The 224,049-nt window shown below is 41.0% G+C and overlaps 6 protein-coding genes and 1 long non-coding RNA gene across 20 annotated transcripts in view; 4 read left to right on the top strand and 3 right to left on the bottom strand.

Annotated features, from left to right (window-relative positions):
* Positions 1-35,106, bottom strand: part of CAPN6 (calpain 6) — a 55,566-nt gene extending 20,460 nt beyond the window's left edge. For all 7 annotated transcript variants that reach the window (XR_016470983.1, XR_016470981.1, XR_016470979.1 and 4 more), the window contains exons 1-9: positions 35,018-35,106; positions 34,001-34,171; positions 10,075-10,206; positions 9,492-9,700; positions 8,966-9,158; positions 5,272-5,465; positions 3,317-3,394; positions 1,925-2,120; positions 124-246 (exon numbers count right to left, since the gene is read on the bottom strand). Coding sequence is in view for 1 of the 7 variants with exons in the window: in XM_090150081.1 (XP_090006207.1) it covers positions 124-246; positions 1,925-2,120; positions 3,317-3,394; positions 5,272-5,465; positions 8,966-9,158; positions 9,492-9,700; positions 10,075-10,206; positions 34,001-34,165 (1,290 nt within the window). In the remaining 6 variants the exon portion in view is untranslated. The remainder of the gene's footprint in view (positions 1-123; positions 247-1,924; positions 2,121-3,316; positions 3,395-5,271; positions 5,466-8,965; positions 9,159-9,491; positions 9,701-10,074; positions 10,207-34,000; positions 34,172-35,017) is intronic.
* Positions 14,038-29,032, bottom strand: LOC149915983 (uncharacterized). Of its 2 annotated transcripts, none has more exons than XR_016470987.1 (3): positions 27,349-29,032; positions 15,748-15,839; positions 14,038-15,366 (listed from the first exon to the last, which is right to left on the bottom strand). It is a non-coding gene; the product is annotated as an uncharacterized LOC149915983 (long non-coding RNA). The 2 variants fall into 2 exon arrangements; XR_016470986.1 differs by having other exon boundaries at positions 26,956-29,032.
* Positions 35,107-65,190: 30,084 nt separating the features above from the next.
* On the bottom strand, positions 65,191-189,960 carry DCX (doublecortin). Of its 4 annotated transcripts, none has more exons than XM_090150092.1 (10): positions 189,874-189,960; positions 147,300-147,404; positions 139,695-139,902; positions 137,777-138,167; positions 127,991-128,331; positions 86,154-86,256; positions 78,656-78,778; positions 68,305-68,399; positions 65,736-65,788; positions 65,191-65,242 (listed from the first exon to the last, which is right to left on the bottom strand). In XM_090150092.1, the coding sequence occupies exons 4-10, from the start codon at positions 138,138-138,140 to the stop codon at positions 65,218-65,220; spliced, it is 1,104 nt and encodes a 367-aa protein (XP_090006218.1). In that variant the 5' UTR covers positions 138,141-138,167; positions 139,695-139,902; positions 147,300-147,404; positions 189,874-189,960; the 3' UTR covers positions 65,191-65,217. The 4 variants fall into 4 exon arrangements, with proteins under 4 accessions (XP_090006218.1, XP_090006217.1, XP_090006219.1 ...); XM_090150091.1 differs by having other exon boundaries at positions 78,641-78,778; XM_090150093.1 differs by lacking the exon at positions 65,191-65,242 and having other exon boundaries at positions 65,653-65,788.
* On the top strand, positions 80,751-83,975 carry LOC149915984 (uncharacterized). Its single transcript, XM_090150144.1, has one exon. The coding sequence runs from the start codon at positions 80,910-80,912 to the stop codon at positions 83,742-83,744; it is 2,835 nt and encodes a 944-aa protein (XP_090006270.1). The 5' UTR covers positions 80,751-80,909; the 3' UTR covers positions 83,745-83,975.
* On the top strand, positions 173,134-174,252 carry SERTM2 (serine rich and transmembrane domain containing 2). Its single transcript, XM_031593920.2, has one exon. It carries the CDS (start codon positions 173,630-173,632, stop codon positions 173,945-173,947), a length of 318 nt encoding a protein of 105 aa, XP_031449780.1. The 5' UTR covers positions 173,134-173,629; the 3' UTR covers positions 173,948-174,252.
* An 83-nt stretch (positions 189,961-190,043) lies between the features above and the next one.
* On the top strand, positions 190,044-195,637 carry LOC149915985 (UDP-N-acetylglucosamine transferase subunit ALG13-like). 4 transcript variants are annotated; one of them, XR_016470984.1, is made up of 5 exons: positions 190,044-190,132; positions 190,748-191,646; positions 191,883-192,068; positions 192,275-192,413; positions 194,607-195,637. XR_016470984.1 is itself a non-coding variant. In XM_090150100.1 (4 exons), the coding sequence occupies exons 1-4, from the start codon at positions 191,566-191,568 to the stop codon at positions 194,716-194,718; spliced, it is 495 nt and encodes a 164-aa protein (XP_090006226.1). In that variant the 5' UTR covers positions 191,435-191,565; the 3' UTR covers positions 194,719-195,637. The 4 variants fall into 4 exon arrangements, 3 of the variants coding, with proteins under 3 accessions (XP_090006226.1, XP_090006227.1, XP_090006228.1); XM_090150100.1 differs by lacking the exon at positions 190,044-190,132 and having other exon boundaries at positions 191,435-191,646; positions 191,883-192,045; XM_090150101.1 differs by lacking the exons at positions 190,044-190,132; positions 191,883-192,068 and having other exon boundaries at positions 191,517-191,646.
* Positions 195,638-196,381: 744 nt separating this feature from the next.
* LOC116229466 (UDP-N-acetylglucosamine transferase subunit ALG13) lies at positions 196,382-222,370 on the top strand. Its single transcript, XM_090150577.1, has 24 exons — positions 196,382-196,975; positions 197,161-197,244; positions 198,281-198,331; positions 199,083-199,129; positions 200,081-200,153; positions 201,949-202,030; positions 202,401-202,581; positions 203,474-203,549; positions 204,285-204,393; positions 205,595-205,659; positions 206,543-206,643; positions 207,402-207,529; positions 208,265-208,502; positions 208,663-208,776; positions 208,996-209,152; positions 210,953-211,088; positions 211,427-211,462; positions 211,591-211,646; positions 212,236-212,322; positions 212,682-212,850; positions 213,943-214,068; positions 218,593-218,633; positions 219,404-219,584; positions 220,685-222,370. The coding sequence occupies exons 1-24, from the start codon at positions 196,382-196,384 to the stop codon at positions 220,957-220,959; spliced, it is 3,207 nt and encodes a 1,068-aa protein (XP_090006703.1). The 3' UTR covers positions 220,960-222,370.
* Positions 222,371-224,049: the final 1,679 nt, after the last annotated feature.

Below are 224,049 nucleotides of genomic sequence, written 5' to 3' on the forward strand. Positions count from 1 at the left end.
TGTGCAGAGGAGAGCCAGATCCCTCTGTGATAATCATGCCTCTATCTGCCAAAGATTTAATTTGCCAGAATAAAGGAAGATTTCAGAACTAACTCAGAACCAGTTGTATAGATGGCTGCCTACCTTGAGGATTTCAAAACCAATTATGATGTTGTCTCCTTTCCCTACTTTTTTGCTCCTGCGCCGATCCTCCTGTTGTAATGAGATCAACACTTTGTCTTCTGTCTTCTTAACATCAAAGATGTACTAGAATAAGAGAGAGGAGAGTAAGCTGATAAAAAAGCCTTATTAGACAGAGGATAAAGCTATCACCAAGGAAATGGATGCATAAAAAGGAGGGAACTGAAAACACATTTGAAGGTAGGAGGAAAGTTATGCATAGCACGTTCTCAGCAATTTACATCTGAAAATCAATACTAATTAAAAATAAAAATACAAAAAAAAAAAACACAAAAGCACAAATATAAAAAAAAAGCAGGTAAATTGCCTAACAGTGCAGCATGAGACAGCATTAAAAAATAACTGCTGAGGCAGCAAAAGGAAAGAGCTGCTCTTAGACTTTCATTTAGGTGTATGTAAATCAGGAATGAGATAAAAAAAAAATGAACCAATAGATTCCAGATGGGATCTTTATTCATTTTAGATTATTCTCTCAAGCTGAATATCTAAGCAGGGCCAGTAAGTTTCAAATATCATTTTCATACAGGACCTGCAAAGGAAGGTATCTTCCAAATGTTAATATATATATATATATATTTTTAACACTTGCATCTACAATTTCTATTTAATATAAGAATGACAGGAATGTTAATTATGGTATTTCTCAGATTTTCTGAAAGCCTTAGAAACACACTGTTAAAAGGACTAAGAAGGCCTTCTGCATCTTTAACATGCAGATCTTTTATCCAGACTGTTTAAACTTGAATTGACCTGGGTTTAAAACCAATCAAAGCAAATTATTTCAAGCTTAGGCACCAATTCCTATCTCAATAAATGATTCTTGAATTGAATACAGTACTAAAACAGTTCTACCAGATCAGTTCAAAAGTGAATCTGTGGGCTTTATGCAGATGGAAAACATCCGATGGGTGTTTCTGTATACGATAAAGAATTAAACACTCAAAGTATCTCACTCTGGATTTTATTTCTTTCTTTCTGCATATAAAAATATGCAGAGACATGCAGTCAGACACGTTTTTATTTTTATCCCTTCTGAACTGTAGACAGTGTTATACTGTCAGACAGCCTAGGGTGTCCTAGAGCAAATAGAGGTGTGGAAGGGGAGCTTTAAGAGCGCAAGAGAGCTCTCTTGGACTGATGAGAGGTGTGCAACTGTGGTGATCTTTGAACTGATGACATTTCAGCTGTCCTAATAGGTACCAACCTGAAAATCAGCAGGTGGCTGTAGGGATGCCTACATACTTGGCGGCTTAAATTCACTTACTTTAATGGAACTGGAAGTGTCAAAGCCCCCCTCAACACAGATGAACCTCACAAGAGGTTTCAGTGTCAAGCAGTGAGAGGGAGAACAGAGCGTCTCTCTAGACTGCAGTAGTATGTGCCATAGTAACATACGATGGCCCTAAGCTAACATAAATGTGTTTCAGCTCTGCCATTAAGAGACTTTTAATTAACTAGCCTAGAGACAACTGGAATAAGAACTTCCATTACATCAGGCATTGCATTCAACCGTAACAATTATATTTTGTTCTCTGTGATAGCTAAAGACTTACAAGTAGGCCCAGACAAGCACATGGAATACATTCAGATTAATACATGGGGATATCTGAATAAAATCACTTTCTGAAAGGAGAAAGGAGGCACTGACACTTAATCAGAGGAGGGAAGAACTGCTTCTCTATCTACTTCAAAAACTCTAGTTAAGTGGATAAACTTCAAAACTGTGCAAAGTAGAGACTCTCACCTGGGGATTCTGAAGGAAGGTCTCTGTGTTATCAAAGCACCCGCCACAGCGATTTAGCAGGGGCTCTGAACTCTTTGCCCAAGCCCCATGCATCATTTTTGTCTCCCAGGTCTTGTGGATACTGAAGTAGGAAGTATTTACAATCCGGCAGATGTCCACATCAGTGAAATTCTTACACCAGTCCTCAAATGTCATCCTATTCCACAGGACACCAGGAAAATCATCATTTATTTAAAAGTAAACAGTGCTATTCACTCAAAGAGCCAAAATAACACATGACATCTTCCAGTGATTTAACAGCAGGCATTGTTTAGCTTTCCAGAGGATGGATTCACCAGAAACCTCTCCATGTGGAAATACTCATGAAGCCACAATCAAACCATGTTAGAATTTCACTTAAAAAATATCACCTCAGAGCATTAAGCCAAAATGACTGGTTGTATCTACCAGGCTGGATTTGATAACTTTAGTTTTTGCAAAGAGAAGGGAGATCACCTGCAACCAAAGAACTGTCCACTCCTCCAGAACACTATTATGGTCCTTGTTACATCTGTTCATGAACAAGATTCAAACCTAAATGCTCTGGATCATCAGCATCTCAATGCTATAACCTCCATCTGCCATGGTAACAGGCTGGATGTCAGGACAGTTAGAAAATATTTGCTCCTTTTTTGTAAAAGATAACAGGTTGGTATCTCTGGACTATCATAGTGTACTGGCCCACTAATGCTCCAGGATCAAATCCTACAGGTGGCTTCTGTTTGCCAGTTCTGACAAAGTAAAACAGAAGATTTTCCATACTGAGCCCTACTAGCACATTTGATGCAGTACTGATGATCAACTGAAAAAGCTGCTGGACTGCCTTATTGGAGTTTTAAGCAAGACAGAAGAGATTTGAGTTCTACAGATTCTGTAGAAAATGGACACTTCCTGTCCTTGTGTTGGAAAAAACTGACAAACACCAAAATTCATTTGCTGCAATTGCATTTACTGGCACCTTGGTCCTGGTTTACCTAGAAATCCTACAAATAGACTCAGTCACTAACCAAAACTGACAGTGTGTTCAATATTTGGTGTTCTGTCATGTAAACCAGTACATGTGTTATCTCAGATTATAAATGACTCTCATAAATGTAGATAATATATTCTGAAATATTTTGAAGGCGTTTGAAGCTTGTATTTACTGAGAACTACTTATTTGGTTCTACTAGTTTTGAATCTGTTTTTTTTTTTTTCTCTGTTTTCTCTGTCACCTTTTGGGAGTTTAAAAGAAGCAGACCCTGTGCTAACTGGATAATCTATTATTCATATTGGAAAGTTGTTTTTGAAGCTGTTGAATTGCAGAGATAATTGTGATTACTCAATGTAGCCATTATTTCCAACCCCTCTCACCAGAACTCTCCATCATTCTCAACAATGAGTCCCAGACGTTTACGCTCCGCATTGCTGACTTTCTTCCACTCTTCAGAACTAGAAAAAAAAAAAACAAAAAAAACAAAAAAAATTACTAAATAAAATTAAATATTCTTATCTGAAAAAAACAATTAAAAGTAAAATTCTCTCATGGTCCCTTTTTATAAAAATAACATTGGAATATAAATGGTAGATATTCAAGAAAAGGGTACATGGCTTACAGAAGGAGTTTAAAATCATTAACTGATTTGAAAGATACCAGAAATAAAAGAGGTGAACAGCAAATTGGCACATCTAGAGCAGAACTTCATTGATTTCCTTTGTTACACTCTAACTGTCCTAAAGAGTTATTTTGGAAGGTCATATGAGAATGACTCAGTTTCTTAAAAGATCTTCAAAGAAACATGGATTTGCTAATCAAGAGCGTATTGAACACTTCCTAAATCAGAGTATTAGCTTTGTCTTTCAATCTCCTTGAGAGGTAGGAGGGCTCCACAGATTTCCCAGTGAGCCTTTGAGAAGAAACTATTGCAATGTAAGTCTAGCTTCCAGTTTCCAGAGTCATACTACTCTGAATTGCCTTAGCAACTAGTCTTACTGTCAAAGGCTGAGGCAAGGAAGGCATTAAGTACCTCAGTTTTATCCTGATCCTGTGTTCCCCTCTGCATCCAACAAAGGATGGAGATTCTCCTTTGTCCTCCTCATACTGCTGATGTATTTATAGAAATATTTATTGTTGTCTTTCACATTAGTGGCCAAGCTCAGTTCTAGCTGGTTTTGGCCTAATTTTCTCCCTGCACAGCTTCACTATGTATTTGTAATCCTCGTAAGTTGCTTGCCCCCTCTTCCAAAAACCATAAACTTTCTTTTTGTGCATGAGTTCCAGCCAAAGGTCTTTGCTCAGCCAGACAGGTCTCCTTCCCTATCAGCTCGTCTTCTGTGACTTGAGAATGGTCAGCTCCTGCACCTTTAAAATAACTTCCTTAAAGTATTCCCAGCCTCTCTGGGCTCCCTCCAGAACTACCTCCTAAGTGACTCTTTCAACCATGGTCTGAAAGAGACCAAAGTGTGCCCTCCATAAGTCCAAGGCAGCAGTTTTGCTGACTCCCCTCTGTGCTTCAACAAGGATCAAAAAAATCTATCATTTTGTGATCACTTTGCCCCAGATGGCCTCCAACCTTTACATCCCTGCTTCTCTGTTAAAAAATAGGGTTTTTTTGTTTTTTTGGTTTTTTTTAGCATTCTGTCAGCTTAGTATTTCATCTGAACCAAACTCTTGTTTAAAACCAATAATTTTTGCTAGCTGAAGCATAGAAGATAAGAAGTTATTATACTGTTAAGAACATTGCATTATTGAATATTAACAGTGGCTGGTAAGCACAATGTTGAACTTTAATATTCTAATTAAATGTTTTTCATGTGTTAATTGCTAGCAATGGAATACACCTCCTCCAACAGTCATTGCCAACTCTGTAGGGGTGCCTGCTAGGCTCACAGCCTGTATAAAAGCTCAATATAAAATAGCTCAAGAAACTATGAATATGGTAATTTTACAGCATTTTTCACCAGCTACTTAAATTTGTTAAGAACGAAAGATTGGTACCATCCCCAGCAGATGACAAACTGAGTCACAAACAAACTCAGTAGTGAAGCTGGGAACAAACCTCGTGTTCTTGACTCATCACCTTAATTGTAGGCTATTTTTCTACTCAAGATCCAGTGGGTCAGAAGAACGATGTATTCTAAGGTCCAGAAATTTATAACCTCCTGGTTGCTCCTGGATGTGCTCACAGAATGGGAAGAGATAACAGAACATTTCAGATCTCACTGAACACTGCAGGCTGTCATTATCTCTTTGCATTTAATATCATGTCCAGCTTCTGATGGTTCTAAACACAATCTTGTTCCTTTAACACTGGATTGTCAGCACTTACTTGTCACTCCAGGCACCATTCCACTCTCTGTTTCCCCAGGGATTCCTCAGCCTGACCATGAAAAGCTTTTCTGCGTTAAAAGAGAATGTCAGACTTTCTCCAAGATGCAGCTTCCGAATTGCAGTCACTGAGTAGGCATGACCAGCAACGAGACCCGTCTTTCTCTCCAGCTCATTGGCTCTTCCAGAAGAAGTCTTCAGCACCAAAAATGACAAAAAAGAGAACTCATGTCATTGAGGACATCTACACATTCGAGGGGCAGGACAGGGAAAGCTAATTTTCTTTAACAGAGCTGCAGGCTTTCTTAGAAACTGGGTTTGCTTCTCATAGACTTCAAAAAGAAGCCTGGTTACCAACAGGGACCAGGCAGTAGACTGTCCTGCTGGATGCCCTAGGTTCAGTGAAATGCAGATCTAAGCATACAGAACGTTTGCCAAAATTTACCAAAAAAGAACACAATTTCATTTAACGTATCAAAACCAACATCTTTTAAGTACACCTAAGATCAGAAAAACAGTATCAAATACAGATGCTGGAGCTGACGTTAATGACTGGCCCTTGACAAAGTCAGTGTAGTGTTGTTTTTGCAGCGCATAGACCGGGCAGGAGAGTGGGAAAAGTAAAGCTGTGGCAGTGCTATAATGTTGCTTCCGAGCCAGAAACAACCCAAATGGTTATGCCTCTGGATTGATCATACGCTATCTGATGCCAGCCTGGGCAGCTTTGCAATGAACCATATCCAGAATCTCACTTGTATTGGGCCATAATCCATACACTTGAAACACTCACTCACTCGGACAGGAAGAAAGGCAAATTTGACCCAGTGCAGATCTCATATGTAACTCACAATAGTCTAATTAAGAGCTCAATGATCAAGCAAGACTCTCTGGCGTAGAGAGATGGACTTACAAGAATTGTGAAATGCACTGTACTATTTCCAATATTTTTACCCATTTTAAAATTTCTCTGGTCTAAAGAGACCAGCCTTTCTCCTCAGGCAAGTGTTGCACTGATACTAAAGCGTTCAGTCCCAGAGAGAAGAAATCAGAAAAAAATAAGAAGAGGCAAAAGATAAATTTATGTCAAATCAGAAAAGACAGATGCTTTTGCAAGTGTGAGACACTCTCCCAGACCTCTTTGCCTTTCACCATCAACAGCTCCTAAAGAATCAGCACATGTGTTACATCAAGACTGACAGACATTTCCAAAGGGTTTGTGCTTCCTCCAGTGTAACAATTTCACTTGCATTTTTCACAACTAAAAGAAAACAAGACTCTTTCACAGCACAGGAGTCTGTACATTCTCTGCTGTTTTTATTATCCTCCAAGCCTTTCTCAACTACTGGGCTGTCTTTCTTCTGGAGACACGTATTTATTTATTTAGCTGAGATATTTTAGCATCTGTTGTTCAAATTTCCAAATGGTGAAGATTAGAGCTATTTTTTGTAATATGAGGAAAATTATAATGTGTTTAGGTTAGCAAGGAAGCCACTCAAGGATTAAATATTCTATATCTAGCAAGCTTCATTATGTGTACAGTATATCTATCAAAAAGTGATAAATGTAGATGAGTCAAGCCAAACCAATAGGAAAGGTCCCCGTGTAACCAAGCTTAGAGACATCTGCATTTAATTTGACAGGCAGAAATATGACTCCAGGAAGACGTGAAAGGATTACAACTGCCTAATTAATTGATTTCTAAAATACAACTCCCTAGATTTTGTCTACCCCTACAACAGATCCATGTTAGGAAACTGAACTGACTCAGCATGTGGGACAATGATTTCTTTCACAAACACAGTTAATAACAATCACACTGATAAGTCTGGTCTGCCAGCCTGGTCCAAGCAAACCAGATTTGTATTTTTAAATACAAATTCCAACCTTCTGACAAAGGTAAAACAAACACCAAAGACATAGAAGAATTTATTTCTGAGCTGTTGTCTTATGCTGGGAGGGATGGTTCAGGACTCCTACTCTAGCTGAATTCTCAGGTTCAAGTTAACTTCCCACAAGGGACCAGGTGTTTGTCTTTGGTAGCATGGCACTGGTACAGGGCAGTTTGTGGCCAGGCACAGCTAGACATGTAAGATTCTCAGGCATCTCCAAACACGGCTATTTCCTGCTATTCTAGATAATTGCACAACAGCGATGACGTGCAATTCAGCCATGACATTCCAGAGGGCAGACTTTGATCTGTTCAGGGCGCTTGTAGCACGGGTCCCTTGGGAGTCGCTTTTTAAGGGTAAAGGGGTCCAGGAAGCCTGGACGCTCCTCAAGATGGAAATCTTAAAGGCACAAGAACAGGCTGTCCCTGAGTGCCGTAAGGCGAGCTGCAGGGGTAGACGACCGGTGTGGATGAGTCAGGAACTACTGTTGAGACTCAGGGAGAAAAAGAGAGTCTATGTCCTCTGGAAGAAGGGACAGGCTACTTGGGGAGATTACAAGGAAGTAGCTAAGGTAGGCCATGACACCAAGCTGGGAGGTGGTGTGGATCCACCTGAGGGTAGGGAGGCCCTTCAGAGGGATCTAGATAAGCCGGATTGCTGGGCTGGGGTGAATGGAAAGAGGTTCAACAAGGCCAAGTGCCAGGTCCCGCACTTTGGCCACAACAACCCCATGCAGCGCTACAGGCTAGGGGATGAGTGGCTGAACAACTGTGAAGAGGAAAGGGACCTGGGGGTGTTGGTTGATGCTCAGCTGAATGTGAGCCGACAGTGTGCTCAGGTGGCCAAAAGGGCATCCTGGCCTGCATTAGAAATAGTGTGGCCAGCAGGAGCAGGGAGGCAGCACTGGCCGCATCTTGAGTGCTGTGTTCAGTTTTGGGACCCTCACTACAGGAAAGACATTGAGGCCCTGGAGCGTGAGAGAAGGGCAACAAAACTGGTGAGGGGTCTGGAGCACAAGTCCTATGAAGAGCAGCTGAGGGAGCTGGGATTGTTTAGTCTGGAGAAGAGGATGCTCAGGGGAGACCTCATCGCACTCTACAACTTCCTGAAGGGAGGTTGTGGTGAAGAGGGGTTTGGTCTCTTCTCCCAGGCAACAAACAGGACCCAGGGAAATGGCCACAAGTTGTACCAGAGGAGGTTTAGGTTAGACTTAAGGAAGAGAGTGGTCAGGCACTGGAATGGCTGTCCAGGGAGGTGGTGGAGTCGCCACCCCTGGCAGTGTTCAAGAAGCGCCTGGATGAGGAGCTGCGAGATACGGTATAGTAGCATATCTCAACTCCATTGTTACACCAGCAAGATGACTGTAACTTCACAGCCAGAGTAAAGAAGACTCAGCAACTTAGTGTTGAGAGAACAGTTTTCTGTAAATGAATTTCCCTGAGCAGTAAAGAAATGGAATGCTGCCAACTGGCCTGTAAATTAGGGCATTCTAGGTGCATTAACCTTGTGTCAATACACAACTGTGACCATTTGAAGTCACAGATATATACAAAGAATGGTATTTCAGATCCAGAGTAAAGTGGCCAACAGCACAAATGGCTTTGTGATTTTGTGATTCTATTTAGTGACTCCTGGAATTGTACTTGGCTGAGAGCACTGGCAACTTGATAGCTTTTTCCAAACAAAGCTTTTCCAAAACATACAAATGAAAATCACATGGAATATACTTTTATCTCATAGTAACATTTTTTCCAGGTAAGAAAGTTCATTGAAATAAACTCCAAAAATCCAGCTCGCCATACATACCGCGATGAAACAGCTGATCAGCCCGCCTCTTTTATGCACTTTCAACAAATCTTCAAACAGCTTCATCTGCTCTGAAATAGTCTCGCTGTATTTTCCCTGTACCAAATCAATAGATTCTGCCACTGCTCCAGTAAAATCCACTATCGCATCTGCAGCACTGCCTCCATCCAGGGCTTCATAAGATCCAGCCAACCTTGAGGTAAAACAGAACATTTTAATTCATTTTATTCTGTGCTTTTAGAAGTGCTTTACTTTAGTTTGAATTTAGATAATGTATTTGTGGCTCACCAGGGAAAACAAACCTAAGCAAAACAGCAGATTGCAGATAAACCTTTGCTATGAAAGGAGTGGAAAGGTCTTTAAGGCTTTGGGCTGCTAAAGTACTGTGCATTGAAACTTTCAACTTCTTAGGTTCTCTACTGGGAGCAAACCTAAAATCCTTGAAAGTATGATAGAACTGAGAGAGAAAATAAGCAGATAGAAGGGTCAGCGCTGAGATCTAAAAGGACAATGAACTGGCTCATACTTTGCATAAGCTTTCTCCAATAATGCGCTCCAGAATTCATTTTCCACATTGGAATGGCAGTAGATCAATGTCCCATCAATTGTTGGCAGCAGATCATCAATAACCACCTCTGTCCATATACCAAAGCACCAGAAACGGAAACGGAAAATCCCAGCATATTTCTCTGGTGTTTTAGGGTCCCATTCTTGTTCTTGAAAGTCTGGAATCACCTAAGAAACAATATAAGGGAAAGTTCACTAAATGCATTACATTAAGATTTATTCTGAAAGCTGAGTGCCCTGGAGCACGAAGTGGCTGGTATTCAGTTTCATCAGCAGCTGACCTTAAATAGATGAAGTAGTGAAAAAGGTGGTTAATTTTGTACAAAGATAACCTATCTTAAAGACACTATTAGAAAAGTAATATTTGAACAGATCTGCAGAGAATGACCATTGCTTTGCTGCATCTTTTCTGAAAAAAAATGAACTTTTAATGAAAAGGAGGATTTAAATGCACCAACATTCAACATTCATCCAAGTCATACTATTAAATTCTTTGTGCATATTATTAAATTCTTCATGCAGAAAGCACACTGGTCACCTACCTGCTGCCAGAGTGTCTTCCTCAGTGCCAAACAGGAGCATGCAGCCACAAACCAGCAGTTCCCCAAGCTGCCTTGGTGCAAGTCATGAGAGCTGATTCCATTCACAAACAGATAAGGGTCTTGACAGAGATCCTAACAATGCAAATCAGAGATTACTGGGGATGATTACAGCATCCTTCTGACAGCTATCCTTCTCCACACATTCACATGTGCTGCTCTCCCTGTCAAAACACCAAGTTTCTGTAACAGGAAACTCAAAAGCATTCTGACACAGAGTACATTTACAAGTCAGGGTATATGGGATTATAAACTTTTAATGTGTAGACCATATAGGCTTATCTAAAGGTCAGAATTCAGCCAGTTGTTTTTCGGCTTTTTTTTTTTTTTTTGGCCAGAGTTCCTATTTCTGCTCTCAGTTGCAATGATTGCTGCATTCAGTATTTAGTAGAGTTACTTGACATCAAGGCAAGCTGATGAGCAGCTGAAAATAAGTGAAAGGGGAAGAAGGAAGCATTACAGAAAAAGGTTCTGACAAAAAAAAAAAAAAAAAAAAAGTAGCAAGAAATGATGCTGCTGCTGACACCAGAAAAGCTTATTTTCTGTCACTGCCAATCCCTTGGCTGCCATCCTGGCAACCTTCCTCCGCAGACAGCACGAGCTGCTGCAGTGACGCCTCCACCCAGCACTGAAAAACATAGAAAATATATCTTTGAAATGTACCTTACAGTCTCTGGATCTCCTTTCTCTCATTGATTTGGCTCTTATTTGAACCACTTTGCCTCCTCTCCCACTGCTTTCCTGTCTCTATTTCTATTTACCTGCAGATTCTCACCAAAGCATAGTTGACTCCTGCTGTAATGTCTCCCCGTTCCTCCATAGCTTTCCCTTTCCTGTGTCTTTCTCAAGGGGAGCAATGATGGCCTTCAGATCAAGGCAACAGAAGGAACATTTCTTCAAACATGAAAGGAAAGCTACAAGGCTGTGTTCTGCAGTAATACTGTCTTGATTACTCTTGGTAGAAGGGGTTCTTCTAAACTGATACACATAAGGCCTCACAGTTTCAGATTAGGCCAAGTAAAACTTCAAAAAACAGCCAATCTTAACATCCCATCATTGATACAGAGCCAGCACTAAGATTGCTCGTCATGCTCTCCATCTGAATCACTGCTTTTCCTGACCACTTAAGATGACGGAAGAGCAGTAAGAAATTCTGTTCTTTCACAGTGTAAGAATAACCCTAAATTTCAACACTTGGAAGGAAATTATCTCATACTCTGGCATTAGAAACGCAGAAAAAATAACTCATCTCACCTCAATATTGTAGAAGACTCCACACATACTGCAGTCTCTCCAGTTTGCTACTAGCAGTAGAATGAGGAGCTGTGCTCCTCACCTGTTGAGATCTCACAGTCCTTTGATAATTACAATGACCCCAAAATATAAGACATGTCAAAACTTCTCAGCTTTCCCTTTAATGGGACGGTGACAAAACAATGGCATCCGAACTTATTTTTTGAGAACAAAAGGAATGTCAGTGCTGAGCTGAAAGCCTGTTTTCCTGAAGAGGTTTAGCAGATGGCAGCCTGTGGTGGCTCACTGTATGCAGTGCATGGAGCTGATGCTGTTTTCTCTAAGAATGTGTGTCTGTGTTTTTTTGGGTTTTTTTTTCTGCACGAGACATTTCTTATTAAATAACAGTTGGTAAAAATTTTAAATGCCTCTTGGGAAACAAATGACTGATCACTACATGGCACTGTTGTTCTGCCAGTAGGTCTTAAAAGTAGTTTCAGACAGAGACGGTTTCAAAGCTTATTAACAAATTTTGCTAAAAAATTTGAATAACAAAACTGTGAGTATCATGAAATCTGACCATGTACAGAAAGGACAGGTTTGTTCACCTGCCTTGGAGCTGATATAGAATGGTAATTTCAGCTGATGTAAAGAAACAGTTTCCTGCTGCAGTGGTTGACATCAGTTGATCAGTTGGCCTTCACTTCATGGTGGGAGTAAAAATTTCAAATTCATCATGGGTAGAGTCAAGTTTTATGTTCAATTCATATTTATGTCTGGTATTGATGACTTCTAGTTTGTTTTTCCTTTCAAAATGTTATTTTATTATCATAATAAACAAGGGATAAATTGATCCCTCCAGGATTAAAATTGTCCAAACTTTGCTTTCAGTACAGGAAGCCAAAGCTTTCAAGCCAAGTTTTGCAAGAAATTAAGCACTATGTATTACAAATATCTTATTTGGTTTTCTTTGCCAAAAATAACCACATTAAACTATCTCTTTTTCTAATGGAAATATGCCTCATGTCTTACATAGTCCTCAGATTAAAAACAGCAGTAATTAGTGTATGCCAGACATATGGGTGAGATTAGCATGTGCAGACCACTGCAGACCAAAGTAAACACGGAACAGCAGAACTTAGGAACTGCACCTCACCATTTCCACCACAGTCCTTACGTTCTACAGGATCCTGGTTGGTAAAAACATGATTCTGAAACTGCATAGAAGACCTGGCCATCTGAGACTAACACTTGAAAGAAAATGACATTTGCCTCAGCTTCTCCTGGCATTAATCATACACGTTACAATAGCTTCTGTGATAGCTGTCACTGTGTGACTTAGGTGAGATACACAGTAATAGTCAGCTGCCAGCTGAATGCTTCCACCATTTATGCAACATTGCGCATTCTAAAGAGTACTTTTGAGACAGAATTAGCTATCTGAGCCACAATTCTCTCAACACAGTAAGAAATATGGTACTTAACTATATTGTTCTCCACTCTTTGTGAGGCTCTTAAGCACTTTTGGTTGCCTCAAGCAGCCAGACTTTCTTCTATATACAAAAAAAAAAAAAAAAGTCAATTCCAGTTTTTGTTGCAACATATGGGCTCCAGCTATCCAACATCTAGCACGACACAGCCTGTATCACTGGTGAAATGTGGCAGCCAAGCCCAGATACAAAACACCAAACAAGGCCTTGCAGTACACATAGCTCCTGCTTACTAAAAATGGGGTGCCATTTTTTCCTGTCTTTTTTACCTCAGTTTCACATATTTGGGCTGTATTCAGACTGATCCATCCTCTGATCTTTTCCTATGAACGTGTTGCCTAGGTCATTCCTTCTCCCTAACTTACCATGAAGTTACTTAACACCAAAGCATTGTACTTGCATGTGTTAATGAAGTGATGCTGAATTTCATTCTGTTTATTTCACACTATTTACCAAGACATCAAGTTAAGTTTATGTTCGAAACCCTGTTGACAGGCTTGTGAATCTAGATCAGTCTGCGTCCTAGAGCATAGGTCATTTTTTAATGGATTAGGGTCTGTGAATTGTCTCAGACAAAGTTTAAAAAAAAAAAAATGGGTGAAAGGGAAGAAGAAAAAAGCCATAACAGTGTTTGCAGATAAGATTTTCAAAGCATTCAGTAGTATTTAGAGCTTACTTTCTTCAGGACCATTTAAAAAAATTCAGTCCTGACATAATAAACATAATACAACATTGCTTATACAGAGACAGGATCTTTCCTTGATGCTAACACACTGATCTGCTTGAGCCTGGTAGACCATTGCCTTCATTTTTTTAAAAGCAGTTTGATTTATGTCAGAAATGATAATCTTTCCCATTTTTTTTCTTCCGTTCTCATATCGTACTGAACCAGCTCTTGCAAAGAGTGAGTTTGGCATAGGAAAGTAAGGGAAAAGAAGTGTGAAGGGCGATTCTTCCAGAATATGGAGGCACAAATTCATCTTGTCTACTGCTAACTATGAACCAGCCACACCTAAAGGAGGGTAGCAAAGAGAACACTTGTTTTGAAGCTGCATATCTTTAGGTAGAAGAGATTGTCTATCTCATAATAAATCCCAGATGTGCTGGGATGTTTATAGAAATCCCTTGCCAAGGCAATAGCAGTTAGCCCTAGAAAGAAAAATAATTGAGTTCAACTGTCCTACATATTTCAACATACGCAAAAAGCCTTTTGCAACTTTGTTTTGCCTGAGAAGACTGTTTAGGGAATGAAAAAAGAGAATTCTTGAGTTACAGTCATGCTCAATGGTACAGCCCTACCCTCTTAGAGGACAGCTCTCAGACAAACGTCCTTCAAAAGGAAACAGGTCAGGTTCGACCTCAACTGAAATAGTCCTTACAGTGTCTGGAAGTAGCTATTACAATCTGTCCCATCACAGCTTGTAAATCTACAAAATGCAGATTTAGTCTTTCAGTTTCTGTCTGTACAGCCTGAGCTCACGCTGCATAACTCTTCCATCAACTTCATGCTCATTCTCCAGCAACATCTGTTCCTGAGAGCAAGATAGTGCCAATACAGCTTAAAAAGAGAAATCCACCAATGCATAGGCAAGGGAAACAGTATACCAGTTTGCTCCAGCCACATGTAAAATATGTTATTTGGGGATTGGGAAATAGTTCTTCTCAACACTCCCTCTCTTCAATAAATCTTGTTATAAAACTAAATGCATTACAAACATTTTTATAGCATTCTTCTTCTCCATGTTCAATTTAGTTGTGACTAATACTCAGTAAAGGCCATGAGTTTCAGCCTTGCCCAGTCTACAGGACACATGTATTTAGGGAAAACTGGAATCAGTGTTTGTGAAGAAAAAAACAAATGCTGGGCAACATGGTGTGTATTTTGGCTGCCACTAGATTTCACCTGACCCTTGGAACACTGGAGCTGCTCTCATCCAGAACACTAACAGTTGCTGGAATGGGTACGACTGATTTGCCGGAGGACTGACCTTCTCCTGAACCTCAGCAACAAAGTGTTTACTGAAGGTCTGAGAGCTCTCTGCCATTTCATTGCAGAAATAACTCAACATGTGATGAAGGACTGTCTGGTCTCCATGCATCCTCCTACAAGTATATTACAGTATCTCTTGCTGCACCATCTTACTTTGTGATGCTTTAGACCATCACGATACAGTACTGCAGCACTTACTACTTAGCTTTTAGAGTATAGAGCAAAGCCACTTTTGTTTGAGGATAACGTTTTTCCCTCATTGAACTTACAAGACAATAGTCTTACTCCCTGCCTTTTTCTCTTAGCACCTTCTTCCTTCTCTCAAATACATTCAGTATTACAACCTGTATTACTTTTCGCTCATGAACAGCAATTGGAGAATCCATTCTTAGGATCAGATTCACCTCAGGAAACAGCCACATCCTCTCAGCCAGGTGTAATAAAAGCAGGAGCTCTTTCAAAGAAAGATTGCAGTCATTGCCTTCTCAGCTTTCACAGTGTGAAGACTGGAGAGAGATTTCTCTATTGACAATATAAAAGAAAGGTAAACGGGTCAGAAAAGACACATGCCTTGTAACCTGTTACAACAGAAACTGCTGACCCGGTGTCTTTGATGAGGATTTAATTGAATAACTGCAGTAACACACATTAGAAAGCAGCCCCAGCTAACTATAAGAAAAGCATCCAAAGAAGTATCATAGGCCAAAACCCAGAATACAGCCATTTTATTGGTTATTTCCCTGCCATCAATATATATATATAAATATAAAAATAAAACTGGTGATCCTGGATTAAAATCCCCTAAAGATTATTGTTGGTATAGTCAACACGGACACTGAGAAGACATTCATTACTGAGATCACTTTGGATTGATTAATGTTGCCATCTGTTTGAAATACCTACCTTACTTCCTCCATGTTTCACTCATCAACAACTACATTCTCTGTGGAACTTCAGACTATGCCATTCCACAGCTACTGCTAGTTTGACATAATCTAGGAAAAGAATATAGTTAAAGTGCCATGTTAATAGACTAAAATTTTATATATTTCAATTTCTGGAAAAACATCATTTTCTATTAGGTTGGTGGCCCTACATATGGCAGGGGGATTGGAGATTCATGATCCTTGAGGTCCCTTCCAACCCTGGCCATTCTGTGATTCTGTCATTAGAAATCATTTTCCAGCCACTAAGCCAATATTTTCTTGTGAAATGCTCTACTGTTGAGACAGTGATGTTCCAAGAGAAGAGGGTGTTAAGGTAGTAGACCTTACTTGAGGTCTGGAGGATGTTCAACACTCAATATTGTAAACACAGACCTGGAAGGAGCTTCATATGACAGGCTACTCAGCAGCAGCTATAAGGACATTAGAAGTCTCAGCATTTAGTAAAATCAGTCATGAGTTCAAATCTTTATTAATGACTGGAACGTGCATGACTACATGGGGATACACAACATACAAGGAGGAACTCCAAACAAATCAGACCCACTGCACATGAGCTGTGCACTCAGTCTGCATGTATACCATAGCTGTTTGATTGTACTGTTTAGCAAGTTGTAACCACTCCAAATTGGCTGCCAGTAGTCAAGGGATCTCAGAAGAACTGAGCTTCTTTTTCCACTGAAAAGGAAAGCAACGGAGGGCATTTTCAATTTTGAGAATCAGGTCGCACAAACTAGCCCAACTATTCCTGCAAAGGGCAACCTACCAAACATTGGGAATGCTCTGCATTAAACATACAAGTGAAAAAGGGAAGACCAAGTTCAGAGACAGTTTAGAATAACTGTCTGATATCCCTTCCAGGCACAAGTGGTGTGGCTGAGGTCAGACCTGGGCTCTAAGTCTAGTCTTGGTTCATCAGTCTAAAAGGCCACCCATTGTTTTGCTGTGCGTTCTTACTGCTTCCTCAAAACATGTTTTTCAGTCAAGTTCGTCAACTAGTTTCCTAACAGGGGAAATAAAAACAATGAGAAAAGAAAGTTGGAAAAGAAAGTTGGAAAACTTCAATTTTTTTTTTACGACACTGAAATATTCAGCACTGGACCAGTGCAGAAATAAGAATTCCCAGGTCTGTACGCCTGACCACTCGTCTCTGGCAGCAGCTATTTTCTTTGCCTGATAATAAGCACCACTAACACAGTCAGTGGCCAGGACCTTTCTGGGCTTGTCCAGTCTGACCTAAGGCTGTGCCTCAAGGGACTGGTAATGGATGCAGACTGAACTCTTGATCACTGTTTTTATAAGGAAGAGAATATACTATTTACAAAACAGCATTGAATTTCAGTAGATTTCAGCAAAATCACCCTGTTTTATGTTATTAAATGGTGAATGGGCACTGCGTAGCAAAAACAAAGTCAGGCAACATAAGAAGCGTTGTCTGAAATGAACATTCAGATTAAGATGGAAGTGTTAGTTTATATTTGAAAGGAGATATTTCTTCTTTATCCAATGGCAATATACAGACATTAATGGTTAACAAGCTCAAATCTAAACCACATCAAAAAGCAGAAATCTCTTAAGCAACAAGCTCCTCCTCTCCTTGTTCCCCTCCCAGCAGGGCTTGACATCAGCCTAGATGCCAGTATCTACTGATTGTGACAGTTACCTCTGATACCTTAAGAAAGTAAAAATCCTTCATCCTCTTCCCGCAGCCTTGATGTTCCCAATCTCTCATCTTTGCCAGACAGCACCTTGAAGTGTTCTTCCCCACTTTGCTCTAAGTTTTTTAATGCCTGGGATAACAGTGCCTGAAGCAGCCATTGCAACCCCTAGATACAGAGTTATAATAGGTGCCATGCCATTCTGTACTGCATGTTTGATTTGTGTCATGAAAATAACAGTAAAGTTGTATACGGAATTCTGGTCATAAGACACAAGCTTCTTCAAGTATTAGGTGACTTTCAAATTTTAGATTTTGAAATTAGTATTTTTTAAAATATCAATTATGCTCTTGCTAGAAAAATTGCACTTTTATGAGCTTATGCAAGTCAGAGCCAGAGGAGTCTTTGAGTTTTGACAGGACATGTACAGAGATGTCCTGATGGCACTAAGTGTGGCTCTCTGCACAGAATCAGGCACATCTGAACTTTATCAGATCACTCATCTTCAGGAAAGAAGAATCTTCCCACCAGGTTATTGACCTTTCTGGTACGGCTCGCTCCTTTCATTGCCAGACCAGGCATTGCTGCAGCCAGGAGAGCAGCACCAGCTCTTGGCTCTGTAGAGGCACAAGCAAATATCAGGGCAGCCAAGTATTTCTAGGCAAGCATAAATATCAGCACCCACTGAGTGGTAAGAAACATTACCAGTGTTACTGATTTGCAGTCAAAGAGCATAACACAGAAAAAGTTGCTAAGGAATAAAACAAGTAGACCAGTGGTGAGAGAGAACCCAAAATGTGCGACGCCTGCTAGTCTGACAATCTGTGCAACAAACTACCTTTTCATTTTAAAGAACCTCATTCCTTGACAAAGAGTTCAGATTCTAAGCTATAAAAAAACACTGCCTCAAAAATGAGGGTGCAGTATTCATTTCACTTCTGAATGCTAGAAGTATTTTTATGACACAGACTAACATTTATCATCCTTATCAATTCACAGAAACTACAGAAATTATCATATTTATGCATCTTTAAAAGAAACAGAAGCTTACATTCCTAAAACATCTTTTAAAATCTTATTGTTTATTTAGCAGGAAAGCTATCAGCACATGAGATAAGTCTCTTGAGTTCTGAAACTTATGAAGCTGGAAGAATACCAGCAGTGATTTTTAAAGTAAGATATATAAGCAAAGACACAGTAGCCTCACCTGCCAGCTGATCAAGTATGTGCTTTGCCTTCTATGTAGGCTATTTTTATTTTACCTACGACTTGTTGCTCTTAGAGTACTGAAATGAATGCATTTTGAATAAGCCCCTTTCTCTCCAATTCTGTCAGAACTTTGGAAAGTTTTTGTAAATTTTAAGAATAGTAACAAGTGTTGTAAGGTAAAATTCTTCAGGCTAATTGTGAGACTAATTTGCCACCTCTGCAGCTGATGATGCCAAATGATTGCCAGTATTACCTTGATATCCATTAATTCACTTTAATTCACTCTTTAGTCAGGTAGCCTCCTTTTTCATTCAGCCACCTTCATTATATTCTCACACTTGCTTTTCTTCCCCATCTTCTGTTATCAACTCAACATGTTTCACAAGGAATCAATAAGAAATTTACTTCCATATCCCACAAACCTATTTATAAAACTTGTTCTGGTATCTCCCTTTCTTGTGGGCATCCCAATGACTAATAAAGGACAAGCCTTCCCCCAGGGTAACCTGCTCCCATTCAACTTCTTGGTGTGATTAGTTTCACTAAGACACTTACCCAATTACCAAAGTGGATTAAAACTTCTCAATAGGAAGGCACTGCTGGGAGAAAGGGGAACGAATACAGTTATGTTGTCTCCAAGTGGGTAATTGTACTTCCTCTGTGGGAAGAAAGGCCGAAGGAACAAATACCTTGATGGCAAAAGACATTAGTCTGTCTTGTAGATCACAGCATCCTCTAAATAAGACCAAAATTACTTGGCTGCTCAGTTTTAAGACTGGAGATATACCATCTTACTTCTGTGCTCAGTCTGTGTACTTTGACGCCAAACAATTGATTCCAACTTCACAATCACCGTCAAGGTGTTTCCTATCCTGAACCAAGACTTTCTGGTTTCCATACACACACACAAAAAAAGACTGGAGCAGATTCAGTCAGACATGAATGAACGCAGGCCTTCAGCTCACTAGGAGCAGTTAGTCAGGGTTGGTTTTTTTTGTATTTTTTTTTTTTTTTTTAGAGTGTTTACTCATTTATGATCTTATCCCTGTCGAACTACAACCAGTTTTATCTTTGTTTAAACTATTTACATCTTTAAGAGACCTCTTGCTTGGAAAAACGTAGCAAGAAACTTTTTCTAATTTATATCATGCTGTTTCTTCGTGTAGCACATCCACTGTATTTATCAATCTTATTTTTTTTTTATTTCCCCAACTTGATAAAGATACACTGATTTGAATTTACTACTTCATCTCGGTCAAATTCCTTCAAGGAACACTAACATTACATCTACCTGACACCAAACTAACACAAAGAATGTTGTTCAACCGTCAAAAGCAGAGAACTAAAATACAGTAGACAGGAAACCTGGAATCATTTTATCACAAAATTCACTGCTAATAGACCTGTATCTTCATCAGACTTCCAATCCCTATTAAAATGTTCTCGAGCCACTTTAAAGTGGCACATTAAAGTGGAAGGTTCTCCATGAACATTTAGGAAGTTTTAGAACTTTGAGCTTTAATCATCTGAGAAGACAGAAACCTCCCAAGGTCCTCTATTGTGGGAAACAGTCTGCTTACCGCTAAGAAGAGCGGTTTGAGAGGTGTTGATAACTCAAACATCAACTAAAGTAGACATCAAATCCATCTTAACTTATGCACTGCTCCACCTCTACATGCTGGAGAACATCCCAGAACTGTTCCTCTTCTGTCAGGCTGAATTTCATTATGACATGCCAGGAAAAACATCTCACACCAAACCCCAGCAGGGACGCTGAAATCATTCTGGCACGTTTGTGTCTCCAGTAATCTCACTGCTAGTGCTCGACATACAGACCACTTCCAAGAGAAAGTCATGAGTCACCTTTTAACTCTAGTCTCACACTATCAATCAGTAATTTTATTCAATCATGGTCCAACAGTCAAAGTTAGTGGAAAGCCTATAGAAACATAACTCTCAGAAGGCAAAGCTAGGGAAAAGCCTGTTTTAAATGAAGTTTGAGAATATTATTTTTTCTTGCCTTATAATTTAAATATTTGCAGTGCAGCCATTATTTTCACTAGAGGATAATCATTTTTAATTTTTTTGCAGGTTTTGGAACATCTGCAGAAGTAACTTGGTATGGCATCCCTATCTTTTCCAAGAACACCATCGCCTCTTTGCATCTGAAGTTTTTATTCAAATGCAGAGATGCAGACCAGATTCTCAGCTGTAAATCACATTCCTTTAGCTAAGTCAGGCACATCCAACCTGCAGCCTGCACGTGGTTCAGCACAGCTGACAATGCAGCCCACTCTCCTCTCCTTGACCACAGAATCACAGAATGATTGAGGCTGAAAGGCACATCTGATGGTCACCTTGTCTGACACCTCTGCTCAAGTAGGGCTACCTAAGCAGGTACCTAAAGCAGACCTAGGACCATTCCCAGATAGGTATCTCTTGAAATCTCCATCATCTGAGGTGTTCATGTCCTGATGGCACAACAGTAGGTGACAATGGCTCCTAACCACCTGCAACAGTGACCAAAGTTTGGATCCCAACTCCCACACTACAACGTGTTTCAGTTAATTGTATTTGAAGCTTAAACGTGCAAAAGACAAAATTCACTCAGAAGCTGGAAGATAACACTTGATCTTAACAGATACAGGTCTATTTTCCTGAGAAGGAACACTTTCTTCCTACACACTCAAAAAGAAGCAAATTTGGGATGTTTTAGCTTTTGTGATTAAATTAGAAACAAAGCCACATATCAGCAAGAGAGCACTTCTTAGAAGTTCCCTCAGTTGTGAAGGATTTTTTCAAAGCTTCTTTTTAGCCATAAAAACACACAGCTTCATATATTTTTTTTAAATAGAGTTAATCTTGAAGGAAACAGATTTAAATTGCAGGATAGGAGCATAAAATTCAAACTACTGTGCAAACCTAACATATAATGGCTTAAAAAACACTCAGGTTCAGCACAGCTGATGCCAGGACAATACTTGTCCTAAAGATCCTATTAAGTGTGGAAATAACATGGGGCAGGGAGGATGACACATAAAGCCCCTAACATACAAAGCATTCTTTCAAATTCACCTTAAAGAAGCTCCACTTCAGGACATGGATGCTTTTCACTCTTTGAGAAAGGTGTTGACAGAACAGTACCTCAATTTTCCTTGGAACTGGCATGTTTAGGCTGTAATTTTTCCTTCACGGAAGCCAGACATTTAATTCTTGGGGAAGACTAAATCAATGAACTAACAATTACTGTAAGAAGACTTATCCTATCTGAAGATTTAATCCTCAGGCTTTTTGTTTTACAGGCTCAAAATAAATTTTACCATGTCACTCTTTCCATCATCACATTGCCTCAGGACAAACAGAAGCCAACTCTGAGAGGCCAATTTTCATTTAATGACAATTGAACCAACTAAACAAAACCTGACACTTGAAAAAAACATTCAAAACCTTGGAACTGAAGTGCTTATGTTCTGGAGGTGACACCGAGGTCATCCTGCATTTTTGCTTTAGAGAAAAATACAGCAACAATGTAAGAAAGCCTCCATCCAGACAGAAGGAGGGAAACATAAACTGGAAAAATTGCCAAGAGAGAAGATAACAAAACATGGGCATCTGGAGATCTGTCTGCTTGGCAAGTATGCATGTCATTTACAAATGTTTGCTCATAATTATATCCCTGGAAGACTTGGGTGAATAATACCATTGAGAAAGATGCTGCTTGTGGAACACTGCCTCTTCATCATATGTAAATAAGTGCAATACACATTGAAGACTGAATATATCTAAGGATATTACAAAAAAAGAGAAGGCACACTGCCCTAGTATTTGTAAGAAGAAGAGGGGTAAGGATGGAGCTGTGTATTAGGACACCCACTGAACATACAGCTGTACAACAAGGTTTCCAGAGGAACGAGGGCAGGAATGCAGGCAGAGTGTTGCTATGTTCCTACTTCCAGTAAGGACACGGCCAGCACAAAAAGGCACAAATAAGAACACGGAATTTTACGAAGCTACACAAGACTGAGCCATCAAGTTTATGTCACACAGGGTCCACCCAGTCAGCACACTGCAATGGAGAGGTCAGACATGGGGAATTGCTGACGGCTGAAGGCTTTCCAAATTCCTTGCTTGTCTCTTCTCATGGGTACGCTTCATCTTATTTTCCAGGGAAAATAAAATTATGGAAATAATAAGAGTGAGCAACAGCTCCATTCTGGGAACACTTCAGCAATTCCAGAGAAGAACGTGTCACAACCTTACCAGATGAAAACATTAAAGACAGACTATTCTGTGAGGAATGGCTTACCCGGGCAGAAGAAGATGGAAACATGACAAAGAACATCATCATAATGCCTCCCATAATCAGCCCATCAGGGAACAGGCAAGATGACAGACAGCCTTGTACACAGCAAAACTTCTCAGACTTTGCAAGGGGTCAGGGTTTTGCTCCCAGAAACACGTTTGGCAAGCTGCATCTTGTTCTGATGCACCGCATCATGTCACTGATGGGAAGGAGAGTAAACTAAATTAGATTCCTACTCTTTGGACAAGGATGTTTTCTAAAATAATGTCTTGAGGAGAATAAAATTCTGTCTGTTTTAGTTCCTATAGCACTTCTCAAACATTCATTTCTCACCAACCCCAGTTCCGGAGCATAAGGTTCTCCCATGCAGAGTTTTCACAATGCTTAACCTCCAGAAGCACAACAGAAGCACCCTCAGAGCTATGCACACTGTCAGAACCAGGCATCTGGCTGATGCAGAATGGTTAGAAGAAACATGGGAACCCTGAACAAAGCAGAGCTCCTGTTTTTATTTCTGATTAACTTTCTCAAACACAGAAATAGATTCTGCCTGCATGAAATACGAAATCTTGAAAAAGTTACAGTATTTAGAGCATGGCTGAGGCAGAACACATTGAACTCCCCAACAACATCTTCCAGTGGCAGCATGCAGGATGAATTTCAGCTTTAATTTGAACCTCAGATTCTGGTCTAGGAAAATGGGACTTGGACAAAGGTCATACAGCTGGATGTACTCTTCTAAGACTTGAACCCTGGCTCCTGCCAGCAATAACTCCAGAAGGGATTAAGGTGGTTAAGAGATCCCTGTTTGTTTGGCTCTGTGAGAAGAGTCCTCAGGGCACCACACACAGCTCTGCTCACTTCCTCACTACAGGAACAAAACAATTGCAAAAGAAGTCACAGAAGAACACATCTGCAATAGTCCTTCGCATTTGAGTACTGCTCCGCCCCATAACTTTTCTGTTTATTGGATCCACCACCTAGAAAAGCAGATGGTTACACTGTCCATCAGGAATACTACTGTTTTCTCATCAACCTTAGCAGATGCAAATGCTGACTCACCTCAGCTTATACTGACTCATCTTATACATATTTCTTTCAAATAACTCCTTCCTCCCCCTGCCAAAAAGAAAAAAGCTAACTAGCTAATATCTGTCAATACTCTGGGTCTATGCCTGCATTAAAAATGCAGAATGTCGCATCTTTGTCCTGGGACAACAATACAACTCCAAAGCAGAGCTTCATCCCTCCTCCCATTGCACCATTCTGCTTCCCAAGATCCTCTAAAGCATCCATGTCAGCCAGTTCTGGGGATGTGCGATTGTGATGTACTTGCAGTTATTAAATCTTTAGGACCAGATAGAAAACTTCTTAGTGACTCTGGCACCCATCGTCCCTCATATTTGACATTTGCATTAGGAATTGGGCTGTGTTACCTCCAGCAGAGATGCTACTGCAAGCAAACAAGCTGATGAGTGATTTGAGGCGTTTATATTGCTGAAATATGACTTGCACCTTTAACATTCTCTCTAACAAAACATAAAAGGAATATCAATCCGGTTTACAGGATTCTTGCAGAGTCCAATGCATTTCAAACTTTCAGAAACAAGCCTGCTAGTTCTTATTCTGATGTTCTGGTGACAGGTTACTTTAGAAGAATAGCAGGACAAACCTTCAGACAACATTAACACATTTTCTAATCCAAACCTCTGATACTAAACTGCAATTAAAGCAGTTGCTGGAAGATAAGACAGGCTTTGCAGCAAAGCACATCACAGGCACTGTGAGAGGATCACCGTCCTGTAAATATGAACCAGTACACTGCCCAGGTCTGGCCCTTTGACCCAGGATAGCCTTGCATCCAGGCTACTTCCCTGTGCCATCATCAGCTTCTTATGCCCTCAGGAGGGGGGAGGACACTCTGTAAGGACTCTTTTCTGCTCAGGGAATAAAGGCCCTTAACTTCTGTCTTCAGGAAAGTTGACTCCATGACAGACTGGTTAACAAGAGCATACAAATACAGTGTTAATTTTAAGCTCAAGAGACTCAATTATATGCTCTTTGGTGTTGCTTTGGAATCTCCCCCTTCCCCCAGGCTGCGTTCAGATGTAAATAATGGCTGATGGTTCACAACATGGCTAAAGCGAGACATGCCCTCTTAGATGCTGTTTTGAAGTGGCTGCGTTTGTAAATATCTCATCTAAGCCCCATGTGTGAATTCCTCATGGACCTAGCAGCAGAATGAGAGGGGGAGAGACTCACGGAGGCCTGAATCTGACTTGGAAGACAGAAATTCTCTTTTCTGTCGTTGTTTGCATTATTCTATAACCAAACACGAATACACGAAATCTGACAGTGTACAGAGAAAGAGGAAAACACCTTGCAAATTGTCAAATCAGTACAACTATAAACTCGTCCAGATACTCAACCTCATTTTAAAAATACTGAAGATGTCAGACATATTTACTGTGCAAGGCAATTATACTGATAAAGTCCTAAAAATAGTTCCTGAAGCACAAAGACTTGATGAAAAAGGCTGGAGAAGCCCAGCATGACACTTTTCAGAATGGTTAGATCACCAGCTATGACACCACAAACAGCAGATAAAGGATAATTTGCCTGGACAGCTTGATTCCTTTATTTCTGCAAAGAATTTAAACAAAAAGGCAGGCAGATGAGCAAAGAGGAACAATATAGAGCAACCAGGGAAGGAACATGTTGAAGGCATCTTTCCTTTAATGCTTTCCCTTCCCCCTTTACTTTTTAGAACATGTTCAGTGAAAAGAAGACCTTAGGAGAAAATAATAGTGGGAGAAAAGAAAAAAGATCACAGAGCTTTCAGGGAATTGCTTGGCTGGACACCATGATAGCGTGCCATTCCAAGTACCTTGGGAGATCCACAGAAGAGTCCCCTTAATAGCTGGGGATTGTTTCCTTACTTCCAAGAAAATCTTCAAGAAACATTTCATTTTAATTAGAATATTTGGAGAAAAGTTGCAACACTGAATATTTGCCCACCAACAAAAAATACCAACCCCTACTCTTTTCCAAAAAGCGCTTGCTCCTCAAATAGATCAACTACTTAGAACAGCCAGGACTACTGGTAAATTTTAAATGATTACAGGATCATATTAGGGTAGCAGTAATAATGACAATGCTCTTTTGTTACGATGCTCCATACAAGAAGTTATGTCCCAGGTTGCAAGAACGCGAATTCCATTTCCAATGGCTTCCATTTACTTCTTTATTCTCTGTACATAATTTATTTAGTTTATTATCACTGTTAGCATCAACACTCTAAGAGGATAGAACAGTGAATTGTAAGTTAATAACTCACTTCTTTCTTTACGTGCTTGAATCAGTCTATATTATTCTATAATCATACAAGCCTTGAGGCATTTTATAAATAAGTTCTTTAAGAATATGCTAAAATAATAAAATAATCAGTTTATTTCTCATTATTTATTTCTATGCTTTCTAACCATGCCAGTAAGCTGCCCATGTATGATCACTGTGAGAGCCTGGTTTTCCAAGTCATCACCTCACTGCAATACCTTCCAGAGCCTTCACTGTCCAGGCTTGCCATGAACATTCAATTGCCTTGAAAAACATTTCTGAAGTGCAACTAGTGTCAAGATCAGCAATAACTGGTTAAATGTTCTTTCCTTTAATTGAATGTTGTTTAGCATTTAAAGCATGGAAAATGCTAGTCTCAAGTAGAAGCCAGATGCTGCTTAGTGCTTTATAAGGTCTTGAAATTCAGTGGGTTCACATGTGCCTCTTTCACACATCAAATCACAGCTGAACAACTCTAGCTCAGCACTCCAGGGCAAGACCAAGCAGCACCAACCTCATTCAGACACTGCCTAACACTTCCACTGATGGTGTATAAATGATCTACAATATAGACATCTTCACCACAGACATCAAAAAACCAATTCTGGATCCAGCCGATTCTGAATTATGGTCATACAGTAAGGACAAGACTTGTTCTGACCTTGATTTGAAGGGCCTCTCTCTCCAATTTTTGACACTTTCTCCTAGGAGTCCAAATCCAGTGGGGCCTTTGGAAATCCTTCTGTTACTGTCTGTGGGTTGCCAGGAGGCAAGAACAGGGACTGCCGACGCATGTATTGAAGACCTCTAACCCCACTAAATCTCTCCCTCACTAAATAAGTAAAGCTGCAGAGGCAGATTTTTAGTCTCTCCAATAAAAAACAAGGCTCCAAAGCCAAGTGCCAGCTCTAATTTTATCATTTGAGCAATACACAGCACAATACAGCCCTGCCTACAACAGAATCTCAGAGGTATGGCACTTCACTGTTAATATCAATAACATTCACCCATCACCACATCCTTTTCCCCCCAGCTCAAAATAAAATCTCACAACCTGAAGATGATTTGCCTTAATTGCAGCTGCATCACTGTTTGCAGGGCATGCTGACAATCCCTGCCTAGAATTTGCAGTTGCTGGGGCAACGCATGTGAAGAGCGTGCCTTTGTGCTGCCACATGCATCTTTGGGAGCTGTGCCAACAGCCAACACCGGAGCCCTCACAGCTGGGGGGATTTAACACCTTCCTTCCCAGGAGCAGCCTGCTTGCCTTCAGCACAGAGGCCCCAGCAGGCATCCCATGCCGAGCACTGTTTCTCTCCTCACTGACAGCTGCACAAGGACGGATGGCCAAGCTCGGCACAGTCACTTACCAAGGACACCATAGCACCTTACCACAAACGTTCAGCAGAGCTAGGTTTCATTTGCAGGAGTAGGCAGTTCATTGTGCACATAGATAACTAAGGAACAAAGCATTGAGCACCACCAGAAAAATAATATTCTTCTGAAGATGTCCTGTCTAGATGTTGTCTCCCCGCCTGCCCCCTCCAAGCTACACAAGCAACAGAAGGTTGCAAGCACATCTAAAGGACTGCACTGTCTTCCCTCCATCTCCATAATTCTAACCTAGAATCACAGAATCATTAAAATTGAAAAAGACCACTAAGATAATCTAATGCAACCATCAACTCATCACCACCACATCACTAACAACATCCCTCAGTGACACATTGACCCTTTCCTTGAACACCTCCATGGATGGTGACCCCACACTCCCTGGGCAGCCCATGAGCAGTTCTTCCTAATATCCAACCTTGTTCTGGTGCAGCTTAAAGCCATTTTCTCTTGCTCAAAATAAGATCCATGTGCACACAAACATTCCTATCAACCTCTCCCATTATCTCACAGGGCAGACATTTTTTTTTCCAGATTTTACCTCCCAATTCCTATCATATTTCTTTGAGATGAATGCTTTAAAGGTACATTGGTCTGCTTTGCCTACAAGCTTTTATATCTTTTCTAGGAAAGCCTTCTGTCCACAAGGCTTACACACTACTATAAAAAAACCCTTCGCTTTATATATGCACACATTTATCAAAGAAACACCTGCTAACCTTATGAAAAACCAGCAACAAGAAAATCTTCTCTGGAGGTCAAGATTACAAGCTGAATCTGCTGTTAATGGCAAATAAAACTACTGTAACAATTATGAATGCAATAACAAGGAGGCCATTCACATGTAAACACAGCTAATTACAGCATACATAAATACCAGTTAAAATGCTAAATACTGTAATCCAGGAAGTTTTGTACTCCTTTAGGAGCCACAAGCATCACTAGTGGTGGAGTGCAACGTCTGAAAGTCACCACAGAAAGTTACATTTGGGATCTTAAACTCCCTTGAGCAGCATATGGATTCACAGCAGCATCCACAATGTTATGATCTGTGGCTTGAGAGAAGCAAAAGAAATAAGAAGCCAGGCAAGCTTTATCTGACATTAATGCAAAGCCAAGTCTCCTACAGCACTCTTCTTCTACAGAGATGTCCCAGGGAAGAACAAGAAGTGAGCAAGCTGCAAGACATTGTTGCACTGCTCACATAACCTAACATCTGATACCACCTTTGTATTCCAATGAGAGTTCACATGTTTGAAGTAAATAAAGGGATTCCTGAGCTTCCTCAAAGGTCAGCAGAGGCTCACAACCACACATTTCCCTACCTCTCAGATACAGGCATGCTCCATATGGGTCTGTATTTAATGTACAAATGCAAACGTCACAGCACACAAGGCATCTCAATTCGTGTTTGTCTCCACTTAAAGAGTCAAAAACCACCAGCAACAGAGAAACATGGGAATAGGCAGGGAAACAGAAAATGAAAAGGTTTCTTGTGGTTCCAGATGTTGCAGCAGGCTTTGCAGAACACATCAGGGTTTCACAGAAGAGCATTAATCAGATACTGCAAAGCTTCAGGGGGATGAGGGGGAGAGACAAGAACCGCTGCTTTCATCAAGCAAGAGCAGTGGCCTTGTCTTTAGCCACTAATAAAAAAATAAATAAGATTGAAAAGAGAAGGAAGCACATTCAGACTGTCAGAGCTGATCCTTTTATCAAGAGAGCTGTGGGTGTGGTATGAAATGCAACAAATCAGGAAAGTGTTACTATTCACAGTAAATACTACAATCTAATTTGTCACACAGAAGGCAGCAATGTAACCGCGCTCTACTGCTAAGAGTTCACATCACTCTCAGGTGCCAATTTACAGCATTCCCCTTTATCTCCACTGTTCCTCCAGCTCTGGATTGCTCCAGGCACCATCCTGGCAGATAGCCCAGGCTGAGAAGCTGCCACTGCTCCATGCTCCGAAGCTGTTCCTGCTGTGCGCTGTGGGACAACCACTCAACCCAGATGCAGACGCAGCATGCCTGGATGCTCTCCTTTGCAAGCACCTCTCCTGCTACAGTGTCCCCCAAAAAAAAATCAAGCAAGTTCCTGGTCTTATTCACGGTTTAACTGGAAAACAGATTGAGAATGAAGCTGCAGCTTACAGAAGATACAGAGGAATCAAAAGAAAGCCACACATTATCCTTGAGGGACATTTAATCCAGGTGTATCCAGTGCTGGGCAGTGCCACCCAACTTATTCTGTGATATTTATGAGGTCTGAGATGCTATTAAATCTTCTGGAGGACTGCTTTCTGTGATCCCAACTCCTGTCACTGAGAACATAAATGGGACAAAGAACATGAATGCAATATATGTAAAGCTGACACAGGCAGGCAGGTTCAAATCATCACTTGCAAATGCAAAGATTTTTTTATTTTTTTATTTTTTTATTTTATTTTTTTTAGGTTCTTAGGCAACTGATCATCTTCCAGAAGTAAGAAGCAAACAAAAGCTGGTGCCACCTCCAAGAAACACAAGCAGATGAAAGGCAGAGCTCTTGAGTTCTCTAGCACCTCACCCACTCACGCTCAGCTGGAAAAGTCACCAACCTGCTCCTCCCATACTGCCCAGTTTGAAAACTGTTGGGTTTGTTCCCTTTGCTGTATCACTCATGAACACAGCACCTAATTTCCCAATCTTTCTAACTTCTACTGTAATAACTGCCCCTGGAAGCATAAGTGAGAAGAATGGAGAACCAGGCCTATGCCATGCAGTGTTTCTAGAAACAGGGCAGACAGTGGGCCAGGAGGAAGCAACTCCCCACTTGCAGGCAGATAACTGACCTTTGGCACCAGGAGAGCAGGGGAACACTGGGAGTTCAATAAACATAGCAGCAGTCCTTCCTGCACTCTGGGACACCAGTGGGGCTCCTTAGGAAGCAGCTCAGCAGTTACCTCAGCAAGCGGCTTTGTGCCCTGCCTTACTGAAAGAGAACTCTGTCTTTCTGGAACATGGGGGTACAACCATAGCCCTTTTGTAAAGAAAACATGCAGACGAAAGCAGAACCAGGGCTTATAAAACAGAGGGTCAAGCAGGGAATCTGGGAAAGCATACAGTAAGACTCTCATTCTGTTGAATGAGACTATTACTTTCCTGTCTGAATACCTTAAGAACACGTCACTTATCTCTGAAGCAAGCTTATCTGCTTTTTCTCCGTACGGATGTCTGTCCTGCCTGGAGGATCTAGCTGTTCAACTCAGACAAACATGTCCTTGAGATTTAATACCTTTGTAAGGTCAATTTTATCAGTTGCAAAATTGAGGCAAACCCCCGGGAAAAATAAGACAGACAAAATATCTTTGAAGCAGAGTGACTGCAGTTCCTGGGTATTTTCACTAGTGCCACTCACTGCTTAGAGCCAACTCTGAGCCAGACCACCACACAGAGGCAGTGTTTGCCCTCAGTAAGGGGTTAACCAGCACAGGAGGGCATTGATGTCCCAGGGCCAGCAGAGATGAGGGGGGCAAGAGACTGCTCCTGCACCTTGGCAGAGCACAGCTGCTCCCAGCCAAGGAAACAGGACCCAGTATTGCACATAAGTAGTGTTCACTGTTCTTATTTGTTGGCTGATCTTTCCTTAAGAAAATTTCTCTTGGAAAATCAGACCATCTGAGGGAGAATGCATAGTAATTACATGGTGCCTTCTGTGCTCTCCAGTTTCTTAATACAGGGGTGCCACAGAAGTAACATTACCCTGGCTTTGTTCTCCTTCCTAAGAAGACTTGTACAAAATAACTAATTAATGTCAGACTGTTAATGAGCTATTGCTGTGAGTGACTAGAATAAGCAAACAGAACATACTTAACATTGCAGGTGCAAACCCAAGGACAAAAAACAGTGGAGGAAGCCCTTCTCCTCGCTCTTCTCTTTCTCTCTCACTTACGCTCTTTTCTTCACTGGGACAGAATAAAACTCTTTTTGAACATAAAGACACATTTCCTATGTAGCTACTTTGTCTGGCCAACACCAGCTATTTAGGGACTGAACAAAGTGTGAACATGTTTCTGAGCTGAAACTACAATACTAGCTTTTACTTGAGAAAAGCTTTCAGTTCCCAGATCCCAAATGTACTTCTTGTGACACTGGCATCAGTGAAAGCAATTGCAGAGGCACTGTGTGCACTGGGCAGCACAACACAGTTGTTCACACAGCTTCACAGGAAGGTTTCTAAACTGAGGGACCCATTGCTCATGCCAGTACACAAAAACAAGCATCTGGGCATGCTATCCACTGCTAAATACGTGATGAGAAGAGAGAAAACAGAGTTTCACCATTTAGGAAAGCAACTCCTGTTCTGCTCACTAAGATTTCAGTATTGAACCTGCCGTGGGAAATCAACACCATCAAGGAAAAAAAACAATCTTATGTTATCCTGGCAAATATACCCAGGCTTGACCAGCCTCATCTGTCATCCTCTGTCACACAGAACAAGGAACAGTACCAGATATGTAGAAAAGCAGATCACGCTGTCATCGTCATTTTCCAAGAAAAGCCACGCAAGTTTATGCTTCCAGAAGATAAATCCTAATCCCAACAGTAAACATGAGTAAAGTTAAGGAAAAATTCATCATACTTCAGGGTAAAAATGCTTTGTGCATCCAGCTACAAGCTTCCAGCGTGCTCTTCATTACACTTGAAAGAGTGTGAGAACAGATTACACTTTCTGATGGAAAGCCACATGGTCAAAGTTGAAAATGATTTTATGTTCCTTGAATTATTTGTTTACAGCTGTGTACTGCTTTATAAAAACAAGATATGTGAAGCATGAGGCTTCAGAGCAAACCAATTACCAGATCCCAAATATAAATATTATTAATAGTTTCAATGTGCAGTACATTAATCACAATCAGAAGAGAGTGACATATTTAGTTCCTGCTAAGATGCTGAAGAAGCAAACAGACACAAGCACTACAGGCAGTGAGCGAGCAGATAATAGTTTTTCATTCTGAAGACGAAATCCCTCTGGCATAGTCCAGGTTTTATAGAAGCCAGGGGAAGATTCACAGTCACTTCAACAAAGTCACGCAGAGACCAGCAGTATCAATCAATAAAGGAAAACCCTCCATTTAATCTAGACAAGAAGTGCTGCTAAGGTTTCACTAGAACCTCTGAAACACAGCAGAGGAAGACGACGTTGAATGCAGTACAGAAAGAAAAGTTTATATACACCTCTGAGAACATACCTCCACTTCTCTGCATCAGTTACACATCTGTGTAGTTGAGTATTCCCAGGAGTAGTTCAAAAGCATCCTGCCTTATACTGCAGGACTCAACCAAACCTCTAAGACCTGCACATAGCTGGGCTTTTTGGTTCTTTTATAGTTAATACAAAAGGTAAATTTGAGAACAAACTGTACACATGCAGTTTCCTCTTATTTTTGGCTCTTCTCTTTCCTGCTCTCCAGGAAAAATTACAGATCATTCATTTATAGATATAAACAATTCAGCTACTTGAGATTGGACCAATTTTCCCTTGCTACTGTGAGTTTTACTTTCTTCACATACAAGTCACAAATTACTCTGAAAACATGCAGAGAGCTATAATGATGAACAATTAATTGAGTTGCATGATTAATTTGCTTCTAGCATTCCAGACACAAATATTTATCTGTTCTGTTCATAAGTTCTTATTTCCTATAATGTTTTTACAAGGATTGTATTTTCCTTAAGAAAAAAAATAAAAAAGAAACAAAACATTTAATGTCTTGGCGAGGGCACTACATTTAATAGCTACACCTTAGATTTTATATTGCCATCACTGCCTACACACCAGGCCCCAGGAAGTAGCATGCATTAAAGAGAAATTAAATTAAGAAATCTCAAATATTCTGAAATGCTTTTGTCAACAGAGCAACCTGTAGAGTTACATGCCCACAGACAGACCCAGAAAATGAAGAATATATTCTCAGAATATATTTCTGTATTGACTGATCAATACAGACGTGTATTCTTAATTAAAAAGAGGGATGATCTAAACAGCACTACTGCTGCAGTTACCTCACGTTGTTTATTATTAGAGAGCCATCAACTGTAAAAAAGCACGATCAGGTTGTAGAGAATGCGTCCTTTTCATCTTTATATAATAAGGAATGATTTTTTTTTGGACAGCAAAATGACAGTCTTCTGTCTGGATTGCACACTGACAAGAAATGAATGGAAAAAGGGAGGAAAAATAGACTAACATAGTTGTTTCAGCACAGAGAAGATGGTGGGAGTGGAGTAGTATGAACAGCATCTCATCAATGGGGAGTGAGTGTTCATTACCTTTGGACGCTTCCATTCAACTTTTCCTCGTGGGGCTTTTTGATAGAAAAGGGACTCATCTGAGGCTGGAAATTCAGGATCTTCGAAGAGTTGTCTCTGCTGGATACATTGCCTTTTCAGCTCGTGGTACTTCTGATCTCTGAAGAGTTGAACTGATGGAGACATATCTTTCTGTACAGGTAAGACGAATATTGCCTTATGTAAATTATGAAGCCTCTTTAAAGTAGTCCAAAAGATAAAGCATAGTGAAGCCCTCACAAGTATTTGACAACAGAGCATATAATTTGTTCTAAACAAGATTAATTACTGATTTCTGTTTAAGAAACAGATTATAAATTCAATTGTGCTAGGTAGCAGCCTAAAAAATACAAAACAGTATCTTATGTATAAGGATATCACTTACGAATGAAGAGAACTCTTACTAAAAAAGAACTTAAAGGTTCCAGGTAAGAAACAAATACAGCACTTTGCTTTGTCTAATTGATTGGAAATGTAACGGAGAGGATCTTGGTCCTCAGGTTACAGTGCATGTGAAGAGCAAGGCCATGTCTATCCCTGCATTCTTCTGTTGGCCACTAACAATTATCTACTGCAAGTCTTATGCCTACTTAGAATAGAAAACAGATTTCCACAGTTATCCATCTTAATTAAAGTGACAACACTTTAGCTAGCATTGTTGTCCTTGATTTTCGTGTTACGTTCCAGGGAGCTGAATTCCCAGAAGTAGCAAACATTAGCAAATAGTGTTGAGAATAATAATAACCACTAGCAATGAGAGAAAAAAAAACAAACAAACTTGCTTTCAGACCTTGGTTCTAAGAATCATGACTATCTAGCTTTGCAAGTTTAGTCATAGTCACAGAGCTCAAATAAGTTGCTTAAGATAATTCCACAACTCAAAAATTGACCACACAAATCACTTAAGACAATCTGAAGCCTAGGGAACATGAGGGATGGAGATGCTCCCATCTTTGTAGGATGCTATTTGAAGAAAGCAAAGAGAGTACTTGAACTTACTCTGTATGGAACACTTCTTTTATACAGCAATTTTTTTCCTCTTCCTTCCTAGTATGGGTTAAGGATGTATCTCCCTTTCCTCGAGGTATCTATAGCAATAAAGACAAACACAGGTTACCTCACACCAGCTATAAGAGCTAAAACCACACACTTGCAACAGAGAATGGTGTTATGTTGTCCTAGCAGCCTACTTGCTGTGTGCTGGTGCAGTGATCTCAGCCTGTGATTCCTGAGCAATGTGCATTACACATTGCATAAGATTCCACAGATTTGCAGAAAACTGAACGAAGCTGTGCACAAGCATTTCCCAGCAGGCAAGTGAACACAATAGGGGAAACAGAAAGAAGTAATGAGGAATACTTGGAAACATCAAACTTGCAATGACTGCTTTTGTGCATGAAAGAAAGCTACTGTGGCCAAAATAATAACATAGGAATGGTTTTGAAGCCCTCATTCCCTTCTTCTCCCACTCCACTCACTCCTTCCTTTCTCTCACCCCAAAATAGATAAGTGTTTCAAGGATGCGAAGTGCTGCTTTACTGCCTTTACTCTTGGGAATGGGTGCTCCTCCAACTCACTGCCATTCTTGCATCCACTCCAAAGCCTCCTAACCACACTCAAAGCAATTCTCCTGTAAGCACAACCTTGTTTCTACCAGAAGAATCTTACATAGCAAAGCGACAGAACAAGAAACAAGTCTATATGAGATATTTGGATGAAACAAATATTAAATGCCTTTCCAGGTATTTAAATCCCCTCTTAGACCAAAAATCCAGAAATATGTTTGCATACATCAGGACTGTAATTACTTGGAGTCAAATTCTAATACCACTGGGATAGAAAAATTTACTGTATCTTCAGCTAGGCCAAGGCTTCCCCTTTTTGAACTAGACCTTTATATTCTGTTACTGTGTTATCCAGCTTCAATGAAATAAAACTGCACGCAATCAACTGCTCAAAAACAAATACCTCACTAATACTCTGCCATTTGTAATAATGTCCTTTTTTCTAATGTTTATTTTCTTGTTAATTATCCCCCTAAAACGTCACAAGACATCTCACTTATCAGATGGTTTCCCAAGACAAGATGAAATAAACTTGCTTCCCCTCACCAGCCAGTTCTTTAAAGTCAAATTATCAATTGTAAAAAGATAGCTCAGGGACAAAAGAAAAGCATTAGTTTGGCTAATCTCAGTAGAATACAGATTATCTCACGATAACTGGTATTCTTGCTTATTAAAAATTCCCCACAAGCTAAGTAAGATTCTAAACTGAGCCTATCTGTAAGACACACTTGTTTTTAGAACAGCCCCAGGGTGATCAGGTTTTCAGCTGCTATTGCCTAACTCATCAAGATTGGTCTTTAATGACTTTGCTCCTCCATCCTTTCTCCCCGTCTATCTTCTGGATTGGAACAGAAGACAGTCCAGGATTAACACCCCCACACCCACTGCACCACGGCCAGCATTGCAACAACACACAGATGTGCATTACCTCAAGCTGCTGGCTGTGTCACCCTGGGCTCATGGGCAGCACACCCTGGGCAGAACGTGCTTGAGGAGGAGGAAGCTGCCACCCAGCCTCTTCCATACTCCCTGTGCTGTCCTGAGCAGGGGGCTGGGCACAATCAAGGGGCTGACTGCAGTCTCTAAAACAGCCAAGTGGTCAGAGCACAGAGGCTGAGGGATAGTCTCCACTGACTTGTTTTAAAGCAGGTCCCAGCTGCTGCCCCTCAGTTAAGCACTGAAGCTCTCAAATTACCCAGCTGTGCTCTCTATCCAATCTCAAGTTCACAGTATGCATTAAGATAGCCTTCCCTGCTCTTCAACAGATTTATCTTTGGTTGTGCTGGCACTCACAACATGCAGCTGCACTTCAGGGGAACATGAAGGCAGGCTTGGCAGCTGCTCCGTCCAGGATTCCCTACACTATCACGTGCCATAGTGCGAGCTGCGTACAGCACAGAGAGGGCTGTACCACATTTTAGAGACTGTATAATCAATGAGTATACAGATATATAATCGACAAGTATACAGAGAAGTTATGCTGGTCTTTAGAGAGCATATAGCTGGAAAGATCATCAATTGGAAAGAGATAATAGGAAAGGAACAGAAAAGCTTACCTGCGTTCTGGGCTCACAGAAAAAGACTCCAAGAGGAGTGATCTCCAGAGAGAGATCCTTCCTCACTGCCAGTCAGACCTTAAATGGAGACTAGGAGAGGTGGAGCCAGGCTCCAGCCCTTCTGATCACACAGGTGAATTGCCTTCACCTGTGCTCCCACGGCTGACTCAGTGCTTGCCTCAGGTGATCAATCAGAGGTTCAGGCCATGATTCAATAATTCCCATACAAAGAGCCTTGGCCACTCTATCAAGGAAAGGAGATCACTCTATAAGAAGGACAGAAGACAAAGAAGAAAAGAGAAAGAAAAAAAAACAAAACAGCTCTAAAGATTAGACATCATGTTTTTTGCTGATTGTTCTTTCTCTAACTGTATGTAACAGCTTAGTTCTTTTCTCTTTTCTGGTCTCTGAGCTGAGCTCCCCAGCAGTTCAGCACAGCTGACCCCAAGGTTTCTCTGGAGCCACGACTAAGCCCCTTAAGCCAGCAGTATAGGAGGTTCTGCATCTCTTGACTTTCAAACACCAAGCTTTAAGGTCTTTCTCTTACCCTCTTTTTTCCAGTGGAATTCTTCACAGCACAGTAAAGCCAAGCCACTGCGGGTCCCCTCTTCCATAGGGCTCCACCTAAGGTTCACCCCTCAGCCTGGCAGTACAAGCACTGTGTCCTTACAGTTCACACTCAGAGATGCTTCCCCCATCAGAGTGAGCAAGGCTCTGTCTTAATCACATTCAATATAGCTGCAAATACCAGCTCCTGGCAGCCTTAAATTAAAGGGACATCTACTTGAAATGCATTTCTTCACAAGATTATTAAGTATTATTCCCACTCTGGAGAGCCCCAGTCAAACACTCTTTCTTTACACTCACATTTTCCCATCTTAAATGTTCTCTTCCCAGCTGCTATGCAGAAGGTCCACAACAAACAGGGCTGACTAACTGTCCAGACAGGCTGAGTGAAAATTACACTCTAGCTGCTATTAAAGCCATGCAATGAGCACACAAGAACTAACACTAGAAGTCATCTCTTTTAAGCCTATTTGTGTTGTTGTGTGTAACTAAGCACCATGCAGGATAAAAAGTCAGAGAGGAGTTGCTGAAGCTGTGGAGCTAGCTGCTCTGTACACAAACCTCTTCTCACTGCCATCCTCACAGGAGGGGTGCAGGGACAGCACTGAGCTGGTTTTGCCTTATAGAAAGCAGTAATTTCCCCTCCAAAGGTGAACGCTGCCAAGCAGCTGCAGCAAAACCTCTGTTCTAGATGGAACTCCTCTTCAAGGAAGAGACTTGGCATGCTATGCTACATTAATTCTACCACATACCCCACTTCTCTGTTCCAACTGAAGGATTCAAAGGAGTTTTCATGCACAGCAACAGGACTAAAAGGGCAAAGTAAACTTCTAGTTGATATTTAACTCCACAGTGGAACAAAACGCTGCTCCTTCCAACAAGCAGCATCCCCAGCCTCAGCACTGGGACCCTGGTGGTCAGGAGCCCCTGCCTGGGATGAGCAGGGGGATGCCAGCAGGGACACACACAGCACGTACTGTGCTCTGGGGTGGCACCCAGCTTTTAAGATATTATCCATTTGCACCAAGCTTGCTTTTTCTTTCATGCAAATGGCAACATTACCAATAATAATCAGTATTTGGTTCTTGGGTTCCCTTTTTGGAATTGGAGTTGTGAACTGCCTCAACATTGTGGAAAAACTCTAAGCTCTACTCTTTCAGAACCGATCTGTCACTCAGCCTTAGAGCCACTGTTTGGATTATATCAACAACACAGGGACTCAAATGCTTAACTGTTTGCAAACATAGCTGCTTAGTGCTTTTGCAAACATCTCTTCCTCAGAACTCCAAACCTGACACCAACCGAGTCAGTGAGTGCCTCCAGAAAAGCAGCCAAAAGCTTTAAATTACTCTGAACTGTTTTTCTATAAAACTCCTAATTGAAAATGCTTCCAGGACTTCAGCTGGAAAAGGTTATTTCCTTCTCCTTCTGTGCAGAATGACTGCAGGTCCTTACAAAACAGCGACTCTGCAAATTTGCATTATGTGTCAGGGAATTTAAAACAGTTGCAAAACTTCTGCTTCACATACACTGCAGCTTCACGATCTTGACCATTACTTTCCTACTAATGCATCAACAGCATCACTGCCCATTACATTAAACATTCCTACTGGAGAAATTTACTCATTTGTATTCTTTAAACATTTCAACATAGTAACTGCACTGGGAGTCTGTATGCTATAATGCGTATCCTCTGCTCTTCGGCATCAACTTATTTAAAGCACAAAGTCAGTGTTAAACTCATATCTTGTGGATATGCAATTGCATTAATAAGAGCATGCTCAATTCAAATCAAATTTGCTACACAGAGTATTTCATAGCACTGAGGACCCGTGTCAATGACCATGGCTCTTCTCAGTTTGGCATAGCAATGCTCTCCTCACAGGATGAAATACCAAGTGTTATTGCAAGCTTTGAAACAGCACGGTGGTACCATGTTAGCCATCCTCTCATCCAGCTTTTGAATTTTCTACAAAATAAGGTTAATTTGACTATTTATGGCACTTGGTACTTAACAGGTATAAAAAGGTTTCCCTGTCTCAGCTCAAGAATTCACTGCAGGAAAGAAACACAAGCGTTTTTCTTCTCATATAAACAGAAAGATGCCAACATTGTGCTGCTGCTCAGTTTTGCCATACTTTGCATTCAAATTGATAGATCAAAGATCACATATTTTCAACTGAGAACATCTGCTTCCAAGCAGAAATTCGGGGGAGGCTAACTAGATAGCAGGAAGAGGACTGGCCACAACTGTTTGCTTTCATGGATGGTATCAATGAACAGCAGAATCTCCTGGCTGCAAACCAAAGCTTTGCTACAATAACATTAATCACAACATGTTCCTTTTCTTCTACTGCAACATGATAGTGCTTAACTAGGGTTTTTTTCAGGGCTCATCGAGACAGAAAGTTTACATATAGCAGTAATTGGGAGACAGGATACAGCTTCTAATGCAAAGCCCACATCCAGCAGAACGGCTCAGGGAGAGGAGCTTCAAGACCAAGTGTGCCCTTCCAATGAGCCCAAGAGCTGAATAGGAGCCCTACTAGGAATGCTGCTATTTATTTTCAGTTTGCAGTCCTCACACTGATTCCCCTATCCTCATGAGACACAAGCTGCACACACCGCTAGCATGCTTGCATGGTGGCAGTGAGGGGACAGAACTCAGCTCTAAGTCACTGACTGCTGACACACAGCAGCAGTAATTCAAGGCAAGTGCTGACCAGCAGTCTAGTTATCTCTCAGATGTAGAGGAATACACAAGAAACTACAAATACAGTGCTGAAGCATCATCCCTTTCTTCCAACCTTTCTTCTAGTTGGGCCACAGCCAGAAAAAACGCAAACCCCATTCTTACCCTCCAGAAAGGCAGTGCTGGATTCACACTGGAATTGCTGGCTAATTGCAAGCTGCAGCCACCTCTCCCACAGTTGGAAGCACAGCTGTTCAGAGTTTGAGGGCACTAGCTGAGGGTGCTGGTGCCCAGGTGGAGCAAACAGCAGTTGAGAAATCTGCACTTACAGGTGATTATGCTCAAGAGGGAAGGCTCCATCTGGCACGAGCAGAGATTGCCCCACAGCCTTCAACCCAACTGAAAAAAATATAGTAGTTTTTTTGCTACCCTGTTTTGTGTGACCCTTAGCCCTATCCAAATGTAAGAATCAAACTCCTAGAGGGCTTTTTGCACCAAGAGTGTGAGCAGCTTGGCCAGCGGGGCAATTTGATTGGAAGCCACTGCACCAAGCAGCTCTCTCTGAGTAACATGAGGCAGTTAAGTTTCTCTGAGTACATTTTAGCCCCAAGACACCCGTGCTTTGCCTGTGTTCCGCTGCAGATGCACAAGTCCCTTGTTAATCTCAGTCAGCATTCAGAAATTCAAAACACTGCACATCTGGGCTCGAAGGGGCTCTATAGAGCAGGCAGGGTGACAGTACAAGAATGAACACAGAGCACAACAACGGAACAGAACAGCAGGAAATACTTTTCTAAACAGCCACGCACCAGCACTGCCAATGTGCTTTAGAAGTGCATACCCAGGGATGCTGCTTCTCTTTCAGGTCAGGGATTGCCACATGCCTAATTTTGGTGCTGTTTCCCTGGTGGAAGGAAACCTGTTTGGACCTGCGTACGTTGCACAGCATTCAATCTTTGTCCATCTTGATTGTAAGCTAACATATTTTTCTTGTTACCGACAAACAAGTGAAGACACAAAGTGGCCAAAGGGCACATTTAAAAAAAAACATCCAGGCAAACCAGATTTCCCAGTTTGCACAGGCACCAGCATATTTTTTAAAAATGTGACCCTCAGTGGCATCCACTACAGCCCTGATCCCAGGGAGATTTACAGCTAATTACAGAGAGGTACCATTCCAGTTTTGAATTCAAAAGAAAGTAATTTAATATGATGGATGCTGATTGTTACAATTAACATTAACGCAAGTCAAGAGATCTATAACAAACTGTAAAGAAAATGCTAACAGCAATGTCAGCCAATTTGTTCCAGCCATGCTTTTGTACTGAAACCACGGGGAACAATTCTCTTTAGAATTCCAATCTCTCTCCATCCTGTCTTTTCATAAAAGCTAGTTCAAAAAAGGTCTACAATCGCAAATTAATGGGTAACTCTATCAGGCTACTCCATTATTTTATGCATCCACTTATCTACTATTGTAGAGACAGTATAAACGTCTCTCCTTTGGAAAAAATAAGAAAGATGAAAATACCCACTTGAATTTCCGCAGTGAAAGAATCCACAGTGAGAACTGGCATAATTTCTGAAGATCAGAAACAGTATGGAAAATGGAACTATATGAGAACTGAGATTAAATCACACTTCATCATTCTGGCCCCCTTATTTGGTATAACTGATAAAGATGGCTGTGTTGGTGCTTGGCTGGTTATTCCAGAAGTAATGAGAGCAGCCACACTTTACAGTAAATCACAGTGACTGCCTAGCTCAATGTTAGCATACAACTGTGATGCCACGTTCTGTAAGAAATGTATCTTAAAGCAGTAGACAAAAGCATTTTGTCACTGCGCTTGCTGAAGTGCTGTTACTAGTAACAAGTGTTCATCGTGGTGCTGAAGCTGCAAATCAAGTAAATAAAGCTTTCCTTAATACCTTCTGCACTTACCTAGCTGACATGGGTCCTGCTCCGAGGCACATCAAACTCCAAACGGACTCTTGCAGACAAAGATCCCCTCAGCTTCTTAACCTGAAACTCTTTGGATTGTACCAAGAGCACATCAGTAGAGGGGTGTGTTTCACGATGACCCTTACAGTGATGATGAGTCACGAGGGACTCCAGGAAACAATCCGAGCTGACCCAAAATGCAGAGTCTTGTTTATTCCTGGTAAATTGTTATCTGTAGTTGTGGCTGTAACTGGGAATGAATTTTTAAAGGAGGAGATGAGGCAAGGCTGCTTGGCAGGAGTTGCAGGCATTTTTTGTACGGAAAACAGGGCAGATTAATGTGCATCATGAAAGAAATGATGTTCCTTATTAGGCTGCGCGCTGTTCCCCAGTTGCATAAAGCCACTGTCAATGCCTTGGCCTCAGCGGGCCCTTCTGATAGCGGCCTGTCCAGGCTGTGGGGAAAAATCAGACAGCATTTCTGTGGGACCTGCAGTCCACGAGATGCTGCAAAACCCAACAGGTGGCTTTGTGCCCTCAACCACGAGTGCTGTGGCAAGCCCAGAGCAGCCTTGGGACGGTTCTTGCCAAGTTCTGCCTCCTGGTTTGACTGCAAGCAGTCTAGCATGTGCCTAAAATATGCTATTTCTATTTCCCTTGCAGAAGGGAAAAGCCTGAATAGGGAAGATGTCCTGGGAGAGCCTCAGAACAGACTCCAGAGGTCCCAAGTTGTCCAGGAAGCTGAGCTGTTCCACAGCTGTGCCAAACAGCTCTTTATGCCTGAGATGTCACAAAACTGCCCAGGCTCTCACGCACTTGTCCAGTCTTGCTCCTCTCCCCTGGCTAACAAGGGAAGACAGGCCAGTTCATGTATAGAAATTGGGAAAATAACACATTTTTCTGTGCTGGGTAAGATAATTTTTTTTAAAAGTCAGAAATAAATTCCCATTTTAAATTGGTTTTGGTGAAACAAGCTTTTCTACATATTCCACTTAGCCACAATTTCATTCTGGCTAAATCCTGAACATTTGGGTTAACTTGACATGACAGTTTTCTCATTTGAGGACCATAAAAAAAATTCACCTTTACCTTTGGGCAGCTTTCACTTACATTTCTGTAGATGTAGCCCAGTTCCTAAACAAGTATCACTTACTTAAGTAGACATTGCAAATTGTCATTTGCACCAGTAGTCTTAAATATTCCCACCAATTTGTTTCTTCCATTTCATTCTTCCTATTACAGCATAGCTGGCCTGAGTTTGCAAATAGGCCCACTCCTCCCAGACCTCGCTATTCAGCAAATCTACTTGCCTAAAGGAATTTGATCTCAGGGGACAAGTTACACTCAGAAAGCACTATGAAGACAAAGTGTTAAATAAGATCATAAATCTCTGTTCTGCAGGCTCACTGTAGGACTGCTTGCTTTCTTATAAAGAGCTTACCCGGCTTCCTTTTGAAGGCATGCTGAAGTTTGGACAGAAAGTCCCTGGAAGCTGCCACTACAGCTCTAGCATGTAATGCATTAAAAAAAAAAAAGCCCTACACAATAAAGCCATGTGTTTTCAATTTGTCATTGAGTAAGCAGACTAGAGTTTAAATCATAATAAGAAACCAATGTCCTCCTATATACACCACGCATGCTGTGATTCATTTGCACGGTTGAGAGAAGAACATGGAAAATCACATGAGTACAACAAAATTCTGCTATTTTCTGAGGTGATAATTTTCACAGCTTATATAGACATGTTCTTGTGTAGCTGCCTTTGATCCACCGTGGAACAAAACTGTGAGAACTTTTTTATGTATTAATCTGGTGCCATAATCCAAGAATTACATGTCATTTATCTGGGCTGAGGAGGAGCTTCTCCTGAAGTCTCATAAGAAATTCCCATAGAAAGGAAGCAAGATGAGCCTCACAGGCAGGCAACCAAGGGCAGGCAGACAGCTGTGTTCTCACTACAGAACCATGACCAAATAAAGCCCACCTTGTAATTCAGGAGGATTGCATCAAAGTACTCAGAAAGACACGCTCACATACACTGCCATGGTCTAGAAAGAGGTCTCACAAGCTGGGGACAACATGGCCTTTCAAACACAGTTCCTGAATCTTTGGAAGTCGTTGCCAGCAGCCTTTAGCCTGCCAGTGGAAGGTATCCTGAGCACCATCATCACATGCTCTTCTAGGCTGCTTCACACTGATGATTCAACCTTGCTTCAGAACTCCTCGGTTTGCCAGCACGGACACAGGACACGCTCCTCCTCCCTGCAGCACACTGTTTTCCTGTGCTCCAAGGCAGCATAGCCCCGACTGTGGCACATGGCCAGATGGTGCTGTGCTGATCAGCAGTGTCTCACCCAAGGCCCCTCACAGCTGCAGACAGGTCACAGCTGAGTAGGACTGCTCATGACACGGCTGCCAATGACTACAAGGGATTGTTATCTAGAAGCAAGCACTGATTTTCTCTTCTCCACCCAATCTTGACTCAGGAGAGTTCCTCTTAGGGAAGGACTCTCTTCACAAAGGACATGACAGCACAGTCATCTTCACTCCAGATTTGGGCTGTTTTGTACTGAGGCTGTTTTCATGCCTGTCAGAACTGCTACAACTGCACAGTGTCAGGGCAGCTTTGCCCAACTCACGACTTCATACTACAGACACCTTGCAATCATATTGCACTACCAGGTTCTTGTGTCCCACCAGAGTTACGCTCATCTATTATTCACTTAAATGCATGGGGCAATTTGTTAATAAAACATCAGGTAGTTTCCAGCAGAGATTCTCCTTAAAGTCTACATGTTTATTCTACACTTTAATTTAGGCAGTTCTGTAGAGAGGACCCCAAGAGGCAGAACTTGAAAACTAGCCACAGCACACAAATAGCTTTCAGAGTTGCATATCCAGTTAAGGTCTGATCCTGCTCAACAGCAGCACTTTCAGTACCCAAATGGCGGCTGTAAGAAAGAAGGGGAGTTTAAAGAAGTTTAGCAGGTCTGTCGTGGTAGTGTAGGAATGGAATGTTGTTCCTGCATTAGATATCATAAAGAGGGAACTGATCTGAAGAAGCAGACCACAATGTATTTGTATTTGCATTTTGTAACTTGTGCTTAGAAATAGCTGATGTGAAAAAGTAAAAATACCATATGTTTTAGCAGCAGATTTTAGAAATACAGCAGCTCAATTATGTGATAATTCTTCCTTGCAAAACTGCAATAGTTTTTAAATGTTGCGAATAGCAGGGGTATAGTATTATGGACTAGTAAGGCTATTCTGTATAGAAAAGAGACCCTCAGCTGAAAAAAACCAGACTTGACAACCATCAAAGAAGCCAGGGCCTCCACACAAGGCCAGACTGCCTCACTCTGTGGGTAGGTTGGGATGCAACAGACAGGAATCAAGACCAAGATACTCCCCTTTATCCTCCTTCCAAACTTATCTCTATCCAAGGACAAGCAGATGTCCAGAAATAATGACCGAGTGCTGAGTGAGCAAATGTTGGAAGTTAAATAATTAGCAGTGTATGCTTAGCTACAAAAATTTATGTTTAGCCAGTATCTGTATGTTTAGCTGAGCATTGGGAAGATTGTGAATCTGAAGCACTCAGACAATGAGGAACCAGGGGAGGAAGAGATAAGTATAGCATAATAGGGCATTAAAGATGTAACGCTGTTTTCTGTGTGCACTCCTGTTTGCAGGATGCCTGCCACTGCAATTGTGAATAAAATGTTTTCATCAGAGATACCGTCCTGATAAATTATTTGGATATTTCCAACATTAGGGCAAGAGGAAATGGTTTCAAAACTAGAAGAGGAGAGATTTAGACTGGATATAAGAAGTTAGAGCAGTGAGGCACGGACACAGGTTGCCCAGGGAGGTGGTGGAATGTCTCCCTGAAGGCACTCGAGATCAGGCTGGATGGGCTCTGAGCACCTGATGGAGCTGTAGGTGTCCCTGGCTCATTGCAGGGGGGTTGGACTGATGGCAAACAAGCGTCCCTTCCAACACAAATAGCTCTGTAACTCCATGATTCTAAGGGGCTGTGCTTTGCCTCGGGCTGCAGCTCCCAGAAAAGCTCTGTGGTACTGAGGGGTCTCTGTGCAGGTGTACAGGATTTATCCTCTAATTGCATTAACCACAGAATTTCTAAATCTTCAGAAATAAAGGACTTGGTTTTACATTAAGAAACACTTATGATTTTAACAGAATTTGGGGGAAAGAAAAAACAAGTCAACACAGTCACTCCCTGAATTCCCTTTCGGAAACAAGAGCTGAGACAGGTGTTTGCAATTATTCTTTGGGTAGGTCCATCACGGAGGAAAAAGAGCCTGAAGCAGAGCAGAGGAAAATGGCTCCAGGACAGGCACAGCGTGAGGGAAAGTCCACAGCGCTTCACCGAATGGACATCACCGAATCACCTGCGAACCCTTCAGAGCACAATCACAGCATGGTGTTGGGCCCTGCGAGGAAACAACGGCACACTCTCTGCCGGTGCCGGCGGGTGCAGCACCTCGCACCTCCCCGGCGGACCCCGAGAGCAGCCGGGAGCGGCTCGGGCGCACGGCTCCTTTCCCCGCCCACCGCCGGATCCGCGGCTCCCTCCACCGCCGCTCGCTAGGTGGCGGCCTCGCCCAACGGTCGGCGGCCAGTCGTTCTGCTTCCCGCCTCGGGCGCTGCCCGCCGCCATCTTGCTCTGAGGATCGCCCGTTACCCGGAGGGCGCAGCGCGGACCGAGTTTGGGGGATTCGCCTCTTCAGCCCGTCTTGCGGAGAGCGGGTGCCCGCCTGCAGCTTTGTGTTGAGGGAGGAAAGCGGCTCAGGGAGTGGCGATGTGGCCACTTGTGCCCTTGGCACGTCCTCTAGCCTTCGCGTGGCCGCGTTGATGAGGTGCTCGCGCACCGCGCTGACACGGCTGTGCTCGTGTAGGCAGACGGCAGTCAGGCTGAAAAACGCACATGAAGAGGAAACTCCCTGAGGCTCACAGTGAACACAGGAGTTCCCTTCTCTTTGAGCTGCCATTGGTATTCTGAGTGTTGTGTAAACATTAAATATTTAAAACATTGCCTGTAGCATTCTTGTTTCTCAGAGGGATTTGGATAAAGCCGTTGCTGACTCAGGGTCATGAGAACATCTCTCAGGTTGAACCGTTTTCCATGCTCTGTGCAGCTGAGATTTCTAGGAGCAATCTCTGCAATGGGCTCAATTCATAACCTTGTTTAACACCAGGAGCTGGAGGGGGCTTTGGTCAGTTAGTTCCCTCATCACTTGTGGTCTACGGGATGCTGCTGCAGAAACACCACTTGAGCCTTATATAGGTTTCATCACATCAGCCATGATGAAAGGTAAACTACTTTACAAGGCACCATGTTTAGGTGGAGTCTCGCGATAGGTGGAATAAGCTATCTGCTGGAAATGGCTCCAAGCCTGTGCTCCTCAGATCCCAGCTCTGCAGCTCATTTCAGGTACTGATAACTCAGCAGCGACCTTAGTTTCACATGTAAAACTCTTGGTTATTCTTCCCACCAGCACCTGAAGTAAGAAATTCCAAGTCCATTTTAGGTATCTGCTCTGTTTTGGCTCTGACCCTAGGTGATTCTGCAGGTCACACAGAACGCTGTGGCTGTGTCAATTGAAACCAGTTGAAACCTGTCTCCTGAGTCATAGCCCAGTGCTCTAATTGCTCTTATCCTAGTGCAACTGCCCTGCAGTTTTACTGACAACCGATCTAATGTTCTGATCAGCAGCAGAGCATCTTGAGTCATTTAGATTTCAAGATTGAGGATATTCCGAGCAGGCTTGTTTTTCTGTATCTAAATCTCCGTCTCTAGTTTGATGGAATAAGCAATGACAGGGATGCTGTTCTTGTCCATGTGTGCCTGGAAGTCTGTCCCAGAGTGCTTTGTCATGAAGTGGTAGCATAAAGAAAGTATCCTATAGAAAGAGCTACAAGAAGGGCACAGGAGGACATGTTTCCCCTCATTTTTCTGGCACGTAACTACACTGCCTCCCCTTTCAGTCCCACTTCCCACCCAAAGGACAACCCATTCATTTGCAGAGCTACAAAAGCTTGGCCTCATCTCACTGCATTTCGCTCATCTTCCTGTTGTAAGTGCGCAGTAATACATGGGTGGGCGACCTCATTTGAGAGTTGATTTCATTATAGATCAAGTGTGTTCCACCCCTCACATATCTCATAGTTATCTTCTTCCCTGATGAGGACTTCTTAATTAAAGCATGAACAATTTGTGATAGAACAGCGTTTTCCAAAGATTTTCTTTCCTGGGCAGAGAGATGCACTGTTCTCCAAAGACTAGATTGGTAAACTATTTATCATGACTCTGTTAATGCATCCTGCTCTAGTTGTTGTTCAGCTTTCTAAGCACTATTGCAAGAATCATATTTTACAGGCCAGTCATAGATTTGGCTGTGAACAGATGCAGTATTCCTATTTTGTAGGATTTTTTCCACTTTCTCCTGTCAGGCTGCTGTACTGTGTTAATACAAGCTCAGGTTGGCTTTAAAGCCATACTTTACAACAAAACTGAGGCCATATATGTCACAAAATTACATCTTTGCCCCATTCCTGTTCCCAGGGAAGGGCAGTTGTATTCCCTGTTCCACCAGCAACTGAGGACTCCAGGAGAACATCCTGTCTGTGGGAAGAAAGTCACTGATTGCTCCAGTGCGCTCTACCAAACTTTGGCAGTCTTCCAGTGTCCCAAGAGCACCCAGCCATGCAATGCCCTCATCTGCCTTTGGGATCCAAGCTAGCACTGCAGATCTGTGCAGCTCAGCTCCCTGCCCCACGTCCCACTGTTTGGTGTACACTGGAGGCTTTTAATCCTGCTTCCTACATCCACATTTTTATAAGCTTCTAAGGCAACTAGAGCTGCAGGTCAGCCTAATGGGGCTGATAAAACACTGATATAATTGAAGTATTGCCACTAGGAAGTTCCAACCACTATTGTGTTTTTGCAGTTTCAGGAGGACCTCCCTGTGGTTATGAATGCTCTTATCATTCGGGTATCTCTGCTTTTGAAGGTGGACAAACACTGATTGATATGTTGTCTGAAGATCAGCAAACAGCAGGCCTGCAGTAGCAACCCCTGAGAGAAATTTTTAAAATTGCAAAATTTTATGACACACAGTAAAAGATTGCATCTGAGAAAGTGACCAGACTCATAATTTGTTGCCCAGGGCTCAAGAAGACCAAGATTTGAAGACAGGCACAAAGCATCATTTCCAGCGATCAAAAATCCTTCTCTGATTGACCCTCAGCCTCCACACTCTGTTAGAAGCAGTTAGAAGTTAGAAAAATTGGTGCTGTGTATGTGGCAGCCTGTTGCCACTGAATGGACATGTTGTCAGGTACCTTCAGGAATAACCTTTTTCTCCAGAGTTCCAGTTGCATTCCTAGCTGTCATTCTTGTGGTAACTAGAAGAACAGAGGTTTAATGATCTTAATGGCATTTCCCATGGCTGCATGTGGGTGCTAAAAGCATATTCTGAACACTTAAAGTAGAAGATGACACACGCACCAGGGATAGTGCACAGTTGTCAGAAGAAACAACTCAAATCTGTTTCAAACAGCTGTTCAGCTGCCAACATCCATTTGGGTGCACTGACTGGAAGACCTATGCTTAAAATATATCAGCTTCTAGCGAAAGTGACTTATTTTTACTCATTTAGCATCCTTTACTGGCTCTTCCGTTTTCACTGCTTTATACCACATTGGTAGTCCAGCTAGACACTGTCCTGAGCAAAACAGGAAGATGTTCTTGAGAGAAGATGCTTTTTTGCAATGACAAACCACTCCAATAAAACCCAACTGTAGCTGGTGGCCTAGAAACTGGAGCCAGGGGTGAGAGAGGCCAACAGGAGTGGATGTCACCACAGGGCTAGCACTGTGTGTCCTAAAGATGGGAAATTTAGACTGGATATTATATATTATTTTTTGCAATAAGGGCAATGAATCCTGGCACAAGTTGCCCAGAGACATGGTGGGTGCCCAGTCCCTGGAGGCACTCAAGGTGAGGCTGGACAGGGCTCTGAGAACCTGATCAAGCTGTGGGTGTCCTTGTTCATTGCAGGGGAGCTGGAGTGATGACTTCCAAAGGTCCCTTTCAACTCAAATGTTTCTATGATTCTACAGTGAGAGGTGCTTTGCAGGCTCCAGTTGTCCCACTGCTCGGACAGTGAGCATGTCACTGGTGTTCCTGATGGCTGCTTCCTCCATCCAAAGGTAAAATGTGTCTTGGAGAAACTTTCATACTCTTCACCTCGAGGTAGATCAATAGAATTTGAGGTACTCAGTGCCTTATTACACTCCAGTATAAACTCAAAGAGCAACATAAACGGAACAAAAGTGTTTGCATCGTGTAATATGTGCTTCTTGCAGGTTTTAGAGGAATAGAGACACAGACCCTGTGAAGTGGGATTTTTGGGGGACAGTTTTATGTAAAACATTGATGAGAACTTTGAAATTTGGTAGACCTACTTCTGAATAAAAATACAGATTAAAGATGACTGATTAGTGTTATTTTCAGAGTCAAAGTTGTGTATATGTCGATTAAAACCATACCCCTTCTCTCTTATGCACAGTTCTAACATTACCCCTTCTCTCTTATGCACAGTTGATGTTGTAAGATTTAACACAAGGGGTCCAACTGTAATTCAGAGCATCACACAGAGACTGAGTGGGTGTTAGTTAACAGTATTGCAAATACAGGGCTGAAAGCCTGCAAATTTCAGGCCATTGGAGTTTTCTTACTTATTTTGGAACTGTAAAATTCAATATTGCTGACGTGGTGCCTTAAAAAAAAAGAAAACTGTAAAGTATACGGACTTGTTTTCTGGGTGGTTCACATCTGTCTGCAAGTGTGCAAGACCTGCATCATGGTAAAGGTGATGCTTTCATGGAAAACTATACTTTTGAATTTTAGGTTGGGAGAAAGATTGGGGCAGCAGAGCAGGTGGCTGTGGAAAACAAGGGACAGATCTGAGACTACCAAAGGAACTGTGCAGAGGATTTAGATTTGTTGACTTTTTTAAAGGTGTTTTATTTACAGAAGACAGAAGATTAAACTTCACCACATAACAATGGAGCCAGAGAGCTGATGCTACAACCCTGTTCAGCATTTCACAGAGCTAAGCTGCCACAGCGCATTTCTATTCTTCTTGGTCTGGCTGCAATATTTTGGGCTGGAATTTAAGGCCAGCAACCACAGAAAACTTGGATCACGTGCAGCTGGCAAGCCTGACAGGCAAAAAGTGTGTTTTCTCTGATTGGAACCATACTGTACAGCAAGCAATGGCTGAGCATCAAGTAATGGGGATTAGCTCTAGAGACCAGCCAAAGGTTTTCCAACTGGGCCAAAACGTCTGTTTCTGCCCAAACAACTGACACCACATAGGGCCAACGTGCTTAGACCTACAGCTCTTGGAAACAAACACTGTTTTGCTGCTCTGATGAAACGTTACGTTCAGAAATACCTGACACACATTTCTATATATATCTGGGCTGATGTAGCAGGAAGGCTGGACATCAGAAACTTAATTTTGTTCTTATTTACATGGCTGTAAATCTGGAACAATTCATATGTGTCGGTGGGATTTATTTTAAGACAGCAGCAGCATTTCCACAGGTTTCCCGTGCCAGCTGTTGGTACCACGCTATGCCCATCTGAGTTTCCAATGACTACCTATAGTTTCTGGAATAGCTATGATAGATGCACACAGTGAGGGTTTAAAACCTGCCATTTCCAGAATATTTTGCACAGGCAAAAACACTAACTCTTATGTTTTTTTATTGATCTCATCTAATAAGCAGCTCCTCAAAAAGACAATAGAGTGTTTTGTTTGCTCTTGGTATGCAAAAAGACAGAAGCAGAGTATTTTTTCCAGTACTTGTTCTGCCTTTCTGTTAACATTTGCTTCAGTTTGAATTCATGCACGTTCAAATAAAGGCTGTTTTTCTTCTACTGGTTTTATTCTGGGAACTTTTTTTAGTGTGGTCTTTCATTGCAAACAGTACTGTACTGTTGTGCTTTATGTGGCCTGTTCAAGCATGCCAAGATAATGACAAATGGGTGCCAGTAACTAGCCGAGTGGAGTGATATATTGGTCGCCCCAGTGCTGTTTGCCACTTGGCATAGGGTCTCCGCTGGGTCTAGACGGCAAAGAGCGCAGCCCTCTTTGGACTGAAATGTGGTGACCATAGAAAAAGAAAGGATAAAGGGCTCCATCTGAGCATGTCTCTTTGGGAAGAATTTGAGCTGTTTCATTGCTGCCTGTTCTACAGCAGGGATGAGCAAAGGTGACTCAACCACCTTTACTTTCAATTCTGCAGATGTCAAGTAGATAAAACACAAAGTGATTTGGACTATATAAGTAAATGAGGAAGTCTAAGCCTTATTTTTCAGGCATACAAAGAAAAATGTCATTGTCTTTACTGTGGTTCTGATGAGGTAGATATGAAAGCAGAACTTGAAACATTTTTCAAGCTTGTGTGAAAATACAGAACAAAAACAGCATCTCAAATCTTACAAAGCTTCCCAAAGCGAATGTGGGACCAAAAATCCCATGCTGTTGAAACCTTGTTGCTAAGGAAGAGGTCAGGCTAAGGGCCAGATCCTGCTGGTTTGAATCCACAGTTTTGACTGAAGTGCTGCACATAAGGAAGAAGTTGCCCTTGGCTTCTGCAGATCTCCTACACTGGGTCCCTTTAGTGAGAAGGATGGATCCTTTACAGGTCAAGGCTGTTTCAGATAGGCAGATGTGGGTCATAATTAATTTAAGACAGTCACATTTCGTTGGTCTTTTTTCTGCATTTGTGCCAGTACAACCAGGATTGATTTAGGAAAGTCGACGAAGAGAAATGAATAAGTACCACTGTAATTTGTAAGACATAGTAAACACACGCTAAGCAAATAAAAGCATCAGAAAGGTTTTATCGGCCTAAATATTGAAACCAAATTTTATTTTTTGAAAATGACATTACACACATCTTGCAAATGTACATTTAGATGAGAAAACAATGAGTAACAAATATTGAGAGCAAAGCTATAAAGTGGACAGGTTCTCTGCTGCATGGCATTGCATTACAAGAATACTCAGACCTGGGATGGGTATTACAAGTGGTAAAAACAGTTCACAACACCTCACAAAAATGGATTTTTTTTTTCTAGAAAGTCAAATCTTCTAACAAAAGGAAATTCTGCTAAGGGAGAAGAGGCATGGGGAATAAATGCATGGATCAAGGTAGACTGTGGTTTTGAGGCAGGGTTTTGGGGGGGATTTTTAAGTCCATTTCTTACAAAATCCATCTTTATCTGTGACCCCCTGTCTTTTCCTAGCCTTTATTTCCTGTCCTCCTCTGCCAACAGAACCACGGCTATACAATAATAAGCCCTGTGTACTCAACCCAGAGCTTGGGAGTGTGGAGAAGGAGCTGCCTGCAGAACCCATAACAACATAATTCCTATATATCATCCACTATCTCCCCTCTGCTGTGTATCCAGGAAAATCAAAAGGTGCGTGCAAACTCTGCAAATCAGGGGCCGTGGGAGTAGTCCCATGTCAAACAACCAGGTGTGGAAGCCACGGCCAGTAGCCCACGTGCCACATGCCTCAGCTGCAATGGATCAGCAAGATCTCATTGTTTAACGGTGGTGCAAACTTCCAAGGATTAACTTGTTCCCCAGTTCAAGCAGAGGCAACAGGTGATTGTTCTCCATCTGTTTTATCTTGAAAGAGTCTAATCAAAGTGCCAAGGCAGGGCGCAGTGAGAAGTTCCCCAAGAGAATCTGTTGAGAACTGCTTTTCAAACCTCATTGTATATCATTTTATTTATGCCCAAATCTGTACTTTACAACCACGAGAGAGACAAAGATAGAATAGAGAGAGGGGGAGAATCTTTCCAGGAGGAAAGGAAAAGCTAATTAAGTGAAGTACAAGACCATGCATTTACTCTCAAAAGCTTGTTCACGAGCAAGCTAACATTTCTAACACTACAACCACTCATCTACATCTGTTTGCTAAGTAATCGAGTTCTACCTACAACTAGGGAGCAGAAGGGTTTTTTTCTTTTCTTCCTCCTCCCTTTAAAACGTTAATAAAAATGTTTTCTGTACAAGTTGAATGGCACAAAAGGTGGTTAAAATGCTAAATAACTCACCACAAATGGAGAATGCAAAATTAGTTCAAAACATGCATGGACTGTGTACAGGTAAGCAAGGAATCATTGGCATAAAGCTGCAATATATTACAAGATGATACAATTGAGATCTTTTGGCATAACCTCTGCTTGTTCTGTCCCTTTAAGAGAACTTCACATGAAAATTTGGAGTAAAGGGAACTCAAGTTATATACCCAAGCAGAAAGTTAACTATGGGCAACACTGTTTGAAGAGGAAAGCATTTCCCCTCCCCTTCCACATACTCCCCCAAAGTACAAAAGTCAACATAATGCTATGTGTAGCATTGCTGCAGGCTTGCCAAAAAGAAAGTTTAGATACATCTGTTTTAGGAGAACAAATGCATCATTTAAATTAATAGCTCTTTGTACAGTGACATTAATTAAATACCTTACTATTTAAACGAAACCAAAAAGAAACTTACCAATCCAAGAAAACAATAACTCAACCCTTACCACCCATGTGTCCTCCAAGGTTATATACACAGAGTTTAAAGTATACCAGCTAAACTTTAAACCCGGCTGCCCCTCCAACCCCACCCACTGAATGGCAACAGAAAACACACTGTGGTCTCTCAGTTATACTATATTGCAGCTTTGTTATTAATGATGAAATCATACAAACTCGATGAATGACCTAAGACAGTAATCCGTGATCAGGTTCCAGTTCAGCTGCATCTCCCACCCTCAAAACCACCTCTGGGCAGACTGGCAGCTCACAGAGAGCTGCAGAGTGCAGGGCTATGGGTGAAGGCAGGTCACGCTCTTCAGAGAAGACTGGCATGAAGAACACTGGCTTATGTGATGAGAGCCACTTACCTTAGCTTGAAATTGTATTTGTGATTAAGAAAATAGGCAAAGGCTAGTAACAGCAAAGTCAACAAGCTGATACTCCTGTCCTGTGCTTCTAGACTAGAGAGTGTCATAGAATACAGAATATCAAGGAGGGGAATTTGTACACAGAATAGATTCGTCTACATAGGCTTCTTTCTAGAAGACCCTGGATGTCTTCTAAATTGATAATCACAGCTGTACTAGTACTGCCACGGTGGTAAAACTGCTTGGATCACATATAATTTAAATAAGAAGCAAACTAACAACAATTTTACATGTCAGAATTCAGCATGTAATTATAACTCACAGGCTTTCTTGTTCTTACATTCAATACTTCTGCTTCACCTTATCTCTAAACACCAATTAACAGTGCAATTAGTTCCCTAGACATTCTTCTTAAGGAGACACATTGTTAGATATCACACTAAATCTGGAAAAAGCTCTTCTGATGTAAAGAGTGAAAAGAAAAAAATAAAAGCTGTTTTGTTCTGCAACCCATCAGTGACTGTGGTCAGCATGACAGGGAGACAGAACATCACTCCACTCCAACTGCCACCTGCAAAGGGAAGAGAACTAAAGATCCGTCTATACCTGCTGTGCAGAGGTTGGAAGCTGCTGGAGAAAAGCAGCCATGTTGAAATTTCCCAAAATGAAACAAAAACACAAAAACACAGAATGTTTCATAGGGATTCTCTGAAGGTAAAATTCTTCAGTTCTAGAACTGGGCCTGGAACCCAGCTAGGGGTCCATTTGGCTCATTACAGACATTTCTTCAGTATGATTCTACACATGGGTTCCTCAGAAAATTGGGGATTCAGAATGAGGATTTGGTTTGGGTCCACTGTAGTAGGCGTGGCGAGGAGACGGTGTGTGACGGGGTCAGGTTCCCTATGCTCAGGGCTTGCCAGGTGCTGTCCCACGATAGGACAGCGTGAATGCAAGGGGTGTAGACAAAGCGGGACGAGAATATTTAAGTGCCTGCTACATTTTAATAAACGCCATTTTGCTTCACCTATACTTGGGGTCTGTGTGAGCATTTGGCCCCGACCTGGTATGGGGTCGGTTTCGCTGGCAAAGCAGCACCTTATGGGGTGGAAAACGAGTGTTGCAGAGAGAACGGCAACAAATGGTGACCCCGACGTGATACACCCTGTGAGTAGTAGCTGCCCGGCGTGCCCGTAAGGCGGTGGAACCTGTGAGGTGGCGGCAGGTCGCCTACGGAAGACACACTGCGGTGGAACCTGTGAGGTGGCGGCAGGTCGCGTGTGTAACTAAAATTAAGGTATTTTTACATTTCTGTAAAACTTATTGCGGTAAGACCGTTCCTTCTAAGAAGGAGATCGCGGCTGTGTTATCGCGGCTAGAAAAGGAGGGTGAGCTGGACTCCCCTCAACAGGTGCTCGATTCAAACAAGTGGGACTCACTCACTTCGGCGCTGTGCCAGCGCGCCATGTCCGACCAAAAAGCCTCAGAGCTTAAAACGTGGGGCTTGATACCCTTTCCAAGTGCCACCAACATGTTTCACCCTAACTTCACGTATCAGGCAAATCACTTCACTCTGCAGCTACCTCACTGTTCAAATGTGACTCACATTAATATAAATTTCCTATATATAACTTAGGCATAGTATAGTGTTAATTGCAAATAGAGATGGAAGAACCAGCTTGAATAAAATCAAAAGCAGCCTTGAACTTAGATAAGTCACCTAAAAAAGAGCAGAACCTTTGTTTTATGTTCAGAGACATGTGGTAATACTTTTCTCTAAAAACTGAGCCAACCATAAACCTCTATTCTGCTTGGCACTAGCTGGGATTAGGGCAGAAAAATACCAAAATAAATAGAAATGCTATTTTCTATAAGCCTGTTGGGCTTAGGGCATGTCTTGGTGGACTGAGGTGAGAGAAGGCAAGATAGACTCTCTAGGACCAGAAAATGTAGAAGAGACCTTGATTTGCTATGCTGCTTGTTTAATTTTCAATCTTAAATGTTTTAAGATGTTTCAACACGTGAAATTATTTTAGCTTTATCATTAATTACAATAAAATTATAGAAAATATCTCCTATGTATAACTTTCTATTAGAGGTTTATAAAAGAGATCACTTTCTAGCTGGGATAAATGTGATTTTTTCTGCAAAGTCTGCAGTTGTCAGCCAGGAAACTGAACCTGCACTTACCTAATCAATCACACAGTAATTACTAACAGTAATAAATCTCTGACATAGGAGACCAACCTTGGACCAAATGGATTCAGCTCCCATAATTACAGAGAAGCTTCTGCTTGTTTTAAACAATGAAGAATTAGGAGCTTTGGGTTTTGGTTGCATTACACGGAGTGTCAGAGAATCTACAGAAACAAAGAGCTGCAATCCTTATGGAAAAAAAAAAGAATTGAAAGTCTGAAAGCAAGCAGCAAAAAAATGTATTCAAATAAATCACCTCTTCTGCCTTTTAGCATTAGATTCACAAGTATTGTAACTCCACTGAATTTAAAAGAAAGATTATCATGAGAAAATCAGTGTTAAACACGGATCCTCTTGTTCACCATGGCCTTTCCATTGATTTATTGAATGCAACAGCTTTCACATGTGTGGCTAGGGATTCCATGGACAAGATCATCATCAGCCCTTCTGCCTGCATAGCAATTCACAGTAACCTCTTCCAGAAGCCTGTCTGGACTTATCACCTTGGTACAGCAGGGTTGATAGTTCTTCCAGTTTGCTGCACTCTATGGGAAGGGCCAGGAGGTTCAGAGTTGCCCTCATTATCCTTTCATACATGTCTTGCAATTCCCCAGTGTGCCAGACCTGTACTTTCCTGAGCCAGTGCATGCTGATGAAATTCTATTTCTGATCTAAAGGAAGGAATAAAAATAAAACCACACTGTAGTTTGGTGCTGTCATTCAGCGAAGAGCTGGATTTTCCCTTCACCCTTTTAGAGATGACACAGACGTGCATATGCCAGCAGGAGAGAAAAAGAGGAGCAGACAAAGAATTTCAAACCAAGTTCTTCAGCCTGAGGCCAAGTGTGACCTTATTTCTGCCAGTGGGAGCGGGACACATGCTGTTGTGGCAGATAGCCTGCATCCTAGCTTAGATACCTGCAGGGGCAATAACACTCTCAACATGCAGCCAGAAACCCCTGCTGCTTTTCCATCCAGACCCAAGCTGTAGATCCACAGCTTGCACTACCCCTTTTATTTCTCCTTGGAGTTTCTTGGCACTCATCTTTCTTTGTTCCCACACATCAATGCTGTTGATGTTTCCAGTGCACTGCCTCATGCCCTCCCTTCCATATGATTTTCTGTGATGTTCACGCTCATTTCATCACTCAGTAAAGATCTTGGAACAAATGCCCCCTACCAATGCTCTTGGAAACAAGTCTTTTTTCTTTGTTTACTGTGACAATAGCCATCATGGCATCTTTCTCTAACAGTGCAGCTTTTTTTTTTCAGTTGACAGACTCTAATTGCTGCAGAGATTTGTTAATTCCCTTTGGGAATCCTCCTGCTTCAATTGTTTGAGTGGCAAACTGTCAGACCTAGGCAAGCTCTAAACTGGCCAGTGAGTTACAGTTCACTGAGTGATAGAGCAAGAGCCAGAATAAGTGTGTTAAGCAATGAAGACTGAAAGGCAATTCTTTCCTATGAACACTTTCTGAACAAGCAAGTTTTCAAGAACAGGCCCACTGTTTTCTTGGTAGAAGGCCTCTGAAATCATTAGATTTATTCATTATTTAAAAATACATTGCCTCACTTTCAGTTGGTAACCTGCGCTGCCCCCTGAGACGTACACGTACAGGTAACAAAAAGAGGGGCTGTTGGGGACTGTGTTCAGGCCAGATGTGGCAACTCCAGATGAGAGAACGTGGTTGTTGGATGTGGCCTTGCACTTAGAGGCACTGCTGGCTCCCCAGTTGGTTTGGGGGGAACTAGAAGTGGTGTGTCTGTTTTTTACCATTTCTAAAATAATGAAGCATTTTTACATCATGGTTTTTGGAGACTCCTGAAAAATTGGAGTTCCTGGAAAGACTTGTCTAAGAGAGTGCACCATAATCCGCTTTTATAGGGTTTTCAAACTTCAGTAATAATGAATAAATCTTAAGAGCTAGCTCTTCTATAACTGTATATCAGCTGATCTCAAAGCAGTTTATGGGTGGAGATGAGTGCTATGCTCAGCTCTTTATGCACTGGGACAGTATGGCGCAGGGAGAACTGATCGGCTCACAGTTATACCAAAGACCAGTAGCTCTGAATTCCCACTGTTACGTTCACTACGTTTGGTTCTCATTTGCTCAGAATGAGCTACTGGATGAACATTGGTGTCAGTGTTTTTGACCTTCTTTAAATAGTGTCCTGAAGAAGGGATAGTGGTCTGTGACCCTAAAGCTCTGCATCTTCCCCTGAGGTAGTACTCTTACTCTGCCCTACAATTAGGATTGTTAGAGCAGCTATGCAATGACATTGCTGGAAAAAAAGCCTTTTCATCCATTCCTTACTGTCTCTGAGCATCTCCCAAACAATAGGGATAGTAGCTTTTTTTTTTTTTTTTTTGTCAGCTTAGTCCCAGAACTGTGAACATCAAATGACTCAAACCTTTCCAGAGGGAAAAAATATAATGACAGCAAAATAACACAGGTGTTAATGGACATGTCAGTTCAGGCTTTAAACTGGAGGCACCTAGGAGAGATACCAGATCTCAAGTCGGGGCAGAGAGGGAGGGTGAAGAATACCTGAATAACAGGCTTGATAGCTGATGCAGCAAAACCCAGCCCAGCCAATCTATTAGTGTTTAGTGGCTGCACTGTGAGACATAGAACTCAGCTTTAACATATCTTGAGATACTGCAGAGAGGCCTGCTCAGGTTGATAGGAATGGGACAAAGGCATCAGCCAGATGTCTGTGATCCTGGAGACAGTCACTTTCTAGAGCATAAAAGCAAAATGGGCTAATCATCTCAAGAGGCTCAAGAATTAATCTGTCCTGCCCACTTTTGTCAAGGCCATTTAATCTAGGCCTTGTTGGATATGTGTAGTCCTGCTACTGAAGCCCAACGCATGTTGGAAGGCACTTAAAGACTTGACCTGCTTTGCCTCAATAAACCAAGGTGGTGATGATTCAGCTGGATCTCCTCTAGAATCTGGTATAACATGCTAATCCTGTTGCCTGAGCTACATCATACTTTATCTACCTTAGCAGAAAAAGATATTTATTCTGTGCCATCCATTTTCTTCTACAAGCAACATCACCAGTCCCAAATACCATTCTAATTTGCTTCTGTCAGTAACCAGAAAAATAATTTTGAGCCTAAATTACTACTAAAGAAAATGTTTTGCTCTGTCTTGGTTGTGATCAGCACCTTCTGTGTGGTAAATACACCTCTATATAGCTTTTCTCTAGTTGTGTATTGTCTTAGCTTGTGGAGATGCTTTCTTGACTAATTTTATACCTCTTTTACTTGGCTATCTTTTCTTCCTTCACCTAAAAATAATTCTTACTTTGCTGTAGCCAAAGATATCTCTCCAATTGCCTTGAATGGATGTGGGGTGCCACCAAGGTCATAGCAAAATACCTTATGCTTTTACTACGATAAAAAAAGGCTCATGCTTGCAAAATCCACAGCATCCCCCTGCAGAGAGGGTGGAACTTCCAGGGATAGCTGTCACTGGAATGGTGTTTTATTTTAGGGATTCAGCTTGGTATTACAGAGCAATTTCAAAAGGTTTTCTTTGCGTTTGCAGTAAGATCAGCAGTCAGTGCAAAGGCATGAAAAAGCAAACACAAGGCAGCCTAGAAAATGTCATCAGTATCCACATCAATAAGGGGGAACTAACAAATTTATACCAGTATTTCCTATTAAAAATGCTTGCTTGTAACACTGCTTTGCTGTTAGCCAAAATTATTGATCCTGCCTCTTTATTTTCTTTTCAAGAGCACTGTTCAAGGAAATGAGAGAAGTAACAGCTAGACTATGTGTGATTCTTTGCAAGCATATATGTATGCTAGCTAAATGAGAAAGAGAGATGTGGAAGTTCTTTTCTAAGCAGAATTATTCTTCTGTTGCCTATGAAAATAGGCTTTTCAGATTCTGATAATTCTGTAAATAATATGCAGATATGGGAAACACAGACAATAGAAGGCAAAAGCTATTTCCATCTCCTTCTGCAAAGTGGACCAAGGTAGAATTCCATTACCAAACTCTTTCAAAATTACTTCAAGGGGTAGAGTATTGGTTGGCTATCTAGTGGGTGGAAATGAACTAATTCCAAATCTGGCATCAGATGGAGATTTAACTCAAAAGTTTCAGAATAGAAATGCTTTACAAGTGACAAAACCCCTAAGGCTCAAGAACTTGGCTGCACTGCCCTGATATTCTACAGTTGAGAGCGCTGGGGGAAGGTATGAAGACTAAATACGTTGGTCTTTCTATAGTTGAAGGATATTGCTCTAATTCCTTACTAATGATTATTTGTGGAAATAGGTTTTTTTTATAATTTCATACGCAGATGTGCTAAAATATACTGGGTACTGAATAAATAAAGGTAGATTTCAACGAAACGAAGCTCTGTGCCAGATTAAGAATATCTCAAATTTGCTTTTAAATACTGAATTATTTTAAATCAATATAGTCTTAATGATTCAATTAGTTTCTAAAAACACTAAAGGCAGCCACATGAGGGAAATTAGATAGGGTTTTTACAGCAGAATTAATATGGCAAATCCTCACATCCTGTAGTGCTTTTTTTATGTGCCTGCAAACGTAGAATATATATAAAATGTAAACTCTGGAGTGTATAACAGAATTGCAGTCATTTGCTCCAGGATCTCATAAGGTCTGGAATTATTACAGTACAGTGAAACTAATTCCTAATTCATTCTAGTTCAGGAAAGCTTTCTGGCCAAATCCAGGCTTACATCTCATGAAAAATCAACAGGAGGAAAGCGAAAATTTAAGCATGTCTTTAACTTCTTTGCTGAATCAAGGCTGTTCCTCTATTTAAATGACTAAGTGCATTATTTCTCTTTGTAATCAAATCTATGTTAGGGATCCTACAAAGCCAAAAACACCTAGTGTTGAATGTACAGTACATTCCACATGCATGTACAAGACCTCATGCAATGACAGCATTAATGCAGACTTAACAATATGTTACAGCTGAAATGCTCACTGACTTCTACTGCCTAAGCAGTTCTACCTAGAAAACTGCTTTTTAAAACTTTGAGTTGGACCTCATACCCTGTTTTCTTTGTGGCTTTTGCAGGTTTGAATGGCTATTTTTCCCACTGAAGATTTTTTCTTCTTTTAGGCCTTTTCAGGTTCCCTTGGTAGTGCCCTGAAGAAATTACTGAGCTCAGCCCCACCCGAGGATGATCCTAGTGCAAAAAAAAAAACTCCTAAGGAAGTACTTGCAGGATGAGGTTTTAGGTATGTCATTAAGTACAGCACAGGAGGAAGGCCTAACTGATTTATTAGCATACTCTACAAGGAAGAGCATATTTAAATAACCACTACACGTGGCAGGAAGGAAAGGAATCACCTCTCAACAACAACCTTCACCACCATCCATCCAAAGGTTTATTTGGCCTTTGGCATCTTGCTTTGTCTAATACAAACTGACTTTGTGGGTACTGGATGGAAGCATATCTCTGACTCCTTTAACATCGTCATCAACTCTAGCACTTCAGTCTGCTTATGGGCATCACAGAATTAGGTTTTCCTGGTGAAAAAGTGGTGAGAGTCTGAGGCTGAATAGCAAGAGAACCTAGATCTAATTTTATGGCTGGTCTCCTAGGTTGAGCAGGGACTCACAGGAAGGTGGCAGGACATGCTAACTTGGGCTGTGAAGGAAACAGCCTGCATCACTAAGTGACAGAACCTCTGCCTAGAGTCCAAGTCCACCATCCCTTAACAGGCTGAGCTAGTAATCAGTCCCTGGAAAGGCAAAGGGGAGGGACTTTCAGGTTTACATCAACAGAAAAGAGAAGAGGGTAAAAGCATGCCATCTCGCTAGAGCTTTTACTAAGATAAATGTTTAATTAACAATATTGTTGGTATAACCATGGCCTTTGCTATCCTGATGCTTAAGAAAGTCCTGTTTTCTCAAGACTAGTATCTACAGTAGCACCTAGTGGATTAAACAGCCAAAAATTAGCATCCATAGCCAAATCTGCACCCGGAACAGTTCAGTACCTTCTGTTAGAGGATCTGAAAGCACTTCACAAATGCTAACCAACATTTGGATTCACAACCCACAGTGAGGTAGAACAGTATTATCCACACAGGGATGGGTAGACCTATTGAGGCACAGTGTTACTAGCAGACCTGCTCCCCTTCAGACACTAAATCTAGCAATGCCAAAAGACTGAATGAAGGTTTCCTGACTACTACACCTATGCTTCGTCCACAGTATTTTCCCTCACACTTCACAGCTTCAACATAAGCCTCTAGCCTTCTGAACTGAAACCAGGTTTCTATATACAATAGGTGAAATGTTCATTTAGCAGTCACATAGTCAGCAAATTACTCAATTAAATGAAGTTATTTGTGGGCACAAATGATTTCTTTCACAAAACTCTGTGTGTAAAAGATCATGCACTAAGACTACAGGGTGCAAAATTGGTGCATAACTCTGACCCCTTGGTAATTCCCAATTCTGTCCTCTCTCAGATGCATCTTTTTAAAGTTGCATTATATGTATCATCACATGAACCTCTAAAGACATAGCCTGCACAGATTGTTTCATATCAGCAATGCAAGCAAATAAAATATGGAGTGGCTTTGTGAAAACCCAGCATTCATATAGCATCAAACATCACATTATAATTCATTCTAATCACAAGGGGTTGCAAGAGAATAAGGAATAGGTGTATATGTTGAAACAAAGGCAGATAGAGCAAGAAAGAAATATTTGATTGCACAGATTTCCTTTAGGTAAAGTTCCGTAATAATCACTTTCATCAAAAGCTTATTCCATGAGAAAGAGAGGCAATGCCAGCTAGCCTATAACAAAATTTCGGCGTAGTAAAAACCACCAGCCCTGCGTGAGTAGATGAACTTTGCATTCCATAGGAGTCATTACTGATTAATAAAAGCAAAAGGTTTCTCTAAATACAATAAGTTTGTTTTTGTCAGATAGAAGAGTTTCTTAAAATACGGGTTTTCAAACACACAAAGTTCCATTTGTTATACAAGTAGAGAATCTGGCCATAGTTATGAATACAGAAGTGTAAAAAAACAAATACATAGTCTTAAACATTACAAAAACTATCAAAACATTCAATATTTTGAACTGACTTTTTTTTTCCCCTACAAGTGTCTGTTCTGGCAGTGATGACAAGATTTCTAAACTGATTTGTTGTTATTACTGTTCTGCAGTTGGTGGGGGTTTTTTTTTGTTCATTTTTCTGAATGTGTTTTTTTAAACAAAACAAAATTACCAGCTTTTATAAAAAAGAAGGAGCTTGAATCTTTACTCCAAAACACAGATACAAGGTTTTCCTTTATAAAAAGTGTATTGATTTTTTGCTATAAAAAGTGACCTGTAGGATGTCAGACCTGAAAACAAATTCTCACAGTGTTTTCAGTGTTGGCTGTTCACAAGGCATTACTTTTCAAAACAGAGATAGAGAGATACCATAGGGTGGTTATAAAAGTTTGTTTCCAGCTAGCAGTGTTTCTGGACCATATGTGAATCTGTTCAACTCTAGACCACTCAGCTGACTTACATTATTATGCTTAATTATTTAACAACTCCCAATATTTGAATATCTGAAAAATCACTATTGCACCAACCTTACTTAGCATTTCATGTTATCATTCCTAATCTTGTCCAAGTTTCTGCTGGCATATTAAGCATCGAACTAAGAAGTCATTTCCCTTCCTGCCCTGTAATAACAAAAACAGTACTAGTTAGTATGCAGGTGTTAAAATCAGGGCTGCAAACGAGGAACAAGCAAGCGTTGGCAGTTTGGACAGGTAAAGAGTTGTCAGAATTTGTCAGCAACAGATTGATTCACACACTTCTGGGGGAGCTTTCCATTACTGTCACTAGGAAAATTACATATTTGCAGAAGAAGAAATAATAGAAGAATATGGGAAGTGCACAGGATCAGTGGCATAACGGCCCAAAATTGCTGGCAATGTCCATTTTGCATCCCTAAAACTCTGCTTAAAAGAATGGTATCCCTCTATCTCTATAGACTGGTAGGTGTTGAGTTGTGGTAGAGAGGATAAATCACAGAAAAAAAATGACATATAACTGTGTGTCCTTTGTCTGATTGGAAAGCACCAGTCACCTATCTGCTTAGTTTGGCAGAAGTACTCTACTGTATCTTAAACATAGCTTGCAGTACGGACTATTAACGTCATGTTGCTTTACATGGAATCTCCAAGGGAATCAGAGTCATCCAAAGACAGAGGCAGATACAAGTCCTGTAGGAAGAAAGAAAAAAATGTTAACTCATACAATCAGTTTTCACATTTGGTCGTGCAAAAGGTGACAGTTGGGTGGGTCCAGTTCTGTGCACTTCATAGGGACAGGGTGGAATTCTCATGCACTGGTTACTGGATGGTTGCCCAGTTACTTTGAAGCTAAAATAAGGTTAATTGCAGAGTGGAGGAATGTGCACCTTGGTACCAAAAGAAAGATGACTGTTCAGTGACAAGTTTGAGAAGAAATTTTTTTATCACTTCTGGATCAATGCGTCCATTGCAGCACATGCATGAAAGAGCAGAAACTTTCCTTAAAGAGATCTTTCTGAACTTAACTCTAATGAGTACTACCTTTATTTGACAGCTACCCTTAGGACAGATCTCTAGGAAAATCACCTCCCGTGATGTATACTTTATTTTAAGCCATTTTTGATCATTCAGAAAGCTGTTCAGAAGTTAAAAACATAATGCCTACTTCCTTTTTTTGATAAAATACTGAATATAAAACTTTCCCAGGGCCTCTTTCTGAGTAACCATTTTATTTTGCTTCTTTGAAGTTTGCATGGATCTAGGTATACAAACCGTCTTAAGGACTAAAGCTATCTTTGGGCTTTTATGAACTCTGATCCCCACATGGAATAACTGAGCAACATGAAGCAAAGCACAAGTATACAGAAAGGGAATTCACAAGCATCTTAACAGAAGATGAGGGGAAAAAAAAGAAAAGTGATTTCATTGTAAGTGGGAAATTGCTCCTGGGAGGAAAACAATGATGTATGAATAATCAGGAAACCTAAAATGCTACATTCATGTTTTCTGATTGGCTTGAATTAGTGGAGAAGCTCGTAGCTGCCTTTAACAGTCACCTTCTATTACAAATGTTCTAGGGCCTTCACTGGGAAGGTCATAAGTCAGCCAGCTGAAAACATCCATAAAACATAGCAGAAGGTGAGTTTTACTTGTCTTCACCAGAAGACCAATCCTCAACTCCAAAACCCTAAATGAGATGCTGTTTGGAAAGTATTTTAGATCCTTGGCTGATGAAGGAATGAATGCAGTTTATAGCATTACTTTCATAGAAATACACACAAGCCAAGAGCAGACTATGGGCCAGTTCTCAAATAAAAATTAAGAATACATTTGGAACCACTGTGCTACGTTGGTGCAGTTCCTTAGACTTTAAACTGAGCGGCTGAAACCAGAGTGAAGTCCTGAGAAAAACACTGATTTCATCTGATTTAGCTATGCCGCTGATAAAGGACATGAAAACAAAGATGAATGACTACAGGATTTCCATATCTTGGAAATACTTTAAAGATCTGATTTTTGAGAAGCAGATTCCACCCCAGGCTTCCCCAGTACCATTCAGTCCCATGTCTAATGTGGTTCAAAGTCTTACATGCTAGAGTTATAAACCAGAGCCCAGTGGACTTTCAGGGATACTTCACAGAGACTTTGCTATGCTTTCTTCCATCAACTAACAACAGCAGTCCAGCTACCACTCTTGTCTTTGCGATAAACCATAATCCTCCAGCAAAATCAGTTCCACTTGTGCAATCAAGTCCACAGGAGATGACATGTGGCTAGCTGACTGCAAAACCTCACCATCATTAGAATTGTTTAATGAGGTTTCCAGTCTTCCACAATTTCAAGACAATGCTTTCAAAATCATACTTGGGCTGAGGTACATTCTGATTACTACAGCAGAAATCCCACTGACCTTCACTCATACTTAAATTTACACGCAAATTCCACTTTTTATATCAAGCAAAAACTGTTCAAGGAAGAGAACAGCAATGCTAAAGCTATTAGAGAAATGAGAAAGCCCACAGAAATGGCAAAGTGGATTCAATATAATAATAACAGAACCATGAAAAGCTGTGCTACTTCTATACAGTTTAAATAAATCAATAAATGAATAAACTATGAGACACCACAAAATTACTCATCTCTACTAGGATGCCAGGCTATATGTTAGATGCTCTGGATGTCACCAGGAAAACAGTTACTGTATCAGAATACAATTACTGCACTGGGAATAAGAAAGCCACATTTCCTGCAAAACAGAACATTGCTTTAAATCATTTTAAAAATCCCTGAGAAGCAGCATTAAGGTGATGTCTTAGAGCTTCAGTTACATTTGCTTTTCTCTGCTGTTTAATGAACTAGACTTGCCAACACCTATGGCTTTTCAAGAGATGAGCACTGAAATGAAGTTATCAATGACTTGTGAGCTTTTCCAAATGATACAAATTTAGGCCTAAATTATCTTTTCTGATCCATACAGATAATCTTCAGCACACATTAGTAACTCCAACAGGAGGAGCAGTTCAATGACTGACTGTTCTTATCTTGCTATAGGCCAAAGTGACAGTTCTTTTCAGGTAAAGAGAAAAATTCTCCACTGTTTTACTTGAAGGTGTGTTCCAAGAACATAAAGACTTTTTTAAACTGCCTTCCACACCTAAGCAGACTAAGGAAGAAACAGATGTAGTAAGGTATAAGAAACATAATACCTTGTGCTTACGGAGGCTCCCTGGGCTGGTAGGTGTGGAGATCGGGGACTGCTTGGATTTGGGCGTAGACAGCTGACTGCTCGAGGTCCCATTTGCTGTCAGAAAACAAGACAGAAGCTAGCAGTCAGACAAGAAAAAGGAAGACCATTTCTCTTCTTTGGGGAGATGGAAGATATCCAAACAGTCAATATAGAAACACTATAGTTTATTCATGTGAGACAGGAGGGGAGAAAAAAAACAACAAATGAACAACATAACTATTCATCCAACTTAAGGCTTTCAGCTGTTCAGAATAGTTGGCTGTAAAAGACAGTGAAATACAAAATACATTGAAGCAGCAATATTTTGCACTGCAAATATTTATCAAATTGATCCATGATATCCATCAACAAAAAAACAGAAAGACAATTTCTGTGCTCTCAAACAGTTTAACACAATTGAAACCACATGGAGAAAGCGGGAGAGGAAGCCAGGGGCTGCAGATATCCTGGATCCTACATAAGAAATGTTAAATATCAAAGACACATATTAGAAATCAGACAAACTGTCTGGAATGCCTTGGATGGAGTTAGCTGTGGCAGAGATGAAATGACTAGAAGAGCCCTTCTGAAGCCCTGGTGTAACCTGGTGGGATCTCTCCACCTTGGTACCACTGCTTGACACCAGAGCTGACCCTGCCACTCCTCTGCTGTCTGCGCCAGCTGGCAAAGCTGATGGAAGCATGGTCCATCAGGGGCGCAACAGGAAAACTGCATCAAGTGAAAATCCTCTTTCAAAGACCAAAATCTGGCTTTTAGGGGTGCTCTTTTGTTCATTTTGTTTTGAAGAAAGCGTAGCTAACCTCCGTGGTTCTATTAAAAAAACAGTCCATTTAAGCTAAACAGCTCTACAAAGAGTTATTCTTTGGGGCCTAGCAGTCAAAGTGAAGAAGCTGAGGTCTGTATCAGTCAGCTATTATCGACGTGTTGCACAAAGAAGGAACCCAAGTAAATAGCATATTTCACAGAAAAGTGAAGGCAAACAAAATGTTATCACGACAAATTATTATTTTCCTACCATCGATGTTCTCTGAAGAAAGCTAACGTCTTTGATAATTTCAAAGTGTCATGCTACATATTTCATAAAGACAGACTTCTCCTAGAGAACTTCATCTGTTGTGTATCAACTCCAGGGATGCAGACCCTGCTCTTGTTACCAAGGGTTATCAAGTAGCTCCTTCGGTGCACGCAGTATTTCCCGAGGGAGGGAAATTCCAGCTCGTGCTGTCTGTGCCTAAGTATATCATTTTCTCTGGTCTTTTCTTTTTGCAATCCAATCTGCATCAAGCTGGAGGCCTTATGAGCATTAAACTACACATCTCAGTCAAGTGTACAGAAGTGACATTTGGAAACCTACTCCAGATGTTAACATATTCAGTACAAGCCACAAAACTAAACACCAAATACTTTGTCGTTTCCTTAAATGGCAATGATGTTGGCTACCCTCCAGATGAGTATACATGTCCCTACCCCTTTAAAGAAAGTATTTTTGTGTAGATGTTTCACATGGAAAGACAAGTTTATAATGGTCTTACTGTCCCGATTTCTAATTTCCCATTACCTCCATGTATCATTACTCCCGCTGCAAAGGCACATGCACAGGAAGATAGATGATTTTCATGTATAGGACTCACACTTTCAATTGTAATCACTGAATGTGTAATTAGATACTTGCAATTAAACAAGCATTTGAGTGTCTGGAGGAGACCTAAGAAATGCATAAATATCATGCAGTAACAATGATGTGTGCAAGTGTCGTATTTTAAAGAGTGAGATCAGAAAGAACTGATAAAAGTATAACATCAGAAAGCAGGGCAGCAATATGTACCTGCACCCACCTCGCAGCCTCATCACGTCCACTGACACAGAAAGTGGACATGAGAATTAGGACATCTCTGAAGTGTTGGCTGGGAAGCCAGGCTGAGTAGAGAACGGTGAGCTAAGTCTCAGTGTGCAGCCCTGGCCTTAGTGATTCTATTGAATTTAATTCTTAAGCACAAAAGCATATCCCCAGCCTCCAGATCTACAGACATGCACAGCAGCCAGTGAGGCTAAAACATGTCTGGCCTTTATATCAGGGCTTTTTTCAGAGTCTGGTCCCAACCAAGCAGCCATATGTTTAACCTCAAGTGCGTTACTTTGGGGAACTGCTGGATGGACACCGTTAAGCATAAGCTCTGTTAATTACCTTCAGCACCCAATGACAGAACCTGACTTGGCCTTGGGACTGCAGGATACTCTACTCCAGAGCTTAGCCTCCGAGTTCAGACTCAGCTGGAGCTGCTCAACATGCTTGCTCTTTCTATAAGAGAAGCTCCATCTTTTGTAAACCATTCAGTATGTAAAAAAATAAATAAATCACCAGAGCCAGGGCCAAACAGGTGTTTCCTGCACATCATGTTTATGTTCCTTCTTCCTTCTCCACTGATGGGCAATTACACACTGGAATTGAGATATCTTTTTGCCACTACAGCCATAGAACTTCCTGCTAAAACTTTTGGCTTCGTTAAATCAAGTTTTTTCTCATTGTGAAAATATTCCTGAGGGACTAAAATCTATAATTTATAATTTTTTTAAACTCCTTTGTGGTTGGCTCTTATGTCCTTGGTATCTACCTCATTATTCTCTGGGCAGCAGCGTAAGTCCTGCTTTAATGCTCTGCTATCTTCCTGTGAGAAGGAGGGAAGCAGTGAAGGTTGTTAGTATATTGGTGCAAATGTAGAAATCATACATCTGATTTTAAGTAAGTGTAAAGAAATGTGCTGTAAGCCAAGGGACAAAGGAAGAGCTAGAGGCATGTTAAAGCAGCTCAGACTTAACTGATGCTTTGTGAAGTGAGACCTCTGTCTTCATATCCATTGCTTCTGCGTTTTACTCACTAATGGCAAGAAACAGGTTTTTCCCCATTGCAAATGCACCTCACAAGAAAACAGATATTCCTTAAAAGATGTTAGAAATAATGACTTATAGATAATTGGTTTATAGTTTGACCCTTCACCTACCTGTTCTACTCAGGCCACCCTTTTTTGGCAGGAAGAAAAACTAGTTGTGGAACCACAGGTACTGTTACACGGTGTACCCTGAACTGCCACCTGCCACTTTTCACTTTGCTCCAGTTCTCTAAAGTGAATTGTCCTTGAGCATTGTGGGGAAAAAAGTAGAGTTCACTATTTGCCATATAATGAAGGCAATTCAGAAAAAAAAAAAGCAAGTACTGTAGGTTTTCTATTGAGTATAGTATGGGCTATAATAATACTAATATGATCTGTATTAGCTGAAATCCATCTCTACTTTCTAAAATCCCTTTCTTTACCACTCAACCCGAGGCAGGAAATAATCTTTTCTAAGATGAAAAATGCCACGATTCTACAACGAACCCAAATTTCCCCATCCACAAACAGGAGGACTGGGATAACAGCTAACAGTCACTGTGCAGCAAAAGGATGTAATTGCTGCAGGGAAGGACAGAAATTCTCTAATACAATGAGACTTTCAAGTGCTACAGCAGGGATATTAATATTTTATAAGCACCAATGAAAAAGCAGATGTGACATCCAAATCAGAAATCCAAAACAACAGATGTACGAGGGCTGCTCTGAAAGTAATGCCTCCTAATTTATTACATTGGCCTGTGACATCAGAGGTAAATGTTGGTGGTATGGCAGTAGAGGTTGAACCTTCCCACCAATATCCCGTTACGTTTTGTTGCTGTGTGTTTGCCACTGCATTCCTCTGTGTAGAAAAAATGGCACCACTGGCATTCATTGCTGAGTGAATTTATGGAGACACTTGCTGAACATTTATAGAGACCAGGCAGTGGACGTGAGCACAGTGAGGTGGTGGGTGGTGCATTTCAGCAGTAGCGACAGTGAGAGCAGGGCACCTCTGCTGGTGCAGATTTTTAGAAGCACAGCATGCAGGTGCTGGTTCATGGCTGGTGAAAATGCACAGCTAATAGTGGTGACTGTGCTGAGAAAGAGTGTTTGGCAGCTAAGAATTTGCCCTATCAAATAGTGTTATTGTACTCTTTGTATCTGTTGTAGTTCCTATGGAAATAAATAGGCATTACTTTCAGACTGACCTGGCTGTATCCTTACAGATATTCACATGGAGTTTTACAGCAGGAGAAGCAACAATCAAGAAGCCTGGTTTAATTTTCTTTGTATCTGCTAACGAAGAATAGTGCTCATAATCAAACTTGCATACACTTCTTTTGAACTCAAATGCAGGGAAATAAAATGAAAAGAACAGATCCCAGATGTTCCTCTACTGAACTCTGATGATGACTCATGGTAGCTAAGGATCTCACATAAGCTTGGCTATTGGAAACCACTCTTTATAACTGGCTTTAATTTGACTTTTGTTCCTGTCACTTCGTTTGTATACTATATCTTCTTACTTATTTCATAGTATTTGCTTTAGAACCTCAGTTTGCCTTAAGGCTCCTTTGTGCACATGACACTTCCTTTGATTGCAAAACGTGTGTTATGTTTTTTTGGAAGAATCCATGCCTCCTTCAGTGCACAAGTTAGTTTGTACTCAGGAGATAAATAAAGGTTGTCCAGCAAATGGGAGCAAAGATGGAGAACCAGATGGCTATGAGAGATCCAAGTAAACTGAATTCTCTGCCTGCCTCTCCCACAGGTATTTTAGCCTAAGTTCTCATTTATTACTGTTTCTTGAGTGCTGCTCAGGCTTGCTTGGCTGACTGAAGCTTTGGATCTGAATTTACACCAATGATAAATTCACCATGATCTCTAAATGAGGTTAGTGATGTTTCTATCAATGAACAGAACTGGAGATTGCAAGGACCAAAAATTACAATAAGAGTTAAAATCTGTGGAGACATCTCTTTTTATCCCAGCTTAGAAAACATGGCTAATGCTCCTTGCTCCACTGGTGTTCTCAGGGTTCTATGGATGAATTTCTGTTTTGGGGATCACATGCTCTTGTATCACAAGAGACGAAATCATGGAATACAGGGATAATTTTGTCCTGGTCAAAGTTGCCAAAGTTGTCCTGTTTTGAAGAGTTGCCAAGGAAATACGAGACAGAACAACCAGAACAGGGAGAGCACAAAGCCAATGTTGAAATAACAGTGCAGTTAGTGAGCCATCCTGCCCTGCAGGGCAGAAGTATCTGGGAAACGTTGTAAAGACTCCATTGCAGCATTTATTTAGGAGTAGAAGAGTTTAGATTGCACAGGCATACTTCTCTCAGGCACCTCCTAACAGTGCACTCAGCTCTGCGCTGTTGGAACCTGTTTTTAATCACGTTTGGTGAGGGTGATCCGTCCATGGATGCGTACTGCAGATTGTCAGCTAGCAGAAAGTAAGCAAGCACAAGTGGGATTACAAGCTGCTCTATCTCACATGTGATCCAAAAGACATCTGCTGCCTTTTTGACATATTCATAGATAATGACCCTGGGGAGCCAGATCTGCTCTCAGGACAGACTGACGTTCTGTATCTGTTTTGCTAATTGCTGCTGCACTGTGAATATGCTTTTGTCCCTCTGTCCAAACTCTCCCATTAGAGAAGTAAGAAATGAGAGTCCTTTAGCAGTGCCTCAGATCCCTGCTCATAGGGACGCTGAGGAAAATCAAGGCAAAAATGAGGAAAAGACATCCTCAAATTTCAGCTCAGGTACCTGTGGCTCTGCACTGCATGGGACTAAGATTCTGCTGGATTTAAAACTCTCCTAACAGAGCATGTACTTGTATAATGGAACTCTTGCTTGTTATGTCAGCTACTGTAAGATAAATTCAGTTTTTTAGAACAAAGAAGTAAGGGCAAATAGAATGACCATTTTTACCACTGTATTTCTCACCCAAGATTTAGCTCCATCTTTTGTTCAGTTTGATTTCTTATTGGAGTGGCCTGTTAAAGAAATCCTTAGTACTAATCTTCCCAAATTCCAATCTGACACTGCCCCATTTAAATTTCATGGACCATATACAATACCTTTGTCCATCCTCCTACACAGTACTAGGGGGCGGCCTCATATCCACTATATCTTAGAATTACCATAGGGTTTTCTCAATTACACCAGCACATAACATCTGTGAGCTGCTGCAGGACACAGTAGCTTGAACACAAAGCTGTATCTCCTCATAACAGTCATTCCATCTCCATTTCATTTATTTAAATGACCATATAGTAAATAAAGAGATAAAAGTAGTATCTTTTAAAAGTACCAAGAAAACAGTGTTTAACACGTTTCTGTGGACTGGCTATCTCATTTTTTGAGTAGCACTGGAGCTGAAGGGCTCTGGCTGCCTAGAGGGAATTGAGCTTTTCACAGCAAGGCACTGACGTGTCTAGGCAAAAGGCAAATTGCCTCCAGAAGAAGGTAGCAACTCAGTGAACTTGCATCACTGCAGCTGGAGCTGGTACTCTGTGTAGCTGCACTTCTGTTCATAGCTTTTTGTCTTGATTATTTTTAACAAATGTTTTGCTTGTCTTTTCTGTTACTCCATGTTAATCCTTGTTATTATGGAATGGGATCTGATCACTTACCTACTCGGGTGGCTTGCTGCCAGGACTGCTGTAACAAGGCTACCTAAGAATACATTAGAATTCATATCTAGCTGGCAATAGGAGCAATTATATGTCTTATAAACTGCTTCCTTTTCAGCCCTGGATTTACAAACTTGTTACATATATCTTCTTCTGCATACTGCTATCATTCTGACTCAGAGGTGTCCCCAGACACCACAGCCAGGAGACAAGTTTTGGGTGTCATCAGGGCAAAGTGAGCTCCGGCCAGCAGTACTCTATGGCTCTCTCAGAACATTATTTGTAGCAGGTCTTTTGTTCTTATTGAGAATTAGATCACCAAATCCATAGTCAAAACCAAAAGGAGCAAAGTCTATCAAAGAGGAACGGAAATCATCTGCATAGAAGGCGGATCCCTAACACAGAATGCCTCCAGGCTGGAAACATGTCAGCCTACATTGGTAAAGAAGACTTGAACAACTTAAAGGATGTACCCAAAGCTGTGGAGTGAGTCAGTGGAAGAGACTGGAGTCAAACACAGGTGCCCAAATACCCCGGTCTGCGTGAAGGATAGCTGCTGCTACTTGGGCACAAAGCATTTCCATAGGTTTGAATGAGGTTTTATTTGTGCTGACACGGAAAGATCAGACGTTCCTACAGTGAGTGGCAGGGGAAATGTATGCAATGCTTCTGTGCTGTCAGAATTAGCAGCACTAACGAGCTGTGCAAAAGGAGCGTTTTCTGTTCTCTCTGTGCTGTAACAGTGACTTAATACTTTTGTCCACTACCTACTGGCAGCATAGGAGCTGCTGCCAAGGAGTGCAGCACAGCTGTGCATGCACAATCTCAGCCTTAGCTGCCTGTGTGGGCACTGCAAATGCCCTGGCAAATGCAACTGATCACTGTCCAAATGTACATGCACTGCATTCTCATTTTCACTGCTAATAAATCATGTACCAATTCCCCCTACCTTTTAGAAGGGAAATGGAATAATCACGTAGGTTTTTTTGAAAGTAATACCTCCTATATATTTCCATGAAAATTATTACAGATACAAAGAGCACAATAACAATATTTGATAGAGCAAATTCTTCACTACAAAACACTCTTTTTCAGCACAGTTACCACCATCACACTTTCACCAGCCATTAACAAGAGCCCACATGCTGCACTTGTAAAATTCTGCATTAGCAGAGGTGACCCACAGCTTCCCAGTGTTTCACCACCCATCAGCTCACTGTGCTCACACCCACTGTTTGGTCTCCAGAAACATTCAGCAAGCATCAAGGAATGGCAATGGGTGCCATTTTTTTCACATTTTTTCACACAGTGGAATTCAATTCCACCCCTTTGCTTCATCTGCACTTCAGCATCTCACACCATGCTGTCAGACTGCCCCACTGCCCCATCAGTCACACAGCAACAGCATGTAATGGGATATTGGTGGGAAGGTTCAGCCTTTACTGCCATATCACCACCATCCACTGCTGAAGCTGTGGGCCAACATTATAAAATAGGAGCAGCCTTTGTAGAATGAGAAAATAAATAAAATAACACCTTTTTCTGCCACTATAATGTAATTTGTAATAAGGAAGGTTCAGCCTTCTTCCACTCAAGCACCTTGGAGACTCACCTCAGAATCTGTATTTACATTATTACCAATAGATTTCTCACAGGATAAAAAATACTACAGAGATAAGAACTGAAAATAACAGAATCTAATTATTAAAAACTAAGAAACTCCAAGTTCTGATATGACAATCACAACAGAGTAAAAGACAGCAAAGACAAAAAGTACAAATGCATGGGAGATCAAACACATGGGAGATATACTGTACATACTTGAAATAAAACTGCTTCAAAATCCTTTTACAAAAGAAATAGGTGAGAATTTTGAAGGATCATCTTTTATTAATCAAGCTTCATTCAGTATTCTCTGCCTTTTTCAATGTGACAATTTTAAAATTCAGCTAAGCCTGCTGTTTGTTTACATAAATATTGACTCTCAGGTAACATGCACACCTACTTTCTTTATTACAAATTCAAGAGAAAACAACATAAGATGGTAGTATTCTTTTTTTTTTTTTTTTGCCTCTGTCCCAAGAAAACAACTATCTTTGATTAAACTTCCATCACAGAAAGAGTTCAGTCATTTTCTGTTCTCATTAAAAAAGACAGGCTGCCATTTTTCCTGCACTGAAATCACAGAAAAGTACGAAAGAGCCTTGTCTAAATGAATTAAAGAAACCTGATTTGTCCTTCATTACAGGCCTTAATTCCAGGAGCTGCTATTGTTTGACATTTCTGGTTATTTTAATCAATCTCCCTTTGAAAGGCTCAAACTAACTGTTCATTAAGCTTCATCAGATGACTCACCGTTTTGTTCCGTGAGTCAAAATCAGGAACACAATAGTTGTCATTTCACATAAGACTATAGACTCATGCAATAAAGTCTTGTTCTGGTAGCAATTAGTACCTGATGCTTATGGAGTTTAAATGCTGTCTCCACTCATGCATGGCCCAACTCCCAGATTGCTGAATAGGAGATTTTTTTTTTAATTCTACAACAGATTTTCAATTACATCTTAAATGCAACCACACAACTCCACCACGCAACTTCTTCTCTGTAAACTTCTTAGATCACAGTAAACTCAAGTTTAAGCAAATACTGGAATGTTGATGGAAAACTGTAGGAGTGCAGAAACTCCTTACAGAGAAGGAATTATTTAAAGCAGAGTCTTGGCACGTGCCAGCAAATTTCACATTTTTTTCACATCATCTTTTTAAGTAGCTAAAAAAGATCAAGAGACCCTAAACAAATTAACTGCTTAATGGGGAAAGTCTTACTGAATACCATTAGGAGAATTTTACATTCAGTAATCCAATGTCTACTGAAGGGTCAACTGTTTTGTGGTGTCCACATGCAATATGCAATGGGTTTCCATGAAGGAGAAAAGCAATTTCTGCTTTATTTTAGCCTTTGATAATACTATGGGTCACTTGAATTTTGAATTCAATTTATAAAGCTCTGCTAGAATCTTGAAATGCTTAGTTGGTGATTTGGCCTTTTTAATGAACATCCATATCTGGCTCTCTTTTGGAAAGAACAGCGGAACAGATGACACACCTAGAGACCCACTCTCTTCATTGTACGAGTCTAAAAACTACCAATTACCAGCCAGGTCTCTAATCTACAGTCTCTGCAGCTCTCCATGTGTGCTATATTGCCAATCCAGTTGATACTGAAGAGGCAGGGCAGCATTTCAAATGATGAAAACTGCTGCAGTGAATGAGGATTACCATTTTCTTTCTCTTCTATTACTGAGTGAATGTCTCTAATCAATCAATCATCAATAAACCCATCACCAGATCCTCAACTGCAAGGTCACTTGTCTTCTTTAAATGGTGATTAAGAGAGGACATTTCTGACTTGTGCAGTAATTAACATCTGCATTACACAAGAGGCTATTCCAAATCAGTCTGTAGCTACAGGGAACATACCAGAGCACTGCAAACCTCAATTTCCTGCCTGTAAAATGGAAACTTTTCCTTTTAAATTGTTTTTTAGGGCAAGAGGCTGTAAGACTGTGGGTGGTATGATCCCAAAGCCATGACTGCACTTAACTAACCAGAGATTTCCTCTCCGATATTTATTTAGTGATCCTGTATGCTAACAACATCATCTTGTGTTTAAAATATGCCGAAGTCTCAAATGCAAACATCCAAGGACAGTGTTTACAAAGTCACACGCAGCGTGTTTTCAAATAGAGCAGAGTTAAGATTCAGAAAACAATCACTCACCGTCTTGATGGTTACCTGAATCAGCTGGAGACTTGCTCCGGCGCATTGGGGCTGGACTCTTTGCTGAGCTCTTCTGAGGGGTGGGAGATGACTTACTGCCCGTGGCAGCTGCAGGGCTCCCTTTCATCACCCGGCACTCTAAGGAAAGAGACAGTAACAGTGGTTATGCCCCTGCCTACTCTCACAGCCTATGGGCACTAGCTGTGAAACACTCATGGGTGCCTTAGTGGCCTTCTGTTTCCAAAGAGCTGTAGAAAACATCAACGCAAAGGGGAAAACTGGCATCTCCAGGGTAAATATGAGACATTTTAGGGACAGGGAAAAAAGGAGAGCCTCTAGAGGAGGCACTGAGACTGTACATTAAAATCAGGATTCTCTCCCTGGCAGGGAACATTTTTGTTCATGTGCCCTACCAAGAGTTTTCTGCCCTTCCCCTTGCCTTGATGCCCACCAACTAGAGACCAAAATGAAAATAGTCAGCGTTTATGATGAAAGAACAGGTAAAAAAACAGTTAATCTGCAAAACTCTCCCATGAAGACCTAGCAGTAGGAACAATGGGTACTGTTTATGCAGGTGCATAAAGCCAGCAAGCAGCTCATAGCATGACTTAAAGATAAGCAGTGCATGGGACCTGTGCCCTAGGAGGCTTTCAATCCTTTCACGCTCTCTTTCTGTGTTTTCATCGAGCTGCCCTTTACAGATATGGAAAGCAAAGACAACAAAGTGGTTTTACAAAATACACCCTTTGTGCTGGTTAGTCATCTCTTTCAGAAAGGTTTACATAAACAAATGCAGTAGGTTCGTGTGTTTAAATGCATGAGCAGATGAGAGCCCCAACTGTGTTTTGTTAAAAAAATAAACCAGCCAGGAGGAGGGGAAAATGTAAACATGATCTACAGTGTTGTGCAGAAGGGAACTGAAATGCTAACAAATCTGTATGTGTTCCAGGATTTCAAGCATCTCAGGTCTTCACAATCAGGGTTTATTTACACTGAGAATTGATAGAAAAAGTACTTTGTCTACCCAAAGTTAAATTATCTCAGTTAAGAAGTTGGCAATAAAAAAGGAATTCCCTCTCTGTCAAATTCTAACTGGTCTCATCTCCTATAAGCAATTGTCCTCACATGAAAAACAGGTGTTTTTTAAATATGTGAATTAGATATCCACATTTATTACCTTGTTGCAAGAAAAAGATGACATAATCCTCTCACGGTATTTCCCATGTACAGGAAGATTTTTATAGAAAAGCTCAACTCAGCATGCATGGGCTGCACTGAGAGTCCCCTTGACTGGCTTTCTTAATGGGAATTAAGTGAAGCAGAATATAGGGGATGAATATAGTGGATGGATACATAACTGGTCAATTGAAAACAAGCTGTCTGACCTAAATGTATGTGTTATTTTATTTATATATCAGAATATATATGAAAATGTAATTGCCCTAAACCTTTTCCCCAGGCTTTCCTTATTCTCAGACAGTCAAGAGTCAGTCTCTTCTTCTTCCAGATGGGATGATTCTCTGTGCTCCAGGGATGTTGCATGGTAATAATTAAACCCATATTAAGTTTATTCTCTCTCCTAGTAAATAGATTCTGGAACATGTAAATTAGGAATAGAAATTGTTTTGTTTTGTTTTTCTAAGGTACTTGACTTCTCATAGACGATGCCACAGAAGGTCTTGTAGGGCTTCAGAACAGAATATCCCCATTTTTTTATGTCCTTTGTTCTAAATAATACTGTTTGATGAGGCAGTCTGAGATAGCCACTTGGAAGAGTGTGCCAGTAACTGCTTCTGGTGTTAATCAGCCTAACCAAAACATGGGGGACAATCATCTTCAGGCGCTATGAAAGTAATGTTTTTCAAGGCTTTTACATGTTGCTCTTTAACAAAAGAGTGTAACACTTGGATCAGCAATGTCTGTGCATGTAGTAGGCGTGGCGAGGAAACGGTATGTGACGGGGTCAGGTTTCCTATGCTCAGGGCTTGCCAAACGCTGCCCCACAATAGGACAGCAGGTAAGCAAGGGGTGTGGACAAAGCGGGACAAGAATATTTAAGTGCCTACCACATTTTAATAAAGGCCATTTTGCCTCACGCACTCTGGGGTCTGTGTGAGCATTGGACTACTGCGGCAAAAATACCCCTTCAAAGAAGGAGGTAGCCGCGGTGCTTTCGGTTTTAAAAAAGGGAGGGGAGCTGGACTCCCCTCAGCAAGTGCTGGATTCGGGTAGGTGGGATTCGCTCACCTCGGCTTTATGCCAACGCGCCATGAATAACCAAAAGGCTGCTGAACTTAAAACCTGGGGCTTGATACTTGGAGCCCTTAAGGCGGCTAAAGAGGAGGGTAAGCTTAAGGTGGAAAAAGGGGTGGAAAGGGCTCCGGGGGGCGGGTCTTTGCTACCTTGCAGTACTGACGACCAAAGCGTGGCGGACAAGATGGCGACAGTCGCCGCGGCGAAGGGCGGGGAAGAGGAACTCCCGACCGCATGTCTACCAACCGCTCCGCCCACTCCGCCCGCTCCGCCCCCGCCCTACCCTCCGCGGTCGTTATATCCTTCTTTGGAGGAAGAAAAGGCAAGGGCGGGGCTTCGTCCCAAAGGGGGGAGGGACGGGCGTCTGCTGACTGATTGGGCTAAAGTAAAGGAGGAGGCACAAGACCGGGGCCTTGCGAACCCGGAGGCATTTCCGGTAGTGATTTCCGATGATGATAACCCGATCTGGGTCCCGCTGGACCCGAAAGCGATAGCGAGGGTGCTTGAGGCAGTTGAAAAGAAAGGATTGAAGTCCCCCCTGACAATGAACGCCTTGGAGACATTAATATTGCCGGGACCCCTGTTACCATACGATATTGAGAATCTGATGCGCATGATTTTGAAACCGGTGCAGTATACGCTTTGGAAGGAGGAATGGCAGGCTAGACTTAGACAAATGCTGGTTACAGCCCAGAACGATCAGGGGAATCCGCTTCACGCGTCTAACCTGCAGAGATTGACGGGTAGTACGCCGGGTATGATCACTGCACATGCCCAGCTTACGGAGCTGAGGCCCGGGGAACTAATAGCCACTACAGACGCTGCCCTTGAGGCGTTCAGAAGGCTCGCAAGAAATGCTGAGCCGTCTACTCCGTGGACGGAGATTGCACAAGGTCCCACTGAATCCTTCCAGGATTTTGCGGATAGGTTGATCAAGGCAGTGGAGGGATCGGAGCTGCCTAGGGCAGTGCACGGCCCCGTGATCCTGGATTGCCTCTATCAAAAGTCGAGCTCGGACGTACGGGCTCTATTACGGGCGGCGCCAGACAGGTTCCACACCCCCGGTGAGGTCCTTAAGTATGTGATGGACAAGCAAAAGTCTCAATCATCAGTGGCAAGCGAGGTTGCTGCAGCGGTAGCTGAGGTGATGCTAGCGCATGGGGTTGCCGGGCGGCAGAGTCCAGATCGCCCGCCTGGGCCATGCTTCAGGTGCGGTCAATTAGGTCATTTCAAGGCACAGTGTAAGAGCAACGGGGGTATAGCGTGCCAAATGTGCGGGAGGAGAGGTCACACTGCACCGCAATGTAGAGCTCGTGGGCTGCGATCTCGAGGTAGGGGGGATGAGGGTCCCTCTTACGATTCACGGGATTCTCAGGAAAGGCGGGCTTTGGATCTAGGCCTGCCACTAGCTGCGCTATCGTTGAGCTGCGGGGAGCGCCCCTTGGTGAAGATTACAGCCGCAATTACGGAGCTTCCCGCTGGCTCCCCAGGGCCGCGATCTATTTTCCTTACCGCCCTGGTGGACTCAGGAGCGGATGTGACGGTTTTTGCGGAGTCCGACTGGCCGCCCACGTGGCCAATGGGGGCCACTCAAACTATAGCGGGAGTGGGGGGAACTGCTCCAACGCGGAGGTCAGCCAAGCAGATCGAGATAATCGTGGTCAACAGAGACGGTTCCCTGGAGAAGCCCGTCCTGCTAACCCCGCTGGTAGCGCAGGTACCGGGAACCCTGTTGGGGCGAGATTACCTGCGGGGTGTGTCTGCTCGGATACAACTGCAGGCCTTAATTGCCCGGTGGGCAGGCACAGATCCGCGGCTGAAGCCATACAACGAGACCTCTTGGACTGTGGTCAGTCCTGTGAACACGGAGGCTTTCTCCATTACTTCGGGTTATTGCGGGTATACCAAAAATGAAACACGGGTCTTCACAGGGCGCAATACAACCTGCTTGTCAAAGGGTGGGGTCCTTTCTAAATCTAGCGGTAGATCCTCATTTAATTGTACGGCAGTTTGGGACTTTTATGGGTATGGGTTCACTTTCAAACGGGGGGTCAACGAGGTGCTATGGAATAACAAAACGGCTAAGGCGTTGCCCCCTGGAATCTTCCTGATCTGTGGGGATAGAGCCTGGCAGGGCATCCCGCACAATGCCTTAGGAGGACCCTGTTACCTAGGGGAACTGACATTACTGTCTCCGAATTTCACGACATGGATGCAGTATGGCCCGAGCATCACGGGTCACCATCGTCGCCGAAAGCGTTCGAGCCCTCTCCCGGAGAATTGTAACGATGAGGTAGAGTTATGGAGTGCCACAGCACGGATATTCGCATCATTTTTCGCCCCTGGGGTTGCTGCAGCACAGAGCTTGGCTCAGATAGAACGCCTAGCATGTTGGTCAGCTAAGCAGGCGAATTTAACAACATTAATATTGAATGCGATGCTAGAAGACACAAACAGCATTCGGCATGCGGTACTGCAAAACAGAGCAGCCATCGACTTCTTGCTCCTGGCACAGGGGCATGGATGTGAAGACCTAGAAGGAATGTGTTGCTTCAATCTTAGCGACCACAGTGTATCCATCCATAAAGCGCTGAAAGCCCTGCGAGACCATACGGAGAAGATCCAAGTGGAGGACGACCCCATCGGGGACTGGCTGAGAAGTGTGTTTGGCAACTTTGGAGGATGGGTTGCGAAAATTATTAAGGTAGTTGCGCTAGTATTGCTCGCAATAATTTGTATTGCGGCCATTTTGCCGTGCATAATCATGTGTTTCCAGAATTGCCTCACAAGGATCATGTGGCAAGTTATGGACCAACGGATTCTGTATCACAAAACGAAGGAACAGTTGTGAGAGATGTACTCGCGTTGCGATCGCGCTGTTACGGGATATTCCTGAGCATAGGGAGGGGGAGATGTAGTAGGCGTGGCGAGGAAACGGTATGTGACGGGGTCAGGTTTCCTATGCTCAGGGCTTGCCAAACGCTGCCCCACAATAGGACAGCAGGTAAGCAAGGGGTGTGGACAAAGCGGGACAAGAATATTTAAGTGCCTACCACATTTTAATAAACGCCATTTTGCCTCACGCACTCTGGGGTCTGTGTGAGCATTTGGCCCCGGCCCGGTTGGGGTCGGTTTCGCTGGCAAGTGGCGCCCTCGGTCGGCAGAGGACGAACGATGAGAGACTACTACAACAGTGCACCAGATATGGGTTTCTCAGAAACCTAGGGAACTTAAAAGTGTGTTACATCAGTATTTAGTCATCTGAATTGCTCCCTAAAATATAAACCTAAAAAAGTGAAAATATTTTGTTGCCTTTTTTCAAGAGCTTATTCAAATTTATTTTCTCCCCAAAGGATAATTCCTTGCAGAGAAGCTCAGCTTTGCATTTACCAGCACAGAAATGCTGACTCTGATGAATTTCTCCAACTCAGCCATCAGCAAGTGTCAGCACACCAAAGGAAATTACTGAGCATTTGTATGCCTTGCAAGAAGGTAATAAATGTGGACATCTGATAATGCTGACATCAGTATAAGCAGGCCTCTCAGCATTGTGGGGTGTGACATTTCAGTGTGCTGATGCTGAAGCCAGCCAGTATGAATGAGACAGAGCAGCAACATCTGGAAGGTGCTTAGCAACAGGGATTATAGGGCAGAAGCTGTGGTGGGCAGTCAGAAAGAAAAAGATGACATAATCCTCTCATGGTATTTCTCTTTTTGTTTCCTGATGTCCTGCCAGAGTGAACATAATAGCCAGCAATTCAAGTACGTGTCATCCCAACAGGCAAGAGAAAGTATCCATGACAGAAGAGATTTTAATAAGTGACATTCATCCACAAGACCTCAGGTTCTCTTTGCAGCATCTGATTCATAACAAGGAAGGATGATGTGTGGATAATGGGAAAATGCTGCTGGCTAATGGCTCCTCATCGGTTTCTTGGGAAATGCAAGGTATCCCCACTCTCCTGAAAATACAACAGAGAGCTGCAGATGCTCAGTACCTGCCCAACAGCAAGCTTAGCTTATTTTTGTTAGAGAAATCCAAGCTGGAAAAAGTAGTAGAAACCAGGAGTGTAGGCAGAGACCTGAGCTTCCCATGAAGTTGTTCTGCTAGGATTATGTGCAATTTGTTTTATATGTGGAACTCCCTGTGGAGCTGACTCAACTGCAGACTGTTAAAATAAAATATGAAGCTCACATTACAGATTGCTTCACCAGCCTGATGCAGGCTTTGTTCTCTGTCTGCAAAGTTTCAGCTGACCCCTGGAAACTTTGAAATACCCAAGACCACCAAATGGGTTCATCTGGAGTACACAGGTCTGAAGTACCAGCATCAAATAAATCCAGCCTTGCTAAGGAGTCATAAAAATGCAGTGTTTAAAGTTTAGAGGCTGCTTTGCCTCTTGGTAGACAGCAAAAGTTCTCTTAAGTCTTCAACACTGAGCCAGTCTGTAGTATACAAGATAGCATGTAGTTTCTGTTCCTTAGACAGTATACCTAAAAGCTTTTGTAGGTAATGTTTGGAAGCCATATTTTCTTCCAGTTTAAATAGTCACAGCTGCATTCATTTACTGTTGCTGCACTTGCAGGCACTGCAAACAGCCTGTGCTGTCGGTATATACAGTTACCAGGTAGGGTAACTCCTACAAGCAAGCTCTGCATATTCTGTGAAATCAGAAATTCTGTGGTTTAATTGATCAAAGATTCTCACATTGTTACAGATCTCTGGTTGCTATCATGACATGGACAAATGATGGTGCTGTCCAAGTCCCACCTAACAAACATTGCCCTCCTTTTTTAATCAACAGAAGAAAGTAATAGAGAGAATGTTTTTTCTGTTTAACTGTGCTCGTTCCTATTTTTAATATTGACATGTGTATATAAGGACAAGAGTGACAAGAGTGTGCATTTGTGTTCCAAGTAGAAAAATAGAGATTGATCTTCTACTGCTTAGTTCTCAAAAATGTTTCAGTCTGATTGGAACTTGAACAGGTTTAAAGGATATATAGTACCAGATTTTGTAATTAATGTAAAAATGATGGTAGAGTGGAGGAGTCCATCTGTTTTGAAATGGGCTGTCCCAGCCAGCATTTGCCCAATTACAATATCCACTGACTGTACTTTGTGTCACAAAAGGATGCTGAATTCCATGTACTGGGTCATATAGAAATGAACAAAAGCATGTGGCACTTTTACCTATTACAAGCAAATGAATGGAAGTCAAATAAGAACAGATTGAAGAACAGTGTGTGTTCAACATTACCGCTTTCATCCAGAGAAAAGTCATCCTGTGCATAGCGGAATTTTTCGGGACCACAGGCAATAAACACATCATCATCTCCAAAGAAATCGTGGAGACAGGTCACCTATAGAGAGAGCAAAGTCATTCGTTTTATTTTTAATTGGCAACGTTCTGACATGGCTCATTTTAAATTTAAACAGGAAGGCACTGCGTCTCTGCTGCTCCCCAGTTCCATACTTACACGGTCCTGCTTCCTGCAAGTCAAGTGGAACAGTGTAATTAAAAAAAAAAAAAAAAAAAAAAAAAGTAAAGAAAAGAAAAAAATGCAACTACCCTGCAAAATCCAATGAAGTATGGAATTTCCAATCCTTTCAGGAGCTGACAGGCTATGTTAGCCATCCTAATGAATGACACAGGCATTCCTGAGCTAATTCTAAAATAATAAGCAGGGTGCCCCCACGCTGGGTTGGTAAGCACAGCTGTCACCACTGCCCATGCTGACGAGTATTTCACTACCAACAGAGCCTAGAAACTCAAGGACTGCTAAGAAGAGTGGCTGGGCACAGCATGTTCCTACAGAAGGTGTCTCCAAGACCATTAGCAGGAATCCTGGTCCAGTGGTTGGCGACCCTGCCCATGGCACGGGGGTTGAAACTAGATGATCTTTGAGGTCCTTTTCAATCCAGGCCATTCTATGATTCTATGAACCCCTTTGGACCTGAAGAGCTGGACAGGAAACCTTCATCCCACCTACCTTCCCTCATTTCCTATGTCCCCCCAGCACTTGTGAAGCAAGTTGGCCTGAAAAACTGGGAACGCTGCTGTGCACTTTTTGTATCAGCAAGGGCAGCACTGCTGGTGGCCATTCAACATTCATTTTTCTAGGTGCTACACTGTGAATAATGACATATTCTGATATTTACACAGGTACAGTCATGGCAATTTGCACAGTTACCAGTGAAATAATGAATGCAATTACACAACAGCAGCAGGATAACTGTGCTAAGGGTAATTCCACTGGAACCAGTGGTAATTACACATTAACTCATGATAATGCTATTGTGCTATCGCCAGTACCTAAAGTTAATGCAAGTCATCTCAGTGCAAGGACATGTGGAGAATGTGCACATCATTGCTCTTCAGGGAGAACCTTAAACACCCAGATTTGTCATCAGCATATTGCAGAAAATTAATCAGACTCCTGGCAAGCTGACAGGTGCTCTTTTGAGGCAAAGGAAGATGATGCTTTTCCATCTTCACAGAATGCTCTGAAAACTTTCATGAAGTGCAAAGTAGCACTTACTTTTAAGAGGGGAAAAAACACTTTGGAAAGTCCAACATCAAAACTTTTGTGTTCAAAACGCAAGTGTTCAGTACAGAAACAGCCTCCACAGGCTCAGGGGACACCAGAGTGCCTGTACACAACTGACTGCCTAGAGTTTAGCCCAAGGTACTGGCATCCCAGCCACCTACTGATTAAGTACTGTGTCAGGAGAAGAAAAACGTGCTAGCACACGAGCATGGGACATCTCCAGGCCTGCACCTGCTAGAAATAAGTAAACAAAAACAAACAAAACAAAAAAAAATGCAGTTTTTTCACAAGACCACTGCAAATGACTGCAGTACTGGCACCAACATTTATAATAGAGGTCTCAGATTGTTGAGGTCCAGTGTTTTGTCATGTCTGGCCACTGGGGTCTTCACAGAGGTCATACGCATCGCAAGGAACCAGAGAGAGCCCTGGAAACAGCAGTGGAGAAACTTACTGTAGACAGAGCTGAATTTCCATATCTACTGATCTATTGGAGCTGGACTGTGAAAAGTTAATTTCAAGCTCTAATAAATAAAATATAAAGAAGGCTTTTGGCTATCCAAAGAGGGCTCAGTATTTCACACTGATTAATATAATGCATAATTAAAGCACTGACTAACAGTGCCAGCTCTGTTTACAATGCCAAACATTAGTGAAAAGCCTCCTTTTCACATCTGCACGACTTTCAAAATGGTGCAAGATGAAATCTGCAATGGCATTGATCAAAGACAGAATTTTCTTTACAAACTCAGGGAGCTGCAATTTCTATTTGCCTGAAATTAGGATGAAAATAGTTAACACATCACTTATTGAGAATTCCCCCACAGAATGATGACATTTCAAACGAGCACTTGCTATTACAGTCCTCCCTGAGGGTGCGTGCCACTGATTCATTTGCAAATAATTGGGTTTGGCTCAATACCCACATTCCCATCTGAATTCTAAGTACCATACGTATGCCACGGAAAAGACTGGTGGTTTGCTTAGCTCACTCTTCTGTATAGAAACTGCTGTGCAAAGCTAGATCACAACATAAGGGTTCAAAAAATCCACAGCCTTTTAGATGATGTCAGAAAGAACCCAGAGGGGCCTTCGCCCTCTCCAGGTCACCAGTCAAAGGGTACACTTTGTCCTTTACCACCCATTACCACAAGCAAAAAGAAAATCCAGGCAAACAAGGAGGCCTTCAGATCAAGTGTCTAAGTGTGACAGATGCACAAGGACAAATATGATATCATGTCAAGCAGAGATACTTGCAATTCACCTTCTTGCATCCTTGTCCCTTCAGGTAGTAGATTAATATGTTTGTTTTATAATTGTGACCAGCAAAGTGGCTGAGCACTGGAGGCTGATAGATAAATTGCATAACCCATCTGTTGTGCTCCTAATATTAAGGAAACAATAACTTCTGTATTTGTTTTATTCATTCTCTTTTGTTTCCTGTTGTAAGGAAAGATAGACAAAATCCCACCCCTCTCTCACCAAACAACGGAAAACATTAAAAATTCAGAAAATAATGTCACTTCATGCAATTCTAAGTTAGACACATTGCTTCTCTTCACTGTACATAGTATTTCCTATTTACCCTTTGTTTATTAAACTTAAATCCTTGATCATCACTGTCTATATGAAGTTGCTAGAATAAACTTGCTTTGTGAAAACATGCGACTTAAGTGCTGGATCTTACTGCTCCCAAGCCTAAATGTGGGCAGGAGACGAAAAACACCAGGAGAGCAGCCCCAGACATACACATCCCTGCAGGTCGTGGAGCAGGGAAGAGGGACTGTGAGCTGCTCTGCTGGGACAGCTGCTTGGAAACCTGATCAGCCAGTATGGAAACACACCAGGGGTGTCTTTGCCCAGCAGTACTGAACTTCTACCTTGCATTAACTGGCTCAGGGGATTTTTGTGACTCCAGAATAACCTTAGGAATGTTTTGATCTCTACTCTTTGAAAGCCTTTTTTCTCACATTTTCTCAGGAAGAAAAAAAAAAAATACTACAAGCCTCTCCTCAGGCTCTGTAGACTATTTTAAAAGTACATGTTCTGCTTTAGCTTACCCTAATCAACTGCTCTAATTATATCCAATAATTAGTCTAGAGCACCATGAAAACCCTGGAAAAAAATTACCCCAGTGGACAACCTGAAAATCATTGTTTTAAATGCTTCCTTTTGCTGTTAGCCATCAACCCATTAAAGCGCAGGGCAGAAAAATGATAGCACTCTGCTAGTGCACAGACCTGTGCTGCTACCTGTGTTTATAGTTCTTATCATGCACAATTTGCAATGGCACTGGCATCCATAAAATTAGTAAGATGTTGTCTTTTTGAATCTGCAAATTTTATTATTAATTTTATCTATAATGGAAAATTAAACCTGTGTATATAACTACAGTAGAGAGAATAAATAACATTGGTTTCCAAGCCTTTGTTTAAAGAAAGATAATATTTAATTTGAAATTCAAGACTGAAATGATAATATTGACATAGAAAGGATCACATTGCATGAAATGTTTTCTCTCCATTTCCTGCAGCTTAAGCAGAGCCAATAAAGGAAGTTAAACCTTCACACTCCAGTAGATGAGGCACAGATTTATTTCTTACAAAGTAATTCTTTCTAATAGATTTGCTGGTAAATTTTTTCTTTGTGTCAAGTTTTGATGTTTTTTTTTTAAACTTTACAGCATATATTAGGGAAGAAACAGAAGTCAGTAGAGAACAAGAAATTTTAGGAAGCACAAGACCATTCACAGTTCCTTGGGTTTTCTTTAAACGTGGTTTCTTTCCTCATTAAATGAAATCCTTCTGTGTGTATATTAGAAAAACCTTTCCTGAGAGAACAATGTAGTTAGGATGTCCAGGAGGGGATTCGCACAGTGTCTGCTGCAGCCATTTTAATTGCAGAAAGGAAAGCTATGACCTTTGCAGTGATGCTGAGCCTTCGAGTTCATGTTAACACAGCAGCTGTAGAAAAACCATTTCACAAAATGGAGCTAGAAGTGAGCTCACAGTTTGCTGAAATGTCTCCAATATAGATATTCTTAGTTTGCCTGGAAAAGGAGTGGTCAATATACAGGATATTGGTGTGCAGCTGAATAACCAGCTATTCCTACCATCCTCCACAAGGCAGCAGAATTTCAAAATTGCAATTCAGTAATAAATGAAACAACTGAAAAGTATTACAGTTCAAAAGACTGAAAATCTATGTCAGTGCAGAACCTCCTGAGCTTTCTAAGGGTGTTATGCTAAACAAGCACTTTTTGTTCCCTTTCATAACCTGCAGAATGACAGTTTGAAGAGTACACATGGCTGATGTGTTGCCTCTCTGTCCCTCTACTACTGGCAGAGTGAAGGCTGTCACTGCAGTAACAAAGGCTCCAGCCACATTGTGGGTGCTGCCACTGCTGGACTGAGCTCTGCCGCTTAGGCAGGAGACCTCCAGCAGCCTGGATTGGCCACCATCATTTGCCAAGAACACAGAGAGTGCCTATGAAGCGTGATACATCACCAGGAGGGTTAACTGAACTGTCTTTTTCACCTTTCTGAGAAATGCCTTTATTAAAGGTTCCTATTTTTAGCTTGACAGAGCCAGGTCAGGCTGAAAGATAAGTGGTCAGATGCTGTAGCTGGTGATTATTCAGAACAGTGATTTATGTACGTACTCCTGCCCTCAGATTTTCCATCTTTTCCTTATGTTGTGGAATGAGCAAAGACCTCTGCTTAAATGGCTAGCAGAGATCTGGCAAAGGTTATTTGGAATGACACAATCACAGGTTTGACTTAGGGGCTGACCATATCCCATCTCAGGACTTCTATCTTTAACCAACTGCTTGATTCTGTGTAAGTCTTAGGGTAGGAGAGCCAGGGCAAGATTTCTTCTGTTCCTTTCTCCCTTAGTCATAAAAAAAATAATAATTCTTCCCTCTGTAATAACCTTCTTGCTAGGAATTTAGATGGCAGAACAGAAAGTGATAGGCATCTCCAAACTGTTCCTTAATTTTCTGCAGATCTAAAATTGTGCTCAAAGAGAAGAGATGTCTATTCGATTTCTTAAAATCATCATACTAGTTGAGCTTAGAAGCCTCCAGAGTTGAGTGTGGGAAAATTGTCTTCAGAAACAGTTTCTTTTAAGGCCAGAAAGGCTGTAGAATCCAATTTGCATGCTATGCACACATAAAGCCTATTAAGAGCAGAATAAAGGGAAGAAATGCATTTTCTAAGGCATTTTTGACTGTACTTTCCTAACTGCTATAAAATTGAATACACCTGACCATCTGTCAGCTGAAGACAATGCATTTCAGATGCTTGCTGATGTCCCTTCTCTTTCAACACTCAAGTGCTAGGTGGAGCTGAAGAAGCAGCTAAACAGGCACTGGGAGTTTACTAAGGTGAGAACATAACTAAACTGTGCTTTAACTCAGTTTAAACTCAAATGGGAAATCCAATGGACTTACTTATACTCCAACACCTACACTCAAAGTCAAATTGGCAGTGGTATGTTTATTTCATGTCTGAATAACCACAACCCTAAATCACAAAGGCAGCCCTGCTGTACAATTAATCAGTTGTGTGCTCGCAAGCAAAAAAGCATGGTACAGCAACCAAACATATACAGGCCTGTCCACAAGAAGACTCAGCAAGGTCATGTGTCAGAGTGAATATCAGGAATGAATGGACATGCTGAATGGATTTTAAATGAATTGCTTTCTCTTCTCTGACAAGCTTTTCACCACATGTCCAGAAAGAAAAAGATTTCAGACTTAATGGTTAAACAGACATAAAGGAAAATAAAGATGTTAATACTGGAATGCACAGCACTTAATACGGGTGGGTTTTTTTTGTAACAGTCTGAAGAATGCAAGCCCAAAGCAGATACTGAATTGATTTACATGTTATTAGATTTGGGTTTCCTGCATTTAAAAATAAGGGATGTTTGGATTCGATTATTTCATAAAGCATGCACACGCCCACTCAATAGATTCCACATTTGCATTCACAGAAAGAAAATTACTTATCTGTTTTTAGGAAAAAATGCTGCTTAAAACGGATAAGCAATAGAAAGATGAGCAGGAAAAGCATGGATGTTGGTATCCACAAATGGGCTGGGAGCACTCCAGCATGCCAGCCCAGACCAGGGATGCAAATGCAATTATAGTGCCTTGGGGGACCCTCTCTGAGATACCCTGCAGTAAGAGAAGGGGACTTCGTCATCTGTTCCTCCATCTCTGCTCTGTGCCAGACACCCTTGTAGAAGCTTGTCACAAGCAGGGTCATGCTGGCCCCTCGCAATGCAGCGCACGTTGTGAGGGGAAGCAAAATCATCTCCACCATCTACATTTCAGCACACTTAATTTGCTCACTCTGTAAAAGCCTGAAGTGAGACTTCCATCCTTTAAAATGGTAGTCATAGACCTCAGCTTTCTCTTGTATTCTCTCATGTATTTCTCCATTAGGCTGCATAGTACAGCATGTTGATTATGAGAGCTTTATGGCCACTTGGAATATTTTATTATATTGTGACTGAAGCAGAGTAGAGACACCAACTTCTAACCAATATGCATTATTTGGACTCATTTTGTGATGCTTATTCAAATGGAGTAAGAAATATTCATGCATGTATATACAGAACAGCTTGTAATGCTTCAAGCAAGAAGAACTGCTGCTCTCAAAAGGGCTGCAGCACCAAGTATGTGTTTATTTAAGTATTGGAAATAGAGCAGTTCAAAATAGAACAGAATAAAAAGTAGGGATGGGAAGGACAATAGCCAGACAAGCTACCCAGTAGGAACATTAAAAGTGAATTTAATATAGCTGGTGAATCAGTGGTGCTTCCAAACCATGTGAAATCCAATTAGCCCCTGGTAGAAAGGTTAGTTTGTTATCCTCATTCTCTATACATATGGAGCAGACTATGAGACAGAAATTCGGGCTGTTCATTTTTTTTACCTAGAAGAAAGGCTTTTCTTGAATTCCTAATGGTATTACATAAAGGACAAATGTGCTGTGCAGGGCAGCGGCATGAGCAGCCCACCCATCAATATCAATATATAAAAAAATTATCCCTTCTCCACTCAGAGAACCATAAAATCAGGCATCCTAGTTAACAGACGAAGATGGCGAAGGATTTCTAATGCAAGTTGCCCCCACAGAGAGCACTTAATAATCCAGAGAATTCTTAGAACATTATTGCTAATCATTCCTTCTCATAACTTTTGAGAGGAAACCATACTTCTGGACTTAAAAAAGAGCATCAGAGATTTTGGAAGTAGAACGATTACATGGCCAAAGTCAAGCAATGCTGCTCAAAATGGCATCCTTTGTCAGTCAGCCTACTCAAGGTCAGGCTGAAAAAACAATGGGCTGAAATTTCCAGTTAATGAGATTTCCAGCAACAAGCTCCTAAAAACCTATAGTTGTCGCTGATCCTATTGTGCATGTCTTCATACAAGAGAAAGGCTGTTCAGCTTTGTGCAAGATTTCATTTAACTGTAACAATGGTACTGATTGTGGTAGAGAGATATTGGTAAATAGATCCTCACCCTGATTAAAAAACAAAAGACTCAAAAACCCCAGCAACATAAACCCATGTAGCAGGACTGAATGGGTTGGATGCATGCCCACAAGCAACTGCACCATCGTCAGAGAGCACAGAAATAATACTACAATTAGCCAACCAACAGGCCCAATGCAGTGAAAAGCTTCGCTATGAACTTTCTTCTTGTAAGCAAGATCTGAGGGGCTGGAGGAGACCAACAGCCAAGCCTTTACTTAGTCTTGCAGCTGAGCTCCTCCCTAAGGAGCTCTTTTCTCCATACACTCCCTTATTTCCATGCCTACCTGGTGAATGAGGAGATAAGCATATCCACCCCTCTGCCTGCAGACTCAGCTGGAAGCTGAATGGCACGGAGGAAATACAACCATTTTTGCTGTTAAAGCTGTTCCCACACACACATGCAGTGTGCGCTGTCTGCTTAAAAGACTAGGATGACTTCTCTGCTTTCCTTACCTGCTAGATGGATGCCCTATGAAGGGTGTCTTTTCTGCCCCTCAATGTCATATAAACGTCCTTGCTTCTTCTCCTTTCTCTTACCAGCCAGCACTACGTAAAAATTCTTCCACCAGTTAATTATTTCATGGTTAGATGCATCAAGAGCTTAATTCTCAGCCCAAACATTTCAAAGTATTGTACACTGGCCAGATAGAAAAAAGAGATTCATTTGTGAAGTTTTACTCACCTGGATATAGTGAGGGACTTCAGCCCAGCACTGCAGCTATAGTGACTGCAGATGAACTTTCACAGGGGGACAGAACTGATTTATTCATGCATTTCCAGTTTATGGGGATACGTCCATTGCTCTTGCAACCCCATTCTGCCTAACTATCACCTACTATATAGCCATGGAAGCAGGGGATGGCATCCCTGCACGGTGCCTTCAGGCAGAATAAAGTTCTGGCAAAATGAAGGATTATACAGGTGTACAAAATAGCAGGATTTGTTCCTACAGCCCCTCTGTGATGTGGTATATGATGACACAAGATAGGAAGTTCTGTCTGTGATAATCACTCAGAGTGACAAAGGGAATCATATATAATACAAACAGATTTGGTTTCCATGCAACAAGTGGATGTGCTTTTCTCACTGAGGCAGCCTGAGAACTGTAGCTATTTGACACTGTCGTGTGTCCTGCTGACATCAGTAGCCTCCTTCCACAATAAGCACTACAGTAAAATCAGCATCAGACTTGCCATTATTATTAGCACATCAGGAGAGCTTGAGGACACTTCAGTTCAAGTCAGGCATCACCACTGACTTTGAAGGCAGCAGGTTTTAAGCTGGCTGCACTTTTCCCAGCACAGTGGCAGCAGCACACTAACACACTTCTCTACAGATAACCTCGTCTTCCCCGGCATGTCAAGTAGAGAACATATATTGATTAGGACTATGGCAATGTGATTTTTTCCAGGGGAAGATGAACTTTCGCTCAGTTGCAATTAAAAATCTTCTCTGGTCAGACAAGACTATTCTGTCGATTTACCTCATGCACACACTTGTATCTCAGCCTCTCCACTGAGTTGCTTGGTCTCAGTCTCCAGCTACAGTCTCTTTCAAAAGCACGCCTGCTGTTTTCACTGTATCTAAAGATACTTTGTCCATTAACTGATTTTTGGATGTGTCACTGAGCTTATATTTTATACAGGCCCTTCTCTGTTTTGTTCAACATTTGCAAAATCCAAAATACTTTTTCCCCAAAGGGAATATAAAAAAGTTAATATTTTTCACTGCAGACTACGTTAATGAAAAAAGACACAAGTAAGAAGTATCGGACCTTCAAGTCACCCTTCCTAATACAGACCTCCAAAACCTGATAATAAATGAACTGTCCTGTCCTCCAGCTGCAACTTTATTTGCAGGCTATGGATCCCAGTCAGCCCAATTCTTGAAGGGGATCTGGTTGTGTATGTAGCTGGCTTTGCATTTTACCCCACGTATAAGCATTGAAGCTTTGGCTCAACAGTTAAAATATTTCAAAAAATTTCCTTAGGACATTTTGACTTGTTAAAATCCAGTGCTTGCAAGGATCTTTATTACACTGCTAATTTTCGAGATTAATTGGAATTAAAAGTGGTGTCCTTTAAAAATTGTAACATGCTACATTAAAGCTAAGGGAAAGTAACATTTGCCATCAAGCTGTTCTTTCAGTGAGTTAGAATTTCTTCCTTAATTACAATTCTAAACATGTTCTTTGTGTTTTGGGAGATTTCCTGAATTTAATGCAAATGCATATGCCCCCTCTATCAGAACAATTTTGTTTTCACTCTAATTTCTGTTAATCTTTGGATAAAGCTATTATTTTTTTCTAATTAAATGGGTCTTTTCAATTCAGCTGACAGCTAAGAGAGTCATGGAAAATTCAGCATTATGTCCTGAATTAAACCATATTAGGGTAGAAATTAAAAATGTTAAGCAGGCTGAGAGATAAAAAGTACTTTGCACAGAACATACAGAAAGGCTGCTGAAATGAGTGTCCCAAAGCCTCTCAAATGAAAGTGCTTTTTTTTTTTTTTTTTAATTTGAAATATGTCCCATCTCTTACAATTCTATAGACCTATGGCAAGTTCTAGCTTAGCATGCAGTAATGTTAAAGGAATAATTGATGCAGGAATACTGAAATAGATGGTGTGTAAAATGGCAGTCTGCATAATTGTCTGGAGTGAGTTCAAGCATTTCTGCAGTGAAAAAATAGTCCTGCTTTATAATCCTATCACGTCTCCTGGCTGCTGTGTAGCAGGCAAATTTCATTTGGAGATGATCCCAAGGTGCTGCTGATTTACCAAGGGGATTCCTAAAGGCAGAAGGTTAAAGCCGTCTTGCCCCAGCTGAACAGCACCTGGGAGAGCTATTAAAGGATCCACACTGATTTTGGCAGTAATGTTCAAATTGCATCAGTACAGTAAAGATTAGCATGCGACAGTGGCAGGATACTGAGTGATAAAACACCTTCCTTTGTAATGTTCTATCTTTCTTTTCAAAATATAAAGTGTTATGTGATGGAGGAAAGGGGAGCAGGAAGAAGAGGGGGGCTAAAAAATATTATGCAATTAATTTCTGCTCTGAAACATGCAAGAGCCATTACATTTGGATGGTATTTCTCATAAAATGAGCTGTAAGCTACTGAAGCAATTAGAAACTAATTGCTGGAAGATTCCCCCAAGAGACACATGACGAGAGAAACGAGATGGCCAGAAACTTAGGAGCAAAACTACATCTGTTTCCTTCCCAATCTGTAAGAAATAGCAAGTTCCTCTTCTGCAGGTGCCGGGTGACTGTATGAGCTCACACATCAGCTGGTTGCAGATGGTTATGCCCATTTACATTCCCTTTGTGCACGGGTGCTGGGATAATTGGGTACTGCTCTTCTCATCTGAACTGCAGAAACACATCTGGACTTTTTCCTCTCTTCTCCTTTGCTGCATGAACTCATCAGCTCTTCACATATCATCCACTCTCCATCTCTTTCCCACCCCTCTAGACAGACTGTGTAATTTCCACGACAAATGGATCCTTTCTGCTGAGGCAAAGAACACAGGCCCAGTATCCACACACACAGGGCTTCTCCCTGCTGCCACTGCCACTAGCAGGGACTGTATGGAGCTTTTTCTTCTCTGCAGCACTGTGCTGTGAGACAGTCCTGAGCCCAGAGAGTACCTTGCAGCAGCCTTCAAATTCCAGGGACAGATGTTACAAATATTTCCTCCTGGCAAGACTCTTTCCTCATCCCTCCAGAAAATAAAGCATTTCTTCTTTCTTACAGATTTTGAGTTAGATGCTGATGTCATGTGTGCACCCAAGAGCCCTGGGTCAAAGCACCAGTTGTTAACCCTCGTTGTGACTGTGGAGATCAGTAACTTTGCAACTACTAACTAAACAAAGGGACATTAAATAACCTTCTGTTAGAGCTGATGATACCTTATATCAGCTAAAAGATGCAGATAGTTTTGTCATTTGCTTGTTTTTGTTTTTAATTACTGTGGATGCCAAGGAAGAGGCAAGGCTTGCTGCCTGTTTATGGTGGACATGCTGCTCATACACAAACTCATATGTAGGCACTGCAAAAAACCGCAAGATACAGCTATGAAATGAAATGTAAACAAAAGGGCCGAATCTGTAATGCCAGAAAAGCCTCTTGATAAAAATCTACCAAAGTCAGAAGAATTATACAAGGCATCCATCTGACTTTATTCCTTGATTAAATATACTGACAGCACCTCCAGAACTTTGCATTTTATTTTTCTTTTTCCCCACCTCAAATGCTTTATAGCTTCCCTTTGCTCCCTTCTCCTTTCATCTCAGATCATTTCTGACAGGTAATCCAGCAATATCAGCCTCTCCTGAGGAGATCTCTATCCTCAGAGTGGTGTGCTTTCCGTTTGCTCCAGCACTCTAACACACATCCAGTTCAGACAGCGTGGGCTGGGCTTTTTTAAGAAACATCAAATGTCTGTAATTCCAGTCGGTTTCAAAATGAGCTACAGAGACACAGCCTTTCAGACACACATGAGAGCAGAAATAAATGGAGAGGTAATTGTAACAAGACCACTTCTCTGAGTTCTCCTACAATATATTTGCTATATTTTCCTTGGCATCTCTGAAGAAATGCTGTTCAGCCCAGAAGATACATTTCCATAGGGAAGGTGGTGTCAGCTCACTAAGATGTCACTGTACGAAACCACCTGACCTTTTTCTTTTCCTTATTAATATCCTTTAAAAATAATATACTGACAATTAGCACGCTGGTGCAGTCAATTCTTGGAACACCAAATCCATTATAATATTTGCACACTGGAGTGATTTAACAAGCATTTTTCTTTTACTGTCCTATCTTGAGCTCAAGTGTGCTGAAGTAATATTAAAAGATTTTTGTTTTTTTTAGTCAGTCTAAATATTTCATTTCTTCTTCAACACATAATACACACCGTTATATCGTTTTTGCTCCAAGGCAGCTTCTTGGATTAAAAAAAAAACACTCTGAAGATTAGCCTTAGCTGATGAATAAGATATTTTTCATTGCTGCTACTTTTCAGTGTTCTGTGTTACCTACGCAAGTAGTAAATTTGTTCTTCTGAGTTGACCTGTCCATAAAAGGTTTCACTCAGAAGCATTTTCCCTGGCTATCTGACTTGGTTCTATAGCCACTGACCCTCCCCTGCGTTGCATGAAGTCACTTCTTTTATTTGGTTGGTATTTGATGAATGAAATCAGTGTTTGGCACACAGAACCTGTTCTGCACAGGGCTCTTGCCAGCTGCAAGACCATGCTGCTTGGGAGCCACATTCCTGGGAGAGCAGCAGGCAGCTCTCTAATGCAGAGCATCCTGGTAGCAGCATGCAAACTGACCTCTCCTGGTTACTATCAGCTTAGAGAGATGCTATTTAACATCCAAACTTCTTCTGTTGGAAGCAGACCCAGATTTTATCAATGTACAGTTATTTAAGGACTACCAAATGATCACATAACAAAGCATTTTTTTGCAAGATGACATTGACTTCTAAGACAAAAGTGGGTTTTGGTGTTATTCTAGCTTCCAGATGTAAAATTTGGGCCAGCAGTTGGTAAATGAAGGTTCTGGTATTTTCCTGAACAGACTTTTATTCTTTTCAGAACGTAAATGGAAAAGAGAGAAGTTGAATCTTATGGACCAAGTCATTATTCCTGTAATCCTCTTTAAGATGCCTTGCTTATCTATATCAAATGAAAAATAAGGCATCAATATTGCAAGCCTTTCCACCTTGCCCTAGTGATATACACTGATTCTGTCTTAGACATGTCTGCAGAAACCCTAGTGGTGCTTATTCAGTACTTTGTGTCTCCTGTAATTGTGATGATGGATGTCTTATCCATTGTAGTGTCAGAATTTGGTCTTTGAACTTACCTTTGATAATAATAGGACCCATGAGATCATCAGGCCTGAATTTCAGATATCATGCTCTCAGTGGTTGATAGCTGCTGCAATAAGTGTGTACAGTTTAAACAGTGTGAGATGTGCTTTTAAATGAATAAGACAATGGGCTGCAAGGAGCAGTGTTGTTACATATTGTGGTTCCTGGGGTAGCGTATTAAGCTATAGGCATTACTAAGTATAATGTCATTTAATACAAACTTTCTTTGCACCAGATCTAATTTTGCTTGTGCTGATGAGAACCTGGCTCTTTTCCAGCAGGTAGCATACAAGCACACATGAAGAGAGTTGTTTAGATTGTATATGTATTCATTTTATTCTTATTTTCCACTCACAGCTATAGCCACTATGAAGATGAATATTACTTTCTCATTTAGATGAGAAAGACCAACTTGCCATTTGAGGGTTAATGAATGATAGCAAATGGAAGCATGACAATAAAATTAGCTATGCCCTGAGCTACTCACTTTATCAAAATCATGAGTTTATATGATTAGCAATGGATTCGGTGCAAATCTTTACTATGCTAATTAGAAGAAACAGTATAAATTATTTGAGCATTCCAACAATTAGAAGTTTCTAATTTTAAACAATATTATTGAACATCCGTTTCAAGCATTCATGCCCACTTAAGACAATTTTTACTCAGCTCCCATGTGCTATTTAATTTCTTTCATGCATTTGTGGCATTGTATCCTGAGGCAGTGGAGTAAATCATTCCTTTTTTAAGCTGAGTCTTGCAGCAACTGCTCTCAGTCTCTTTAGATTCAGGCCAGGTTTCTCTCAGCAGAAGCCAACATCTACCACATCCTTCACTCCTCTGCAGCAGGTATAATTCTGACCACACAGAGGTCAGTGGGAAAATTCACCACTGACTTCAATACACATTGGATCAGACCCCAAATCCCCACAGCAATCAAGAGATCTGAAGGAAAGAATTTCAGTAATTTAGTGGTTGACACCACTTGACCACTGGAAGACATCATCCCGTCTCCATCAGAGAACTGTTGATGACAGGATATAGCTCCAGGCTTCTGCAATGTGCAGTTTTCCTATGGGCATCACAACACACACGTCCACGCACAAATTTCATTGGTAACCTGATCAGAAAACAATGACTGTATGAAACCTAGACTTTTCCCATATACGCTCATGCCATAAGACAGGTATAAGGCTGAAACAGGTGCCATTTGTGACTAAAACACTTCTGTCCCTTGGAAATTCAAATCTGATTCATTTTGGCTCTTGTTCTCTACAATCATATTGTCATAAATTACTGAACATCAAGATAGTATCCACACATCTCTGCACAAGGACTTACTTGGAGCTATGGGGTATGTCTGAGCTGGTGCCTCTCTACAGCATATGTGGGGGCAAGAACAGCAAGTTCCATCTAATTCCATCCATATACATGTGACAGATACACAAATAGACACCCAGTTGATAATCTCTTAGACAGTTTGTCCCTGACAAAAAGCTGTTTAGTAACTAAATAACTAATTACTTACAACTGTGACAATTACACTGAAGCAATTTGTATGTGGACATAATGATGTTCCTAATGACGATTAATTTAAATTAAATGCTTTTAATTACAATTTACGCAGCCCTTAGCTGTCTTACAGACAGTATTCTGACATTCGTGCCTCACCAGATATGAGATTTATATTTTGCCTTGTCAGAGCTGACCATAATTATTTGCTGAATAATTGATGTCAGATGCTGACATTGCAAAATGTTGCAGTGCAGTAAACCAACGCGCAGAATGATTAGGGTTCAAATCTCTGTCGGTCACTTTGAGCCATTTGTGTGAGTGTCTGAGGTAGCAGGCTGTCTGATTTGCAAGTACTTCTACCTCATTGCTTCAATGTCCTCCAAAAGCAGAGAATCTTGCTTTTTATTTCAGTAGGTGTGTGTGGAACCCTGCAGACCAATTCAATTTGTCAGTGTCTTTTTCCCAGTGTTCAATTAGGAGAAAGACAACTACAGGAGCCCAGAATACATACTGGATGCATACTTAAAACATTAACTCCAAAGGATCCTTGGAGGCAGCATCTTCATTATTCAGAAAATCTTGGCATGTAAACTCCACCTACTGGCATTCAAAAGGAATGAGTGATCAAAGCTGGATTATAGATTCATTAATGATTATTCTGTCTGGAAAATCTTCCCTGATGCTTTGCAGGAGTATGACTAATTAGTAATAGTTACAATAGGATTATGGTTAGAATTGTAAACAGCTACTGAGAAACATGACAACAACAGAAGCCTCATAGTTTTACTCTCCAAGGGACATTTTTGGTAGGCAAGGGTTCAGAACTCTGTCTTCTGAATCGCTACAGCCCACTGTGCTGATAACAAGGGCCTCAGGACTGAATTCTCTTTGCATTCACAGAATTGCAGTGTCTTGAATGATCCAAAGATATTGCCTCCGTTATGCCCTAAGCAACTCTAATGACTTTGGTGAAACCGAGGATTTTAAATCTGTTCCTCTCATCATTTAGTGGAAAACGTTAAAGATGTTCCAAGATGTCTGGGGGTTGGCCTCTTTTCCCAGATAACTAGTGATAGGACAGAGACAATGACCTTAAGTTGCATCAGGGGAGGTTCAGGTTGGATATTAGGAAAAATTTCTTCTCAGAAAGAGTGATGAGGTACTGGAACAGGCTGCCCAGGGAGGTGGTGGAGTCACCGTCCTCGAAGGTGTTCAGAAAGAGTAGATATGGCACTGAAGGACACAGGCTAGAGAGGTCACAGGCATAGGATGATGGTTTGACCATCTTTCCAACATTAATGATTCTATGATTCTATGTATAAGTCAGAGTAGAGTATGGCACTGAGCTCTTATGAGCAGGACAAGTTCTGGGCATGCCTTATTTTTTCTGCAGTTTCCTCAATGTGCAGGAATGGGAATGAATTACAGAAAATATTTCTCCTATCCTTTCTTTCTGAAAAGATTGCCATAGTAAAGACCATCACAGTATGCAACATATTTTATGTCAAGGCCATTCATCCTTATGGCATAGAGTGTGCATGAGCACTTCCGCAGGAGACCAAGACAGCTTACTGTCTGCTTTCCTCTTGAAGAAGAAATCAAAGTTTGCTAAATTCCCCTCTGAAGCACAGTGTCAACATACAGAAAGAGCACTTTGTGTAGGCTTTCCACTGTGGAAGCTCTCCAACATCTGCACAGGGCTAACGTGCAGTGTGGTTTCTCCAGAAGTCAAAGTTAGAGCCTGCCAGATTTGTTTCACTTAAGAGTCACGCTTATCCCACTTAGCATTCGTTCCAATACATATTTCATCATGCTAATACATATTTTATTGCACTTTTTGTACCAGCTCCTCTAGCATTTCGCTTTTGCAATGGTGCCTAATAACCCATGATTGCATATAGCCCTGAGTGCATGTTTGTGACTTGTGTGATTCCCTCCTGTCCCCAGAAGGGAGTGATTCTCCCAGGCTCCTGCTGTGGCTATGCACTGCTTGCAATTTCACTCCATCTCTTCAGGTTTCTTAGCTCACGTATTCTACACGTAACATAAGTTACTCCATATCACGTCTTCCCAACTCCTACAGCCGTTCCTACAGCTTTACACTGCTCAGCTTTTCTAAACATAACATCTAGGGCCAAACTCTGCAACCTACCTCTACAAACCAGGTCTTGTAATGTTTACTTCTAGCCAAAGTCTTTCTTGTTGCATTAAGTTTTATTCATAGAAATACAAATTATTACTTGGTAAAATAGTAGGAAAAAATCATATTGCACAAAAGATAAACCAAAGCTTACCATTATTCTTCTTCTGAACTGTTGCTCTGAAGTAAGACAGGCCATGGAGTGGCCATTGTCAGCAGTGCACCATAGCACAAAGCCAGGCAATGAAAGCCACAAGCATTCATAAAGTACATTCTTTGCAACACATTTTTTTAACACATCCAAGAATGTTCTAGCTTTTGAGAGTGCAGGAAGAATAAATACATGGAGAAGTCAGATGTTTCAGCTGCCAATTTTCATAATCCAAGCTAATTCCACAAATTGCTTTCTGAAAGCACACTGAAGTGCATGTCTGCAAGGCTGTACATATGTATGTATGTTTGCACATCTATGTGCCTATATGAAGCAAATTTCACATCCTGAAAAAATACATTTTTTAAAATATTACTGAGGAACTGACTACAAGATAATTTCACCATCCAATCTTCAAGGACCAGAGGTCAAAGTAGCCATTTAAGTTGCTGTGCTATCAAATTAGTTCCTATCAGGAAGTGCTTAACTGTTTACAGATACCATCAGTGCTTTTAAAGACTCATGATTTAAAGTATTTGGAAAAAAAAAAAAAATTAGAATTAACAAAAAAATTTAAAACAGTATACTTGCAGAGTTACTTTTTTTTACTCAAATCCCATTTATAATATTCCACTCCAATTTAACTCATAACTTGTAGCCTGTTTTCCCTTAGAGAAATATAATATACTAATTTCAGACGTATTTACTTTTAGCTGTACAAAATGCATCCTCTTCCCAACACACCTCAAAGTAGACTTATGTAAACTAACAAAAGAAACCCACACCCGTACACTCATCTCTCTGACTCCATGTAAGGGAAAAAGTTACCATCTTTGCAGTCACCACTCAACCATGCCCAGGGAAACACAACAGACAGAACAGAAACAGAAAGCTATTGACGGTTCTTCAACATCAAGTGATCCAAGCATTAATAGGCCACTAGGGAAAGCTGCTCGTAAATGTGCTGGCCCTTGCTGTGAGGTTATTAGATCTAGGTAGCACTCAGATCTAGCTGATCTCAGCCAGTGCCTCAGCACTCAAAGTAGAAGGAGACCTCTTAGGAACTATCTGCAGTTTTGCAAATCCAAGCCAATACCTCGAATTTGCACTCCAAAGGAGAAAAGGGGGAAAGAAAAAGAAAAGGGGAAAAAAGAAAAGAAAAAGGGTGTGCAGTGATGCTGCAGCTCGCACAAGCAACACTCTTACACCTTTTTCTTTTCTTTTCTAATTCCTGACATTCCCAAAGCAGAACACAAGATAACAAAGATCAAATTCACAGGTTACAGAAGGATGGATTAGCATACAGAAACCCAATTCACCAGAAGCAGATGGCCACAGAAGTCCCTTGGGACAATGAATCACAGAATCTGAACCTCATGGGCAAACTGAAGAACAAAGCCCATCCCACAGTGGTAACTGCAGACTGAGAATAGGCTCAAGATCCCTTCCACAGTCCTACTAGTAACCAGGACCATGTCTAGATGAGCTTCAGCTCTCTGGCTGGAAGAGCACAGATACTAAACTGACTGAGTTTAGCTAAGATACAGCATTCCAGTATCTTACTGAAGGTAAGCCCAGCTTGCTTGTTCCCTGCCATCCACTGCAACAGCCACACACTGCTAAGGAAGACACACAAAGTTCCAAAGACATACCATGAAAATGCAAAGATGTAGAGTAGATATCCTCTCCCCACCTACTGTGGGTGAGCAGACAGTGGCTCAGAAGACCAGCCAGGGCCATATGGAGTGCAAAATCCAACCATTCCCACTGGCAGGAAGGCCAGGATATTCCCTTTGCATCCAAATGCCCCCAGTATAAGTCAAAGCCATCAACCTTACCAGCAAAAAAACGCTTGAAAAATATCTTCCATGATTCTTGTGTAATAGCTAATAAGCAGCTATGTTTGCAAAGGGTACTGAAAAAGCAGCAGTGTCTCTTTTAGCCCATTTCCTTTTCTTTCTGCTGGTCTTTCAAACCTTGACAGACTGATGATGCAGAAAAGAGGCTCTCCTACCTCACCACACTAGGGCAAATAGCAAACCCAGCTTTGAGGCCACCAGCCCATTTCCTCTTCTCTTCTTTCCTCTTGTATTATTTTCCATGCATGCCTCTTTTCCATAAGGAATTCTTTGTTCATTTCAGAGCTGTGAAAAAATCAAGTTATTTCAGCTATTCACACCTTTAAACTTGCTTCCACCTCACAGTCCTCCAGGGATAAACTGAGATTAATTGCCCTTTCCCCAAAGTCCTTACATGATAAATGAAGTTTGCTTATATGCTTTATCCAGGAAGGACAATTTTGAAAAGGTATGGAATTCACATACTGCAGGAGTTTGACACAGTGCAGTTGGGAGTTTAATTTAATTGACAAGGAAAAATAGAAATAAACCTTCCATGTACTGTAGGGAACAACTCTACATTAGCAGGAAAAGAGAGAAAGATGTGGGAAAGAATCACTGGAGAGTGGAGGATACTGAAGTCATCTCTTAGCTGTCTTACCTGCAGAGTGACCTCAACAAGCCAAACAGACTGAGGGTGTTTGGAGATGAATGAGAGAAGGGCACTTGGACAACCTGAGAATCCACGTGAGCACTTCCTATCTGCAAAAGGAGGACAACTACATATGCTTCTTTGTAATGCATCTGAGCAGCTCCAGAAATGTGCTTACTGAGGATGCAGCTTTACCCATATGCAACACTGCGATCTTTGATGCTGTTCTCTAAATGTACTTGCTTTCCCTCGATTCTCAACTCACTCTTTGTTGAATAACTTACCCAACCATGAGGTGCCTGAAATACTCTTATGCCTGACTAATTATTTGTTCTGGAAGGTGCTATTTTTTATCCCCTGAATTAAAAAATCCATTTATCCAAAGTAATTCTACTTTGTTGAGGCATAAATCTATTTATGCCAACTAGCAGCCATTTTTTGAGGACTAAAAAACTTGAGCGTCCTGTATTGAACTGAACTGGGAGTACTTCCCATTTCATCAACATTTTGTGAACTTCCCATTGTAGACTTCCCGCAGCAGAGAATGTCTTTCTCTATCACCATCCTTACATTAAAATTTTTAATCTTTTATGCTGCCTGCTGGGACGATCTGAACAAGGAACCCAGAATAACCACAGTAATCAAAACAATTCTTAACTTTTAACTTAAATTCATCCACTTGGCACCCATGATTACTAAATTTGAGTTCATCTCGACACCACCTTTATTTTGATGCAAATTTGCCACAACACTTCTTTTGCCAAATGCCAGTTCAATTACAAAGATTTTCCCTCTGCACTGCTGCATTCCAGATGCACTCAACTTCCCTCCTGCAGTCTACAAGAAAACCACTTGGCTCCTCTTCCACTGTTTTCTTTTTACTCCATTACATTAGTCAAATAATTTGCATTAAGTTAGTGTATCATTACAACCTCCTTACATACCTTTCCTTTCTTCTGTGTAAATACATATAAAAAAAAATCCAAGCCTCACGCTCTGATAGATTGCATACTTATATACTCATATCTTTGGTTATTCCATGGGAAAAAGGGATGGATAGAAAGCAAGAGGAGTCATTGTAGCATCTCCCCACAAAGCAAATATTTATTGTTTACAGAGATTAATATTATTTTATGAATAATATAGTTGACTATATATATTACTGATGTTCAAGGGCCAAATACTGTTTCAACTTACTCTTCAGTCTACCAATCTTATATAAATCTGGAGTAAGAAGGAGGAAAAAATGGCCAACTGTGGTGAACTAGGTGAATATAGCACTAGATGTTTGCCTCCTAGAGGTTTTTTTTAATAGTTTCCAAGACCCAGCACATTTGTTATGATTCACCCTGTGCTAAGTAGCACAGCTGCAGCTGCCAAGCAAAAAGGCACTGTTTGCTTTCCCTACTCCTCAGTGAGTAAACCTCTGGCAAAGCAAGGACAAGCTACCTCCTGTAAGCATCTTCAAACTCAGGATCAACTCTAGCAAACAAAGGCTGAAAAAATTAATTTAGATGTCTCTTACAACCAAGCAAATGAACTTTTGAGTCTTGCTGATAAAACCTGTACAAAATAATAAGACAAATTTTTCTAGGTTAGAACACTGGCTGCAGGATTTGGCCTTTATTGCAGTTTTCTAAAACCCTTTTCCCCACATTTGATATGTTTCTAAGCATAGCTACCTATTATAGAAGAAATCTCAAAAGCATTTACATTTACAAGAGGGAGGCAGCATACCCCTCAGGCTCCTCTCTGCTCACCTGTGCTGATATGTGTTTTACTTCTATGAGACTGACTTCCCTGCCCACTGGGTATGTAAACACATGTCCTTCTTTACCAGATCCTATGTCTGCACATGGGCTCTGCTATTCATCACCTCTCAGGCAGCTGTACTAAAATGAGCCAGTGAAGCACTCTGAGAACAGTCTGTGTGAACCAAGGCCACCTCTGGTTGTGCTACGAAAGAAATGAGCCCTATCTTCCATTCTGATATTGTAGCTCTGGGGAACACACAGTGTCCAGTCACTCCGTAGATGACACTGCCTACAGCCATAGGCTCCTCCCAAACACATCAATAAAAAGCAAGTACAACCACAGATGAAGACAGAATGTCAGGATGTTTATGCCAAATCACAGGTGTGCTGTGTGTACAACGTGATCTCACTGGGGCCAAGCATTTGATCTGTTGTGGCACTTGATGCTCTGAGGTCAGCATACTAAGTATTTTGGTACAAGTATATTCATGTTTTGAAGTTCAAGACAGGACATTTATCTTCTCTGGTCAACCATTCCCCCATTTGCCTTTCATCATGTGAAGCAGATTTCATCTTCATCCTTCTGAGACCAGGTCTGATTTCCTTATCACTTGCTACTGTGCTGAAGACGTGCTTGCTAATGGCCTCTGCACAGCAGAAAAGCGGAGTGCAACATGGAGCAGATGCCTTTTCAGTAAGTAAAAGTCTATTAATTACCTCTATAGGAATGAAAGAAACCTGAGTCTCTTCATCAGAAGACTGTTTTGTCTCCTGTTGAGTAAAAATATGCAAAGTCCAGTTTTGCATACCAGATTCTCTGCTGAGATTTGGAGACAGTGGTACCACCTCACTGATCTGGTCCATCTGTTTACTACATTTCCACACACACTGAGTAAATTATTGAGCCAGAGACAGATCTTTAAAGCTACTTCTTCGATGCCTCGCTGATATAATGGAGGAAAAGGGCTCTATCCTGGGCTCTATTATGGAAAACTTTCAGCAGAAGAATGGTATTGGATGGATACAAACGGCACAAACATAAAAATAAAAAAAATAAAAAACCAAACAACAAAATAACTGGGAAAGCACCTCAGAGGAAAATTGCCCTTCCAAGGCAAACGGGTAAGTTATTTCTCGGAGCTCCTTTCTTTCCCCTTCGATGCAGCTCTTTTTGCCGCAGCCCAAGAGGCTCAGAGCAGAAGCAGTCGCTTAAACAAAGGATTTGCTGGGAGCTCGGTTACATCATTGCTGCTGGTTCTAGCAGACTGCTGAGGAGGATGTGATTAACATATCAACGGAGATGCTGAATGGACAGTACTAGGCAAACTGGCTGCATTAGCTCCTGCTCTACTAAAAAATAAGACTGCTACATGGATGCAGTTACTTAAAAACTATTCTGACCTCTTCAGGTCAGAGAAGTCAGGAAAGATTTTTCCTCTGCATATACATTTTTCCCCTTGCCAGCAATGAAGCAGACAAACGCCTAACCTCCTGCCTGCAGCACCCTCACATGCTGGGTGGGATTTGGCAAAGGAAATAGCAATGTTGTTTCACAAGGTGGTAATCTCGTGCCTAAGTGGATAAAACTGCAGATTTGCCCTGCAGAGGAAATCAAGTAATTGCCGAGACTGGTAGAACAATGCTCCTGTTAATGGTATCACATTCAAAATCCACTGAACACTCCTTCCAAATACATTTTTAAATTGTCAGCACATTGAGCAAGTGACAGAAGTAACAACGTGAGAAAGGACAAAGGCAAGCAATAAGAACTGTGTTGGTTTAAAAAGCAGCTTTAGGAACACATTATCAGCTAGCATAAATCAATAATTCTGCACTGCTTTTAATAGTGCTTTCCAAGCTTATATCAGTCTTGCCCTGCAAATAGCACCTCAGGTCTTCCCATTTACAACATCTTAAAATCTTGCTTTGGGGTTACTCTATTGTCAAGAAGGATCCATTTTTTCTAACAGGATTCTTGCAAACACAACCCATGTGACAGCCAGACAACTCCCATACCAGCCCTGTTAATGGATTTCTGCAAGTTCAAGACCCACACACATTGTGCTCTGGGAATACGTTTGCTCAGAGTGGTGTCTGAAATAGTAGCTCTGCCACTGTGCCAGCTCAGTGCAAATTATACGGGTGCAACCCACAAGTAACTCTTCTCTAGCTCTCCACTGGGAGTTGGGCATCTTCCTCCCAACTATTCAGCTAAAAGGAGAATAAAAACGTTGAGTATCATGCCTTGCTGTTACAAATCCACTTAATTGGAAATTAAGGTGAGGATACAGCTTCCTGTGCCTCGCATGGAGCCTAGCCCTAACAGCAGCACACGAATAGCTGGCACTCTCAGGAAGGTTTTTCAAGTACTTGAGGTGTGGTGTCCAAAGGACGCCAGAGCCCAGTGCAACCTGACATTAACTCTACCATGTGCAGGGACCAAGGGAATCAAGTCTCCCCCAAGCAGCAACTGGCAGCTGGAGCAGACAAGACGGAGCAGTGAGGGCAAAGTGAAGGCCTCTCTGCACCATCTGGCAGGCATGCAGAGAGGTGCGCTCTGGGCCCGACAGAATGGTGCAGCTTTGGCTATTTGAGTATCTGCTCCCCCTGGGGTACCAGCAGCACACACCTGCCTCAGGCAAAATGCCCTGGGGAGCTGCTGTCAGCACACACCATTGCCAACTCCAGCAAGGATGGTGTCTCAAAGTGCTTTATATTGAGCGAGGCCAACCAGGTCCCCCTCCCTCAGCCCCTTTGCTCTCTTTACTCTCACTGCTCAGCATAGCTTGATGGAAACAATAAAAACTTTTAGGATATGTATAATTATTATGTTCATTTTCCACATTTCTTTCCGAAAAAGCAACACAATGCATTAGTGAGCTGCTGCTACAATTGGGTCTGTGCAAGTACACTCATAAACAAACAAATTCCATCATGCATTACCTGCTATCTCCTTTATATTCATCAGGACTTGCAGCTGGTGTAACTCCCCCTGAATGTAGCAAACCTTAGCTATTTGTTATGTGAGTTTAAGAAAGCTCAGCCTGTGGCACAGTTAAGATTCTGCATTTGTGAACAGTGCAGCTGTTACAACTGCAGCAGTAGGGATGCTCTCAGTCTTGGTTTCCATAGCTTCACGGAACTTAGTCTCTCCCAAAGTTTAAAGGCACTACACAGTATATCCTCTCTTGCAGACACCATCTTAAACATGGTACAGTGTTATAGCAAAGACAATAGTCATACACTTTTTTGCAATTAACAAGATACAAGTAGAAATAGCTGAGATTGAAAGCACAAAGCAATGCAGGATAACATCTGTGAAGTGCTTAGTGGGGAATCAGAGCTGGAAAGGCCTGGAGGGAGTGAACATTCCTGTTTTCTCTCCTTCCTTGTGCTGGCAGGTTGGACACAGGTGCTGAATTTCTGTTCAAGACATGATCTAGTAAGGCTGGAAGAAATTTCTGGGTTTTGTAATTTCTGGCCTGAGCAGTAATGAGATACTTTTTCGTTCCTTATATTTTTTATAATAAATTATTTTAAGTTCTTGACTGAGGCATTTGTTAAACACAAGAGCATAGTCAGCTTTGGCACTTTCGGAACTCTTGAGTATAAGAAAATGCTGGCAAAGGTCATCAAAACAGAAAATATAAAAATTGCTATAGCCAGGCTGCAAAAATGACATACAATTACCAAAACCATTACAAAAGTCCAGGAAAGGCTGCATTTGCAGGGGATACTCAACACACTCAAACTTGATAATTGTCTCAGTTTCCTCTAGATGTCTCAGGACTTCCTCAGTGTTACAAACTGAACCCAACCAGGACAGGGACAGCAGCACAAGGGCACAGCTCTTCTGTGGGTCTGAACGCACAGAGGCCACTTCAACTTCATGCTGGACATGGGTAAAAAGAAAGAAACTTTTGGGCATGCTATGGCCTTTGTTGTTACAGATGGGTTTTTCCTAAATGACAGAAGAATTTAAATAACTGGGTAAAAGCTACCCTCAAAACTGCATTTCTTGCTATATGAGACATTGCTGACTCTAAAATTATAGTTTTTCATAAAGTGGATTTTCCAATCCTTGCTCCACAGGATCTAACTGGGACAGTGAAATCATTCCAAAGGAAAAGCCACAAATGTTTAAATGAGCTACAGTCAGATATCATTTAAAACAACACAAGTATTTAGAGTTGCAAAGAACAAAAGTTTCCACAGTCAGATGGCCTGGGAAAAAAATCAAGGCTTAGTTCATTCAGTCACTCTTGTGTAGTGGCAGATTTGACTCAGTGCACTGGTATTTTGCATGTAAATGCTCAAAGGGTGGCATAGTAGAACAAACTCTATAGAGAATAGATATAAAGGCCTGCCTTGTGGAGAGCCTCATTCGTGCACCGGTGAGAAGCAAGTCCAAACTGCAGTGTCTAGTAACAGCAGAGCAAACAAAGAGCAGCCAAGTAGGACTGGTGCTGCAACAAGAGAGCGGGACAAGGAATAAAAAGCTTCTGCAGTGAGAAATAAACTAAAACAAAAGGCTGGTTTGGAAGAGTTTGGCAGTGCAAATTACAGGACACATGTACACAGATTTCTTCCAAATGGCCAGCAAACCACAGTTGCTTGTAAAGCTGTGCACACATTGTGTTCTGTGTTAGTGGTTAATCCACAGCTGATTAAGATCCACCCCGTCTGTGCATGCAGAAAAGGCATCTAGCAAACAGACTGGGGGAACTGTACTTAGTATGATGCTTAATAACAGCACATCCAGTTGCCTGATTTGTACCCACAATTATCTCTGTAACCAGGAATGTAAGAGGCACAGCCATGGTCCTTCTGAGACTGAGAAATGGATTGTCTATGCACAGAGCAATTACTTCTCAGCTGTGATATGAAATGCACTCTTGCATCCTTCTTTTCAGAGGTGGCAATTTAGGAACAGTGCTGGTCTTCTCATCTGCTGGTCTTCTCATCTGGTTAAGAAATAAATCTTTATGCCTGAGAGATTAACACAAATCTACACAGACAAAGATGGGTTCAAGGCAGGCACTACCTAGCCCCACTGTGGGCTACACTTCAGCCTTTGTAATACTTCTCTGAGGTTACATAATAAAGTCACCTACGGGTTTATTCAGAATGACACCACATGCACTGACTGACACTTCTTTCAACTTGAGCAGTGCAAGCCCAGCACACCATGAGCAGTGCCAAGCTGTGAGGTATAACCTGGATTGCTGCAGGGGTCAGGAGAGAATTCTTTTCCTCCCGCCCCTGTAGACACCGCTGTATCACCCAGGGAGCATTTCCAGCTGAAGCAAAAAAAGATGGCCAGGGGCAAAATGAAGGACATGGCAGGCTAATGGTCTCATTTGGTGTAGCAAATCCCCCAGAATCCATTGACAATTTAGGAATATAATCCCCTCACTTTTATTAGAATGACATGCTTCAGTCTTCTGTATATATAGGAGAATACAGTTTCCCTATTGCCACAAACTTATATACAGTGATTTTTCTCAAAATAAGGTGCATCAAACTGCCTAGCAGGAATGCCCTTGCCCCTGTTCATAGTGAGGATTAAGGTGTGAAATTCCTATTAGGACAGGGGGATTAGGCTGTTGCATTTACATAAGATTTGACACAGAGGATCAGTTTGTTGGTGTATGCAGGCTGATGCACAGCCCCTGCGACAGGCAAATAGCTGATGTTGCAGAGGAGGAGAAAAGCTCCCCCTTCACAAATAATGCACTTTATCTTTTTGCATGGTTTTGCTTGGAGAGGCAGGTCCAAAGAAACCCAGAGTACCTTCAGAGTACACTTGCTCACAGCTCCCTGAATGGGAGGCACTGAAAGTGAGTCCTCATTTTCACAATTGGATCAGAAGATTTCACAAAACTTTGCTTTTCCCTCAGCAATTCTGTATGATAGATTTAGCAGTGTTAAGCAGGTACATTCCCACTTCAGTTCATATTACCCTATCTTCCTTGACGTCAGCCCTAGGAACAGAGCAGCTCAAACTCTCCAAAGGTAGCTTTATTTCTTTGAAGCTCAGGGCTTTTGATCAGGGAAGAAAATGCGTGAACCTATTGTGCTTTCTGCTCTTAGGAGTTTAAAGGCAGATCCTTTAGTGTATATGATAAATTCTTTATTCACTTCATTCAGTTTTATCACTGGACCGTAAATATTCAGTGTTAGAGTTTACTTGCTTAGCTATTGTATAGTAATTTGCATAATTAAATTACCCCAAAGCATAAAATTAACAACTGATTGGAATCAGTTTTGATTTACACTCAAAATAACAAAAAAGTCTTGCAAAGTAGAGCTAAAAAAAAAAAATTGGTAATTTAGGAACATATACAGTGGTCCTTATTAACTATAATAGTAGAAGTATGGTGAGACCAGCTTCAGCCATGGTGGGTTTCCTTGCTTTTCCCCTCTAAGTGCTGAATACTGCTTCTCAAACCCTGCAGTGCACTTCCACACAAACTGACTTGCTGGAATTTCTTCACATGCCTAACTGCTCTGATGTATCTAAGCTGATGCCTCAGATCTTGGTAGCACTTAGACCCAACACCCTTGTCTGAGAGGTCCTGCTACTCAGAAGCACCAGCTGAGCAGTACTGATGTCCCCTTGTCACCTCTCCCCCTGTACTTTCTTTTATCTAGGACAGACAGTCTTGCCTAAGTAGAAAGCCATCAGGTCTCCTCAACATCTCTTCAGAGACTGTAGTATATCTTAGTATGTCAATGAGACAGCTAATATATCAAAGAACTTGGGATAATATCATCCGTGTAGGAGCAGAATTGAGAAACCAGTGCTTGTAATACCAAGGTCTTTTCCTGGGTTATTAAATCACAACACTGAACTCTTGGAGTTTTGTTTTTATCTTACATGAAATCTGAGGGGCAGTACATCCTTCTGAGGTGGAAAAAAGTCATTAACAGCTGTTTCATGAAGGTGACCCACACAGTGTAGGATTTGTACAAAGAATGAATGAGCACTCACACATCAAATTAAGGAATGATTCATAAATCCAATACCCAATCTGACAACTTATTTTAAATACCGTCTGCTAAAAGCTCACCAGAACCAGAAGTGTAAATCATGCCTTTTGACTTTATTTCTACACCTCTGTAATAACAGACCACTACTGGTGTACAATGCAACTTTCCTGACTCAGGGAGTAAAAGAGGGATGTTAAAGAAGCCATAAATAGTATCTGCTGGTACTCCCATTTATATTATAAGTTGACTTTGATTCAGCTCCCTGCAATTAACAGGAACAAGAGAAAGACAAATAAAATTACCCCAGCTGTTTGTGGCCAACAGACCTGGCCTCCCAGCTGAGAGCTCTTTGTGCTGCTGAGCACGTCACCAAGCAACCAGCCCTTGCAGCTGCCAGACTGCAAAAAAGAAGTGAAAGCATGACTTATGGAAAGGAATCACATGTGAAGGGGATAAAGGTTGGGACTGAATCAATCTCTGCTTTGTCTCCTGGCCTACATGCAGCATTAGATACAAAAAAAGAGATCACTGTCAATGGGTTTCACCCGCTGAGGGGGCAGAACCTGGACACTTACTTTGTGTTAAAAGACAGACTTTTGGAGTATGAAACCCAGGTATCCCATACATGATATCTGGATGCAACAAAAAGAAGAATTGAATCTGTTACAGTGCTATTAACATTCTTCACCAGACTTAGCTGGTGGCCCAAAAACCAGCAGAAAGGTGGTCCACAAAACATCTGCCAAAATGACTACATTGTCCCAGTTGTAAGTCAAACCCACATATAAGTCAAGTGGAAGTGAAAAAAGATTGTTTGATAATTGAAACAATATGGCAAAGAAAGCAAAGCAAACAGGCAAATCCCCATGCATGCAGGCAGGGAAGAAATAAAATGGGAGAAAAAAAGAGAGCAAGAAATGAAAATTCAAACCATGGTCTGTGTTTTACTGATTGCTAGAGTAATGTTAGCTGTAAGAAATACTTAAGAAATACATATTCTTATCCAATCTGGGAAGTCTTTTGACGAAAGAAAAAATAAATAAATAAAGGACGTGAGAAACCTCAGAGCGCTCCACATTATGAATCTTACAGGTGAATATCTTCTATTTTTCCTAAAAGAGCAGCTAGGACATATGTGAAAACTTATAGCCCCATTTCAGCCCCCCCCATGAGTCTAAATGAGGCAAAGCATACCCATCTGAAACTGCTAAATCAATTGCCTTAACCCAGGCCACAGCCTGCAGTTGACTCTAGGAGTAATGCCAGGAGCCCCAAGGCCCACTCTTGCTGTTTGACTTTCTGAAGCACAATGCCTGTCACCTATCATAAAATATTTCCATATTTCCTGTAGCAACTACCATACTATCGAAAGTAAGAAAGTCTTTGGTGAGCTATGTTTACTTAAAAAAAAAAAAAAAGTTGGTTTTCACCAGTATTAAATATTATGAGATGTGTACAGTAGTTTTTCGTGTATCCACTTTTGGGTTCAACTTTATTTTTTGTTGTTTACTGCCCATTTTACGCTAAGCTGAATGCTTCACAGATACAACTGGAAACAACCCAAATAATGAACGTCAGAATCAGATGGAATTGTTTGTTACCAGCATCTGCTTTCTGGGAGAAAAAGCATTCTGCAGAAACAGTGTTTGATAGAGTAATTCTGCACAGCTTGGCACTAAATCACTACCTGGTGCCAACAGCAGTGTAAAACCTTTATGGAGATGTTCGTGAGGTGGATAAAAATTCAAGGAAAAGCAGACATTTTGGAAACTGCTCTCCATTTTAAAACTGCAAGAAACACCAAGGATGTAAAGATCTCTGTTGCTATAGAGAGCTAAAAATAACATTCACCAACTCTCTATTGAGAGTCTTACACAAAATCCAGGCAGCCTTATGGCTTTCATTTTGTGGGACACATTTTGCAACTCTCCAACTAGGGTTGTCTAAAATGTCAGAAATTCCCAGTATCATTTACTCTGAAAGTATTAAAATTCACTAGAAGCAAAAAGATGCCTCAATTTTTCGCTGGTATTAAGAGATGTAAGTTCTTGTTTCTAATCCATTATGAAGGGCTTTCAGCTAGGCAAGAATAGCATTCTTAGCTCCTACCGTTGGCTATCTATTCTGACTCTTTGATACTCTTCATTTACATGTAATCCTGCAGTCTGCCAGCAGTTGATAAGGTTTCTGATACGTGCACATTTGAGGAAGAGAAGTTTAGTCCTCTTCCTGCCTTTCCAGAAAGCTGAGCTCCATGATGGAAGGCCTCTCAGGTTTAAGATTTCAAACAGATTTCTTCTCAGCTTGATACATTTGTCTCCCAAATAATTCATCTTCTAGGTTTAAAATTATTATAATGTTCAAGTCACTGCACTGCAGTTTTGCTTCTGCTTCCGTTATTAAAATACTTCAGACTATTAAAATACAACAAGGTAGGGAACCAGAATGAAGGGCGTAATTTCTCTCCATTTCAATGATACCATTTTGGAGATAAATACAGTGTGAAAATTGGGAACATCAAAGAAACGGCTGAGCTATACAACTCACATCTGAAGAATGGACTGAAGAATGTGTTAAGAGCAAAACTTCCACAGGCACTGTATTTTTCTGCCCCAAATGTAAAGAGTAGAATCACTCCACACAGTTTTGACAAAACCATTTCAAATGCTTCATATCATGCAGGTGTCGCCTCTGTCTATAGAAAATGAGACTATTCCCCATCTGCAAAGCCACACCTATAGTGTCTCTCAGCCTCTGCACATATCTAGACACCTTGAACCTCCAAAGTAAATTAATGTCCAGGGTGCCACGCCATCCTGATAGCTTAGCCAGAGTCAAACTCCTGGATGTCAAACTAAGAGGCACTAAACCATACCACAATGTAGAAACCATGGAGAGCAGTGTAAGCCTGGGTGATTTGGCACTGAACTCTCCACAGTACACACGTTTTGACCATTTGCAACTTACTTTACATTTCACCAAAATTCTGGTCTGGCTATAATACATTTACAAACGAGTTTCCAAGCATATGTGTAAGCTATTCCATCCTTTTTAGTGCAGATGGGAGCGTTGCAGAGGCCTACAGGTCAGCACAGTCTCTGGAGAAATTATTTACTTATCTTCCAAGGCTCATTTGTGAATGTGGAGAGATGAAGTGGAGAGTTAAAGTGGAAGGGTAAAAGGACTACAGCAACATTTAAAACTGTTCCTCTCTAAATTTTGTATGTATACCATATGTTCCAGCATGTTATTTTGTTCTGAATCTGTGCTAAGACATTTGTACTAGCCTGCCTCATCAAGACCAATCCTCTCAGCTGAATAGATATATCTAATTTAAAAGCTAAGAATGAGAGTAATTTATACCAGTGTGCATTATTTTGCACTTATGATCTTCCATTATACTGCCTATTCATCTTGGTATCCCAGTATGAGCATGGCTGGGGATTTTGCACGGTGGCTTGAAGAGCTCCATCACAACCTGGGAGTGATGCTCACACAAGGCAGTGGCAGAAGCAGAGCTGTGGCCCCTGGTAGTTGTAGGGGACTGAGTACCAAATACACAACACAGAGCAGATGGTGAGGGCAGGAGAGCACAGGGAAGGAGCTCACAGTCCTGCTTCTCCCCTGCTGCCCAGCAGGCTCACTGGCTGCATAATTATTCCAGCAGAGCCAATAAAGTACATTGTATTTATTGTGTTCATTGTCCTTCAGATAACAGGGCTCAGACCTGGAATGACTGATCTCTCACATACCTTCTGACTGAAGCAAAATCTCCTGAAAAAAATCCTTTTAATGAATGATGCATATTGTCTTCCCCTCTAGTTTTTGTTCATAACTAGTTCCTCCCTTTGAGGAAGAAAAGAAAGAATTACTGAAAAACAGATTACAACTTAGTAGTTGAAAAATCCTATGCATTTTTCAATCTATTTTTCAAGATAGAAAATAATAGTAAAGCATCATGAACCAACACACAAAAGTTTCCTATGCCTTTTAAAATATGTGGATAAATTTGAAACTGTTAATGAAAATGAGATTTGCATTTATCTCAAAGCATAATGTAGAAGTAATCAAATATATTTTCAAAGTAATGTTACAGACTCAGAGTATCTTTTTACTGTAAGAGGAGAATTTAGGTTACCCAGACAGCAAGCTGAGCTGTAGAGCTATGTCTGCAATATTTACTAAAACATATTTACAGAGATAAGTACACGTGCATATACTCGCACACACCCTGTTTGCTTTAACAAGAAAACTAGAACTGTGTCTTAATTCAGAAAAGAGTGACTGTATGTTCACAGGGGAGAGGGTGTGCCTTTTGACTTGGAGCAGCAAATGCTCAGTTTATTAGCCTTGCTCACTTTTCCCTACTGAGTTTAAATTCAGAGCTAAGCAAATTTCCAGGAGCAGTCCTGCAATTCCAGCTCTGTCTGCTAATCGATTTGCTGCAGCCTGGGAAGCCCTGAGCACAAACTGGAATAGCCCTTAGCTTTCATGGCTTGCCTTGCACTTCCCCACATATGCAGGCCTACCTTAGCCAATTCTGACAATCTGGATGGATTGGGTCCAGCTTTTTTTTTCTTCTAAACTCCTTTAGACATGCATTTATTACGTTTCTGTGCCAATATCTTTCATCACCCCTGGCAGACCTGGGGGTGGATGGAAGCTGTTATCCTCTGCACATAAGTAAAGCTATCACTTGTCCCACACAGACACATCTGAATGACACCAGCATTATGTATAAAACACATGGCTGGAAGGCTTTGGACAACCTCTCCTGCTCAGTATGGGCCCTTTGCAACATGGATTCATTTCCTAATACTTCAGTTGTATCACGATGCACATACATACAGAAAATAAAAATTGCTGGTTCCATTTTGTGTGTAGTTTCAGGGACAAGAAAGAAAGGAAATACTGTTGTGTTGGATGATAGTACTATCACACTCTCTTATCAGCCTCAATTGTTTGGCTGCATGCTTCTAGCCATATCTAGTGCAAGCTCTTCCTAAAGCAAAGCATGAGCTGTCGTAGCTCTCCACTATAGAGTGAAAACAGCCTTTTGATCAAAGGCCAAGAAGAGCTTGAAGGGTATGGAAAGGAAGCACTGGACGCAATGGATTCAGACAGACAAGAAGAGGTGGAATTTACTATGGGATGCGGAATACAGGACCATCCATAATCAGATTCTTGAGGTCTCTCATGCTGGGTAAGGTCAGGAAAGTATTTCCTCACTTGATGCACTAGAGTAGGTAGATAAACATGAGTAAATGTACCTAATATGATACCATTCAGAGCATAAGAGCTGAGGACTCAGGCTTACCAGAATAAACAAGACATAGTTTTGTCTTGTTTCCCCAGTACATAGGGAAAAAAAACTACATGTAATTTGTGTTTCTACCATGTCATCAAAATAAGGCATCTACTGAATTCCAAGTGTTCAGGTAGATGTTTGCACAGAATAAATTCCAGATATCTGCTCCCTGTCAGAGCAGGTGGGACTCCCATTTACGATTCTGGGATTTCTACTTGACAAATAAAAGGAACCAGAAACTTCTGTTTCATATGATAATATAATTAGTGATTGAAAAAAAAAAAAAATAGAAGGTTTTTTCAACCTGTCTCAGCTCCTGTTATTCAGCCTAATTTTCCCTTGCTCATTTTCAGCCTATTTATTCCTAGATAAACCCTCTGGCACTACAGTGAATAATCCTCTTCTCTCCTGGGATTCAGAGTGAAAAGGGAACGTGTCACTCTCTATGACAGAAAGAACTGCTAAAATAAAGATGCTGGTGAGGATTGAATTTTTAACATCTCTCTCTTTTGGGGTGTGAATAGCACCAGAATTCAGTGATAGGGGCCATGTACTTCTAGGTCATCAGGTCAGATCTGCCTGTGTCCTCCAATAATTTTGACAGCCTGCCATCTGTGATACAAGGAGCAGATGTTCATGCGAATCTTGGTCAATACGTGTCTGCTAGCAAGGCTTGAATTTCCAGAAGACCAACAGTTTTCAGCAAGTAGTACTACAGCCTGCTTCTGGACTTTGAGACTCACTTTTTTAAGAAGACAATAGATGCATTAGACTTTTGGCCAGTGTTTACAGAACAACAAAATGCCAACAAATGGTGCCAAAGACCTGTTGGATGGCAAGTGTGAGCACAGCACCTTCCAGAACCAGAGGCTGAGCTAAAGCAATGGCAAAATATCTGCCAAATCTTGCAAGATGATAGGCTTTCTTCACTGTCTCCCTCTGCCTCTGTACATGGCCTTGGGAGTTTTTTGGAGACACCACCAACTGCAACCACATCAGCTTCAATGCTCACGTGAGAACAGATGTGATCAAGACTTGAGCTGCTGAGATCAAACTGCTTCTGCTTTAATAAATACAGGAATTATGACTCAGAGGCTGTACACAGGGCAGCCTCTCAGAAAACAAGTCACCTTCTCCCACCATTAAATTACACACAACAGGAAAGGATAATGAAAACAAAAATATGTGAAACTGGAAAACTGACTAGAGTCTGTCCATAGTTTCCAGTACTTCAATCTGTCCTTGGAGGGGAAAGACATACTTAATTCAACACCTTATTGAACACTGCTCCAGAAGCAGCTTCCTCAGAGAGCTCCAGCCGTGGAGCAGGTCTAAGGCAAAATTTTGTTTATTTCCAGAGCCACCTCTGGCAATGACTGATCTAAGGCCATATGTGTCAGCTGGTATTTGTCAAAACCCTTGTGACACTACGATCAGCCAAATCCCTGAAGCTGGACACTCTTCGGTCATTTATTTTTAAACAGGCCACAATGCAAATCAATTGATCGCCTATGAGAAAAAAAGAGCTAGAACATAACAGCTTTAGTAGGTATTCAGTAAACGTGTTTAAGTCAGTAATTCTTTATGCTCACAAGGGGTGGAAAGCACCATTCTCAGCTTGCTTGTTGGCAGAATTTATCATAGCATCAGTACTACAGGTTTATAGCATTTTTCACTACTGTCTGTAGTTGGCACAGTACTGAAGACACTATCTAGGTACAGTTTCAGCAACAGTGTCTGATGGGCACACTCTGGGGAAACCATTAGTATCCTAGACAGGCTCTTTTATCCTTGATTCTGCGGCCCATAGACCAATGTAAACAGAAATTAAGAAGCATAAGGTTTCTGAATAATACCTCAGAAAATCTTCTGAATATTTCATCATTAGTACTTAGATATGCGTTCATGGAAGCCTGGCTTATTCACTCTAGCATATAATAAAATCCTTAAGGGATACCTGAGGCCAAATTGGTTTTGTCTGCGTTAGCGTCTAGTCGTTGCATGAATCAGGCAAAGCTGAATTTCTAGCTTAGACTAAGAGCTCCCTAAAGATAGGGAACCAGGCTGCCTTGTCTGGCCACGTAAGTGGCTTGGGTTCAGAAGTTCTTCAGCCCATACATTATTACTTACTCTTCTTTGCATGACATGCATTTGCTAGTCATATCACACAGACAACCTGATTCGAAGCAGCCTGCAAATGCAGTGAGAAGGAATGAAGCACAGAATTAATCCTAGAATGAAGTGAGGTGCTATGGGCTGAGCTGCCTGTTTAATTTCTCTGCAAGTCCTGAGCCAGACCTGTCCTTCTGATATCAAAATGGGAGGTTTATGAAAGGCCTGCCAAATCTCAGCAGCTAACAAGGAGCCCTAAAAAGGTCTGGGAAAAAGATGCAGAACAGATACAGTCTCATTGTTATGGCTTTAGGCAGCAGGGAGGGAAGACAGGATTCACCTCTCCCCATTAGTGCCAGCTCTTGCAGATCCTTTTGCAGGATGCAGGATTAAGAAATACACTCATCTCCTGTTTGCCCCTCCCATTAGTTTTGAGGGTAAATCTTCCCCAGCTTTTCACAAGTGAATTAAACTACTTTGTTGTGGGGTTGCTTGAATGGACCCTCCAATGGAATCTGAATGGGCAGTTACAAAGTCTCATAAGGACAAGGTATTTCAGATTCTACTTCTCAGCATGTCTGCACCTCAACATCTTTGCATGTTCTAACATGCAAACCAATTTGTTTGCTTTGTAGCCTTGAACCTCATGCCTCAGGGCATAAATTAACTAACTCCAGGGCTCTAGAGGGATTTCTTTATTTATTTTTACCCCTGATCTTTCAGCAATGCAGATGTTACTAGATATGCCAGGGGGTTATTCACCTTGTTGAGCATCAATTACAAATCACAGCAGTTGGAAGCATTTGTATATTTTGGCACAAACCTTATTCTGTGTCATATTAACTAAAGTTCATTAATACAATCAATAGAACTACATTATCCTGGCAACAGAGTTTGGTCCATTGCTAGCAATGGTACTTCAGTGGTGAAATTTTTACTGGTTTGTTTCCAAATATCAGCTTAAAATCAGTGCAACAACTGCAAAGTTTGTTTGGTTTCTGTAGTGCAGCTTACATGCATGCACCCAGAATACATTTTTACTAGTAGTGAAGCATCAGATGCTGCTTTACCAACTACTTTGTTAGCTGTTATGTGAAAGAATCAACCTTTAGCATTTGTGAGCTTAGTCATCCTGCTTCTTCCTCCTTGCAGCTCCTGCTCTTCCTCAATGCAGTGCAGCATCTACAATGAAATGGCGATTTCTCCTCTGGTCTCCTGCGCATTTGCATCAGCTTTGCAATCAGATAAATAAACTCCACTCATCACCTGCCACAAGAAATCCTTATCAAAGATAAGATTGCCAGAAGGGATCATTTTATTAAGACTAGAAATTATTTTGAGAGCATGTTCACAAGTACCATGACATATAAACGTATATAATTCCATTTGGTGAGACAGCTAACACTCAGATGGAATAGAAGCACTTTGTCTGGGCTAGATAAAAGCAAATAAATAGTATATGCATGACCTCTCCCTGTGCTTGAAGATTTTAAAGTCCAAAGGAGATCACTGTATGTTACTAAGGCAAAAAAGGCACTCAGTTGTCCTGATTGTTGACCAGAACATCTATAGGAAATATCTCCCACCTGGACAGTACATTTTTTCGGTTTATTCAGTGATGCTAATTGATGGAATGGGGGGTATTTAGTTAATTAAGACATGGCAATACATCTGCTAAAGAAAAGACAGAAGGAATTCTATACCACTGAAAAGCACCTTAATGATAACATAGTACTGAACCTACTGCATACATTTTTGGTCCTTCTAGAGCTCATCCAATCACATTACTCATCCAATCACATTAAAAAAAAAAAAAAAAAAAAAAAAACAGACTACTTTTTTTTTTTTGCTAGACCTCTTTGTATGTGTTCTGAATTACTAATTACTAAGACTTTGGAATGCAAGACAGCTTAGGAAAAAAGTTCAGCATGGACAAAAGACATTAATTTCTTAAAGCAGGAATAAATGCTGACAGACACCACTTGCAAAGCAAGATATACAGACGACGGAAGATGGGCACTGGGCTGTTGGTTATGAAATTGCTTCCTCTCTCCTAAACACCTATTTATTGTACAACACAGTGAAAGAAGCTCAAGCACAAGTGCGACATTATGGCTATACAACATTTGCAAGGTCTACCTCTGACTACTGCATTCAAAATATTTGAATGCAACTTCATCCACTGTGTCAAATTCTGCTTTCTATTTCAGTTTAACTACATGAGGCAGAAACTGTCATCATGTGTTTATAAAACAGTCGGTGCTCCCAGGAATCCAGACTTATTTGGTACGCTGGATATAACTGTAACAGATTAAAAAAAGAGAAAGAATCTGCCAATACAACTGCCTTATGACATGACCCACGGGTCAGGCCAAATTCAGTCCTGCACACATCCGTATATACATACACATAAATTACATTATATGTATCTCAGCAGAATGGGAGCTGCAGTCATGAAACAAAATGCTGAATTTAATCTACTGTCTTAAGTTGTTGTTTAATGCACTGAGTTCTTTAGCAGATACTTCATTCTATGTAGCTGTGACAGTTGAAAACATAAATCTGTATTGTGATTCTGTAAAGACTCTTCTTTGGTCAACAGTTTGAAGCTGCTTCTGAGTTCTAGGGTTTTTTTCAATAAGGTGGTGGTATGCTCCAAGGAGAGAAGCAGCAGACAGAGTAGGCACAAAGCACTGAAAATGTATGCAAGAGCAAGTAAAGTAAGCTACTTAAACACAAGATTCTAATTTTGCAATTTCAAAATGGTAGTAGTATTCGAAAGGGTAACAATCTGAGATATAACAAGAAACAAACTTCTGTAAAAAAAACTAAACCACTGTTGTTTTAAGTGCTACATTCATTCAAATGTACCTCATCCCATCCAGCTCTCAATTAACTGCTTTCTCATTCCAAATGCAGGTCTGCAGTGCATAGAAATATAATCATTTACACACCAGTCTATCATTGCCACTACTTCTAAAGCATCTTGATTACTCTACTGATGAGCACCATGGAAATGCCTATAAATAAAATAATCAGCTCTCATTAAGTTACAGTTCATGGAGTAGGGAAAGATGATTTTCCTTTGTACGTTCCTTTTGTATATTTTATCATTTCATAGCAGAGAGTGTAATGCGCCTCTGATGGCACTCAAAGAGACGGACTGTCAGGATGCTTGTCAGTATTTCAGCTTTGAGCAGCTTGCACTTTTGTATGAATATTTTCTTCTGAAAATAAAGTACTATTCATGAGAATTAGGCATTCAAGAATCTTTTTTCTAATGTCAGAATCAGACATGCAAAAACCTTTAATAAACCTTTAATATCATATCAGAAGGTCAGACTTTATGGAGCAGTATGTCATGAAACCCTAACAGCACTGTGCTCAAAGCAGAAGCTTCTGGCTTTGGCTTAGAAAATTGAAAACACACATAGGTAGGAGATTTCAAATAAGCTTACATTAAAATATAAGCATTCAAGGAAACTTTCCAGTAAGAACAAAGCATTGGTAAATCAGATTTGCTCCTCAGGGACCTCCAGCAATAATTGATGCCACAAATATCAAACATTGCATTACTGTCAAATTACAAAATCTCACTGCTCTCATTAACTGCAATACAAAATGTACATTTGCATGCAGTAAAACTGCTGGTGGTACCTAACACATAATGTAATATCACATTTCATAAAATGGTAAATTATAAAGCTAATAAAACAAGTTAAATGTGGTAACTTCAATTAGACTTTACTGAAATCTGTGGCAAAAACACGACGATGAAATTTTCAGGTTGCCCCAGTGAACGAAGTACAAAATTTAGGTACCACTCTCTATGGATCTCTGAGGCTGACATGAGGAAAGCAAGGTTGCTTTCCTTCAAGGTTCCTGAATTCCTTTTGCAGCCATATATTGTGGCTGCTATGCATTTGCAGTTGAAATTGCTAAATTACACGATCTTAGCGCTCCGTCTTCAGACACATCCCCATGGAAGGCAGCCACTCCAGCACCAGACTGCACTCTGCCCCACAGCAACACTACTCCAGGCAATCTGTAACTTAAGAGCAAGCAGCATTTTCCAGATTTCTGCTTAACAATTAACAGAATTTCCATAAGTGGTACAGCCAACAGCACATAAACGCAGTCCAGCTTATGAGTTGGTTTGTCAATGGGGCATGCTCCAAGAATTTCCATGCTTCATCCAAAACTGCATCTAATCTCCAAATTGTCAGCTGTTCTGAAAGAACAGAGGCAATCTATTCACCCAGATTAAGATTCTCATCCCCACAATTGTGAGTGCAACAAGACAGCATAAGGAGACAACTGGTTTGGGGTCAGACCCATCCATTAAGCCTTTTTTAAAGCTTCTGTGATTCAAAATGCACGGTCCTGCGCCCACATACGATTTTCCTCAGTGCAAAAGAATCATTTGACCCTCCTCTCCCACTTCTCACAGCCACTTCCAGTGTTCCCAGTACATTACATATCCTGTATCACTACAACATGCTACTGTACAGTCAGTTTAGCTGGAAAGTCGCCCACCCGTGTATGTCATATAAGCTGTATGACTTACAATGAAACAAGTGCAGGGCTGAGATAAGTGGCAAGAAAACCTTTGATGGTCAGTTGAGATTTTTATGTATGGGCTGGGACAAAGCAAGAGCTACACACAGATACTGTATCTGGACTTGGAGACTTTATGAACCAATGTTGGGTGCTGAGAGGATGAACATTTTCATTTGTAAAGACTGCATGTTGGTTGGACTCACTGCTTAGTGTTGGCAAGGTATTTGAATAATTTTCTCCAAAGATAGGAAAGTAAATTTAAAGCAATAGCATAAAACCCTAGAATAGCCAGTATCCAACTTTAACAAAAGAGCTGGAGTAAGAAAAACAGATACAAAAATAAGATTATCTCTTAATTACAGCAGACTCACAACTATTAAATCAAGATCAGAATTTTTCTTGAAGAAGAATCTAGTTCTTCCCAGTCCCCAGAGCTATCCTCCACATTCTTTTAAGGATTTTCATAGATATGGTAATATGAAATGCTTTATTGCTGTGTAGCTGCTAACAAGAGACAGATGTTTATTTCAGTTCCAGGAAAATGCAGACACGAAGCACATTATGATGACCACCCTAATATTTCTGACCCAAGACCCATTCTGCATGTTATCTATTTATGTATTTAGTCAAGAAGATGCAACAGTTCCATACTTTTCCTCCTACTTATTGAGAGCATACATGGATAGCTGCTTCATCTTAGCATGGCCACAGTGGGAGGCAGGGCAAGTCAAGCAACACAATTTCATGAGCCTGAGAGCTCTTGTAATTACTTCGGAGGCAAATCAACTGGTGGCCATAAGCCGAACTCCCCATGTTATTTATTTAGCTAGTCCGGAAGACACACAGTGCATGTTGGCGTGCAGGATGGAGCATCTGTTTCATTCAGATGGCTGGCTGCATTCTTCACTTGATATTAATATCAGTGAAAATTTAGTAACTTAACCACTGGCATGGGAAGACTGACTTCTAAGAGAACAGATGGCAGTGATCATCTCAGGTTAATTTTAGGCTTCAAAAATTATTCTGAGTCAGCAAAGCATCAAGAGAAGAAAAAAAGAAAAAGGCAACATCTGTAAAATCTCCTACCTGTTTTCCATCCAGAGTATACAGCTTTTTGACCACTCCTGTCTCCAGCTTAATAGCTTCAGTGATATCAGTGAGAACTTGCTCAAATGAATGGGCCGTCTTCTTGTTTAAGAGCACACGAACTGCCTTCCGGGGCTTCACCCCACTACGGATGATGGTTACCAGCTTGGGACGCACAAAATCTTTGTTCTCCTTTGCCTGGGCGCTGTTGCTGCTGGCCAGAGACTGAGGTGCTTTCTGGTTGGCAGATGTCTTCACATTGACAGACCAGTTGGGATTGACGTTCTTCGTGTATTCCACCTTCTTGAAGAAGTTGTCAGATGAGCATACGTAACTCTCTCCTTTCAAAAGAAATGAACACCAGTATAATACAGTTCTTAACCTAAGACTGCTGAGAAACAGACAGTACACATTTTTCCCCCATTAACTTTGTAAAACATTCATCACAGTTTTCATTAGAACTTCAAAGACATCTTATTATTAAAACATTGTGTAAGTTTTATATTTTATATTTATGCGTATTTAAAATATGATTTAGCATTTCTCTGGTGTAAGCAAGTCAGACAGCTTATATCAGCAAACACACACTGTCACTCGGTCACATAAACCTGGGATTAAATAAGACTGAGATTTGTAAAGGCGTTAGTTACCTGAAGATGCCACTAAGCTGACTAGAAGTTCATAAACATCTACTTCATTTAATCACCTAAATTATTTTGCAAATCTGTGAGCTTCTTCTCTATCTTTACAGACCTAGTTACTACTTCAGCCTATCATCCCCTTCCAAGAGAATATCAACATCCATCCACAAGGTACCTGTTCTGTAAAGGCTGAAGAATTATGAAAATCCAGTACTAAACAATCTTTGTCAAAAAGCATCTTTGATAAATGTAGCAGGCATAACAAATACACTTCATTTAGTACCAGTGATTTATTAGTCAGATCTCACAGCAGCTGAGATAGAACACTATACCAAATACCATTGTTTGCTATAAAATGGCTGGTACCAACCAAAAATATATTAAGACCAAATATAGACATAGTAGAGAAGGGTGAAATGTTACACAATCCTAGTAGTAACTCATTGGAAAAAAAAAGAAAAAGAAATAAAGCCCTCCTCTATCTCATCCAAAAGTAGTTTCAAGCTTCATCTGTAATTTACAGGATTCTATCTACCTAAGGTTTTAAAATCACCTTAAAGAAGGATTTGTAGGAGCTTCTTTGGGGCCTGCAAGTCTGATGGATCCTAGAGGATTTATTACTAGAATGAGACTGTAAAACAGTCTCCCAGTCTCCCTAAGGGAATGTAGCTGTCTAGTCTGAAATGACTCAGGCTGCTGAGCATTTGAGGATGCACAGAAACAACAAAAAACAAACAAACAAAAACAGTGATAGAGGAAAAAGCCTTTGTCTCACCATTAGATAAAATTTTAATAGGAACTGAAGACATAAAATGGGTACCTGCAGGATTTTATGAAGTTTCTTTTGGTGCTTTGTTGGACTGATCCTACAGTTCTTTAGGTATTGTGATAGTTAAATCTATATTTTGATATCAAGGCCATTTTGAATAAGAAAAAAAATCCTTCTTCATATACAGAAGCAGTTGCATTATCTGTTACCTCCTACAAACTCTATGGCCTGGATACCTTTGAAAAGCCTGCCTGGCATCTGAATCTGGCTTTTCAATATGGAATCTTTCCAGGCAGGATTTCACATCTATTTGTCAAAGGTGTAAATACGGATTTCCAAAGAGCCTGCTGGTTTCCACAGAAAAATTTATGATCCAAGCATGAAACGTATACCTTGTACACAGTGCTCACAAAGTTTGAGCTGTCTGATGACTAAATGGCATTTTTTAGTGAATGTACTGAGATGATTCCCTCACAGAACCATGGAGAGACCAATAACACATACATAGAGGCCTTACTAAAGGCTTAAAAAAAAGGAGCGCATACTGTTTATGCCCTTACTGCCGTTGGTGTTTCAATTCACAAGAATCCATTGAAAAGCTGCAGAATGTTTGGTTGTTCAATTATTTGGATTCCTTTTTGCCCTGACTTTGTATTTCACTTGCCAGAAAGCAGTGTGTGCTCTCAGTGGTTACACCCCCACCAGCAGCTTTTGTCTCCTGAACTGCAGAGAACCGAAGTCATTTACAGCAGGTATTGTTGTCCCTTCCGAAGTAATGACAGAAACACAGAAGGCAGAAATCTAACAAGTCTCTAGATGGATACTATTTATTAACTAGTGTACTCCAGACTAACAGAACCCCAGCAGGAGGCTCTGTTGGTGTGAACAATCAATCTGGAGCTGGAGTATGTGTGCTATCAGCAGAACTCCTTGATGAACTGCTCATACAGCACCCATAACCAAAGCTCCTTTAGTGCCTCACATTTCTTGAATTGGACTCAATAGAAGAAAAAATATCCCACAAAGTTCCATACATTATGAAGAATCCCCACTGGAGTTACTGATTTTTTCAAGAAATACTGTATGAGTTAAATCAGAAAGATTAATAAGCGATAAGCCATTGTTTATTTATCTGCGTCAGCCAAGCAACATCTGGTGCAGAGGAGGCCCATGCTTCTCAGCACTTTCATAACTGAGTACGAAGCACAGCAATGAGTCTGAGATGCTCAAACGGGGGAATTAGCCCTCCTAAGAACCTGAGCTTCCTCAAGCTGATAATTCCCAGGCAGCAGAGCCTTTGGGAGCATGCTGAACAGAATGGTAACATTATGCTTTGAGAAAAGGGATTTCTGCACCTAAATGCAATATGAGGAATAAGTGACTTGAACCCTATTCTCACCTCTGCCTTTCCGTGAAAGGTTCCGACCTGTGTCTCTGCTTCCCTACCTGAAAAATAGTAGCAATTAGCTACCAAAGGGGTGCTGGGCTTGCGTATAACTTCTTTTTACACAGTATTTTGGGAGACCGCAACTAAATAAAGTGTAGGTATATGCTGTGCTCTATAAAAACATGAAGTCTTAGTGTATTTTCCATAAATAAGCTCCACATTTTAAACTGAGTTTAAGATATTACTGGTCAGTTTAGGAGAGTGCTATTACTCTTAACTCCAGGTGAATCCTTTGAAATTCTTCACTGCGCTGTGTAGTTCCTTAGTGTACTTAGAACAGCAGACTCCAAAGGCAATAATGGCATAATGCAAAATGCCTATGTTTTGCTTCCACAAATGCAGTGCTAGGTACTTGTGGAAAAAACATTCAGATTATACTCACAGTCACAAGTGGAAAATGTTATCCGTCCATTCTCATTTGGTTTTATTTAACCTGATCCCTAGCAGATATTTTATTGAATTCTAAAACTGACCAGAAATTTGCTTAGAGTGACAATGCTCTACTCTTCAGAATAGTGGCTCATTTCCACATCATTTCCACAGTTATAGCTATATAGCTCCTAGGAAAAGGCATTTCCATCTTCCTTGACCACAGATATAACCTGAAGTGTTAATTTCAATTTAAACTAACTACAATTTATGTATTTCCAAACTTAGTTTTTGGCTGTCAAATCATAACCATATCAATGAAATTCCTCAGTAAGGCACATCCCCTTTACCATTTGCCAGCCAGGAACATTTGCTATTTCATTTTATGCAGCTGAGCTCTACCCAAATTTTACCATAAGATAGTAGTATAATCAAGCAAGAATGGTCTGAAGTCATTTGAACTTTCCAGTTTTGAATATGTGCACTGTGGCAATAGGTTCACCAAGGAGAGAAATCTTGCGGGGGAATATTTCTAGCAGAGAGGAGTGGTTTCTCTGCTACATCAATACATAGATGAGTCCTTAATGAGAATTCAAGGTGTGCATTTGTGCCAGAAATATAACTGATAAGCACAGCATGGTTGTAGAAGTGTACTGCATAACAAAGAAAGGGAGGAAGCAGATATGAGGTTCAGTCAAAGAAATAACTCCAAGAGGTACATTACTCCCCACCCCGAACATAAAACCTGCACACAAATATTTTCAGGAACGTATATTCAGACAATAAGCAGCTGTGTACATATGCAGAAACACAGCTGGAACCATGAGAAAGTACAGTGAACAGCCATTTTGCTGCTTCCAAACAAAACCCCAAATGGCAGCACCAAAGAGAATTTCACATGGGCATGGAGGCTTTGGTAAAGATGAGAAGTATCATCCCAGACAACATCAAAACTGCTGCTGAATGTGGCACTACAGGCATGAGAGCAGCGATGCTAAGAACAGCATTTTTCTAGTGCAGTCTAGGTCAGTGCAAGATGCCCTTTCTGGACTGCAAAGCCAAAGCCCTGCCGGATGTTGAGCACTTGGCATCATGACAGCGTGCTCCGGAGGTATCACTGTTTCTTACTGTGCCATCAGACCAGCTAGGGCATTTATTTATTCTTTCTATCCTACTGTTAGCAATAGATGGACTGACTGTAGAGCTTTGAGAATAAGTCAGCATATTTGCCACCTGAACCATGGTTTGTATCATACAACTGTATTGGCTATACGTGCAGTACACATCACTGTGCTACTAGTTTGATAGAAGCACAAGGCGATTAGATTATTCAGCTCCTAAAGAAGGGATGATCTCAGCAAAGATAAGGTTTGCCTTAGAGAAGGTTTCTTAGAGATTCTAAGCTCAAGATGAGTGCTAAGCCTTCAACCCTCTTAGAACAGCTTCTTTTGACAATACTAACAATGACGGGCTGTACTTTTGGAAAGAAAACAAACAAACAAACAAACAAAAAAGTTATCCTTTCTCAACATGCACCAGCAAGTTTTGTATGCACCAGCAAGTTTTCAAGTATAATGAATTCTGTGCAGAAGTTGAGAAAAGTTGGAAAAGCTGGATTGAGGCCATTTTGAAAGTCTAACTGCTAGCAGCTATTCCAAAAACTGTCTCTGTAGACTGCAGTCAATTATTTTGGTTATTAGCTCTACTGCCTCAAAGTTGAGACTTTGCTACTGTGCCCAGCTTTCATGTTCCATGGGATTTACTGTGACTTCAGTAGGAATTAAGTGGACTTAACTCCTCACAGAGTTCATTGTATATTGTGTTAAAGTAGGCCCTTGAATTCAAATGCATGAATTTCCTGCTACTTTATGCACTGAAAATGATTTTCTTCTGCCTCAAGATCTACTTCACCATGGCAAAAGGAACAGTGGAAGAGCTTCCTTTGGCTCTTCCACATGGAGCTTCCTCATGAGAGAAGCACTTCTTGCTCTGTTGGAAAAATAAAAATATTAAAAAAAAGAGAAAATGAAATGCACGATTACCAAGTTGCCTCCACAACTACATGATAAAGAATTCACCATGCCAGGTTATCTACTGGGACCATACTAGTCCTAGTGTGGCAGCTCAGATGATCGAGGAAATAAAACAGAACAATAATACGTATTGTTATACGGGATATAATTAACCAACCTCTCAGGATAACAGTCACAGCAAACAATGTTAAGTTACCAAGGTTTCAATACTGGACTACAGGAGCTTCAGCTTTCCAGATAAACTGGAACATGCATACATTGGGTGGAGACTTCCATGTGCTTCCTACCAAGCCCTCAGTCCCAACACGCACCAGGCTCTGTACAGCTCCAAGGTGGAGCCTCTCCTGTGACTACTTTAAACATTCCTGGACAAGATTTCAGAAAAGACTTTCCAGGGTATGACAGAATACAAAAGCTTGGAAACACTTCCTCAAATATCATACATAACCCAAGAATATTTGCGATGAAACCCCAGTGAACAAAACATAATTCCATTCAGATTTTTCTAATGTTTAAACTAAGGCAAGAGCTGATTTCAGACCAGAACAGCCCAGCACAGGACAAGAGTATAAATCCACTATATGATGGGCCCACTGACCCTGCCTAATAGCCTTGGCACACCAGAAGCTCACAGAGGAGAAGCTCTGCAGCTTGAGAGACATACTGTCTCTCAAATATTAATTTTAATCCATAGTTTGCATTTTTGGCCTTACCTACCGTGCCTCATCGATGCTGTATTTATAGTCAATATAGGCTTATTTCATATTTATTTCTGACCCCTACCATATGCTTCAAAGAAATCTTTATTCACAAAAAATTGGACTCTAGAAATAGGACCAAAGTCCACTTTACAATAAAATACTTGATAGAAGTATGTACCTCCAGACCCCTGATCAGGCCCTGAAAAAGACTGAGGAATGGAATGAACTAGAACAAGAAAGATCAAACCCTGACTTTCATCTTCTTCTGTCCTATGAAATTAGGACAAACAAACCAGGCTGCCTTCCTCCATCTCAGTTCCTCAATGGTAATATCACCTTCCTGCACCTTGACATATTCAGACTATAACTTCTCTGGGCAGGGAGTTTCCTAAGTCTTGGTCATTAGAACTCATTATAAAATGAAAGTTCACCTGGTACTCTTTTCCAAAACTCATTTATTGATTAGAACAATCATAATAGATAGAAGCGCTTGGGTGCAATATTCACTCCTGACTCAGTCAGAAGAACATGCAACTAGAGGACACTGTCAGCAATTTACGTATAGTCAGGATGAGGTGAACAGTGAATAGGATGCTCTACTGTATTAAATCAACATCTAGATAAAGAAAGAATACAGTTCTAAACAATGGCAGCATGTACTTCTGCATATTTACAGACACATTAAAATTGATGATGAAAACAAGGAGTCAAGATTAAGACAGTGAATGTAGTGAATGAAAATGATCTTTATTAGTGATAGCAAGAGAGAAAAAATGATCAGAGAAGACGACTTTGAAAGTCATTGGGAGACATGAACATAGACAAGTCTAGCACAGGAGGCAGTACAGAACAAGCAGACAGTGCCAAGTTCAGTACAGGAAAGGATCAAGAGGCACATCCCAGCTGATAGATATGAGATGTGACCAGAAGAGTAGAAAAGACTTCACTTATTCCATCTTAGATTGGAAAGAAAAACATACGTTCATCAAGAACCTTAGGAAAATGGCCCCTAATTCCAGTCTACCAAGTCTGACCCTAGAGATCCAAAGGGTTACTTCCAAGAACCATTAGTTAGTATGTAGTCACCAAGTATTTTTGTTCATGTGAAATATCTGCTGTCTTGAGGTTATTGGTATTATGCAATATCATTCTCTACCCTACAGAAGTACATTCAGACTATACAATATAAACACATTTTTAATCGTACAGACTAGTCAAGTACCTAGAATGCGGTGTGATTGGTAATTTACGAGCTACTGAAAATCAAACTGAAGTTAGCCCCTCCAATAACTTCATTTCCTAGGTTCTACTTATTTATTGAAAATTACAATAATAAACTAGTCACCTTTTAGCAACTAAAACTGCTTTAGTTGCTGTCAGTCTCTAACCAGAAAGTTAATTTTATGGCAAACATACTGTCAAGTGTCTGTATTGTTTTGCATGCCACACTGCAAACATGCTGAAGTTCTGTTTTTTCATGTGTACCTAGTACACAGTTACACAAACACACAGACCAGTAGCATGGTTTAACAAAGGGTTGTTTGCAACCATGGTATTTGTGTCTCTCCAAGATTGCCTTTCTAAACTAGCACTATGGGAATATTATCATTAAATTGTTAATAACAGCAGATAGATCTCCTTTTGCATTTTAAGATCTTAGATTATTTTTTTCTCATTTTGCTCAGATTGTATTTTCCTAGCTAATGCTCTGCTGGGGATACTGCAACACAGACAATCCCATTTTTGTTTCAGTGTCACATCTTCAGTGCTGTTTCCAGATACTGTTTTGGTAGAACAAAGCCAGAACTCAAATGTCAGTGTCTTCTGCCTATACCCCAATCAATAAAACAATGTATTTTGAAGAACTAGGTACTTTCTTATCTGCAGCACAAATTTCATTGTAAAACAAGTGTAATTATGAAAGTCTTGTTAACTTCTGACAAAAAAAAAAGGAAGGTCTGAGAGCCGTCATTAGAGATAGGCTGTGGCCATATTAAAAGTGATGAGAAAAATATGGCAGAATCTCTAAAATTAGGGAGGCCACACTCCCATTGGACAGCTGTATGTAACTCAGCTGAGAATAACTCTACTAGGATTGCATCATATCTGTGAAAAGCATTAACTTGTTCCTAGTAAAACTCTTCTATGAAAAATGTTATTTTTCCATTGTGTGCTTTTCCCCACAAACTATTTTGGGAAAATGAGTATCCCAGTTGACAGATAAGGAAAAGAGGCTAAAGTCAAGGTCACATGATGATTCCCTGCTGAGGTTGCCCCAGCAGTTCAGGGGCTTACATTACTGTCTTATTAAAGCAGAAGCCTTGTGGTTTTTCTGAAGTCACCACATCCCTCAGATTGGAAGAAAACAAAGAAGAGAGGAAAGCACCTCTCCTTTTGCAATAGGATAATCAGAGTATTCCAGGCACAAACAAAGGATGAAGTGTCTGAATTGGTCTGAAAAAAGCAGAGCAATTGTGGGCATTCTCCATGCACCCTGTTCAAACTGTGCCACCAGCAGAGCTCACCTGTGGCCATGCCTCAGGCAAGGATGCAGGACTGGCCGTGCAGTGATTTTTGCCTTGGGCATCCTCTTGGCAGCACCCTCAGCAGCAGCCCACCACTGCAGTGGCTGAACTCCATGGTAATTCCTTCATTCCACAGCCCAGGTGATGCTCAAAGGAACAGGCACACTGCCAGCCTCTCTAGAAACAGAGAGGCACTCTGACCTGCACCAAGCATCTCCTGCACACTCAGACCTTTTTTCCATGCATGAGATGTCTTCCCATACTTTCCCACAAACCTACCACAGCAGCCTGGCCCACATCAGCCCGCCACACACAGTCTCTGTAGAAACACTCCCCAGATACACTTCCTTGCACACGCACACATCATTTTAACATACCTACCTTCTGTACGTACCCTGTACATGAACCCTACTCATACACAGCATATGAACCCCCCCCAACACTCCTTCCTTACACATCACTGTGCAGGAATCCTCCAGCACCTCTTACACACAAAGCCCAATATCCCTCTACAACACTCCTTGAGCATAACCCTTCCAACACGCCCCCTAAGCATGAACCCCCTCTAGGAACCCTCCTTACACCTTCTTCCACATATCTCTACATATAAAACCTCAAATTTCACCAAGTGCAACCCCTCTCAACATCCCCTTTCCATGCACACCCGTTGATCATTAACTGCTTCCCAAACACAATGCATGAGCTCCTGACACACCCCTCCACACTTCTCAAATGCTGTCTGAACCGCTAACACACCTCCTTAAACACACTCAACCCCACATCCCAACATTCCATAATCCCCTGCACATCCCAGCTCCCATACACATTGTTCATGAGCCCCATACTGCACACCCTTACACACTGTGCATAAATCCCTCCTACCCCCATCATACATCGTGCAGAAACCCTGTTACATATATACTGCATGACCCCCCCACACATACAGTCATAGCACTTTCTACTCATAATCGTCCAACCCCAGTGGGACCCTGGCCCAGTCTGGACAGACATAGGGATCCCCTCAGACAGCCCCCTGAGCCATGCACACAGCCATGTCTAGTCCAGAGTAAGACACACCCCTCAAGCTCCGCATCTGCACTAGAGCAAGCATGCTGGAGGCACCCTGAGGGCTCCCACACTCCTCTGCATGTCTGTGCAGGGAAGGAAATGGGGCAGGTTCAACACAGAGGGGCAGAAGCGTCCCTGGGCCAGAAAGAAATGTGACCTTAAGAAAAGGCCGAAGTGGTGCAGCCCCCCTCTCACCCCGCCTCCTCACTGCACCAGCCAGCAATGCCAATTACCTTCCTCCAGCTCATCCATGCTTCCAATCTTCCGCGATCCATCAATGGTGTAAATGTAACGGACTCCCTGAGGCAGATTAATGTTGTCAGACAGGGACCGGGTCAGGTCAGCCAGGAGAGCATCAAAACTTCGGAAGCGGTCGGAAGACACAGCATATACAATTCCCTTGAAGTAGCGGTCCCCGTTGCGATAGAAACGCACCTTCTTGGCTTTCTTCTCATTACTCAGTGCCTGTAAGGTCCTGGTTCTGTAGAAGCTACAATGAGCACTGTGAGTGGGACTGGGCAACCCATTCATACGTGAGCCTCGCATGTTTCTGGACGCCTTGTCTCGTTCGTCAAAGTGTCCAAAATCAAGTTCCATAGTTTGGTGAACCCTAAAGATCTGAAGCTGAGCAGGAAGATGGGAAGAAAAGGAGTGTGAAGAGGACAGGTTAGAGCCAAGCGGAGCTACAGTCCAGCAAGAAAAATGACAGAGCTACATCTGGAGCAGGCCAGATCTATTTGAGAAGCATCCCCTCCCCTGACCCAGATTTGTATCGATTCTGGGGACTGAGGGTAGGAGGGGTCCTCGCTGTGAAAGGGATCCAATTACTGGGGGCAGGGAACATATTACTAGAGAACAGTCTGCTCCTGCACCTGGGAGTTTTCAAAGTGTAGTAAATTGGGACTTGAGACCAAAGGGAGTTGCATCTCAGCCCCCAAATACCCATCCAAACACCAGTTGGCAGTGAATTAAACCTCTGAGCCCTGTGAGGTTTCTTTTGGCAACAGAAAACAAGGAGATCCCAGTGAGTCAGCCCTTCAATCTGTCGAATCACGGAAGGAATCAGAGCATCTGAATATTTAACATTAGAATAAACTGGCATTTATGAAAGAATGGTCGCAGGGGACTAAGCAGTTTCTTTGTGACAGCCTGTTCAATAAGGGTTAACAATGAGATCCATCCCACCCTTCCCCCTATCCGCAGCCCCCTCCTAGCCCATCAATCAATTCCCAGGACCAGCCTACATCTCTAAGAAGAAATGACTGGAAAGAAAAATCTGTCATTGAAACGAGGCTTCTGTGAGCCCTTTTCAGCAGCCTGAGCCTCCTCTGAATTGCATTTCAGCTCCCTTTTAATGAAGAGGAGAAAATAAAGGAGCTATTTCCAACTCTTCAAACCCCCCCCCCCTCCTGGTCTTAAGTGATTTAATTGCTGGAAGTGCCCCCTGCCCAAGGGACACTCCGCCCCTGCCAGCTCACCTTTCATTGTTCTGAGCACAGGGGGGCTTCTAGCGCAAGGGAAGAGCTCATAAAAGCAGAGACTTGAGTTGACAGACAGTAATCAGGAATTTTCGCATGGTCTTTAGTTTATGCTTAAGAACAACCTTCCCCCTGCACCAAACCCCAACACAAAAGGAGGAGAAATCCCCCCAGTCCTGCTCTTTCATTCCCTCTGTAAACTAGAAACATGCAACTCACGTAGGCTGCTTGCATGTTAACACGAGGCAGAAATGCGATTTACATCCCATACTTGGTATCCAGGTAAAATCTAGGAAAAGCTGTTGCTATCAGTTCCCCACCCCTCACATTTGCCAGAACCGCTGCTTCGCTGTGTTTTACAATGTCACTGTGACCTGCACGAGAAAAATCATTGTCCTCAGCCTGCGGTAAAGCAGATAACAATGCAGGCAATCTGCAGAGAAACCCTAAGTTAGGAATGTTTTCCGCACAATGCCAGCTGGGGTATATTCAGTTGGGTGACACGTACTGAACAATGAAACATCCAAGCAACTTCGGGAATGAAACAGAGGATTCGGAGGTTTTGTATAAAAATGAACTGCAGATGCTGTAAGGTACTAAAAGAAAGATTCCTCCTTCCATCTGACATCTGCTACTTTTCTGCATGCAAGTGACTCGAAAGAGCTCTACTCACCGGTTTTCAGCGCGCAGGGTGGAGATGCTGAGAGAAAGAAAACCAGGCTCGCTCTGCCTTTGTTGTCTGAGCTCCAAGCAAGAAATTCCTGCCAGGGTGGATGAGACGCCTCCTAGGTCCTAGTGCCTTGTTCGATCCCTTCATGGTAACTTTGCCTCAATGGTTTTTACTCTAATCATCATTCATCTTATTGTAATCTTCTCTGTATCTGAAGGGGAAAAAAAAAAGGGTGTGTTCATTCCAGCCCTGGATATGTTAATAGATGGTTAAGCAAAAAAAAGTTTAAAGGGATAAGTTTGGGGCTTATGTTCTGAAGGAAGTAAATTTCTCCTTGGCTTTAACTCCACCAAGAAAGCATCTGGCCCCACTGAAAATCGAGCATAATTAGACTGATGCATCATTTTTATAGGATTACAATACAGGGAGGTCATGGTTACTAGTTTACTATGTCCTACAATACTGGCACAAGGCTAGTGTGTTAGTAAAGCAACCTAAGAAGAAAAGTTAACCAGTGGCACTGGGCCCAGTCCTGCTGCTGTACTGGTTTCACACAGCATTCATGGTTTACACTGGCAAGCAGGAAGGGACAATTGAACTTGGTGGTTACATATGCAGTGCACTTGAATAATGTTTCTCCGTTAACACTGGACATAAGTCAAAACCAAAGCTCTGAATTCAAGTACCCAAAGGGTTCAGGATGGAGTCAATCAACACAAACCTAACACAACAGATTCAGTTTGGCTTATATCCCAAACAAACAAAAGAGAATTTGGATTTAACTGCAGGAGAATTCAGCTGTTTTAAAATTGCACTAGCCTCTTTCCCTGAGACAACAAAATCTTTCACCTGCTTTATAAGAGAGATTTCCATTCTGTATGTAGAGGAGCAGCACTGCAAGCCCCACTCCTAACCCTGCTGGTGCTGGTATCATCTTTACTTTAAATAGGAATAAGGCTTGGAAATGGGAGGGTCTTCCCATCTGTAGAAGGAAATCTTTCCTAACAATGCTATGTCTGATTTGAATGAAAACATCAGATTTTCTTCATTCTGGCACATTATGTGTTTAAACAGGAAAAAAAAAAAAAAAAAGTATTTATTCCAGCTCTGTCTGCCCTGTAGATGATTGTCCAGTTAGTGCTGATGAATTGAATCCACTCAAAAACAAAAACCCCTTCCCAGCAATTTTCACACATAACATTTGTGAAAAGTTTTCTCCTTCCCCTAAACCATTTTTTCATTCATATAAGGTATCATCTGCTCCCTTTGTGCTTCGTGGAATCACTACATAGGAAACCACAGAACTACTCTCCTTCCCATTCCCAAATTAGATGTATGGACATTCATCACCATGCATTTAATCTGTCCACATTATATGACAGACAATGATACTTGTATGATAAACAATGATAAACAATTCTTCCCTATACTATACAAGAGACTGTCTTAAGTTTTCATATTTTTAAAATGCAAAGGCATAAATTATTATACATGTGCTCAATGCAGTAACAGCAAAAATAGAGGAAAGGAAATAAAATTTAGTCTTCAGTGGTGCATGCCTAAGGCATTTGGATACTATTTCGTGGCAAGGTGGAAGGCTGATGTAAATTCATGCCATACAAATTATCTCCCAAGTTTGACTTCTATAGAGTCTGTGAGGACAGCAAATAGTCTCAAACAGTAATAAAAGACAGCTCTTCTTTCTAACCCTGAAAGCTCATCCACCAATGAGAAAATGAAGTGTGTGTATGTTTGCTCAGGGTACTACCATAAGCTTTTGAGCATGGGCACTTGCTTTTAAAAGCATTCAGGGTTAAGCACATTTACTCTGGCAAGAATCCTGGTATACCCTGACTGAAGGATAAGGTTTCTACAATCAGTGGTAACAATGTTCATCTTTGGTGTAACCAAGTTATTTGTATAAGGTGCCCAAATCACGGGAAGTACAGTTGTCCCCTTTAATCCTGCCATAGGCAAGAAGAATCTCAGCAGCCAGAGCATCATTGGAGATGAAGAGCCCTGAAGCCAGATTGACGTGACATTCCCAGTGGAATCACACCACATTTGCTTCTCTGCAAATGAAAGCAGAATCATCTCATTCTACAGACACTGGTTGGCAATATGGCATGGAAACAAACAGCCCTTTCTTGATGAATACTTCTTCACTGGCCCCAAGGAGTTAATGCTGGTCAAAACCTATTTACTTCAGAAGAGAATCATTCCCTGAGACAAATCTAAACCGTTTTAGGCAGCATGAGGTACCGAGAATCGGAAAAATTCTTCTTCCCATCAATAGCCTCATCTTGCTAAAAAGGAAAGACAAATATAGCTTTTCAGATTAAAATATCTGCTTCAAATCAGGTGAATCATCTTTCCTCCAAGGAAGCTAACATTTAGACTTCTGCCTATGTAACTAAATCTGGAAAAAGACATGTTTGTTGGCATTGCCAGGCAACTGTGATACTTCAGAGAAGAGCAGAGTGCAGATAAAAGAGATTTTGTGGCTGCTTCCCCACATATACATACATATGTGCTAACCTCCCCATGTACACATACAAAATCCAGTTTCTATTATCAGGAGTCAGTCTTAAGTATTTTCTATGTCAGCCTTCCATTGCCTTGCTAATAATACTGTCCTGAATTCTATAAAACTTCTGTTTATTCATAGCACATCACAGTGTAAGGGTGCTAATCAGCTGAAGTCTGGCTGCACCACAGTTAAAATTTTCGGAAAAAATAAAACCAAGCGGTCACTGCTTTTGTAGGAAAACTTGGATCATCATTGTCAAATCAGTCTATGTAGATGCATGTTTAATTTTTTTATTTTCACCTCCATGCTTCTGGAGTGCTTTGAAGATGTCATATCTGATCACTCCTTTCGAAGCTTTGTTGGATGAGATCTTTATGCCAAAGCGCTCTGAAATCACAAATAACTATTTCAGGGCTCTGTCAAATGCGTTGAGGCAGTCAGAACCTAAGATCCATAAAGCCAGTAACTCACTTCTGAAACTATAGAGCAGCAGCCTTTAAACCTGAGGAGCTGATAGTTCATTGAAGAACTATCCTATATTGGCCCACAGAGTTAAGTTTCTCCTACACAGTACTATAAGCAATGAGCACTTCACAGACTTTCACCATGCAATGTTAGTTTCCTTTGAATATTTATTTTTATACAGACCACACACATCTGAAAGTCTTTTAAATACCAAAGCTTGTGAGCCAAATTCAGTTTATTACCAGGAAAGTAGGAGGTTTACCTTCACAGCATAGCTGCCCCACTCCTTGCCTTGTAACCATCTGCAGAGGCTGTATAGGCCCATCTGTAGCCTGAATCACTGAAAACCCCAGGGAACAGAAGGGACAGAGTTTTCTGTCTGTGGAAGGAGGAAAGGTTGGAAGCTGTAGATTCCAATAAGTTTGGCTGGGCTCCAAGGCCACCTGCAGCAGCCAGAGAATGTAAGGTTCTCACCTGCATCCCACAGCAACACCACCCTTTGGGTGGGACCTGTCACTCCTTTGGAGACAGCCTCCAGCTGTGCTGAATTAATGCTTCTGAGCTGTTGCAGCCCCACGCCCTTGGCAGATCCCCCTCAACTTCAGCAGATTACTTTGGCATCAGATAAACTTCTGCTGAAAGTTAGGAGAAAGGAGCCATTCCTTCCTCTGAGGGATCAACAAGAAGCATGCTACAAGTGAAAAGGCCATTCCCTGTGCTAATAAGCCCTTTTTAAGTATTGGAAACAATGCAGTCCAAAGAATTAATTCAGTGACTCATCGAAGACATTCCCAACACATTCAGATATAAGAAAGCACTAAAAAGCACAACACTCATCCAAAAAATACCTTTTACATTAGATTTCATCTGACTTATTCCCTCCATTCTACAAAACAACAAATCACGTAGATGAATGAATATTCCATGGCTCAAAACAAATTTCTTGATAGAGAAAACAAAACACCCTCATCCAAGGTATCCTTTTGCAAATCCTGCCACATTCAGTGGGTTCCATAAGGCAAATTTTGGAGGCAGTTCAGTGACGCAGTTTTCCCTCAACAGCAATTTGCAAAGCTTGCAGAAAGCCATGGAAACATCTGCCACATGCATTGCCTCTACATTGGGGAACATGCAGAAGCTCACAAAGGTTGTCAGTATGTTTCTGCTGACCAAACTAAGCGTGGTATATAGTCTGCAAGTCCCAGCCAAGGTCAGGACAAATAAAACCACAAGAAATCTAGATGTCTCCTTCCTCAGAGGTTGTCCATGGGCTGCATCATGATCAAGACTACTAATTTCTTGATAATTGACCTACAAGACTAAAATTTTCAATTGAAGATGAAAAATACCTTCACTGTCTTTAGGAGACATTAGGAGTTTTTTTAAACTCTGGAGCAAAGCATTGGAAAAGACTAGAGGTAATAAAGGGACAAATTATACCAGCCTGGAGCTCTCAACCTCTGAGGCTCATCGTGAAATTTGGAGTTGAGAGAAATCATGATCATCCTGTTGTGATGGGCAGGGACTACATGAGTACAAAGGTTTCAGAACTTTAAGAGGAGGCAAAAAAAGAGTCATAAACAAGGAAGAAAGGTGAGTTCAGTTTTGAATCAACTCATTCTAATGCTACAGAAGTCCCCTGCCTATACAGATCCTCCTTTTCCATTGTGCCAAGCATTTCCCATGTCCACATACCACAACACACTGCCCATAGGTAACCTTGACTGATGCCCATGTTGTCTTTGGAGGACGCACCTATTACTAGCAGAGGGCTTACCTTCAGATACAGATCCTGTTTGTGCCAACATATCTGGCAGAGCACAGGTGATGAAGTCCCACGGAAGCCACAAGAAAACCTGTCCACTGGCAGAAGATTAGTATTTAAAGCATGGATTCTGGCAAAGTTCAGCTGTTGTGCAGTGGTGCTGAACTGTCAGCTACACGGTAGAAACAATTGTCATTCAGCTTTCTCACCTACCAACAATCAGAGCTGAGAGGCAGCTCTGATGTTTTCATACTCTCCATGAAAGAAGAGAGCAGAGTGGGGAAGCACTTCTTTTATGCTACTTGAACCATCCTATGAAAGCAATAAAACAATCTGTTTTATCCTAAAATTTCACAGAAAACAGTAGTAAATGATTTTTTCATTGCTGCAGATACTGCTTAGCTAAATCTGCCATTGTTCTTCAGGCACGTTTATCTTTAAGAAATTATTGATAATCATTGCTTTAAAATGAAAATTTAACTGCTCAAATTCACAAATCAAAATACACAAACACACTAAATGATAGATGTTTAAATACCAGTATATAGAGATTCCTTATTTGCACTGATACAGTCTCATTCCAGAAGGACAGACTTGTTACAGTCAGTCAGAATGGAGAGAACAATAAAATACGCTACAGCACACAAGGCTGTCTCTGACATCTTCAGTCACCTTCTTCCAGCTGGAAGAACCAGCTCTGCAAACACTGCATTGAACTAAAACAATTCTGATTCTTTTCCCAGATCACTACCAGGCTTTGAAAAGCTGGGGTTGCATGCAGGAGCCAGCAATATCAGTTGTTTCTGGTGCCAATGCAAAGTCCTGTCCCTAGCAGCTCTTAATACATCCAGGGACTTTAGATACCCTTAGAGTACCTACAAAGAGCTACATGTATGTTTCATCTTCAAAACAAAGGTTTTGGTATATAAGCCTAAGACATGGCCTTTCAGATAACTCTATTTAAAGTGCTGAAATGATCTGAACAGGGTTTGGAACTAGATGGTCTTTAAGCTCCCTTCCAACTCAAGTCATTTTACGATTCAATGATGGTGATTTTACTGAGTGAGAAGCTGACACCAGAAACTCCAGTGTTGATTCTGATGCTGTTTCCTGTATACTGTATCCTGTATATTCCACTGTATACATTCTTTTTATTATGAACCTTCCCCCCAATGTAAGATAAAAAATTACTACATACTACTTATGGATTATTTATTCCCCATTGTAAGAAAACCCTGGTCTGGAAAAGTTTGTAAACCACTGTTTAATTGAACAGTAGAACTGTACCAGAACATCAGGCTTCACAGCCAATGTTTGGATCAAGAACAATATTAGAAGATAGTCTTGATCTCTCATCTGAAGGTATCCTTACCAGTACATTCAATTTAACAAGATCTCATAAAAGGTTACCCAGAACCAACTATGTGAACACTCTGAACAAGCAAAGATTGTAGGATTTCAGGCACCAGATAGAAAAGGCTTCCATTTTATACTCCACAATTCTTAACACATATTAATCACTAGAGCTGGAGCCAAAAGGGGTCTACTCAGAAAGCATAAAGAAATGCAGATATTTCCCGTGACTTCAAACTCCAGAAAAAGAAACCCTAGCATGTTCAAATGGGACAAGCTCTCTGCTCACTGTGAACTTGAGGGTGGTCTTTATGTGGGATGTTTGAAGACAAGTGGCTCAAGTCAGAAAAATCAATTGATGAAATGCCATAATAGTGCAAAACATCAGATTTGTTCCTTGCTAGCTGTAAGAAAAGGATATTAGTACCAGACTGGCTTTACTGAGAGTCCTGTTGGTCGTAACCACTGTTCTCTCCTCTATCATCATCTGCTGAACTGCCAAGTGAAGGTACTCCTACAACAGGTTTCAGTTCCTAGTGCTGAGTACACATCAAGTCCCAGCAGAATGTCACCCTACTACCTTTATATCATGGGCTAATGGACAGACAGATTTACCCACACACATCACAGCCACTAATTTTGTTCATCTCCTGCTTTGCTACAGCCACTGGAGAAAAGCAGATCAGCTGATTGCAATCGCACTACAGAAACAAGCCACAGCCTTAAATACTAACAGGCAATTGTTTTGTCCTTTGCACCCATTAAGCGCTTTGCAGTTCTGAATTGATGTTTTATTCTGTTTCCATTTAGAAAATTAAATTGCTTAGCTCCTTATGTGAGTTACATTCATCAAGCAATTCACCAAACATTTACAGCTTGATCCTCAGTTAGTAACTCCGAAAGCAGATGGAGCACTTCTCAAGTATCTTTTATTCAAGACTGATTCAAGGCCCAGAGCATAACACAAATAGTTTTTGCATGGCCCCTGGGCACAGTCGTGACTTGTTTCCTTGTGGTCACCCTGTGTTGATCCTGGACCCAGCGCTGCTGATCGGGCTGATTCCCCAGTTTGTGGTCTAATTCTGAAAGCCAGTACTTAAGAGCAGTGTTTGCCTTGCTTTTTGACCATATGATCCTACTCACTTTTGAGTTGGCCATGCTAAAGATCATCTCTTTACTTTAAGGTACATTTCCTACGCATCTCTTTGCGATATCCATTTTAAGTTTCCTTCCCTGCCTTTTCTGTAGAGGTGTGAAAGGGGAACCTGAAAGGAGATCTAGTTTTACTTTCTTCAGTGTTAATCACAAAAGAGTGGAACGTCCACATCACACCCAAGCCATTCATGGAGAGAGTAACACCAGTGCAGAGTGGTTCCCTGTGAGGTTGGCAGATGTGACAGGAAGCAGTAAGCCAGACATGAGATTGAATGCATAAGTTGAGTGCACAAAGAGTACCTCCACCGTGCTCACAAAGCAGCACGAAACTGCATCGTACCCCTGAAAGCTCAGGCATCCGCAGCAATCATCGTCGGGATGTCCGTGAAAACCTCGGTGCAAACCTCATATCCGTCTTTGGGCTGATTCCTCGGGCTGTAGGTATCTGTAAGACAGCAACGATGCCACCATGTGGTGAAATTGAGTATCGGGAGTGCAAAGCAATCCTCGTTCGAGGACTCCGATATCAGTTTGGAGGAAGTGCAGCTCTCAAGCACATTATTTGCTTCCTAGAAAGAGAGGATACAATGCACCCATAAGCAGCCACCATGCTTCACTAGCAGTGCTGTAGCGTGCCAAGAAGATTTGCAGGCACAACAGCTAGTCCATCTGATGAATTGCTATGGCAAAAGAAATGGAAGAAAGTCTCTTACACTTTGCACTTCCCACCCTCCTTCCTGCTTTGTGGAAAGGAGCGAGTAGACAGGCTTTTTGCCTTGATGACTTGCAAGGTCACTGCCAGCTCTGGAACATGCTCACTTCCCCTGCAACTTGGTGGGCAGTAGCATAGCCTGATTGTTACTCAGCTACTGAGAGCCATGTAATGATTATTCATCATCATAACAGGCCGTGTCTGTACAGCATGATGTTACTTCCCACTACAAGGAATCACTTCTGATCAGAAATTCAGGTAAAGCTGAACAATACGGTTAGTATTTAATGATAGTGATTTAATTCAAAGGAACGTATAGCTGATAGATTTGTTTTAACTTCCTCTTAGCAAATCAATTCCCATAACTTGGTTATTCTTCCTATAAGTTTCAGCACACATTATGCATACACTTGCAAGAACCTAACAGCATCTCAGACATCTTGAGTGGTTAGGGCTGGACTGCAGCTTCTTGACAATGATGCAGCCAGATTTACACAAATCTTTCTCCATTTGCCCAGTAGGATTAAGTGATTTAGCATCCCTAAACTGAAAAAGGAACAGATTTGTTCTTGTTTTTGTTTGTTTGATTTTGCACATTACAGGATCTTGAAAAGCAGAATGACCCTTGCTCAAAGTTGGGATTTGAGCTGTATGTGGGGTGAAACAAATCCCAGAGATGGAGTCACAGCTTTGCACTGCATTGACACAATCTGGGATGCGACTTGTTTGATTCACGTCAGACCAAAGGCAGGCTTTGCAGAAGCTAATTACTGTTTTGTTTCATGTAGCCCATTGGGTGATAAGAAATCATTTCATTTTACAACAGACACCAGGAACAGGCTCCTCATACAACATAGCTTTCTTCCCCTTAATGCTTAAGGCCTGCTAAACCAACACAGACAATTGGTTGAAGGATTTAGAAAACACTTAAGGAAAACATGTTATCAGGCATTTGCACGTCAGACTTGCTTCCCCGAATTTTGTAAATGCCCTTCCCCTCGCTGCCCCAGGAGGAAGCAGTTAAAGGCAATGCCAGCAGATGGCAACCCGCTAAGGCGGTTGTAGCGGTTGTTGAGCCGTGCAGACCTGCAGTGTGGGTAGCAGGCAGAGGGTCAGAGCAGCTTTGTCCTTGCAATTAAAACTTCAAAGGAGAGGCTATAGGAGACATCCAGCTGTTTTAAACTTTGCTGCAGCCACACTGTATTACTAACATCCCTGTGGTACTACGTAACCCATTTTCATAGCTCATTCTATAAAATTCTTACTGGCTTCTCAACGCTAAAGCATGGGAAGCTTGCACGACATGCACATGGTCATAGAACGCTGTGATTCAAGAGTCTCCGTTTTCTTTTATACTTCCAAAAACCCTGCAGAGGACCAGTTTCTTTTAAGCAACACTGTCTGAAATATAGGTTTAAATTATACACTGCCAATTCAGACAGAATATAAAACGTCATGCCCAGATCACATTTTTTAAAATGTTCCCATGCTTGAGATTTCCTTCTGTCCAGCTCTAGGATAAATCCTAATTTGTGCTGAAAATTACTGTTCAAATATTTCCCTCCCACCAACAATTCAAGGAATTAGAGGGTTTAAGTTTTATGTGCAGATAACATTTGGAAGGCTGTAAGCATTTGGAGTCTCCCTAAATTTTTAAAAGCTGGAGGGCAGCAGGTTTGGCAGTCCTCACAGAGTTCAAGTAGGAGCTTCCTTAGCAGGAGCAATGCTTTGTTTCACACCATCAAAACACAGAACAAGGGTTTCCAGGCACCCAACAGAATCCAGAGGACTAGAGCCAGAACTCACATTCAGACAAGCCACAACCCACACTCTTCATCCTCAGCTGAGCTCTGTACGAAGAGCCATGAGAAGGATGCTACTTGCTACCAGGCCTTGCCAGCCTGACCTACACAAACTGAATACAGAGAGTATCTGTTTCTTCAGAGAGGAGCCTCATCTTTCCTGTGAAAGCCTGTGTTTCTGCATATACAAAGGGAAAGTTTAGATCTGAAGCTGAAAACTGCTCAGTCTTCTCAGCTCTTCAACAAACCCTAAGCTCATGGCCGTGTTCCAGGAATTTGAATTTTCTTGAGAAGAGCTGAGGAATTGAGAAGCACTAGTTTTCTCACATACAGAGTGATCAGTACCAAGCAGAACACAGCAGGGAAAGAATACTGAAAAAAGTGACCATTTTAGAGTTATTAAGGGGGAATTTGAGTTATAGTGAGGGAAGAGATTACAGCAACATCCTGCTAATTAGCAGGGGAGAAAACAGGAGGTCCCATTCACTAAACTATTGTTTTAAATTAGGATATGGAGTTATTTCATTGGAGGGCTGCTTTCTATCTTCTCTTCCAGAATAGAGATTAGCAGTAAATTATTTAATTTACATTGGCCAAATAGCTATCAATTTCAAGGAGATGCAATTAGATTTCAGAAGACAGCTTTTTAATATTCATATCAGCTGCTGTAACTACATTTTCAATCCACTGCAGGATTTAGCAGGCTGTTGAACTTGGTATGGAGCAGTGGGTTGTGGTAGGTCACTGGGGTGAGCTCATGCTGTGACAGGGATGGATGATAACTCACTAGTTGTGATCATGCTATAGGGAAAGGAACTCAACAAACCCCAGGACAAAGAATATTTCTTAACAGGAACCAATTGCCCATCAGTTTCAACTTCACTACTCTCTACCAAAGCTCTCCAGCTTAGCCACAGTCCAGCAGAGTATCAACATACCAGAAGACAAATTAATTCTTAATTATTGCTGCCCCCACCACATATGCAACTTCTACCATGCAGTGACTATTCCACATGCTGTTATTCCCATGGATCACAACTAGCTTCTAGTAGAAAAAAATATATACATTTTACTTGGCTTAAGCCAGTTTCACACAGCAGAAGCAAAATATTTATTGGTTTGGCTCAATTATCATCAAGTCTCTGCTGGTTATAAAGCATGCAGAGATTGCATAACAGGATCCATACAGAAAGTCTGCAATATGCAAGATCTAATGCCTTGAATCTAAGGAAGCAGGATTTTTTGGAGCAACGAAACATTGAATCCAGTATGAGTAAATGTAACACCATCCTCAGCAAGTACCATTAATTTACTTGCACACTGGGATAAGCTGCATTAGTCCAGCAAGAGAGCTTTTGTTTCCTTATGTTCTTCACGCTGGAAAAAATACTTACCATGTGGATTATACTAAGGGTAAGCAGACATTAAGTAGAGGAGAGGTGCTACTATACCTTCATTAGAAAACAGGCTGTTCCATACCTCAGTCAGGGAGTTATGGAGCAGATTTAGAGAAACCTTACTGAAAGAGATCTTAACTAGCAGGGAGCACATCCTTCAGAAACGAGGCATGTAATAACTTATTCTGGTGTCACCATTCCCTGAAGTAAATAGCATTGGATTTTTTTCTGAAATAACTAGCTCATTACCTCAGCCTGTGGCAGAAGCAGCAAGTGCCAGCCATCTGGAGTGCTAGATGGCCCACTGCCAACATAGCTGTGATGCTGTGGAAGAGGTGGAGAGCAGGGGTGAGTTAGAGGAATGAGAACAAGTATAGCATAGACAGAAGGCTAAAGCAAGGGGAGGGATTTACACGCAAGAGAAAAAAAAGAACTGCTCTTAAAAAAATTGTAACTGATGCCTAAGATCAAGCAGATATTGGAAACAAGTTGTTTTCCATGTTATTTGCTAGCATAAGGGTAGGGAAAGAGATGACCCTAACAATGAAGAATTATTAGAAATAAAATTATGAGATAAATAAAATAAAATTAAGTAAATTAAAATAGCGAAGAGCCAACCCATTATGCTGTGTTGGGAAATGTAAGTTCCCTGACTCGAACACCTATCTCTACATAGGAGAACCATCACAACACAGTTTACTGACAGAAGAAGCTTATCTTCCTCACTAAAAAGAGTCCATACTTATACAGACCTCATTGAGACTCTGCTTGAGTCTTTAGCTCAAGTAGCTCAAGCCATCACACTTTACTATTTTGTTACCTTATTGTGATGCTGTAATATGAAGAGCAGTCATGAGAAACTAGACTTTTTTTCACAGAGATGTAGCAATTTACTATATACAAAAATACGATCCAAATTCTTGATGACTAAATAGTACAGAAAATAACCTCCAAAATATACCAAGCAACACATCTCTAGTAAGTGCTTACAGACAATTTCAACAGATTTGTTGGCAAGAATTGGTTAAAAGCAAAAACCAGGTAGGGCTGCTCACAGTTCTTAAAGGAAATTAGGTGAAATAATTTCTGTTCTTTTTTTTCCCCTTGTGTTTACCAGTATCAAGTTATAGTAGAAAAATTGGGACACTTGAATGTTAAGTGTTACAGCATTTTTCTATATAGGAATGCTGTTTTTCTTTCCTACCATTGTGGGTTCTTAAGATCTGCACTCTATGAGCTGTAAGGAATGGTAGTCAAAGTCTAATAAATATAGGTGCCGAAGTAACTATGTTTGTCTTCTGTTGGTATAAGAAAATAAATCAACTTGTGGCTCTATCTTCCTGGAAAGTTAAGGCCTTTAGCATCGCTTCTATTTTTCCCTCTTTTTTCCCTCAGGCTCCTTAAGGAAAATTACTGTTCAGAAAACTACATGTGAGAGTCATGCCTGCAGAGGGCTAATTCAATACTGCTGTGCCATAGAGCTGTGATCACTTTCTCTGGAAACAGGAGAACAAGTCTTTCTTTGTAAGGGATAGGCGAAGCTGTCTTTTGGTGGAAACATGACAAAGATGTTTGCCCTTTTCCACAAAATTAAAACGTGCTACTGAAATAGGCTGATTTTAAGGAGGGAATGTTTTATCACCAGACAATCAGGAGATCAACAAATAACACTGAGTTAGCTGGCTATAAAGTAGAAACGTAGGTCAGGTTAGAGTTCCTCTGGTTCTGTATCCCATACACAACAAGACAGATAGTTCTGAAGCCACTGTAAAATGTGAGAAGTAACATTTGGGCACAAATGTACCCATTTGTTTGCCAACTCCTGATAGTGTTTGCCCTGCGCTCTGAAGTTTGGGTCATCTTTATACTCTATTTATAAATGCTTCTTGTATAATGTTTACCGTCAAGTAACTTAAAATGTTTTAGAACCTTCAGATTCCTGACAGTACCCAGCAACAATGAATTTCATAGGTTATTCAAAAACTTCCAACTGGAATCTACTATATAAAGTGGTTACCACTAGATACTCCTATTGATTACTACCTATTAATGTTTACAAATGAGTATTGACACAAAATAAAACATAATGGGATACACATTGAACATGTGGTTGACATTTTTGGCTTCTAGCATGTCAATCCATTCTTTTTCAGTGACAGAAATCTCAAAGTTAATGAAATTGTTACTGCTGAGAGTTTAAACGTCAGCCAGATCCTGTACTTGCTGAGCCGATCCGTTATCACTGCAGGGATTTCACACACATAAATGAAAATAGAAATGTGGTTATATCTTCTGCACTTCAGAAACTCCTGAACACAGGGATGAGCAAGGAAAAAGAAGCCCTCTTATTCAGATGGAATCTCCTCGTGTGGTTGAGGAATCAGAAGCTTCTGGATACAGCTGAAGGAGACCTTCAATAAGAACTCATAGATGTTTCTATTATGAATCCAAACGTACTTTGAATTCAGAGGCAATGGGTCGCTGGGAACAAGATATTTTGCAGGGAATGTTAACTAAAGGGAAGCAGTACTACCTCCAACACTTACAGATGAGGGAGGGGAATCTCTAGAGAGTTATTATAATTCATTGTATAGGTCATAGAGGCAATTTAGCAGAGATTTCTCAGGTTATCCACAGGGGGAAAGGGGACAGGTTGACAAAAAATTGTTCACTGCCATAAACCAAAGGATGTAGCAGTTTTTCTCCTTGCGCTTTTGGTATTCAATCTTCCTTGCCCCCTCCTGCTTTCAGCCCACCAGCTGGCACAACTATCATAGTACTGATGAGCATCAGGTGCTGTTGCAGTGCAGATAATATAAAGCCTGCCCCAGTCCAGGTATGAAAGATGGCACAAGGTCTTCCGGTTAACATAGATCTGAAATCCTGGCTATGTAGAATTTCTCTTCAATAGATTAATAGTTTCTGAAAAGCAAAAGGAATGGTTAAATACTCAGGTCTCTAGTTGGATCCTTTTGTAACGTTTCAGTGGGGATTTGGAGCTAATAGCCATTATACCACTATGATTTTTAATGCAAAAATATCCAAGGTTAGTCTAAAGACAAACAACAGGAATAATCATGTCTGTGGCTCTCTTTTCAAGTAGCACCCTACTTGGACATGCTACATCCCACTAGACTAACTGAACTATGCAGTGGGAAAAAGTATCTGCTTGCACTTACACAGGAACTTTTCAAGCTACAAAGGAAAATGCTATGCTTTGCAAACCAAACCTCATTGCTCTTTATGTCCAAGATGACATTAATTCAGACTTCACCCAGGTATTTAAAAACCTACCAAATCAAAGAGAAGTATAGCTGTGTGATGGGAAAAAAGTAAGAAGTCAGGTTAAGGGTGTCCCACAGCATAACAGCTGAGCCCATCTTCTCTCTCTGCTGCCTGAGAACAGGAGATAATGCCCGTAGTTAGTGGCCGAACAGCAATTATACGTTCATATCTTCTTCCAGAAATGAATCTCAGCCTCTTCTTTATACTCTATTTATAGAGTTCTTCTTTATACTCTTATAGAGTTACCAGGACCTCTCCAATGAAAAGCCTTTTTGTTTCTTAAGGTCATCTGTGGTGCAAAGAGGATCATGCTTTGTTAGTTTCTGCCATCTAATTAAGAAAGGATTGTGTGAGTAAGCAGGTAGCCTGGGAGCTGATCTTTTATGAACAGGGCAAATTTCATTTGTGCAAAAAGAAATCTGGGGCTTACGCTGAATTATTAAATGAATTATAGCAACAGATCACTTTCCTTTGGAGTGATTTAATTATCACAGATTTTCCAAATGAAAGGGAGGGAGTAATCAGAGGAGGTACAGAACATTTCCTGAAGGAAATGTCAGTTTGGCTGCACCCCTTACCTGGAGACATCCAGTGAAGTTCATTAAGGGCTGGTGATGTGTTATGATCATTTGTGTTGCCAAGCACCAGCTTTTCCATGATGCAATACACAGAAATAAACCAAAGTATTCAAGAGAAAAAAGAGCATGGAAGGCCACATTGTCCCTGGAAAAAAAGACAGGTGGCCATGATCACATGTAGCAAAAGCCCATCAGTCAGAAAGGTGGGAGAGCAAAGAATTAAGTCAGTTTCACAAGTGGCAAACTGAGACACAGAAAACTAAGTATCTGGGATGGATCTAGGAGAGAAATTAGTACAAAGCTCAAAGCTGTACCAGAAGCAGACCGGATATTCAATTTAGCAGCAAGTAGGAACAATTTATCTGAAAAAAAAATATTATGCTACTATAGATATTTGCAAGATAAGATAGAAGGCATCCAAACTTCTAGTTTAAACCATCAATGGGAAGACAAAGGCCACAGAAGACTGTTGTAGGCAAACTGGACTGTGCCAGCCTAATAGCAATGCAGAGCACAATAACAGTGGGATAAAAAAAATGCATTCAGATCTTTTTAACCATAGCTGCATGAAAATCAGCAGCATCCCATTTTTTTTCTGGGGGAAACAGCAGTGCTAAGTAGATAATAGATGGAAAAAATGGATATCCCAGCATTATCCATTTTCTTAGAATATTACAGCTACATCCCAGCCTCCTTTCTGTCTCTGAAGGGAAATGGATCACAGACTGTCAGTCAGACCTTTGATATCCACTGACCAGGTCTGCAGTATTTTTGGGACAGTCATGTTATTTCACCCATACTCAGAGCTTTTTAGCCTCATATTTTGTGTGCTGTGTACGTAGCTGTGTACGTCCAGTGCTAATTCTCTGAGTTTGTTACCATTATTGCTTGCTCATGGCACTAGCTCCAGGCCTGGTATCCAAATCTCAATCAGAATCTCAGCCCAGTTCAGATCTATGTACCACTCAAACCAAGCAAATCATATCTCCCATCATTATCTTTAAGACAGCAATAATTAGCATACTGCTTAGATTTAAGCACAGCTTATTTGCATGCTTCAACATTTTAGAAAACCTTTCCTTCTGAAAAGTCCTTGGCTTTGCTTTGCACCACTTCATGCTACTAATGCAATTTTGGGTGAAAGTTAGGAGTAGAGTAAACCAAATAACTGCTAAGTTAAAGCCTATGACTTCAGACATAGACAAATAGAAAGGCATTTAAATGGGTTCCTATCTTTACTGCCAAGTATTTTCAAGAGGCATACTACTTTAACTGCTTCATCCTCTCTAACAGACTGGTTGCTTTGAAGATTGAAACAGGGACAAAGAGGCTTCAGTGTGAGAAAATGAAAATCATGCTCAGGCTATCAGGAGCATTGGGAGGTATTTCAGTGTACTGAGATCTAAACAAGATCAGACTGGAACAACTCAAATGCTTATCTTGCTGCTTGAATAAAATGGCACTGGAATTTCTCTACTCCCATGCACTCTTCATTTGCTTCTTCGTAGTTCTTTTAGGCACGTTAACATGTTTCCTGTGCAGGAAACTCACCCTCTTTCTCAGATGACTTACCTGAAGCATCTCAGACATTTGAACATTTCTTGTCAGATGCATAAAACAAGTCTTACCTCAAATGGCAGTGAATCTGATGTGCCCTGACAGTTACAAGCAGGGCAACAAAGAGAATCATTACACGTTCGCAGAACTGAGAAACTCAGTGTCCCACTACCAGAAAAAATAGGATTTATCTCCAAAAGTGACGGTCCTGACTGCCGAATATAGAGAAGCATGTTCCAAGTTTTATTAACATGGGTTTCCTTTGAGCTATTCATTTGTGGACCTTATCTCACAATTAGGTCTGTGACTTTGTTTTTCTGTGACAAAGAGCAGTAAAGAAAACTCTGTTGTTTTTGTTTCTTTAAAAAATGTTGTCCTGCTTGGAGGAAATATTTGCTGACAGAAGATCCTATATCACAGGCCACGTGTCACAAACTACATTTCATACAATATGAAGGTAGCTTGTAGTATTACAGCCACTGAAAATGAAATATCTCAAATTGTTAAAAGCTAAGATAAATTTTATGGCTAGAACAGATAGCAGTACAAATCTTCTAGCTACTTTAAATGAGATCAGCTGGATCAGGAAGATTCAGAGACTTGAATTCCCTTCCAGAGAATGTACACATAAAGTAGTAGAGTTTGTTACACTGCAGGGTGTTTAGATGCTTCCTCCTAGGGCTGGACTTGACTCGCACAGTGGATTTTTAGCTACATCACTGGAACTAACAGGAAAAGTTATCAGAGTAATTTTCCAAGCCAAAATCAGAGTGTAGGAAATACATTTGACTTTTGCTATCTGTCCTCTTAATTCATGGCAACTGCTTTATTTAAAAGTAGGCTTCCTGAAGTATTTGCAAATATACTGCAGGAAAGAACCTTCACTATGACAGAGACAAAAGTATTGTTTTATTTGGTTTTTTTTGTGTGTTTGTTTTTCCTAACTACTCTGCTTTTGGCAGTATGTGACTATGTTCAACCAAGTTATGCTGGGAGGACACAAAACCAGGTGCAGAGAGAAAGTAAGATGCTTATTATAGGACTTAAAGGACTGCATCCATCCTTTCTGACATGGTTTTTCCACCCGCTTTTCCTTACTTTCAGTTGAATAGCCACTGCTTCCCAGAACATACAGCGGGTGAAAAAGTTGAGTGTGAATTCACTGATGTGAGGAAGCTTCAAGGAGCTTCAATCCATCACCACAACCTTTTAGGATGTTCTTGCGGTTATACCTGAAATACATGCATGGATACCTAGATGTCACTCCAGGCCAGCAAGAGTGAATCAGCCAATAAATTTCTGCACTGGGGACAGAAATTAAAGCTTCTTATGTTGTTAGTCATTTTTGTTTTTAACCAGGAAAAGACACATTCATTTTTTTGTAAGTATGACAATCTGTTCAACCTAGTATGCCCTAGAGCTTTCCTACAGTCCCTGTGAAACAGAGAAGAGTCCATGGCAAAAGGAGTCACAGGAAGCAGATACTTGCAACCAACAACGGTGTTCTACAACTAAAAGCAGCTGAGGTTTTGCTGTGGCAGTGATTTGCTAACCCTGCTAATGAGACACGCAGACACTTTGTGTTGGAATTCAAGAGCAATTGGCCAATAATCAACCAACCAAAAAAGCAAATGCTAAAACCTTGTTTAGTATTCTGCTGACAGTGCTATAGAGTTTACATATGAATAAATGGGAAACAGCTGCTTGCTGCTGCTTTTCTATTGCAGCCCTGTCCAAAATGACCCACTCATTGAAATATGAATGTTGCAATAAACTGACTCTGCTCATGTGAAATTTGCATGAGCCTTAGGTGAGCTAGGGGTGGAGAACAGCTCAGAAAGAACAAGAATGGACAATATGCAGAACAAGTTATAAGGAATACAGAGGGAATCTAAGAGGGCTAGGATGGAGGCTTAGATTGCAGACATTATTACTGCAGAGAAAGTACTGAGTGCTAGCACAGACTTGAGAAACTAAATTCTAAACCAGCCTCTCTCCATCCTTGTAAAAGCATTTTTCTCAACAGTAGGTTTTGAACAAGACTTCTCCAGCATCACAAGCACAAACTGCCATATTTTAAGCTTAAAGCTAGGCTCGGTGAAACACGGATAACATGCAAATCTCTGCTCTGTGCTGAGTAACAAGAATTTGTCAGAGCCGACTACAGACTCAGGACAACATTCCATATTGATAGAGTGAATTCCAGCAAGTTGGCCTCCTAATGATATTTGGTAGGCAAATACAACCCAAAGAAACATAGCACCTCTGGGCACTGCAAGCTCTCTGTTAGCCTCCAGAACTCACCAGTTCACCTTTTGCAAACAATCGAGAGAACAGGAGTACATCAAATATAGGTGGCCAAGTTAGTATTCAAAGAACCAAATCCTTCATTAATATGTGCCTAAATGGACAGGGGATGCTAAGGAAGGGTAGCTAGATCACCTGCTGGTGATGTTAAGACTGCAATATTTGCTTTGGTACTCAGGACTGCACAGGCCAAATAAGGAGCCAGTTGCTTTGATGAAGATGCTGGCATCATATTCACAAACAGCTCTTCCAGGAAGCCCAACTCTGGGAACTGAAAACACAGGCGATGGGAAAATGCCTAGGGAAACCATGGTTCCACTGAGGATTGGCTTGGTGCAGCCCAACAGAGAGCATTGCTATCACAATTTTTGGTCATCAGTACAGTGACTTCACATCTGAGAAATGTATGAATGACTTCTTCAGGTCTGGTCTCCTACACTGTACTTTCATTTAAATGTACATGTTTATTCTCAGGATAGTCTGTAGGACTGATCCCTGCTGAGAGACCCACAGCATCACATACACTGTATGTGGTCTAGTCACAGATTAAGAGATGAGAAGTTCATTGCATTATTTGTACACTTGTTACTTTTTTTTTCTTGATTATTTTGAGCCCATCACTAGAAGAGTAGCTGAAGCAGGAAGAAATGTTAACAATAAACTGTATGCAGAAGATTGTGTGCTTATTCCTATTGCACAAGACTAAAATTCTATGAAGAAAGAGAGATTCTGTTGGCATTAGAAAGTAAAATAGAAAACTGCTATCTCTTCAAGAAGTAGAAATGAAGCATTTGCCCTTTACAGAAGGCACATAACAGACATTGACACAAAGTAGTATTTCCTAAAGCTACTGTCAGGGGAAGGGTTGAATGCCTCTATCACTGGTGGAGTCACATAGATGTATAGAGAGCAGATCTAGCCCAGAATTGACATATTTTCCTTAATTTTGGTACATGGAATGAGTACTGGAATTACAGGAACCTGCCAGAGAAAAAGCTAGTTTTCAGCATCAATGAAGTATCTCTTCAGTCTTCTCCCCTGTAGTGATGAACATCTTATTTGGCCACTGCTGCCCAGCAAGGCTTTCCACTGCTTCCCAGGACAAGAAACCTCTTCAAGAGCATCACCTGAGCATGACATAAAAATCTCTAAATGGTTGGTATTTTGAATCGATGCCTAGGCACTAGACAAGTTTGGCTTTTATGAAGCTGGGAGAGGTTGGCAATGTGAATCTGGAGGATAATAATACCTCCTACTTTCAGTGGAAACTAAGAGAGGCTGTGTGGAATGAGGCAGGATGCGGTAGGTATTTTGGGCCTAAAAAGAGAAGGACCAGATGACCAAGTAGCAGACTTCATGCTGTGTGCTATCAGGAGAACCATGTGGAAAATTTTTCTAGGTAGAGTTGTTTATCTGTATTGTAAACATCTTCATTTATAAACAGTGAAGCAATAAAGCAACTTTTGTTGATAACATGCTAAAAATAAAGGGAGATCAGTCTGCTGATAAAAAGGAAGAGAAGTTCAATAAGGTCTTTGTCCAGCCTATTCACAGAACAGTGACTTCCCAGACAACTTGATCCTGCAGACAGAAGGGAAATGTGTTTTTCTGTGACACAGATTTGGGGGAAAAACCAAACTGGCTATTAATATTCAGGCACAGTAACTAAGCACACAGTCACACAGCAACTTTGCTTCACCAAAAATGAATGGTAATTAAGTGGAACTGGTCACTGAGCTTGTTCTGTTAGTGACCCAGAGGCTGAGGAAGAAGGAATTTGTGACTGCTATTAGACAAAGGCAACAAATGGAAACACTCCCTGGCTGTGCCATAAATATATATAGCAACAGCTGTTACAGCTGAGACTAAGAGAATGTCTAGGCTGACATCCTGTCTCCACTGCTCTTGGAAAGAAATAGATGCTAAAAGCTGTCATACAAAGAGGCCTCCAGTAAACCAGGGGGAACTCAAACACAGCCACACTGTGCAGTTTTCTTCTTACTACTTGCTCTGCTCCTCTTCTGCATTTTAAGAACACCCATTGGGGACTTTAAGTCAGAACTAACCTGAAATTACTGATAATGTTTTGCTCCTACTATTCTACCTGAGCTGAGAAATAATAGCATATTTTCATCCAGTGAATCATAGATTTCAAAATTGCTTTATTTGACAAAACTCTTCTTGCTCTTTCAGTATAGTAGAATGAAGTGAGATACTGTTACACAGGGTAAGGGCAACATATGGTGTCTGTATCAGAGCACAGATCTCTGAGGCTCTTCAGCCACAAATGGCAAACATTAAGGTATGGATGCTTTCAGGAAGAGGCAAGAGAAGAACTTACGGAGTCATGGCAAGAGAGAGATTTCTATTACTGGGAAGGATCAACTCCTAGGAAGTGGATTAAAGAAGTGGATTAAAGAAAAATACCTGAGCAACTACTTTGTGAAGCAACAGCATGAGGCACAGGTACTATTCCCACTGAAAACTTTGACTTTTTTCAGTTATAAGCACCGTGTTATAAGCACTCACCACTATTTCCACATTAAATACAATTCAAGCCTTGTTAGCAGACATCTGTGATCTTGACGTTTGTCCCAGCAGGCATTATATCCACCATGTATACAGAGGCCACAAGGAACACCTTAGTTTTAAGGTGAATTTTCCTGCGTTGTATGCGTATTCACAGGCAGACAACTGGAAAAAATGGGGGTGAGCAGCACTGATACCACACACTTTCAGACCCATGGCACAGTTTATGAAGTACCTTGCTTTAGCAAGCAAGGCTAGACTGAGCGTCTTCAGATAAAAGTACTTGAAACAGACATATACAGAATGATCTCAACTTTTGGTCAATTTCATCTCATGCCATGCCAGTCAGGTAATGCAGCAATAGCATTTGTACACTTCATTTTGTATCATTTTAGCTTAAAGTATGACAACTACTAGTACCTTTGGCAGTGGTTAAGCTTTGCTGTGCTTTCCTTTATAGCACAGATTGATACAAACTGAGTTTATTCAAAATCATGATGAAACAATGTGGCAGAGCAGAGATGGAAACATTTGCATCTACTTTTCTTCTCCTTGTACAAAGATTTCAACCATATTTACTCCAGATGGGTTTCAAAAGAGTTCACCCAGCTCTGGGTGGAAATGCTGATATCTGAAAAGTCAAATTGTGTGGGTGGGCAAAGTCCCCTCAGCAGCATATTTCATAAATGAGAACTGAAAAAAGGGATTTTCTTCAAGATCAGAATGAAAAGAAACCCAAGGAATAAAAAGTGATGTAATAGGGTCATCACAAAATTGTTTTCTTTACAGTATAAACTGTTGTAATTATTATTTAATGACTGGAACTGAAGAACTGTTCCCCCTTGCACATAGGCATAAACCCATCTGTTAACTGTGAATCATGCAAATAATGCGACATCTGAGACTTCAGAGAAGACAGGAGAGTTTAACTGTTTTGCAGCTAGCATTCCCTATACTGTACCCACTGTGCATTCAGCTTTATGGTCTACCTGTGAGGATTTTGTTAGAATTCAAGATATCTGTTCATAGTTTAAAGGTTCTGAAAGTAATGACTCATGGGTCCTTGCCAGTAGTGAGTTTATAAACGCTTAAGTTCATAAATGCTCAGCATTCAGACTACAACAACACCCTGCATATCAGTGAACACCAGCTGTAGGGAAGTTTGCTCAGGATGAGCTCTAAAGAAAGTGCTTTTAACTCTGTAATCACAGCACTGCCTGGCAAGTTCAGGTGGTACCTTTGACTGTAACAAGAGGAGAGGCACACATTGAAAAAAGTTTTAGATACAGTCATACACGTTGCAACATCATCTGCTCTGTGAAGCACTTTTTTCAGGGAATCACATCCTCAACCCTTCAAGCTGGTCCTGCAAGCAGAAAACCATGTGAAGCCCACGGGAGTCAAAGAGTTCCCTGCACAGGGAGCTCCTGCTCTGAGGGGACTGAGACGGACCTTGTGGTGACAGCAGGTCCAGTAGCTCAGAGTGGCTCACTCACTTGCCATAAAACTATGGCAATGAAGGCAATGCTAAGCTGTCCACAGCCTGAGCATGGGGCAAGACTGAAGGCAAAGAACGTAGAAACAAACAATGAACAAGTATATTTTCAGGCTCCATCAGGAATATCCAGAATTTCAGGAAAACTACATAGAGCACCAAAATACAAAACTTTCACATTTCATGTATATGCACAGATCAGCTGTTGGCTTTGACATGCATGTCCATGCCACATCTCCCCTGGGGCACAAGTCCTGTTATAGAAGTGGGAAGAAGTAGTTTGAGCTACCCAAATCCCAGCAAAACCTGCCCAAGCAGATTTTTTCATTATCCAAAGGAAAACCTAGTCTCCTAGAAGCTGGTTCATTACCTTGCTGATAAAATAAGGCCCAGTTATGAACAACTATTGCACACAGTCACGCCAAGATCATCCAGTAAGTAGTGCAGTGGGGCTGTAAAACAAGCTTGATTATGAGTGTTAAAAAAAGTGACTTTAAACAACTAAAACAGAGTGGCTCAACATCAAGTAAGGGCCACTTAGGTTGTACCTTAGCAACTGGACAGGCAAAAACAGATGATCAGCTCATCTGAAAGCTTTTCCAGTCTTCCCTGAAGCTCTTAGGTCTAGAAATTGTGCTGAAGTCCCTAAAAATAGGTGCTGCAAGAGCTGTCCTACTTAGAAATAATAACAATGGTAATAATGATCTAGACCATGGGCTGGAGAACAGTATTTGGTTTAAGTTCTATCCCTGACTCATTTTTCAACTAATTTTTTTTCAAGATTCGCAAGGACCTGTGTGGGACTTTGGTGGAAGGAGGCCATTACATCTTGCATTTCATGTGGAACCTGATTTTCAGACAGCCCTCACTCCAAGGGTTACTCATACAACACTGCTCTTTCCATCTGGCCCTACCAGAGCTAAATCCCATTGACTTACCTAGAGAAAGGGGATCTGCAATGACAGTCTTTACAAGCTCCCTCAGGAAAATGAAGCTTAGGACTGTTTCAGACAGAATTCTGTCTGTGGGACAACACAGTCCTTCACTCACAACAGTAAATCAGATTAGAAATGTTCCTTAAAATTATCAGTAACATCATGCTAGGCTGAATTTGAGTTATCTGTGGGAGAATGAGTTTTTATAAACAAACAAAACCATTGCAGTATTTTTGAAGAATGAAGTTCAAAACAAAACCAAGTTGTCAAAATAGCCCAAAGCCTTTCAAAACAATAAAACTCTCAGACCAAACACATGAGCATTTTGAGGCATGCTATACTGGGTAAAAAAAGATCACATGGGAATGTACAGGAGAAAAAGGACTCAGCTCTACAGGAGCAGTGGGCACATGGCCATGTGCATTTCTGTAGCATTCTGTATTGACAGACTGTTTATGGGGAAGTGGTGGTAATTTTTCCCTTTTTGTGAAATAAAAATGAAGTAGAGACAAATCAGTACATTTACTTCAGACCCTTTGTGGTCTAAGAAAGGAACAAACTCCAGGCAACTTCCTTTGCTTTCAGGGTTGCCACCCAATTGACTGCAGTGTTTCTCCTCTAAAGCTGGTGGCAGCTAGATCTACTCCATGCAAATCTGAATGAACAACAAGTATTTGAAAGTCCAAACATTCACTAAAGACTTCTGTTCCAAAACCTACTGAAACAAAGTTTTGTTTTCCACTTGTTTATCATATAGATCACCTGCCACTTGGAGTCATGGTGTGTAATGCCGTAATGCTACAATGTGATGGAAAGTACAGCAATAATAGTGGAGTGGCACAATCCTAGGCTGCAGCAAATGAAAACAAGCTGAAATGCAATAGCCATGGACTTTTGGAAGGCCTCTGGTAGGCAGGGATCTTGCTAGAAATCTCTCTCCTCTATTGCCAACCCTTAAATGAGGTCTGGGAAGGGGTGGTTCCTGGTTCCACTCCTGGTCACTCAAGTACATTGCATGCACTTGAGCTCCCCCAGGTTGGCCTTGCCTTCCCACCAGGTGTTCAGTCACTGGTTCAAGCCATGACTTAGCTTGATTCCCACTACATGGCTAAAAGGACAAAATACATTTAAACCAAAAAAAAAAAAAAAAAAGAAAAGAAAAAAAGAAAAAAAAAAGAAAATTCCGCTCTGCCAAGACAGACCAACACTAAGTGCTGTTACTTGTTTTAGTATCTTTTCCACAGTAACTTACACTTCTGTTACTAGCATTTGTACAGTTCTGCAGAGAAACCAGCAACTTTCTGACCTTTAGAGGAACAGCTGAACAGCAGGCAGTCCTAGTTGTCTAATTCTCCTCATGACATCAAGGGACATCCCAGCACCTCTATGGATAGTTGGGACAGGAGATTAGGAAGGCAGAAGAGTGGAAGAATAGGTCTTTTCCCATATAAGAGGTCTAACAGCATCTGGGCACCTTGGGAGTTGGACCTCGTGGCTACAGAAGGCCTGGGCACCTTTTTGAGGAGATGTCCTATGGATAGCTGTACAGCACAGCAACACACCTTGTAACAGCAACAGTTGCTGAAAATCTGATGCCTATCAACCCTCTTCAAGGTTATGTGACTACACCTCACTGAGGGACTAAACTGTAAATTGCTTTGAAAATACAAAAGTGCTAAGCATGATTATTAGTGCCATCCGTAGTGAATACTACTAGAAGATCACAGTTAATTATGAGTTAATTGTAAGTCATCTCTGAGGGGTGAACAGAGTGAATTTCCTCTAAGCCCTTTGAAACTCCAGGCAAGCCGAGCTGCCATGGGTCAGCACAACAGCTCAGTCAGTCAAACTCTCATAAAGTCAAGGATTAACCATGTAGGTGGGAAAGGGAAGCTGTTTTAACAAGAGAAAAGGATGGTAATGGATAGATAAATGATGAACTGATATTGACTGTAACCTCAAAACAAGCAGAAAGTACATCCAAACACAGAAAGCATTTCAGACATGACATCTGAGTTAAATCTGCTCTAATTTAACACTTTCTTTCCATCCCTGGAACTGAAAACTCAGATTATTGTTTCTGTTTTCTCTATCATCTTTGATAAATGCACAGACACCTACCAAGTTGTATCTCTTTCCAGAGTTCAATAAATATCATTTACATTAGCAAAAGAGGCCTCCACTTGATCCTGGCCCTCCCACACACAAACAGATCTGAATTATCAAAGGCCTCTGCAGATGACAACTTGAATAACCGGGCATGTCTCAGCTGCAAAAACAAGGGGAGGGAGGAGAGTCCAGCTCTGTCTTCACACTCTGCAGCTACATTGAAATAAATTTTGAAAAATCCAAAGTAATCTTTAGTTTTTCATAGAATTCATAAATTTGGATAGCAGAAGAATCCCTGAAGAAATAAACAGTTTATAGTCACTAATAATCACTCACATCTCCTTGGTCCTTGTTAAAACCAAATTTCATTAACTGTGGGAGTGTTACGAGAAACATAAAATTAACTAATCAACACTTGGTGCACAGGTCAAGCAGTGTGAAAGAAGGAACCTAATGAGGACTCTACTCTTAAGCCTCCGGATTTCTAATGGCTGCTTGAAAAATTATTTTCCCTGTATTCTTATCTGTGTATTTCCAAGGTAATTTGTATACCTTTATGTCACACAAATTTGTCATTGATTGTTCTGAAAATTTACATAGAGAGAAAGACTTACATACTTCTGAACAACTCAAGAATTCAACAATCAGTCACTCAAGCAATTATTAACTTCAGCTGGTATAAGCTGTGACACTATCTAAAATTCATCTGTCTTTATTATACCCTGCTACAAAGGAAACAAGAAATCCAAGTATGCCCATCCAGCAAAGAGCAGCTTGGTCCTACAAAAGGGAGAGATAATTTCCTGCAAAAAAACAACAAAGGGAAAAAGAGCTGAGCAGAGAAGCTGGGTTGCAGGGAGAGAGAGATCTTTTCATTTCAGCAACACTCATTAGCATTACATAGAAAGTTGGATTGCAGGATTTCAACACACACTGGCTCTGAGTTTCATAATTCAACCAGCAACATAATTTGTTTAAACAGTGCTCTCACTCATTTCTCCTTAAATAAAAGAACATGTTCCCAGGGTTTTGAGGTGTCTTGTTGATAAAGGAGAAACTGGACTGATTCCAGTAAAAATACACATGCAGGGAATCATAGCACAAACAGCAAAATAAGACACTACACACAGCATTACAACAAAGAAAATGTGTAGTAAAATCAGCAATCAAATCTGCCTTATAAAGCCTTGGTTTTCAGAGGGAAGAGTTACAGTTTTTATAAAGACTATCTTTTACCTACATACTGCAAGGATACACTGTGCTTGTGAGTTCCAGATACTGAAATCCAGAGAAGGGTGGGTTTATAATATACTCTCTCACTCCAGAAGGATAAAAGAGTTATGCAGCTGTTTTTCATTACCCTGTGGCCCCTCTGTTCAGGCAGTTGAGATAGAGAACTACCAGGAGAGAGCTGTTCTAAGGAGATAAAATGTTTGTCTCATCGAACACAATGCTTGAAAGAGAAAATGAAATGCTCTCTCTCGATTTGCACGGGACATGTTTTCCAGAGGGAAACCTTGTTGCCAGTGCCCAAAGAATGAATGACAGCCTCTAGTCACTGGAACCTACCACAAACCTGCAGAAATTGTGGGCCTGTGGGTCAGGTTTAGCTAGGACACAAAGAACACAGGGAATGGATGCTCAGGCTGCATGTGAAACCCAGCTACATGCAGCTCAGCTGCCTGCAATCAAACAGCACCTTCCCTGTCTATGTCCCGGTCACCTCCAGCTGTGCTTCTCTGCTGGTGCAACCTTGCATAGGCCCATTGCATACATCCCAAACTGACATCTTCCCCAGAAAACTGAGCCACCTTGTGTAAAGAAAGCAATCTCGATCCTGTCACCATCCTGAAATGTGCACACAATGAAAACTAATTTTCATACTGTTTAATTTGTATAGTAACTGGAACACAAAACACCTGCATTTGTGAGCTAGGGATAGGTAATAAATACAGGTCAAGTGACTTGGGATCAGGACTGTTTAGGTTCCCACATCAACTTCAATTCCTTCTGCTTCTTTTCTGCAGGTAGATCTGAGCTTCAAGCAAGTAAATTCTTTTTAGCCACAAGGCATTCAAACTGGGGGTAGACTTATTAAGAGTTTCAAATTCCTCAGGGGATAAATGAACTGTATGTTAAAACAGCCAGACACCTCCCCAGAACACCAGACACTAAGCACCAAGAAAAAAACAACATAAAAAGCAACAGTGTCAAAGAGCAATGTTTGAGGGTCCCAGATGATAAGTGACACCTGCCCATGATTGCAAACAGTAGCCCAGCTGGGAACTCTCCCTAACTAATCCCTCCCAAGAGGCCAAAACAAACAAACAAACAAAAAAAACCAAAACCAAAAACACAACTCTGCAATTTGCAGAAAACCAGAAATTGATACCCTTTCTTCCTGGCTCACATCTTACTCTGCAACTACAAGGCAGCTCAGTCTTGTTTACCACTTGCAAGCACAAAAGGGTTAAGAAGAACCTTGCACAAACTTTGCTGTGTGATGAGCTGGCAGCCTCCCTCCCTTCCTTGCCTGCAGCCAAGATGCAGCAGCACTGGAGTGCTGCGATCCTCTCCGCTCTGACTGTTGCCTACTGCTGCTAAGGGAGGGAATTGCCGGCTTACACTGTTTCCATCCAAGCAGCGAAGCACACGGAGAAATCTCCTTGTTTTCTTTTCCTATTGCCTACGAAGAGCAGAGCATCAGCTCTGATGCTGTTGAGTCAGATTGTAAATTGACATCAAGACTTGGAATAAGAGCCATACCTGACATTAAACCACACGAATTCAAGAGCAAAGGAGAAGACAGCAACAGATATGCCAAATGCACTAAAAAGACATTATCCTGAATCCAACAGTAAGACAGCCAATCTTTTTTGTACTAATCCCACTACCTAGGAGGAGATATTCCTTGATACATCACCAGCAAGCTCATGGTCCGAACCAGCTACTCTAGTGCCTAATCCCAAACTCCTGCTTCTGAAAGGTAACTATGCTTTATTCTGTTCTCTCCCTATGCACTGTCACAGCTGAGACACTACCATACTGTCTTGCACTTCAGCATAACAACAAAAAACACCACCACTGAAATAAGAGACACTCCCCTTATTCCTCTCCCTCAGATACTCCCTGGAGAAAAGGCAAGCCATGGATGGAACTGATACTTTAATGCTTTGTTTGCATTTCTTCAACACTGTCTTATCTCTAAAAGTCACCTAGAATACACCTGGTAGTGTCTGTGTTCTAAAAGAAATGTTTCTGTGCTTGTCAGACAGCTCAGAGCACTTTAAACTGCTTTGGACTAATCATTCTCTTCTGTCCCACTTTACTCATTGCAATAGTGTTAGTATTGGCTGGAAAAGCATAAGAACTCTAAAGTTGCCCACACTTTCAGAGATGCCTTGCTAGCAGGTGACACTTAAAGCAATCTGGGAGTAAAAGAAAATAAGTGAGATAAGACATGAGTTGCAAAACAAATTTCTGTTGTCTGTCTGCATTGTTTGAGGGCCGGGGGGGGGGGGGGGTGAAATCTTTTTTTCAGCTTTTCTGTGACCTACAAAGGGGCGCTGCAGGCTTCCTAAGAACAGGGAAAATCTTAATAATTCCTGAAGCTGCAGAAGGGTGGTAATTACAATACTCATGAAGTTTTGGCTCACAGATTTGCTCTCTTGTTAAGATATACTCCAAGAAAAAAAACCTTATTAGTGTTTTGTTTGGGGCATATATTTTCATTACTGTTGCTTTGCTGTTGTCATTTTCTGTTATTAAATGAAATGTTCTGCTTTTGTTTTTAATCCTTACATAAAAATGAGCACAAAGTGATGAAAAGGAAGTGTCTGTTTGGAATCAGTCTGTATCCACTGAGCATTAGTGAGCATTAACAGTGCTTGACACTCCTTAGAAATTGAAATATTGTCCAGCCATAGTAGAGCAACAAAGCCCTGATGAAGAACATAGATCACAGTGAAGTTTGGCACCACTTAAGATGCTCTGTTCTCTAATAAATCTCTACTTAATTTGTCCTCCTACTGGTGGTCTTCAAAGGCTAGCTAGCCAGGAGGTTTTGTCTGTAGTATTATGAGTTACACAGTTATAAATACTAACCTGCTTTATACACAGGTTTTGTGGAACCTTTGTGTGCCCATTTACTTTCACATTACCTTGATCTCCACGGTCTTCAAGTTTGCATTCGTTAAATGAGGGAGTTCCAGCTGAATTTACTAACATCCAAAAAAAATACATTCACTGAGATAACTGACAAACTGAACAGCAGAAACCTTTGGTGCTGCCTAGAGCTACTGAATTATTTCTGAAAAAAAATGAAGTTAATTTCACAGCTTTCAATAGCCTGAGTAGTTGGTTGCTCCTGACAATTCTATAGTTGAGACTACAAAAAATGAAAGCTATGCCAAGTCCCTACTGCTAATACTTTCTACTATTAGTCTGCTCCTTTTATTAATTAGCAGAGCTTTCTCAATTCAAGGTCTTGGCTTATAGTTAATCATTCAACTTAAGATTAACATCCTTAGCATTCTGCAGTGTAATTTTATAAAGGAGGAGGGAGTCTAATGGCTCAAGTAGAGAAACCAGCTCTGACTTTTGCTCTTATTGAGATAGTAGATGAGATGGGCATTGCTCTGTGCTTTAATGCATGCATCAGATTTCAGATTGACTGACTACATTTCATTATCAACAAGGAAATCTTACTTTAAATACAAAGGCTTAAAATGATATGAAGGTTTCTGGCCATATTAATTTCCACCTGCTTTATGTCATAAGAATATTCCTCATAGGGGAATACTTTTCATTTATGTCATTAATGTCTGAAGAACAGTTAGGCAATTATAGGGCAATGTATCTTAAGTGCTTGGTTATAATACAACCTTCACCTTCACGTCCTGTGCTTCTGCCTCAGCTCCAAACCCACTCAAGTCAGTGCCACAGACCATATAATAAGGCTGCAAGAGTTTTGCAGACACATCTCTCACTTTTCATTTTGCTCACTGCTAGAGACCTTGAGGGGTGCCCCAAGGCTGCCCTAAGACCAGACAACGAAACAAGTCCATAAGCCTGCATCTCTGGATGCTTAAGCATGCTTAGGAGTTGCTTGCTCTGTCACTGGTACAGTGGGGAGCAGAGTAATACAGGACCCACAAGGGTTGTGAGAGGTTGCTTGCAGTACCCATATCACTGAGAAACAAAAGGGCTGCAGGAGTCCAGAATGTATGCTTCTGTTCTCAAGCTCATCCTCAGGGTTCAGCACAGACATATCCACTGGGACCTCTAGACACGTGAAACATGAGGGTTCCTGGTCAGGGCATGTGTGCCCAAAAAGTACACTTTACCCTACCTCTCTCCATCTAAGCTGTGAATCCACTTGTGTGACCAACTGCTTCCCTGTCTTCTGTTTCTTACATTTGCAACACCTGTTGCATGTCTCCTCCAGTTCAGGTAAAGATATTAAAATAGTCACCAAGTCCTTAATAGCATATCAGCACCATATTACTAACTAATGACATTTTTATAGACACCTTTCATGTTTACAACTTCGCAGCATAATGGGAAGGCTTACACATACTAACATCTGCAAATTACAGGAACTGGTTACTTTATTTTGGAGGCTGTAAATCAAAGTACTCAAAAATCTTGAAGGACTAGGAATACTCTCTTCTAGAACTGAATACATGTAATATACCTCAAGTATTTTTTTCTAAAGAACCCAAAGTCACTTATAATTAGGAATTACTGCAATCTGAAGTCTGTCTTAATTTATTCCATTTGATAGAGCTGTGGCTGCATTATTAATGTTTGCTTTTTCTCCTGAAGTCAGTTGCTCAGAGAACTCATAAAAATGGAGTATGTGTGGGAGGGAAACCCCAAATCAACTCCCACTACATCCTAACTGAAGTTTTCAAATCTAAAATTCTCCCAAGCTGTTCAGCAGCAAACTGAGTATTTTGAAAAACAAACATTTCTATATTCTATACATTTCTATACACGCTCTAGCCTTGGATGGACTGAAAATTTCTTTCTAGTAGCCTTTTTTTTTTTTTTTTTTTTTTTACAGTAGTGCTACCTGCATTTGCCTGTGAGGATTTCTGTGCATACTGCAAACTTTGTTTTCTGGGGAGATTTATGATCTGTACATAAGAAGTTCATTTGCCTTGGTTTGAAAGACTTGCTACAAAAATGCAATGCCAATGCTGTACTTCAGTTATTACAGCAAAAACAGGTGTTGCTGTTTATAGGTACCCTGACAACCCAGTTGTTACATGCCCAAGAGAGTTTCAGGGGAATTTTTTTCAACCATACCTAAGGTATACTGGAAGTATAAGCATACCCTGCAACAGAAACAAGGAGTCCTAACAAACAAAAAAACAAAAAAATCCAGAGCACTGGCTGGATTCTTGTTCCCTTCTTCTAAGATACCTAATTCCATAGACCATGAGGCCTTCTCTTAACTATAAGTAAGAATCAGAGGAGACTGATATTTAGACTTGCATGGTCTTTCTCTAAGCTTCACAGAATCATGTAATTATAGGGGTCAGAAGAGACCTCTGGAGGGCATCCAACTCCCCTTGTTAAAGCAGATTCCCTAGAGTAGGTTACACAGGAAGGCATCCAGGCAAGTTTTGAACATCTCCAGAGAAGGAGACTCCACAGCCTCTCTGGGCAGGTTGTTCCAGTGCTTTGTAATCCTCAAAGTAAAGAAGTCTTTCCTCATGTTTGTATGAAATTTCCCATGCTCCACTTTGTGCCCATTTCCCCTTGTTCTGTCACTGGGCATCGCTGAAAAGAGCCTGGCCCCATGCACTTGATTCCTGCCCATTAGATATTTACAAGGTCTCTACTCAGTCTTTTCTTTTCCAGGCTGAACAGCCGCAAAACTTTCAGCCTTTCCTCATTAGGAAGATGCTTCAGGCCCCTGATGATCATTGTGGCTGTCCACTGAACTCTCTCTAGAAGTTAATCTGTGGAGAACATTCTTGATTTGGTGAGCCCAGAACTGGACATGGTACTCCAGATGTGACCTCACTTCCAAGGGAGAATCACCTCCCTTGACCTGGTGGCCACTTTTCTTGATGTACCCTAGGATACCCTTGGCCTTCTTGGTCACTAGGACACACTGCTGGCTCATGGCCACCCTGTTGTCCACCAGCACATCCAGGTCCTTCTCCACAGATCTCCTTTCCAACAGGTCAGCCCTTAACCTGTACTGGCATATGCAGTTATTACTCCATGGTTGTAGAACTCTGCACTTGCCCTTGTTGAACCTCATAAAGATCCTCTCTACCCAAGTCTCCAGTTAAATAGATCAGAAGCAGCACTGAGCCTAAGTGGTTCACAGGAGCATGACAAGGGATTAAACTCATTTCTTACCTAAAGCTATTACATACAGATTAGGCTATTTTTGAACTTGGTTTCATTTCTCTCTCATTTTTCCTTCTAGACAGACAACTTTTGACAATACATTACAAGAAACTGGAAACACTATATTCCAAGCAAGCATCAGTAACCCTGGATTAACAGAGAAGCTTCCCAGTAGACTTCAACCTTCCCTATCTCACGCAGGGATAAACCACCTGCTGTTGGAAAAGCCAGCAGAAAACTTGCTCTTTTTGGAAAACAGCACTTGCAAAGTCCAAAATTATACAACCCCTTGCAGATCAATTTGGAAGAAGAACCAAAGGAGGTGGCCTACTAGAAGCAGCAGCCAAGGATTTTGAGGACAAAATAGAAGATTGGTGGCCATGTAAAATACAAATCTAGTGCTTGTTATCATTATGATAGCAACTATGATTTACAAAGGCTTATTACATGCAGTCTACTAACTCTGTGAAACAGTTTGAGGACAAGAGGATAGAGCAGTTCTTCCTGAATTTTACAAAAAAGACATATCACCATCTCTCTTAAGCCTTTTCTTTAGACCTACTTTTTGAGACCAGTGAGGTAAGACATTCAAGATGGAAGTAAATAGAGAAAATGTAGCAAAGTTGACAGCAATGACTGAGATTTATTTCAAATTCCATGGAAACTTAACTGGACGTGCTCACTTTCCAACTCTGGCTACAGAAGTAGACAAAGCAGCAGATAAATATTCTGGCCTCTATGTCTATGTGGGATTATTCTTAACAATTCTGGCTATCCTTCTCATACTGTTTTTCACCATACTTTTGCGCCTGAAGCATGTTGTTTCCCCAGTCACCACCCCTCCAGAGAGCACTGAGAATGTCCAGCAGTTCACAGATGTGGAAATGCATTTCAGGATTCCTACCACTTAGAGACCCCCAGGAAAAGATGTGGTGGAAGAAACTTCTGCCCACCCGTATGAGCCCTATAACTTACTGCATCACCATCAACAGCAGCACAAGAGGCCTGGTGCCCTGAACTCAGACACTGAATGGCTGCCACCCACTGGCTGTTAACCGGGCAACGTGTGTGCAAGGCCCTCAATAAAAGTTATGTTATGAAAATCACTGCTGTCAGACTCATATTCCTCTAAAAACCCTACAGAACATGATAAAAAGTGTAACCAGGAACGACAAAAAACAAAGAGATGTATATAAGAACATGTACCGGAGTCTGTATTTGCTCTTCTATTTCCCTGCCTTTAAATTCCTCACCTGAGAAGAGACTACTCAAAGTTAGGTGATATAAGTGCAAAAAGCCTACAGGGCTGTATGATCAATGAAAATTATATAAAGGAATATTATATAATCAAATAATATTAAGATGTTATAATAATGAAATAAGCAAGAGAGTTAGGCACAGCAAGACAAAGAGAATAAATAGGATGCTTACCCGTGTTGTGGGCTCGCTCAGGAAAGACCAGTGGAGTGGATCTTCTGAAGAGAGAGAGAGATCCTTCCCCCCGGTAGTCAGCTCTTAAATGGGTCTAGGAGAGGTGGAGCCAGGCTCCACCCCTTCCTGCAGCACAGGTGAATTGCTTTCACCTGTGCTCCCAGGGCTGACTCATTGCTTGCCTCAGGTGATTAATCAGAGGTTCAGGCCATGACTCAGCAGTTCCCATACAAGGGCGCATACAGAAATAACTGGTGGTTTGGAAATTCTCAGACATTTCTCCTATTTAAGAAAGATAATATTAAACATCTTTCCTACTTGACTGGCAGATTTGTACAACAGAGTTTCAGAAGTATACAAATGTTTCATCACCTGCTGGAACTATTGGTTTCTCACATTGAACTGTTCCCCATACAGATATCAGAAAGAGCACTTAAAAGAAAGAAAGAAAACTTCATAAAAAGTTATAAAATAAAAAGAAAGCAACAGCAGGAAATGAGCAGCAGGAGAGAAAATATGTTATGACACTCTACTTCTTCGTTGCTCTCCTTTATATTAACTGAGCAGATTACAGATGCAGTCATATCTTCCAGCCTTCCTAGTATCACTTGGTAACTAAAATGGATTGTAACATTTGGGAATCAGATGGACATTTTTTTCCTAACAGACAAATTCAGAATAATATTAAATCTCATATTCATGTTGTGTTTTCTTTAGAGAAGGACAGATGACTTCTTCCCAAGCTTTTTTAGTTTTTTTTTTCTCCAGAGAAAATTAAAGAAATGCCAAAATCTGGCACTGCAATAATGAAGAGTGAACAGCTTTGGACATAGTCTAGTAGGGAACATGCAGATAGAAAGCAAAACAGACTGAGCACTGAAAGACAGGACTGGATTTAAATATCCTGGTGATTCAGTTAAAAGAATGAGGAGAAATCTTTACTTACATTTATGAAGCAACAACCTGACCCCAATCCTCTCACGGCACTTCGAGCCGTTTGTGTGAGTTTCTGAGGTAGCAGGCTTCTGCAATGTGCAGTTTTCCTATGGGCATCACAACAAAGTCCACGCACAAATTTCATTGGTAACTTGATCAGAAAACAATGACTGTATGAAACCTAGACTTTTCCCATATATGCTCATGCCATCAGACAGGTATAAGGCTGAAACAGGTGCCATTTGTGACTGTAAGAGGAATACCGCAGCCATATACATCTACCTGGAAAAGAAGGTAAAAAGCTAGATGCCCTCAAGCTTTCTGCCATAGTACAGCACAGAGCAGCAGGCAGAATGGTTGGGTCCTCCAGGAGCGCTACTCTCAGCACTGCAAAAGAGTCCAAATTCTATGTGATGACAATTTGAACATTAACCCAGCTAAGACATGTGGCTGCTACATTAGTCAAAGACACTTACGTGTAACGAAAACCTATGCAGATTAAATTGCTTGGTACACGTCATGCATTCAACTATCAGGGTGCAGTCTAGCCCAGGGTCAACATCCAGCTTGCTTTGTATAACCTCTCAGTTTACTTGATGCTCCATTTCAAACCTGTAATTCATTTATGATTCAAATAAACTATCATACCAAATCAGCAACTAAAACATTAACCTTCCAGCACACTATCTGTGGAAAAGCTTTTTTTATGAAAAGCAGTAGAAAAGATTCAACTATTAACAAAAAAGAATATTAAGCCTACTAATGAAAAATGACAGTATCAGAATCTGAGCTTGCTCAGGGCTCTGATCACAGCTGAAAAGCCATAAGAAATAAGAGTCAGGATTAGGTTTTTGCCTTGTTAATTCAGAAGAGCTCTGTAACTCTTTCAAAAGTTATTCAGTGTATAGTTTATACATCATTACATCACATCTTAGGTAAACTGTGTATATTTGCATATAACAGTATTAAGAAAGACAGCCATATCTTCTATAACAAAAAAAGCTAAGTCTTCCTTTACATTTCCTTCATTTCAAACAAAGTACCAGTCCATTGAAATATCTACACTCTGAGTGCATCATTTGTACAATGCCAGCAAATTTTAAAGCTTGCATTTCCTATTTAAAACAAAAGTATGCTTTTCCTCCCCTTTTCATTTCCATTTGTAAAGTTCAAGACATGATGCCTGTAAGAAAAGAGAATGTTGAGGTGTTTTGACCTGGGTTTGCTGAGGGGACACGAGTCAGCTACTAGGAGTGCTAGCTAATATCTGCATGGATTTGCTGGATCTGAAAATATCACATCCATACCACCTCCTTCTATCATTTTGTTTCCTTCTCATTTGTCTACTACAAAAACATTGATTTAAAGAAAATAAACAAAGAGACATTACAATCAGTTGTGAGTCACTGATTGCTCTGTACTATTATCAGAATGCTCTCAAGGTCTGGATCTCAGAGGCAAGTTCATACACAGAAATAGGTTCAGGTAGTGCCAATGGATTTCAAATTACTTGCTGGCCTCAGGAAGGCATCTCCGTAAGAAAACACCCAATGGTCTTTGTAAGTTTTGCTTGAACCACAATAGTTTGCTCCCATCTTTACTACAGTTGAGAAGTAGGAAACATGACCATTTATTAAATTCACCACCTTCTCCATTCTGCAGTTGTGGAAAAGACCAATACTTGAAAACTTAGTTGCATGCCTCATCTACACCAGAAAAATAAATATGCCTTCATCCTGCACTAACATGTGGTAACATAGCAGTGCAGATAGACAGTTACAGCATTAAAGCAAGTTGCAAGAAGGATGCAGGCTCCTCCTGCTGATGCCGTGAGTGAAAAATAACCTTAAACTGAATTTGAATTTTGAGTCTTGGATTTTTTTGATTTGTCCAGATGTAGGTAATGCCAAGTTGTGAAAGCAGATCTTGATATTATATGGAAACATCTGTTCAATTCATATGTAATTATAAAATTACACTCTCTATACTCCCACTTGAATCTCATTTCTGTGTAAACTTGTAAACCGAGAAACAAATGATGAATAATTCAGAAGCCCTTTCCCTCCCTTCCTTCTCCTCTATATTTATTAACCGATTTTCAAACTGTAATTTGATCAAGCTAATAGCCACATCTTCCAAAACTGACTCTCTCTACATTTATCCTGTCTTTAAGATCAAAGTTCTACTCATGAGTCCCATTTATCAGCAATCGATTAAGACACAGCATCCCAGCACATGCAAGTCAAATGAGACCTCGTGCTTTGTTACTTGACATCTGTTTTTCTCTGCAAGCAAGCAATTCATATTTTTCAATCTAGACTGTAGTCCTCAAACTATTTCCTCTTCAAGTCCTGAAACACCTGCACATCAATAGCTACTGGCTGATATTTCCTTGTAGCTTTATGAAGAACAGACATTACCTACCAGCATTACAGAAGGATCAGGTAGAAAGCAGCACCTATTTGGGATACTTCTACATACCACAGGCACCCCTGCGAGCTGACATTGGACAGACAAATTCTTCCTTAAAAAGCAGGGGACATTCAGAAGCAAGTTGTACTTGGGCTACCTTTGAACTTTGTCAGCAAGCAAGTGCTGGCTCTACCTACAGGACAGTACAAACCCATGAGCTGGATTTGAATGTATTACAGGCTTGGGTACTCTGCACCACCTACCCCATCATTCTTCACATGTCTTTTATACATCATACACATATCAGAATCCTTTCTTTGTCTCAGAACTAATGTGTAGTTGTTTCTAATACTGTGGCACAGAGTGCAACTGGAGATGGCTTTTTAAGGCTATGTGAGCTTGTAATAATAGCTGAAAGGCACAAACCTAGTTGCCACCTGCTGAAGCTAAATTCAGGATAATCTCTGTTTTATACCTTATGCCTTAGCAACCCTAATTCAAACTAATTCATGCTCATTGTAGTCAGTGTGCAGCACTTTTTATAATGTTACACAATAATCCTCAGGTTACCAGGAACTTATCAAAATAGCTGAGGCATAATTAATACTTAATAGCCCAGGAAACCAGTAGGAGGCTTCCACCAGCAAATCTTACAGCTTGTCACATAGAATTAAACCAATGTAAGTTCGCTGTTCTTTATATCTTTTTTCATGCTACCAGAACCAGTAAAGTCTCAAAACAGTCCTTACAGTGCTGTATTTGTCAACAAGTCCAGATGGTAACATTATACCAGTTTGCACTTTGTACATATTGGTACATAGTGGGAAAGAAATGTCATTCACTGTTGTTGAAAGCATCCAACAAAACAGGAGCATTCTGAATTCCCTTGGTTTTGCCCAATGTTATATACGCAGTATATAACATGTATATACGTAGTATATAAAATTATATACTAAATTTTGAAGATATTTGTTGTTGTACAGCATAACAAACACTGAAGGGACAGCTGACAAATACATCAACATTCTCCATATGTGGAATTGTAAGCTACTCTGGAAGGAGCCATTGAGATCAGAATACTGGGGCTGTTTGGCTTTTGTTTGCAAGTGTGCACCAGTTTGCTACCAGGCACACTATTGCCCTACTGTGCTATTTAATTCCACATTCAGGCTGTTCAGATAGGATTAGCATCTCCCTTTGCAGGAGGTACAGTTAAGCATTCACAACAAGCACATGTACACTCAGCCTAGGTGAGATTTGGTGGAATTTCAACTTTTTCCATGAATTTTGCTAGGCTTGGAAGCATTAAAATATCTCCAAATGGATATGTTAGTGGAAATTCAGTGCTTTCTGCACCCATGCTGGACAATAACAAAGAGGTTATGAAGAACTTATTATGCTTTGAGGTAGTGGGATGAACCAGATGTCCTCTTGAAGGCCTTCCTGTGAACAGCTGTCTTCCATATTCATGAGCAAGTTGTTAGTTCAGACAATGCTTATAGACAACTCCTCTAAAGTTAATGTCACTCATGCCTATTAAAGGCAGGAACTCTATGAATACTAGTTAGTTCAGCAAATTTGCCTCTTTTTTCCTTCTGCTGAGGAAGCCTGAGAACTGGCTTATACCTCAAAAGCAGCTGACTGAGCAAGACACACAGCAGATACAACTAAAACTTTACATCAGAGTCCATTTTATATAGGCACACACATACTTAGGACACAACAGTAATCCATACAACAGACCAGCAAAGTGAAGGAAGGTCTGTTATTGTTAGATGCATTCATAGGTAAGCGGTTTTAGCATTCTCCTACTCACAGTTCAGCTCAGAATTTTAGAGCAGGCAGAAGGGCCATACAGTATCAGTCTCAGAGACAAAGACATCTACGGAATCGATTACTCTCTTGGGGAAAGACAAACATGGCAAACAAGTGTCTCCATGGCCAGGAAGCAATGAGAGCTGTTGCCTGTCTCTGAGGTGATTAATTCCAGCTCTACTGGTCTTTCACTTCCCCAGGTATAACCTTTCAGCAGTAATCTTTTTTTTTTTTTTTTTTTTTTAAATTATTTTTTTAAAGTAGACTGATCTGCAAATAAAAGCAACACGCAGTCCTCCTGGGACGGCTGCTTATTCTTCCCTGTAGGTTAGTTTGAAAGATCATCATTATTAAGGATGCAAAACTTTTCTGTTGAATGAAAATAAGAGTTTGGACTCAATTTCACCAGGCAGCTGGGAAAGACATATTTTAGGCAAATTCACTGTTATACACTGCCTTTTTATTAAATACTGCAGGTTTAAAAACTCAGAATAAACAGATGCTTCATGCCATGCATACATGCTGTTACTTCATTCCTGAGTGACTATAGCCTATTCTTTGTCATTCTTATCTATAACCACCCTCTATTGTGCTGAAGAAGCTTTACAGCTCTTCTCTCAACTGATGACTTCTTTTTTTTGCTGTTCAGCTGTCTTATGAACAACCCTCAGTAGAGCTTAATGAACCACCTCACATTTGCAGAAGCCCAACCAAATCTGTGCTGCAATTTAGTCTGAAAAATAGGTCTGGGAGGAGTCAGGAGTTATCCTTTTTCTAACTCAAGCAACCCATTTCTTGTAAGAACATGCCTGATAACAATTTACAATACACAAAGCATTCCTGAGCAGTCTGGATTACCCAAGCTAGTTTGGGGTGTCTCTAAACTTATTAGGAGTATAGCAGAAGATTGTTTTCTAATTACAATCTCTATCATTACCCAACAATTATTGTCCAACATTATTCATCAAAATAAAGGTCAATAGATCTATCAACTTTCAATTGACAGTAAAGCTCTTAGGCACAGAACAGTCAGCTCTTATATTAAATAAAGCCTAGATAAAGGTTGAGAGGAGTTTCTTCTAATATTTTATATTCCTTTCTTGTCTCCCAGAATAATCCTTTATCTTTTTCTGGTTTGTTTGTTTTTGTTCTGTTTTTTGTTGTTGTTGTTGTTGTTTGTTTGTTTGTTTGTTTTGTTTTCTTCTTGTTTATTTTTTCCCCTTCCACTCTGATAAGAGGCTGGCACAGGTTCTCTCTGGCTCTTTATCTATTGAGAAATGCATAGAGTTCTTTAAGATTTTTTGTATTTCTAGGGGAATTAGTTCTTTACAGAAGAAGGGTTTTTTCCATTGCAGAATTCATACCATAATTAGACAAAATGATGGGCTAAGTCCCAGTGGATAGAATACACTATAATTGGTGTTCATTTTTGTTACATCAGTTTAGGGAGATCATGCTGATTCCTCCTATTGCAGCCACTTCTGCAGCAGCGTTCAATTTAAAACTGATACATCATTATTACTTAGTACCCACAAATATCCTCAAGACTTGATTCATCTAAGAAGTCTGATGTAAAAAATAGAATACCCTGAAGAAAATTTAAAATAACTTGCATTTTCATTGCTTAGTTTCATAAGCAATAGATTTCAGCAACCATGCTTTGCCCTGTGTTCCTTGCTCAGAATCCTTTGAGCTCAAGTCAGAAAAAGAACACTCAACATAGCACAAAAAAAATATACGTGTCAAAGTGAAACACACAAAAAATATTGCTCCAGACTACACAGTAACAGTTGATTACAATCACAGAATGAAAGTACTGACCACTAGAAACAGATATTGAGGTCAGACTTTGTGGAAAACAATATTTAAACAGTTTATTTCATCTAACAAATCAGTAACAAGGACTAGTGATATTAACAATTAAAAAGTTACAAATACTTGGTTAAAATAGAAAACACCACTCAAAAATATTTGCTATTATCTTGCTGTTTTCAGAAACCAAGGATGCACATAATTAAGCTCGTAGTTAAATTCATCTCAATCACAGATTTATTTTTATGGAAGAAAACAGCATTCTATGTATATGCAATTATTCTAGCTAATTAGCACCTTGGGCTATTCTGTTCGCAAACAAAACATTAAGTGACTTGCATAATATCCCAGCAATACATTGTGTAAGTCCAGACTCAGACTCAAGAAATTTCACGAGTCCTCACCAACTCACAAAGTGAAAAATAAATTCCCAGGTGCAGAGAACCCAAAGGGAATGATTTTGCCTATCATGACAGAAATATAAGACCCTGAAGGGAAATGGGACACTGTAGGTCAGAAAACATTTCCTTTTAATCTTAGATATGAATCATTTCAACATCCAAGCTCATTACATTCAGAAAAATTAACTTATTTTTACTAATTATGCCAGCAGTGTCACTGTATCAATAGTGGGTGCTGCCAGACAATTATATCAATTTATAAAGAAAAGAAAAATAATTTTATTTGCTTCATGGTGAAGGCACTGGGTCAAGTTCAACACACTGATAGGAACCTGCTGCACTTCTATATAATGGTTGCCCAGCAGCCTGCAAGCCCCCTCAGTCAAGTTTCTAATAACCAATTGCCCACATCTTCACTGAAAGCTAAGTGCTATTACCAAAAGAAGTGGGCCATGCTGTGAAGTATGAAGAATTTTAAGCCTTACAGTTCCATCTCCCAGGCCAGGCAGAGACATACTTGTATTTCTGCCAAGTTAAGTTCTACCTCTCTTTTGGATTGATTAAAGACCTCAATTTACTCTCAGCTGCCAGCACAATCTATGATGTACTTAAAAGTCAGATAAATCAAAACCAAGGCCCTTCATTTGGAATAATTTCTTTAACAATGAATCACTGTTTTAATATGGAGCAGTAACAAGAACAGCACTTTGTAGTGTGTCACTAACAGGAAACATCGGTATATAAAGCCTTACATAAATGAATAACCACTATATCTGAATATCTCTTATTTTCATGAAAGAAATGAAGACAGCGTTACTGTAGATGAAAGTATAGGTGGTCATGCATAACTATGCTATAGGGTAGAGAAAATGGGATTACAATGAGTTCAGTAACACTTCCTTTAAGAACAAAATAATCCAAAACAGCCTTGCTTTGACATTAGTGCACACAGCAATAATGACTCTCCCAAATACAACACTGAGATCTGTTTTAGATCCAAGTCCATACAATTGCACCTAGGATTAATCTGATCCAATATTTGAGTGTGTTCTAACAAAAGAACTTTATTTTAAACTGATCAATATTATCTTGGAATTACAATGCAAGAAATCCCGAAGGAAGACTCTACCATATTTTGATACCTAAATAAGAGTATATGTTTGTACAGTGCACTGGGATACATGCTCAAAAGTTTACCAGCCTTAAGCGTTAACAGAAATCTGTTACACCTCTCTCTACATACATCCTTAGTACATTAAAATAAATAAATAAATAAATAAATAAATTAACATCTTTGTGAAATTTACTGCATAATATAAATCTTTTGGTCTGCCGCTGCATAGAATATTTGTAGCATTTCTAGTGGTATAAAAAAGGTCATAAACAAAGTGCGCATAACAAAAATATTTCTTCATCAGTACTCCTCAGCATGATTGTTATATAAGCACACAAACAAAAGGTGGTTCAGACAGAACTTTTTAAAGAATCTCCAAGTTGAACTCAACAGTTTCAGCAAGTATCTAGTGGCCACTTTGATCCCTAATGCCAATAAAACTGAGATGTAAATAATATTTTACCATCTTATTAATGCAAAAAAATAAATGAATCATAACTCTTTTGCTCCTTTTAGCACCCCTGCCTCTGGTGCAAAGGCCTGGGGAGGATGCAGATGGTTCAGTCCCTTTGAACAATATTTCAACAGGCAGATTCAGTGTATGACATATTTTGATATTTAAGGCCTTTTGCAGAACCGTGGTGGCTACCTCCATTGTTAGGCTTGGAAGTGCATGTCATGTTTTCAGTTCTTCACTTTGGTTTTGACAGCCAGTTTGAGAAGGAAAAAGTAATTGCAAATGTAAAAATACTCATCGCAATGCAATGGCTAAACAAAAAAAGGAGCCTTCATGCTTGATGCCTTTTGATCAATGCAGCATATGCAGGCAGCCCTCTAGTGGTATGAATGCCACTGATCATGTTCGCACAACTCCCATGCTTTTCTGTTTTCTACTCATGCAGGATTAGAATACAGTATGGAATATTCAGCCTGTCTATATCCCTCCAAAGTCCAAAGTAACTTTATCAGTAGAGTGACTTCAGAATCCCTGAAGAATTCTGAAGAGCAACTCAAAGTGCCTTCAAAAATTGCTGCTGCTGAGAGCCATCAGAAAATAATAAGCACACAGAAGGCAAAATTTAGACAGGACTTCTCCTTATCAATTCTTATGATGTGTGGTGAGTACAGATGTTTTTATGTACCTGCACAATAGGGAGTGGCTAGGCAAAGGGAGGAACTCCATTCAACAAAGATCCTTACTAAAGACATAAAGATGTTTACTTGAGTGTAATATTCTAATTCCCTTAAAATTGAACATCAGAAAAAAGAAAAATTGAAACATGGACTGCATCTTGATGCTTGTAGAATGCATGCAAAGCCACCTCAGGATTTAATTACATGCACACCAGCACAAGATGCTTTCAAAGAACAATGCTCAATTGATTTCAGGGAGTTGGATTTACCTGGATGAAAATGAATTTTAATAGATTTGGTTGTCAGAGGGATTATGCAGAGATATAAAACAGCAAGGCATTCACACAGTGTTTTGCTGTGGAGATGCTTGCTAGTAGCTAGTAGGCAGGAGTAGCAGTACATGCTTTCCACGCACACTAAGGAGTAGTGCTACACTGTCACCAGCAGATGTTCTCTGGGGAACTGAAGAGACCCGTTGCCAAGAGACATCACAATATCTAGTCACGATAACACGCCTTGCTGTAGAGCTCAGCCTGCCTCCTATGCCTGTACACCAGCCTGTATTGAAAATATTCTTCAAATTATTTATTTTACAACCTCCCACCTTTCATTGGAAATGACCAACTTGGAAAAATTTTATGTCATATTAAGCCCAGAACATATTCTGGTTCTATAACGCAAGTAATTTTTCCTTGACAGAAGCCTATCCAGAGACATTAAGTAACAGGTCAGTTGAGCCACACTTCCTATGGCAAGTATTCACATAGTACACACTATATCCAATTGTAAAGATGATCTGCTTTACATGTGGAGCAAAGTCCAGTAGAACTTCACTTTCATTGGCACAGAATAGTAAGCCCAGAGCTTCCGAAAGTCAGGATTCAGAAAATCCTGACACTGTTTAAATACAAAGTAAACAGAAGCAATAAAAAGATACATAGTTACAGATATACAAGTATTATTTATACCTTAGTCTTAAGGACCTTAAGATTCACTTGAGTAATTTTTCCCTCAATCTCCTCTCCAGAAGCAGAAGACCTTAAAAATCATGATTACAACTCCAAAACCTGGAGCTTTGAGGGGGTGCCACCAAGTATTTAAAAAAAAAGAATCCATGAGAGTAGTCAGATATGAACTGATACAATGCTCACTCTAGCTAAGCCCATTCTCCCACCACAGAAGTGGGATATTCAGTCGGTGGACACAGCTTTTTTGTGTTGCTTCAGCATCTGCCCTCTTAGTTGGCCCTGAGGAAGAGATTATCTAACACTCCCTTCACTGTCAACATTCAGTTAGAGCTTTTGTGCATCTCCAGGCCTAAAAACCTCACTGTAAAATAACAAGCCCATAAAGTGACAATTCAAGTGTATAGAAGTGTTGTGATGAAATATTTCAAAGTATACCATTTAACTCTGCTTGACAAACATTCCTGTCATTTTCCCACAACAAGCATCTCTGAATCACATTAATATGAAGGAATAATTCCCTCAAATATACTCCGTAAAATTTTGACAGTTCCCTGCAGTAACAGAAATGTCCCTCACAGGGACCACATCACAGCTTGACGAGAGAGGAAAAGTAAACATTTTTTCAGTTTAAATGTATATGAAGTCAACAAGAAACACCAGTTCATCTTTACTTATCTTGCAAATCAACAAAAGTGTAAAAATAAATGAAACAATATACTCCCTCATGTGATCCACTGTATCCAAGCATACTGGACATGAAATGCAAAGTAAAGGAAAGACAGGTTTGTGGTTTTAACTAGTCATTAAAAACTCTTCTCCTTCAAACAAAATCAGACATTGCAGGCTTACAGGTTTCTTTACTTTTCTCCTGCCAAAATTTAATTATAGCAGTTGTGAGTAGTCCTTAGTCTCCAAGAGCAAACTGAAGGCAATATACAGTTTTCAAAAAGCAAGATGTGAACTAAGTAGTTTATTTTCATGCACTTTCTTATGGGTGAATAATATGATTATGGAGTTTTCAGGGCAAACTATGGCAAGCTGAGTTGAACACAAAGGGACAGTGTTCAAAACTGAGCCATCAAAAGAAAACCAGGAACATTTCAAAGAAAGACTAAGGAGAAAGAAAGCAGCATACATAATCTCTCACCTAACAAAAACCAGCTTGCGCTCAGTCCATCTCTAGTCTCTTGCCCAGATGTTGTCATGGGAAAATGATACCACAATATAAATTATGCCACATAAAGCACAGATGGTCACAAGCTCTCATCAGAAAATATCATCTATTTCATCCCTCTTCTAACTTTTCTCTTGGGTTTTGATTACATTATGTCAGCTTGACCCCATACTTCTTTTGAATAAACATCTCACACTCCCTCAGTGCACACATGTAGCCTAGAGAGAAACTAGATCTGCAAAGACTCTTCAGCCCAAGCAAGGGACTGCTCCACACAAACTGTGCCCCAAACACAGCAGTCACTCACTGCCTGAATCACATGGCTAAAAGAATGCCATCCCAGCTACTAATGGCAATCAAGAGGTAGACATTGGCTTAAAAGCTAGGCAATTGCACCTACCTAAACCCAACATGCCACAATCCTGTCTTTTTATGTGTGCATTTTCATATTAATGCCTGTGTAACTCAGGGAACCAAATTAACTGTGAACAAATGCAGTTAAATCTGCCAGATCACTCTGAGCTAGATTCCTGTGTGCTTGTACAAGTATCCATAAAAGCACAAGGGCAGCACAGGACAAAATAGACAAGAACAAAGCATAATACAAAGTCTGGATTACCTGATCTTCTCCTGCCTTAGAACTGCAGGGACCAGCTTCAAATAAATCATTCTGCGACTGATGTGTAGTTCTTACAGATAAATGAATCATACATAAGCACTCAGCCTGCCTATGGCCTACATTACAAATGAGGATGGGACTGAGTCCCTCAATGAATCACTTCCCCTTTCCTTACCCATTTTAGTTTAAGCCCACCTTAACAAGCCTAATTCAGTGTGCAAGTGGAATGAAACTCCATTGCCCAGTGAAAATTCCAAAGCAAGTTTATTTGTGAGGTTTTTTTTTCCCTCTAGTCCCTAAACAGGGCAATGTTGTGAGCATAAACCGCAGAAGACACTGACTTTTCAGTAACATGTTGAAAACATCAAGCTGGAATAAGATGGAAGGAACCTTAAAGCTCATCTAGTCTCAACCTCCTTCTGTAGACAGGATTGCCACTCACTAGATCAGGCTGACCAGAGCCCCACCCAACCTGGCCTTGAACATCTCTATGGATAGGGCATCCACTACTTCTCTGGACAGCCTCTACTCTACCTCACTACTCTGAGTAAAGAATTTCCTCCTTATATCTAATCTAAGTCTCTCCTCCTTCAGTTTGATACCATTCCCCCTCTCCTATTGCTATCTGTTCATGTTAGAAGTCAATCTTCCTCCTGTGGATGGTATTAATAGGACAAGGAGAATGGTATTAACTGCACAGGTTAATTGTTTGCACCTGTGCTTCCTGGGCCAGCCATACCACTGTACCAGGTGTCCAATCATCAGTTCAGACCACAACCTAACAGTTTCCCCTACAAGTATTTTCCACAAGACCAACAAAAAATGATTGTGTGTTAAAGACTCTCTATTGATAGATGCTGTATGGGAACTGTTTGAGTCACGGCCTGAATCACTGATTGATCACGTGAGGCAAGAACTCAGTAAGCCATGGGAGCACAGGTGAAGGCAATTCACCTGTGTGATCAGAAGGGCTGGAGCCTGGCTCCACCCCTCCTAGACCCCATTTAAGGTCTGACTGGCCCTGGAGAAGGACCTCTTTCCAGAGATTCTACCTTTTTGGAGTTTTCCACTACAAGCCTAGGATATGGGTGAATGTTTCTTCTTTGATTGTTTCTTTTTCACTGTGATAATTTTTCCAACTATAATACCTGTAAAGTACTATACGGGTGCTTACTATGACATTTTTTGAATAAGCTGAAAGACTGCTGCTATTTGACTAGTAACATTAGACTTGTTTTAGGAACCTGCTAAGTATAGTTAAATGTCTTTCAAGCACTATGCTCTTGTACAATCAGATCTTCTACTTCTTGAAAGATGAAAAGCACTACTTTGATATCAGAAATTCTTCCAAAATTCTGAAGAAGGGGTTGTGATTGTTGTTCGTCTTTCCCTTAACCTACTTGTGTTTATTGCTACTTAAGACAGTATCTTCCTAAAAAGTTCAGTGTTTCATTTAAATTGTGAGTCTCCCAAAGCATTGTTAAGAGAGTGGAGTTTAACTTATGGTAGTACAGGGAAGCCTTCACTCCAATTTCTCACTTAAGGATCAGAAAGACTAACTATTAAAAGCATCTTCATTTAACTTTACATGCATGTTGAAGTTTGAAGGAACAAATAGGGAAAGCATAAACAATTTGCTGCTCGTATACAGACAGTAGCTTAGAGTACCTTAGTTGATAGGAACTTTAAGTTACCACTGGATAGCTGAAATCAAGATCGTAGCTGAGGAACAGTGGCAAGCATTCTAAACTTGTTATAACTGAAGAATGAATGCATAGACTTACCTCACCATGATGGATTTACTTATTTATGCAGAGCAAAAGCATGCAACTGCTGAGTTATAGTACCTTAATTATGAACAAGCAGTAATTTGCTGAACAACAGAAACCTAACATCAAATAATGAAGTAGAAAAGAAAGCTTTTCAATACATTAAATTCTATCCTTATTAAAAAAATAATTTCATTAACCCTTTTTCTCAGGAAGGTTTACAGATATGTTGGCACTCATCCTTGATGCACTTGCAAATTTAGTGTTCTTTCTACCATTCTAGACCCTTACTTTTTATATATCAGCTGTCAGGCCCCTAAATTGCAGTAATATGTTTTAATTGACTTGACCAGCCTCACCTGGAACCTTTATCCCACAACCTCTGGTTGTGGTGATGTGTAGGAGGACATACAATAAGTGGGGGGAGCTTTGCTTAAAGCTGTGGCTCTAAGTTAAGGAAGAAGTGAGATGGTTTCCCTCTTAATTTTTGTTGCTATTTAGGTTTCCCGGTTTAACCTTGGAAATATCTTGTTACCTTATTCTTGCCAGTGGTTACTAAACTGCTGACTGGACCTGTTGTTGTAGCTGTTCTGGTTACCTTTCTCTGGAGCACCTGGGCTGCACCCTGTCGGTGAGGTCTTGCCTAGCTTGTGTTGCATCTCTTCTTAGTGTCTGGCTTCCTTTCTCTGGGAGAGAGCAGAAGGAGCAGCATGAGGCTGGTCGCTGCCACTAAAGCCCTGGGCACTCAGGACAGATATTGTTTTGTTTAACAACGTGTTTCTCAAGATAAAGTACCCTCTTCCTGTGTCTACTGCTAGTACCATTTGCTTTAATCAAAAAATAAATTTTAATGTAGCTTGTTATGCTAAATGGAAACAACAGGGGGCTAATGAGCATTGTGAATGAGCCATTAACATGGCAATCAGAGGCATCCTCAGGATCGGCTTGATCTTCTCTACATCTTTCTTGGAATGCTCAGCAATGCATACATCTGTGACTGCATATATTAAACTTAATTCAGGGAATAAATAGATTTAGATATCTAACTTGAGTAGCTTTCTCTTCATAGGACTATACGCTGTGTTACACTTAAGAAAGCTGCCAGTTCCTTTTATGCAAGAGGATAACAGGAGTCATCTGTTTTAACACCTCATGTTTGTCTTGTTGTATGTTTTGTTGTTTTCCTTCATTTGTGTGGAAAATAAACATTTTCTCTCTCTGCAACAGGATTTCATCAAAAGGGAAAATGTACCTGAGTTAATAAATCTACTGCTGACTTCATCTTCACGACTATTTAAAGCAGCTTAGCACGAACAGCATGTTTTCCAGAAAAGGCTTCCATCTCCCTCCTCAGCTCCTGCCTGATTTCCTATCCCTGGCTCCTGGAATCACAGCCCAGCGGGAGCCGACACACACTTGTTCAAGGGAGCACTTTTCATCAGTCTTCTTAAGAAGGCAGTAAGATCAGCCTGAAACAGAAAGAGGTGCACTTAGAGAAAAGGCAATAGGGAGTAAGGAAACCTACCTGTATTCAGTGATACCAATCGCACATTTCAAACGGCCAAGGGAAGGAGGATAAGAGGGGAAAAAAAAATATTTTAAATATAAGAATTTGCTTTTTTTTTTTAATGACTTATTTCTATGCACATCAATGTAATCAGCTTCACAGGAACTTTTAGAGGAGATAAGCTGCTAAATTCAGCTTTGCAGATACATAACACCTCCTCAAGATGCTACCACTGGTCAGTGGTAAAGTGAGAAAAAGAAATTAGGAGATTAGAACTCCTAGTCTTGATTTCAGTTTCCCTTTGTCTTCTCCTGAGCTGCAATCAGAACGTGTTATGCATTTTCATCTCCTCTGTTTATGACAGTATCTGTGATTATTTTTTTTTTAAGAGGGGAGGATCGGGCACAGTATATAGCCAAAATTAAGAATCTTTATGTTGAGGAGACCAGTTCAGCAAAAGCCCACTGACATGGGCTGGTGACTTTAGGCAAATGTCAGTGGGTGCTGGTGATGGAAAATTTTGAACGTTTGTTTGCTGCTGATTCCTTAGTTTCCTATTTTCTGTGTCTGTCCTAGTCTGCCTCCTTTAGATAGCTCATGTTTTCTTCATTTCCAACAGGCTCAGAGACTGTTTCCCTGAGAGCATTTCACTGTGCTAGCTTTCCAGTGTCTGACACCCAGGATTCCCCATGGTGCTTCAGCTCTCCAGCTGGCAAAGCATCCATCCTGTCACTGAAGTCCCTGCTGTGAATCTCCAGACCTCACTTACATCAGCGTGCAGCAGTATTTGTGTTAGTGCTGTCTCAGCAGGCAAATTCAATTCTGAGAGCTGAACTCCCAAACTTTCTGTTTACTGAAGAGAAAGTGTTTGTGGTTGTAAAAGTGTGTGCTTTCCAATGAAATAAATGGCTTTTTAAATCTAGTTAATTTTGGCAATTCTTCCATCGAGAGACACCTTCCTTCCCACCACGCGGACTTGAGGGAAGGAAGTGGAATGAAACAGAAGCAAAGAAAGAAGGGACAGTAGCATCTACAAAGGCAGCAATCCTCGAAGCAAGTCAGTGTCACGGGAGGGATGAGATAAACCCAGCGACCCCATCCTGGTCAGTCACAGCCTTTAAAGAACAGGCAGCTGTGATGTGGGAGCGGCAGGCTGCGAGCGGTCCCCCCCACCTGTTACAGCGGACCGCAAGTACTAAAATAACTCATAGAACTGAATCCCTTTTTCAATATACTTTTTTTCTTCTGCGAAGCGCCGCACCTGCTCTGACCCTTCTCCCGCACGGAGCGCAGCGGGCGGAGCTGGAAAGCGGGAGCCGCCCCTCAGCCGGCCGCCATTTTGGGAAGCGCGGGGACGGGCCCGGCGCGCCCTCTGGCTCCCGCCTGCCCGCAGCCGAGGCGCAGCTCGACCGCCGGCAGAGCGTGCTGTCACCGGCCATGAAGTCCGTCTTCGTCACCGTGGGCACTACCAGCTTCGACGAGCTGATCGCGGCCGTTTCTTCCCCTGCGGCCGAGCAGGTGAGGAGGCGGAACGCCCCGTTCGGCGGGCGGCAGGAGGAGGGTCCCAGCCCGCCCCTCACGGCCGGGCCGCTGTGCCTCAGCCGCGCGCCTGCGCGGGGCGGCTGTGGGGGGGAAGGGCGAAGCCGCGCGGAGGGCGGGAAGTGGGAAGCGTTCCGCGGGGACGGGAGGCACTGGAAGGAGGGCCGGCAGTCCTGGGCCGCGGCCTCACCCCCGGTTTCCTTCCTCCGCCGCAGGTGCTGCGGAGCCGCGGCTGCCGGCAGCTGGTGCTGCAGATCGGGCGGGGCGCGCTGCAGCCCGCCCCTCAGCGCGGCCCGGCCTTCGTGCGGGAAGTGTTCCGCTTCAAGGAGTCGCTGGCTGAGGACCTGCGGAGCGCCGACCTGGTCATAAGCCACGCAGGTGGGGCCTGGCGGGTTGCCGAGGTGCGCTCCTGGGGGCAGGCGGGGAGGTTGGTGGTGGCCCGCGCTGTGAAACACCGGGCTGAGCTGGCATTGGATGCTCGTGTCCACAGCTGAAAGTTGTGGGGATAAAACGTCCACGTTCAGGAGTCTCTGATGCTTCAGGAGCGAGTAGGGTGATTGTTTCATCGGTTGCTGCAAACACTGATTGCTTTCTGCTTCTCCTGCAGGTGCAGGTAGCTGTTTGGAGACTCTAGAGGAAGGAAAGCCGCTGCTTGTGGTGATAAATGAGAAGCTGATGAACAACCATCAGCTGGAGCTGGCGCGTCAGCTCCACAAAGATGGACACGTTCTCTATTGTAACTGCAGGTATGGAGCTGCTGCGGCTGTCCAACCGAATGCAGTGCTCAGGGGCATAACTTATTACAGTATTGAGAATGTAGCAAGAAAACTTACATCTTTCTCTGTAACAAAATCACACTAACCATGTACCTCAGTAAGCTTCCTCGCTGGGCGCAGACCTCAGGGGTGCTTGTCTTTCATTTATTTGCAGGGTGGATTTTCCATAGGTACCTTTTCCATAGACAGAGTGCTGCGCCTGGGTAGGAATAACCATATGCACCGGTACAGGTTAAGGGGTGACCTGCTGGCAAAGTGATCTGGGGAGAAGGACCTGGGGATCCCGATTGATAAGAGGTTGTCTGTGAGCCCAGCAGTGTGCCCTTGTGACCAAGAAGACCAACGGTATCCTGGGGTCAGATCACAAAGGGTGTGTCCAGCAGGTCAGTGGAGGTGATTCTACCCCTTTTACTCTGCCCTGGTGAGGCCACATCTAGAACTGTGTCCAGTGCTGAGCCCCCCAGTTCAAAAAAGAGTCCAGTGGAGGACCACAAAGATGAAGAGGGGCCTGGAGCATTTCGTGTATGAGGAAAGGCTGAGAGACTTAGGGCTGTTCAGTCTGGAGAAGAGAAGGCTGACAGGGGATCTTAGCACTGTTTATAAATATCTGAAGTGTGGGAGTCAAGTTGATGGAGAGCAGACTCTATTCAGTGGTGAGCAACCAAAGAACAAGGAGCAACGCAGAAACTGGAACACAGGAAGTTCCATAAAAACATGAGGAAGAACTCTATTGTAAGACTGATGGAGCACTAGAACAGGCTGCCCAGAGAGGTGGTGAAGATTTTCAGGACCTGCCAAGTTGCCTTTTTGTGTAACCTATTGTAGGGAACCTGCTTTAGCAGAGGGGTTGGACTTGATGATGTCCAGAGGTCCCTTTTAATCCTTACAATTCTGTGATTTTTGTTAACTCCCTTTCTGTTCTTTCTTTCCTGTTTAATTCTTTTTTAAATCCTGCAACTACTACAACCCAGACCAACAGTTGAAAACCATGAGCTATAAGGAGTAACTTGCTCCCTACTCAATTTCATTGTATTGCCATGTAGACTTCCCTTCTGAAGTGCACTAAAGTTGACTGCATAAGAAAAATGAAAATATCTGGAGTATTTAGGAAAAAAACTAACATAAGAATGGCCTTTACTGATATGGACGAGGAGTTCATGAAGCTCAGTATCCTGTCTGCAGCGGCCATATGTAGGACAAGAGTGAAAAGCATTTCCTTCTATTATTTTCCCTTTAACACTTGAGTAGTTTGATTCAGGGATGACCTAAGCCAGGTGCTGTAGGGTTAGTAACTTCAAATACATCTGTCTTCCACGTACTTAGCAAGCTGTCCTTTTGACCAAATTTTGTGAATCTACCACATCATATCCTTTGACAGGGAATTTCACTGACTTGCTATCTTCACTTAAGGAAAAGAAAAAGAAAAAAAAAGCGCAGCTCCTTTTGTTCGTGTTCATTCTGGCTTCTATTAGTTTCATTTGCTATCCTTGTTTTGATTATATCTGGCTGTTTTCTCTTTATTTATGATTGTTTACGATCTGTTGCACTCTATTATCAGCAAACGACCTTTTAACTGAAAGCAGAGGAAATGCAATTCCTGTTATTTATTCTGCATCTTGTTCTTTTGCCCTCCAAATAGCATTTTGCGTGTTTCAAAAGAGCCTTAACCAAAGGTCTGTCATTCAGGAATAGGAAGGTATTTTTATTTCAGTTTTGAACAGTGCTTAGCATTTGAGACTTATTTGCAGTCTGATAATTGAAAGCTAACAGATTGCCAGAGATAACAGCTGAGTCAATATGTTGCCATGTATTCACATGGGATGAATTCACCATAAACCATATTGGAAAAGATTCTCAGGTTTTATTCAATCTACTATCATTGCAGCCATGGAAGACTGAAAAGTCAGAGTTAAGTTGGACCATGAAAGCTGTGATTTATGTTGAAGTGTGTTCTGCCAGTGATGGCTGGGGCTCACTAAGTTATGCAGTCTCTTTTTTCATTTCAGCATAAGTCCTTATTTTTAGTGTCATAGCAATTTGAAAGAACATGTTTCAGTGTTAAGGTAGTATGAAAGAAAGAAAATTAGGGGCAGGGAGGGAAATCTCCTTTGGGATGAACATTTTTTGTTTTGTTCTTTTTTTTTGTTTCCTCTGCTTTTACAGCACACTCGTGGAGACACTGCAGTCAATGGACTTGTCAACTTTGAAACCTTTTCCTCCTGGACAACCAGAAAAGTTTGCTTTGTTTTTGGATAAACAATTTGGGTTTGAATAAACAATTTTGAGGAATAAAAAGGCCATAATAAAGCCATTCTCATCTCTTAGTGAGACCTTCCATGCTTAAAGATTCCACCAGCTGAGACAAACTCAAAGAAAATGCCTGTTAATATCAACCGATGGTTTCCAGTTCAGTTCCAGTTCAAAGTCATCTATATGCTTAAAAGAGCACAGTGCCAAAAAGGAGGGGAGAGTATGAACTCCAAGTTGACTGACCTGGTAGAAGGTAAAGCATATTTGGACTTCTGGATTAGTTTATTTATTTGCTAATATAAACACATCCATTCTAGAGGAGTTGCTGGTCAGGCAATCAAGGGATGTCCTGGAAGAAATGAAGAGTGAAATACCTGACCTAAGAAGTTTGCATCAATGAAAAATGTGAAATAATGTTTCATTCAGCTGGAGCCCTGTGAATGTAGATCCTGATGATCCAAGTGATGAATGCTGGACAGAACATCTAGCATCCAGTCTCATTTGCTTTTGCTACTGGTAAAGCTAAAGCTAGATCAGAGCATGGTTTAGAGAAAGGAATCATCCTTTGCTTCTTCACTTTGCACATTTCATGTATTGTTTTCATTGTTTGCCTTGAAAGGGTAATTCACAGTTTAGAATTCTGCTGCAGAAGGATCAGCTTTTGTAAAATCTTCCTGCAAGGAATTCTGTACGCAGCAGTAGTGTTACCAGGGCTTTCAGTTTCACTCTAAGGACAGTAATCTTGGACAAATGTTAACGTTTATATAGAAAGACAGCACTAGCCGTTTGTGAGTGGTCGGGTTTGATCTTCTCCCAGTTTAGTTGGGTTACTTTGAATGTGCAACAAGTGTGTGAAAGAAACAATACAGAAGTTTATTTTGCAGGATTAAGGGGCATTTTTTTCATAATCACAATGTTTTTAATAAATAGTGTCTGCAACAGAATGTCTATGTCTTCTGTGACTAGTTCACAAACTTTTCTGTGCAAATAATGTATTTCTGTGAGCACAACTCACTAAAAAAAGCATACAAAACTAATTCATAAATACAACCTATTCTCGATTTTATACATATGCCTTAGTGATATTTTGGAATATGTACTGAAAAATACAACTTTTTTCTCCTTTCTGTTCACTTCCTGAACAAAGATGAGACTGGCAAACAGACCGAGTAACTTCTCGAAGTCAGTCTCTTGCGTGCCAGTGTACGGGCTTGCTCAGTCAGGAGACCGGGTGTCTCCGTGGGTCAGCAGTTATGTGCCTCGCCAAAACCTAGGGCTCGGTAATGCCCCTACGGAGGACAAGCTAAATTGTTTCTTAACTGAGAGAGCCTGCACGTAGCGGTGTCTCGGCTCTAATTGCCGAGTGCTAATGGAAGTGCCCTCCTTGGTGTCCCTGCTGGGTTCTGCGGATGCCTTCAGCTCTTGTTTCACGTGGTTACACTGGGAGTGGAAAGAGAACTTAAGAAGTGAGAGATGTAAGGGGAACGAGCTGAGCTGAGAGGCCTGGGCGTGGGTAATTAACTGCTGCTTTCTGAGTAAATCGTGGCGATGGGAGGAGAATGGGGCTGAAAGGGCGCGTTATCGCATCGTTACCTGTTTGGCTGCGGTGAGGGAAACGCCTTGGTTGCTCGATGCTGACTGGAGCTCTCTACTTAAAGTAAGGAAATTCAACTGTTTTGCTGCCATCGATGTATCTAGGTAACACTTCTAAAAGCAAAGAGGGTTTAAACTTCACAACGTCCGTGCGGGCTACTTGGTCTGTAGTGCGAGAGAACGGCGCGTGTACGCGGTGCTGGTGGCCCATCCTAGCAGCACCTTGTTTGGTGGTTTTCTTGCTTTGCTTAAGACAAGCAAAACAAACTCCCGAACCGGCGCTTCCCGTGCCCGAGCGCAGCTCGCACTCGCAGTTACGAGCAGGTACAGGCGTTTCCCTAACGCGGTCCGCCGCGCAACCCCAGCAGGGGGCGGGCGGCAGCGGCGGCCCCCGCACGGAGCCGGGCACGAGATCCCCGCGCTCGAGGCGGGCCCGACAGCGGGAGCGGCCGCACCTGGGCGCGCCGAACGTCGACCCTCATTGGCGGCCGCCGCCGCCGCCCCCAGTGCTATGCGAGGAGCCTCGGCCCCGCCGCCCTCCCGGCACGATGCAGAAGGGCTGGAAGAAGTACTTCGGGCAGAAGTCGCTCAGCGAGGTGACCATGGACGAGTACCTGGGCAGCCTCGGCCTGTACCGCAAGCTGACGGCCAAGGACGCCTCCTGCCTCTTCAGAGCCATCTCGGAGCAGGTGGGGCCCTCGGCGGGCCGGGGTCGGCTGGGGGGGGATGCGCCCCGGGCGGGAGCGCGTGTGGGGCCGCCCCGTCCGTAGGTGCGGCGCCTGGCGCTGCCGGCCTCGGGAGCGGCGAGGGGAGCGACAGCGTTAAGTGAGCTCCGCTGCTTTCTCCTTCGTCCTCACGTAACGTTGTTTTTCAGCTGTTTTTGTGCCAAATTCATCACATGGAGGTGAGGAAAGCTTGCGTCTCGTTTATGAGGCAAAACCAGCGTAACTTTGAATCCGTAAGTACTGGTTTGTTGGGGTTTTTTTGTGCGCTTCTGTATGGGTACGTTGGAAATAGCGGGGCAGTTGGCCGTGAGCACCTCCGTGTCTCTGTGTACGCGTGCTGTGAGACGGGGAGCAGCGGTGGGTGCTGCCCTCAGCCCGGTGCGGCTGGGACGTGTTCGTGTCACCTCGTGCTGCTGGAGCTCCTGAAACCACGAGGCTGTTAATGCCTGAACTGCTCGCTAGGTGACCGGAGGGCACCAGTTACTCGAGTAGGACGTCATCTGTGGCGCAAGCAGTGTAGAACTGATGATGTGAGAAACCCGTAGAGCTGTTATGATCCTAACAGCGTTGAGATGCTTCTGCTGTTTGCTAGGAGTTACCTACAGAGAACCCACAGGTGTCAGCAGCAGGTAGCTTGCAGCCCGGTGTTCTGGGCTGGTACAGGGTTACAGGTTTCCCTTGGAAACACAAGTTGTGGGCAGTTTTTTGGTCCTCTGCAGAATAGCTTTGTTTTTATGATTCTCTGAATTCTTACAGCAACTTCTCTAACGTGCTTTACATTTTGACCTTGCTTACTTGCATCACCCTTCGGCTAGGGAAGCACTTGCCTGCAGCTGAGGCTGAGACATTTTAATTAACGATGCGGCAATTCAGGTGCTGAGAAACAAAAACAGAACAGCTGAGATATGTTTTGTGCAGTTGTAGGGCTATGGGTTTTTTTTTTTCTTTCCCTGCAGTTATTTTAAGTGCTATAATCTAGGAGGAAAATGAATCGCTGAGTATCTTTCAGACTCATGTTCTTAAGCTTCTGAGGACCTCTTGGTATCTCCACCCTGATACACCCGAATCGTCCCCGTGCCCTGAGATAGGGAACAGCTGAAGTAATTCCCCAGGCAGACAAGAGTCCGAAGTGATAGGACCTGGGAGGCCAGCAGTGGATGTCCTGTTCAAGAGCCAATGATGATGTTTGTTTGACAGTGGTTAGGTTTAAAAGTGTTTCTTTGTTCAACTTGGTTAAGTTCTTATTTTCTTCTTTGTTTTTCTTGAAAGTATGTGGAGGGATCATTTGAGAAATACCTTGAACGGCTGGGAGATCCAAAGGTAAGAACGATCTAGCACAGACATTAAAATCTGAGGTGATCAGAACAGGGAAGTAATTGGATGATGTTTTCAGTACTGTTTGTTTTTTGTTTTTCACTAGACAGACCTCAGTCCTGGGTTTTCATTTCCATAGGGAATATTATGTTTTTGTAATGAGCATTCATGTGTGTGTTTTAGTGGTGAATTTGGGTGCAGAGAAGTTCTCTGTGCAGTGTGGAAAATAAAGCTGAGGCCTGTTTGTAGGCCTTATTTGTAGCTGCAAATATGGGCTGTATACCATATCATACGTGTTTATTGGACTCTGCAGCTCCTTTTTTCTTCCTTACCCTCAGGCTTGAAATGTACAGTTCAATTCTTGTTTCTTTATACTCATAAACTAGAAAGTATGGTGAACACTGCAGTCTCTGAAACAATGCTTATTTAAAAAATAAAGAAAAGAAACCTGAAAAAACTAAAAACCCATCATTCTTGAGTGATGTCTTTCAGGGTGGCTGCTGAACTAGCACTATCTTTAGCCATCTTTAGCCACTATCTTGAGCCCTGGCCATTCCACATTGGAGAAATATATTTTTTTTCCTGGAAATCCTGATGTCTCAACTCTCAGTTCATTGTTTGCTTTATCTAACTAAATTTATCTGAATAAACTTATCTAAACTAAATTTTATTGTTTTAATACAATGGAGAGCTAGTATAGAGTTCGTAGTGTTGAAGATGGCTCTGTTACCTCTTGTAATCTCCTAATCCCACATAGGAAAGTGCTGGCCAACTGGAAATAAGTGCTTTATCAGTGATCTACAAGTAAGTCTCTCTCTCTTTTTTTTTTTTAAAGTTTTGTTTTGTTTTGGACTGTTAACTGTTTTGAGTTCTGGCCTTTTTCCCCAGAACCTTTTGTTTGTTGCTGGAGCACTCGTTTGTTAAACATAGTAAGAATACAACCCTAAAGAAGTTAATTCAATTGACTTGTAAATGGATGTCATCACAGCTCCTGTTCTAATAGTGTAGGTTAAGGGGCAGTTTAGTTTCCAGTAGTATTTGTTATTCTTTTGCTATTGTTAAACTCAGTAAAGTGTTGCCTGCCAGTGGTTGAAGAATGGAGAGCGGGTGAAAGAAGTAGGAGTGGAATGCTGTGGTGGTTACAAGCACGCTTAAAACTCAGTGTAAGTGTTCTTGAGAGCTCTAGTTGTGTGGGACGCTTGCTGCTCAATGTGGAAAGCCTACTGCTTTCTTCAAGGGCAGCATAAGCCTGTACAGGTGCTGGTGGTCTTGTTAAAAAAGAATGCTGCTGTCCCTGTACAAGCACAATGAATTTCCACTGATTAAAAGGAAGAACACTTTCTTTGCAGACTGGAAATGGAACTTTTGCAAGACTTACAGTTCCCTGTACTGAAGTTGTAATCCTTCTGAAGTGCGATGGAATCATCTGAATTTAATTGTTTTATTGGTTGAGCACTCTGCCATCGGGCATAAGTACTTGATCTAATATGATGGGTGCAATAGTCTTATGATTAGATGTGGCTGTCCTTTCTAGATTCTTTTCCACAAGATGAGTATCACTTGCTCATCTAGCTATTGCTTTATGATAACACTCATTTTCAGGGAAAATATTCTGCTTGAGTGTTTCTCTGTAAAAACAAACAAAACCAAAAACAAAAAAACAGTGGAATATCTAGACTGTTCCTTTCAGCTTTCTTCATAATACACTTCTAAAAGTGCACCCTTTCAAGGCTTGTTTTTCCTCTGCTTACCTAGTCGAGACTTTATTCTGTACCGGTACCCTGGAAGGCCACCCACTTATGCTACAGACAATGGCTTTGAAGACAAGGTGAGGAGAACTGAGGCAATTTCTTACCCCTACCCCTGATTCCTAGATACCTCTAGTCCCACTTCATTGTGAAAACTTCCCACTGGAGTTGTGCTCTAACTTAGTCTTTGCTTGTGCATTCAAGAACAAACTCCCAAAGCTGACTTCTGCTCACAGTAGAAGCACAGTATTCACACAAGAGTTAATCAATTGTAGTGGCTTTGCTACTGAGGGTGGATTGTGTGCTGTTCCCCTGCTGATCTTTTTCTAACAACTGCTCATTGTTGGAAACGAGTCTAATTTTAATGAGAAGAGGTAAGAGGGTTCCAGAATGCTATTTCATTTCTCTGAATTTTTGCTGAGTGAAAACACTTCCTAATGGAAAGTGGGCTGAACTGACTAGATACAGTGAGATACCCAGGTTGAGTTTCTGAAGAGCAGAATGAGATATACACTAAATAGAGCATATGTGAGAAGGTATTCTCCCCAATCCTGGTGCCTCTCATCTGAAATGTGGTGGAGGTTTGCCCTCTGAAGAGGGGATATTGACAGAAATGGATTAATCTAACAAGTTGACTCATTTAGCTAACATATAGATCAAGTCCCATTAAGAAGGAGCTAATGAAACAGCTTTAAAAAAAAAAAAAAAAGGAACTTATACAAGAAATGCTCTGTATTACATCCCATCTGACACCTCTTGGTTTTCTTCTGGAGTTATATTGATATGCCCATGCAATTATGTGAATAGCTCAAGTGTGCTGCCAGGGCAGTTGCTGCAGTGTAGATTTCTGGACGGGCTATTATGTTTGCTCAAATGTTGAGCCTGTTCTGAAATCTGTGCAACTTTAGCTCTTCTGTTCTTGGCTAATATTACTATCTTTATATGGGCTTCACTTGCACCTAAATGATTTTTTTTCCTCTGCGTAGCTTAACCTAATTCCAAAATCCACTAACTTTGAAAATTAGGCAGCATGGTCTAAATGAGCATTTGTCCTCAAAGATTTTACCACCAGAGCTTTCATTAAGAATTGTCTGCTATTAGACTTCACTACAGTTCTTTCTGGTGTTGCATATTTCACCATGAGATGAGAGACTGTGTTGCTAGAACAGAAGGCACGTGGAATTAAGAGCCCTGGCATCTCAACTCCTACTGAGTGGCTGGAGGCATCCTTGCTGGCACAGTGCTAACAACAGCTGCACAAGGGCTTTTGCCAGTTGCAGTTACCTATTCATGGTCTTGTGCTGAGATGGGAGGTGATAGCATGCATCTTTTTTGTGTATCAGTGCATATGTTGCAGAAAGCATGCAACTTCTCAAAGTTCTGCAGTGTAATGCTGATTAGTTGAGCAAAACTTATTCATACTTACTGAGGGCTAGAGCAGCAAGTGCTCTTCTGGTCCATCTGATGGGGAAGTGTGGAAGTGTGTTTTTGACACTTGCACAGTGCACTTCATAGATTCTGCATTTGATAGCTTGTGTTTTAATGGTAGTTTTAAATGATAACTTAATTTATGATAATTATAAATGGTAATTTTACCTCTTGAGCAGCTGATGGTTTCAGAGTTGAACTGGAAACAAACACTATTTTTTAATGCATTGTGATATATAAAATAACGGTTTTTGTTTATATAGTAGATGTAAAGTTTGTAAATAAATTCATAAGCTCCAGTTTTAAACTGATCGTACAGCTCTTTCATATTTATCTTTGGAAGATTTACTGTTTTCTTAAGTTCACATTGCCTATAGAATGAAATAGAACTTGGTGTTGGGTTTTATGTCACTCCATCCTTAAAGTTTTTCTTCTTTATTTTCCCAGATACTACTGTGCTGTTCTGGCAATGGCCATTATGACTCTGTGTATACAAAACAATTTCAAGCAAATGCTGCTATTTGCCAGGGTAAACTTGCAATTATTCTGTTGTGTTTTGTTTTATTATGAAAGAGAACTGTGTGTGTTTTTTGTATGTTTGTAGGCTTTGCTTATTCTGGTTTCCAGAGATGGGGAGAGTGAGAGCTGGCAGCTCACTCTTTTCTGTATTAATGTACACATACTCTCAGTATACTTATCTGTTAAGTAGGGTAATGAACCAAATGCCCTCCATATGTCTCTTTTCACCTGAATTATTTTATGATCGTCTCCTTAATTGAATTTAATATATGTAGTATCTTGTAACAGTAGATATTACCTAAAGATATGCTTACCTTGAAAATTGGAGCTGTTGTACTTCTGATATTAACTTGTTTTGAGCTTTGTCTTGGTTTGTCCAGCTGTGTTATATGAAATCCTGTACAAAGATGTGTTCCTCATGGATGAGGAAGAATTAAGGACTGCAGTTGAAATGTTTCGAAGTGGTTCCAAGAAGAACAAAAACAGTGGCTGTGTAGAAAGCGAGGATACAAACTTCGATTGTCTTCATGAAAAAGTACCCAGAAATCCATCAGGAAAGAGGTAGTATTTGATGCAGGGGGTGTATGGTAGCAGGGAAGTGTTGAAATAAATAAAGTTTAAAACCTTGCTAAGGGCAGTGGGTTAGTAGGCTGATTTTTCCAAATTCCTTTGAATGTGCACATGGTACTAACCTAGTGTTTCATGGCACAGACTCAGAGCTGAAGTGTGTTGTAGAAGAGACGGCGTACTTTCTTTAGAACTTGGCATTGTCATGGAATTGGACGCCCTCTGCTACTGGCTGTTATATTTGCATGCAACTTTGTAAAATGAGTCTAAATAAAATGGTTCCCTTTGTCATCAGAGTACTCTTGATGAGAAACTTGCTAGCTGCCTCATCCTCTTTAGCTTTGTACAGGCAATAGTTTATTGAGAAAATAAACTATTTGTATTTTTTCTTTAATTGAATTGTACCCCGTATAGACAATTAAATGAGGGCATCATTGAAGTCCATTGGATCACTTGGAGTGAGGGGAAAAAGTGAGCACACCTACTGAAAACCTTGATGTTCTTTAATCGGTCACCATAAAGGCTTGAGGCATAGTGCATCTGTTAGTAAAAGCTTTCAGGTGACGTTGGTTTTGTAGTGCCTGGAGCAGAGTGGTGTAATACTCAGCAGTGCGAGAGTTCAGATGTATTCAGCGGGGTCATCTTCATCCTTTTCAAATGCAAATAGTAGCTATTGTTAGGGGTAGGTTTGGGGATGGTAAAGGTCATGTTCTTAAAGCTAGGAAAAGACTTGCCCTGTGCTCCCTTACAGCCTTTGTTTCAGGCAAAATCTGCCACTTGATGGCACTATGGTGCTTTTTTTCAGGTTTTGTGAAAAGTTAGTTATTTTAACCCTTCTTAGAAATTATGCATTGCATCTTTTGTAATCTTATTTTAAATTGTTTAGAGGTGATGACTGGGAAGGCAATGATACTGACAATCCAGTGGAAGATAAGTTCAGACAAGGCACTGAAGAAGCAAAGGTTTGGCAATTAGGGAAAAATTTCTTGTGTGTGGTTGGGTGTTTGTTGTTGCAGGGTGTTACCCACGTTAGGGTAATGTTTCTACTTCTTAAAAATAGCTTTTTGAAAGCAGTTTGCTTTTTTTTTTTTTCCTCTTTTCTTTCTGTCTGCCTGTCCTTTGATCTTTGCCAGTTTTTCTTGAACTGGATAAACCTCACTCCTTTCTGAGGTTCTCTTGTTCTTTTATAGCTGATGTTTGGCTTGTTGGTTTTTCTTGCTCCAGAAATTGAGCTCAGCAGACACTTCCTGGTCTGCTGTTTGCTTATCTGAAAAGTGGTTTAAATCAGTCCGCTTTCATTTTGAGCACAGTGTAAATATCTTTAAAACAGGTTTTTAAAAACTCTTTAGAGGCCTGTTTCCAGATTTAACAACTGGAATTCCCACCAATTTTGGAAGTCGTGGCTTCATTGGTCTAACTAGTTTCTCTTCCCTCCAAAAGAATTGAAGGAATGCAGAGTGTTACTCTTAAGTCTGTTTTTGATCTTTCTGTAGTCTGTCAGCTCAGCTTCTGAGCTGAACAATCCTCAATTCCTAAATTCATGTTCATATTCTTGGTCTTTATTCTGTATAGTAGAAGTGAAAGTTTGGGGAATTTGTGTGCGTCTTAAAATGGTCCATAGCTGTTGGTAGAATAGAGATTGTGCTGAACATTTTAAATGTGCTTCTAACGATAGTCCATTTCAACTCTATTTCTAGACTCCAGAAAATTCCTCAAAAATGCCTTTCCCCTACAAAGTGCTAAAGGCTCTGGACCCAGAGATTTATCGAAATGTGGAATTTGATGTCTGGCTGGACAGCAGAAAAGGTATCTTTAAACCAAAAAATCCTCAAATCCAAACCTTATTTCTGCAGTGAGCTCAGTATTAAATGTATGGATCTGATGCTATTGACACCTTCTTTCAGCACAGCTGAGGTGTGAAGGATACTGGTTAATCCACTTGATATTTGTAGGTAATACGTCCTTTTACCAGAGCTATTTCTTGGTTTCTTTTCAAAATACCAGGTACTGTTCTTGATGTTGTATGGCTGTAAGGTTGCTAAAAATCCGGTGCCTGATGTTTAATGACTATAGTGTAGGAAATACCAGGACTCTAAGAGTACTGAGCAGAATTCTGCATTACTATTCAATTGTGTTGGGAATCATCCAAATTTGAGCCTACAGTTATTTATTTTTAATGGTATGGCTGAGGACTCTTAAAGCACTGTTTTAGATTGTGTTCTGTCGTAATGAAAGTCTCAGCTTTAGCAGTGAGATATGTCACGTGAAATAAGTTTTCTCTTGCTTCCCAGCTCTCCCGGGTTTGAGCATCCTAGACAGATTCCATGTGGATTCAATAGATGCTGTTTTATGGCAATACACTGTGGCTAGTGTGTGAACGAGTTACCAAGGAAGATGAATTTTGAAGTTGTATCATTGATATTTGACCTGGAGTGCTTTGCATACTGAAGAACTCCAACATTTTTACAGCTGCATAAGCAACAGTGATTGTCATTAAATTCTTGGAATGGAGTACAATAACTAATTGCCTGTGTTGAGTACTGATATACAGAGAACCTGGGCAGGGAATGGAGGGGGAAAAAAAAAGATTGAAGTCTGAAAACAAGGGAGGATACAGGAATATTGTTTTTTCCTGGGTAATGTTTCCTTTTTGCCAAGTGTTACCAGTACTCTGGCAAGACAAGTCCTTCATACTTAAGATTGGTATTAAATGCTGAATTAACACAGTGTCATCATGAAGGGCACAAGCATTGCAGTAAGTAGGTCTACTGCTTCATCAGCTAGATACTGTTAATCTCCTCTGACTTAGGTAGTTATGGTCTAAGAACAACTAGAGTTACTTCATTTTTACTGTGAGGAATGCTTATATATGCGTAGGGAATGTTAACACAGTTGGCCTTTAATTAGTAGTTGGGTGCCATCGTGAAGTATTTATAGGGTACTTGAAGAAAGAACAGTATGTTTTTAGGCTTTTTTCCTTTTTATTTATTTATTCGTTTGTTTTTAGAGCTTCAAAAAACTGACTACATGGTGTTTGCGGGGAGACAGTACTATTTAGGAGACAAGTGTCAGGTTAGTACTCAAAAGAGATTGAGTTATGGTAAATCACTAAAGCTACTTAAAGTGGAATATGGTAAGCCATGAAATGACTTCATAGAATCTTCCAGGGCTTTTCTCATTTTCTTCCTTGTAACTATTAATTTTAATTAAGTTTTTAATTAAATTTCTTTCTAAAGATCTTTCTTTAAATATTGGGCATGAATGAAAAGCTACTTGGAAATTCACTGAGAACCAGTGATATAAACAATGTGATTGTTGAGGTTCTGCACTGGGAGCTCAAAGTGCAAAGTATGTGCAAAACTGAGGTAATTATCTATCAGATTTTCAGTGGAAGTCACCAGCAAGTCTGTCCAGTCTTCTGCTTCTCAGCAGTAATGTAACAGGTTTCTTTTAAGTAACTGAGAGGGAAGAGAGAGTGAGTGGCTGGGAAATGCTGAAATCAAAGTCAACTTCCCTTTTGTTCTCATGTTGTATGTAGTGAAGGTGTACTTCTTAAAATCACTTTGAGGTGGTGCTGATAACTCATTCAGTGACTCTTCTAGCTCACTAGAGCTTTCCTGCTTTATTTTATGTTCTGCTCGAGTTCTTACATAGTGGTCTTCCTTGCTACTTATCTGTTTGACACGGTGTATGAAAGTAAGTTAGAAGGTAGGAATCCATCTTCTTAAGCCTGTTTTACAGGAGTTTACACATCGCTTGCAAGACTTTCTTTTCCTTCCTTTCTTAACACAGTACAGTGCTGTCTATCTTGCCTGATCTGTTAGTATTTGATATTTCTGGGCCCAGCTCATAACATAAAATCAGCTAGGAGCTAGGAACTTTGCTGATTTATAGACAGTATTTGGTCCCCTGATACTGTTTAGTTTTTTCAGTGCTTCCCTTGTTCTCTCTCCAGGTGCGTCTGGATCCTGGAGGTAAGTATTACAATGCTCATATCCAGGAAGTTGGGCAGGATGGCAACACGGTGACTGTTTTCATTGAGGAGCTGGCAGAAAAGTAAGCAATCTGGTGACAGTTTCATGTCTGAACTTTTCTTAGTGGAGTCTGTGCAGTCGCAGATGGTTAAGATAGGGTTGTTAAGATACTTTGAGAAGAAAAGAGAAATGAGGCTTTGAAATAAAATATGGCTACTAGAGGGAGATTTGCTTCCTTATTGGTTATCACCCTTCAACTAAGATGTTATAGGAAAAATTCTCTTGTTTATAATAACAAAAATGATTATGATGCTTTATGTGAAGTCTTGTTGTTCTCGAGAATCTTTGCAGTTGGGCATAACTCCTGGATAGCAAATTATTCTCTACTACCAGTTTCTCTGAAGCTTTTATGTTGTAATCCCAGAAAAATGGCTGTTTCTGAGTCTCATCACATTCACCACCTTGCTGTTCAAAGCATTTGCCCTTCTCCAAATCTGCAATTAGGCTTATCTACATTTTGCAGAAATTCTGTCTCTTTAATTGCTTCCAGATAGACTTCTGAAGGCATACCAATGTAGGGAAAAAGGACTTGACCTGTGCAGTCAGTAGTATCAGGACTGAATTCTACCTTACCTTTTCAAATGTACAAAATATACAAGTAACAGTAATACGTGCTTCAGAGAACAAGATTTTTTTTTTTGTTCCTCCAGAGCTCCCTATAGGAAAAAGGCAAAATCATTGACTATTTTGTTTTTTGTAGTGTTGCTTCAGCATATGTTGCTGTGTTCCTGCACATAGTGTATTCTTGCAGTGCTGCTAACATGAATGTTTTTCATGTAGGCATACTGTTCCTTTGGCAAACCTAAAACCAGTGACACAAGTGGCACCTGTCCTTGCTTGGAATGTGGTTCCCAGCCGAAAAGGAGGAAGCTATCAGAAAGTAGCAGGTGGATACTTCTCGGGAATAGGTTTGTACAAGTTTTCCAGAGGTGTTCCTCCCCTTTAGGGAGAGGTAGGATAGAGAAAGACAAACTTTAGCAATACCAGTCTTTGCATGTTGAAAGTAACTTAACTTGGCCTGTGATATAAAATCTAGTTGTGACAAGGACTTCATGTAAAGTGATGCTTCAGACAGAAGATTGAGTTTCCATACATAAAATGGCAAATCCCTGAAAATACGTAGTAAGGTTCATGTTGCTCAGAATTTTAAGAGTTTTGACATTTGAAAACTATTTATGAAGATTAGATCTGTGAACCAAAAAGTATATCAGATTTGGCCTTAGAAGAGATGTATGGAAGGACTAGAGTTTTGCTATTGAAGTAAACAGGAACTGTATTTGTTTTGTTCAGAGAATGGTTTTCTGATTGAATAAATGTAGCTTTTATGAAGGTGCTTTAATACTGCAAATACTGGTTTGATCAGTACCTGATCAGTAACTGATCCCAGTTGAAACTGGGAATGTGGTCATGCGAGTGAGGTGCTTGCATTCTGAACTGCAAGCAGAATACGTGTTAGATTCTTCAAAATGAGGATATGAAGTTTGTGTGTTTTGGATACTTCTTTCCTGCCCTGGAATACACTGTTGATTCTCTTTGATATATTCAAATAATGACTCTTCTCAAATGATAGAAAGGAAACATAGCTCTAGAGTAAGCTGCTTAAAATATGAACTTCTGTTTTCTGTCCTTAACTGAAACTGCAGAAATGGATGTGAAAACACGGAAGAGATTGCTTAAGAAAGTTCGTGGAAAGGAAGTCTTTATGACAATGGCTTATAGTAGGGGTCAGCCAGTTCTCCCACCCCGGCTACAGCATGGTGTTCCCTCAGGGCGCTCTCCTCCAGTTCACTGCTCACAGGGTGGTGGAAACATGGCACCTTATGGACCCTGTCATCCTCAGCATCCTCCCCAGAGGCATAACCGTGGATTTGGAATGCCAAGGTATGAAGCCTTGAAAACCTATCTGAGGTTACTGCTTGTTCTTTGTTCTTGCTGTGGATTAGTTAGGAGAGAGCTTGTGCTATTTAATTGATAAAACTATAGAAGAGTTCCATCTGAGAGGCACTTCCTGGTAATTGCACCTTTTACCCTTTAAACTTAGGGGATCTGCCCGATTTATAAACAGGCACAACATGGTTGGCCCTCAAATAGCATTCTACCCCAGTCCAGGAAAAAGATGCTATCAGAGCTATGACAGTTTCTCCCGCAGGTCACGGTAAGTGAATACAAACCTCTTTACAGAACGTTGTACTAAAAGAGCTGGGGAGGATGGTGGGAGAGGGATGTAGAGGGCTGAGTTAACTGTTAATGGCACGATATTGAACACTGGGATTATTGTGCCTTTCCAAAGAAAAGAGAGTTAAAATCGAGCAACAAAACTAAGGTGAAAATCCAGATAGCAGTGATTCTTAAGCTTTCTCTTTTTTTTTGAAAGTTCATACAGCCGTAGCCGCCGTCAGATGCAGTGTGTGAATAAGGAATGTCAGTATGGGTTTGTACCGGAGAACGGAGAAGAGCCTCAAGGGTCAGAAGAAACAATAACTTTCTATGAAATTGAAGAGGGGGATGAAACTTCTTTTCCTGCCTTAGCAGTAAGTTATAAATGATGAGTATGTTGAAGCTTCTCAAAGCTTTTTAAAAAATTATGCATTATAATAAATTAAATATTATTTTTTCTTGGAATGAGCTTTAGCAGAAGGAGAAGGGAAGCCTGAAATTGGAGGAGATCCTGAGAGCTCTGCTTCAAGCATCTATTTTTCAAAGCTTTCCCTTTCTTTCTCTTTTCCCTCTTTCTGTCCAGCAGCATGTTTTCTCTTTCGCATGTTTTAATAAAAGTAGGGCCATATTTTTACTTCCCATGGCAATTTGAAAATGAGATTTGGGGGAGAAAAAATTCCGTCTTACTATCAGTGTCTGTCTGATTATAAGTATTGTGGGAGTTAATACGTCAGTTGTTTTGCTGTACTCTTAATTTGTGGTTTGAGTAACTAGTTTCAGAAGCTGTACAGTGATAGCCTAGATTATTCCTAGGAATTCATAGTTGAGATGTTTTGGGCTGACATTCCTGAAACCATTTTTTCTGCTACAGAAATGGGAGAAAAATCCAAATCTAGCTTCTTTTAAAACTTCATAGTGTGCTACTTTCATCTTCAATCTAATACATTTTTAAACAGTGAAATCAATCTTCTTTCAATTTTTATCTAAGCTTAGTACAAGTTACACTTGCTTTTAAATAAATGAGAGGATGAACCTGCTCAGTGTTCTTTCAGCAGCCTTTGTTTATTCATCTGCCTGTATTAAATGTGTGATCTTTACTCTTATTTCTTCCAAGGCTGTCAAGAAATAGGGGCATTATCTTGTAATACTCCTTTTTCTTCCCCATTCCCCCTCCCTTTAAATCAGGATAGATTTCTAGCTTGTTTTTTTTCCTTCCCATTGCTAAGCTGTACACCTGCATCATCCAGTAAGTAGTTTTTCATGTTCGTTCGGCTACTTTGTTAGTGTCAATGCCAAAGTCTCTTTTCCCTGCATCTTCTGTCTCCTTCACTGAAGGAATTTAACATGCCCTGGGGATAAGTGTTTTTTGCAGAAAAATCTGCCATCCTGCTAGAGGCCTGGTGGGAGAGTCTTCTGACTCAGTACCTGTACTTCACCCTTAGTGATCTTACAAGCCTCTTTTTCAATCTCATAGCTGTCCTATCTTCTGAGGAGAGAATTGAATGTCATAGTCATTACAAAAGAGTGAATCATTTTCTTATGCTTTTCATAATCCTGTGTTTCTCCTTTAGAGGACTCTAGATTGTAATTGTCCAGTTAAGGGCTGGCTTTATACAAAGACAGACTATGTACAAGGCTTTACAGGAGTCATGGGGAATGCGATGAGCGCTGCTCTCTGAATATGTCAAGCATGTCCATGTGGATCTAGCTAGTGCAGACAGCAGGAGCTATGCCAGCCATGTGATATTTTTGGATGAACTCATTGATTGTTGATGTGGTGGGAGTTCCTCAAGGTGAGGAATACAGGAGTATATGCTGGAGGTAGAGAGTCCTGGTGGCTGGTGGGGGTCTGCTCCCTCTTTTTCAGCTTTGGCTGAACCTAGGTCAGAGCTGGCTAAATTCTAATTGAGAACATCTTGACTTTGTCATATAGGACAACTGTAAGTCTTCAAAATAAATTTTGTGAAAGATGCTAGGCGGAATGAAAGGTAAAAGAGAAATGTGTCTAACTGTTCTACTGCATGCAGGTTGTAAAGAGATGGATGGAGGGACTGAATTCTAGTAAGCTTTGGTTACAGCAAGCTTGGTTTTTCAGCCTGTTTCTATTTGGCTGTGTGTTAAACATGAAAAGTCGTATACTGTTTATAAATGCACACTTATTATTTTGTTTTTAGGGCCAGGGTAGCCCTACTGCAATTGTCCACAGTCCAGCAGGTTTTTGGGTAGCTAGAAGAGGCCCCAACTCAGTTCCAGCCAACAAGCAGCCCTTGAGTCCATCAGAGGAGGATGTAGAAGAAACAAGTGAAAATGGTGAGTTCTTAGAGTTAGTTATCTGTGTCTGATTTAAAAAAAAAAAAAAAAAAAAAGTCACTGTTCCATTAAAGCTTGCTAGAACATCACTATTTTGATAACATGGGTTTGTAGCAAGGCAAGCTGCTCTGTGGTGTAGATCTGGCAATAGCAGTCTTGATACTGCTGGAATAGCAAAATGGGGAAGAGGAAGATCTTGGATCGTGCTATTTTTCTGTACAAAACAAGACGATATTGAAAGCAGTTCAGTTAGTTAATGCAGTGAAATACAATTTTAGTAACTTTGGCTTTAACTTCTATTTTTCTGGAATCAAATCTTTCTGTTCTCTCCCTTCTAGGGAAGTTTCATGAAGAATATCTGTACGCACCTCCAGGTAAATAAAATGTTAGTCTTTACTGATACTACATTTGGTGAATGTGCTCGTTACAACTTTTTTAAAAGTTTCTGAGCAATTAGATATAATGCTGTATTTTTTTAATTAACTTTGCCTATGTCTTTCAGATCCAGACTGTGAAACGACAGCAGTATTTAGTTCAGCAGAACCTACAGCAAATTTGGTAAGTGTTTGTCCCTGCCTGTTCAGATTCCTAATCCTTCAGGTATGTGTAATGTTCTTTGTGGAACCTGTCTTTGGAACCAGGCTTAACATAGTAGGTCAGAAACTGGTTTTGTCACAAAGGATTGATAGTTTTACTTCTGTATCTCTTCCCTCATCTCCTTTTCTTCTTAAATGGTGAGGTTTTTTTGTCTATAAGTACATCTAAATGGTACTTTCTGTCTTTCCCCTCTGTGAACTGTCTGAGCACTGTTTACTTTTCTTCCTTTTCTGCTCCAGACAGCACTTGCTTTTGCCATGCTGCTCGTCAAGTCATATACTAGTTAGTCTTATTCCACCAATGTGTGATGGAAAATATCTCACCTTTGATAGAACTGGCATTGAATTTTCTTATCTGAAACTAGTCAGTGGCTACCTTCAAGTTCTCCACTCACCTGCTGAACTACAATGGGTGTGAAAGCCAGTCCTGTGCACATCAGGATGAAACTGCTCTTTCATGAGTTATGAAAGGAGCTTAGTGTAGTTCATAATTGGAACGTTCTTAGAAATCCAGCGTTTGCAGTTTTGTTACTTCTCTGCTTCTAAAATAGAACATTACTTTGGAATCTCTTCAGGAAGACGGGTCAGTGTCCGTGTCACCTCAAGATGGAGTGGCTTCCTACAGCTATCCCCAGAAGGTAGTGTGTAGTATGTTATTGTGGTAGCTCTTTGGAGAGATGACCGCTGTTTGGTTTCTTCAGGATTTTATTCTTTCTCTCTTACATGGTTTTGTTACAAAGAATATAATCCTCTATAAATAAAGCATAATGGAACGGTGGAAGGATGCATTTGCAGGTTCCTGCAACTTACTGTTATTTTTAGGTTGGTATTTTTCAAGCCAATTTTTAGAGAACTTGGATAACTAGCTGTCTTTACAGCTTGAGCTTTCAAAATGCATTTTTGTGAAGAGAAAATTTCTTAAATCTGTGATGTTTCCATCGCTCTTATCAAAGCCAGTTGTAGAGGTAGGGTATTGAATACTCCAACTCTTTTGCAGGTGATGGTGAACTCTGCAGTAATTGCTACCTCCACAGGTGTTAATGCTGCTCCACCTACAGTCTTCTCCTCAAATTCTGCCTCCACACAAGCCAGTGTCACAACAGCTGTTCCCCCACAAGCAGCAATTCAACCAGTTCTAGTCTCTCCCACTTCTGTAGGGAGGCCAGGTAGAGTGTGCATGCTAAGGCTTTGGTCTTGGATGGTCTAAGCTTTCAGTTGCCTTCTTCCCTCCCATTTTGTTACCACGTATCCAAAACAAATGTGGAAAATTACGTGGCAATAAGGTTACACAGCTACTGATGACTTTCATGTTTCCATGCTTTGAAGGGGATGCTTGCCTCTGAATTTGCATGGGAGTTGGAAGTCTCTGCCCTGGGGTTGTTTCCCTCACCCCACTTGTCTTTATCCTTCAGTGCCAGGTGTTTCTCTAGCAGGTTCCTTTTTAATGACAAGTTCATGGTTGCTTCTCCCTGTTTTGTATAGTTAATTTCCATTATGTTGGGCTACTGGGGCAAATCTCAAGGTTTTACTATACCTTCCAGAAGAGTCACAAGCTCAAGCACTGAATCCAGTTCATTTTTGTTAATTGTCTGTCTTAAGAAAAAGACTTCCCTTTCTACAAAGAGGATTTTTCTTGGTTTTTGTAACTCTTTGTTTAGCATGAGGGAAAAAAAGAAACCATCCTTCCACATTTCTATTTGATTGGTTTTTTTCTCACTTGAGAGTTCAGTCAGCTCAGTTCTCTGTAAGTTGTCTATTTGATGACAGCTTTATGAGGAACCTGCTAGTGTTCTAGAGGTGTGAGCAACCTAATAAATATTCTACAGAAATTTGTCTACAAACTTCTGCCTGATACTTGAACACTGCCTTATTTTTGTGGGTTTACTGTGATGCTTTTGATGGCTTAGAGTATTCTGTTCCCTGTTCTAGGACAGATAATTATGTAAGAAAAGCCTGACCTACTTCTAGTATGAAGAACTGATTGAAAAAGAGACGTTTGTTCTTAACTGAAATACGAAGCTTGAGAACAGACAAACAGCTAAGGCAACTGAAATTGGAACCTTTCTGTCTGGTTTTAAAATTTCTTCTGGGCTTCTTTTAAAGTGGGAGGGAAGCAATTAAATTATTAAAGAGAATTGAAGTTAAAGTCACTGAGCTGAAAGAAAGGAAGTCCAGGCCTGACTGTGTAACTTACCATTTTCCTTGCTCGAATAAGAAGCCGTTGTAAACTTGACTTGACTTTTGTTTCCTTCTAACAGTACCAGTTTCTTCACTGCCATTCCCAATTTATTCCGCTCCTCTTCCTCCAGCTAATGAGATGGGAGAAGCTGGTGCCTTTCCTCCACCTTACTCTTGTGATCCCAGTGGCAGTGATCTGCCAAGAGGTAATAAAGATGTTTTGTTCTTTCTATTATTGCTGCACTTCAGCACACTTTTGACATGAGTTCTTTATGAAACTGAACAGAATACCTGTAGTGACAAGAAATGGCTCCCTGCAGCTCACAGGCAGATAAAAAATATTTTGAATATTTTGGATGCTTATGGTAAAAATTCCTAGTTCTGAATACTAAGTTCATATCAGGCTCAAACACGATTTACTGCAGCTTTAGACCATATCCTAAAGATTCAGGTATCAGTGGAGAGAAGAGTGCATGGTCTGTATCTTATCAGCACTGCATGGAATAATAATTTTTCTGATAACTTTTTTTTAAAAAAAGCATACAAAGTTCTGGTATTGCACAGTTCAGCAGGTATTGTGTGTTGTCCTATATAGTATATAGGACATACACTATATACTCATATATATATATATATATATATATATATAAAAGTATAACTCTTAGATACTATTCTGTAGTGTCATAAATATGAGCATAAAGGTTTCTGTTCTGTGAATGCACAGCCTTTCTGTATACTGTCATTGGTTATAACTGCATCTTTTAAGGTAGATTTTTGCTCCCAAGCAACAAGAATGGAAGGACCAATGTGGTTGGTCAATGCCATGGCAGCTCAAAATTAGTTTTCAACTTTGTCAGCTGAACTTGAGTTTCATTTCTGAAGTGGTGGTCTTTAATCAGCTGGCACTTTCTGCTTAATACCTGCATGCCATGCAAAGTTGCATCAGGCAGCATGGTTTGGTAAACAGTAGAGCAGTTTACCAGTTGATTTGGAGTTTATAAATATAGTCCCTTGTTCTGTCATTGTGGCTTTCAGGACACAAATTGGGTCTGGAGTTTGCAGAATTCTGTTTAATAACCTAAAAATGAAGCCATCTGCTGTCCTTGACTGTGAGTTAAGTGCCTCAGCTGTAAGAATGACAGTACTGCTTATTATTATGCTATGTATCTTGCTTTGCTCTAGGTAGGAATGCTCTGAGGCCCAAGTGTGCCACTATCACATCACTGCACACATCTCAAAAGGCAGATAAAACTATTGTGATGCACTGTCTCAGCTGATAAAGAATTTCATGGCTACGTGTAGTTTTGGGCAGCTGTAGAAAATCCTTTCTTCCCTGCGCGTGTCCCCATGCTCAGCCTTCTGATGGTGCACTGCCTCAAACTGCCCTAAGGATTAAAATTTAGAAGAATTGTTAAACCAGATTTGGTTACTCAGCCTGTTTGTTGTGATAGGAAGATTCATTTGGTCATCATGTCATGCTCAGGCTGGAGCACAGATGCTCTGGATAAGTGCTGGTGTTCAGTCATGGCTTACATGTGTTGCAGCTGCAGCGAGTACAACAGTTCCAGCTCTCGCTGCCTCCTTTGACAGGTAGCACACAGAGAGGCTGTTTTTGGCAGTACTGAGGCCAAGCTAAAGATGAGCTGTAGCCTGTACTTGAGAGCAGCAGTGCAAAACTGTCAGCTTGTGTTTGTTGTTCTTGCACTGGGTCTATCTCTGCGCATTGGCTGAAATACTTGTTTTTTATGTATTCCTCCCATAGACAGGATTTGAATGTCTGTGTGTCTGTAGCCATCTAGAGAGACAGAGGCTGCTGTGACTTTTATCAAAGGCTTACCTTTAGCTGAAATACCTGAATCTCTCTTTCTCTTCTGCTAATACGGAGAAGTAGCCTTTCATTCAGGGTTGCACAAGGAAAAGAACTGCCTGCATAGCTGTAGGGTCTGTAAAAACCAAGCATTCCTTTTTCCACCATTTTGAGCGCTACAGTTTCACTCTAGCTATCTGACTCGATTTCTTCACCGCCATCACCCTGGAAAAACAAAACAAAAACAGCATGCTCTTGGCTGTATTTCAGATGTATGGTAGTTCTGAGTTTTACTGCTTCAGAATAGAAAGCTTCTGACTTTTATTCTGAAATCTATTTGAAGGTGGAGCATCAAATACTTGCAAATTGTTTTCATGCTCGATTCAGCATACTGCCACTCGAAGTAGTTTCGTTGTCCCTGTGTGGAAGTCGCATGGAAGTCCTAATCCTAGAGGGCCAATGTTAGATATCAACAGTACCTCTTTATTATCTACAGTTCAGGTAGCTGCATCTGGTGGATTGTAAGGCAGCTTTGGGCCAGAACGTTGAAGATTTTTTCAGTTGCATTTACCACGTAACATGTTTATTTTGCCAGCAGTTGATCTGGAAGTAAGCAGAATGCAAAAACTTTATGGCATGACTGCTCAAGGTCTTTTCTTAGAGGCACTGCTGATGTGTTTTGCAATAACTCCTTTGCTGGTATTCTCAATTGCTGTTTTTTAATCTTGAGTATTTGACTTCCTACTTCCCTACTGCAGTAGTACCACTGGAGATTATTTTATATACACATCAGAGCTAATTGTCTTCTGCTTCAGTTAAATGCCCTTTACTGAGGCTTTCAGCACTTGGGAGAATTGGGTGTTAAGTGTGCTGACAAGAATCTGGAGTGGATGTGGATTAATAACCTCTTCAGACCCTTGCCTGCAGCTCTTCAGCTCGCTCATCATAATACTGGCCATGTCCTTCTGGGGATAGGCTCCAATTTCTTTTTTTTTCTCCCCAGGATTTTATGGTTAGTAGCTAATAAGAAATTGCTTGTAGCATTTTTCCTTTTCTACGAGAAGACGCTGAGTGTCACTGCAGTGTTACTGCATAATCTTTAGGTTGAGAAATCCAGCAGTTCTGGAGGAGGGCATGGTAAAGTATTTGCTCATACTTGACTTAGAGTTCTGTGCAGTTTATTTAAAAAAAAAAAAAAAAAAACCTGCATGACTGGTATTTGGCCTGGCATGGTTTGAAATCTGACTTTAACAGGCTGAGGTCATAGACTAGTGAGGAAGACAGTGCCTTAGTATTCATTGATACATCTGTATTTCAATTCTCAGAGTTGCTGGAATATTTTTAATGACGTTTGGGGCTTGTGAAATGGCTTCTATTGACACAGTGACCTTAGGTATCTTGTGTTTGAAGCAGCAGTGTAGGCTGCTTGCTGTTACAGTGTACTGGAAACTGCTCCTTTCCCGTGGCAGCATTCAGGATTGATCTGAGCTACTCAACTGAAAAGCAAACTTTGTCCTCATGTACCATAAGATTAAATTTTATCAGTAGTTGATGTGATCTTCATATTTTCATGCCACAGTGGTTAACTTCTTCTGGCTTAGCTGTATTTTCACACGGTAGTTTTGTTATACTGAAGACTGACTTCTAGACATCTGAAAGAGAAATATAAACAAAAACTGGTCTGCTACTGTACTGGTTTCTGTTCCAGAACTCTCCAGACATCAGCATTTCCGGTATTAGTTTGTCACTTCAGACTCCCAGCTCCTCCTTTGTACTGTTATCACTGCTATGAAGCAGCTGTTTCATTCAGTTCTTAAGGCTTGTTTTGCATATATTTGCATAATCAATTGAAAAACAAAATCAGATTTTAAAAAATCATCTTTCCAAGGTAGGTGCAGTTTCAGCTAAGTACTAAGAAACTGATATTTATGTGAGCCTTCCAGTTATTCTTAATATTTAACTGGTCAATGTCAGAGCCAAATAACCAGAACTTTCAGGCATAAGCTGTTAGCTGTTTTTGGAAAATGCACACATCCTTCCTTGCATTTAAGTAGATTGTGCCCTGATGTGTCCAATATGCTGAACAGTGAAAGAGTTGAGAATTGGCAAAAGAGGAACTAGTCCTCAGTCATTTCAAAATAGGGATTTGCATTTCCCATTCTATTCCTGTTTGCAGCAGACAACAATACTCAGTACTATAGAAGAGCAGGGCTATGAAAGCGTGTGTGTGCAGTAGCTGAATAGCAAGCAGGAAAGCCATGTGGAGGCTCTAGTTGAGGGAAGAACAGAGGTGGTAAGAAATCAGCAACACTTCCATAGTTTCCATATAACCCAAAGTTGAAATCTTTCCCAGCCTGCTTATCTCAAGTCGTCTCCCTGCTTTGTTGCTTTGATTTATTCAGGTCCTCTCAGTACTAAACGAGATCTAACCTGTTGCTGTGGAATAGGTGACTGTCCTTCCTGAGCCTTTAAAACAAGTCTTTATTTAAGACTGGAAAATGAGTTTCTTATGCACAGTTCTGGAGCTGCATCATGAGTTTAAAACATGCTTCCTTCTCCTCTGCTTTCACTGGCAAACCTGGAAGGTTTTAAACAGCTTCATTCTTGGGACTGTTAAGACTTTGAAAACCATGTTATGCTTGGCAACTCTTTTTAAAGTTCCTCGAAGCTGCTGGGATTGCTGGGAGCAAGTTATCCAGTATATTATACAAACATCTAACTGGATTAGCTTAAAGATGCGGTATTTATAGCAACCAGTTAAACTCAGGATATACTTTTTTTTACTCTCAAAGCATTAAAGAAAAAATAATGCTAGAATAGTTACTTACTGAACTGACTTAGAATGTTCTCGATGTACGCAGAATTCTTTGTGCTCCTCAGTTTGTGCTCATCTGCTCTCTAATGCCATATCCTTTAATTTCAGATACAAAGGTCTTGCAGTATTATTTTAATCTGGGATTGCAAGTAAGTGCTTTTAAAGTGAGTACAGCAAATTGCCTGTAAAAACTGCTACTTTTCTTGACAGGTGTACTGATGTATTTAAGACTTCCAGGTGTGCTAAATGTGCACACTGCGTAGCTGACGATTATTACGTACAAGCATGCTTGGAGGTATTCTAACTCAAATTGTAGAGCACATTAGTATGTCTGGTAGTTTACCCTGATTTTTGTGGAGGATGAGGAATAAATATTCTCTCAGTGAAGGTAAAGGGGAAACCTGAAGTACTAGGAAAATTTGTCGTCTTAGGTGAGATACCAAAGGCTGGTCAGAGATGAATGGTTTGAGTCCTCTGGGATGTGCATGGCTCAGACCAGTTAGCACCATTTCTCTGTCCTGGGAACCATTGCTCTGCTAAAGAGCACTGTCTGTAACAGTCATCTGTGCACCAGCAGTCATGGGTAACTCTGGAACACTGACAAGTAAAAGCAGTATGCCAGATTCTTCAACTAAGGAAATGGAAAAATCTTGAATACAACGAAGTTGATTACAGAGAATCAGAACTCCCTCTTAAGAAATAAAACAGGATAGAACTGAGTTGGTAGTTGCTATTACAGCAAATTTTCTGACAGTCTGTATTCTTTTTTTTCTCCTTTGTATATAACATTATTCTACAGTAACAGGAGGGAAAAATGCATGTATTACTACTCTTTGATATGAAACTACTGGTGATTTGGAGGAGGGATGGAGACTGTGTTTGTATGCCTGACCTTGTTTTCTTGTTTTTTTCCTCAAAGTACTATCACCAGAGTTACTGGCATTCCATGGTCTACGTACAGCCAGTACCACCAGCATCATCTGTGGAGGCTTATCCAGCATATGCTGAGCCAGCTCATGTCCTGGATCAGTCAGTACCTCAGCTCTATGATGCTGGGCGAGCTGAGGTCCACCAGGTTCCCCTGGATGCTGCTACAAATGGTTAGTATTTGACTATAGGACTGCATACAGAAACTATGAATAGTGAGGTAATGGCTTTCAGAGTATGGTTGCCCCACAGGAGTTGCTTTCTTGCATCTTTATATATAGGAAGCATGGGAGGACATCGTGCAGACATTAAATGAGTTATCATAAGTTCCTTCAAGTAATGCTAGAGACACTTTTGTAGCCACTCATGCCAAGGGCTTTTTAAAACCATGAAAAGTAAGTAGTAGTCCTTTCTAGATTTGTACTCAGTGAACTAATTTCAACTTGGGGGAACTTACTCTGAAATGATGTTGAAGGTATATCTTCTTGCTTACTGATAAGCTAATAATTATGGTATCAAAATAATGCCTGTTTTTAAAGTAAAGAAGACAACTGAGTTTTGGCAAGCCCTGAGCATTGCTACTTTCACAAGTGATTTTTAAACGAAGGCACTGCAAACCTTAGCTTTAGGCTCTGTGCTGAGCAGTTACCTTCTGAGTGCTCCTTACTGCTAGCTCCTTCTACTGTGTGGAAAGCTACGGCAAGACTTAGCTTCACATCGCTGTGCAGCCAGCTTGCAGATAGACTTGGCAGTAAGAGGATTGTATTAAATGAAGAAAAAGATGTCAGAAAGGTCAGATGCCTGCCTTGACAAAATCTGAGGAATGTGGCAAATGATCAGTGTTGGGAAGGAATCTTGTAGCAGTGCTGTTGCTTAGATGCGTGCAGGCTTAATGCTGATAATGCTTCAGCCTGTTCATCAGGCATAGTTCTGTTGCATAGATTAGCACCCTCTGGTCAAAGATTAAATAGGCAAAGAGCATATTAGCCTTTACCCGAGTCTCTCATGAAAAAATTATTACCACTGCAGAATAATGTTATGTAATTCTTGAATGGGTTTCAGTGAGAAGCTGGGTAAGCTGTCTTCAAGACTAACTTGGGACCCACGATGCCTTTGATTCTTCCATTTGGAAAAATATATATGGGCCTAAAGTCATTGTCACCTAAGGGCATTTTTCACTTTTGGACACCAAATAATGTTGCATTTATGCTGATGAAAGTCATAAATAAGAGTGAAAGATGGTAGTAAATATGTGTATTCTTTTCTTTTTAAGGTAACTTCCAAAATGCAGAGCCTCCAGCCCTGTCCCATGGCACGGTGTATTACCCGGTGGTGTCAGACCCCTACAACCAGCCATCTGCTCCAGGGTTTGACTCTTGCATCTCTCTGGTACCTGCCTATCACTGTATTGGCTCGTGGCATTCATTAAATCCACCATATGGAAATTCTCCACGAGTTCCTAATGCTGTAAGTTCTGGACAGCTGCACCAAGTCAGCTATGTTGCCTCACCTAACCCTGCAACGCATTATGTGCATCAAGGAATGTAAGTCTGGGAGGGTGTAAGCTCACTTCTTGTACTTAGTTTTTCTCATGTCTTTTTTCATCAACTTACATTGTTTTGTAAGTCTTTGTTTGTCTTAGTGGGCTGGGGTGACTGATTAAATTGTGTTCGATTCCATGTTTCTTTCCAGGTTTATGCTAATGATAATCAGCTTGACAGGATGAAGTTTTGGTAGTTCATCTAAGGCAGCATAGGAGAGGCATATATGTAAACTATAGCGCAGGGGAACACTGTGTATTCGACTACATAAAAAAAATGTGTAAAAACATACTGTCACTAAGGGAAAATTGCATTATGTACCTGTGTGAGTACACTATAACACTTAAACACATGGCTCTTGTACAAGCACAGCTGCCATTGCAACCACAGCAAAAAATTGGGTGTGGAGTTTGTTGGAGGACAGAATTGTTTGAAATAAGTTGGTGTTCTCAGATTTCACAAAACAAAACTTTTTTTGCTGTTGGTGATCACATATTTTGTAATATGTGATTTTGTTCTGTGTTGACTTCATGTCTCTTAAAAGTGTAAGATACTTCAACCTGTTCTACTATATATCGTGTATTTGTAAGATACGTTTTGTGAAAGCTGTTGCACGAGTGGTGGTAGTTCTGGTGTCTAATTTGCACTGATAGCACAAAATAAAAGCATCTAACCCATGGAAATGCGTGGTTGTTCATTACCAGCACTTTATGTTCATGACAGTAAGTCACCCAGTAGACAGCACTGAAGAAATACTGTCATGTTTGGGGTAAGGCTGCTCCTACCTCCAGTGGGAAAGCATGGGCTTTTTCAGCATGAGACTGCAGCAGCAAGCTCTGTTTCTGTCCTCCATAGAACCTTGCACTGCATGTGCAGAATTATTGTGTGGTGGCTGGCAGCTGGAGCCTGCTCACAGCCAAGGACAGGGTGGTGGCATAGTCCTGTCTAGGGGTAACGAGCAGGAGCACAAGTGCAGGTTAGGAGAGCTTGGTACAGGGGTCCCAGGAAAAAGAGCAAAGTAATCTTGTTTTCCAAGGCTTGATTTTTCACATGAATTCAGTATTTGGGTCTTGGAGCTGCCTTCTGAAACTCACGGCTGCCAGATTTTGTAGCGAACTTGAGTTGTCATAATTGAAACACAGCCTGTGTGGGGGACATATGGTACAGATAAGGAGGTGCTGTCAGTAGCTTCAGAAAGTGGCACAGTTGTTATTTGGTGAAGTTGAAAGTAATTGTGCGTGCCCCTGCTACTGTTCTGTGAATTTATACAGCTGAGAGGGGATGAAAAGAGGAGTGACTGTGCTAAACAGAGGGAAGGAGTATATTTCCATCACTATACCTGTTAAGTAAACATGGGTGGGACCAAAAACAGCAGGAAAAAGTCACTCCTTACAGTTTTATTCTAGCCTATAAAGACTCATAAAGATTTTTTGCCCCTCTGTTAATAAAAATGGTTATTTACTGCTTTTGGCTCGGAGGTTGTATGCTTGGCTTCTTGCTTATTTCTTCAGATCTCTAATTACTGTACATTTAATTTGGGGGTTTAATGTGACTCTTTGAGTTGGAGGGGCCAAAGAGAAAATCAAGGTGTGATGGAAATGATCCCTGATTAGCTGATATTATTTTGACCTGCTGTAGTGTTTGAAAAGATTCCACAAAGGGGCTGGAGACCATTAGGATTTCAGCTTCAGCACTTCTGCCTTTTTGAAAGAGTGCTCTTAACCTACACAGGCCTTTATGAGAACAGGGAGCAATGCCACAAGTTTCCTCCAAAAAATAATTCACTAGGTAACTTCTAAAGGGAATCTGCAAACCATGTGACTGACTTTATGCACCTGAAGATTGAACAGATCTCAGAAGTGCAGTCTCCATCATGGAGTCATCAAATGTTTCCACTTCAGTCTTGAGTGCCATCATCTGTCATATCAAACAGTTGCTGTTAGCACTGGAGTAAATCTCTCCATTTCAGCTGTGAATAATGCCTCTTTCCTTACACTGTCAGTGAGACAGCCTTGCTTTTTTTCAGTGCAAATGGTTATCATAGCTGGAAGTTATGTTTTATCTTTCAGTATTTATTTGTCTCCAGTAATCAACTTCTTCTTTCCTCTTAGAAATACAGACCAACAATTATGGTAGGGAGTCAAGCTTTTCTCTCTTCTCACTTATCCTTCTAGCAGCTGGATTTTCGTTAGCCATGGCATTAGTGACCTTGTTAATCACCTCAATTGATGTATATTTAAAAAGAAATACCACTGCAATTTTTTACACTTGTAATCTGAGTCTGGTGAACTTGCTCATGGATCTGATACGCACCCAGGCACCTCAGCTGTGATGTTTTTATCAGGGCTGTTGAGGCTCAGAAGCAATTCTTTAAACCAGCACGCAGGGGCTGTGGGAGCAGTGTGCTGGAAGCAGGCTCATCCCTGCCCCCTGTAGGGTGGAAAATGGTGCTGCTGTATTACAGCATAAAGCTGTCATGTTAAAAATACACTGAAATAATGGGGGAGGGTCTAAGAGTTGCTGCTGTTGGAGTAGTGGTGTTGAGGACCTTGGCTTCATTGGGAGTATGTGAAGGTGTGCACAGCACTATTGGGGCTCAGGATATTTATTTTTCTGTGAGGAGCCCAGTGTCGGATGATGGTCCAAGCTCCTCATCTTTGGCTCAGTTGCACATCAGAACCAGACCAATGCTGTTTTGTGCCTGGCTGCACTGGACATGAGGAGAGGAGTATGGTTTGCAGCCACATGCATATTTTAACATTTATTTGAGTGGAGGTAGAAAATCTTTAAGTATTGATTTCTGATTGGAACAATAATTTCCTTCAGATTGACTTTTTCCCCCTCTTCTGGTTTCTTGTTGTATGTTGCATAATAATGAATTCTTTAAGTAGATTTGATCCTGAAATGTCTTGGTGTCATGTATTTTTATTTTTTGGTGGCTGGATTTTCAGCTTCCCAAAGGGAGAAGGCTTGTGCTGCCAAGCCTGTGCCAGTCATGCTTGCTGCCTCCTTTTCCACACCACATTTCTCTGCATGAAAGGCAGCAGCTCAGAGTGGATTACTGCCTGAAGGCTGTGGGAAGGAGCCCTGAGCTGGC

This window comes from Phasianus colchicus, chromosome 14, assembly GCF_987193195.1.
Source record: "Phasianus colchicus chromosome 14, bPhaCol1.hap1.1, whole genome shotgun sequence".
Classification (NCBI taxonomy): Eukaryota; Metazoa; Chordata; class Aves; order Galliformes; family Phasianidae; genus Phasianus; species Phasianus colchicus.

Excerpts from the sequence above, each read along its gene's own strand:
- LOC149915984 (XM_090150144.1), top strand. The coding sequence starts at position 80,910 with ATGAATAACCAAAAGGCTGCTGAACTTAAAACCTGGGGCTTGATACTT.
- LOC149915985 (XM_090150100.1), top strand. The coding sequence starts at position 191,566 with ATGAAGTCCGTCTTCGTCACCGTGGGCACTACCAGCTTCGACGAGCTG. Across the intron at positions 192,046-192,274 it reads CCTGGTCATAAGCCACGCAG|GTGCAGGTAGCTGTTTGGAG; the intron begins GTGGGGCCTGGC and ends CTTCTCCTGCAG. Across the intron at positions 192,414-194,606 it reads GTTCTCTATTGTAACTGCAG|CACACTCGTGGAGACACTGC; the intron begins GTATGGAGCTGC and ends CTGCTTTTACAG.
- SERTM2 (XM_031593920.2), top strand. The coding sequence starts at position 173,630 with ATGGAAGTAAATAGAGAAAATGTAGCAAAGTTGACAGCAATGACTGAG.
- DCX (XM_090150091.1), bottom strand. The coding sequence starts at position 138,140 with ATGGAACTTGATTTTGGACACTTTGACGAACGAGACAAGGCGTCCAGA. Across the intron at positions 86,257-127,990 it reads ATACTCTGGATGGAAAACAG|GTGACCTGTCTCCACGATTT; the intron begins GTAGGAGATTTT and ends CTCTCTCTATAG. Across the intron at positions 78,779-86,153 it reads CTTTTCTCTGGATGAAAGCG|AGTGCCGGGTGATGAAAGGG; the intron begins GTAATGTTGAAC and ends CTCTTTCCTTAG.
- LOC116229466 (XM_090150577.1), top strand. The coding sequence starts at position 196,382 with ATGTATCTAGGTAACACTTCTAAAAGCAAAGAGGGTTTAAACTTCACA. Across the intron at positions 198,332-199,082 it reads AACGGCTGGGAGATCCAAAG|GAAAGTGCTGGCCAACTGGA; the intron begins GTAAGAACGATC and ends AATCCCACATAG. Across the intron at positions 208,777-208,995 it reads AGTTTCTCCCGCAGGTCACG|TTCATACAGCCGTAGCCGCC; the intron begins GTAAGTGAATAC and ends TTTTTTTGAAAG.